Below are 288,358 nucleotides of genomic sequence, written 5' to 3'. Positions count from 1 at the left end.
ATTGATATTGCCTGGATTGCTCATTATGATTTAAGAAGCTCCCTCTGGTCTCCTTAATCCTCTCCATAAAAACCCCTACATTGATACATAAAAAGCAACACAGCCTTATGACTACAGATGTTATTTTTCTAGTACTGCATTTTACTCCAGAATAGGAAGGAACCAGAGACTGAAGCTTGCTTTGGTATTTAAGCAGGCATTTGAATCATAATGGGCTTTTCTGTAGATGGCCTTTCTAAGGGCTGCAGCTGAGCTTGCTTCTTTAAGGTTCTCTGGACACTGCTTTTGGGTGTGGGTGTCAGTTGACAGTCCTCTTGTCATAACCATCTGAACACCTCCTGTAGTTACTCTCTGATCCCCTCAGACAGGGAAGTGTTCTCTTTCTCCTTCAAGGAGAATTAAGACACAGAAGAATGAAGTTACTGCTCTGGCTGACCCAAGGAATCGAGGCAGGGGTGGGAATGGACCCCGCAATTTATCATTCAGTCCTCTGGTTTAGATATTACTGATTTTTTGGGGACAGCATTTTTTTTTTTTCATGGTGCAGCAATGATATCCAAAAGCAGTTCATCACAAATCAGCTACATGTCTTGGAAGAGAAAGACAGGATTGTTATCTTTGATGGCTCTGGCATGCATCTAGGTTATTGTCTAGATCTTTTCCACATATGTGCCTCGGCTGATGATACTCTTTTCAGCCACTGGAATTTTCTTACCTGAAAGAAAAGCTACTTTGAAGCTGTACAAAAGTAAACCACCTATACATGACAGAAATCACATTATTAATATGAGAACCAGATAGACTCAACAAGGGTTCTAGTATTTCAGCCCTCTGTAGAATATATCCTGCCTTTAAGAGAGAATCTAGAGCAAATTTGTGTTTTAGTCCTCCCACAGCATTGTATATAACCAGCTGCACATGGGAAAATTCTCCAAAGGGTGACAAATCTTTTTTCTGCAGTACCTGGGAAACCTTCAGCTTCTTAGGATTAGAAGCATAAAGAAAAGATCACACAGCAATTAGCTTGCTGCTGAAAATTTAACGCCTCCGTGATATTTTATGCAATGTTTTGCCTGTCACCCGGAAGTTTCGGCTGTGGGAAAAAAAATCACTCCAGAAGCACTACGTACTGTAAATGGGCATATAAGAAGTATTTCAGAACCTTGTTAAATTTGTGTAGTGCTCTATTTGCTGGATGACAACTATGTGCAACACTGCAGATGATCTATGAGAAGAAACAGAGCCTAAAGAGATCTCATGATACAAGGCAGAAAGTTTCAGAGGAACAGAGGAACAGAAAAGCAGGTACAAGAGCAACTGGCCTTGGAACAGAGTCCCATGCTGAACAACTCCTTTGTCTGCCTGACTGCTACTGGGGATGTAGTTATGCCACAGTTACACTGACACTAGCAGTGAACAGAGAAAGGTTTGACATTCCTTTTCCTTTACTGGGAAGGGTTACCATGTGAAAATATGGTAAAAAAAAAAAGTCTGTAGACAGAAAAGAGCAAGCCAAATCCTCATATTTTCAAAGCATTTTCCTACTGAAATTTAAAAATTATCATAATTAGAAAAAGAAAATAACCCTTAACTGATCCAGTGAGTGATTAAAAGGGGTACAGAACCACAGAGATACCATTAATTTTCCTTCTATGTTTTTAAAATCTAATTTAAAAATGGATCCATATCTTCAACATTTGTTAATGAAAGAGACGATAGATATATCTGATATAACAATCTTGCTACTTTTAACCATACTTAAACAAGTGCAAGGCTTTGATTCTTGGGGGGAGGTGGACTTCACAGAATGGTTAAGGTTGGAAGTGTCCTCTGGAGGTCATATTGTCCAATCTCCCTGCTCAAGCAGAGTCACCTAGAGCAGGTTGTCCAGGACCATCCATGTCCAGTGGATAATGTCCGCTTCAAATACCACGTGAATTGCTACAATGGGGATCAACACTGGCATAAGGGTTTTCAGGCCATTTCTCGCTGGAGCCTTGTGGTCCATTTGTGTATAAGCTCAAGAGAACTGAGATAACCTGATGTTTTCAATCAGCAGAAGGAACAAGAATGACAACACAAGTGAGTGAAGTTCTAGGGCATGAAAGAAAACACAAATCACCTTTTAAAGTCATTACCTCTGAACTTCCAGCATGTAAAGCAGAGCAAGCTAAGCCTCAGATAATTTGTTAATTTGTTCTTACAAAAGCATGCAGTACATTTTATACTGCGTCAGCCAGTCCAGCATGCTCCGTTTACAGCATCAAAGGGACGTGAACTTGAACCTCAGCTGAAACAGAGACCATTCTAGATAGTGCCCCAAGATTAAGCAATGTTTTGAAATCAAGTTCAATGTAAGTCTTCTGCCCTCTGTGGAGTAAGTTATCACTAGTTCTGCAAACAGAAAAGAATATCTTATGTTTCCCAGAGTAAAAGGGACCCCACAGACTGAGAATCCAGCCAAAATCAGAACAATCTCACTGTATATCATGTTTATTTTAGCTGTATGTCTTGGGCTAATGAAGTAATCACTTTTGCAGTGGGCAAAAGGACAATATTTATAAAGATTCAGGCAACCACGCATTTATGATTTTGCTGCAGATGCATACATCTTTCTGAGGCAACAAATCTACAGCAGACTGAATATTCTTCCCCACTTGAAACAGGTGGAAACTGAAGAGGCTGAAGAGCCATTGTGGTTTAAATACCGTGAAATGGTTTGGTGTTTTTCATATCTATATTTAGCAATGATAAACATTGCATACAGAGATTCATAAACCTAAAGAGGGTACTGAAAGTCCCTTGTGCTTTTATGAGTAATATAGTGATACCTGTTCTCTTAGTGAAGCAAAATACAACAACTGTTTAAATGTGAAGGAAGCATAACAGTTCTCCAGGAAACTATCTTGTGGTTAATGCAGGTATAAAACCACACGTTTAATTCATGAATCTTGTTAGAATCATACACGTTTCTTCTTCCTTTTTGTTCTAGAAGGTGATGATGGGAGTCAACGTCACTTCACATTCTTAATCTGAGTTGTCCAAAAATTATGAGTCAGAGGCCCAAGCAAGACAGACCACAAAGCTGCCTACTTCTGACACCTAGCCTGAACCAGATCATTCAAAATCCTGTGACAACACAGAATCATAGAATCGTTTAGGTTGGAAAAGACCTTGGAGATCATCAGGTCCAACTGTTAACGTGCGCCACTTCATGTGATGGTGCGTTATCGAGGATGCTATGTCTCCCACATACCTCAAAAGGCAGGTGTCCAAAATCTCTTTGTTCTACATGGGTGCAGATGAGGCACTTCCTTGCATGCCTAAATTGATTAAAGAAGAATATAGAGTCATACAGGCAAATCAGCACTGGCAGGTGTGGTGACTTGTTTTGCCCCTGCATGTATTCAAGCATGCCACAAAAGACTGGATGTGCCTCCCAATCTTGCTGTCAAAGTAAAGGAGTCGATCTGAGTAACAGCCTGAAGTAAAATCTTTTACTAAATTTAACTATGCACGTTATTCAATATTCTGTCTCCTTCGCCTTTGTCCGTGTACAGAGGTATGACCAATGTGCCTGGTGACTCATACCAAGAGACGAGAATAGTATCAATGAATTACTTGAGTGTTTACAGCAGGATTTGCCAGAAAGGTACCTCGCTCACAATTTTAGATAAGACTCCAGCTGCAGTTTGTCATACAATATCCAATTGCCCTGAAACCTGAAAAACTGTGACTTTATTAAGCTTGTCTTAGCTAAAAGTTGCTATTTCCCTATCTTACATTAACCGGACTTCCACATGGGTCTTACATTATTGCAAGACTGTCAGAAGTCTCTCTGTGGGAGCAGTAAATGCCAGTGAACTGTAAAAGCGAACCATCCATTTCTAATAGCATACTGAAGGAGGGTGATAACTTGTTGAGCAGATTATCAGGAAACTTTCTTACATGATAAATATCTTTAGTCATTCAAAAATACAGAGAGACTGAAACAGGTCTGGAGCAAACAACTTATGTAATGCAGATCTTTCCAGAACCATCAGATATTTCAGCAGGTTTTCCTGAATCCTAGTTTTATTACCTGAGCGTTGCTACAACTCTCCAGAGAAGACTGTGCACACTGTATCTATGGATAGTGTAATTGTGAAACAAGGGTACCAGTTCAAACGTTTACTGGTACCGGAACAGTAAGTTTTCTACAGAGAATATTCTTCTCAGATGCAAAGACACTTTTACTAAATTTTGATTTGAAAAGTGTTTTAAATCAAGGTAATTTTGGTGGTAATAATCCTCTAAAAAGGCAATGGATTGCAAATCATTTAATCTGTGAGTGTAAGACTGTACATAGGTTTGTCTTTAGGTTGGTTGTTAAAGAGGCAGTACCTGGACCCCTCTTAGAAGAACTACATCCACAGATGAAAAAGAACTATCAAATTCCTCCAGAAATCTCCAGGAAAGGAGCAAAACATCTCTTTGACATTTCTAGTAGTTTTAAAATATACAGTGTGCTCTTCTCTTTTTTCTTCCTGTGGGTTATTATGAAAAATACTTCACTTTGCATCAACATTTATGTGATAGAAAACTCCAAGAACTGTAAAAAGGCTGCTCTGGGACTCTGTTTACAGGCATCTTCATTCAAGGATCTCTAATGTCTCCGTGCTGCCATGATCCGAGTTGCTCTACACAGCTATATCTACAGGCAAAAACACAGTTCAGGCATAACTATACCGGTTTGTCTATGCCTGCCGTGTACAGTTGAGCTCTTCTTTTTCCTTTACCTTTTCTGGTAAGGCCACTGCGGAGTTGCTGTTCCTCGTGACACTTGCATGATTCTTTTGAGCTGGTAGCAAAGCCTACTCATCTGTGAGTTTGCTGTGGAACTTGTGGTTTCATAACTTAGCAACTTCAAATAGAAACGGGTATGATACTGCTTTTCTACCTCTAGCAAAGTAAATAACAAGTGCCTGAATGTGCTGTGACCAGGCTGACACAATCAGGTGTTGTGGAAAAAAATAGTGTCCTCTTTTCAGTCTTTCATTTCATTCTTTTATTGCCCAATGCCATTCAGCCTTCTATGCTTGTCCAACATCTGATCAGTTCATTAAACAAAATATTTTAGCTCTTGTGGGTAAACATCTCAGAGAACATGTTTTTCAGTGCTGTGCAGGATAAGGGCATGGAATGACAGGCTCATTCCTGCCCTTCATACAGTCCTTAGCTACCTCTTGCCTTTCTGGTGTTCCTGTCTGAATATGGTTTTTTTAAATCACTTTAACAAGGCTAAAACTCAGCTCCCCATGTGTTTTCCAGTACTTTGCTATTTTTAAATTCACAGTACATTTTCTCTCACTTTTCCTTGTTTACTCCTCAGTCACTCCAGGATTATTGCTAGACCAATGAAGACCAGAACCCACTGTGTGTGTACCATGCTCACAGCTTTAAACTACCCCTTCACCTTGGAGTTCTTAGCATTTACACACAGCAGGCAGATAAAGGAAAAGAAGGGAACAAATGGTGGATTCTGCAGTGATGGCAGCATCAGGTATAAATCCAAGTCCTCAGTAGATCCTACTTTTTCCTCTAAAATCTCCTTTCTTTTCCTTCTGTGCATCATGTACGTGGAAAGCCTTTATTTAGCTCTGAGGTTTTCAGGTGACAGTGGCTCATTTTGAGTGTCTTTGCAGTAAACTCATCTCAGTTGAGTAAGTGGGAAGACCTAGCCTGAGCTAGGTACACCAATGTATCTGAATCACACAAACGTAATTTGCATTTCAAGCTTACCTGGTGCATTTAGCTGTTTCTTAATGAGAAATTTACTGAAATAATGATGCTGTGCCTGCCTACACAGCCCCCCATAGCAAAGCACTGATTGCATTGGGGATCAGGGTGAGCATCTTTCATCTGCATTTTGAGATACTAGCCAGTTAAAAAAAGAAAAAGTAAATAAGTTTGGGATCTTTTTAACTGAAAAATTTTTCCTCAGAGGAAAAGAAGCAGTGTCACTGGTCTTCAGAGTACATTTTGCCATGGTACTTACTTTTTCTTACCCTGCCTCTCCAGCAATAGTGAAGCAGCAGGTGTCTTTAGCTATATCAAGTAGGAAGGCATTTGGTGGCCATGAAGTCATTACGTATGGTAAACAAGACTCGCATTACTCAAAGACTGTGCCGTCATGGCAGTGGTTTGAATGCCATCCCTTTTCCTTATAGTCAACACTTGTTTTCATTTGAGGCTGCAAATCAGTCTCTGAGACTTTGCTGAATTTACACTAATTCTTAAACGGCCATCCGTCTGTATTACAGAATGTGGTATCAAACATGTACTGTCAGCAAGAGGGGCTGAAGGAAGAATGGGCAGGAAACCTAAAGTGTCCTGTCACCTCCTATAAGCATGCCCCTGGGCAGACAGAGCTACAAGCAGAGGAGTGAAGGTTACACTGACAAGTGGCCCTAGCTACGCCTAATAGCAACAAACGTGTGCCTCCATGACTGTTAATACAACAGTCTTCCACTAACCGCAGCCAATCAATTTCCTTCTTCATGCTACAACCCACTGGGGGTGTGAGACGCTGAATTTGCACGTCTGAGCCTTGGTGGCAAAGACACATGCTAAGTGATGGCAGATGTTTGCTCTGAGTGTGCACCTGCAGTGCTTACAAAGGCTTCGGGGCAGGGAGGCAGGGAGAAGAAACAGCATGGAGTGCGGTGATACAGTCTGCCCTTACTTTTGGTTTAAAGTTGGACAAGGTATAAAACACAATAGCTGGAAAACTTTAGGAGGATGGTGATTGAGGTATCAGATAGTCAGCACTTATTTCTGGATGAGATGACTTTTAGGAGGAATGTAATTTGTGTTGAGTTAGATTATACCTTACAGCTGAAAAAGCTGATCGAGGATTTTTTTTAATTGTAAACACATTTTCCTTTGACAGTTCTTTAAATGAAATGTTTCCTCTTGGAAATAGTGAAACATTTTTTGTTTTGATGTTTTCCAAATTAAACTTCCCCTTTTGAAAAGGTGTATTTTGCTAAAATTGTATGTAAAACTAAATGTCTCAAAAAAGAGCATTAAATGAACAGCATCCTTCAAAAAGTAGCACTTAAAGGGGAATGAAACATAAAAAGTTTGCATCCCTGAAACATTCCTCCTTTATTTTGTCTAGAATTAAACCACTTTCCTCTGATTTTTTTTTTTAAAGCTGGGATACACTGAGTTAAAAACCCTTTATCTTTCTACAGAGTAAAGGACATCAATAATGTTACGGAACATGAGTGGAGGTTAAGCTCTGCAAAGGTTGAGTAAAGACAGATGGCAGCAATAACCCTTCCCAGAGACAACTGCACTAACACGCCTTTGCCACTCTTGGAGCATTTTGTTTGAGAAAACCAAAATAAAATGGCTTGGAAAGATGATACACTGTGTGTCACTGGCAGTAGGAGCATGCAGGAAATTAGCGATGGAAAATGTTCTTGCAAAAGATGCAGAACTCTAGGGGTAGGTCTAATTTGCTAGGACTCTTTTCTCCTCAGAAGCTAAGTATTAATCAACACAGCCAGTGATAAAGGCTTGACTTTTTGGGGTTACACTTAGCTGAAAAACTTACTGTAGTTGTAAAGCTGACTCTTACTGCATGCATTCTTGATGTACAGTACTTGGGGAGGAGGGGGATGCAAAAAGCTGCATGTTTTTAGACTTGCTGATTAGCTTTCTCCCAAATTTGACTGTATATTCAGATAGTTGGACCTAAGTAGACTTTGTCTTTTAATTAACCCTTGGTGACAATAAATAATATGAACAGAAAACTGGAGTGGCTAATAAGTTATAGGATACTGCTTGCAAACTTGCTGCACTAAGTGCACACTAACTTACTGCCTTTCATATGGATTCCCACTCTGCAGAAAAAGAAAGCAAGAAGGGGACATGGTGCCTTCCCTGAGATCACTGAAGAAAGTAAAAGGGCAGTTCTGGGCTCCCACACTGACACTTTCACTTTTTAGCATATATATAATTACATGAGTAATTATATAGCATATATATAATTTTAGCATATATAAATTACTACTTCTACATCTGTCTACATTTTAGCACAATTCTAAGACATGTTGCCACTTAATGACCCAGGCACTTGATCCACAAAATCTTCATTCAAGCACCAGGAGTTCATGGTGTCACTCTGTCCCTCACTGTGTGTCATGCAACCCAGTGACAAAACACATCAGTCTCCATCTCTAAGCTAGAGAAGCTCTCACACCTCTTAGAAGGCTGTCCCAGTCTCACAGAGCTCTCTGTGATACCAGCTGAGGTACCTACAGCACCTCTGGTTGTGCCGTGTTATGGACTACAACTGTCCCCAGACCTTTATGGACTTGGTAATTTTTACCTACTTTATCTAGGGATTCAGAGAGCTATTTATCAGTGTTAAATGGAGATCAGAAACTCCTTTTCCTTTATGGTTTTGACATCATTTTTGAAAAGCTTTTGTCTTTGTTTGTATTGTATAACAGAGAGTGGTTTTGTCGCATCCCAATTACCCAATAGCTAAAAGACCACAAGGTGACAGTATTTATAAAATCAGTATTTTTTTTTTTTCTACCTGTTATGAAGCAAAAAAAGGTTCTATCCGTTCTCCCATATACAGACTGGAGATCAATAGTTTGGCTTAGTAACTTTATGCAGCTGAGAAACACAATGCATAAAGTCACAACAGCTTACTCGGCAAATCAGTCAGTATGGTGTTATTTAATATAAACATAGGGGAATCATCTTGTGTGGATGTGGAATGCATTTCAGTTTTATTCAGCAATGTGAAAACTATTCTAAAATGACATGAAAGCATCTGTTAGATGTCTAAAGGAGTCTGAAATATGTCAGGACAATGATGGTTTTAATAGCAATTTCATATAGTGTTTTAAGGGTTATAACTGAGGAGACTGCATATATTATTTGTGTGTGTGTGTATGTGAGCACTTACCTCTTCTGCATATACCTAGTAGATAAGCAGTGTAGTACAATTCTGGAAATTAGTGGCTTTAATTTTTAGCATCACCATTGCCCTTGCAGGTTCATTTTGACCAAACCAATTTTCTTTCCATGAACATCCCTCACTTTGTTTAAGTTTCAGCCTGATTAGGATTTAGAATATGACAGCGTTTTTGAGTCGTTATGAACATCTGATCTAACTAGTTCAGCATAAAACCTAGAGTTTGTTTATCTGCTTTCTGGCTTCAGATCAGGTAGGGCCAGTTATGTCATTTGACCCTGTATCGACCTGATGTCCCAGTCTCGGGTGTGCTCTGAGCACAGCTTTGAGCTGGAGCACAGACCACTTTAAGGCAGTGGAGTGGACCTGGGCACAGCCAGGGAAATCCTCAGGAGTCACAGCCTGGCTAGGCCATAATGGTTGGCTTGCTGTGCATGTCACATTTTAGCAAGAACAGCGATAGATCAGGAGATCTGGGATAGTACTATAATTAATAGCTTATGCTTAAAATGAAAGCACAGCCAGTGTCCATTATTGTAGGATTATAAATGGTTCAAAACTGTTTTTCTAAGCAAAGGAATTAAATCACAGTGAGTTCAGTAGTTGTGGTTACTTGACAGTGTGGCTTTCTCCAGCAGAAACCAAAGAAGTCTCTCTTAATTGATGTCTTCTTTCCAAATGCTTGGATCACAGACAGGTCTGAACCAGACCACCAAGCAGCATGAACTTTGGCTGGTGGCTGTTGTAAAAGCAGACTCAAATCCAGCTCTATAAATCCAGAAATAGGTCTCACTTCTGTCATTTGTCAAATTCTAGCAATTTGGGAGTGCGCAACCTCTAAGGTTTGTGAAATCCCATGATTTTCAGTGAAAAGTTCAACAGGAGCCTGGAATTTTGAACATGGCTCCATGTATACAGGCTAATGCAGGAGCAAACTTAGATTTCAGAAAAGTATCTCAGATCGATCTTGATTTCTCAATCCTTATACCGACATGCTTTGCAACTTGCTTTCTGCAATAGAGGAGAAAAAGAGGAAAAACCTGCATTTTCTGATCTGAGAACCTCTTTGGAACATAAATGGGGATATAAATGGGGAGATAAACATCCTAGGTCCATCCTAGCTTGGGTTCTGACATAAACAGTCTGTTCTGCAGATGCTCATCAACATGCCAAGTCTTCTGAAATACAATGTCTTTTTTATGCCCTGAATTTCTATTTAGCAGTAGAAATGCAAGGCATTGTATTAAATCAACAAGTGGTATCTTGTGGTGACTGGATAGTACAGACAGTCCTTTCCAGCTCTTTCTGAATACGTGGACAACAGCAAGCAGGTTGAGTGTAGCCACTGTCACTGCAGATCTCCAGCTGTTTCATTAAATAGTCTATCAAAAGATTGAAAAAAGGAGACTTCTGTCTTTGGCTTCGAAGTCACTGCTGGAGACCAGCTGTTCCCAGACTTACTTTATAACCTGCCTCTAGCTTGAAAATGAAGAAAACTCAGCTTTTTTTCACGCACGTATTCCTACGCTATTGCTTGGTTTAGAACTACATTATATTACGTTAGATGTTCAATATTAGTGTGGCATTAAATCACAGAGAGCTGAACCCACAGAAGCCATTTTCCAGCCCAGGCAGTCAGGGCAGCAGCTTCGCTGAGCCTGCAGCTTGCTCGGTGGCTCTCGGCAGATCCCTGGCATGGAGGGAGCTGTGGGAAGTGTGGGACTGCCAAGGAGCACCACAAATTCCAGCAGTGGAGAGCGAAGGACAGGAGAAAGGCAGAGGCAGAGGCAGCACAGAAACAGCCCTTCAGAAATCAGGTTAGTTTCTTATGTCGAGCTTCAGTATTACTTGCTTTCAGCCTCACACTCTAGAAACGTTACTGTTGGTTATACAATTGTAAACCCCCCAAAAATATTTTTTGCCAGACAAAAGCAGTGAAGGAAACACAGGTGATGATCAGATGAGCTCTTCAGCTTTGATAACACAGACCCCTATCCTAAAGAGACCATGTGGGAGCGGAAAGCCCCATATGTCTGGGGCCGGTACAGTACGCATGCACAAAGATGAGTTTTAGCTAGGCTTCAGAATCCATGCCTGACTGAGATGGAGTGAGACAGTTTGTGCTTCTCAAGCTCTGTTTCTTCCTGGCAGAGAAATGCCACATCAAGGACTCACTTCAGTGTTTCTACCTAGCTAGAGCTTGTGGGGAAGGAATCCCCTCCATTATATTCAGGTTTTCTTTGCAACACCAAAGAATGTGAACAATTACTTCAATTAGACTCTTTGGAAGCCGACTGAGTCACTGGAGAACCGTTTGTAGGGAAAGGATCACTTCAATCCAACATGCACACACCAGGAACACAAATTGCCAAACAGAATTTACAGCTCCATTTTAAGAGAAAGTTCAGAAGGAACATGAGAGGTGTCAACTTCCACAGCAGCTGGAACAAACCTGAAGGCTGAATTGAACCATCATGTAACAAAGTTCTTGCTAATGCACTTTATTGCCCACAGGCCAGATGCTGCCTGTGCCTCCTACGCCACATGCCTGGCACTTAGTCTCTTCCCTTTGATTAAAGACAATGGATATTTTTAGACCCCATTACTTCTTCGCCGTTATTTCTTTTGTTCAGGCCTGGGCCCCCTGTATTTGGCCATGGTGATGGTCATTACGAAGGAGGTGTGCACAGGTCTCCTGGGACACTCCTTGACTGGACTTTGTTCCCCAAACAAAAAAGGAACAAAGAGATTGCTGAACACTTGCTTAATTAACACAAATATGTATGGCTTATCAGGGTGTTTAGATGTAAGGAACAGTAAAGAGGGATAAGACCTGGCTTTTCAAAAGGATTTAATTCAGCCTGTAATGGTTTGCAGATATATCCAGCAAATCTCCAGATAATTAGGTCTGTTTCTGGCATACCAAAGCAAATTGTTTACATCTTTTACCCATTAAAATCACATTATCTGGAATACCCTCATTGACAGCAGAAGGATGAAGCTGAAATGCATGAAATACTTTGTGCAAGACAACACAGCTATAATGGTATTTTCCATTAATTTCCATGAATTTCATCCCTTTTCTTGGACAGACTGTCACAAGACAATCAGCTTTCAGAGCATGTGCATTACCTACCACTGCTGAAGCCCTAACCTGGAGTAAGAAGGGGCTGCAGCATCTCAGATGGATGCTTAAATGAAAAAGTACTGACAGACTGCTGTTGTCTGCCTTTTCAAAACCCCATCCCTGGCAGTGTTCAAGGCCAGGTTGGATGGGCCTTGGAGCAACCTGGTCTAGCGGCAGGTGTCCCTGCCCATGGCAGTGGGGTGGGAACTAGATAATCTTTAAGGTCCCTTCCAACACAAACCGTTCTATGACTGTAATATATTGTCACTTCTGTTACTACTGAAATGAAAACACACAGGGCTTTCCTGCTTATGGAAAATGAAAATATTCTCATCTATCACATAAATGTTAAGCCAAGCCAAAATTAGTATGAACTTCATTTTAATACCATGCTGAGATTTTATTCACTGAATCTCTGCCTCAAGGTATGCTGCTGCTTTAGAGCAGAACTCCCACACATTCTGGTTTATTACCAAAGCTCACATTGTATAGGCAATTCTTAATTGCCGTGTTTTGTTACTCAGACAAATTTATCTAAAACTATCTGTGAATTTTTGTAAATACAGACTGTGCTGTCTGAGGATGAAGGAGTTTGGGACTAGCTGCATAAGGGCATACAAACATGGTTTTTGCTTGCTTAAAAGTTGCAAGCCAAGAAGCTCATCAGGCCGTTTGAAAATTCCCCTTTGCTGCACTCACAGAGGCAAAGGCTGGCAAAGCAAGGCTTACGAACCCCACCCCAGTCTAACTCTCATGATAGGAAGCACTCTAAATCTATAAAAAGGGACTCCTGGTCTGTCTTCTCAACTCTTACTTTTTAATCCTGGGGGGAAAACCCTGCAAATTTTTTACAACTTGATTTTATTATAGCTAAAATGATAGATCAACATGCATCTTTACCCTGTACATTGACCTCCTCAAATGTGACAGTAGAGTGCATGACTTAGATCTCCCTTTGATGTATTGACTTCTGTCTGATTTTCTCGGTCTACCATAGCTGAGGATCTGTCCAAATAAGAGTCAAACTTTTTTCATAATACCTTTTACTTCACCAGAAATGGATAATTTAAGTGTGTCCTTCCGTTGTCCCTTAAAAAGGTGAAAAATCCTATTCCTCATTGATACAGAAGGATGCAGGACAGGAGAGAGTTAAGAACAGATCCGATTTGTTAGCATGCATTTAAAAACTACCTAGAGTTTCTTTGGGGTCTATTAGAAAGGTTGATAACTCTGTCAAAGCTTATACAAATACTTTAAGTGGAAGGTTTTCCAACCTAAAGCTGAATACAATAAAATATGCAGTGGAGAAAAAGATAATGAAACCATCGTTTCATGTATTTTTTCTATTTGTGTATTTGTAAAATGTCTTCCAATGGATGCACAGATTCATTTATTGAAGCACACCCACATTAGGCTTAACACTTTCAAAGAGCCCCCACATGACGTTCTACCAAACCACAGGGACCCGTGGGTCAATTAGGTGGAAACAATTGAACTAGATTTCCAAATATTTCATTATTCTGTTCACAGATACATTCATCAATTCCCCACACATCCAGCTACAACATAAAGAAATGGACCTATGATTTCCCATAGCTTACACAGCATGCATGCTACAATTCAGCGTGGTAGAGAAGAGGGCGATTGGTAGGACAACTCAAGGCATCGGATACTTACTACTTCCCATGAGCAATGGGAAAGAACCAGCTCCCCAGCCAAATTCTGATCTCAATCACTTCAATGTCAACCTGAAGCAACTGCTATGAAATGTATGGGTTTGCACCTGCATGGTTGAGAGCAGAATCTAATTCTCAATCTATAATTTAGAGGGGGATCACCCTGCTATCTTGCTATTTTCCACATTTTGGATTGCTCTAAAGTGCATTCTGAATCCTTAATGTACATCAATGATTCATGGAAAAGGCATCATCATTAAACTGATTTGCTTTAGACAATTCTGTTCACCTGGAGGTTTCTATTCTTTCTATTCAGTGGAAAGAATAGAAAAGAAAGCAAAAGGAAAAGGACAAAGTATCTGGAAAATCAGGGACTTGACTTTAGCCATCACCTAATTATAGTGTTGAACTAAACCATCAGCCTTCCATTTCAGGCTTGTTCAATGCAAAAGTAGTAGAACAGTGGTACGTAGCAGTTATGGTGAGAATTTGGATCTATATTGCAGATACTGCCTGGTAAAGATGTTAAAAAACAGTTAAAACATGGGTTTGTGTATAAACTATTAAAAACTGCATAGGAGAATCTCAAAACTCAGTAAGTAACAGTTCTCTGGGCTCCCAAACACTCTGAGAAGTATTGCTAGGCTTACATGAAAGTAAACTTCATTATCATTAATTTTCAAATGTGAGGCACAGAGGTTAATCAAATGGTGCAGCTTTTAATTCTCTTCTTTTAAATGTCTGTACAGTACTCAAGATTTAGTATTTTGTCTCGAACAGCCTGCCGGCTGGGAATGCTGTTGTGTAATGGGAGGTTGCTTTCTCATTTTCAAACTTTGGAGTAACCAAATAGGTACATAGTAAAAAAGCTGTAAAAGGAGAACTAGATCCATTTGGTGCTGCTGAAATTTCCCACTGAAAACTCTATTATGTAGCGAGAATAAAAATAGCATGTAATAACTAGTCCGGACTTTCTAGTGGAAAGAAAGGCGAAAGGCCACTTTAAAGCATAGGCTGAATTGTGATAAACCAGCAACACGCAGTTTAAACAACTTTGGTTGAAGTGTGATAGAGAAGATGCTCTCCCTCCTCCTACCAAACTATTAGCTAGCTTGTCCATTTTGCTGTCATTTTTAGAGATGCATCTTAGTCATAAAATCTGATTTTGAGCAATCACTATCTACGAATGCTACAAAGGGGAGCGTTTTCCTCATGAGGATCCATACATCTCTGTTAGGAAGAACAATACGGCAAAAACATCAGGTTAGGTTGTTCTAATTACTAGACTATCAACTCTTTCATTTCACTGCATTGTAAGGGCCCTCCGAGAAAAGGCTTTGTTCGTTGTCTGGGTGCCAGGCTGCAGAGTCATTATGCCTTAAAATGTAGTGAGGAAACAACAAACACTAAATCTGGCTCTCTGAGCTCACCTGTAAATCAATTCTGCACACACCTGTCTGCAATGAGGGGCTGCCCAAGGCCCCCCAATGAGGGGTGTGCCCAAAGCCCCCACAGCTTAAATATCAGGGTAAGAAGCAACATTCTCCCATGAGCATGGAGCAAGTAAGCAGCTTGGTGGAGTGTGAACTGGCTGTGAAGGTCTTTGCTGCATGTAGGTATGTTCCAGGGCAGAACTTGGGTGGGTAAGTGCTGGTTATATATGATCTCTTTATGTATGCAATAAAGGATCTCACATGGAGTCTGTGCCGTTCAATGATGGCAACAGAGATTGCTCCTTTAGATAAAATCTGCCATCCACTAAAACACACAGACAGAGACCTGAGGAGCCCTGGAGCAGGCATGTGCTGGATGGTCTTTCAGGAAAATGTAAGCTAACTCTGGAAAGTTACATACAGATAGCTTTCAGACTGAAAACCCATGGAGTGGGTCTCTCCCGCTTCCAAAATGAATGTCAGTGTTAGCTCTCACAACTGCTGATATTCTCAAATGCCCCTCTAACATCCCACCTACATGGACCATCTGCCTGTTCTTGCTGGGGCCTTGGTGAGTGCTGGACCACCAGCAGCAGCTGGGTACAACCTCACAGCCAGCTGCTGGAGTGTACCAGCTCCCGGCAATGAAGAGCTAGAGGGAGAGAGTATTTTTATTAACAGAAAATAACGAATGTATAGAAGGAGTCCTGTGTAAACAGGCTTCTGGATGCAGCTCTGTAAATGAGCAGATCAGAAGAGCAAATGACCCTTGACACTGCTAATGAGTCACTCCCACGCCATAAAGGAGAGTGATTTTGTGGAGCTGCTATTTCACAGCTACTCTACAGAAGAGAAAATCTGCACTAAGGTTTTATTTCTTTTGTTCCATGATTCAGGAAAAAAGAAGGTGCTATGATGAAAGCACAGGCAGGAAAGGAGATGAGGATTCCATTCTGAATTCTGTTAAATTCTTTCTTTTTGTGAGCCAGTTACTTTCTTTTTCCATATCTCAGTACCCAAGGTACATCCTTCTGAGACAGCTATACCCATGATACAGCTGAAGTTTGATGCATTATTGTTTGAAGAGCTATTTAAATCAATGTGAAAGAGAGATCTGTGTTTAGGATAAGATACATATACACATCATTACTGCATTGATTACTATTCTTGGTATAAAACTTCTAATAAAGCCATTGTGTTTAGTGGTGCTATTCTGGATTCTCACTGTTGCAAGATTTGAGATTCCATCTTGATTAAGAAATTACTCTAAGTATGAAAGGGTTGTGCATGCTAATTCTCATTTGTTTAGTATAGGGGTATAAAGCTATGCCTATAGATTAATATAACTTGCAGGAAACCTTTCAAATGCATGATGCTGGGAGATTCAAACTTCCCTTTGTAGCCATATGAAAGTGTATGATGTCATTCTTTTGGGGGTTCATTAGGGGCATAGATCAGCAACAGACATACATAAAATGCCTACAGAAATGTTGCTGGTGTTCTTGTGACGTGTAGAACTTAAGGTCAAGCCTTAAAGCTGAATTTAAGAAAGCAAACTTCTTCAACACAACTTCTACTTCTTTAGAAAGCTACCTTAGCCTATTTTTACTCCTGAGAAAAATTTTAGTCTTTAGATTTTTCTGCTTTGTTTCTGTTTCCCTTACTGATAATGAAGTAAATTTGAGAACAAATCCTGGCAAGTTCAAGAAAAGAGGGTAAATATTGCTCTCTGGGATGGAGAACCATGGCTTCTTTAAAATTGCTAGCAACAAGCTACCAAATCCAGAAGGCAGAGAAAGGGCAGCAATTCTAAAATTTCTAAGCAGTTCTGACTATTCCTGGTAATCAGCATTGCTCTCAATCAGCTGAGGCTGGAGAATAGAGTGACAATTCAGTCTACCTTTCTCCATGGCATTTCAGTCACCTCTCAAGATGGTAATGACCTGCAAGTAAACTAAATATGTTATATTTCAAATGTTTTAAGCAAGCAGCTAATAGAGCTTTTTAAAGTACTGATACCATCACTATGAGGTCCATATGAGAAAGGAAAGGGATCAGATTGTCTGTATTAAAATTTCCTTGGTAATTCTAATCAATGCACTATGAACTTTGATGTGAAGTGACTCCTAAAATATGCTCTGATTAAACTTAAATCTTCAAAATACACTGTGTTATTCAGTGGTTGAAATAAGTTCTATCTGAAGAAAAACTAATTTCACTGGTGCTAGAACTACAGAATTCGGCAATGGAAATTAAGTAGATGTCCCTGCATTGATCAGGATTGTGTGCTCTTTTACCTTTTTTAATGCTTTCTTTTTCTTTCATTTGAGCAAAGTGAATTTCCACATTACATTTACACCTCAGAAACAAAATAATTTAATTTTAAAAGCATGTTCCAATGACAGAAAGAAAGAAACCTGTTAGTTTAACAGAAAATGGCTCCAGTGTCTAGAATATTTAAGTAAAATGGCTACATTAGAGAAGTTAGTACTTTCCTGTGCTCAACTGTTGTAATGGAAAGTACATTTTAAAGCAAAAAAAAAAGAGGATAAGATTTAAAAAAAGGCACAGAGAAATAAAAAGCCAAACAGTCATAAAAAAAAAATCTATAACGGAGCTGGCAAAGCTACATGCCAGGTTTCAGCTAAGGACATTGAATTTCAGCTGACAGGTTCATCTAATTTACTGCTTTGTTTTGGACATCAGGTTAAAACTCTTTAAAGAAAAGCTGGACCAACACAGCTACGTCCTGAGTCTTCCAAACATGATGAGCTCAGCTTGGAGAAGGAACTGAGTATTCGACCTTACTGTGCAGAACGTGGGTTCTCAATTTTCTTTTTCTTATTATTTTTAAAGTGGTTATTAAATCATGTGTCTTATCAAGAGCATATTTTTTCAGGGCTAGGATTTAAAAGCTCAAGAAGGCCTTCAGACAACACTGAAATAATGACTTGTGTTTAAGGGTGAAATTCAGACTGCTTACTCAGCTTTGGAGAGCAATCAGATTGCTTGCATTCCACCAGTGCCTGACCCCCGAAGAACCTAACTACCATCTCCATATTTGATTGCTGAAACCTCTGCATATAAGCTTAGGCACCCCCATGTGTTTGGGAGGGCTGTGGTACTGAGGTGCTAGTGCTTCTCTTCCCCCTTGGGCAGCCGCAGTGGTCCAAGAGCCCACTGCTGCTCAAGCATTCCTGCCCCACTGTGGGGCTCCTGTGTGGGAGCCCTGGCTTGAGTTCTTGCTCACTTGGGTGGATCTCATCTGGGTGAAACCCATTCCTGCTCTGAATCTCAAGCGGACAAACGGCTAATGACCGGTCCTGACTGGTGCTTGTGGACATGAGAAGAAAGGGATTTTAGATGGACTTCCCATGCAAGGCATTTGTTAAGCACCTAATCTTCCTGTACAGTCTGTGAGGAGAGAAGAGGATCCCACTTGGGTACCACTGGCCTTTCCTACAATTGTACAGAGAAGTCCTGGCATCTTGTTCAGTTATTCTCAATCATTTGCAGGCTCAGGTATCAGTTAGCAGTTGTGGGATGAGGCATCCCTACAGTTCAGGAATTATTGGTCCCTGAAGTGGGGTGTGTGACAGAATAACCATGCAATTGGGTCTACTTAGAGGTCAATTTTAAACACATACCTAGTACCTGGCTTAATAATGTTGCATTAATTATTCCATTGTCAAATGATACTCCAATGCAAGGTTCTGCTCTTCTGTAGTCATTAAGAAGACCTAACAATAGAGGCATTATCTCCAGATTCCAGCTAAGGCAGCTACTTTCACTATACCTATATTTTCCATGTAAAAGTATGGCAGGGAGCAATACATTTTAAGTTATGTATGTCATACTCCTGTATGATGTGCCATAAGACTGTGCTTCCATACGATGAAGTGGTACATTAATATGCTGGACTGTATTTGTATAGCCCTTAAATGACCTCTCAGATGAAAGGCGCTATGTAAACTTAAGTGCACATTAAGCACCACAAACTCACTTCCACAAAGTCTTGTCTCAGTCAGCTCCACAGAAAATCTAGCTTGAAAGTTTAGCTCACAATTGCATTAGTGTCATACCTCACTTCCCAGGCAGTAACAGTAGGAGAGACACTTGACATGAACAAAAATTTCCTGTTTTGCAGTGGATTAGAAAAATTTCCCCCATTGTGTAGTGTGTCTCAAATGGGAACTAGAAGTCCAGGTTGCCCCCTCTCTGCTGCCAAGCACAGAAGCCAAGGTTCTCAGCTTCAAATGGCATGCCCGAGCCACAATGAGCTGCAGAACTTTTCAGCTTCCAGTGACTTCTCTTGGCAATTGACATGCATCTAGCACTGGTTTGTCATTGCCTCCTAGGTCCAACTTCAAGAGCAGACCACAAATGCAAAGCAAGTTACTCGTCCAATTATATTCTTCATAGATATATTCCTTTTTTATAAATGACAAACAAATCCCCAAATGAAACATTTTGGAATGCTGCAGCATGACTGAAGCACTCAACCCCCATGGATGTCTAGTAACCAAGAAGCAAGTGATGCTACAGATGATGACTTAGATAAGCTGGCAGAAAAGCCTAAGATCTGTACACTCTGTTGCCTAGCCACATCTTTAAACCATTCTAACTACCAAAATAGTCTAGAAAGTCTGCTCTGTCTTTCACCTTTCTAACATAAAGTCATGAACATGATGGCTGGATTTAATTTGTGTATCTTTGCTCTCTGCACGTTCTTTCTGGTTTGGGATAGAGAGGTGAAGTCCTGTCATCCACAAGAACAGGCCCAGTCCTGGCAGCAGCTATTCAAGATTAACCATATTTGGGGTTGAAATTTACTGCATAAAAAAGGGCATTATCGTCTCTTCAGCACTGTCCTTTAGCTTAGTTCTGGAAGGACTTGCTTAAAGGTACTTCTCTTTCCCGCTTTTCTCAGTATTTTGCCTTTCTTCAGTCTGCCTAATGCCATGTAGCTATGATGATATATTCCTGAGGTATACCTTAAATAGGTATGAGGTGGGCAATGCTTGTTCACTTCTTGGAAGTCTTCTGGCCAACAGAAGTTCTGGTTTCTCACATGAATGAACGGAGTTTTGGTAGATGTAATGTGACTGAAATGTTATCTATATGAATGAAAACCGAAATAGAATATGATTCTAGCATTCTGTGAGAGCTTCTGCCCTCAACACCACGTGAACTATCAGAAATCTTGGTTTTACTTTTCATGGATATTGTTGCATATCTGCTGCATGCTCTTCTGCAAACTTTGCGTGTGGTCTTTCTCTCAGAATTTTAAACCAACTTTACAGGGAGCCAAGGCCTAAGGATTTGCAAGTGTGATTTAATCAACTCCAGAACCGCATGTCCAGATATGTATTTTCCTGCAGTTTCAAAATAAGTCTTTCATAGCTGGATCATTTATTTGCTTTCTTGTCTGATGTATAATTTTAGCAGTGTTACTTCTCGAAGAAGAAAAGCAGCAAAGGGCAAGCTTTAGCTGGAAAGCAACACGCAGTTTTGAGGCACTTATCATTTTCAGGGAAGTAATGTCAAAAGAGACAGGGAAGGGAAAATAAGTTTTGGATTCCAAGGTTGTGGAAGTGTTTGTTAAGTATTTGCATTGTGCAAGGTTCTTGAAAATTATATTCTTCTAGTACCACCCCCACCACTCCCCAGTGAAAAATAGTGAAGTTGCTTAAAATTTCTCAGTGAGTTTGTCTAGGATCCGCAATACCATTCAGGTGCCTTTACTTCTGTTATTGTATTATTGATGCCACCTTGAAAGTGTGGTCTTCTAGTCCACAGCAACTGCAAAGTAATCTAAGTTGCTGCGGTCTTCACAGTGTGGGCTCGCTCAAATAACCCTGCTGGTGACACAGGTCACAAAAGGTCACAAAATGCCCAACTGATCTTAAGTTGCTATAACTTGGCTTAAGACATAAGAATTTTTTTATTTTTTTTTTAAATACCCTTGTGCCAAGGGCTCCCAGTTAGAGCTGGATCCCAGTGACACTGAGGCAGTGATGTTCTCAACACACCAGAAAGCTCCCAGTCACCTCCACCACTTCAGTGACGTTTAGATGTGATGCCAAGACCCTCATTTGGGGTGGTGATCTCCAACAGCCCCTGGCAGTTTGGTGCTCACTGGAAGACGTTTCATTACTGTAAGTGCCCTTTAGTTCAAGCCTGAGCTCTCCAAGGATCCTCCACAAACTGCTGCCTATGAATGTGAAAAACTGCAGCTATATCTATTCCGGAAAATGTCCCGGCTGTCTAAGCAGATTTAAGAAAATCACTGATAATAAATCTTCCAGTATTTCCTTTGTATATAAACTGGTATCTCCATTTCCTATTTCTCCTGATACATTTTATTCTGTGATTTATATCCCACATATAAGCAAAGCTTTTCAATATAGAAGACCTAAGGATGCACAGCTGTTACAAGTGGTTTGTAGTTAAATTAAGCACATTAAACTGTGTTATACACCTAAAAAAGAGACGAGTGGTCTCTCTTGCCTCAATTTATAGATACCAGAAGAAAACCAGCCTGCTGTTCAGAAAGCATTGAATGGCCATCTTTTGACAATTAGATCCATTTGAGGGAACATTAAGTTGGGAGTCCCAAAATTAAGTGCTTAAGCTACTTAAAAATGTTTAGAACAGAGAGCTCACCTACACTAGAGTGCTCCCAGGATTTGCAAAGATGAAAGACTTTATGGTAGACTAGCACTGTGGTGCCAGATTCCTGCTTGAGATATAATTTAATTTTGAACTTAAAGCTGCTTAGAGTATTTGATTTTTTTATTGTGTTTATTGAAGGATGTGCTCTGTGAAAGTGTTCATGGATTTTAAAATCAAAGAAAAAGAAGGATTCCAGGAGATTAAAGATGAGAGTGCATTAACCCCTCAGATTTAGGATGACAGAGCATCGTACAGTGGACAGTATCTTGCTTATAGGATGGAGAGCGAGTACTACCGAACTGGCATGCATAAAAAATTTGACAATAGATACTAACCACTTGGCCATACCACTGAAAGAATCTGTTTTAAGAAGTTGTGTAAATAAACTTTGATAGTTTGCATAATAACATGTTCTTATCTCTGAAGCTGATGAGTTCAAACAGCAGGACAGAGGAGATTAGCAACATGAGCCTTTCTTTGGAAGTGAGATTCAAATTCATCTGTACTTTGAACAGACTGGAACATTTTTTGCCACCATGAGAAAACTCTCATAGAATCATTATAGAGGTGGGTATTTTTCATTTTTACATATTTATTTTGTATGGTAAATGGTACCTACAGGCTTAATGCAGGGCTTTTAACTCCTTTTTCACACTGCAAAAGGTTTTCATTAAGAATGCAGAAAATGCAATGCAACCTTTCAAATATCAGGCTAAGAAAAAAACAATCTAGGAAATGCTTTTTATGACAGGGCTATTTAAATATAATCGCATATCTGTCATCATACAGGCCTGCTTATAACAGGTTGTCAGTTCTCCTGGAGAGGGGGTGATCTGCAGTCAAGGGTTTTAAATAAGTAAGTGTAGGATTTTAAAAAAGTCTATAATGGGCATCTAAGACAGAATTCATAATTTTCATCATTTACTTCTATTAAAGCAACAGCCAGCAATCCCGAGTTAGGGCTAGAGTCCCACTGTGCTAGGCACATGAAGAAATTAGTGTGTGCTAATACAGCTCTGTGTTTATTTATGGGCAGACCTCTTCCACAGCGAATAAGCTCTTTGCCATCATCAGCAATGCGGCTAGACAGTAAAGCACGTACATAGTTTTGAAAAACTGGGGGCCAACAAGTAGGCTCTACAAAGATCATAGTATTCCAAAACAAATCTTTTGTAGAATTAGTCATCTAGGGTATTTGGTCACAAAGACTGTCTCCACTAGCAAATTAAAGCTGTGTAGGACCTTTCCTTGGCACTGAGAGGACCTGGCATGGAAAAGCACAGATGTTAGCAGACTCACTGCTTGTAAGCTGCCTTGCCCTGCCAACAACTCAACCCTACCTTGGAAATTTTGAGAGCAGTTGTACTTGCGGGCATCAGGCAAGCCAAGCACTGCTCTAACTTGTTCTTGCTTACCATGCTGATCTGAAATGTCTCACTTATTTTATTGCGCTCCTCCTGCATGTAATGTCCAGCTACTGCTTCTTATTTTTTTGTCAGATTGTTGGTCCTTCGCTTGCCATGGCTGGGCTAGGCATCTGGGCTCTGGTGCAGCGCCTCCATGTTTGCCCCATACAGTTCATCAGGACATGCAGTTTTGTCTCTGGGGAAACGATGACACTTAAAAAAAAAATATTTTTTTTCTTAGTAGGAAAAACAATAAGAAAACAATTTTACTCTGATTTAGAAGTGATTTTGTAAGCCAGAACTGAAAAGATCCTCCAAAAACCCAAGATATTTTCAAGTGAAGTTAAACAGCTAGATATCTGGGGTCAGGGAAAAGATAAAGTATTCTAGAAAGCTGGCTCAAATACCTTGTTTACATTCTTCAAACTGAAAAAAAATTTGAAATGCCATTAAAATTGTCAGTTTTGCACAGAAATTTGTAATTTGATGAAAGAATAAGCAGAAAAGCTTGCCAAAATTACTAGTAAGACAGCACCAACAAGAACAGTGCTTAGTTATGGTCTAGCCGATTAAGAAATGGATATATAATCACCCTAAAGTGAGTACTCTCAACTCCCACTGCCATAACGGACAGGACCTGATTTGGTCTCTGTTGTGTTTTATGACAGTTTTGGATATGCAGCCTTACATTCTTGACTACAATATTAATTGCATTAGCTATGGAGTTTTTTAGTCTGGAAAAAAAAAGTTCTTAAGATAATATCTTAATTTTTTTGCTGAATTTTATGGGTCTTCAATGCTTATTTCCCAATGTTAATGTCATGTACTAGGTGCTTTACGCTTCAAGTTCCTAGATTTTACAGCACATTGCTCCTCCCAGTATTTTCCTTAGATACCGCGTATTATCTTAGAAGGAAAATCTACTAGGGGAAGGTGTGAAAGAGTTAAAAGGCAGCTTTTAGCAAAAAGCTAAGCTCAGTATCCCACGCACACTGGAATGAGGCTTTGCAAGTTAGTTCTAATAAAACATGAGAAAATAAGGTTAGAATATCAGGCAGGAATTCTTCAGGATTAAAGGTAAAAATAAACCAGGCCAGGCCAGAAGATTTATGTATGGTTGCAGAACTTCCCCAAGAAAAGGCTGACCATCTATCTGTCTGGGTACTTACACTGCACGTGGAGTGCTCTGGGATTCCTCAGTGACACTAAGGTCTCACACAACTCCATCTCAGGACAAGGCTTTCCACCTTCTCTTGACCAAGAGACATCAATCCTGGCAGACTGCTGGCCTCAGTTAGAAATGTGTTTCGTTAGCTCTTGTCTGGACTGTAGCCATGTCCTGACTGAAGATGAACTCATCGCTGTCTCATGAACTACAGCAAAGTCATGGCACAGTAGTATGTCCCAACAGCAAATAAGAGGTCATCCTTCTCTACTGAGACAGGCTTCCCATGGGAGGTTGTCATCTAACTGGTATTAACAGGACTTAGGCCACTGCCTTTCTTCAGAAGCAATTACTTCCAAACAGCCAAAAGCCTCCCCCTGGCAGAAGGAGCTGACAGCTTCTTAGGAGGATCCACTCCATCCTGTACCACTCTGCAGGAGCAGTGGTAGCACATCTTCCTCAAAGGATATGGGAATGATGGGAAGCACCTTCTGATGCTGAGTGTGGAGAAGTACGGAAAGAACAGCTTACACAGAACAGCAGACCTGTGGCTGAGAAGACTGAATCCTCCTGCTCAAAATAGGAAGTAAGATCCATGAAATTGTTCGTGATCTTCCAGATGCTCAGTGCCAAACATAAAAAAGTTAGGTAGGTGTTAAGAAAGAACACTGATCAGTCACTCAGATCTCCGTATAAGGGTAACAACCAGCAGTTCAGGAGACATCCTTGTGGCTTGTCCAAAGCCATGGAGTGAACTTCCATGGAAATTAAACAGCCACAAACCTCACCTCCTACAGACACTCCAAATGTGCCCTTTGCAACAGCTCACAGTAGGAAGGCTCGTCCCTTCACTCACGTGTGTAGGATCTGTTGTCAGCTGATGCTCTTTTGTTTTTTATCCATTCCAATCAATCGTCTCTTTATTCACTAGAACGAACTAAAAAAGCCAATAAATATTGTGAAGACAGATGCATCTCTAGCCAACTTCAACATTTTTTCAGCATGTGATCAAGCATCCCTATAAAAAGCATGATAAAATCTTTGGACCCTTTAGGACTTGAACCTGGAGAGACATCCAGCTCAGCTGAACTCCATGCGCCCTTCCGGAATTCCTGGAGTAAAGACATAATCCCCCCAGTTCAGGAAGGTTTTTTAATTTATTTGCTTTTACATCGCTGAAGCTTCAGTGGGACAAGCAATGAGAGATTTGTCTACAAACAGATAGGCCAGAGCAAGACATTGGAATGATGGAATCAGAACTTCAGATTTTATAGAAGTAATTTATTTTATTTTTCTGGCTTCTGAATCTATTTTAAAAGCTGTTTTGCTAAGATTAAGCACTGCTAGGGAAATAAACCTGCCATACCAACTGTTATTATCATTTATATTGTCATAGTGTCTCGGAGCTCTTCTCAAGAAAAACTGCGTGGCATTAGGTGTTGTGTAAACACCAAGGCAGAAGTCCCGTGGCCACTGAGTGCTTGTAACTGATGTACAGCATCAAGCAACAAACTATCGATAGAGTGCAGCCAACAGAGTCTGACAGCGAGCAATGTGATATTGTTGGTTTAAAAGTGAGTGATCTTAGTCCAGGGGAGCCTAAATGTTGATAATATTTCAGTGTTGCAAGAAAGGCTTTGACAGTGTTGATGAGGAAATCCTTTGGAAAATTATGGGAAGCCCCAGAGGTACTTTTTGTGATGTTTGCAAGATAAATAGTGGATAATGGTGCAGAAAGATGAAAAAACAGAGGCAGGAGTTGGTATCTTGAAATTTAGTAAAACATCACAGCTAGGATATGACTATGCTGTGAATGGCATGTTGAAATATGCGGAGGTGCAGCATATGTTTGATGCTAGCAAGTACGGAGAGCTGGCATTTGGATTCAAGACAGTAATGTTTCAGTCGTCACCCTTCAGGCTACAAACCCAACACTTGACAAAGTCACATTTTGGATAGGTAAGAGCAGGACAAGATTCTGTCAACTAACATGGCGTGTTGTAGTGATTGAGACATGAGGTAGAAAACCTCAAACAAATGTTCAGACACAGAGAGAGAAGACAAAAGATGGAAAAAAATCTGCAAAAATTCAGGCACTGTCCAAATGCGAGGACCTAGTGAGATACTGAAATCTGAACGAATGCTAAAGTTCTAAGGCTTGTCTGTAATCAGCAGGATTAAGATAAGAGATGATTAGGAGTTTTCAGCTATATTGCATTTTATAAAGTCAAAGGAAGATAAAGGGATACGCTTAAGTTTGTTAGAAAGAGACTGTTCTGGAAGAGAGAGGTAGGACTGTGAGTCCTCAGCACAGGTGGTTGCCGAACTTTGTAAGATCTGGAGACAGCGTGCAAAGGGAAGGACGAGTGGCAGTCCAGGGAAATTCTCACCAAGGAGATGGGAAAGATGAGGACTGTTCAGCCAAGGACATGATGAAGGAGCAGTTTCCAATGTATAGAGAGAGCTTGAATAAAGGGAAGTACAGAAGCAAAGTGAAAATTTCAAAACTAAAAGGCTGGTTGTGTATGTTGAAAGCAACTGGCAGGCCAAGAAGATTGAAGATACCTGGCTAGCAATAGATCATTAGAAACCTTGCTGAGAGCAATTTCAGTGGTCAGCATGGGGACAGCCAAATTAGTGGGATGTAATATACACGTGAAATAGAGGAGGCAGGCTCTTGCTAATAGCACATTTCATGAGTGTAAATAGAAAAGAGAAAGGGATGTACAGGCTAGGAAGATTTTTTCCCAACATGAGAGAAACTAAATTACTTTTGTGAGTAAAAAGAGCTACAAGCAGATAGGCAATGGGCTGCAAGCTTTGGGAGAACTAATTAGAGAAATGAAGGTAGAGGAAAAGGATCACGTGACAGCCATTAAGAAGAAACTCAGCAGAGATTAATGAGTGCAGCAATGCACAGATAAATACATTTATTTGCTGCCTGAGAGAAATGTATGAACTCCACTGTCCAGTTAGAAGCAGAAAAATTTATTCCATCTAAAGGTTCAGACTTCACATAGTTTATATCATAGAGTCAAACTTACTACTGAATCTGAATCTCTTCCCAAACTAAGGATTCAGTGGCCTTTAATGCTGAGAGGTACTATTCAAGTGCTATGCTGGAACATAATCCTAGTGGACTTTCCTTGCTAATTTCCTTGACTGACAAAATAAATGGATAGGATATATAATTGCTTACAACTGTCCTCGTACTGTTAAGCTGGCAGGTCAGAATTGCTTCAGAAAAGTTGATCCCTTTTTCTAAAAATGTCTTTACTTGACTGCAAACATTTCTGAGTTTACAATATACAAATTTTTTTAGGCTAACAACGCAAACCTGTTGGGATTATTTTTGCAAATAGCAAATTAGCTCTTTCCTGGGAACACTTCAATCGTAAATGTAACTTTCCTTCAAGACTGTGAGAAGCTTCAGCATGGATTAAATCCAAGAGAATCCTGATAATTTTTTGCTTGCCACTGTACAAGGTACTCCACAAGCTTTCTGCATGTTAGGAGAATGCAGAAAACAATTATTACAATGGGTTCATCTGAGCTAGACTGTTCTTGGAAAAAAGATGCACACCTGCTGTCAGATGCTTATAAGGTAATCTCTCCTACTGTCAGGACCAAAACTGTGACATGCAGAGTCCCAGAGGGCATCACGGTGATCAGGCTACCACAGTATGTGAAAGCAGGAGAGACCCTGTACCAAACGTGTAAGAAAAATACATAATCTTCTGATTATAGGGGATGTACTTACATAGACTGGAAGCAGGTCACAAAGTTGCTGAAAGTCTCCGTCCACTAACACTTAGTATGTTAGAAAAAAAGGTGCTTATAGGTGCTTATACTTCTCTATAAAATACATCATCCATCCTACTTCACTTCTCTTGGTAAAGTTCTGTATTTTTCCTGTATTTCACGTACTTCCATGTAATTTAAGCCTACTGTAAAGAGAATAGTTCTGTTCAGCATTCTCAAGTAAATAAAAAAACTTAATTCCTTGCTAGTTTAAATTCATAACTAATCCTGTTATGATTCAGTAAGTTTCATTTTACACTTACCAGTGAATTTGTGAAGCAAATTTTGTCGCTCTTTACTAGAGGCTCGATTTCTGAGCATCCCAGTACATCCTCTCACCTTCCTCATATGGTCTAAGTTCTGCCTCACGCACCTCCTTTGATTTGAGTTTGCGATAACATCAGCACTTTATAGCACTTCCACTGCTAAGAGCATGGCAAAAATGCTAATTAAATCCATCTTCTTCACTCAACTGCATAAAGGAAGGAAAAATTTAAATGACAGGTTTCTCAGTAGCCCCCAGCAAATTTCCCTTGGATTTAACTGCCATTTAGGCATCGATGCTCCTACGCACTGCTTGGTGCATTTCAATTTTACATTCTCTCCTGTGATTCCACTTGCTGAATATGTTAAGATACTGAAAAGCAGTCACATCTCTCCTTCTTAGCGATCTCTGGGTTTTAGTATCAACCCCAGATAACAACTTGGAGAACACCACAGCTTGAGTCGTCATGAGTGTGTCAGTGTGCACAAGGAGAGGGAGGGAAGGTGCAGAGGCCTTGATGTAATCACTGCTGACGCTACTGACCATTAAACTGCTGATTTTGCTCTGCTTAAAACACGTCCCACGCATGTGCCATCTCAGACATGGGGTTCAGACCTTCACCAGAGAACTTAGGTGCTTTCCCAAGCCTTGCTGTATAAAGAAGATATTAGACCCGATGTGTTACCTTCTCATTAGTAAATAAAGAAGGTGGTAGAACAATTTTTCAGTTCTCAAGGACAGCAATTGTAGCAACAGTGTCAAAGATCAAAAATAACATTGCGGTTCCATGGTGGATGGAATTCACAAGAGAATATACAGCACAAGGGTAAATTTGCCTAAATATTTGGTTTTACTGAAGCAAACTCTTCATTAATATCTAGCTATTTCTTAATATTACAGCTTTGTCCGTGTTTGGAAAATACACCCACTATTTACAGCCTGTTATTAGGAGCTCTGAGCACTGGCAAGCCCACATTAAGGGAATGCTTGAGATAGGAAAACTATGGAGGGATTTAACTATGGGTTATAACTCGCTAATGTTTTCCCAAAAAGAGAAAGAAACAGCATGTGCTGCTGTACCAATACTTTAGAAAGCTACTTTTTTACAACTGAAGGCTAAAATCCTCACCTCTGCTTCAGTTTCTGTGCTTAAGAGGGCAAAGGAGAACAAACCAGCTCTAGAAAGCCCAGTTACCATGAGGGTTGAATTTTGCTACATGCAGCGCCACACAAAACAGCCATAAGGTATTGTTTCCAGTTTCTGTGGGATTGTGCATGAAATACCAGGGTGACAGGCAGAAAAGATAAGATTCAGATGAAGCAGCAGGGTCATGATTTTGAACAGCCACAGGAAACTACTTCAGATGGGAAGGACAGGGCAGGGAAAGGAGCCATTTGAAACCCCATCTACCCAATCTCCAGATAAGTTCCTCTTGGCAGGAGATTGCAGAATCCCTTGCAATAACAAGTATCTTGGCCCATAAGCAAATTTCACATGAAAGACTCCTTTCCCTTGCCTTTAGAAACAACCTAATTAATTATTTCCTAGAGCAGTGACTTTGTGACCACAGAAATCTCCACCAGGCAGTGCCTCCCTGGGTTCTGGCAAAACGCACAAGTACAGCTCAGTCACAGAAATGCCATTATATACCCAAGCATCGTAGATCTGTTTGCACATGGAATGTACAAGTGCGTGTACATGCAGGCTTACTGCTAAGAACACTCTGGTAAAAGTTGGAGGTGAAGGTGGCATTCAGAGATGACAACTGAAAGCAAGTACATTTTCAGCTTTATGACCCAAGGCAAATGCTCGCGAAGATGCTGAGATGAAGCAACCCTGCCGAAGCTAGCTGAGTTAGGCTTGGCAGAAGCTTTAGATGTACTCTGTAACAAAACACAGAAATTGCAAACAAGTTTGTTTGAATGTTTGTCAAATTTACACTCACTGTATCAGGCTAAGCTGATTAATCTGGATGGAATCAAAGAAAGTTAGCGGAGTTTTATAAGTAGCACGTATAAATGTTTTAAGTATTTGAACAGATGAGCAGACATAAGGAATAATCTTTAGCGAAGGAGCTAAAAACATAAAAACCGTAGCTACACTACTATTGCCGGGGCTCACCTACAGTAGATATGCCAGAAGTTTCGGCGTACAATGCTTTCATTATCATACATCATTGTATCAATAAAAACATGATAAGCAGTATAAATAAGGGATTATCTTTACAGGTACGTTGGTATCGGTCCTCAGCTGTATTGGTGAGCATGAGAAGCCTGTATTAGTACTCCGCATCCGTATGTTCTTAGTCAAAGGGGCAAAACTGTTACCAATTAAAACAATTATATATTTTTAGAAGCTGCTGTTAAAATATGGTTTACCGTAATTATTAAACAGGCACCCACATACTTCAAACTGTGGCACAGTTTAGCCACAGCAATACGGCTAACAAACAGTGCTTCCAAGTGGAGCTCATGCAGTGAGATCTATTCCAGTAGCTAAGCTTGCTCTGCGATCTCTGCAATAAACTGAAGGCTACCAAGCAGTCTGTGACTCATGCAGTAGACCATTTCTCATCTCTATGTGCAGAAGTGGAATAAAACCAGATCTCTTGTTTTCAGACCACTGAGTAACCTTGAAGCTGGGGAGTCCTCACAACTGCATGCTCTTTTACCAATCCTCAGGTCACTGAATGGCCGACTTACACTGACGACTGCAGAGCCCTGTGGGAAAGGAGGTGTGAAATGAACAGTACTTGTTAATTAAAGGATTTTTATCAAGCTGTAACCTGGCAGATGCATTTCACAACTTTTGCACCTATGTTCACATAAAGATTGACAGACAAACTCAGCCTGCAAAGAAAAGATAAAATTTTTAATGTTTATTTTTCCATGGAAAAGCTTTACAAGGAGAAAGAGGTTTCACAGGAGAAAGAGTACATTCTTTAATCACTGTTTATTTGTTGAATTGGTATCCGAGGCTGACATTTCTTCTACAGTGTATTTATTTGTTCTCATAATATTACAGGACATTTACCTTTTATTTAAAAAGGATCATAATCCATGAATATTGTTAAGAACGCTATTAGGCAATGCTGTATGTGAAGAATTTACAGTCTAAGCTTCATCAGCTTAGATGAAGTGCCTTCAGTTTTAATTCTTTGCATATTTTGTAGCAACAAATAAAACACATCTTTTAAATGTTCAGATATTTTAAAGGCTTTGCATCATACGTAACAGAAAAACAGAGGTTTAGCATCTCAAAGAGCAGACAAAAACATTCCAATGTTCACAAAGCAACAATGAAGTCCCCAAGGAAAAAAAAAATCCCCATCTTTCCCCTTAAACCATAAGGAGAAATTTATTAAGCTGATTATTAAGTGCTCAAATGTGACTTTCTTCGTTAGTATTATAGTGCTGGGATTTTTAGACATCCCAGCATCAGAACCTAAATGGAGTTACGTGGTTTCACAGCGAGAGAACCTGACCCTTCCCCTAGCTGCCTCTACACACAAGCTTCTGCCATTTAAAGGACCTTTTCTGATCTGTAGAACAGGGGAAAAACCCACCCTAAAACAAAACCCAATCCTCTACCCTTCAAATACCAAGAAGCACCATCCTCCACCTTTCAGATCAATGAACGTGTCACCTTCCATCTCACTTGTACCACGATTTCAGCAAGCCGTTTGAAATCTCCCTGCCAATTTTGTTCTGAAGCATGCAAAAGAGGTAATACTAGTTTCAGAAGTAGATTCATGAGACTGAGAAAAAAATTTTGAAGTACTTTGTAAGAAGAGTAGCTTGAACAACAAGCACCTTAATTTCAACTTAATTCAAAAACATGAAGAGGGAAAACTCTTCACAGTTTCAGAATTAGTAGAATTAAAAACCCCGGAAACTTGCAAAGCATGACTGTCAAATATCTTACTTTAATTACTACTCCAACACTTCTGTAAAGATGCACTTTCAAGGACTGTTATGGAAGGCACCGATTTTTTTTTTCCTTCAGCCATTATGATGTATAAAGAAAACACAGAATTTCTGTCGCACTGGGCTGAACTACTGGCCCTAAAGATATTTGCCACTAACCTTGGAGCACCTGGATTTCACCCAGTTGCAGTTTTACAACTACCTTGTTTTTCTTGATTAATTTATTCATAAAATAACATAGAACCATTACAAGTTTTAATGATATATGATTAATGGTACATTAATAGTAATGATTTACAGAAGTGAAAGTTTTAATGCACAACTTCTCCTTTAAAATTGAAATTGGATAGTTTTGAAGTTAAATAATCAAAACATAAAACATTCAGCAATTCTGTTCCTCCACTTAACTATCAATTCCAAATTTTTCAAATCTAGAAGCCAGTTATCTGATATAGGCAGCCCTCAGAACAGTTTCCTTGAATGTATGGTTCAAAATCAGGTATTTCAATTTAATCAGAAGCTTGAAAAACAAGCTCTTATTCTTTAAAAACATGACTGTAGAATCAAATTGGGAATCATTGTCTTGTTTTCTGTGAAGTCTGACAATGGCCAGATGATTTTAAAAGTGGAGTTTAATACTTAGTCAAAAGGGAAAATAATACAGTGCTTTTCTGAGGCGTGTTGAGTACAGACCATTAAATTAAGGTAGATTTATGAACAAAGTTTTACAAATGACATTTCTTTAGCTCAAAATTGTTAATGTTTCAAAGGAACTAGGCAAGACTTGAAAAATACTTGCAATTCTTTTGCTTAGCCGTAGGGCCTGCAACTGGACAAAAAGTTCCCTGGTATGTTTGAAAGCAACAGACCAACGAAGAGATACACTAAGCAATAAGTACTTACAGCTATGCAAACAGTTCTCAACTTATAACCAAGATTTCTAGCTTTTCAGCTGCAATAAAAATGTATTACACTGATAATAATTAAGCACAATGTGCAACAAGGCAGCAAATTACATAATAGCTAAAGTATTTATCTATACTGTCAAAGTTTCCTGAAACCAAGAGCCATCAAAATCCCTGCACAGGCTACTGAAGTTTGATGGGATGCTCTGGGAGATTGAGAAACAAGGTCAGGACCTCACCGGACAGGGCCAGAGGTAAAAGTAAAAATTTTGACAGTAGCTGCATCAGTGTAAAGCTTGACGAAGCTGACCTGAGGACATCATTTTATTCTAATGCTACCTAGGATCACGGGGGAGGGTCCAGATAGGTCCTAGAATCCAGTAATTATTACCAGGTTATCTTAAGAGTACTAATGAATCAATTGATTAAAGATTTTTGCAGGAATAAGGGCAAAATTCTTGCCTTCTTTATAGAGCAAGATTTTAGAGGCCATAAATAGAAGTAGACCTAGGCAGCAGGTAACTCCAGGAAGCCAGTATGCACCAGGGTCTATCCATTTTGAGAATCATCCATTTGAGAATCAGTGTGAACACACAGTGTACCTCATCCTGAAACCCTCACCTCATCTGCATCCTTTCGGAGCGAGCTGCCAGGTAATGTTATCTTCATACGGGACAGCCCTATTGCACTTGCTGTTTTCATCCCCATCCCTAAGACAGGGGAGGGGCAAGGAGCTGGTAGAGGGAATTATCCTACTTGGATACCTCCATGGTAACAAGATACTGGCTGCATTTCATTCTTTGGGAAACTACAGGAAGAAAAAACAGACCAAAAAAAGCTAACTGAAATCCTCCATAATATTGTGACAAAGAAACTAAGATAAACTCAGAAACTCAATCATAGGTGCACTGAATCCTGAACAGCAATGAATCCTAATCCTTAATGAGAGCACTGATTTTACAAATGATAGTACAAAACCTATAAAATATAGAACACCTGCTTCTGATGGAAGACAGTAATCAATTTGGTTAAAAATACCATTTCTAAATTCATGATCTGTTGTAGAATACAAAGACAGATGTGGTCATTTAATTAAAAAAATAACCAGGTCTCACATTTTCAACAACTGTCACATCATTCTTATACTTTGTCTGCTTGGAACAGAAAAGCTCCTCTAATCCCTGATAAACCAATTTCAAGGAACATTTTAATGAATAATTCTAAATACTAAATCTTTGCTAACAAATTGGTAATTTTTAAGTGATTACATGAACAACTGAGCTGGCAAATTTGAGTAGAGAGTTACTGGGGGAATGGCTCATAAGTTGCTGGGCATGGTAAATTCTCAGGTAGCGCAGCTGCAGCCTGGAAGACACAACGTATACAGAACAATCTCTTGCACTTTATGCAAGGAAGAAAACTTACTTTTGAGTTGCATTACAAACTTGATGAACACACTTCTGTGGGAGTTTAGCTGCAAGGTGTCTTTGAGGTAAGTCTTCATGAATAACAGTGAATTAAAAAACCTGCACATCTTAAGAATGTACATACATCTCTGCTATCGGTTGCTAAACTATATGCCATTTTAAACTAGATATGTCACTCACAACTCTACAAAGTCAGACATTTAAAGCTTCCATGTATGTAGAAAACCTTGTTAGGACTCAAAAATTCAAAAGAATTTGTGGTCAATAATACAACTCTCTTTGCTAAAATAAATAATAATTAAAGGAACAGAAGGACATGCCCCTGCACGAGAAGGAAAGTCACTTCATTCTGATCATCCCCCTCCTCTGAGCAAGATGTAAGGAATGTTTTTCTTGACATTCTCATGAAAAATAGTTTTACTCATGATTTGATCTACAAGATTTGCCCACTGGAATAAAAAAGTGCATTAAGAATATATACAATGTAATGGAAGCCATATGCACCTTTTCTCAGGTTAAGCAGATAAGGCATTTACATGACACTACAAAACTACTTTCTCATGTGTTACTCATCTGGTCCGTACTTGGTTTGTATCACATTACAACAGCATTATTCAAACATAATGCTCTACATGTGGAAGACATGAAAGGCAAAACTATGAAGAATTGCATCCAGTAGAAAAGCTCAAAATGACATGCAAGAAACTAACACAAAAGGGAATCAACTAAAAATGTATGCATAAAGTATATGCCCATCAATAGGTTTACACAGTGAGCATCCCTACCCTTCCTTCAACAGAAGGAATAAACTACAGAAAGACACTACTGAATTAAAACAACATGGAGAAGCTATTAAAACAGAGTACGCTCCTTCTTCAAAATCACATTATCTTTTTCCTAGTCTAATGAAGAATATGATACTGTAATTAAATAAAATTTCTAAAAACATCTAAAGGAACTACTAAGATACCCATTCAAAACCAAAAGCTGTTCCAGAAAAGCAAACACTACAACTAAAACCTGCAAATGCCACTGAACTTGTTTCCATTAGACAATACAACCATAACCAATATTCTTTAGAGATTTGCTATAGTAATTTATCACTTTATTAATAAAAAACTTGATGCAAAACCTATTAAAGTCAGTAGAAAGACATGTTCTTAAAAAGTCTTGAAGTACATACTTCTACTGTAAGATCCAAATCTGGGAGTGCTGAGCCATACCAACCTGCTTAGAATTTTTATATCAGGAAACACTAATAAACTAAATTACCATACAAAGAGATAGCAGTCATCAATATATCTGATTTATCAAAATTTAGATTGAGTAGTAACATTTTCTGTTTTTTCTGACTCATAGTTTGAAGATGCTTTCTGGTACTTAGCTGAAATAAATTTCTGTAGCTTGTACATGCTATTCTGTTTGCCTGTCTGGTTACATTTATGGCACTTGTTGCTTTACTGTAAAAGTATCTTGTAAACCCTGGAGGAAGCAATGGAAATAGTATCCTTAAACACCATAAGCTTTAAAAAAAATATTTTTCTAATTATAGAACATTCAAATGTCTGTACACCACAACTAAAACAGAAGGAGTGACTCTGGGAATGTGTATGCTATTCCTTGGACAAACGAAACATAGCGTTAGCTTGATGATTAAAAGCCAATTGCAGTGAATACATAGACTGACCAAACAGCAGAACTCCAGTATACTTGTCAGCGAGAACTGGAGCATACTGGGAATCAGCTGCTCCTAAGATGATGAAGGAGAATGATTAGAGCAGTATCCCTGTGCGATGATATCAGGAAAAGGAGCTCTCCCTTGCAAAAGCTAAAGGGGTTATTGCCTGAAAGGGTTTAGGACTTACTGGATGCAAGGGGAAAACGTTTTGGGATGTATAGCTTTTTTTTGTAGATAATGGATTGTGTGTCATTTTGAGATAGCATCACAACTTCTGCCTCTCCTTTAGCATAAAGCCATCACAATGCATCAGCAAGGAATGCCCTGAAACTTTGTAGAAAGAGCAATAGTAGCATAGATATAGTATACCACGCTCCACTCCCCTAGTTTATATAAGATTCAGTCATCTGAATAGGGACTTAAAAAATGAAGAAAAAACTGGCTCAAACAGATCCATTCCTGCTCTCCACTAGTAAAGCTGAAACTGTGTTTTTCCTTAAAATATAATTATTTAAAATTTGGCTACAATGATATATTTAAAGGTCCTTTACAGTTTGATCCTGGACTTGTTTGATGCTTATACAGCAGTTTTCCTACAAGCTACTATCACCCTTTCCCAATAAGCTGAGAGTGGTTCTGAGTGTGTCTAAGTATAGTAACTAGAAGTTGAAACTTGAAAACAAAAAGGATGACACTTAAACACACATTTTTGTATGTAGATTTAGAAAACGTATCTACAATACTGTATTTAAACATTACACACTATAGTTAAATAGTCAAGAATACACAGTCTTTTCCCTACAGCAATACATTAAATAAAAAGCGTCAATAAGAAAACAGATCTGTTCACTTTTTTTCCACTGAATACACGCGGAATTTGATGGTCTCATCCAACCGAGACAAACAGAATGTCATTCTAGTTGAAAATGAGAGAAAAAAATCCATCTGCTGAATTATATGTTCAAGGTAACTGTAACAGTTTGGTTTGGTATTTTGAACTTCTGAAAATAATACTTGTTTTTTTTAGCAAGCAAGGGAAAATCTGTGGGCTGTCTAGAAGCTGATCTAAGGTTTCCTGGCTACTACCCAAAGTCAAACAAACAAACAAACACATCTGAAAAAGTGAATTGTACTAAAGAGTAAAAAATTGTAAATGCCCCAACCAGTTAGTTTACTTTCATCCTTCCAATAGCATTTGAAATCTGCGAACAAAAGCAAAGCTTTTTCCTTCTTAAAAATAGAATGTGAGAATTGAGAGGGTTACCAAACGAGCTGAAACATGGAGTTAGAAAAGTTGCTTAAAAAACAAATGCAAGAGAAATAATAGCTCAGCCCTTGCCTTGCTGACAGGTGAGATAACAACCATTTCTGGTACTACAGAGAAAACTCAGAGATAGACTGGCATTTCAATGGAAGGAAAAAACACACCAGTCCATATGGTTCCCTTAAAACAAAAGCCTCTCAGGTTCATGACCAACATTTCTGTCAGCCTTTAAATAAGAAAGAGCAATAACAATCATACTGAGGATTTACTGACAGGTGTGAGGAACAATGGTGATTGTTTTTAAAAAGCCTATATATAAAAATTCTTCCACTACTGTACTTATATGTGAAAACAATATCTTCAAACTTAAAACAAAATCATCTTTTCAGAACTGATCCTCACGACCAGAGCAGAGAGTCTAACCCAATTACCACTTAAGCCCTGTGGAAACTCTTCCCATGGTTCTTGCTACTTATGGCAAACTGAAGGAATTTTACTTGCAAAACACTTAACCACCAAAGACGGAGTTTTGTAATACAGTTTTAAAGCACTTTACTCAAAGAATAAGTTATCAGTTTTCTAGCAAAAACTCAGAATCTCTAAACATGAATGCAAATAATCTATTATTAAATAGACAGTTCTGGTTCAGTGGCCACTATTACAAATCAGGGGACTAACAGTGACTTCAAAAGACTCTGAATCAGACTTCAGGAGTATAATATTCTTGTTAATACTATGTATTTGCAAGACAGAAGTCTTCAGACAAGTCTTCACAAAGAAATCATAAAAGCAGGAAAGTGATTCAGCCTGCTTGAACTGGTTGACATTTAATTTTTGCAGTTTGGATATTCAACCATTATCTACCACTAACTATAAAATGTAAATTGGTATGTACCAGAAAAACTCCAGCATGATTTTGTGGTTCTTTTTTTTTTTTATATATATATAAAAATATATATATACACACACACACACACATATTAGAGAGGCACAGTCTTGTTAGAAATCAGCATGAAATTCTTCTGTAGGAACCTGAACACTTTCACAGAAATTTTTTCATAAACTATGCTCTTCAAATAAGGCCATCACATCTAGTTAAGCAAAACACTCAGTCTGCATAAAATTAGAGCTGCACCTAGTTTAAGATGTATTTTCAAAATACATGTGGCATAAATGCCATTACAGAAAAATAAGCAAGACACTTCTTTTACAGCCTGGAGAAAGAAATGATTAGTTTTGACATTCTATTAAAATTTAATAAGGGCACAAAAGGAATCTGTAAGTCCAAAATATCTAGCTATTCTAACAGTGTGTACTGTGCAAAGAACTTACAGTAACATCACAAAATAACATCAACTCTTTTAAAAGGACTCTAAAAATTGTTGCTCATTGCTTAGAATGGCATACATCCAATATATTCACGATTGGCAACAGAATCTAGAGTGTTATAATATCATTGCTGCTACTGTAATGAAAAGAAATGAGGTTGCGATGATAAATTTTCATGTTAAGCTGTAGGGAACTTTACTGCATTTTACCAATCATATTACTTCTTAGCTTTGTCATAAGCTCCAGGAAAATGAAAAACAGAAAAAAAGTTATCTATCGTATTTTCTCCTACAGAAATGGTGGACAGTAAAATAAAAGTATGAAATTAGCTGGCTTTGGGTTAGTTGGTTAAAAATGTGTGTATCAGTTCAATCTGAGTCAGGCTGCCTTGGTTTGTACCACCTATCCATAAAGGCTGACTGAATGAGATTCCTTTCATCATACAGGCACTGCCACCTTTGCTGCAATAGTAGAGGCATGCTTTGATAGCCAGGATAGCTTCAGCTGACTGACAGCTCCTGGGTAACTGAAAGGGAATGACAGTTTGACAGGAAACATCCCTTATTTCTCCAGACAGACACTGTCCTTGAAGCAACCAGGTATTATCTGTAAAAGAAGAACAAGTTTTATCATTAGGATATTTAACATGTCTGAAACCTACAGAAAACACTGATTTTTACCTATATGACAACATGGACTTTCTTTCCATATGCAACGTTAGGGGAAATTTCCTTCCTGATTTTTCCAGTTGTAGACAAAAAAAAATAATTAATTTACAAATGCTTGTTTAGCACCCATTTAAAGATGGAGAGACCCATTGCTTTGGTTCAGAACTATAGGTATATATACAGTACATCTTATTTAAATGCAATGGATCTGCAATTTGTCCTGTATGCTCTTAAGAGGGTATTAAAATTTATTCTAAGTTATGCAAGCAAAACTTAAATTAACAAGCTGCTATATATTTGTATCAGAGGTCTAATACTCCAGGTAAGATATCTGCCATTAATGCATAAAACTTCAAATGAATTATGGCATCTCCAAACAGAAATGTTGGTTTTACAAGTGCGTTGCTGCAATTTAGCCATGTTCGGGCTGACTGTTACAACAGAACTTGAGTTTCCCATTTATTTAAATATTTAAGAGTACATGAACTGAAAAAAGAACAGAACAATAAATGTAACTAGCTCATTGCACTGTATTCTGTATTCTGCTGTGAGATGGATGAAGTGCTCTTTTTGGTGTTTTTCAAAAAATACCTAGAAGTTGGCTCTAGAATTTATGAGCTTGAAATGACTCGTTGAGTTTAGGTTGCTTACATTCTCCCATTTTACTAAACCTCGAAGCTATCACATATATTTTTACTTCAACAGTATTTGGAGATCCTGCAGGCCAAAAAGTGTGTTGACTCTCCTGGAAATAGTTTATTTGTACTCCAAAAATACAAAGTGGGATGACAAACCACTTTAAATCATGAGGCATATAAACAAACTGCAGTGCCTATACAGTATTTGTTCACTGCTTTTAAAAGCAGAAATACAAAAATATGAATTATAATAAAGTAGGTTCAAAGCGGTTAGGTATAAATGTACCTCAAACACTTTTTGAAAGAGACAAAAGCAAAAAAAACCCTGATTCGCTTTCAGGAATATGCTTCAGCTTCACGGTGAGCTTTCTCCCAGAAGCAGATGGTAGTGCTGGGATAAGCTGTTTGTAGAGACAGAGTGGAGGGGGCAAGCATCTACAGGGGGATCAGTGCCTTTGCAAGCCCTCACTGGCAGCTTGTTCCAAGAAAGTTAAAAAAACAAACCAACATGCAGCATGTATTAATTCAAGCAAAAAAGATGCTATCAGGCATTTTGTTTTGCTTTTTCAATCTTAGTACTCCAGCTGTTAAATGTATCAACTCCAGATAACATGTAATGCATCACAAGGTCAAATGGGAACCAGGACACTTTACCTTCTGCTGTGATAAACCAGGAATTGGGTGCTTCTTCATTCAGTTTTGAATCTGGAGGAAGAGTCAACTTTAATAAAAACTGAATTGTCTGGCCAGGAGCTACAGTTAGTGAAGGAAGTTGAACATTTGGTGCAGATTTAGGCAGTTTTGGAAGGTTTGTTATTTTATCCTTTTGCACAGGCAGGTTGTCTGGAACATCGCATGCTTCTGGATGCAGGATAGGCAGCTATCAGTAGAAACCAAACAAAATATTTATTTTTATTTGTACTGAAAGCAAACAGGCTTTCACAATGTAATCACTATTCCAAAGCTGACATGGACTAGGAAAACTAACACATGATAATATGGCTACAGGACTAAAACTTTCTGACAGTGCAACAACACAATGACAAAGAAAAATGACAAAATTATTTTTTAAAATGAAAAAGATAAAACTGATTAATCCAAATAAAATAAGATCTACTATTAAAACCATAAAATCCGTAAGTACTTTAAAGTATCCTTTAATTTTAAATTTTAACAGTTACATTGTATTTTAAAATAAAATTTCTTCTAATCTGGCAGTGAACTGTGTGTTTTGGTAATAAAATCTAAGATTTTAACCATGCAGACTGAACAGTAAAGGATAATTTAACAGAAGAGCCACCAACATGTTATATGATATGAAAATTTAAACACACAAGAAGATCATGTACTATTAAATGCAAGAGACGCACAAGATGACAGTTGGACCATTATGTCATATATATGTGTGTGTATATATATATAGGAAAACATTAAGACATGGTGCCATCATAAGACAGACAGGAGCACAAATTTGGTTTGCCTTCATGTTTATAAGCAAATACAGTAGTGCTCAGTTATGACAGGGGTTTTGATATGACAACTTGGCAGCCCGCTATGTATTTTGCTTTAAGTCACTGACCTCCCAAAATCACATCTTACAGCTTAACTACAGGACTTGGCAATTGATTTCAACTTCCACTTGTTACAAAGTGCTCATGGAATGCTTTTCATACTGAAAAACTGGGCCGTATTTTTTAATAACTCATATTTTTCTATTATTCTTTTCTAGAGGATCATTACTTTCTGTTTTCATGCAAAAGTTGCCTTTCCAAAGACTAAGGCTTTCAACAACTCTGCTAACAGGCAACATTTATTTGCATCATCACAAAACATTCTGTGACTTTAGCTACTCTGTCTACCCAAAAAGTGTATTACTATATGATTTTTATACCACTTGCCAAAGCCTGCAATAGTAATTTATATCAAGAAACACTACCATCAGCCTGTTCGATAAGTATTACTTGCCATGGAAAGAATTTTCGTTTCCAAATCCAACACTTTGATCTGATGATTATTCGTGTCTGCAACATACATCAAGCCGCCACTTTCTTCAACACACAAACCTCCTGGTTCATTAAAAGTTGACTGTGTAAAGCTCGAACCAATAATGTTGCTTGCCTCTCCTGTGCCTGCCAGGGTAGCACAGTTCTTCATCTTGGGATCTACAACCTTTATCTAAGATAAACAAAGACACAAAAAAATTTTTTTCTGAAAAAATCCTACCAGGACTTAGAAGTTCTGCATTATCTTATGCTCCACATTTTCAGAAGCCAGCACTAACCTTGAGTACCCAAGTGTGTGTCCTAGAAGCCAAATTATCATACTGTACCAAATTACATGTCCCACCTTCACCCCTCCCCATTCTCTGCTGGACTTTACTTCTTCCTTTGGTCTTTGTTCAGTGCTCCCTTTCGTAATTTTGAAGGTACCTACCCCTCTGGTATAAAAGTATGATGATTGGCTTGTTTCTCTAATGTTTGTTGCCCTTCTAGAAACATTTGCAATATAGTAAGAGCATAACAAAACCAGTAAGCTAACTTATAATTTTTTTTCTAAAAACAGATGATTTTTTTTCCTTAAAGTAATAGCAAAAAAGTTTAATGTTCTATGCAATACCTGAAACAAAGTTTCATTTGCTACATGAATTTTAGTAAGCACTTAGTGTTATATTCTTTATTCTTCAAATTAAAACATATTACTTTTAATGCATTCAATTGATGTACAGTTAACAACCTTTTAGACATGAAAGCTTCTATAACATCGCATAAGAGCAATCACAAAAACAATCTCTCTTATCTCAGAGTTCCATGGAGGCAACCCACAATACTTCCCAAACCCTGGGTGGCCTTTTTAAGGGAAACCCAAGTCCTCTTGTTCTCCCAGTTTTACCAAACCTGCAGTATTCCTGACTAAACACTTCTAGCTTTTTTGCTCTAGTTCAGCATCTTCGGGAAAACATAAGGAAAGGGTCTTTAGTCTGAATTGTAACTTGGCACTTTAAATTCACCTTTCCCAAGGGACCATTATATCAACACAAAAGCACGTGACATCAAAACAGTGGTAAAGAGAAGGACCTGTAAGGATGGAAGGGAAGAAAAAGAACCTACAAAGAACCCGTATAATTTGTTTCCTCAGCTTAACTGAATCAAACACAATCTTTCCACGTTCCAAAAATAATCCTTCACAGTAGTAAGAACTGTAAAGCCTGCATATAACAAGCTACTATATGCTTACCTTATGATTATAGGAATCTGCCACATAGAGCAGTTTTCTTTTCTTGTCCCATGTTACTCCTAAGGGATGCTGCAGCTTTGCATTTATGCCTGCTCCATCCACATCACCAAAGGCAAACAAATTCTGGAAAAGGATTTTATTAAACTAATTCATTACTCAATGCTGACATGAATTTAAATGACTGTAATTAAATGGAAATTCACTGACTTAGAAAAAAATTTAAAAAATCAAGACAATTTCAAAATAAGAACACTGAAAACCAGGAAGTGTGGATGCTAACCATGGAAATGGAAACTCTCACATTTAAGTTATCAATATGAATCCAGCTGACTTTAATGACCACACAATGCCGAATCAAGTTAGCTATTTTAAAAAGAAGTGATTTATTATCTGAGAAGCAACAATCTGCACTACAACCTGAGCGTCACAACTGGCACACATTTGCATTCCAAGCAGTGAAGTTAAGAAATTGATGGCCACGGAAACTGATTTACCCTCTCACCCCAAAAGTGGTTCCTCCAGGTCAGGCTTGAGGAATATTAGTAGGGCAGTGTGGGGAAGTTTGAAGTGATTACCAAAGGATCTCTCTCTCCTCCTACAAGGTGCTTCACCGCTCCGTCTTTCAGAGAGATGGTTCGCACAGTGCTGCTCTCACTATCCGCTACAAAAAGGCAGTTCCATGGTTCCTCAGAAGCCAGACAGAGCCCCGAAGGCTGTGCAAAGCCTGCCTTATGTGGGTACGCATTGTTTCTGTTCTCTTCATTTCCACTCCCAGCAAATCGAAGGCAGACTCCTTTCTTTAAATCACTACAGGAAAATAGTAACCCAAGTTCAAGAATGAGTTTGAAATACTTAAAAGACTTTAGGCATAAACAGAAGCTACAAGACAAGCACTTGGGAGTTATAAAACCAACTATAGGGCAGCACAAGGAATGATTCAATGCCTTTGTGCTAACTTTTATTTCACTTTAGTGTATCATTCATCACCAGGCAATTCAGCAAATGGAATGAAAAGTATCATTCAATTATATGAATGTACCTACCAAGTCATAGTTTTATAGCATAAGTAGTATCTTTATTTTATTTAACAGATGTGGGAAAAAGTAGGCAGACTTTAAAGGACACACACCTTTTAAGTCTGAACAGAAGCAGAAAGCTTCAAGCTAAGTACAGTAGAGAAAAAATATTTTCAGTGTAATTTGATTATCTCTCTCTTTGGGGTTTGAAAGCTGTTTATCAAGACAAACAGCAATTTCACATGTCTCTCATTACAGTTGCTTACCTTCCCTTCGGTAGTTTTCCACCTTCCAACATCAGTGCCCATACCTGATGAATGCCTGCCATTGCTATCCATAAAACGTCATCTTCCTGGGTCCCTGAAACTTTTAAAAATGAACGTATAAAAACATGAAAAAAAACCACTTTGGGCATGCTTCATAAAACAAAGACATAAACAAATCAATCTTGCTGTTCTACCTACTCCAGCTCACCTTTTGCCATGGGGAAGAAAAAAACCCCACAAATTCAACCAAAAAACAGAGCAAGAGAAGGAGAGAGAATGTCTTCCATCTACCAAAAACCTTGATATTTTTCTCCTGTTCTCTTCCCAAGTACACAAAAACTGTGGTTTTGATACTCCTACCTGATAAAAGGGCATACTTCCAATGGGATTTGCTGTTTGCAACTTTTTGCTATTGGGCCCATGTTTCACCTGTTGGTTTTGGATTCATACCAGCCAACAAATATGTATGTATCTTTGCTAAGCATGGTTTTGGGGGGGTGGGGGACGTGTGGTTTGTTTTGTGGTTTTCTACTATGCTAGTGACAAAATTAGATATTCCAAAAAGCTACTGGCAGCTGTTTAGAGGTTTTGAGAGAAATAACCATGGCAGTATCATTGTACATTATATAGAAAGGACATAACGTTTTTAAGATAAGGGTAACTGATGCTTGCATTTCATGTAGATTTATGCTCTGGAAAGCAACAACTGCTGTTTATTCAAACATTAGATGCAATGTGGGCAATTACTCATTTCCCCTTCCACTAACCATGCAGTTTTCACGTTGTTCTCCCTATGCACATGTACATGTGGTATCACAAACACAAGATGCAGATCTGCAGAACAGTGATCTTCTGATCAAGAAGTGTCCAAGTACGTGTCAAGCATCTAGGTTTTTCAACTCCACAGATAAAACTACTATCCACCAATCCAAATCTAGAAATTACATGAAGCTTTCCCAGATAATACTTCACAAATATAATTATGCAAATGGAAAGCAAAAAATGTGTAAGTGTTCTATAGCTTTAAACATATCATATTACAGCACAAGAACACATAAGACAAATTGTGAAAGACAATTAAAAAAAACCACCACCCCCCAAATCCAGAAGAAATTTATTTTAGCCTTTTCTGAAAATCTTAAGCAACAGAAAGTTGGTATTTAAAAACTGCATTAAAATGGCAACACTGTTGTTTTCCTAACACCATACTAATCTATGCACACTGTATACAACTGTCCCATCTAGTCAGAGACAACATTAAAATGTTTTTCTGAACGAATGTATCAGGTTTTGGAGTAACTGTTAGGCACTCATCAGAAAAATACCTTCAAATTGCTCACAGGAAGTTTTTATTCACAAGAACTTATAAAATATTATGCATCTCATAGCTGCCCCTGCAAATGATCTGATGGATACCTCCTCCCCATATTCTGGAATTTTAAAATGAAAGCAATTTTATGTAAAATGCTCACAATCACTCTAAACCTGAGAAGTTAGTCCAAATCAGTATTCCTAAAATTAAATTAACACCATTCCCCTACCTGAGATCCTGCTGTTCTTCTTCTAATCCTAAACCTTTCCTTCATTACACACTGCAAGGGGGGGAAAAAAGTATCCTTCTGTCTCCAGATTCAATTTCTCATACTGTGAGCCCTCTTCATAGTAGTACTGGTATCATTTTAACAGTTCGCCTTCAGCCTTTTCTGCTTCTTGGATCAAGATAAAGGTTTCCAACACCGTGATCAAAGGAACTCTGCTGACTCTCTCCTGCACCTCCACGTGGCTCCATATTTTTAAACAAACTAGAGCTCCAAGAACAAAAGTTAAATTGCCAAAGCACCTAAGAGTTCTTGCTTTGCAAATTTGCAAATGAGTTTGAAAACACACATTTTATGAGTCACCAGAGATGTTACCAAAGTACTGGCAATGCCAAAAATACCTGGAATCACCTCTGCTTAGAGCTTGTTTCTAAGAGATTTAAATTGAGAAAATGGCCTATGAAATCATTTCACTACTTCCTATAGAGTACATGTTCAGGTTCAGGATTTTGTTTCCGTGATGCATATCTTGCACTTTCCAGATGCTACTATTCTGAGTATCCCAGACTGAATAATGCTAAAACCATGGTCAGTTCAGAAAGTGAGCTTTTTATCTTGCTATGCTGTGCAGTTCATTCTGAGGGATCACAAAAAGTGCTTTGTTAATTATTTAATATTCACTTCATCCACCAATGAAGTGAAGGAGTAAGACTTGAACTGAGCACTTTAGAAAAATGGGTTCCATTCACCTATCCGATTCTCTAATTCTACCCACTGAAAACTCCCTTGGTGACAGCTACATACTGAAAAATTGAAAAGGTTTCTTACTCTAATTCTGCACACTGAAAGGCTTATCAAATATGAGACACAGGAAAGAAGTATCAATATTAATTTCAAATTTTACTGCATATGTAAGATCAATAAAGAGAAGATCCTTTCTTCAACTAACAGAACAAGACAGGAAAAACAAGGAAGACCTCCATAACCATCATAAATTTTAATGCTACTTAAATATTTTCTACCAGATGGCAATTAGAACAAAGAGAATGGATGCAAGCATGGGAACAGCACAAGCACGCTGAATTGTGGAAAATATATCAGAACTTTAATAAAAATCAAAACCAGAAAAGTAAAAACAATGCCTATAGTTGCACAGTCAAGGTATTTTATCACACAACGGTCCTGACACTACAGAGTTTAATGCTTTACGTTCTGGAACAAAAGACAGAAAAAACTCTTCTTTAAGGACAGAACAGTTTGAGGACATGTCACCACTGTCATCCTTGTACTGTTCTCAGAGGAGAAGGGGCCAGGCAGAACCAGCATGCTAAAATTATGGTAATACCATCATTATCATAACTGCTTATCATCCCTGAATGGAAAAGATTATTTTAAAATAATTTAGTATGAAACAACATAAAAGAACAAAGCAATTCTTTTTACATTTATTCAATTAAGCAGCGCATTCCAACCTATCTCAAGCTGTTTTAAAAACCCAGTGTAGTTTCTCCTTATTAGGGTATGTGCATTCTTATCTTTAGTGCTGCCTCTATCAAAGCAAAGTATAGCTTGCAAATGTGACATACTTCTGTTATAAAGATCCCCTAATAATGAAATAGAGCTCTGAATGCACTGGCATTTTGTATTATACAGTGCTTCAGTTATTATACAATGACTCACTTCCTGAATCTGCCTCTGCTATGTACCTACGTTTTAAGAATACACAGTCCTGTTTGTACACATACACAACTTTAAACAATTCAGTAATACTTTTAACCATTAGCTGCCTGTCAATCTGAACACACAGAAAAGTATTTCACACCAGTCAACAGCAAAATGTATTTGAAGAGATTCCATTCCCAGGACTACCAACACTTGCAGCTTCCTTGTCTGGGGACTGCATGCTTACTCCCAGTCCGGGAATTAAAAGCCTGGGAATCACGTTATATTTTGTGGCTGGCACCACTGACATTTTCTAAATAGACTGAAGTTTGAAAATATTATTCTTGCCTACTAATTTTGTCTTTAAAAAAAATAACAAGGAAGAGGTCTGTTGGTACACTCATCCTCTGAAAAAACACTGGAGGCAAAAAGGGCTATACAATATGCCCTCCGGTTTACAGACAGGCACGCTGCCTATGTACACATGTGAATGTGAGTTTTGCCTTCACTTAAGTCAGTGGAAGTTTAGCCAATTAAATCCAAACCTGATAGAAAAGCTACAGAATCATCACTCTTCCCCAGTGAGACAGAGATAGCAAAGCCTCAAAGGTATGCTTTAGCACCCTAAGTCTGGACTGTCACAAGTACACATCATTCTTTTCAGAGGAATAAAAGTTAATTTTCTTCTTTTTTCCCTATGCTACCTGGCGCTCTTTCACATAGTGTTGCATTGTGAAAACAGGATAACCCTTTATGAAACAAAATGCTTCTGGAATTTTCCTCATTAGTTAACACACCTCCCCCCTCATCAAGGGAAATCCTTGGACATAGATACCAAGGGGCTATCATACAATGGGAGGTAATAGGGAGCTAAAAATGATGACTATAATTAAGTATTTTCCCTTTCTTTCCTGAGTTTTCTGATTCAGGCTTTCTGACTGTCATGGCAGCAAATACTTTAAAAAAGATCCAAAGTAATAGCATTTATTAACGTGAAAGAACTATTTAATGTCAGGATACATCACTATAACTAAAAAGCTAAGTCTGGTTATGTGTTTTATTCATTCCTATTTAAGCACAGTAAACGCATACACTTGGGAGTACTTCAGCACCGCAGTTTCCCCTGATCCCCAAAACCCACATTCCATATTTGAAAGCACTTCTAGCATCAAAATGAGAACAGTTAAAAACTGTTATGTTAGGATATGTGAAGATTTCAGTTAAATCTATTTGTGTCTCTCTGTGATTCAGCCAACAGTATGAAGCTGGCTGACCCACTCAGACAATATACAGAGGAACAGCGTGCTTCAGAAGTCCTCCCAAAGCAAGACGAGGTAACGTCCTGCTTCACTGCAGTCCTTCACTGTAACTTCTGAATATCTTATTTCTCAAGAGACTTTTTCTCCTTAAGCAGTTCTAACACAGGAGTAAAATCCTGTAATAAGTCTTCCACTTCAGCTCTATCTTTAATGAAGAAGTTATTTTTCTTTGAAATTTCAAATTTCTTCAATAAAAAATAATGGCCATTTACAAGTATATTTAGGATATAGTTCAAGAAGAAAAGACAGACAATGCTGTTTGATGTCAATGTCATCGCTAACATGATCTTCTGTGGAACTGAACTTGTGTGAGGGCAGACAGCTCAAAGCTCAATGAGGTAGCTTTGAGGAACTGCTAAAGAGATGAGAATGCCTTTTGCATTCCAAGTAAGTTTACATTGCTACATCATGCAGTCATACTACATATGCCACATATGTTTACAGCAACTCAGATTCTGAGTTGTCCAGAAAAACAATTCCTAATTAATCCCCGATGATCACAAAAGCAGGTCTTTTATCTTCAGCTACTACCAAGGAATATTCTTCACAGGACAGTGGAGGCTACAGCTTCAATGCCAGAATGAGACCAGACTAGAAGGAAAAAGAAGAGTAACGTGTAGAAAGCACACGCTCAAGATACAGACAGTTCAGACAAAAACTGTTCATATATGGTCTGAGCTCTCTCAGGAAGTTCTAACTGCTTATTGCTGAAGTGATTATTGCTTTACCTTTTTGTAGAGTTAGGGAAGAATCACCATGGATAATTGAAAAAGAAAAAGTGCTTCCTCTGGAATGCAGTGGTACTACAAAACACTCTAGAAGAAACATGGAGAGGGGGAAAAAAAAATCTTACATACTTTTTCCTTAAAAGGGATATAAAAATTGTACCAGTATGATAAGGTACTGTACTTTCATTTAAATAATATCTACGTAAAACCTAAATTGACGTAAAAATTTCCAATGAGTTTACTGAAAGCATGGTCAATACTGTACTTGGGAGTTTCTATAAATAGATTACAATCATGCATTTTAAGACCAGATTTTGGAATGTGAAACACACAGTTATGTCACCAAGCACAGGTCATTGTCCCGTTCCTTCCAGCAAGAATGCAGCTATCAAGAACATTTCACGCTCAGATCAACTGTGCATTAAGTATCACTTGCTTTCAACACCCACTGCATAAAAATAGAAGGGGACAACAGAGAAAACTAAAAAAGCACACAGCAATTTAATAAAGTATTTTTAAGCTGCTGGCCCTCCCACTGTATTTCCTGCACAATCTGTGTCAATGCAAATTTCAGCACCAGCTTTAACGAAGCCAGAATTTAATCCATGGAGTTCATTCAAGAATTTTGAAGGGGGAGGGTAAAACACAAGCTCAGCGGCCACAACTAAGGAAATAAAAGAGATGACAAGGAAGAATACTGCCTGCCTGAATCCCACCATGTGTTTTGTCTCCATTAACTCCCCTACCTTAGAGACATTTGTGCCAACATTCTTTTAAATGGTATTTCACAATCACTTAGCCTCTTTGCCTCAGGCTTCACATCTGTATAAAATGGGGAAAGAAAAGCCTATTATCTCACAGAATACTATGAGGATGCTTAAAAGCATGCTACTTTGTAGTATCTGTTCTGAGTATTAACTTATCTCTGCCCTCATAAACTTTTTTCTCTATATTTTTAATTTCACAACAAACTATACATTAGCATTTAAAAATGCAAACAATGAAGTTTTTAAATTGATCAATACATACTCTAAACTGTATGTAGGAGTAAACTCAAGAAATATAAATGATACAGAATTTTTTTTTCTCTTAAGAGGTAGCCTTTCCTTTTGAGACTTTGAAAAAGGTCAGCATAAGCTGTTCAATACTATCTAGTGTAGTACATAAACAGCTTAAACTTCTTTTTTTTTCCTCTCTTTCATGTTCTGGATAGCATGGCTTTGGACATTGAAAAGAAAATCACAGAAGGATCACTTGTTTAAAATCCATAAATCCATCTCCTGAAAAGAAAAAATGCCTCTTGTACACAGTTTAAGTTACACAGATCTGAGGAAAATGGGAAAGTGTGATGGTATTTCCCATATGCCACACCAGTTAACAAAAAACTCATAGATTTTGTAATAATGAACCAAAGTTTTTGAAGCATACGTTACCTCCTGCAACTTGCACAGAGATACATACAAGCATACAGTAAAAATGGGCACTGCTGTATGGATGTGAACAAAAGTAATTTTTGAAACTCTCATCAATTACTCCATTCATCCAAAGGCATAGACATCGACATACCAGTTTTAATATACGGACAACAGGGTAGCTACTTGTAGAACAGCACATCGAGGATCACCAACAGAAGGCTGGGTCTCTGCCCAGGACAGTGAAGATTCCCTACAACACTGTGCTCTGCATGCATTTACTGAACAACAAATGCATCCCATGATATACTGGATAGTAACAGAAGATCCTACCAGGCTCAAGCAATTTGCAGTAACAATACAATCTGACAAGCTCTGCTGCAGTGTTGGCAAACTATTTTGATGTCTGGTAACAAACTTTAAGAAGTGACTGCAGCTCATGACAGCGTCTATGCTGTAAACACACTGCAGAGACAGTCCTGGTTCCTTGTGCTCTGGGACAAATTCCTGTTAGCATTCTACTAACTATAACCTTCCATTTTGACAACTCTCTCTGGATACAGTTTTCTAAAGAGTTTTATATAGCTATTACAGTAACTTCCATTTTTCCTAGCTTACTTTACTTACACAAAACCATAATGAACAAAATCTTCCAAAGAAACTGAAAGCCCACCCTCCCCCTACACTCACCCCCCCATTTTATGTATTTGGCCTATTATCCTCTCAAAGAAGGAATTCAAATTGATTTAATCTCTTCATAACTGACAGGTTGTGTTGTATTTTGTAGAGATCTAAAGAGACAGCTGACTGGTAGGTTCTAATTTGAATATGAAAAAATCTATACTGGTCTGGCCAGAGTGCATTCAGAAGATCTGATTTTCATGTAAATACTTATAAAAATTCAGCAGTGTTGAACGGTGCAGATGACTAATCCTCTACAGGTGACTAATTCAGTGATTACTATGTTCATGTTGATAACAATCATATCAATTAACATTTAACAAGCAGAGCTCTCAAAAATATAAAGTATCAACAGATACTCAACTAATGGCAGAAGCAGATGAAAGCATCATGAAAAATGAAAAGTAAAATTATAGGATATTTTGAATAGTTCTGTTAATCAGCTTAAGTTTCTGAAGCACTGATGAGTTATTAGTCTCCTCCTTTGCTGATCTGTGAAACAGCTCTGCAATAACATCCCATGAAGATCAGCTTGCTGGTTCAAGACACCTTGAAAACTATGCCATCTAGTCACACAACGGTCTACTGGCTCACAAAAGGAAAATCAGATTGGATAAAGTTCAGCAGAAGTCACACCTTCATTAACAGCAACTCACACCCAGTGAGATTCTCTTTCAGGTCCTCTTTCTCTTACAAGTGGGATTCTATACGCTTAACACAGATTGTAAGGGTCATTAACAAAGCCTTTGAAAAAAGTGCCTTTTTTTGTTTGTTTGTTTATTGATGTTGTTGTAGAAGACATGTTACTAAAACTGTTAAATCTAAAAATTGTTGCTGGTTGCTTATTTAAGTCATCAAGGCTGCTGGTGGTACACTATCTATACTGACAATGTATTTGTACCAGAAGACTTTTATGCAATCAGCATTTCTGAACTAGCTTCAGGTTCCCTTAAAATTAATCCGAGTGTGTTTTCCTCCTTTGTAACTGATCCAAGACTGTAAGAAATGCTTCCAGGTCACTAAAATGTTTTAATTTACTAATCTTGCAAGCATCTCTCATTTAAAGATATTAGACTTAAATAGTGCTACTTCCCCCCACCATTCATCTGCAGATTCAAGAAATCTCAATACTGGAAGTCAATTTTTATGCCTGAAATACTGACCCAAGGGTTTTACACCACATTAAAGCACTGTTCTGTCATTGCTAAGAAACTGGCACCCACAGATTCTGAATCAGGGGTCCTCAAACTTTTTAACCAGGGGGCCGGCGCGCGGATGCAGTGGCAGGCAGTCATCTGCAGCTGCTTGGTTTCCCCTGCAACCCCTGGTGGGGGGGTCGGGGGTGTCTGTAAATACTGGGGGCCGGATTGAGGACCCTGGGGGGCGGTATCCAGCCCGCGGGCCGTAGTTTGAGGACCCCTGTTCTAAATTATACTGAAATGGAAACACGAGAAAATAGAGTATCAATTCACAGTTAGTAACAGTTGAAAGCACGGCAGTTATGCGATGTCAAGCTCAGGTGTGTTAAGTGAATCAGGAAAGCAAGCTACTTAAATCCTCAGAAGCCGATTCTTGCACCCTATTATTCAAAGATTTAATTTTTATCCCTTCATGCTTGCAAGGTTTTTTCTTAGGTATTCCTCTCCTATCTGATCAACTCTGTCATAATGTAGAGTCTAATGATTTCATGTCACCTAAACAGGAATAAACAGACATCTTCAACTAAAATTATTTTTATTTCCTAAATTCAAATATTTACAAGTGGTTAGACATGTCTGTATAGTCAAGGAAAGGAACTTCTAGACAAAGCTCACTTCCTGTAAAACATAGCTGCTTCTTAAGTGATTCTGGCATTAAGCACCGGCCTAACAAAAGCAATCACAATTGCCTTCTGTATTTGGACCAGTTACATAACTTGATGGAAGAAAAATTCTTTTGTAGCAAGTAACAGTCCACATTTTTTCGGGATCCAAAGCAGAACTGCAGTTATCACTTGCAAATGAAATCACTGTTTTTCAGACTCGGTTGTAAAGTAAACCTGTACTTTTTCGTATCTCAGACTATCACCAAAACAGGAAAACATCTAGTAAACAGTCATGCATGTGTAAATATGAGATGTTAAAAGCTCAACTGATACAATACTTGAATTTCCAAAGACCACATCCCACGGAGAGCTGATAGGCTGTTCTTCTGCTTTTGCTCCACCTTCCTTATCAACACCTTGTATCCCAATGCCTGCAACCGTGGTCACCACCTCTAATTCCAGGTCAATCTACAAGAAGCAAAATTATATACACTGAATGTACAAAATTAACTTGACTGCAATTACAGATAATTCAAGCTAATATCAAAACCGGAGATTTTTTGCTGATAAATAAAGAACAAATTTCAGGTATTTGTTTATGTAGGAAAATAATTAATTTTACCACAACGCTTCCCGATGTGTTGGTGGAGGGGAAGGGGGAAGCAGCAATTAGCGTGAAAAACATGTGCCTGGAATTTTCTTCCACATGCAACAAACATTAACACTGCCCTGTAAAGGTTTGCTGAGCTGTTGTAGAAGAAAGCATCAAAATTTTCTAGAAAAATACTCAGACAATGGATGTGGATGTTTTATTTTAAACTTCTACAGGAATACAACATAAAAATTCAACTAGTGTAACACTATCATCCATTTCTAAATAACCTGTATAAAACATTATTTTTGCAGTTCATTTCATGCCCTAGAGTAAATGTTTATATTTTATTTCATTTCTGCAACCTAAATCCCCTCTGCTTACTTTCTAAGTGACTTCCAATACCTCTCATGAATTTATCGTGAAGCTCATGTAAAAAGGGAGTCTTTCACACACAAAATTTTATAATCTGTAGCTAGACTCTTTTTGCAAGGCCCATGGCCTGCACAAACATTTGAAAGTATGTCCTGTAGCTGTTGTATTACTTTAATTCTTGGATACCCTCATGGCACATTCAATGAGAGGGAATTATCATGAAAAATGCTGAAGCAGTACGACCCAGATCTTCACACGTTTCTGTGCTGTCTTTGCTACCTGCAACACTTCATTTCCTGCAGTCCTTAGGCTACAGTGATGAGTATGACTAAGATAATGACCTAGATGCAAACTACTCATTTTTAGTAACAATGTTTCTTTACCAACAGGGAGCTTGGGTCCTTTCCAGAATAAGACCTGGTAGCCAGCTACAGTGAATACAGTGCAGGGACTTTGTAGACTAGTGCCTTTAAATAAAACACAATGAACATGGCTGACAGTACAAAGGCATGTTAACAGTACAAATTAGGGAAGGATGTACTTCCTCTGATCACAATTCAGACATACTGGTGAGGATCTGAGTACAAAATCTTTTCTGAGACGCATAAAATACTTAATAATGAGGCACTATTATGTTGCTTCAACAAACAACTTCCCATTGCTCTAAATCTGACCTAATCAAATGTAAGATCCAATGACTATATAATCTGAAGCATAACACTCTTACATGATAAGACCTTGCAAACATTTAATCAAAAAAAATCCATATGCAGAGAATTCTGATATTAAAGCAGGTAACTGTACTTTAGATACCCAAACAGCTAACAGAAGTTTAGATATTCACTGAACCATCACAGTACAATAACTTTAGATAAGAATCTGATAGTACTGGAAGTAAAACAAAAACATTTTTTACTTCCAGTACTAAGAATAGATGTTTCTCGTAACAGGAAAGTAAGAGTCACCAGAAAAAAAAAAAAAAAAAAGAAAAATCAGTTATGCTAGAACAAGTAGTGCATATCATATTAATATGAAAGGAAGCACAAAAGTATATGCAGCCCTTTAAAAAACAAACTGTGCAACAGCATTTGTTTATAAGATATTGGGCCAAATTTCCTTCCTGATGTTGAGGGTATTTGGAAAGTGGTCAATTTTCAACAGCATTTATTTATAAGATATTGGGCCAAATTTCCTTCCTGATGTTGAGGGTATTTGGAGAGTAGTCAGTTTTCACCTGTGTAAGTAGAATAAGGTATGAGATTAAATGCTGAAGTTCATTACGGAAAATATACCTTTCTAATTAGGTGATTTTCTGTATCAGCTACATAAATAACATTATTTTTTATAGCAATCCCTTGTGGTGAGTTGAAAGCTGCCTCTGAAAACCTTCCATCTCTCCTTCCACTGTTTGGACCTATAAATGAAACAAAGCAAACTTGAAAGTAATTGTAGAAAAGAAAAATATTATAAAGTGCATACATTTAAACCCATAAGAGAATTACATATTCTAAGAGATGCTTTCACAGCACCTTCTAGAGTTTACATTATTAATACTTTGTGTAGTCTCATTTTAGTCACTGTGGTATGTAATTACAATAGACTGGTACTATGAAGTTTTGAACTCATTCTCCACAACTCCTCTGCTTCTTCAACCTCATCTTCCAAAGAGAAGTCTTAATAGGGGTCTAAACTGTTCCTGTTCCCTTGCACTAAAGGTCAACAGCAACAACAGAAGACAGAAAAGAAAAATTACATCTTTTTTTTTATTCCCAACTACATCAAAGCAAGCCAGCAGGAAAAACTTCAATTTCCGAAGTTCAACTCCATTTCAATGGTTTAGATTTTGATGTAATCACAAATTAAACTAATATTTGATTAGCAGCCTTTTTTCATTAATAATTATGAAAAAGATGACATAGAACTAATTACAGAAAAGAACAGTGAGAATGATGAAGTGAGTCTTCTGCACAGAACAACCAAGAAATAGAAAGGAACATGACGTGAATATAACAGTATGAAGGTAAGCATATTTCAGAGGGAGTAACATTTAAAGTCATTAACAGTACGTGTCAGCAGAAGACATTTAGATATGAGTTATGTGTGCATCATGATTTATGATGCAAATATAGTAATTTCAACCTTTGTGTATGCCCACATTTATTACTGTATTATCAACTTCATTACATTATCTTCTGCCCACTGAATCATTCAACTGAGTCACTGAAATACACAGACTTTTACACCTACTGTCAGAAGACAATTTAGATCTTACAACCACAAAGGACTGAGGTGCTGGTGTGTCAGATTCCAGTACCTCCCCTTGTAAGCGTTAGGGTGCACATCCCCAGGGAAGGGAATAGCACAGAGTGCCACAGAAAGGAGGGGTACCAGTTCAGAGGTTAGGACACTTCCCTCTGAATTGCTGTTTGATGACTATCCCAGAACACTAAAGGGTAGCTTGTCAGCAGAAACCTCATCTCACATATCAAACAGAAACCAAATTCTCACACTTCTGTCATAAGAAATCCTGTCTGCACTTCCCATAGGAGAAGGGTCTTAAGAGTAATGCCTGTATCAGGTTAACTTGTATAATTTGTCTATCCAATGCACTGTTACTTCAAATAGCGAGAAAGTTTCTTCCTTTATTTAAACAGCAGTGCCATTGATATTTTTATCAAGTTTGTAGGATCCTGTCATGGCACAGGCATCGGCCAATACCATACTAAGTAATACAGGACACTTCTGTGTACAGCTTCTGATTCTGAGACATAAATGAACCGCTGGTTTCAAAGATCTGGGGATTCAACCACTTCCTAAATCTGTTTACTACAGTTGCTCGTAAGTGGACTATCCTAACAGCTATGTACTTGGTGCATTAAGATGTAACTTTCACCACTGTACCAATATAAAAAAAGAACAAGTCTGAAAGTTTCATTTATGAAAGAATAAAGCATGCAAATTTTCTTGATTTACATTGTAAAACAGAGAGTAATTTTACAAAAACAGTTAAAGAGTTTTTTAAAGCCTAAATGTTACTAACAAACTTTGTAACAAATGTAACTAAATTTAAAACACTTAACTTTCACTGTTTTCATAACTTGTTTATATGGTACACCTTGTGTGTGAGAACACAGGCCTTTTCATATATACTAAGGCAACTTCATTTTCAGGTGCCTATGTACCAGTTTAATGCCACTGTTCTTAATAATTCTCCCCTTCTCTAAAAACCAGAAGGGAATCCTATAGAAGAATGTTCTTCATCAAGAGAAACCCAAAAACCAAACAATGACCAAATGAAAAAAACCACACCAAAACCCTCCCCACATACCACCACAATTCAACATTCATTTCTTCTATTTGAAAGGCAGGCACTACTTTCTCTTTTCTTTTCCCTACCTTGTTGCTGGATGTTATGTATGTCCTTCAATCTAAACCCATTTGCAACTCTTTCAGAAGAATACAAAATGTATTTTTTGTAATTCATATTGGATATCACATGATAATACAAACTTTAGTCAACAGAACAAAGCCGAAAAATTAGACATCTCAATCAACTGCATTAAGAGTCTCCCACTGACGGTACTATATATACTATATACCCCTCACATCCAGTAAAAGTGATTTTAGTAGAAAAATAATAATCTGGCAATGCTCATAAACTGCTAGGTCCTCTAAGAGAAGAATCAGCCTAGTAGGCCCAGCAAACATACTCTAAACTAAAATTACTGTAATAATATTAATATACCCTTACCTCCAATAGTGTGTAGAATTTGTCCATTTTTTTGAGTAACCAAAATTCTATGATGTCCAGTGTCTGCTATTACAAGCCTTTCTCCTGAATTATCAACGGTCACTTTGCCAGGAAACAGCAGAGGAGAAGGTGGGAGGGAATCTCTGTATAGCTTTATTCCAATGCTGTTATCTTTGATTTGTCCCCTCTCCTTGTAGAATTTCAGCGTCATAGAAGTAAATAAAAACAACTTCTCTCTGTGTCCCTCTCCAACAAGGGAAAACAGCATATTTCCACGAGGCCCGAGAATGACCAGAGTTGGCCAGCAGGACACTTCTAGTTCATGCCACAGTGTTGCATCTGCATCATTTACTACAGGGTGGACAATATTATACCTCAAAACGGCACTTTTAATGTTATCCAGAACTTTTTCATTGGGGAATTTTGCTGAGTGGACACCAACAATAATAAGACCATCTGAAAGGAAAAATAAAGTCATGCATTGAAACATATTTGTATTTGAATAAAAAAAAGTAGTAAAAATGAGGCACAGTGATCTCACAATATGACTGACTGCTTTCCAGAAGGAGAAGACCTGAACAAACAAAAAGGAATTACATCGCAGTAGGAGCACAGATAGCTAGGTGTACAGAATACCAAAACTCTGAAATATTATTTCAGTAAAATTACTGAACTTGAGGACCATTACTTCCCCAGCTGGTTGAGATCTAGTATGTCATAAATTGTTCTTAGCTCCTGAACCTCTACATTCTAAGGTAGAAAATACATTAAAAATAATTTTGGGTAAGTTGTAGCAGGTCAACTGATACTTTCATTTTTTCCAGATGTTTATGATACCTTTTTGTCCTTTGATTCTTATACACAGCTATGGTGTTGTAGGAAATGAATTCTTTTCAACAGTTAACTAGGAATCACAAGTAAACACTGAACTCTCGAAGTCCCAAGTTACCTTGGCATATCTAACTCCAGATAAGCAGTGAAAAAGTATAAACTCTGAAATCATTACAGTATTCTAGATTTCAAATAAAAAGGCAGCACTGACAACTAAGACAAAATGACAAATACCACTTGTTACAAACCAGGCAGGCTTGAACCCTTTTTCTCACACACACACCACACCCAAAAAACCCCAAACCCACCAAAACAAAAACAACAAAAAAACCCCCACAAAAACCAGAAAGAAAGAAAAAAAAGTCAGGAAAAGAGGAGGATTAAATCATTGATTTTTGCCCCTCCCCTTAAAATGTTTAACTTCATTTCTGTATTTGGTTAATAATGAAGAGTTTAGGTTTTCCCACAGCATGGATAATTGCACTTGAAATCCTGGTATGAAGGAATAAGTATAATGTAACATAATTCTGCTTATATACACTGCATACATAATACCAACCTTAAAATTGATCAAACACACATAATTGTGAGCTTCCTTGAATTGTTTGCTTATTTTCTTAGTTTTACAAAATTCAAACACAGAAATAAAAATCTATGGCTCAGACTTCAGCTGCTTTTCCCTTGTGATAAGAAATAAATCTACTTCCACCCCATTTAGACTATTATGTAAACAGCCCCTTCCTATGCAACAAAAAAAGAATGAAGAGCCTGCCTTCAGTCAGGCTGCTTTTCAGTACTTTCTAGGAGCAAAAATACAAGAAAGAAACCCCCCAAAGGGATCTGCATCCTTTTTCAGGGCTTTAAATTATGTTTCACTAGTATAATCTCCAACAAATGAAGTAAACTGCATATCACATCAATACCATACTTCATCTCACTTTGTATTTAAAAAATACTATTAACCATAAGCATAATCTTGTCATAGTCAAAGCAACTTGTCAATTGTAACTGAAGTAAGAAAGGTAACAACAGTACCCATGCAGTCGTAGAAAGCTGCAATAATTTTAAACCACAACTATTAATCTAATGGAAATCCTTAGACACTAACCTTACTACTTATCCAAAAATCAATCATGTTTCTGGATAGTGCAAGTATTTTGTAACCACAAATAACAACTGGGGCCTTTCTACCTTTGTCCAAGTGAAAGTTCTAAATTTTCACATGACCTTTTGTGTTACTTTGAGGATAGGAGTGAAATTAAATGGGCAAGGAAAATATCCTTAGAGTAGACACCCAATTTGAGTTAATTTTGCTGCAGTATTAGAAATTATTTTGACACAACAAAAAAAAAATAGTTTCTCTTTTTTTTTTTTTTCACCCAGTCAAGTGGGGAAAAGTATTTATACATTTATTTAGCATTTATAAATGCTTTTATCAGTAGCATTCAATTATCTGTGGCATTTCCTTCCTTCCCACATCACCAATGTCTACAGGTAGATTCCTTACAGTACCATATTTTTCCAGTAATACCAAAAAGCGAAGACTTGGAGTCTGTACAGGGTGGCATGGTGGCAAACTACTCCAATTCTAATGATGCTTATACTCCACAATATGAGTGTAGATCCTTGAAGAACTTCAAAAGGTTCTTAAATCAGAATAATTCGTGCTCAAATACTCACTGCAATGCAAAACACTATATTGTGCTCCTACAGACAAAATAGGCTTTGTTGAAAAGCTACTGAAGTTAGATAAGCAGGATATACTCTAGTTATAAAGGGTAAAGGCAGATGTGCAATGTGCATCTCTAAGTAAGCAAGTTATGTTATTTGGTGCTTACTCTAATATTGTTACGCTTTACCCTAAACAACAGCCAATGGAAATAGCCCTTCTCAAAGGAAACTCATCTGGAAAAGGCAATTCTTTAAATAAATGTTTTCTCAGCAAAGTTTTAAGAAGACTTGAGAGTATGAACTGTTTCAGCTCCTTGTAGTAGCAGAAACAATTTTTAGAAGGCAATTTTGTTCTCATTCAAATATAGCTATTTGTTACAACAGGAAGAGACTTCATCAGTTTATCACGAATCGAACCAGAACATAATCTAAATGTCTTCAGTCACCTTGCTAACAAATTTATTTCTCATCTTCTAGCTTCTCATAGTTGCTAGAACAGTACTCCTCTTTACTCTAGTTTTTCTCTCTTTACTTTTCCAGTTGCAATTATCAAAATCCAGAATTAGTTCCCTGAGAAGGAAAGCCACCCACAGATAACTTTTTGCAGCTTGCATAATGCACCTTTCTCCTAATAAAAGAAAATAAATTTATTTATTTAGCAGTCTAACATTTTCATTTTTAATCCACACGAAGTGTACTTTTTTCCACAATAAGTCCACATATTTTATTTCATTTAGCATCAATTGTTACATGCCACACAACAATTCATTCTAAACGGGAAGTTTACACATCAGATCATTACTGTTATTTGGCATTTACCACCTAATCCATTAAATGGCTTAACTATTTGTAAAACTTCAAGCAAATATGTAAAAATAAGATGCTTTTGTAGAACAGTCCAAAAGCCCTGCAGTTGCAGTCAGTGGAGTTTGCCATTGCAAGAACAGTGAAACCTGTCCTCTGTCAGTGAGGGCCTGAACCAGGGCCCCAAAAGTAACAACTACAACAACTGCGCCCGAGGACATGGTTTGGAATGAAATGTGGTGTTTAATTTCATGCTTTTTCTCCTACCTTCACAGTAGAGGTGCAATCTGGCTAGCTGGACATCTATGTTCTACCCTCACCTCTGGTTTTGTGGTAGAAATGTAAGAAAGGCAAATATTTCAGGTCTTAAATAGTTGTACTATTTGAGCTCGGATGAGTTTGTTTCCTTCTAAAAAAAATAATTTAATCTCAAGTTGTCTTTTTATTCAGTTACAGAGAAACAGAAAACTATTTTTTTCTTTTAGCCCTTCTCCTCAACCATAAAACAGTTAATGGAGAAGAACACCATCTTCAATGTGACAACAGGAAAGGGTAAATAAAGTGCTGCACAATGAAAGACTTGGTTGAATATAACAATTTCACAAATATAGAATTTTAAAAATCACTCTGATACAGCCTTTATCAATCCTATAGGTGCAGCATGATTCAATATCAGACAGCTGAAGTTGTAGCATCATTAATTGTTTAACTCCAAACAGCAGGTCAAATATTTTAACTGTAACAGGATCAGCAGCAGTGCCTATGTTTGCCTTTCAAAAATACCATTAAAGCTAGAAAGACAATTCTATACTTAACACCTAAACAGCACAAGTAAATTAAAACATTCTCTCATGAAGAAAACTCTTGTGGAAACAGACGGATGCTATACTGAGATAAAAGAATATGCACACCGTTTAAAACACTTTCTTTGAAGGATTGTAACAGAGCACAACACTGGATTTAAGCCAAGCTATTTCTGAATATTAAAAAGCACTCCCTCTTATAGAAGTCATTTCTGGACTGCTGATAACATGAACTGAATATGCACTGGGTTTTAAAATAACTTTCTGAATGCCACTTGAAATACAGAAATAGCACCACTGAAGATAGCAGTGAGAACATATCAGATAAAGATGTTAGGTGACATTTGATCCTATGGAAAGCAGTCTTCATTCTGAAACAGACCACCTGAAGTTCCAGACAACAGAACTATGTACATATGTACAATGATACATATAATGGTTTAGGATCACCCTAAAACTACAGTTCCTGGTGTTCAGACTTCTCGTGTCTGATGATCACACTGCTGAAGTTGCAACAGGCTCCATCTAAAAGGGCATTTGAACCACATAAGAAAAGTAATCAAGAGTACCAAAAATGTAAGTACACAACTTACAATCAAAAAAAGACATTATGTCAATATTGAGGTTTGTTCTTAGCTCTGCAGAAAAGTATAGGCAACATTCCTTCAAACATTCAATTAAAGATCCAAATGCATTATGAGAAAGATGCTTTGTCAGAGTTAAGATGCCTGTTTTCATCCTGACATTAATTGTCTGCTAGGTCAGCACCCTCTATCACTTCTATGGCATGGTAAATATATACATGAAATGTGTAAATAAATATCAAAGTGATTAAAACAGAATGAAACTGCAGAATAAGGCTGAATACCAAGATACCTGCACTAATATATCTAGACATTCTTAAAGCACTTTTTGATATGGCTGACATCCTTTCTACTTTAGCTTTATTCTTCAACTTCTATTTTTTGCAAGTTTCTCAAGTCAACAACTCTCCCCTTCTCTTTCTCCTAGTGATTAGGAAATCACATTTGCCTTTGGTGAAGAAGATGCACATTGACATAAGACCATCTACTGAAGGATTTCCCTATGGCTTAAAAAACCACAACCCTTACTGCCTTGATATATCATACATATTATTGTAATGCTAACATTTACACATTTAGCACAGCAGAGAAAGATTAAATAATCTGACAATCAAAACATGAAAACAGCAGAAAACAACCAAAAGGTTGTCTATAGTTATAAAAAGAATATTTTTCTTTTTTGTTTGAACCGTCAAGCACCTTAATCTCTTCCTGAATCTGACCGCTATCCTGTTTCCTAATGGATTAAATTTAAGATTAATGCTGTACACACCTGCTCTTCTTTCCTTTTACCTCCACTCACCCCAAGTATCTTTTTTCTTACACTGGTCCCTGTAGGAAGAGGATAGCTCAAATCCAAAAAGAACTTGTAAGAATAGCTCAAATGCAAAAAGAATTTATCACCTATCAGCAAAGTACTTTCTTTAAGTAATAACTCCTATGACAGGAAGTTTAATACAAGTCAAACAAAACCTCTATCTCCAAGTGGACCTTCAGTTCAGTCCTGAGTGCTGCAGCCTCTTCTACAACAGTATAGAGATGGTCAAATACTTCAAAGAGAAAGCTTGTGGGGAAAGGTTGTTAAAATGAGTATTTTGTTGTCAACTGATTTAACAGCTTTGTCTTAAAAAACAGATTAAGGATATGACAGGTATATTAATACAGTAACACTATAACAAAAATGTTTATAATTTAAAGGTATTAATTCTATGAACGTCAATGTAAGCTTCTGAAATCTCAACCTAGCCCTTCTTCCCAGTATGCCTGATATCCACCACAGTCCACTTACCATTTGCTAACCATCTTCCACTTAAAACTGCCTCCTTCTCAAAAAAATGCCATGAGTTTTTCGTTATTAAAGATCTTCATATCTGAAATATTTTACCAGATCTCAAATTTCTCCAATCAGCTACACTTTCCAAAGTAGAAAAATTTCTTTATGTGAGTCTCCTGTAAGGCACTATGTAAACCTAGCACGTATGTGAACTATTTAAAGAACCTGAAATTTCAAAGACATTGTAATTTCTTTTTCTAGTGAGAGAAGGTAACACATGAAAACAAATGCTGCCAAAATTAAACCCCTTCAGAAATGCCAATAGAGAATCAGAGACTTAAACATTGTAAGATAATGTTATTTACTACATATACATTATATTTAATACAATATTTTTAGGGCTGAAAATAACACTGTTCTTCATCTCACTATTCAGTCTATTAAAATATCCAAGATAAGTGAGTAGCTGATACATTCTGCGCAAGACCACAGCTTATCTCTGACAAGTCATCATGGTGACAAGAGACTGCATTCTAAATAGTAATTACCCTGCATTTTTATTCACTCAGAGAGAGATAGATTTCATCTCAGATGTGACTTTAAAGAGTTTAATTCCCTCTCTAGAACACAGAACTATTACTGGTATATAACATGATGCCAATACCAAAGAAATCCTAAACCAAGCTTACATATATTGCCATTTCAGTTAGAACAGAAAAAAACAAGTAATCTTAATGATATCCATCCTACCACCTTTACTATATTCTTCTCAGAATTGGTTCCTAGGTCAAGCGTAGATGGTTACATACAATTCTGAGCCCATATCTTACATCCTTGTGTAGCTTTTTGCTAATAGCTTTATTCATTAGGATATCAGATTTGGGCTTTAAGCGCATAACCTGTTTCTTTAATTACATGGACACAACAGATACCTTATTTAACCCCATTTAAAAATGTGATGGCAGTATACACAGGCACCTTTTTTAGGCTGCTTAAAAGATTAGAAGACATTTTTAGGTTCCCCTGAAATTTTGCCAACTGTTTAGTAACCAGCAACAAAGTGACTCAGCTACTCTGCCTGCAACACTGCCAGGAAATTCTATTCTAAGTAAGCCAAAGCACTTTTACCTTTATCAGAGTACTGGTGCTCTAATGCGTGGAGATCAGGCAGCAGGTGCAAGCAATTGATGCAGCAGTAAGTAAAGAAATCCAACACCACAACTTTTCCACAAAGGTCTTTGTGAAGAGAAATAGGACCTTCAGTGTTTAACCACTGTAGATCTGGAATTCAGAAAACAGCGATAACCAGTTAAGGGAAGGGCAACATACATAAATTACATACCACCATACAATGTTCCTGGTACATTTAACTTAAAAAACCTAAACTTCAACATCTCTTTCTATGTAGGTAGAAAAGCAAACCAAAAGCCTTATATTTATCCAAGCCACCCTTATGTTCCACAATTCTTCATAATTAGTAAACAAAAATAAATATTAACAAGATTTACTGTGATACTGAAAGTACAGTTTATATATTTAAATAGGCACCTCTTAGTTGAAAGAATATACAAGCCTCAGAACAATTATCATACATTTTAAAACATTATCTACATTATTCAACCCCTAACAATCGAAAACAATTGATTTTTTAAAATTCATATAAAACCTAGTGAATTAAAAAAACCTGTTAAACTCTTAATGATTTTTCCAACAGTTTTGTAAAGAGATGACTGAAATAATTTTGTGTTTATAGTTTTGATCTTGATTTTCAAAGTTTGCAATGACATTTAAACGAATTCTATTAGATGGGAAGAAGTACAACCTTTTCAGATATACCTGATACTACTACTGGTCATTTATTTTAACCACTTTATATGAGACACGAAAGCATTCTTCTCTCACTGGTAACTGCTGTTCCTCTACTTTTAGCAACTGACATCAAGACAAGAAATAAATATCCTAGAATACAGCCTGCTGTTATCACTTAACATTTCTGGAAAAAATGGGGCAAAAAAAGATAGTCGATACAGTGCAAAGCTTTGAAGGCCTTTTTTTTAAACAGTATACGCTGAGTAATCTAAATATCCTCAAAACTTCCACTCTGTCAGTTTCAGTAAACTAAGCTCTTACTGCCCCAGGAGGAGTTACTGCTGCTGAAGTCAGCAGAAAGCTTGTCTGTGGAGGACTGATGTCTATGTCCATGTATTTATAAACAGATACACACACATTCAGATTTGGAGACAATAATGAGAATAATTCATCAAGTATGTGTGTTATTTCCACAGTATAACTGCTTTACTGTTTACTTTTTGAAAGAAAAGAATAGGTAATTTCTTTTGCAGCATTTCTCTTTTTCACTAGAATTAAAATATTTTATATAAAAACACACTGCAAATGAAAAATATTGGCTACTTATTTCAGCTCTTTTTAGAGAGAAAATAAGGCTTGACAGAACACAGGAAGTGAAAAAAAGCGAATGACAGAAGTGAAAATTGAATCCAGGGGTCCAAATCTAGACAGAAAGAGGATTCACTTTGCTCCATTGATGAAGTCAGCATTCATTCCCATGATACACATATGATTTTAACCCTGAAGTTTACCTCCTGAGGTCTCTTGTCTTGCAGTCAGATGTGAGCTCCCACAGCTGCAGAGTCTCACCAAGTTCAAAAGGACCCTGAGCAGGGCTTGTAAGACCTTACAAGACTTAACCTTTGATTTCACACTTAGCAGAAGAGAAAAGGAAGTGTGAAAGGGAGATGGGCACTCCACTGGAGCATGATGACATCCCCAGCACAGTCTGTGTTACCAGCAACATGAAAACTGACAAGCACAGGTAAGTCATGGGGAGAGAGAGCTGGGAAACAGCCTAAACAGCCGCAGCAAAAAGAGGGGAGCTCAGGAGAAAGCTGCAGGACTTGGTAAGGTTCCCACTACAGATGGGACAGGCTTTATACATATTAAAAAAAAGTAAATTAATGAAGCTAGCAGAGATTTAGCACAGGCTTTAAAAAACGGGGTTTTGCAACGAGTAGCAGGGGGACCACTTATAAAGGGGCTCTTTTTTTCTTGTCCTTCGCTCCTGGTGCTTTCAGCAGTGACATTTCCTGTAAGTAGAAGCGCCTTTTAAAGAAGCGGCTCAGGGGGCCGGTAACCCGGACCTCGCAGGCCGCGGAACTCCCCGGACAGCGCCACAGGGGAGCGCCAGCACTCAGCCGCCCCCGGGGGGAGCCCGCAGCCGCCGCCCGGCCGCGCTCCGCCGCGGGGCCTGGCCCGCTCGGGCCCCGCCACCCACCTCCGCCGAGCTCGGGCACCGCTAGGTCCCGCTCCCGGCTGTCCATCTTCTTCAGGTACTGGTAGACCAGGTTCTCCTTCTCCTGGGCTGTGTCGGCGTCCAGCAGGGCGTACTCCAGCTGGGTCTGGGCGGGCAGCAGCCCCGCCAGGCCCCCCGCCGCCATGACGCCTCCCGGGCCAGCCCGCGGCCGGGGCGGCTGGCTGTTTACCGCCCTGCCGCTTCACCGCCGCACATTCGGCACCGCCCGCAACGCGAGGGAGAAAATGCAATAAAAAAACCCCAACCAAACAAAACCTAAGCACAAATACAAATAACTCGTCTGCCTTAAACAGGGACCTTCTCATTCATTTCGTGTTTTTACATAGCTTTGATATTGACAGAAGCATATTCGTGACGAGGATCCCCAGTGGCGATTCCGGCTCGGCAGATTCCGCACAGCCAGCTTTTTCCCGCCCAGTTACTTTGTAAGCGGAACAAACGTGAAAATCGAGCAGTTTCGGGACAAAATCCAAACAAGGCTCCAATAATTTAAACGGTGGGATTTTTTCGGGGCGAGAATGCTGTGAGAGAAGCGGAAAACGGAGCGACAGCCGCGGTGACGAAGCTGCGGAAGCGAATGCGGAGGCGAACGGCTGAGGAGAGGCGCCCGTCCGCGACCCTCGGTAGCGGCGGGAGGCTGCGGGAGAGCCCGGGGAGGCGGCCGCCTTCGGTGCCTGCGGCGGGCGGGGGCGCCGGCGGCGGGGAGCGCAGCCCCGTGTCGGCCTTCCCCGAGCGGAGATTCCCGGCAGCCATCCCTTAGCTCAGCTCGTCCTTGTTTTCTTTTAAAATCCTCCTGCTTCGGAGCAGCGAGGTGGCCGTCAGGGGAGCCGGGCTAACTGGGCATCCCCTTCCGAGGCCGGGCCGGGCGCTGAGGAGAGCGGTAGCTGGAGGACATGGCGCACCGTGCAAGTCTTCCTGCATCTTGCAGACTCAGGTTTTGTGTAACAGGAGTAATTAGAAATATTCAGAGAGACGGTCATTAAATTATTTTGAGGATAGGATCCACCATGCTTCTGTCCCATCGCAGACATCGCAGACAGTTTGGTTTGCGGCCCAGTATTGCTGTTTTGAAATGGAGTTCAGGTGCTTTTCATCAGGTAGGGAAGGGGCGAGGGAAGAGAGAAGGTACTAGTGGAAGGAAAGGTAGATTTGTGAACTTTTGCATTAAAGAAAGGAGAATATTTATTGTGTTGCCATGTCTGAAGATGCTTTATTGGAAGAGGACATTTGGGAGTACAAATCCATTAGGAAGCGAAAGCATCAGGGTAATTCAGAGAGCATCTCTACACCTGTGCAGAAAGTAAGTGATGGCAAGTGTGGGCCAAAAAGAAAGAGAAATAGAAAAAAACCCCAAACTATAGAAAAAACGGATACGCTTCAGAAAACTGAGCATAGATCAAGGCCAAATCAGGATGTAGATCAGTGTAAAGATGACAGTAGTGTGCACTCCCAGGAAAGCGTGAGTAGCCTGACGGAGCAGAGCTCACAAAATACAAAGCCTGTTCATGACGGATACTGTCCCAGCTGCCAGATGCCTTTCTCTTTGCTATTGGTCCAGACACCCCGGTGGCATGTTGCTGAATGTTTGGATACTCCAGGATCTATTGAAAAAGGTATGAGTAAAGTAAGAAAAAAACCTTTGGAGAAGAGTTAAAGGCTTCTCACATAATGTTGCTGTAAACCTTGTTTTTTTTATTTAGTTCAATGTTTGAGATAGTAGTTGGTATGTTTTTTAGAATGTTATTACTGATCATTGATCAGTATTTTCGTATGAGGGTTATGGTTCTTTGTGAAGAACATGGAAATCTGACATGAAAATCTCTATTGGAATCTAATCTCAATCTAATCTTTGTAATCTAATCTAATCTTTGTAGAGCAGTCATAACGATTCATGGTGGTTTATCAAGCTACAGTTTTAGTAGTTTGTTGAAGGTGCATATTTCCCATTTTACAATAATGGAACCTGTTTCAGTTACTAAGTCAGTGTCAGAAAAAAACCCTCCTCCAGTTAAGAGGCTGCTACTTTTGATACTCCATTTCTTTTTGCTTAGGTATACATCTCATTATCCTGTATCCATTTTGCTGTGTGATTTGTCTATGGACAGTTGAGAGCTGAAATCAGTCTGTTATGCTAATTTACTTGAAAAGTTAGCCCCTGGTCCAGTATGCGTTAGAAATTTCATAAAGAATTATACATGAACATTCCTGTATCATAAGACAACGCAGATTTATTTTGAGTTCTGTATGAGAGGAATAAAGCTTATTAGCATTCCAGCTGATAGTTTCATGTGGGGAAATACCATGTCTGAACAGAGCCAGGTATCCAATTTATGTTCTTAATCTCATGACTTTCGAAAAACAGAAAACTTACAGTCAGGAAGTTTGAGTAAAGGCTGTTCAAGGTAACACAGTCACTTCCTTTTTAGCTTTGTAACTTTCCTTTGTAACTTTCAGAACAATGAAATGTGAGTTCTTTAATCCCAATTTTGGCAGTGGTTTTAACTTAAGACAGATATGTTAACACCTCATTTCCATCTCTTCCTCCCATAATTAACAGATGAAAAATCCTTCTTACTTGATTTATGCATTCATCTTAAAATCCTACTGGCCACCTTTGCTGCTGCTCTGAGCTCATTGCTTGCATGTGAGACAGTTCTACTAAACCAGAAGCCATACCATTACATTAGCACAGCACTGAAACAGAGTTACTGTTATTGTTAGAGGGCTGTATTAATTCAGGCATAGTGCTGTATTAGCAGCAGCTGTTTGGTTTTAGGTTGGAAGCATTCTCACATCTGGCCAGCTCAGGGCAGGAAGTCTTGGTGGCTTGAAAATTACTTTTTACTGGTGCTGTCTGTCTTCCAATAGCTGCACTCATAACAAAACGTTTTAAAATTGTCATGTGTGATTTTTATTTTCATAATTATGCCAACTGTATTTGCAAAGATATTAACATTACTTCTTTGTTTAACTCTTCTCATAGAGTGTCCTGATGGTTTACTGTGCAATTCCACAATTCCATCCCACTACAAGCGTTATAGCCATTTTCTACTTGCAGCAAGCAGGGCAGGAGATTATCTTGTAAACTCTTCAGCAAACACTTTGGAGAGCAAGATGACATGTTCTACTGATGCAAAGCCCAGCTGTTCCCCAAGTCACCTAGCGGAAATCTCACAGAATGAGAAATCATCTAATACTGTAAAAAATTCCCTGAATGACTGTACGTTGATGGTACAATGTTCACCACAAATGAAATCTTTAAATATCAGTGAAAGTACTTCCTCTTTTGTGGATGTTCAAAAGTCTCAACAGACATTTCAGCTTACACAGACCACAGATAATAGTTGTAAATTTGAATTTTATGACTTTGCATCCTCTCAAGAAAGTGAAAGAGGAGAAGATCTGTGTAGTCAGAAAGATACAAACCAGCCAAGTCTACTACAGTCAAAAGCAGACTTCAGTGACTGTGAAATTTCTTATTCTCCACTGAGTACTTTTGAGGAAAGTGAAGGGGAAACTGAGGAAGAGGAGAAGAAGGTAAAAATATCACAAAAATTATTCAAAGTCTGGAACTCTGAAGATGAAGAATCTAATTCTGTGGTGTTTAAAACTTCTGATGGACTTCTCTTACAGCAGAAGCCTCAGCATGAGCATACTAAAATGGGAAGCTTCATAACTGAAAAAAAACACTGTGAGGAAGTAAATACATTGAACCATCTAGATCATAGCATAAAACCTGTTACTCAGAGTCACGTGAGCACCAAGTCATGTGTAAATAATCAGCATCAGCAAGAGGCTGTAGCCAATGGATCTTCTTTTCCTTTTAATTGTGAGGAGGTTAAACAGCCAGAATTGATTTCCTCTGCTGCTAAAGCAGGTAACATAGGGTCAGAAGATACTGCTGCTTGTGCTTTGGAGTCTGTATGTGTGAGTTTTACTGAAACATCATCACTGCTAGTCAGGGAAGATGCTGGTTCTCTTCTGACACAGAAATGTAATGTTTTGAAGGACCCAAGCAACATTTTAACTAATACAGGTGAAACTACTGCCAATGCAACGGCTCTCCAGGAGAGTTTGCAGTCAGTAGTGGAGAAAGAAGGAAATCTTAATACAGCTGCTGTGTGCTTTCCCAGCCCTATCTCTAAAACAGTCCCATCTCGTTCTTTAGGAAGTATGAATGCCAAATCCAGTCCTGCCAAAGAACTCAAACAAATGGACATTGGTGTTTTCTTTGGGTTAAAACCCAAAGTGAAAGAGGAGAGCAAAGGAGAGACGTGTTTGAGTGAGGGAAAGCAGATACCAAGTTCAGTAACTCCCAATGGAAAGCGGCCCAAACAGCAAAAAAGGAAAGCTGAAGGGTCTGTGGAAGATGTAGAAGCAGTTACAGAAAGTTCAAGTAAGAGTGGAGCCTTTGCAGATATAAGTTCTGGTGGCCGGCAGAGGTGGAGAAAAAAATTGAAAGAATTGTCTCCTACAGGTGAAGGAACAAGAAAAAAACACTGCCCTTTCTACAAGAAAATACCAGGTAAGAGGTAACTGTTGCTTGTAGAGGTTAACTAATTTTGAGTTGATTGTTGTAATTGTTTTTTCTTAATTTTAGACTTCAGTATTCTTCATTCTTCATCTTTTAGACTGCAGCTCATAATGAATTTTCTTCCCTCCATCTAAGTTGAGAAAATCTTGTGTAGGTGCAGATCTGCAGAAGAAGGTGATTGAAGAACCAGAGTCAGCAATGGCTGAAAATAGTGAAATAAGTAGGAAAATTATTTCAAGGACTTGGTTCTGAACAGGGGAAAAAAGATTAGCAGTTTTAAAAGATGAGTCTACTTTCTTAAGTGATGTTGAATATATCTCTTGGTAATATTCACTCCTAATTCCTGAATTTAATCTTTTACATCGTTTCAGTTGTGCCTAAAAATAGAGCTGTCAATAGAAATTATTTCCTTACACTACGTTAAAAGAATTAAGTTTAATTTTGCATTTGAAATTCAATAGTATTAGAAATACAATTTACTACAACTGTGAAAACCAAGAAATTAAAATCAATTAGAAGAGTTTAGTTAAGGAAATACCCAAGAATTTCTCAGAATCTCCTCAAAGCAGTTAGATCAATTACAGAGTGATGGATCAACGGCTTAAAAAGCTTCAGATCCTCACAGTTCCCTTTACCACTAAGAGACTGCCTTAGCTTTGGTAGATATTTGAGGAGGCCAAATAGAAATATGTTAGTGATCCTGAGTGCCAAACTGCTACTTGAAGAGTGACCTGTAAGTTTTTGTGGGGCTACACCAGTATTGTGGGTTCCATGGGCTTAGTGAATTTTCCATATATAATACATTTGAAGAGCAGACTCCTATGCCTACAATGCAATATTAAAGTTGCTTTGTTATTATCTATATTATCTTTGTTCTGAATTTTGTTATAACACTTGAAGTATATTTGACTGCATTTTCTGTCTTGCTAATGATGTGTATTTATCCTGGTGGCCTAGTATGATTCAGCTTCCCTGCAGTTTTGAGTCTGGTCCCTCTCAAACACTTTGGGATTTTTTGGTTGTGAATTTTTTTTTGATTAGCAGAGTGATGTGGTTTTTGGAGTTACAAATACTTAAAGTTCTAGACTCAAGTAAGTAGAACTACTTCTAGTTGTCCTAGAAGATCTGGGAAATTTATGTAACATGAAAAATATTTGCATGCCATGAGGTGAATCAGTTCTACGTGCTATTTCATGGTTTTAAGGAAGTACAACCCAATGTGAAAGGACCATTTGTCAGTATGTTTGCATTATTAAAAAATTACATTTGCAGAGAAAAGGACTATCTTGTATACAGCTGTCTTTATGCAACTTCTTTATACAAACAGCACCTCACTGAAAGCATACAGTGGCAAATCAGTCACATTTCATCTCAGAAGATATATTTGAAGACCCCAGATTGCTTGCTTAATGATTATATGGTAGCATGTTTTAAGAGGAATTTGATATGTAGAATAATTGAAAAATTGCAGTTTGATTGTAAAATGCATTTTGTTAAGCTGTAGCTACCTGTGTTATTTTGTGCTAAGATGTTGGTATTAGATTTTAATCTACATGAAGTTTCAAAAGTATCAGCTGGATGCACGTAAGTGCGGGCTTTTTGCTTAACCAGTTGCCATCTGTGTAGGATGGCAGCTGATCAACAGGTATTTGGGAGGCCTATGAAGGTATTTGTGTGTGCACACTTTGTTAAATTTTTATTTTAATAAGTAAAAATCTTTTTTGTGACTGACATACGCAAACCTTGTTCATCTTTAAATGGCTTCTTCAACTGTATGCCCTGTAACTGTATTTCCTTTTAATTTGGAAGAAAGAAAAAAGAACAAAAGGAACATCTACTTAGAAACTGGTTCTGAACTATTGATGTCTGCTGACTGGCTTCTCTTCCCTTTTTGCTGTAGGAACTGGTTTTACAGTTGACGCCTTCCAGTATGGAGAAATTGAAGGCTGCACAGCGTATTTTCTTACTCATTTTCACTCTGATCACTATTGTGGGCTATCAAAAAACTTCATGTTTCCAATCTACTGTAACAAGGTACGTTTTTCCAAGATTACTATCAAATCCATGCACAACTATAATCACTTTTATACTGCTGAAAGTAAAGAGAAGATCAGAGGTTCCATTGTTGGGTCAGTTAAGCACAGTGGCTCTGTATAGCAAAATCTGGGTTTCCCTTCTAAGAACTTCTTAGCCTGGTTTGACTGATGAAGAAGATTAGTGAAACTTCCCTGTCTAGATACCATTAAAATATTCAGGTTTAAAAGAATGTCTAGAGGTCATACAGACTGATCTCCTGTACAGCACAGGTTTAATTTCAAAGTTAGATCAGACTGCAGAGAGCCTTTGTCGGTCAAATTTTGAAAATGGGACAGATTCCACTACTTCCTTGCAATCTCTTGCAGTGCTTACCCACTGAAATTTTTTCCTAATATACAGTTGAAATGTCCCTTTTTGCAACTTGAGATTGCATCTTGCTCTTTCTGTGTGCATCATGGAGAAGAATCTGGCTCCGTCTTCTCTATAACTCTGTTCAAGTGATGGAAGTCTGAAATTCCCCTTAAGCCATCTCTTCTCCACATGAAGTAAATGGAGTCGTTTTAGCCTGGTCCTGTGTGTTCTGTGCTTCAGGCTGCTGAATGGCCAAGACTGCCATTAGCTATTGTATGTCTAACAAACTTTTCTTTATTCATAACATGGTAGGGCACCTTGCCTAATCAATCCATCCAGAACCTGCATCAAAAAACCTATTTCTGATTTACTCTTTAAGTCTTCTGGAATGCCTGTGTCCCATGTTGCCCTTCCAGTAGTTGTTGGGGTGACTGCAGTCCGCTGGGACAAGATCCAGATCCTGTGACCTGGAAACTTCAGTTGTTGAAAGAAGGCTTTACCCAATTCCTCTGCTTGGCAGTCTGCAACAGATGTTGTTCCCCCTTGTTTGCCTCCTCTCTGATTCCAATCTGAAACCTGTTCACAGGCTTTTCAAAATTTGCTTTTTTAAGACAGTTTTTTTTCAGTTTGCTTTTTGAGAGACGACATGCAAATGAAAGGCTTGATTATACCCCAGATCTCATAGTTTCTCTCTAAGAGACAGTCTGGCTTTGAGAGCCTTTGTTTCTAAAATAAACAAAGGCCTTTTTTTTTTTTTTAGACTTTGTTCCTATTCCATATTAAATCCTTTCCCTGTTACAGATAACTGGCAACCTGGTGAAGAGCAAACTTCGAGTCAAAGAGCAATATGTCCACGTGCTGCCTATGGACACAGAATGTATAGTGAATGGGATCAAAGTGGTGTTGCTTGATGCCAATCAGTATGTATCATTGCATTTTTTGTGGAATATTTGTATGTGTAGAATATTGAAGATAAATAGCTGTACAGATACAGTTAATGTTTTAATGATTTTCAGGTTTCAGTGGATCTGAAGAACTAAGGATGAAAATACTTGACATTCTTGAATTGGCTTAGTAACATGCATTTTCACTTCAGAAGTGAATTAGGCATGTAGGAGCTTAAACTTCTTGCAAGTAGTTAGCTTTTGAAATAGGTGAGTTATCTTTGAAAATGAAACTTAGTCTTTTTTGATAATTTTAGTTTAACTTTATTATGCTTGGTTTTAATGAGTCCATAGTATTCACCACATATAGCTCCATAATTTTTAAGCTTGTGGAGAGGTTGAATGATTTTTCTAGTTATCTGGACAGTAGTTTTTGGTGTCTAGTTGGGAACATCCTGGATTTGATTATCTAGGTTTCTGTGGCTTCAACTGAAGATAGTGAAATCTTCAGGTAAAGAGGTACTTTGAAACCTGGGACGTACAAAACCTAGCCAACGTTCTGAAAATTGTATTTTAAAGAAAAGCCTGTTGAAATCTGGAACAAGTCTTCCACTGGATTCTGTGATGAAGGGTGAGATTCTTGTCTGTTACACTGACACTATATGCTAACGATGGATTTAAAGTTCAGTAACACCTGATTTCCAGCCCTGTGTTCTTGCTGTTTTGCCTCTTGGTACCTTATTTGTCTATGGGCTAGAGGAAAAATCCTTTCCCTATATATTGAAATGCAGGACTGTGTCTCAGTTGGTTTGAGTATTACTCATTGTAGGATTTGTTTATAGTTAGATCAGATTCCATTAAGTCCTTTGAGAACCATTTCTGGGAATGAAGGAAGCCTTGTTGCTTATGTAATCTGGACACTTCTCATTTTTCCTGTTTGTCTCTCCGATCCTCTACTTCAATTTAAAAGGCATATAAACCTTAGGTACAAGGTTCGACTTCTTGCAGAGTTCACCAATTCTGTCATTTTATCTCTGATTCATGCCAGTTTTTTCCTTTTTTGAGATTTCATTTACCCTTTACAGATGATTCATGTCCAAAATAGTCCCACTCTGGTTTTCCAGTCTGAGCTCTTGCCCTTCAGACAACTTTGGCAAGGAACTGCAGAAGGTGCAATGAATTCACTGTGGCCAGTAGGAGAATTGTATTTATAATCAGGGAATTCAGGATGGAGGATAATGTTTAAAATCTGGAAATAGAATTTAAAAGGAAATGCTTCAGTAAGTCCTGTAGGAATGAAGATGCATCTGTAATAATACAGTTCTCTTTCTCCTGAGTAAGAATGCTGCTTCTCTTTGGTGTACTGGTTGCCCTTTGAATCGAGTAATAGAACATCAGGAATTGCAACTGAGGCAGCATCTTTGTCATATGCAGAAGACTGAGTATCCCAAAAAGACAATTAATGCTTGATTACTGTTGATGTGCTTTTTTTCTTCTCTTCATCTTGGCTGAGAACTCAAGTCTAGCTCATCCATGGCCATATAAGATTAGCTTCAGAATTCCTTTAGAAATCAAAAATTTCTAGCTAAATTAGGCTGCACAGTAGCTGTGATTTAAATGCTGCTCTGCACACCTTCCTGCTGCTGAAGAGTGGTATATCTCTGAAGGCAGTTTATCAGTATGGAGAACTAACATAATTTGTATGGGGTTTTTTGTTTATTTCAGTTGTCCAGGTGCAACAATGATCCTTTTCTGTCTACCAAGTGGAACTGTTATTCTGCACACAGGAGACTTCAGGGCAGATCCTTCTATGGAGCGCTACCCTGCTTTGGTTGGTCAACAAGTTCACACCCTTTACCTCGATACCACGTAAGTTGTGTTTAATTATGCTTTTTTCAATATAACCCTCTTTTCAGTTTAGTAAGACTTCATATGAACAAAGTAAATGTAAGCATAAATGACATTACTGTTTTAACACTTCTTAGCTCTATCTAGTATTGAATAAAATCAGATATTTATTGAAAGTCCATTTATGTCTAGCTTGTTCATCTATTATGCTGTTACATGAGAGAATAAAAGCGGGGGTGGAAAAAATGCTAAAGTATTTGCTGGGATGACATTATTTAAGTGGTATTAAATTCCGGGTGTCAGAACATTGAGTGTTCAGCTCTAAAACAAGAGGTTCATGGAACACTGGTTTGGTGTGGATTCAACTCTGTTATGAAAAGGGGTGTGGGGGAATTCAAAGACTGAAAGAATGCCGAACGGTTAAATCAGTTGTGCAGGTTTTCATTAGACCTTTCTCTGACTCATGTATATAAAATTGTTTTTCTGTGTGCGATGACTAATGCCCAGCTGCAATCTTTTTTATTTCTGTTCCATATGTTTCTCCGAATGAAAAATGCCTTATGTTGTGGTTTGTGTACATGACAAAAAATAGACATAAGGATGTAATTAGTATATGATACAAATATCTAGCTTGAAAGAGCACTTGGTATTTATAGAGAAAAAACTGCAGAATTGAGTGCCAGTATCAGACAAGTGAATAGTTGTAGAGAAAAGACTGATATAGGCAATGTAAATTTTATTGCAACAATTTCATCTGGACACCTCAGCGTTTCTAATAAATAGACTGCAAGTAGACTGAAATTATATAGAAGGATTACATCTTTTTCACTGCTTTGTTATTGTATGCGTGCAGTTTTGAGGGCATTCGTGGTAAATTCAGTTGTCTTGTATCTTATGTAACAAAGTGGTATGTCTTGTTTCCATGCCCCAGATACTGTAGTCCTGAATACACTTTTCCCTCTCAACAAGAGGTTGTCCAGTTTGCTGTCAATACTGCTTTTGAGACGGTGACTTTAAACCCACGTACTCTAGTTGTCTGTGGCACCTATTCCATTGGAAAAGAAAAAGTTTTTTTGGGTATGTAAAAGAAGTATACTGGATCAAATAACTAAATAAATATCTTAAGTCAGTGTTAAAAGGTCTTTTTCCTGGAGATCTAAAGGGTCGCTTAGTCTTGCTGGCCAGATACTGTGTAAAGAAATGAAATATATTTAATAATCCTGCGGCTAGCTTTTTAGTTTTCTAATCAATAAGTTAACTTTCTGAAAGAAGTATTTTTCTGTCATATTTACAAAACCCCTTGAATATACAGAAGGCCAGTTTAGATGCTAAATGAATTAACCTATTTAATTGATTGTGGTAAGAAAATTGCTAATGGCAATTAAAAAAAAAACATAAATGAGGTCTTTATGACATTTTTGGTGTTAATAATTTCATGTTGTTAAGAAACAGCAAAAAGATATAATTATTCTTTAACTTCTATTTTGGTAACAGTTTTTCCTTCCAGGCTTATATTGTGTATTTTCCTAAATATTTATAGTAATCAGTTTTAATGAAATCAATTTTAACAAAGCATTCCCCAAACCAAAATCCTTCTTTTCTGACTTCATGCAAATTTTGTGTGCTATGCTTCACTCAGTTACAGCATTAAGAACCAAAATGATTGCCCACACGTATATTCTGGAGCATGCAGCCATGTGCCATTTATGCTTTTGAGTGTATTAAAGTCATTAATACAAGACTTACTTTCACTGAAATATAGTGTGAGCTTTAATGTGAGCTGTTTGTCGCATATTCCAAAAACTGCACATTTCTGGCATCTTTAAAATAAATAAATACCAGTCACCTTGGTAAAATTCTGCCAAAGAAATATGACTTGGGATGTATCAAAAGTATTTCTATTCTCCTTCTTTTTCCAATTGTCATTCACAATTCTGCCACTAAAATGTATGAGCCAGAGATTTTTAACAGCTGTTAATTTTTTTAATTTTAGGGAATATGAAACATTGTATCCTGTTGAATATGAATTTTTTTCAGTAGTGAAAATGATCCAGTGCACTGATTAGGAATATCTCCAAAATGGGCAGAAAAATGAACTCTTACAATTTCTTTATGTGATTTCTTTCTGATTACTCCTAAAGCAATTGCTGAAGTTCTGGGCTCAAAAGCGAGTATGTCTCGTGATAAGTACAAAACACTGCAGTGCTTGGAATCAGCAGCTGTTAATTCCCTTATCACTGTGAACTGGGATGGTACTTTGCTTCACATTCTTCCCATGATGCAAATTAATTTTAAGGTAAGTTCAGAAAATATACTCTGTCGATTAACCCACCACCTGCATCTTACTCTTGGCTCCTGCCAACCAGTGTTGTGTGTGGTGCTTTTTAACCTCTTGTCAGAACATATTTATTTAGTAGAGTTTTGACATGTAGCAATACATTGAAAATAAAATGCAATTAAACATTAATAACTGTCTCCAAACATGATACACAGAAAGTGTAATTTCACTTCAATGCGGTGCTTGTACAAGATAAGATGAGGTTTGTTCAAAGGCTTACCCTTTGCGGGCCCTTTTGAAGTAGATTTATGTAATCACTTCAGGATCTGTCCTATTAGCAATTAATATATTGTGACATGGAGTCCCTGTTTTCAGCCTGTCTTTTACCTAGTATGATGTAGGAAAAGACTAAAAGGATTTTCTGCCTCCGAGTCCCTGTTTTGAGGCAGCCCATGAACACGGCCAACTTCCAAACTGGTATTTGATAAAAAAGGAATGGGTTTCTCTGTGTTCTTCTCGGTTCAATTTCCATGTATTTATAATCGTATTTTCATCTTTCAAAAGAATATTCTCTGTCCTTCTGTGCTGATGATTCACATGGGGATAAGGATGCATGAAAATCAATGAAAACTCACACACTGAATGAACTGGACACCTCATACATACATGCCTTAGTTTTTGCAGACACAATCTTCTCCAATATTTGTAGCAAAAGCAAATAAACCAGTTTATTTTAAGACAATGTTTCATCCAAGTTGACGTCAAATGCACATTTCAGTTGAGATTTGAGACAGTTGGTTTTTGTGGGAATTTTTTAGTTAGGAAAGGTGACTGATTCCTGGGGGGAAAGAAGGTTTTTCTAAATAGACTACAAAATACAGAATGGCATTAAGGCAAAGCAGCAGGCTTTAGATTAAAGGTAACCTGGAAGAAAGAAAAAAACAGTGGTCATATGCCTTACAGACTTGGATTTGTTTTCCTGCTTTACTTCAGGCCTGCTGTGCCATCTCAAGCAAATCCTTCAGAGCAAGCTGGTATTTAGCTCCAGGACCAGTCGTGGTCAGGGTTGACCTAAAAAGGAGAAAAAGAGGATATATGGTTTGGATGAGAGCTGCGGGAGGTGGAACTTAATACCTTAATGTTTTAACAATGTTCTATAATCTTTTCCACGGTGTGGCCAAAACTGAGTAATGGAAATGTGTATGGATTTGTTTTTAATGTGTTGTGTTGTTTTAAACAGTAATATATTTTAGTATTAGTTTCTTCTGCAGGTTTTTGGTTGTTATGTGATTCTCTGTCATGTGTCTCAGCACGTATGGTGTACTCGCATAGCTGGACTTTCAGGCAGAGGGTGTGGTTATACCACAAGGACGTCTAGACAGTCTTACTTCTAGAGAGGGGCAATTGTATCATGTGCAGGGTCTTGTCTCTGAGAATAGGAGGTTCTAGATAAATCCACAGCATGCCAGAAGGGATGCCTGTACCCTGGAAAGGGCCAGGAAAGATTAAAGGCACAGTGATCTAGTGGACGAAAGTCCAAGTGTAATGGCTGTGTACTATGATGGGAATTTGATTTCACCTGTGAAGTTGTTGGAATGTGGTCTCATGCTGTCATTAGTAACTTTGTGTCCATCTAAGGTAGACATGCTAGGTAGACTTCCAGAGTGCTAAAGGTCCAGTGAAGCCGGTAGCTAGATGAATGCCTGAGTGGAACGTAGTATCAGTAAAATGTGGAGAATGTTAAATGCTTAAAAATGAGATCATGTGATACCTTGTTTCTGCTCCAGCAGCATCAGTAAACATGAACTCAGACAAGGCAATATTGTAAAGAATAAATTACCTGTTCACTTGCAATCTCATTTTAGTTAAAGAATGATAAATGATATCATCCTGTTTTTACAGACCATGTAAATGTTGATGCCATCATCTATCTCTAGTTGCATGTTTTTGTTTTGTGCTGGATTATACAGGTTTTGTCCTGAATTACTGGCTCATTACTGGGAATGCCAGAATTTTTTGATGATCCTCATCCCTAAGTGCAGTGCCTTTGTTACCTTCTGGGTCTCTCCTACCTCTTTGGTTTTATTTGATCCCTGGTCCGCTCAAAAACACAATCATAATTCTTAATCTTAGAATGGTTTGGGTTGGAAGGGACCTTGAAGGTCATCTAGTTCCAGCCCCCTTGCCATAGGCAGGGACACCTTCTACTAGACCAGGTTGCTCCAAGCTCCATCCAACCTGGCCTTGAACACTGCCAGGGATGGGGCATCCACAGCTTCTCTGGGCAGCCTGTTCCAGTGCCTCATCACCTGCACAGCAAAAAATTTCTTCCTAATATCTAACCTAAATCTACCCTCTCTGTTTAAAGCCATTCCTCCTTGTTCTATCACTACATGCCCTTGTAAAAAGTCCCTCTCCAGCTTTCCTGTAGCCCCCTTTAGGTACTGGGAGGCTGCTGTAAGGTCTTCCCAGAGGCTTCTCCTCTCCAGGCTGAACAACGCCAACTCTCCCAGCCTGTCTTCATAGGAGAGAAGCTCCATCCCTCTGATCATCTTCATGGCCCTCCTCTGGGCTTGCTCCAACAGGTCCATGTCCTTCTTACGTTGGAGGCTGTGGGGGTCTCATGAGATCAGAATAGAGGGGCAGAATCACCTCCCTCAACCTGCTCGTCATGTTTCTTATGATGCAGCCCAGGATACAGTTGGCTTTCTGGGCTGTGAGCGCACATTGCTGGGTCACGTTGAGCTTCTTGTCTACCAGCACCCCCAAATCCTTCTCCTCAGGGCCGCTCTCGATCCATTCTCCACCCAGCCTGTATCTGTGCTTGGGATTGCCCCGACCCAGGTGCAGGACCTTGCACTTGGCCTTGTTGAACTTCATGCGGTGTGAACAGGCCCACCCCTCAAGCCTGTCAAGGTCCCTCTGGATGGCCTCCCGTCCCTCCAGTGGGTCAACTGTACCACTCAGCTTGATGTCAGTGGAAAATTTGCTGAGGGTGCACTTGATTCCAGGATCCATATCGCCAATAAAGATGTTGCACAGCACTGGTCCCAGTACAGACCCCTGAGGAATGCCACTTGTCACTTGTCTCCACTTGGACATCAAGCTGTTCCCCACATCTCTTTGAGTGCGACCATCCAGCCATTTCCTTACCCACCGAGTGGTCCACTGGTCAAATCCATGTCTCTCCAGTTTAGAGACAAGGATGTTGTGTGGGACAGTTTCAGATGCTTTACACAAGTCCGGGTAGATGACGTGTCATCTTCCCTCATCTGTCAGCACTGTATCCCCGTTGTAAGAGGTCACCTCTTTATTTTCCATGTGCCTTAGCATAGTTTCCAGGAGGATCTACTCCATTATCTTGCCGGACATGGAGGTGAGATTGGCCAGCCTGTAGTTCCCCAGGTCTTCCTTATTTCCCTTTTTAAAAACAGGGGTTACATTTCCCCTTTTCCCGTCCATGGGAACTTCACCAGACTGCCGTGACTTCTCAGATATGATGGCTGGTGGCCTAGCCACTTCATCCACCATTTCCCTCAGGACCTGTGGGCACATCTTATTATGTCCTATGGATTTGAGCATCTTCAGATTCCTCAGGTGGTCTCTAATCTGATCTTCTGTAGCGGATGGTTCTTTATTCTTCCAGTCCCCTGCCTTTGCCTTCTGCAGCTTGGGCAGTGTGGCTGGAGCACTTGTTGGTGAAGACTGAGGCAAGAAAGTCTGAGTACCTCAGCTTTCTCCATATCCCAGGTAACCTAGTCTTCTGTTTCCTTCTGGATATGGCCCATATTTTGCCTAACTTCCTTTTATCACTGATGTACCTATAGAAGCTTTTCTTTCTGTCTGTGACATTGCTGGCCAGATTTAATTCTATCAGGGCCTTAGTTTTCCTAACCTGATTCCTGGCTGCTTGGGCAATTTCTCTGTATTTCTCCCAGGGTACCTGTCCTTGCTTCCACCCTCTATAAGCTTCCTTTTTGTGTTTGTTTTTTTCCAGGAGCTCCTTGTTCATCCATGCAGGCCTCCTGGCGTATTTTCCTGACTTCCTCTTTGTTGGCAGGCATTGTTCCTGTGCTTGGAGGAGGTGATCCTGGAATATTCACCAACTCTCATGGGCACCTCTTCTCTCCAGGGCTTTAGCCCATGATACTCTACCAGGCAGATCCCTGAAGAGGCCATTAATTTGGGCTCATTTCCTGCTTGTGTAGTTTCAGTTGCGAACCTACAAATCCATGAAATCCTTACGGGAGTATTTTCAGTCAAAAGCTCAGATTCAGTCCTTATTTAGTAAATTGAGTACATCTGTGATCTTGTACATCAATTGTCTGTTTAGCAGAATGCAAATAACCAAACCTTGATGATATGTTATAGTACTGTACAGTTTTTTTTCCCTGTTATGTTCTTTACTAATAGAAGAAATGTCTGTGCTCCATCCTTCATAGTTCTAAGGACTGTATGCATGATTCTTCTGTTTATTGTTATTGAAAAACTTTTCTGGTCTGTTTCTAGATAAAGAACAACAAAAAAAGCTGCCTAAGCTACATGTGCTTACAACTGTAGCCTGGTGTCATTAACTGTTGATAAAATTGCAGCTGCCCGAGGAAAGCTTCCATGTTTCCAGAGCTGACTGCTCCCAAGACTAAATCTGGATGCTCAGAGCTTTCCTTTTTACTGGAGTAGAAAGGAAATGAGTTCTTGGTTTTCAGAAGTTCCTGCATATACTTCCTTGTTCACAGGCTTTCTGCAGTGACCAGGGGCTTTTATTTTTCCTGATCATTGAGTCTCCAGATTGCTGGAAAATGTAAACAGCTTTTAATAAAATTGGTATTTTTTAAAACGCATATTCAGGAATTTTAGAAGTATTTTTGAGGTCTATGTTGTGAATATTTTTTCCTTTTGGTGGCATCGTCCAGCTGTTTAATTCCAGTTTTGGGGCTATCCAAAATCTGCTTTTCTCCATGTTGATTTTCAGGAGTAATATCAAGCATGTTTTCTTTTCATTTTGGAGTCAGCTCTTTGTTCATGTGTGATTTATAAACGCTGTATTGATTCAGCAGAGTGTGTCATTCACCTAAAAGCCCCAGGTGCTTAGAAAATACAGAAACCGCTCTCTGTCTTTCCCCTAGTTACCAAAATTTAAAGACTAATATTGGTACCTTGTGCCTAGAAATGAAGCAAGCAAAAATGAATAGTGACCATAGTTGTGTTAAATCCACTATGAAAAACAGGTGGATCCGTGCATGAGGTTTTTGGCAGTTGGAAAGATGGTTTTTGTAAACCCACAACATCCTCAGAGTATGTGCTATACCCTAGATTTTCACTTGGCCAAAGACTTGGTGATGGTAGTGTATGGTACATTTCCCTTTTCTGTGTGAGATGTCTTGTGTCAAGATGTCAAGATGTGCATGTTTCTGTACACATGCAGCCACAGTGAGGGAAACTGCTACTTGGCTTGAATGTTTCCATTACTTTTTATCTTCAAATGTTTATTTGAATATTGAATTCTGGTCAATTTTCTATTGCTGCATGAGGAGTTGTGTCACTGTCTCAAAAACCTGTTGAAAACCAAGTTCAAATCTGAGAACAAAGCGTATCTGTAGTGTTTTATAAATTCATATAGATGGTCTCAGTCTGTAGTTAGGATGAAAGCAGTCCCATTCATAATGTTGGATATCTGGCCAGATGCGACTAGATGTGATGTATTTTTCCAAGCCTTATGACTGCCCCCTTGAAAAGAACCAGTGTTTGAAATGAGTGCTTGGCCAAGATGTGTCAAGCCAGAAGGGTAAAACTAGAAATGACAAGCCAGAGGCAATCAGAGGCAGTGAAAATGCAGTGGCAGAGGAATATGCTTTTGGTGGTGTTACATTGCTGTTGGATTGGGTGAGGTTCTTTTTCTTCATTTTTTCCTATGTGTCATTCTGGCTTTGAGTTTGTTTTTTAGGAGTTGATATCAAATTTTCTTTAGGTACTGCCTGGGTCAAAAGTGAGATGACATGCTGCAGATTCATGTTTTGGATATTCTTAACGGATAACATGCACATAAATTTAAAAACTAAAAATATTCATACTTTTTATATATGTGGGTTTTAGTTAAAATATTATAAAAATAAAACATGAATTGCTGCAATGTTGCTAGTGGATTTGAAATATGAAAAGGAAAGATTAAAAAAAAAAATAATCAAGGGAATGTGGTACTTTGCTGTAATACTTGGTTTTACTCCAGTAAAATACGAGGTTTGATGTATGTACTGATGAGGAGCTGTTCTTGAATAAGCCAAATGAGTTTAAGTGATGTTAGGGCTGATTGTAAATGAACTATTTAATCACATTTGAGTCTTCTCCTACCTTACAGAATCTGTTTGCATGTGCCGCTGACTGTAGCGACAGTGTAGATAACAGGCTGTCATGGTGATTGAAGGAGGCTGATTTAGCAATGAAATATATTTTCCATTTTAGAAGGATGACGGTTTAGAACAATGTTGGCTAAAGCAATAACAGAGGAAATTGTAATGTGTATTTAAAGTGGACTTGTTATGAATAAACACTGTAGTAATTTGTTTTGTGGAAAGAGGCCATCTTTTCTAAAATGTGAGCGTGATTCTTTTGCAACAAACAGTCTTTTGCAACAGCTAAAAACTGAGGCTTCTGCCACTTGAATATCTGCACCTCTTTTATGTTAATTAGCTCAGTAACGTCTTGTCCTAACATTGAGGTGAGATTTTTCAAAAGTGCCTGTGATTGGAATGGACAAATAATTTTTTTATGAGATTGAAATTGCATCCTTAATCAAAATATTGCACACTTGACTTGCACCAACTTTGAAAGCAGATTAGCGTTGCTTAATATAATAATCATTATATCTGAAGTACTTGTATTTAGATCCCTTTAGAGCAAGGGGAGCATGGATGTGAATTATTACCTGTGTTAATTTTCCCAAAATGAAATGTGAAGGAGAATTAGACTGCTACAGTTACATCTTTAATCTAGTGAGGACTGAACATTTGCAGTGTATTAACAGTCATGGCAGCTAGCCATAATTCCTGTTGCTGAATGAAATGTGTGTTGTGGTAGGGTTTTTTTGTTGTTCTTTTATGTGCCTAGTTTGATGGATTCTGTATGTTGCTACTGGACATTGTACTGAAGGTGCTATTAAGTGTCACAGGCAGCCTTCCGCTTCCGTGCTTAATAATTTTCAAGTGTCTGACAGGTTACTTAGTGTTCTATCACAGCCTGTCTATCCCCCTCTCCTCAGCTTTTTTTAATCAATCTTTATTTTGTATTCCTTTTCCTGCTGCTGATAGGAGGTTTATGATTTTGAGTTCTAAAATCTTGTGGGGCTTTCAAATGGAGAATGTGCCTTTAAGATTTTATACGGGACACGTGAAATTGATTTTCTGTTTTTGGTTTGAAATAATACTGACTTCATTTCATCCAGGAATAGGATTGTACATTCCTTATCCTTCCCTCTCATCCCTTTTGTGATCCTAGCTTAAACAGCATTGAAAGCTAACTTCGCCAACTTGGAAACTCTTTCAAGTTAATTTTTTTTTTAGAGTGAAGAGATGAGAGGTTGTTTCCTTTCCTATCACGAATGGAGATGTGGTAAAACATGATTTAGTGCTCAGAGCAATACCTGACTCACGCATTGGCTTGCTGCGATTTTTTGGGTAGCTTAATTAACTCTTGAGTGCTTCAGGGTATAAGCAGATGTCAGGATCTCGGTGGCACTTCAGCTAGATGATTTTGCACTAAATCAGGCTTTTGCAATCTTTTATCACCACTCAGCTGCAAGAGTGCTGACCTCTAGCTGAGAGGAGGCAGTGAATGGCTTGGAGAGCAAGATCTATAAGGTGATGTTATTTGTACCTTATGTGTTTTGATCTGTAATGCATAGCTCTTAATATGTGCTTATTCCGATGGAGCAAATGAGATCCTAAGGTACAAGGTGCTCTGCAAATGTGAATATCATTAATAATTTAAAGGCAGATGGTACTTAAAATAAAAAAGTTAATATCAAAACATGAAAATAAAATTTCGTCTGCAGTCTCTCCGTCATGAAATGTCCAACCTTTAGACTAAAGAGCTATTTAGGGGGATTAAGTATGCGCTATATTCTTTTCACAGGGCTTGCAAGATCATTTGAATAAGTTTTCTGAGAATTTTGATCAAGTTCTGGCTTTCAAACCTACGGGGTGGACCTACTCTGATTCATGCCTTTCTCTGGTGGACATCAAACCTCAGACAAGAGGAAAGATCACTATATATGGTATGAGGGGTAAAGATTTGGTGCATTTAATTTTTTGTGGATGCTTTTCATATTTTTATTCTGGAAACTCCTACTGTTCTTTGTAACCAAAGCTTTTTCTGATAACTCGATGAGAAACTGAGCAGATGGTCTCTCCAGGAGAGAGCTGTGAACTGAGTAATCAAGAGCACTGTAAATGCAGATTTTATCGTACATTTTGCTCCTGTCCTCTTCATGCAAATAAAGGCTTTTATCTGATCTAGGTAGAGAATTCAGGGGTGAAGTCTTGGCCTGACTGGTGTGGTGGCAGTGCAGTTCCAGAGCCAAGATTTCATTCCATACCTTACTCATTTGTGAGAAGCTGTGGGTCTTGGTCTTCCTCTTCCTCTCTGTTCTTTTCGGTGGGTGGAGTTGAATACCTTAACATTGATTTAACCAAATGCTTGGTGTTGCTCAGTTTGCTCTGATTAATGACTTGATAACTTAACGCAAGATAATGTTTCCAGAAAGAAAATCTGGGGTTTCATTTCACCTTGGCTATAAACTTAAGGTTTCAAATATGAATTTAAAAAAATACTGCCTAAAGTACTTCTTAGCTGGAAGGCCTGCAAAAGTATTTTGGCAAGAAGCTAAGTAGACTGACAGATTGCTGTGATTTGTTTCATTTCAGGGATTCCTTACAGTGAACACAGCAGTTACCTGGAAATGAAACGTTTCGTTCAATGGTTGAAGCCACAGAAAATCATCCCCACTGTAAATGTTGGTGACTGGAGAGCCAGAAGCTTGATGGAGAAGCATTTTAGAGACTGGATGATTGAGGGCAGTAGGCGTAAATAAATATAAAGAAGAAAGTGTATTTCAAAGGAGGTAGGCTGAAGTGGGAATTGCAAGTTCCTGTGAGTTTCATTTGACTCCTTTTTCCATGCAGCTTTCTTTAGGGAGGACTAAGCTGCCATTCTCCTGAGAAAGCTGAATTTGGAGCCGGGGGCAGGAAACGGCACCTTGCTTCTTCATCCACCTACTACTTATTTTTCCCATAACTTCATAATTTTTTTTCAAATGCGTGTTTCAGGTTATTTTTATCTTACTGCTTTTTCCTCATTCTTAATTTTCTTCAGATTATGGAAATGCCCAGATGTATAATGCTGGGGAAGAAACTGCCTCCAGGTTAATCATTTCTGAAAAGAAGTTACTGTAATAAATGAGATGTTATTAAGCTTATGTCACATGCTGTCAATCCAAGCTTCAGAGAAGCTCATTTCCTGAGGCAGAACTGGCTATTGTGATTTAAATCTTATAAACAAGATTTACCTTGTGAGAGAAGGTTGGTTCGGCACCTTGCAGCATACATACTTCAGAGAATGATTTTTATAAAAGACACTGCTACCTATATTCTGCTTAAGATTTTATGCTTTTTTTAAATTTTTGTTTTTAAATAAAGAATGTACATGAAGCCTGTGTGTTCTTCCTGAGCAAAATTAATTCCTTTTCAGTATCGTAGTTGCTAATCTGAGAAACCTGTGAGTAATACCTTTGGTGAATGTGCTGTATGTGTTGCTTGTGTAGGATTGCTCTTGCATCCTGGTAATGCAAATTCCCAACATACGGTCAAAGCACAGGGCTGTTTCCTCTCCGTGTAGTCCTTTTCAATGCATTTGGGTTTGCAGGGTTGCGTATAACATGCGTACAACTTGTATGCAGGTTTGTTGCTTGAATTCTGGAAATGCAAGAAAGGCAAATAGTAGTACTGGCAGGAGAAAGGTAAGTTTCACTTTGCGTTTTCCCCCCTGAATCTTAACCCAGATTATTAGTGCTGCTTTTTCTGTACCTGCTTGGTATTTATGATGCTGAAGTATGTAGTTCCATGCAGGCACATTAGTATAATTTTAAGCACTAAAATAAAAACTGTTCCAAACTTCCAGAACTTAAAAAGTTGTATCGTGTGTAAAGAATCATCCCCCAACCTGTGAAACAGCTCATCTGAAATCTTCAGTGCCATTTTTTTGTTGGAAAAGTTTCTTTAATATCAGTGTAAGTATAGACAGATATTTGTCTTTGCGTGACAAGCTCTGTAATGTGAAGTCAATGCATTTTTTCTGTCTCCTGAGAGAAATAACTGATGGAAACTGATGGAAAAAGGTTCTTTTACTGATTCACAATTATTTCAGTATACATTCACTGAAATACAGCATTGTTAACTGTGTCTGTTTAGATTTAGCAGTTAAAGGAGTCTGAAGTTTTTCTTTCACATAGCGCATTATGCTAGCTAGCTACCACAGGAGCTGTTAACTGTCTTGGATTGGCATGCTCATTCCTAGGATTCCACTCCTTTTTGGCGTAGGTGTGTGAAAAAGTATATTTTACAGCCCTTGCAAATACCAAACCTGAATTAATGCCTTGTACAAGTCAGAGCAAATTCGGGGATTCTTTTTGGCTTGCAAATGCTCCTTGCAGTTGAATCATTAAGGCATTATGCATGGGGTTTTGGCCTTTCGAGTCTTTTTCCTGATTAATGTTGCACCAGGTATTAGGGGCTGGAATAAACACCCCAAAGTCAAAATCTTAAATCACAACTCTGACATCTTGTTTCTGTGGTTGCACTTTCAAGAATGAGTATTCCTACAGAGAACGTGTGTGGGCTGTCAACATGCCAATGCTGTTACAGGTTTGTGATTCCATTAGTTGGCCTGCATGTAGGTGCTAACACAGCACCCAGATAATCTGGTGTTCTGCGCAGCTGGGAGGTGCGAGACACCTGTTGCCTCTCTGTGCTTGTTGCTTCCTGCTGTCTGTTTCTACCCTGGTACCCAGAGTGAAGGGTTGGGGCTTTTTTTCTTTGAAAAGCAAACTTGTTTTTGAAACTAACCGCAAAACCGATGTATCTTGGAAGACACTGACATTGGCATCTGCTGGACTGACCCAGTTAATCCTGCCCTGATTTGGAGCAGATGGTGATAGGCGCGCTCCAGTCAGCAGAGCAGAAGGACTTTTGTGCTGTGTCTGTTTCCAGTTGCCTGCTCTGCTGTAGGTATTTCTGCGTCAGCCTGCTGGTTGCTTTCATTCCTCTTTCTGGTTTGTATTTGCACTTCTATCAGCTGTTTTTTGTGGGCAGACTCGGATTCTGCAACTTTTCATCCACCTTCATGTGAGGAGATCTGCATGTTACCCAGTCACTTGGCCTCTGTTGTAGGGAAAAAAGTATTTTCAGAATCCAAACTTAGGAAGAAATGAATAATTTCGTTCTTGTTGTGAAGGAAGATGATCAATAACAGGATTAGATTGCTTAGGAGGACGTATAAGCAGATGTGGAAAACCATTTAACTAAAGGATTTGGGGGGAAGATTTATAGCAGGACCTTGTCTCTTCCCTCGTCTTGGTTGTTCCAAGGGATGGCTCTGATGGCAGCACGTTAAGTCTTTTGGGGAGCACAGACCTATTGTAAACCTGATCCCAGCGTTACTGCGCAGGTGTGATTGACGAGGACTTAGGGAGCGACTCTACTTTTCTGTGATGGAGGGAATTGTTTTTTCAGTCTTTTGGCAGTGTTGGCCTTCTAGATGCATGAGAGCAAGCATTCGTTATTTTGGTCTGGAGTGGTGGCTCTAACTACAGCAAAGGTGCCACTGGATCAAAGTCAGCAGATGGGGACGTTTGGTCTCCTGCACTATAGAAAGACTAGACCAGAGTCCCCTGGACGGTGTGGGGGGATGTGTCACATACTGATGCAAACAACAGCAAATTTTGCTACAGCAAGATGGGCCTGTGAACGTCATAGAGGCTCTTCCCGTTTGTCTAGTGCTGACAGACTCGGGGCAGAAGGCGAAGCACACCAAAGGGGCAGCTGTAACACTCGCTTGATCCGCGCCCAGAACGGTTTTCAAAGCCAGCCACTCTAAAGAATCACTTTGTATTTCCCATCAGGACTCCTGCTCTGATTACATATCGCCCCAATAGGCAGATAAATGAGCTAAAAGCAACGCTGTTTGAAAAGGGGAGGGGGAGGGGAAAGGGGAGAGGAGGAAAGCGGCTTGCTCGCTGTGCTGACTCAGGCAATGGGTTTCAGGCGGGCTGCGATAAATGAAGGCAGCTACCTGCACCAATGGTCCACGATGCCACCGAGGAGGTTTCTGGGGAGGCAAGTCTGAAGACACTGCAGAATAAAAGCATACAGACAATTAAAGGGAGCTTCAAGGTGCCAGATATTTCATTAAACCTTGATGTGAAACAGTGATTGATAGTAACTTGGAGTGGAGTAAGGAACTGAGATGCCATTGGGATGGTTAAAGCGTTTCTCTTACCTGATCAACCCTGTACTCGTATGTGCTTAGTAAGGGCTATTAAGGTAAACCGGTATTTAAATTTGTTTTTAAGACAGCATGACTTCAGATACATCTTTAAAGGAGTTCAGGACTGATTTTTACTGAGACCATGTTTTGAATTTGAAGACTGCTTAGGGGGAATCACGTGGGAGACTTGTTACCACGTGCGGGTAAAAATGCAGTTATTGCCTTGATGCGTTTTCTGTGTCTGGATAATTTCTGGCAAGTTCTCTTTGGTAGGGGGGACAAATAGCAGGTGAGTTTTGAGAACAAGAGAATGCAGCCCAAACTTTCCCACCCTCCCTTAGCTGCAGAAAAGTATCTGCTTCTCATTTCAGAATCAAAACAAATCGGAGCATCTCTTTCAAGGGTGGGGCACAGGCTGCTTTGTGTCTTTAGGGTTTGTCATGAAATAATGAAATTTGAAATTTTATTTGATAGCTACCCTTCCAACTCAAATGTATTTGCAAAACACTCAGTGTTTGTAAAACACACAGTATTAGTATCTGGGGGAAATGTGACAGGGATGAATGAAATCCAGAAGAATCGTTGAAAGTTTCTCGGTACAAATGCTAAAAATTAGAGCTCTTGTACTTAAGTTTCACTGTTGGTTCAGGTTATGAATGTGCGTTTGTACACATTTGGAGTGCCGAATTTAATGCTCTCCCTGGAAGTGCACAGGAAAGCTGGAAGGAGCTTACAGCCTGCTGACAAAAGAAGGGACAAGATGGGCTGTCCCTGTTTGCAGATAAGGAAGGCAGCACAGCAAAGCTCGCTGCCCTCGCACCGAATGTGACCCAGCTCTACCTGCTGCCTGCGGTGGAGGAGCTGTAGCTCGCCGAGGCAGTGCCCTGCACCGCCTGGATGCTTTCTGCTCTGAACCTTTACCCACTGTTGTACAATGGCACCTTGTTATCAAGTCGCCAGCAAATACTTTGGCAGGGAAGAGGCTTTTCCACTCTGTCACATCTGCTCTGGTATCTCAGAGCAGATAGTGACTTGTTTGTGCCAGTTTCCAATAAGTACTTACATAAAACAGTTTTTAAAACCTCTAAGCTTGCCTGTTTGGCATTGGAATTTAACTTTATTCACCTTTCCTTCTGTATGTTGTATTGGTTGATAAGGATGGAAGAGGAAAAAAGGTCACCATCTCAGGAAAAAGGTACCAGCAGTGCGCCCGAGGAAAAGGTGACACAAGGACACAAAAGTGAACAAGGGTGACCTCAGAGGTGAGTTCAGCAAGATCAGGGCTGGCCTTGAGGTTCTACAGTTACTGACTCCTGCTGCCTCCCACCCACCCCAGCTGCCCCCTGCCTTCCTCTGTGCAGAGCGACGATTTCGGTGAGCTGTGTTGTGAAAGGCAAGATTTATTTTTTTCTGTTTGCTACAGTGATGTGTCAGCTCCTAGCAGAGACCTCCCCGAATGCAGCGCTGCCAGCAGCAGGTCCTAACCCACTTTTCAGCTCCTGTTCTAGACAGGAGATGGATTGGGGCGTTTATCCCAGCAGGAGAAAGACAGGTTGGATTTCACTTGCTTCTGAAGCTGCGTTATTTGCTTGGCAATCTGCCCCGCTGATGTATTGCTGATCGAGGGAGGTAAAGTTGAGATTTCCGTCCTGTGTGCTGCTACCCAGCGACCGTCAGAGGTAGAGAGCTCTGCAGCACAGTAGGAGCCCGGGTTTTCTCTAACACCTTCGTGGTCACAGCACAGCTCTTTCTCCCAGTTCTTCTGCAGGGAGGGTGTTGGCAAAGCCGACGACAGAAACAGATTCAATGGGAAAACTCTGAGAGACAAAAAAAAAAAAAAAAAAAAAAAAAAGGATGTAGCTTGGTGATAACCACTGTGGTCAGCCGGCCGGGTTTCAGGAGGGTGCCTTGTGCCATTTTAATGTCCATTCTGCACTGCAAAACCCACAGGTCTGTTCCTCTGTCTTGTTGCAGCAGCAGTGCGAGCAGAGCGGCAGCTGCACTGGGCCAGCCCGGCTGCATGCCATCGGCTGTCCTCTCCATCTCAGCGCTCCACCTGCATTGCTGCTGCAGGTACACCCACGGCTGGTCTGCTGAACGCTCAAGGCACCACATGCACCTCTTGTGTCAGTAACTGGAGAGCTGGGAGTTTCAGATGGGGGTTCGCCAGCCCGGAGGATTTGCACGGGAACTGGTGAGTGGACGTGCCCCTGTGCTCGCACCCTGCGGCTGTGGTGCTTTGCTGGTTTTCACGTGCCTTTGCAGACTCTCTGTGCAGCATAGGCACACTGGGACTGATGCTTCGTGGAGCACTGAAGCTGGTCCATGCACAGATCTGGGATATTCAAGTGCCCAGAAATCCTGGGCAAAAGTACAAGATCCTTTCAGTCTGCCAGAACAACATTTCCAGGTGGGAAAGGACATGTCTGAGAAATGCAAATATGTGGAAGGCCTTTCCAAATGGGTTTCATAGCATACTAATAATAATTCAGTGCTTTTCACAGAAAAGTAAGGGCAGACAAGGCATATTGTCTAACTCTTCCAAGCTTATTTTCCCCCCTTGTCTCATTTTTCTTCTGAGATTACAAGAGATGGAGGCTTAGATTGATTTGTTTTCCTCTTCTGGAGCACAGGCTTGGGGATTTCACTTTTACAAGGAACTTCTGCCACATGGAGAAAGCAGAATCCTTTTTGCTTTGAGTTTTTGGTTTGGGTTTTTGTGTGCATGTGTGTCGTTTTCCCAGTTCCCAGGGTCATTGGAGACAGGTCTGCACCACACTGTGGTGGTTCCAGGTAGATGCTGTGTACCCAGGAAAGGAGGTTTTCATCTCTGGCTATTGGGTTGATCCAGCTCTTAACACTGCTGAAAGAGGCAGCAGCATCCTTTAGTGTTCAGGGCAGCAGCTGTCTGAGATCTTCAGCCTACAATCACAAATCATGTAATTATCCCACCGCACTGCCCGGGATTAAACCGTACTGTGCCACAGCAGTTTGTCTGGCACGATCAGCGTTGATGGCCTCTGTCGCTGGAAGTGTCGGAGGTGGAGCAGGCTTGCAGGCGGCTCTGCTCTCTGGCCACCTGGGAACCCCCTGCTGGACTTTGCTCTTCGCTCTTATTTCCCTTTCACCAACCAGCTTTGTCAACCCCATTTCCTCGCTATAATGGAAGAACTGCACCAAACTGGGAAGAGGAGTCTAAGGAGACCCTGCAGACCTAAGCTCTGGCTCCATGCAGAGGGTTGGCTTGCTTTGGTGGCAGAGGTGTTGAGTTCTTTGGACAAGAGACCCCTGGGCTGGCAGGCTGCAACTAGCGCTCTGGATCAACTCTTGAATGATGCTAACAGCAAACATTCAGTGTTTAAAACACAAGATTAGCACCACCGATAGCCGTTGTCTTTGCACTGCCACTGACTGGTTAACTTCTTCACCCTTCACTACTGGGTGTAAAAGAAACAAGTTCTCAGACAAATATAGACCCAGGTGCCCCAGGATGGAAAACTGAAATGTGGCCAGACACTCGCTGCTGCAAGTCCAGTTCTGCTGCCACCACCGTGGCTTGGTGCCCCCGAAGAGCTGGTCCTGCTGTAAGATGGAATGGGGACGGATGAGTCACGGAGCAGCTGTTAGCAGCAAGGAGAGGGCTTCTGGTGGCTGGGCATCCTCGCTGCTGCAGTGCAGAGCTGTGGTTTCTCTTAAGGTGTTTTTGCTGAAAGAAAGATTTGCATCAGCCTCTTGGCTGGCCTCTCCTTTTCTTTAAGTGATGCAATAAATTAGAAAGCGATAAGGGCCAAAAGGAACATTTGAAATTCCAGTGGCATTTCTAGGAACTGCCCAGCATGCTCCAAGTTCTTCACAGTGACCTGCTGGCCAGCCCGCAGGAGGGAAGCAGCTGGCTGTGGTGAGGCACGTACATGTGACAGCTGTTCATCCCTGGGAAACAAACCAAAAAAGCCCTCAGTGCATCTCTGATTACATTGCCAGCTCCCCAAACTCGATAGTAGACGGTCCTGTGGTTAAGACTTTCTGCTGAGGATTCAGCACGCTCTCGTTCCGACTCCTGTGTTGACAAAGGAGCACCAAGCAAGGAAGTACCCTGGTAAGTACATACCTGAAGTACTGGATGAACTCTTTTGACTGGGAAAATCTCCATAGACTCTGCTGGGTGCAGCTCTCTGTGAGCAGCACACGGGCAGCGTGAGCCAGTTCCCCGCAGGGAATTGGGAGCATCATCTGATGTTCGCTCCCAGCAGTGCTATATGAGGTGGCTGAGGGCAAGCCACGTTTCTGCAGGGTATTAAGGAGAGTTTCTCCTTTAGCACCGAATGGGCGCATCAGCATCTCTCCACAGCACGGGGCACTGAAGAACGAACTCCCACACCTGTAGTGTACAGCTCCGATGGAGGTGTTTCCAGCAGATGTTCCGGGAGGGAAAGCAACTCATAGTATTGAATGTGATGCTGGTGATGGCATTTATGGTAAGAGATAGCACGATGCCGATGTGTCTGAAATCACTTCTTAAATTTTACTTAATATGTGCAAGGAAATGGTTCTCCTGAGGTCACTGGAAATCTTGGGGCAAAGATTAAGCACCTGGTATCCTCAGCTCACCAGTGATCTCCTCTCTCCCTGGCGTGCAAGAGGACATCGCTCTCCTTTACTGCGCCATTCCTCTACTGGCTCCACTTGCTGAAAGCCCAGCCGTGCTGAAGCCCGTCTGGTGGGGTAACGCAGGTTGGGGGGACCCTGAACACGTTGCAGCCAGACGCTGCGGTACGCAGAGCTTGTCTCTGGCTCAGTTCAGGATGGATGCAGGCAGCACAGATAACCTTTCCTGGCTGGATTCAGCCTCCCGCAGGACTTGTGTTTCCTTGATCAGCGTATGGCTCCTGCCCCAGTTCTTGGTAGTGTTGCCCTTGAGAGGAAGCGTGGGGTGCTGCGTGGTCTGGTTTGTGCTTGCTGCACAACGGGCTTCTTATTTTTCTTGACTTCAATAACCTCATGCTAATTTGGACATTTCTCTTACCATTATTTTCTCTCTGTTCTGGAACTTGCTTTTCTCCTGGACAGTTGCCATTATCCTGCTGGAGAAGGGTACCAGACTGGTAGAAAGAGTATGATTTGTATTTGGGAATTCAGGGGGAAAAATCAGCAGCCACAGGGTGAGTGCAGCATGGGGATGTGCTGTGAATGAACACCCGGGGAGACAACCTCCAGGCACTGGCTGTATTCAATAACTGGAAAGAAAAGAGTGAGGAGCGTGTTAGTTGTTAGCTATTATGTTGATTACATAGTCTGTTGTTTTGTGTCTCCTGTGCCCCCAGTTTGCAGATGCTGAGCAATTCAAAGTGGCACGTGTTGCAGCCAGCATTGGCCCCTGCTTCCAAGCCCATTACTTCATGGGGTCAGTAGTGCAAGAAGGTTTCAGGATCTGCAGCCTTCCTCCAGCTGTTTTACGTAGATTCACTAGTCTGTGGATTCACTATATTTCACCTCATGTCAATTTAAACATCTGCGTCAGGAGCCCTCCATAGCCCAAAACTTACCTGGAGACCAGCTAAGGAAAGATTTTGACATCACGGAGCATGCTGCAACAAGAAGCTACTAAATTGCTATTTCTTTGAGTGTGTGCTTACAAGACATACTTACAATGCCTATAGGTGATCTAAAAAGTTACCAGTTACCCCTCAGATGGCACAGGTTTAAAGACATCCCTTTCAGGTCTTCCAGGACTACAAGTGAGCACTGGGTAATTCCATGCATGTAGGCATTTCCCTTTGCTGTCGCTTCTAGAAGCAGCCCAGAGATTAGTGGAATTTGCTCATTTGAAGAAAGGTAAAATTCTCATTGGGAAAAATGTTACAAAATGAGTATTCTGTGTTGATCTTGTTTTTTAAGGGTAGCTTTTTTTTAAAAGGGCTGTTTGGTGACTCAGCCGAAGGTTACTGGGAGTCTTTGGGGGATGAGGAGGGGCTGTGTCAGGAGAAAGTGAGGTATTCACAGAACACAATGTATTGTAAAGTGTTAATGCATTTATTAATCATATGTAGGCAGACAGCTTCACACACCTTACCAGAATTTACTGTACCGACGTCGTTCCAATACTGTATCTCTAGTAAGTGTTATGAATTAGCCAATATCTGACATTAATTATCTGCATTTATCATTGTGCAAATTGACATAATGGTCAGTTGTGGGGTAACACATCAGTGACTGTTTACTGAAGTACAGAAGTGATGCCCCGTTTTTCTCAAATATACTGGAATTATCCTGTTCATGCTATATCTACCAAAATCCTATTTTTCTCCACAAATGACATTCTTTGATGGCAGAGGGGTGCAGCATGCATTGCTCAACATCTGCTTCAGCAGCGATGCTGCATGCAGGTTCCGGAGTGGCAGCTCTCCTCCCACCACCACCTATGGATCACAGCATCTTCGCTTTTTGGAAATGTTTCTCTATGAAGTTCCAGGAAGTTTCTTCATGGCTGCCTCACCTCCTTTTTTCACCCATAACTGGAAGCACAAGGTATTTGCTCGCAGTTCAGTGACATGTGATCACTTTCAGGAAATATTTGAACAAAATGTTGAAAGAAGGCAGGATGTTTGGTCTGAAAAAAAAAAAAAAAAAGGGAGAGAGAGAGACAGGAGAACAGGCAGAAAAAACACCTTCCAGAACGAAGATTTCTCTGGAGACAACGAAAATCCCATGCTCAGTGAAAACAGAGCAAGAAAAAACATGCCATCTAGGATATATGTTAGAAAAAAAGCTTCCTAATTATCCAGACAGAATGAGTCTTGGAACACAGGAAGGTCTGGCCTTTCCTTTTCTAAAGTTTAGAAAACCTTAGGCAAACCTTGGGCAGGAAGGGCCAAGGGTGACATCCTCGGTGGATAGGCTTGAACTAGATTATCTGTGATTTTCAGATTCAGGCCCAGAGGGCTGTCCTAGCACACTGATGGAGGTACAGAGCTGGAAGAAGCCCTGTGTGGTGATGGCTGGCCATCCTGTCCCTCACAGACTGCTCGGGCAGAAATGGATTTGTCGTGGTCAAAGGAGTCCCATAGAAGCTTTGGGGGAGAGCTCCCCAGGAATGTATTTTCTTCCGTTTATCAGCCTCTGTAGTTCCAGAACTGGGTTTTCCCTCTGTCTTTACGCAGAATTCAGCACAAACAGGCCTTTGAACGACACTGAAACAGAAATATTAAGAAGTGAATCCTTTCCCACTTTGAGAAATAAGCATGTCCTAAACACTCTTACCTCAAAAGCAAAAGACACAGGCTGTGGAAACATTAAATCTGGAAATTAATATTTTGACTAGGAGCAGAGTCTGAATAGATGGTATAAATATTTGTGTTTTTTTGTTTTGAGTTACTGATGCTGTTTTCATCTTTGGCTAAATAAAATTATATAATTATTTTTTAAAAAGTCCAGACTGGGTTTTAAAGGAAGTCTACAAATCACATTTGTTAAATCTACTACTGGAGTAAGTGGCACCAACCTTATTTTAGGGATTGTATTTTCTTATTGTAGTATCTGACATTGGAAGCTGGACAAATACCACCTTTGGGCCAAATCCACCTTAAATCAAAGCTTATGTAAACCTCTTAATATCAATAATCCTATGCCTGCTAAACCCAGTAGTTATTTTGGTTGTATCTGGCAAGATCAAGTTATCTGTGCACAAAAACAGTGTTTCAGTTTGTTGCCTCATCATTGTATCAATACAATCTATCTTAAAGCAATATATATGTATGTAAATCCACCCACATACAAACACAACCCCCTATATACAAGTGTGTACCTCTCCACATACAGAATAGGTATGTGTTCTGCACACACGCCACATCACACCGTGTACCTTTTGGCACCCAGTACAGGCACCCCTGCAGGCAGTTCCCTACCACGAACCAACAACTTTTGGTGCAATGTTAGCTGAAAATCAGTCGTATTTCTATGATAGAATGGAAGCAAGACATATTCAAAAATAAATATTTACGGGAAAAGTGCTTGTTTGGGAAACAAACGAACACTTGCCCTGAAGATGCTGCAGTACCAGTGACACCCGGTACTGGCAGCACTTGGTAACATCAAAACTCTTCCAGTGAACTTTGCAGCTGAGCCAAGTGCACGTGCCTTTGTCCCTGGTTTCTCTCTCAGCAGTTCTCTCTCTAGTTTTCCTAGCTGTCTTCAGCAGTAACAATTTCACAGAGCAGCCCTCCTCCCTCCCAAATCCATTCATTCATTCTTCACTTAGGGCTTATTTTATCTGCCACTGAGCCCACAGGTGCTCCAGATATATTCCTCTTCTCCACCAGCTCTTTCTCCTGTCATCCCTTGAATGTATTTTTGTGGCTGTAACCTAAGAGGGGCACAACACCAAAGGAGGCCCCACTGCATCACTATACAAGACTATTTACCAGCCTCTTCTAACACTGCCGCTCTCAGCTCACCTTTGCCTTTGTGTAGCCAAGAGGAAACAAGGGAAAGTACGGCTTTGTTCCAAATGTGGGTTGTTTCCACACCCCTAACTGATTAGTAGTTCAGTATAAATCAATGTAGCTCAGTGTAAAAAGGTGTGCAGAGGTGTGAACTAGTATTCTACTGAGTATGAAGTATACACAGTGCAAAGCTTTCATAAATTATTTGACCTTCAGTTTTTTTCATGCAACTGAAATACATGCCAACAAAACAAGTTATTAGGACATGAAATGAAAATGAAATCCATGTTGTCTGTTCTTTGTACTTCAGCAATAAAAGATGCCTGGCAGCTCTAGAGGATAAAGATTACTCAGTGCACTATGTATCACATTCTTCTCCCTGATCTCTTCCCTTGAACTTTGGCACTTACTTAATCATTGATGTCTTTTTTCAGGAACATGAACAGCCTTTAACATGGAAGACATCTGAATGTGGAATCCTACATACACTAAGTTTCACCTTAAAAAAAGAAGAAGAAAAAAAAGAGAGACGTTTTAATAGCTTGTTGTATCTGATCAACATTTGTGCTACATTCTGACTGGTATTTTAACTAGCTGAATAAAAATGTCCTATTAAGAGAGATGAGTATTTTTCCCTTGGTGACACTGGCTTTCTTTTCTTTAGATGGCAACAATATCTGATGACCTCAACTTTCTCGACAAAATTCAAAAAGTAATGTGTTCAGGTATGGGTCAGAGAACATGGATACTGAAATATGGGTCCATCTGAGAGAAAAATAGGTATCAACAAGTAATAGGTCACAGTGGTGTTGAGGCACCACTTAGAAATCTCCTACATTCTTCAAAAAACAGTGATATCACACAAGGAGATGCATAGCTCTTGATAACCATTAGGAGGTAGGAGTATAGGGCTCTGCCCTCAGTACCCAAAACCACTATGAGCGAATACACATCCAGTGAAGGCAACTGTTTACATCCTAAAGCTTGCAATTCACAGGGCTTAGCCAAAAAATACCAAGTAACGAACTGACACTTGTCCAGTAGTATCTCTTGGGGTTCTGAGATCAAATCCTCAAACAGAACAGTGCTGACCTTGCATTCCCCAAATACTTGAGGAATAGGAGATGCTACATGAGAATGATGCTGAGGAGCTATTTGGTACTGAAGTTATTCGTGCCAAACTTAAACCAGAGTAAACTGGTTTGAATGGAGACACTTGAAATGCAAAAAGCAACTTGCTTTCTCATTTGGCTTAATTCATTTGACTATCACCTTCAGATTAGTCAGGCTTACCTCCTTTCTTGTGGACCTGCTGATGAAGAAGTAAGCCTCCTCCACGTCCTGGGGTTGCAAATCATTCACAGCCACTATACGGTCTCCGTGGTTAAACAAACATCCCAGTCGGGGAGGCCCAGTCCACTGTGAGACACTAGGGTGTTCGGAGGACAGAGAATGAAGGAAACACACAGGACCTGCAGCTAGCGCTAACAGAACGGCGAGGGCTGAGCAGGACTGTGTTGACGGTACTGCCCTCTGGAAACAGCACACAGCTTGAACGACTTTATCTAGTTCTAGCTGAAACCAAGCTGCTTCATCCCTCCCAATGGGTTCTCCTAAACGAGACATGACTCTGACATTGCAGCATGTTAACAAGCGAGACTGGTGCTAGCAAGGTCACCAGTGAAAGATGGGGATTCCAGTCCAAAATTAGCAGGCCAGACACACTGTAGATTTTTTAGCTCGATGTTTGACTAAGACGATTTCTGAAGTCATCCCGAAAGAATGAAATGAACACTTATTATCATGTGGTTTATCTATGCTAGAACTGCAAGGATCAGAGAACCACTGTTGTCCTGATAGGATCCTTATGGAAATTCCAGTATATCTTTCCTGCTAGTCTCCGATACAGTCTCCTTGATGGCAAGCTATCTAGGATTAGCTGACCTGACAGTCAGACCTGGTGCTCTGCTCCCTTACAGAACAAGTCCCAAATTCTTTCAATATGAATTTCCACTGAGAAAGCTCTGTAAATCTAGGTGTAGATCCAATTGTTGAGGTGGGGTTCTATTTCCAGTCACTTTTGCAATGTTGTTTTTTCTTCTTGCTGGCAGCAGCTGAAACAAAGTGACTCGTGGTGCGCACAGTGCACCTGGTCGGTGTGAACGTGAGAGCAGCAGCGAAAAGCAGTCTCAGTGCTGTGTGGCAGTGGAGGATCAACAGGAAGCACAGGAGTACGCACCGAGCATTTTTCCTGCTCCGTCCTCTTTATCCTAGTCATTGATATCAAAGGTCTGGGGACAGCACTAATTTCCAGTGGGACTACTAAGAGGATCTGTGTGCCCATAACACCTACTTGTGAAAATTTCTGCCTAGCACTCATTCCTAGCACCGAACCACTGCTGGGATTAATTTAAAGGCAATTTTGTGCTCACATACAACTCAAGTCAGCTTGAGGCCCTGTTTACCCTATCACAAGATACATCCCAGTCACTATATCTCTGAGACACACCATCGCCATGGTTCACCAAATCAAAGGTAAAAGCGACTAGCAGTAATGAGATGATTTTACACCAACATTAGAAGAACAGCTTCTGGAGTGCGACTTAATCGCTAATTACTCAGCATGCTGAGGGTTCTCAATTCTATATAGCCCTTTCCAACAGCAGTTAAAATAGAAACTCAAGTACACGAAGAGTCAGAAAGAGCAGAAAGGAATCGCCGAAGCGCTAGCACACACTGACCCTGCCCTCTTCTGCACTGCCAAGACTGCACATGGATGTGTGTGGTTGTACAGTTCTGTACCTGACTGTCACTCATTCACACCTGACGGGCACCATCACAAGACATCCAGAACTTACCATATTTGTCCTGCTGCTTCTGTAAGTTTTAGGTAACTGTCAATATCAGCCTGGGGAACGAAAATATCCAACTTCTGCAGATGGGTCTCATCTGTAACTTGGCTGTGAGGGAGAACATCAGAGACCATAGAATCATAGAATATCTCTAGTTGGAAGGGACCTGTAAGGATCACTGAGTCCAACTCCACGCTCCTCGCAGGACTACCTAAAACTAAATCCTATGACTAAGAGCATCATCCAGATGCTCCATGAACTCTGGCAGGCTGGGCACACTCTACCAGTACCGCAACACATCTGTCTTCTCTGCCATGAAAATGAAGGAACACTTACCTGAGCAGTATACACAACTGAACCACCGAAAGTGGTAATGAATTTTGCCTTCTCTGGAGGGTTGGCTGCTGGCTGGTGCTGCTTTCGGGGAATTGTAGGTTTCTGTTTGCTTCCAAGTCTCTTGGACGTGCACAGTTGTCCTGGCATTTGGGAGGAGAAGGGAGTCCATCACGTCTGCATGTGAGCTGGCAACTCTCATCCAGCAACCTACTGAAGAGGAACGGTGATAAAAAATGAACTGGTTTGACCATGCCAGGCGCTCCTGCTGTGTTTGAAGCTGGATCAAATAGCCATCAGTGAAGCAAAGAATAACAAGTTCTTGTGGAATATCCAGTGGACAAAATTACAACTAAGTAAAATAAACAGACCTTCTAAAAATGAACCATAAATCCCAAAACAAACCTTTTCAGTATTTAAAAACTATTTATTAAGCCTGAAAGCATTCCAGCTAACAAAATGCCTTGACAAAGAAACTGAGTACAGATTGTTGGCCTTGGCTCTACTAGCTTCTGCAGAGATGTAATGCTGTCCCCTGGGAGACAGAATAACCCAGATGTGCTCGAGCTCATTTTAGATTGATTTGGTGAGCCTTATAATGCCTGCAGCCAACTCCCCTCCACGCCCCAAACGAGACTGGGGTTAGTAGCAAAAGCTGCTCTTGGTACATTTTAATTCAGATGGCAGAGGCTTGTGAGGTTTTTATAGTAATTCCCTCCAGGGGCTCCCAAAGACACAGATGAGCTCGAATAAATCTATTGGAACAAACTGGTTTGTGGGTCTGCATTTCCAATTGCCTCCCACTATGTGCCGTAAGACCCGACTGTCTGTAGGTGGCAGGCCATAGCCAACCGTGTGGGTACAGTCCTCTGCAGGAGACTGCGCTACGTCGCGGACGTTGCAAAGTTTCCTTGCGGCACTACAACTGTGACACCAAGTTCAGGTCCTTCTTTGTGACGTGCAAAATACTGTACCTTCCAAGTACACAGCATCAGACCCGTTCTTTGGATGGGGAAATGGGAGGAAGGAGATGAGCTACTCGGGATCACATAACTTCTTCCTGGAAAAGCCGGGAGCTAATGCCCCATGTCTCTCTTTTAACCACTAGATAATGCTGCCTGCCTTGGAGAGTACCTGCCTGAAAGGTTGCTGCAGCTTGGCTGCAATATCAGAGTAAAGTGGTGGGCTGTTATGTCATGATAACCTAGAAAAAGTATGAGTGAACAAGAAGTGCTGCATCCTATAGTCAGAGCCTGTCTAAATGCATGAGTTTGCAATGTGAGTTTAAATTTCACATCAATAAGTTTGAATTTCACTCTGGTATTCCCATGAGTTCTGAACTTTCTGAACCAAGACCAAAGGAGGACTCATTCAAATGAAATGCAGCCTCTAGATATTGTTATGTAAATACAATTTACAGCTCTATCTGTACCACCATGTGACTTTTAATTTGCAAAACCTTAATGAAGTTGTTACTTACAGCGATTTCATTGACATATAAATGTTCTCCTTTATTGGGTTCTTCTGCACTGGCTTCTCATGCACAGGGACATCAGACCCAGCTGGGGGGTCGGGCTTTGATACTTCAGCAGTGCACTGTTGGAAACACGTAACAACATAAGTTAATATCATTGTTCTGCCTACAGAAAATATCTTAATTTCCTTATTTTGTTCAGTGCTCATGCTGTTTAAACACATTGGCTAAAATAGCGTGGCTTTCCCCAATTAAGTCAATTCCCAGAAACGTGAGCTAGAAAGGTGGGCAGAACTTACAAGTTAACTGTCTGGTATTATTGACCCTTTCGGACCGGGAGATAACCAGCTATATTCTAAAGTACTACTACAAAAATTCTGTTACATTTTAATTTAAGCAGGTTGAAAAAACAATCTTGTACTTTGGGTGTGCTTAGTTTAAAGCACTTAGATTCTATGACAAAATCATACTGTTAATGTCCTTCAGTTAGCTGTACAGTCTTGGGAGAGAGGCTGTGACTTCTGCAGAAGACTGACCACTTAGCCTCTCCTGGGCACTAATATCATGGGAAGCCTAGAGAAATCAGTTTCCCAAACTAGTTGTCAAAATTTGTTTAAAATTACTGGCATGATTCCTCCTTCTCCCTTATTTCACAGTGAAATGTAGATATCAAAATGTTTCACAGTGTTTTTAAAGTACTGATTTCTTTTATGCAGCTTACTGATGCTTCAACAGATTTACATTTTAAAAAATATAAAAATAATGTACTGTTACATTTTCTAAATAAAGTTTTCACTTTCGAAAAAAAACCCAAACCCTTGTTATACAACAGGCAAAAGCCATTTACAATGAAACAGTCAATTTGGGGAATTTAAACAAAATCAGCAATGTTTTTGTCAAAATGCTACTTTCTACCAGAATGATCCTTTGAATGACTCTAGTGTATTTTTTCTTGCACAAATGAAAGCTCTATTACCTACTGCTTTATCTATGTATTTCTTTTGCAAGGTACTAGTGGTTCCTCATACCAGTTCCTCTTTGGCTCGTTAAATGTCTGTCTCCTGTCTCCTTGGAGCTGTTAACAAACCAGCTGATGAACTGGTTGTTAAGAAAACAACTGATGAACTACCTTTGCTAAAATACTGATGGGAGTTTGGTAATAATCTTCTTCGTCCTTTTTGATGTCTTCATCTGTATCTGACGAAAGCAGATTTTCCTCACTCTTTGCCAGATTTTTATCCTGTTAAAAGAATGGATTTGTATTTAACAGGTTCAGTTATACAGATTGTTTAATGCATATTTTTCCATTTTCATGGAGAAGTAATAGAATCAGGAAATATCCACAGAAAACATGGGAAGATGTTTCTCCTTGAAGCGAGATATACTCGGAGCCAGCCTGTTTTAGAAACAGGGTTTCTTTATTTGTGCTGCTTCTTGTATTTTTGAGATCTACTGCCCACGGGCAAAACTGGCCACTGGCATTTGTACTTCTCATAGGTGCATTTGTGGCAATCAGGCAGCTGCAACTGATTGCATGTTCACAACCCCTTATTTTGTTTAAAAATCAAGTGGGTTAAACACTTCATGTATTAATCTGCATGCATTTAGGGTCACTTGTGTGGAAAAGATTTTTTATTTGCATTCAGTTCTAAAGTCCCTACAGTAGGAAAAAAATCTGTAGGAAATCTGGAAGTGGATCAGGATATACTTGTCCTCTTTAAGCACCTTTTAACTACTATCAGGTAAAGAATGAATGAGACTTCCCTGACTTATGAGAAGTCTGTTATCTCTTACTTCTCCATGAGCTAGAACATACCCTGGAGGACTGGAGATCTGACACTGAATCCTTTTGTGTCGTGAGTGATATTCTGCCTTCGTAAATATTTGAAATACTAAGTTTGTGGCAATTTGGTAAATCAAGGAGAAATTAATCCCTCCACCAAGTTTACCTTTCTAACTCACAAAGACAAATTATTTATTTTTCTTTCTTCTTGTTGACTTCACTATAGTGAAGAGTATGGTAATGAGTATTTAACTGCCTCCCAATGCAATTTTCCATGCCATGTTTGTGATGCAACCATTTTTTCTCTCTCCACTTACATCCTTGGTTTCCATGGTGATAATTTTAATAATTGCTAAATATGCCACTGAATATATTACTGTTTTCAAGGTAAAGTAAATTAAATTAATTACACTCTCACATGTAAAGAGAAGAAACTGGCATTGAATAGAAATTAAATATGATGAATGTATTTTTGTTCCGTGTTGGTATCAATGACATAAAAAGCAACTCATGCAGTAGGAGTCAGAACAAAGAAGAACCTGCAAATGGTCCTTCAAGAAGGGTATAACAAAACCACAGCAGGAACGAGACTGGCTCTGTGGTCATCATCTAAAGTCATGAACAAATTTCCTAGTGACTTTTCAGAGGCTTTGGATCAATCAAACAGGTAAACACTTGGGGAGAAAGGGGAAGAGGAGGTGATTTTATGAAGTCTTGTGATCCTCCAACTCCTAGGAAATCTCAGAATGCAGACAGTACTCATCAGTTTCCAAAACTGAGCCTTCAATCACTGACAGTGGCTACCTCTTGCCAAATGCATAGTGTTTCTCCTTGGTACCATCCCAGATTACAGAGACAACAGGAAGGAGAAGGTTAAGCTGCAGCAGCCCCGTGTTTCCCTAAAGCAGTGTGCTGACATCTCTGTTCCTCCAGGTGCATTGCCACCAGAGAAGTGCAGTTAACCTCAGCGTGCAGGTATTCTCAATTGCGCAGCTAAACAAGTACTTTGAGCCTCTGTTGAACCAAGATGTGGATTTACACCAGATAGAGACTGCGGAGAAAACCGACATAGCACAAGATGGAAATGATACCTGGAGAACAACTGAGTTAAGTGTTAGTCACAGGCTCCTTAGGGAAAGTTTTGTGTTGCTCTCGGACAGAGGAACATCTCTTTCAAAAAATCAGGCGTGTCTAACAGATCCTGACAAGGATGCCTAGGTGCCTGCAATACAGTCATGCGCAGTACAGGGTGATGCAAGCCAGGGCTCCTCATTTTGATGTATTTCAGATATTGAAAGCTGTGTATCAAAACAATTGATACTGAATTGCTGAGTCAGATGGGGTTTTGTAGTTTCAAAACGTGGGTTGAAAGGAAGCCAGGTCCCTAGACCTCTCCAAGGGTCCCTGCCTGCGTGACTATACTCAACTGACATTAAGGTGCCTGTTTGCATGAGTAATGGCTACTGAGCAAAGAGTTTTCACGATCTGGGCCTGGATGAGGGAACCACTGATAAAAAGCAAAATGAATCAGATCCTAGAAATGTGGAGTCATACTTCTGAAAGGAAGTAAATACAAGGGATTAATCTGGAAGTCAGCTGTCTAGACATCACTGAGCAGAAAATAGATCTGGAGATGATAGCAGATGCTAAACTTATGAAGCAAGTGAAATATTTTTATCTAACGAACAAACATTTTTGTTTCTTGTTAGCTGTATGGGAAGGTTACTTATTTTCACACATGCTGAAACAGAAATATGAGCTTCGTGCTATTCCCTCTGTTTCAGGCTAAAAAGGTAAAATCCAAATTCCTTATCTTTTAACCCTCCTTTTCAGTCTATCCTAGTTCAAACAGCTGTATATAAGACATGTTCTCTGAGGCATCATAAGTATGAGAATAATTAATGAATGAGACAGAAAAGTCATGCAGAAGAAAGACAGAAGGGCAGCCTTGGTATGCATCCAGAGCAGCACCAGTTAAAATCAGACCAAGGGTTAACTCAATGCATTTCAGAGTTCAGACTCACAATTGAATTATTGCAGCTTCATAAAGTACTGTGCATCAGCTGAGCTGTGCTCACTGTCCATGGCATTGCAATGTAATTTCAACTATTTTCACTTCTTTCCACTAAATTTAGCTGTATTATCTCATATTTGCTGCCAGCCTATATACATGGATGGTGACTGCAGCAGGTGATTTACCATCCTGTTAACTATGATAGCAGAACAGATTCTTTTCCCTGTATCTCAGTCACTCCAGATCATAGTCCAATGCATAAAGTGCCAATAAAGATGAGTTTAAATTCAGCTGCCAAACTGCATACTGGTGTTGTACAGCCTTGGTTGTGTTTTCTGTTCTGTTGACTCTGCTGCAAAGGCAGAAATCTATGGCAGATGATGGGTGAAAACCACCTGAAACTGCTGCAGGTATTTGTTCAGGGAACACAAGACAGAACTTATATCCAATAACACATGAATAACATTCATCGCTCTATCTTCTAAAATCATTCCTGCCAGATAGGAAGGTTAAATTACTTGAAGTTACATTTGTGCTGACAGGACAGTGTGCCTCAATTTAACAAGCCCTTGTTCTGTAGTCCAGTTACATTGATTCGATCACTACTGGCAGAGGCTGCAGTAAGAAACCGTTTAGGTTTCTGTGGCACAGCTGAGAAATGTGGTGGGAGGAGAAAAACCTCAACCAGTGCCACTTCAGAGTTTTCTTAATCAAGTTTGTGAGAGCTGCCACAAGTTGCAATTGCTACACAGAAACTGAGGATCTGCCTCCAAGAAGCAAAGTAAACAAAGGGTATCTCAAGCAAGTTCTTAAAAGGTTATTTTCAGCGCTAAACAAGCAACAGACTAAATATTTATAAGAAACTTCATAGTGAAAACCAGTTTAATGTGCTGGGAAAGCAGGTGGGTAATCTACAAGTAGAGACACTCAGGTGAGGTAAGAGCCAACAGTCACTTCTGCAGACTGAACAAGTCAAGTGCTGTTTGATTTGTCCTGCTTACCAGGCTTGGAAGAACTCCTCTTGGTGACTCGCACTGAGCCTGATGAGAGCCAGGATCTGAATTAGGCCTGTTCTTCTCTTCTGAGGAACGGTTCTCCTGTATATAACAGAAAATGTTGACTCCTCTGGAAATACACTGGAGGTGCTTCACCTGCACTCAGCTTCCTCTACCGGGCCACCTGCATGCAGCTTTGTGAAGAGAGAAAACCTCCAATTCCTTGGCTGCTATTCAGCCTGTCACCAGGGGACTGCAGTTGCTTTGGGACAGCAGCAATGTTTCCCTTCCTTTCTATTTAAATATTGAGGGGGAAGATCTGAAAGGCACAGAGGAAGACCTGAATTCCCCTCTAAGCTTTACAGCCTGAAGAGAGAGACAAAGAAAAGCACAATCACAAAACCGGAAGAATATGGCCAGCAGTTGCCAAAACAATCACCACATTGTTTTTGTGATGACTTTACCAAGGCATGTCAAAGTGACTCTTTAGGGGCTTACTTTATGCCCCCTAATCTTTGCTGGTCAGTTGGGACAGCCAATTAATTTAATTTCTCATTGCCATCTACACTTGCCTTTACTTACATGCAGATGCTCCTCAAAAGTCTTTCCTTTGTGGGAACTCTCTGATATTATCACACAGGTCCTGCTCAGGACCCCCACCAGAGAGCAGGACAGACCAGCCAGGCACCCACCGCACAAGCTCTGAAGAACTTTTGATGCAAAAAAGCAACTACACAAATCAAATTTCACAGTCACCTCTAAGAGCAAACTTGTTACTAAGAATGGTTAATCTGTTTACCTTCTGGTAGCTTTGCCTGTCCAGGAAACCAGTCGTAGCTATAGAATTCAATGATAGTGGCAACGAGGAGGGCCGGCTTCTGAATTCTGGATTTGGAAGATCTTGGATCTAGAAATAACCACAGTGTAAGAAGACAGGCATGCGATGGGCATGGGCTACAATATACCAGTGTATCCCACTAGTCCAAATTTTACTTCTAATGGCTCAGAGAGGCTGTTGACATGGCATTTTCCAGGGAGACTTAAATTTTCCCTGCTTGCACTTTGAGCTGACTGGAAGCTGCAGGGATGTAAGTAGCTTAATGCTGAGTGTGAACGAGCAGGTGTGCCTGGCTGACAAGGGGCAGAAACTTGGGACTGAGCTTGAACTAACAGGACCTTCAGCTGGTTCCTAACACTGACAGACTGGATGTGGATTGATTGGTGTGTAAAACAGCCCACAAATACAACCAAAATGCACACAGAATAACACACAAGTTTTCATTCTGATGCATCCAAGGCGCAACTGATTGCAGCATAATGTCAATCACGTCCTACTTTATATAAATAATGTGGCTTACTCTTCAAAGAGATTCCTGCAATGTAAATTCAACCCCAGCACAGAGACTGTGCAATGCCTGCTTAATGCGTAAAGCCAGAGTACAGGATTTATATGGAAAATGAATTTCTGATTAACCAAGACAAGAGCCAACTTGCAAGGCCAAAACCAGCAAAACTCCTCTGCACAGGTTTCTAATGGAAGTACAGACTTCTTTCTTTCTAAAATCAAGTGCAGTAACACGTTACCTGAGGGCAGCATCCACCTCTTTTGGTCTCCCTGCAGACTGAAGATATCGCAGAGACCCAGTCCTCTGTTTCCTGCCTGCAGGTTGGAACAACAGAAATGAAAACTTACTCACAGGTAAAACACAAGGAAAACGCATTTGCCTACCCACTTCTTCCTACGGGGCCCAAAATAATGCTTCCTGAAATCAATGAAGAAAATCTGCACGTTCCTTTCAAGAGAGAGTTCTTGGGTGGCCATAGCCAGGTGGCAAGTTTGACCTCAGAGGTGCAGCCCAGGACTGGGAGCCAAAAGGCAGGTAGTGGGGGCTGTGTGTGCGCATGCAAGGGATGCGGAGAGGGAGAGAGATGGAGAGGGAAGACTGCTGTCTGCTTCATTTTCCATGTGTAATGCTCCTCTGCTGAGTCCTGCCATAAACACAGCTAACAAGGCTTGGGAATGCATTTGGGTGAGTTTCTTCAAGAAACATGCCATGAACAGACCCCTGAAGCCCTGTTCCAATCTTGTGGTGGATTTAGTTGGATTAATTCTGGAATGCTTCCCACCAAGCACGGGCTGTGAAAGCAGTGCCTGGGGGGAAGATGTGGGGTGGCATGCTCAAGTAATACACAGGTATGTGTTTTTCTTCTGTGCTTATCAGCATTTCACACATCAGCTGCTCTTCTGCACCGAGGCAGAAAAACTCGTGACGCACTTGTGGCTGGGAAACTGAGGAGGAGATGCTGGGAAGCAGCAGCAGAGGAGCCCTGTGCCAAATGTCCGCCCTCACCTAACCGAGCTTTGGCTGATCACCTTGACAGCAGCAGTTTCTGCCCTCGCTGAGGACTGGACTGCAGCCTGGGAAAGCAGGGAGCGCACCACCCTGCTGCAGGAGAGGCCCCAGTCATTCCTTTTGGGATCTTTTTTCCCTTGGGGGAGTTTTCCCTTTCAATCTGCTTCCCTTGATTAACAAACTACTTTCCAGGGCGAGATTATTTCCTGTGATTTATCTATAAGTAGCAGAAGCTTCCCAAACTCCCAGGAGCAGTTGGGGGAGAAGACAAAGCTCTCTGCCCTTCCTTGACCCTTAACCAGCACAGTCTGACATGGCACTCCCACACTGATCCACTGCTGCTGCCATCCCCGCTCCCAGCTGTGTGCTCCCACTGCTTCCACATGTTGGATGTTGTAACAGTGTGGCTGCAGGGTAAGTTAGCTCACCTGTCTGAACCAGCTAAAAATTAACCCAGCCATGGGGAAAAATGACATAGAAAAGAGCATTTTTCCATTGAATCAACCAGCTGAATCATTTCATCTCAGAACTGTGCAATCAGTAGCTGAGACACAGGAAGGGATGGGAGCAGCTGTGAAAAAGCAGGACCTTGCCCTGGGGCAGCGGCTTAGTGTGACAGTGGCTTAGGGTGACAGCTGAACTCTAATGTCAGATTGCATTTGCACATCTTCCTATGCCTACCTGCTGCTCCCAATGAGGTAGTAACATCTGTTTCCAGTACTGATGGACATCACCTGTTCAGGAAGGCATTTAAACATCTTCCTCACCGTTTCCATAATTTCAGAATTGCTTATGCCAACTTCAATATTAATGATTCTGTTAAGATAAACATATGAAACATTCTATAAAACTATACATACATAAATACAAAACCACACACATACACATACATACATGTGTGTACGTGTGTATTTTACTCTAAGCATAGCACATGATGAGATCTGCAGGGGAAGATATAAAAATTTTACTATAGAAAAAATTCTCAAGAAAATAAGTGCACACATTCAAAATAGATGGTCTTTCAATGAAGAAAACTTGCAAGCAAAATACTAAAATAAATTTTTGCAAATACTCGTGTCCAGATTTTGGATCCTCATTTCTGAAAAAAGGGGCTGTTGATCTAATACAGAATCCTGAAAAGGAATGATAGTATTAAAAATTCCTGACAGAAGTCTTTTAACCACTACAGAACAATACATTTGATTTGAAACTAATTGTATATTAACAATGTTTTAATGGAGGGGAAGAGGAACAGACAAGTAGTACTCTTAATGGATACTTAAATAGAAGCACTATTTCCATTAACTTCCAAGAAGTTAAATTAGTAAAAATAGTAGTAACGATAATGATGGTAATAATGTAATCATCACATACCACTGAGCAAGCTGGAATCTTTTTGAAAGCTTCACAATGTAAATCCTTTTAATGGAGGAAGCACAACAGCAGTGTGAGTCCAGTGACCTCCATGCCTAACAATTCCAGAAGCCTGGAGTATTAAGCTCCAGGTCTGAATGGTAAAATCTTTTTATTTCCCTTTACATTTACTGTTTCCCTTCCAAGTATCTCATACCCTACGTGACATAGTACAAAGCCAATGACACCCAGCCTTGCTGCGGTGGGCACTGTACAGAGAGGAATGAAATGTCCAACCCAAACGAGCCAAGCAAAGCAATTTCTTGGTGGATTAAGAGGCAGTGGGGCAGCCAGCACCAGCCCAAAGGGTTACGTGAAAGCCAGGAGACCTCTGCACAACTGGCAGAGCACTCTGTAGAGCCATAAGGTGGGAAAGGTTGTGCGCCACAGTGAAGAGTGGCATAGGCCATCCTTACTTTCATATCAGTGAATGCACAGCACTGTCTCACAGGAGATAAAATACCTTGTACTACAGGAATACAGCCTTTGGGTCATGGAGCCAAGATATCTGGTTTGCAGATACCACATCACCACAATCACTCACATAAATGTATCAAATTTCATCAAAACAGTTTAGGATCTTTACTTCTACATGTATCATACACGTACGTTGCGCCCAAAGCCTACGAAAGTCCAGGGGCCTCTTTACTGGACTTCCGTGTGATTCGGATCAAGAACCTCAATCAGGAACAAGTGTCTGTACAACCAGTGGCCATTTAAGAGTTGATACATGACAGAATAAAAAGGTGATGAATTTGAGTTACATACTGATCAACAGCTATGGAGCCTTTTGTGTTCTGGCCTTTTAGATACTTCAAGATGTAATCGCCCTTGCTGGATTTGGACAGGATGAAAAAACGCCTTTTCCAGGAATTCTGCCGAAGAGAAAGCAATTTGTTTCTCATTAAAATTCAGGATAGCAGAAATAACAATTGCTTGTTGAGTGATTGCTGGAATATGACTAATCTGTGCTAGGGTACCTGTGAGCCGAAAAGTTGAAGAGGTGGTGATTTGATGAGGAATCCGTGCTTGCAGACTCCACCTTCAGTGCAAAACATATTTTGAGTTCTCACTAATCAAAGAGAAATGAAGGCACCATTAGTTAATTTGTTGCCAATTAATCTCATATAAAGACCTGCTTGAACTGGAAATTGTTGCTGAGCACTGGGTTTCTGTGCTTAAATGGCCACAGAGCACATTACAATTAGAGAAGACAAACACAAATCAAGGCTATACAATATAGGGTCAGGCCATGCTTCCCTGATGTCAATGTTATTGCTGACAACTGGCCCAAACTGTAAACACATGATAGTGACAATGTAGGGGGCTTGGAAGATATCACAAACCTCTGTCTTATTTAACTGGTCTTGTTTAACTTCTGGAGTCTGGTCTTAAATTTACCTTCACAATTAGTGATCTGACAGACAGTAAACAGCCCGCTAATGAAATTTCAGATGGCATTCAGTTTGCAATACAAAAAGTCAGATAGGTTGCAAACACAGCTAAATCATCTTACACCATGAATCATGATGTGACAACAACAAAAGGTAAAATATGAGCTAAAACACTGGGAGGAAAGATGTCTGAATGTATTTGTTCATGACCCTGCATACTCTGTGGCCAGTTGTAGTTTAAGATTCACATTTTCTAATCACTGTGGATTTCTTATCAAAATCTCAGTTGTATTAACGGACTTTAACATCCAGTGAAAGGAGTGGCAATCTCATTCAATTTTTTAAGCTATAAACCGTGTATAGGAAATCAAGATTTTTTAAGAATCTAGTGACTGAGAGGAGCACAGTCAACCTCACCTTGGATCTTCCAGTAAGGGACAACAGAGAATATACATAAGTTCTGGGAAACATAACATGGCCAAACGTGGTGATACAAGAAATGTCCGAGTCTGAAATCCCATTTACAACTGACTTCAGTGGAGGTACGGCTTAATCATCTGTGCCTTGGAGATATGGGCTGTATCTTCCAGTTCCCAGTTAATTTTTTAGGATTTTAACATTTTTTTACAAATGTCAGTTCAGCCTCTGTGTCAGGGACAAGAAAAATTCTGCTATAAAGGGAAATGCTGCATTTAGGACATTCTTTAAGGAAGGAAGCAGGAAGACAGAATTAACACATAGAGTAAGTCCAATGAGATCTCCAGTTTTTCAGCATGCTATTTCCCCCCTGTTTTTCACTTGTTGTTTACTACAAAATCTTTGGCAGGTGGAGGGCAAAGAGGATGGTATCACATATTGATAAGAATGGATTGAAACCTGATTCAGCTTTACTACCGACAAATCTTAGCAAATGAAATTTCATACCTGCAGAATTTTTTTTACTTGTAGAAGCCATCCTGATTTTTTCTTCCACCCAGATAGCAAACAGAGCGACAGCCCTGAAGCTAATTCATTTCTCTTTGCTTGCTGCTGAGCAGCATTTCACTGCATGCATGGTTGCCTGAGAAAATAACAAATACCTCACAAGTGTTTATTTTCACAGTGATGTTTAAACTATATAAAATATAGAAAAATCTATAACAAGCTATATAGATAATTTTAATAATTATTACTTATTCCAGCAACTATTATGCATAATAATATTTTATAAAATGAATTATACATTATATTAAATATTATATTTATTATAATATAGCATTATAAATACTAAAAAAAATATATTTATGTAGGCCAAAGAGATTATTTGCCTAGGAAGTAGTGAGACCTGCCAACAGAACTGCATTTTGCCCCTTCCTTTACATTAGACACAAGCCAGGAATATTGCATCCCATCTATGTTTCTGACACTGCCTTAGCAGTGTGATCAGCCCTGTATAAAACAGACATAGCTTCGGCTGAAGAATTTAAAATCTGTTTAGACAACCTAGTCGTAATATTATGGCAATTATAATATTTTGCAAGTTTGTAGCGTTCTTAATACAGTGCCCTCAGAGAAATTTATAAACAGTGATGAAATAAACTTCACAGATTTCTAAGAGGTGGATTACTATTATGATTTTTCAGATGGGTAAAAAGAGTATGTTTTTATTTACATCAACTTATGTTTGCAATGTCTCCTCCAGGAGAACCAGGGAAATGGGAATCTCACTGTAAACCTGAGAAAGTAAATAACCTGCTCACTGGCATAGCCAGGCTGTGGCAGAGGTGGGAACAGAGGCTGGCAGGGAGGCAGAATGCATCAGTTCACTTCCATGGACTTCTCTGAAATTTTGTTAAATAACCCTTTAACAAAACATGCACGCAGCAATCTGTGGGATTTGGTAAGTGCAGGAGCACAGAGATGGAGCATTTAGAAGGTAAAAGGTGGGTTTGGTTAATGGGATTCCATTGGGTTCTTTTTGAGCTAATGTGCTTTAGGGTTCTTTCCTTTGAGACCACCACCATTTGGGTGTCAGGACAACAGAGCCAGACCTCCAAAGCACTGCTATTTCTTTGCAATTTGTATGTGAGCTCTGCACCCCTCCCTGTTGACTGCAAACACAGCACACTTTGCAGACTGGACAGTTTTTTATTATCTCAGTTGCTTTCTTGCTTATTTAAAATCAAATCTAGTTTCTCTCATATACTTATATTTCCAATTTGAAATGCCATGTCTGCTTGTAATGTCATTTAGGAAACTTTTCAAAAGTTTCCCTTTGCCTTACCCCAAGGCTCTCATTCCTCACAAAATCAAATGCTTTCCTTTTAGTAACTTGGCTTGAAGTTGTCTGTTAGTTCCAAGGAGGTTGCACAGTCTCCAACATGTGTGCCTCCTCTCAGAGACTCTTCTGGGAAAATTTAAAGGATTGCAAGTGCTGTTCTGTAGCTCTTTCCTGAGCTCCCTGGCTGGGATGGAGTTTTAAGGGGTTTTCTTTGCTTCTGTTCAGTGATTTACTCCATGGTGCCAGCAGTAAACATGGTGTGGTCAGGAGTACCGGTCAGAAATGGCTGGTTATTTTCTGGCCTCACTCGCCTGACAGGGGGTGGGTTACCAAAAAAGTTTTACCTCTGACACACAACTAAAGCTATAGACTTCCACACATCCTGTCCCAGGCAATACCATGATGGAAATGAGAATGACCCTCTGGAAACTTAGGTCCACTGGAGATCTTTGCAGAGCACCTCCGCCTGTATTTTGGGTTGTGGGTTTTTTTTAGGGAAATCTTTGCGATTTTGCCATTTTGAGAGAAAAATTTGTAGTACAAATGCTGTGACAGACTACTATACAATTTACTGCTAGGGTTTTCATCTATTGCCTACCAAAAAAAGGGACAAAAAAGCAGTTTCCAAAACTAAAAATTACTACACACAAAGTCAAATTGTTAGTGTCAATAGTAGGGGCTCATGCCGGGTGTTGCAATGAAAGGCAATGTAATATTCTTTTCAATATAACTGACAGAATCACCATGACTGGCAAATGATGCAATTCTTGCAAAACAATGTTTCAAGAGCCTATGACAGGATAAAAGTCTCTTCTAGGTTTCAGTAAAAGTCAAGATTTGCAGGTGGGAAGACAAAACCCCATGAGATTACAGTTGTGCTACCTCAGTCTGCATTTTGGGAAAAAGTTTTTAATTGTTGCATTCAATTGTTTTTTCTCTTCAATGGAAAAGAGTTTCTTAAATAGGTTATGTCAAATTCAGAATAGGCAATGCCAGTTCCATGATTATAGCCCCTCAGATTTTTGTATGCCTGGCATGAAGAGATTTGATTGCTTCTAACCTTTTCAAATCCAATGATGCACTTCAGTCAAAACACAGATAAAATGCTTCAATTTCTTAAGATACAAGCCATTACAAAACTTTAAAAATGTAATAGCAAGATAAGGAAAACAAACTGTGTTAATACTTACAGATAAAATGTCTTACCGTGTAGAAGGTTTTAGAGAAATACACCTTTAAGTATTTTCAGATTCCCTGTATTGCCTTGGACGGCAAACCACGATGCGTCCTTCCCCTGTATTGTGACTGCCTTCTTATAGTCCTTGTACAAATACAAACACCCTGAAATATGACCCACAAGGAAATACCTGCTTCTGTCACGGGAAGTAAATGAAAGACTTTTCTGCAAGGGGAAACCGAGAAGATTAATAGCCACTTGAAAATATATGCACATTTGAGGCAGCCATAAATGGCTCCCATGCAGAAAAAAAGCTGGAGACAGCTTGGCTTTGTTAGTTCAGCTTTCTAAACAGTCCCTTAATTTCCCCTGAGCTGTGTGTAAAATACCCACCCACAACTGGAAGATAAAGTAACTTTAAGAACCCTAAACCATGATAAAGTACTTTAAAATGTAACCAAGTTCAGGTTAAAGAACAATATATACTGAAACATGATGCTACCTATGTAATGACATTGTAGGGTCAGTGTCTGTCTTGGTCATAGGTGAATTTTTTGGGTTCTCTCAAGAAACATCCAGTATATCATTAATGATAATGATTTTACACACCAAATCATTTGGCTAATCCTACAGATGGCAAGGAATTGCTTTTAGGCAGAAAATAAAAATGCTAAAATGCCCTACAGCTTGTAAGTCACTATTCAGCTACCTGGTGTCCCTCAAGTGAAAGGGTCCGGCTGCCTTATGCTGGATGGGTTCCTTCAGGCTCTTGATCTGGCACAGCCCTCAGCATGTAAACAGCACCAGTCAGATGTGATACCTGTCGATGGGAAATTTTCTTCTTAAATAATATTAGTGGGCTTTGGATATGATCTAAAGCAATGTTGCATCTAGGAGAGGCACTGGGCCTGACACATGAGAATGTTTTTCTTTCTTTCATTACTACTATGAGTTGTCTTTCCAAGTTGCTTCCCTCTCTGACAGTGTCTTCAGGTATTTCACACTGACCGTTGTATATTTCATATACTAGAACCAGCCTGCAGGTTGTTCAAGATTCAGCCTCAACTTCTTCCTTCCACTGTCAGCAGTAGAATTGCTGTGCTCCTTTGTGCCATGCTATCATCTTTTCCCATGAAACCTTTGGTCTACCAGGAGACCTCTTGCAAATGTTGAGTGCGCCTTGTTGGCTTGCCATATTACAGCACTTAAAAGCTCCAAAAAACATTACTACTATGCCTTTTCTCTTAGACTGACAGCTACCATTTCACCTATTAGTTGGAAATTCCCAAGCTGTCCTTTAGGGGCTGTCATGGTAAATACACAACAAAATCTGATAAAGACCCCATCTATCCACCTTTTTTTTTCTTTTAGGTATTGTGTCCAATAGGGCAAATACCTTTTCCTAGTCACAGAGGAAACTCACTAATATTAACTCATCTGATTCTTTCTCAGCAGTCCCTTGTAGGCTGGACCAGGGACTATTTTGAGTAGGTTTTATATTTTCCCAATGCTTCTAAGTCAAGATAAATTTGCTATAGCTTTTTTAAAAAATAAAATATCATTCTCAAAGAACCTTTGAGAAAAAAGCACTATACAAGAGGAAATGTGCTCCTTACCTGTAATGCTGTTACACTCCTTGGCATTATTTTAAAAACCTACATTACTCATTTCAGAGCCCCTACTTGCTCCTTTATTGTTCCCAAGGCTCTCTGGCTTCAGAGCTACAATGTATCTGAATAAAAGGATAGTTCTGGAGACGGGAATGTTGTTAACAGCAATTTAAAAACACGCTAAACCTTAAGCAAATAAACACTAAGGAACTATAATGACATGGAAGAGCTTCCAAAGAAGTAATGAATAATGAAATGTTGACCGGACACATTTCTCACAGTAACACAGGAGTATTTTGGTGCCAGAAAACAGTTAAAGATGGAGCTATTTGCCAGAAGTAATAAGAAGAACGTTTTCATATGAACTAGACCACTGTACAGTTTACTGTATAAAGACATTTTATACACCGGGCAAGATTAAGTGCTGGTAGGCCAGGATATTTCCATTAAAATATTTTCAATAATTTTGGTTTACTCCTAGAGAGCATGTGGTCTGTCAAACCCAAACCACCCAATGTCAGCTTACTTTTCTAAACTACTTTTCAATTGACACTGTAAACCTCATCTTGAAAAGCTGTTGAAGATCATCTCCATTCTTGGCTGAGAGAGGTTTTGGGATGTATTTTGGTTGGTTTTCACTTCACCAGACTGAGTGAAAAACATGCAGATATTCATAGGAAATTAAAAAAAAGGTCTTTATTGATTCCATGCTCAAGACGTCCATAAAACAATCATTCATTTAATTCAAATAACTATAAATTTGACTTATGGAAAAAAATATATACCTCAATATGCCAAAATATTTGTAACAACATTAATTTACTAATTTTGTAACTTGGCTTTAATAGTATGCACTTATTTTCTTAGAAGATTTCAAAAGAGTATTGAGTACGTTAACTGGAAAAAGGGTGAACAACTGATCCATTTATCAATTTAACCAAATCACTAAACTTACTTTTTTGAGCTAGCTACCAACTTTAAAGAAAATATAAAAAGTAGGAATATAAACATCACCAACATAACTCCAAAATACAAAATCAAGACCATACAGTCGCTAAAAAGGCACTTCTGGTTTCTGATTCAAGTATTATTTCCCATCTTGGCAAAATTCCTCACAAATAGAAGCTATATCTAAACATACAGATGTTACTGGGACATGTAATTCTACCATTTCAACATTAAATTTTAATGTTTTATAATAAAACTTTGGCATTAACTTTCTGTTGGTTCAAAACTTCTGAATCAACAAGCAGACTTTTGTTTCTGTAAGCAGAAAAACTGTTTCAGGCCATTCTATCAGTTAATTGCCGTATGCAAGGCAAAAAGCTTTACAATGGCACTTAAGGTATCATCCAATTACAGTTTGCCAAATTTTTACAAAGATTTTCATTTTTATTTTTCTATTTGTTACATTTCCATGCTATTCAGGTCAATAATCTACAAACACTGATTTATTTTTTTTATTTATCCGTCTTACGCTAGAGCAATAACTAAATAAATTGACTTCCAGATAAGGCACAGAGCAACCATTACTCTTCATTAATAGTGTTCATAAAAAGGAAATGAATATATTAGACTAAGAAACACACCTTAAAATAGCTACAAACTGTTTCATCACCAGACATACCCATAATATGATGCTCTTTGGATATCTCCGAGGAAGTTACGGTTCCATGAGCTAGCAGTGAAAGAGAAGATGAAGTCTCATGATTAATTTTTTTTGTTCTTAATTTACAATCTGTTTTCTGGAATAAACCTTTACAGGTCAGTTAGCTGACTCTCAGAACATCTTCAGTAGCCACAAATCATGACAGCCACACTAAGAGGAATCAAGATACAGAATTAGTATTAGCTGTCAGGTTGGCCCACAGCATTTTATTTCTTCTTTAAAATCTTGCATATTGCCCATCCATCAGACACCCCAGCTTACACAATATAAAAATCTAGCGTAATTACATTTCTGTAAATAAAAATGTGTTACTCCAGTTTATAATCAAATCTCCACCCAAAACCATATGCTGATCTTTCATCACCAGCTGCATTAAAATGTGCTTTCAGAAGTAAAGTTCCTTAGTGAGCATGGAGACCACGCAGGGAATCTGCTTCTTCTCACTGAAGCGTGGATCATCAGACTGTGATTCAAAATTTGTGGCAACCACATAGTTGACTCGTGTGAGGATCTGCATGATCTCAAGCTGTTTTCCATGCTCATTTAGCACAGAGCACAGAGACTGCACAAACCAGGAGCCTCTTCCAGGATTCCTCCAGGAGTAATAACCTTACAGAAAAGACAGATAAGAAAGTACACAGGGTTATTTTTCCTCTTTTTTTTTTTTTTTTTTTAATTATCTTGTGTCGAAGAACGGAATGGCAGAGAGATATGTACTAATTTGTGTGAAAGATTCTGGGCAAAGAGTAACAATGACCACACAGAAAGTTTAATTCTCATCATTTGTGTCACATATCCTACTTCATTAAAGTGGAGAATGAGTATTAACTCTCCAAACCTCACATTATTGAAGTACCATTCTGTATTTTTGCATTTGGGAAACTGCAAGCAGTAAGATTTTATGTTCTTCCTCTTGAAGAATAAGTTTTGTACTGGAACTGTTCCCCTTCCTGTTTTCATCACATATTCAACATACTCTCTACACTGGGACATGGAAGGGCACGATTCCCAGAAAATAGTAGTACTGAGTTCATCATCTGTCATGTCTGTGTCTTCTCACCTGCCAAATCTGGGCTTTCTCCCATTGCCACTGTAACTAGAGTAAAAGAGGTGGATACAACACACTGGCCCAACATACACTGGGCCTTGGCGTTTTGTCCATCAGTGTACAATGTATCATCAATGAGGGTCGGTCTACAATAAATCAATATGGGTGATGCTTTTTGGCTTCTGTCCCCACACTGACCACCTTTTCTTTACCTGGCACTGTGGAATACGCAAACAGAAAATCTGCTTCTACTGGGATTTTGTATCTTGGATTGGCATCTGTTTCCAGAGTGTCATTTGCAGGTCCCGAGTCAGTTTGTATACCTTCATCAAATTCAGAGCCTCTGCATGCCTGAAAGCAGTGAAGACAAAGAGAAATTATTCAGTAAGGAGAAACTAAGTGTTATAAAAATAAGTATTCATTAACATTTTTTAATCAATACAGGTTTAAGCAGTACTTTGCATGTATTAGAAGCAGAAGTGCAATTGTGAGGGACATCCAATTGTTCAGTGATAAAATTACTTATCTATAGTACTGTGTTGCAGACTGTGGAACCCAGTGGACAGTCAAAATACCAAGTCAGCATTAGCTTATGCTAACCATGATTAATTTTAGTAGTCTACAGGCATCCTCAGCACTCCATTATTATATAATTTCTTGTGCACTGTGACTTCTGGACATTTTCTTTACATGGACTACACATTGTCTTTGGTTCCTGACATGCACTGCTGTAGCATTACATTTCACAGAACAACAAAATCAAAATCACATCCCAAGATCATCTAGCCCAATCCCCCTTCTCAAGCAGTGACAGCTACAGCAGATGCCCAGGACCATGTCCAATTGGGTTTGGAATATCTCCAGAGATGGAGACTGGGCAACCTGTTCCAGGGTTTGACCACCCTTTTCAAGTATATTGCATTTTTAACATTTTTCCATTTATTCTTAGTTTCCTCTTAATCATGGGGTTTAGCTAAAGGGCACATGGGGACCACAGTCCAGGCTGGCAAGTTTCAGCTCTTGATCAGCAGCTTTGACTGACAGCTTTTGCAAAAACCAGCATGTCTGATGGGCTTACATAACAGGAGTTGGTTGCCTTTATTAAGATAATTTTAAAGGCAATGAAGTACCCATTTCAAACTTGTAATTAAGAGAAACATCACTTTAGTAGTGTGAAGAGTCTAAAATAGACAGTTTTCACTTTGAGGTTGAGGATTAATTGATGGAACAGCTTAGGGAAAACCACATCCGCTGCAACTCCCATACATATATAATACTATGATAAAAAAGAGAATTCAGACCCATGGTGTTTCAAACAGCTGTCTTTAAAAGCTTAAATAATATACAATTCATTATATGTTAATGCAATAATATAAAATTTTAGGCTACTGAGGGAGAGAAAAAAATATTTCTTTTAGCAGAAAGCAGTATTTGGTAGAGACAGCCTTTATTCAGAGACCTGGACAGTAGTGTTTCTATTGATAATCACGTACTGTCCTCAGGTCTGTTTGAACAAGAGGGAGTTTCCGTTTCTGTTTTTAAGTTTATATATTGCCACACACAAAGAGAAGCCATGTACAAAATTACAATGAGAACATGTTTACATCTGTGAATCTTGCGTATCAATTATCTTTTCAAAACAAACAATGGAAGTCACCCATAGTCCACTTCTCTCAAACACGTTTCTACAAAACCTCCAGCAAGATTCTGTAAGTTAATGTACAGGGCTGTTCTACAGCAGGCAACCAACATAGCACGTTTTCCCCAGTGCAGCAGTAGGACATTATGTCTACCATAGGGCTCTTACCTGAATGAAAAATAATTTGGGTTTGCCTATAAGGCTTTTACACTTGTCTCCTCTGAATAGTGCAGTCAAACTCTTGATAGCCATGGGTCCATCAGTGCCATAGATGAGCCCTTCTTCCCCATGGCTTAGAAGGATACAGGCAAAACAAGCGGCATCACTGTGGTTCTCCTCAGCAGCTGCAAATCAAATACTTCTTAGCCAAAAGGAAGCAACATTTTAATGAAAATTGTATTTAGCAAACACATTTTTCTGAGACTAAATATACATTGGGCTTCTACTGGAAGGCACAAGGAGGAATGGACAAAGGTGACACAACTCACTTTTTAGTGATGTGATGAGTACCTTGAATACATGAATACATCCTTCACTTGACTCTGAGTTCGGCCCACTGGAGTCAACAGGCTGGACTCCATCTAATACAACAGGCACTTCACCTAACATAACAAGAAAGCTGTGTATTTCTGAAATGATGTTGGAGGAAGAGGTGTGGAATTAAGCCTAATCCATTCAGCCAAATCCTGCTATACGGAATATTGCATGTAGCAGGGCTTAAGCAATCTGTTCCAATACGATCTGCTTTGAGTAGGGGGTAGACTTGGCGACTTCCAGAGGTTTTTTCCACCCTAAATTATTCTATGATTCTGTATTTTTACCTTGTTTCAGTAATTTTTCCATATCATCACGGCTTCGGTCATTGTATGTGTAAACCTCAAAACCTAAATTTCTAAAACTCTTCGCTAGATCTCCAGCGTCTTTGTCAGTGCCATTGCGTGTACCCATTCCTGCCAGAAAACAAAGAATATGGTTGATTGCACATTACACAATTCAAAATAACTCACGTGTTCAAAGGTAAATTTTTAGGTTTATAATTACTAAACCAAAACAATGTCATGGTGACATGATTTTAAAACAATCCTCTAACAGTATTCTCAGCACTGAGAACAAAGGGTGAGATTTGTTTTAATGCAAAATAATGCAAGGTTCGGTGTTAACAAGTTATCTTACCCAGAAAGATGCTGGCCTGCCTCTAGTACCTTGCAACATAGGACCTCTGTGGATGGTTCTATCTCCTTTTGGTTATGCAGTGTAACATATGCCTAAAGCACCCCAAGGAAAAATTGTTGAAAAGAGTCCCTATGACACCCACATAAAAGAAACCGATATAAATTATGTGGAGTAAACACTTCATTTAGTATGTTTGCCAAATATACAGGAAAAGACCTACGAAGTTGACCACAAGTATCTGCTTTGAAACCGTACATGGTCTGAAAAGTTAAATGCAGGAGTGCGAGCAGAGCACACCTACAGCTACTAAGTTTTGTAGCACAAAGCTGCAGCTCAGGGACAGAGAAGTTAGAACATGGGCTGCAGATGCTGAAGTTCAAATTTTAACAACACAGCTTTAAACTCTGGGACAAAGGTTTAGTTGGAAGTTGGTGGAGCAAGGTGACATACTCTTTGAAACACATACTGCAAAGAAGCTGCAAAAAGCCACTCTAACGTAACCGTTAAAGAACAGGAATAAATTGTAGTAACAACTATTTCTTAAAAAAGATAAATAGATTCATTAAAATTCCATGTCCTAAAAATAAAATGCTTATTCATTAATGAAAGTATAAAAATTCTGGTCTGTAGTAAGTATTATCAAAGGAAGAACATTACCTGTTTTGTCTTCAAAATTTTTGTTGTTTATAATAATACATTTGCCAACTTTCTTGTAGTCCATATTATACTGGAATGTGGGTGTAACAATTCGGTACTGATTACTGAGAGAGGACTTTGGCTGTTCTTCTTCTCCATTCTTCTTTTTTCTAGGTGAATCAAATGAAATCATTGTTAGTGGCCAGTCACATGCAGTGTGCCTATTTATCTTAACGCAAACCATTTGGCAGCCCTACCTGATATTTTTTCTTCTCTAATGTTTATTTTCATGATCCAGGCATAAAGATCTCGTGATTTGCATGAAGTGATTATTGTATGTGATTGGATTCTGATGATGGTAAAATGACCCTAGACTGAACTGCAACCAACAGTAGTATACATAGGTCCTGCCCCACAGATAAAACAAATGGCCTAACCATGAAGTCAGGCTGGCAGTAAACTTTTGCAAACGATGGTTCTGGACATACTTTACTTTCACCATGAATAATCCATGGAAGGACATACAGAACTCCCTTAATAACTATTCCAAGCACAAGAAGATATGCAGTTCACCCAGTCATGTGAAAGGACTTGTTTACTGAATCACAATCTTTCCTAATTTCTCTGAATTAGGAAAAGACTGAGCAAAAGGTAGTTTCTCATGATAAAGGTTATTGATGTGAGCAGCTCATGTGTTGAACTAGACTGCCAAACATCAGTCTGAACCTATGCAAAAAAACTTAAGCACATTTTAGTGTAATCAATACCTGAAGCTCACTTAAAAATCAAACCAAACCAAACCAAAATGAGCTACAAATGTTTTCTGTTAATATAATTGTGTACTGATCTTTCTGCTATGTGTGGGAGTCTTAGATTGGATTAGAAAGAGATGCAAAGGGATAGCAGAGACTTTGCTCACTGATTTATTCTAAATGAAGTATTAAGAACAAATCAATTACAGCCAACATGCACAGCTGGAGTATAAACATGAGGAACTCAGCAGTACTTGCTGTTAGACGTGGACTTTTGGTCCAAGCAGGCGGCTTCAAAATTTGCTAAGATCTCCTCAAGCAGAACTGAGGCCAATGAGAGCTTATAAGGTGTCTGATTCAACCTCAGGACTATAAACAAGCTTTGAAGCAAGCCTAGGTAGAAACAATACTCAGGAAAGTGCAGCAGAAGTTATCAGTACCTCTCTTATTGGAAGCAGAACGCTGGACCAAATAGTATTTATTACTGATGTCTGAGAGGAAAACATAACCTACTTTTGCAGCACAAATAACTGTATAATACAGTTTGATTTTAACAAAATTAGATTTTCCCCATAATCTCAATTAAGTACTTTCACTATTCTCACTCTGACATCTTTCTAAAGAATTACTAAGCTATTTGCTTCAATAATAGCCTGTAGACATGAGATTGGTGCGAATTGATTAAATGCTATTTATGTAAACCACTTCCTTACCTACCTGATTTAACAATTGTATTTTAGCTTTAAGTGTCCTCTCTTTTATTACTAAAGGATGAGACTAATTGGAAACTATAATAAACCTTCTCCAGATGATTCATTGTGTTTAAATGCTACTGCAATTAATTTTTTTAACAGCTTCTTCTTATCTTTCAGCGTCCTCATGTTCTTTTATAAAGGGCCAAATTAAATAGCTGCACCTGGCAGGTTTTCTCTGTACTGTTTTTACATGTGACCATCCTAGTATCCCCTTCTCTCAGACTTTTCTTAGATACTACAAAACAAGACATTGAATCATACATACTTGAGGATTTTGTCTGATACACTGGAAGTACAGTGTTTTTCTGGCAAATCACAAGTATTGGTATTCTCCTTGCATACTGCTTCTTGAGGGCTCTGGGAGAAATAATTAAATATCCTTTGCCTCAAGAAAAGGTTTTAACATTTTAGAGAATTATACACAACTGTATGATGTTAATATTACATTTGACTTTCAAAGAGGTCTTGGATTCTTATTTTAGCCTAAAATTCCCCCTGGTCCTACATCACTAGACAGCACTCTGGCAAAGGGAGAAAAAGAAATTTAAAAACAACAAATAACCACTCAGGTCGATGACGAGGCTAATTTCCTTAGCCCACACTGGATTCAAGTTTCTACAGATTTATCGGGCTTCACTGACTTCCTGAAAATGCTGAATGACTAACAGTGGCTGTTGCACACAATAGGGTATTTTCAAGAGGATTGTACACAAATTTCTGTTTATGTTCAACCCATGAGCAGTTGTGAACACTTGGGGCAGATGATGCACTATTTGCTCTCCTGAAGTGCTGGAAGCGATCTAATTCTAGTGCAGAACTCGCGCAGCTATGTGACCCTACAAAAAGTCTCACTGAAAAGTGCAGCTGGGGTTAAGCGGCACAATATCGTTGCCACACAACTTCTCTGAAACCGCTTTGCTTCCGAGTTCATTAGTTTGCACTCATTCATGCAGAAAGATTTGGGCCTTCTGCTGGTATTCCCAAAAATACACCAGAAGCTCTGCGTTGGCCAATGTCCAATATCACAGACCATCCCCATCAGCATGGTGGCACACATAGCTCTTACCATTTCCTCATTCCTTTACAGAGGGGTAGTACGGTTTTGTCCTAAAGACTCCTTCCAAGCTGAACAGGCTAACAAGATACTAAGCAACCACAGCATGCTTTGTAAGGTCACACATATAATTTCTTTACTGGCAGACAACAAAAAGTTCCAGAAATCTTTTGGTACGTGTCCAAACAGAATGACTAAGGAAACAAAGGTTGTGGAGTATACATCTCTTGGGCCTGCAGTCCCAACACAAGTTGCTCTTTGACAATTCCTTTTTTTCTGTGCCAACATAGCACAATATGGGAATTGCTTGACTGGCCTAAACTGACAGTATAAAGGTACAACTCTTTAGTCTCAACAAGCTAAGTCAGACCTTGTACTAATGACTAATGTAAACATAAATGCAAATAATGACTAATGTAAATGTATTACTAAAGTAATAATTATCTACTGATCAGTCCTTCAGGGAAATGCCTTGTCAGTGACAGGCTGGCTTATGACTGAAAGCCTAAACCTTTGCAGCTAATTTTTTATTTTCTAAGCTTTGAACTGGACACTTGTTAATATAAATGTTTACTGCTCTTGTTCTTACCAGGCTTTCTAACCACCATATTTACCAAAAGGGCTTCCACAGGTTAGCTGTGTGGTGTTATAAAATGTTTTAAACTATTTGCGCTTAGTTTTATTTCATCCTGCTTCTCTGACATCCACTGTCTTCAGTTTCCCTCTTTTGGGATTCAAACTTGCCCAGACTAAATAGAAACTTGAATTTTATGACTGCTTACTCTTTTTTTCAGCTTTTAATTACAGCTACACCATAACTCCTTATTCCACTAGCAGTAACTGATCTTTCCCTTAGACAGAAATATTCTCCCTATCAGTGCTCTCACACATTTCATGTTCTCTCTCTGGAGTGAAGAGTTCAGCAAAACTAAAACTCCACTCTGGCACCCTCATACAGCTCGCACATTTTCACTTTTACTGTGTCTCTAAATCCAGGCCTTAGGTTTGACAACAGTATGTCTGGGAATGGGATTTCATCAAGTCAGTGTCAGCTCTGGGAAAACCATTATTATCAGCTTCACACTTTTCAAATATTAATTCAAATGTAAAGTTACCTATACAATTTATGATTTTGTTACCAAACTTTTAAATAATAAAGGCCAAATTTCTTACCACCATGGGGGGCTAAAATTCTGTCAAAGTCACTTGCACCAGTAGTGAACCTGATTGTCTAAAGCACTGCTACTTATCACAACAAACTTTCTTTTCCGTTACACTTTGGGTAAATTTTGATGTCAGTATGTATGGATATCAAGATTTAGGGACAAAAATACCTCTGTTAACATTTAATTATACCTAAAGATTATTTTCAATAACAATTTTCCTGAAAGCAGTGTCTCTTAGCAACTGATACTTCCTCTCCTTTTGCTTCTTTCCTACTGGCATCTCCCTGCACTTACTTTGCCACTGTGTATTAGTATGACATCCAACATACTGAGAAGCCATGTGCAGGAGAATGGCTTCCTTGCTTGTTGCAGTCTCTCATCATCTCCCCCACCTGCTACAGCCAGGTAGCCAGTGAGTGGAAAAAACCCCTTCTGCTCTAAAAGGGCTGGTCTGCTGTAGCTATATGGACTCCCCTTAGAAGAGCAGTAGCATAATGCAGGGAAAGGTCTCAAGAGAAGAGTGCATGAAAAAGTCTCCAGAGTAAAAACTGTTATACCAATCCATTTACTAAACATCAACATTAACAATGATTAAAAAGAGGATGATAGTAACTGACAGACAACAGAGCTCTTCTGAAAACATGAGCTGCTTGGCCTTCAAATCAATGTGACAGCACACAGAAGAAACAGATATCCCTGGAAAAGAAGCCACTTAAATAGCCTTACACACAGAGGATTAGCTGAATAAAGACAAATTTCACAATCATCGCCATCACATCACAGGATGGGAGGAGTTTCCCATTTGTTTTTTTCCTGTTTGTTTGCTTTTCTAAGAGGAAATCAATGTGTTAATCAAAATGAACTCTAAAAATTGTATTACAGAGGGATATGTGGGCTTTGCAAACAGCTATAATCCCTTTCCTGGGAAAGTTAGGGACTTTTGTTGCTGTACTGCAAAATGTAAGCGTAAAAAATAATTCTACAATTAAGATACTATTCAATTTAAGGAAGCTGCCATTCATAATTGGGTGGAAAAGGCTAAATTGATTACATTCACTTCTATTTGAAGTACACACACACAAAAGAAGAGAACTCTATCTTGCTCTATCAATTTCAGTGGGCTTTACTTCATAAGGAATACACAGAACATTATAATAGTTTTTACTCTGGCATGCTTCTTTAATGCATTGTGCAATCATATATCATTTTTGAATGACTGTTAACAGGTTTCTGTTAAAAAGAAAAATTGCCTTAAAAAACATGCTGTCTTTACAGAATACAACATTTCAGGACCCCATCTGGAGTCCCTGTGCTTTTTGGCACTGGAGAATAGTTTTATTCTAGTTTCTGTCACATTGTCAGCCTTTCTGTTGAGTCCAGGCAAGAAGACTGCAGCAGAGGTAAAGTGACAGAGTCCATAGTAGAAACCTCAGGTAATCCATTGACATCCACCAGAACTTGCATCAACTTAATATGGTGGGATGCAAGGTGTCTTAAAACTGAAATGCTCTTTATTGTATTACAAACAACTGAGACATTTCCCTCGTGAGTCTTACATTTGGGGACCTATTTAAAGGCTTCCTTTGAATAAATTCCCCATTGATTTACAATACAAATAATTTTAAGACCTCTGAAGAAACTTACATACCTATATTGCTGATTTAATTTTATGCAGTTTGTGTGGCTCTATGCTGCTCTTTCTGTCTAACCCCCCTCCCCCCCCTTCCATTATTGCATGCACAGTATAAATGGTGTTTGTGATTACTGCTCATCACAAGTACTATGTTTGCTCTCCTGAGGTAGAATCCTGGATTGGGTTCATTTTGTAAAAAAAATAGGTAGTTAAAGGATAAACAGGAAACAATGAAAATGCAGAGGATTACATTTGAATTCACAAAGCATCACCAAACTATGTGTAGTAAAACTGAGTGTACTGGAGACCAATTCAGAGTTATTCTTCCAAAAGAAGTGATACGGAAACAGAATTCATAAATTAGACAAATCAAGGTTCAGCGTTCTTTCTGTTCTATGTTTCTACCATAGTCTCAATAATTAGTGGTCTATTCATGTCTGATGCTTTCTGATGATCATGCATTAATATGTCTTACTCCTACACAACCTTCTTTTCGTACTGCCAGCTTTAATACTTTTATCTAGCTTTAATACTTTTAATCCAGTCTAATTTCACCATATTTAGTACACCTCTAATTACTGTACACTCTCTCCTCTTTGAATTTTTTTTTTTTTCTCTTGAAACCTATTGGCAATAACAAGCAAAAGACACTTGTTAAACCTGACTAAAGCTTTTTAGATCTTAAGTTCCATAAGGAAAACTCTTTGTTCTTTGTCAGATCCATTTTGGTAAGGTGTCACGCAGATTTAGAGCTGCATGCAAATAACAGATTATCCTGTTGCCTTTTCCTGTTAATATTGCATCAGGTTGGCAGAGCAGCAACATTTCTGGACAAGAAGCATGTGTCACTGCTTGAACTGTCTTTTATAAAACCGAGTATTCCTTTACTGTTAAAAATCAGAAAACATAAATTATATGGTATAAGGACTAAGCATTAATCATAGGGGCTAAACCAAATATTACAACTGTATTGCACTGCGTTTGATGGTGAGATCCTGAGTCACATGTTAAGATGGCTACTTGCTAGAATACTAAGTGAAACCCAAGATAAACATTAACAGGAGCCACTGCAGAAGACACTGGCATTTGGGACATCTCAATCCCGTTTCCAAACTGACTGCCACACACTATGGGCTCACAAACCTTTTCTCCTGAACATACTCCAATGGCAGGTGCAATTTTCACCTCTCTCTTTTCAGACAGGTAACACCTTACCAAGGACTCTTTTGAAAGAGGTTAAATGTAACTGTAAACCAAGAAAATAAATACTTTCCCCTCACAATCTTTTTTTAAGCAAAGGTTACTTAGGCCTTCAAATTATATGCCACTAGATAAACTGAAAAACAGCTTAATAGTTGAAGCAAAATATCTCCTGAGGAAAAAGGGGCAATACTAATTATATAGAAGGAAGTTCAAGTAAACACTGCATACTTTCAGTTTCCCTACTGAAAGTTATTAGCAAATGACTGCTGACTTTGACAGACTAGCACCAATAAAATAACCAGCCCTTAGAAGGCTATTTTTAAATATGCTCCAGATAAATGTTGAAAGAAAAAACTTTCTAATATTAGTGTCAGAATCTTTTCAACATAACAGGAAGTCTTCATTTAGAAGAAAGAAGAAAAGTGGTCCTAGAAAACTGAAGATAAAAGTTCCCCCCAAGCATCTAAACATGTTTCACCTATGCTGCTTACCATGGCAAAGAGATGTCTTACACCAAAGGCATGAAAACTGACAGCTGTTATTTAGAATAGCAAACATAAACAACACAATATAAAAAAGACCCCAGAACATCAAAACATGACAAACAGTCAAATGGTCTTAGATTTCTGTTCCCTCTAATAGTCTTGTTTTGCCTGTTAAATTTTAAATTATGGTGAAACATGCCAAACTGATAATACTGGAGCCTGAAGTTCATATTTATCAATGACATATAAAGTCTGTGCAACCCCTACATCTTCATATACTACTCTGCTGAAGGGCCTAAACGTTGAAAGTCATTTTGGGGAAAGGGTGGAATAAAGGGAAACAGCAAGTGGGCTACATGAACACCGCAGCCCCTGATGAATGCAACCTCTTTTCTCCTGGGAGCAGGCCTACTAAAAGCAACAGGACTAGTCAGGCAGTAAAATAATGCCTGTTTGTATCTGTTCTCAGACCAGGGCCACAGCAATTATTGAGCCTCCAGCTTCTTTTTGAACTGCCAATTAGTTCCCGACTTCTTCAGGACACCTTTGGAAGTAGCTTGTCAGCTGACTAAACAACGCCAGTTTAAAAGTCACTAGAGGCCAAGCCTTTTGTTTGAATGAACCTGAAACGAGGAAGCTAATAGAGACAGTACCTCTTGTTTCTTTGGGAACTGATATCCTAAGCCCTCCTTATTACTGTAAGCACACTAATTTTGAAAAGCAAACACTGCTGTAGCAGTCTTGAAAGAACAGAGTTCGGTAAATAATGAGATAATTTCCTTGAACTGATCAAGATAATAGAGCTGGGAGGAATCTAAGCTATCATTAACAAATTCTTTGCCCAAAATAGGACAGAGTTCATTCATCCAGTAAAACAGTATCATACTAACAACCTACTTTTGATCTTACTATGACATATGTAGCAATACTATTACAGATTTTGCAGAAAATGTGCAAAATAAAATGCTTTAATTTTTTTAAAGAAATCCTGGCATTTCCTGGAACATGCTATATCACTTCCAAAAGTAGAACACAAGCCATGGAAATATTTATTAAGATCATATGCTAGCTATTCTTTACTTGCTTAATTTGATGAAAAGTATTAAACAAACCAAAATGCTCAACTGGGGGGATATGTTCTGTTGCCTACTAAGAACCACTTGGTTGTGCTCTGGACAGAGAACTGAGTGTGAATCCTGCTTCTGCTATTGAATAACTTCAAAACAACTTCCTAGCTCTTGGCCTTAGTTTTTCCATTACAAAATGGAGCCTAAACAAACTTATTTCATAAAACAGCTGCTGATTGTCTTCTTTCCAGGGGGCCAGTAGTGTACAGTAAACAAGAGAATGATTTCAAAATCCACTGTTTTGTACATCTGTACAATGTTTATGTCCAGAGGGTGTGAGGTAGCTTACTGCCATGTGCCTCCTGGAGGAAAAAATGCTTGAAACAAAGATATTCTTACTGTCCACTATGGAGTTTTACAATGGCTCTCAGTCCAGAAACAGAATCTATATTCTTTGTTTACCGCACATAGCGTCCCTGAAAAGATAAAACCACTACAGCCTGCAAAGGATTATTTAATATCATCTGCAAAAATGACAGGGTTTCAGTCCACAGAATATGGCATTTCCCCAAAGTATATTATAGCCCTAAAGGCCTCTGGGACCTTGACTTATCACAGTCAATATCACAGCTTACCACACTGCAGCTACTCAGGTGAACTATACCTACTCTTAAGTACCTTTGCAACTACAATCTAAAGTGTATTAACTTCAATCACAGTAAGGCCTCACCTACCACAAAGCTTCACAATTCCAACAGTCTCAGAGATGAACAAAATCAACTAGTGAGCTACAACATGCCAATTGCAGTAACTGACTGACCTGAGCGTGAACACACTTTTCATTTGATCTCTTGCAAAGCAAGCCACAAACCCTTATTCAGTAGTTACTATAAACCTGCAGCTTCTGTTTAAACTGCAGAACATCTTTTAGATTTACATCCAGCCTTTTTTTAAATGATCCATTGCTTACAAAAGGTGCCTCCTATCTTCTGACCATCCATCGCCTATGTATTTGTATAGTACACTATATATTTGCATAGTGCAAGCAAATTATCTTTAAACTTTAGTTAGAGAAACTAAATACATTTTAAATCCTCACTACATGACATTTTTCAGACCCTGTGTTACTCTTGTAGCTTTTTTGTCCCATTTGATTTCAGACCCTTCTCCAATTAGGAGGGAGAATCTTCTCTAAGAACTTGTAAAACAGAGAAACCCAGCCCAGGACAACTGGAAACAGGTAGCAATATCCTAGTCTTTGTGCACTTAACAAGTAGAACTTACAACCTACATGACAATTTTGTGGTGTAACGCCTGCAGCAGAGAAGATCAAAACAAAGTTCTAAACTCTCGACCATCAATTTGTAATTCAGCTTCAGCTTCCTAATTAGCTGGATGATATTTGCTGTGCAGGCCTCACAACGCTGTATGCATCATAATATTCAATTAACATTCAAAAGGTAACAGTTTACAAATAAAGAATATTGTTTGCTGAAAGGCTTTCTGCTCATTTCCAGAAAACCTGCACGTACATACCTTCCAGGGGTGTTCTAGAAACTGAAATCTTGCATGATCATATCCTAGGTAGTATAATATACATAGACAACTACCAACTATATGAAAAAAAAAAAAAAGAAGCCTCTCTTATCTACCATTAGGTACTAAAAGCAATTAACAGAAATTAAAATAAAGCAACCCCCTCCAAATACTGTTTCTCAGATAACATTCTGGCTAGGAGTAGCAACTGCAAAATGCCAGTAGAGTTATAATTAGCTTGATATAAGCATTGAAAGTAAACTCTTTCAGGGTATTCATTCATGAGATTTCCAAACAGGTGGCAGAGAAAGGAGGAGATAAATAACATTCTACAGTACCTTGGCTCATCATCAAATGGTACTCCACACTGCATCTGAAAACAGCTTCAGCTTGTCCTCAAGAGCAAGTCTAATCTTCTTTGCTAATGCTAGGAGCCCACCATGCTCAGGGTTACATTGCAGAGTGAAACAGGATTCTCTCTGTGTTCAGGCCCAAAGATTTGCATGTGTCAGCAGTGGGTCACGCTGGACTTTTCTATGGGGCTATTCAAACCCTCATAGCTATCACCCTGCAAGCTGAGGTCATGCAGGCCTGATCTACCTTTGCTGACAAGTGGAAAACACGCTCCCATCGCCCTGATTCTATCCCCGTTCCTATGTAAGAGGGCAGGAAAATACAGCAGATCTTGAGATGGAGGTGGGACGCAGACGTCACATTGTAGTAAGTCTTTCTTCCTTCCCTCAAAACCTGATCTGTGATCTGCCATTAGTACAATATTTAGACAATGAATATTTCTAAGTAAATAATGCAAATTAACACACAGTTTACAAAACCTCTTTGCATTCTAATTCATAGAACTATATAAAGAGGGATGTAGAGGTGCTGAAGCATGTCTAAAGAAGGACAATGGAGCCAGGGAAGAGTCTGGAGCACAAGCCCTATGAGGAGCCGCTGAGGGAACTGGGGCTGTTCAGCCTCTAGAGATGGAGGACCTTGTTGCTCTCTACAGCTCCCTGACAGGGGGCTGCAGGCAGGTGGGGGTCGGTCTCTTCTCCCAGATAACAAGCGACAGGGCAAGAGGGAAAGGCCTCAAGCTGCACCAAGGGAGGTTTAGATTGGGTATGAGGAAAATTTCTTCACTGAAAGGGTGGTCAAGCATTGGAACAGGCTGTCCAGGGAGGTGGTGGAATCACCATCCCTGGAAGAGTTTAAAAAACGCATAGAAACAGTGCTTGGTGCGTGGTTTAGTGATGGACTTGGCGGTCCTGGGTTAACGGTTGGACTTTATTTCAAAGATCTTTTCCAACCTAAATGATTCTATGATATTTCTTATATATTTACCTTAAACAGATTTGGTTTATTATACGTTTGGCTTAATTTGGTTTTGATTCCTTTGAAAGCTTAAAAATGACACTACTTAATAGCTTTCCTCCAAATTTTGTATGATGACAGCCCAGAGTTTGTTGTAATGAAGGAAATAAATTACTGCACTAAAAAGGAATTAGGATACTTGACTCACTGTTGTGATTGCTACAGATACAGTTTATAGATAACCCACTGTTTGCTGTGTTTCACGAGATAAAGTCTGTAAGGAGACTGGAAAGAAATACTGACTGCAAATTAATGAGTTCTTACACATTAGACTAGGTGCTTTTTCAAGATATTTGGGCATTTCCTGTGTGGTACATCCAGGGGAAAGTACAAGCACCAATCACGATTTTCACTAATTGTTAAATACTCCTGCAGTGTTCTTCAGTGATTGAGTCCCAGATCTAACAAAAACTGCAATAATAAAAAAACCCCAAGCTCTGGCTTAAAAGAGAGTAATAAAAATGAAACATCCATGTTGCTCTACATTAAATTTTCCTTATTGTCTTTGTAGGAATTAACTTTAACAGACTATCGATGTCAGAACCTATTACTTCTGAAATTTTATGTCCAGTGCTTTGGGGGGAAATACACTGATATTTAGCTTGTGCAAAGCAGAACCCACAAACTCCAAACAAAATTAAAACTACATTGCGTTAATAATAAAAAAAATTAGACTTTTGTGTTAGAGTAGTGAAAGGAAAGATCATCACCCACTTACAGGATGGACTAAGGTGCACAGCGATTTGCTTAGAGACATAAAGGAAATGTGAGGCTGAACCAAGAGCTCAGTACAGACCTCTGAGTTGCAGCCCAGAGCATAACTTCAGATAATGATCCATCTGCTGTTACTTGTTTTAAAGTAACTTGCTATTTTTACTCTATCTAAGGATAAAAGAGATACTTTTCTTAGCAATATTTATTTTTTAAAGATCTGTAATATTCTGTCACTGAAAAAAACTTGTAACAGAGCTGCATTTTTATAACTGCAAAAGTTATGATAAAAAGATGAATTATCATTCAAGGCATCATTCGGATTTGAACACATTGATTTCAAGGCAGGAACAGCTGACATTCATGCAGTGGAGGCCAATACAGATTCTTCATAAGCATAGGGTGCTAGCAGTAGTACTGTTTCTACAAAGTAAGCAATTAATTTATAAGATCAGTGTATCGGGTTTAAAAGATTTCGGTAGCAGGGAGGCTACAGGGGTGGCCTCTGTGAGAAGCTTATAGAAACTTGCCCCATGTCCAACAGAACCAATGCCAGCCGGCTCAGGACAGACCCGCCGCTGGGCAAGGCTGAGCCCATCAGTGCCAGCGGTAGCGCCTCTGGGATAACACACATAGGAAGGGAGTACAGTTGAGCCCTGGAAGAAGGGACGGATGAAGGGAAGGTGTGTTTAAGATTTGGTTTCATTTCTTATTACCCTACTCTGTTTTGATTGGTAATAAATTAAATTAATTTTCCCCCCAGTTGAGTCTGTTTTGCCTGTGATGGTAATTGGTGAATGATCTCTCCCTTTCCTTATCTTGACCCACAAGATTTTCGTTGTATTTTCTCTCCCCTCTCCAGTTGAGGAGGGCAGTGATAGAGCAGCTTTGTGGGCACCTGGTGTCCAGCCAGGGTCAACCCATTACAGAGATCACGCCCAGTGTTTTCAAATGCCCCCCAAAATACAAAATGGGCAACTCTGGAAAATACATGCATCTGCATCACTGTGAACTGTTCTTCACAAAGTTCTAGCGCAAAGCAGTGTCTCACAAATCAAGTAAATATAAGCTGTTGGTAATCAAAAGGGGATGGAAAATAGCTTCCCCAAAAGAGAGAACAACAACAGAAGACCACAGTTGAAACAGAGACCACTTTCCACACCTGTTACAGCTCCAAAGCTGAGGTTCAGCTGGGGCTTAATCTCAAAAGTAAATATTTACTCTTTGAAGGACAAGTTATTTATTTTGAGAAACAGGGCTACAGGGAGACAATCAATGGTAGTGAAACTGAAATAGACAGCTTTGGTAACATCTGTGCTTCCCCACTTTGATGACCTGTATCCCAAATAAACACTGTACAAATGAAAAGAAAATATACATACCTGTGAATCTTTTTGATCTAAATACCAGTTTACAATCCTGGTAGATATATAACTATTGAACTACAGAAAACAATATATACACTGATGTTTCCAGAAAACTTTCAAATTAATCAAAATGAAAAGTCTCAAACTTTACAGTGAAAAGTCTCAAACTATATATTTAAGGCAGAAATAAATACCTTAAAGATATTTTGGGTCTGCAGTGTTAAACAGCTGAAATACTCTTGGTGACTATGTGTCAGTGCACCCTACAAATCTCTCAAATTCCTCAGTGGGATTTTCGTATAATATATTTCATGTTTCTGCATTAAGGGCACTACAGATTTGCACAGTTTCAGTTGTAACTAGGTGTTTGTAAGAATTCTTAAATACGTATTTAGATAATGCTTTCTGTTTCTGGATGAGAAGGGGAATATTGACTGTAAAATAAGACAGTAGGGCTGGAGTAGATAAAAAGTAACCAGAGGACAAATGGTTCTATACAATTAAATTAGAATAAAACTGGAACCTAGATACTACTAACCACCACCCTCTTCTGCATTACACTTCATCACTGAAGCCCACAAACACTCATGATTATTGACAGCGTAAGTACAAGTCTACCAAGCCTTGGGAATTTTCAGATGCGGCTTTTTTTAAAAAAAAACCCTTTCATTAGTAAGAGAAATCTTAGCTCTACTTAGTACAGTGGAACCACAATTTTATTCTGTTTCATGTTACATTACGTTTCCTGGATGCTAAAATAGGTTTGCTGCTATCCATCTCCCTAACAGAGTTCTCCAATAAAAGACAAAAGATAACAAATGAAGACACAAGCCATTCTGTAGAGAAGCGAGACCCTTTCTAAAGCCTCAGAAGTGTAACAGGAGCACATACAGCATAGAAAAGAAAAAATTATATGGGAAAAATTGTATTAGTTTCTAACTATCACATAAAAAATTAAAATAACCGTTTGAAATCCTCAGCTCAATCTTTGTTCAACCATGTTTTAAAATTTTGTTGCACATAAGCTTGCCACTGCATACCCTGTTATTTCTGCTTTCTGAAACATAACTTTTTTCTCGAGTGCAACTCCCCGCAATTTTTGTCCACATTTTGAAGTAAACAAAATTTATACCCTCCTGCCATCTAGTGGCTACAAAGCCCTGAGCCAAACACCACCAGCAACTGTTAATGCAAAAATTAATGCTTTCAACCCTTTTCCACACCAACAGATTTCCCCCACCAACATTAATTAAGTACACTTTTTCAAAGAGAAGGAAATAAGGAGAAGGTAATTCCCCTAAGCTGTGGTGCAGCCGAAAGAACCTGCCCACTCCACGGCTTGTTCCGAGACTTGTGGCCTCCATGGTAAAGCAGGCTCACAGACTTCTTGGAGAGAAATATGCTGTAGTGAATAAGATTTTCCCTTACTTCTGCTTACTGCTCTTGCTAGATAAATCTCCAGTCACAGCCAGAGAATGGTGAATTGGTGCTGTGAAGCTACTGGAAACAGCTGGTCTTTCTGCATAGCTTTGAATCCAGTTTCTCACTGATCTGTTCTCTTAAATTAAAATTAACATGCTTATTTAACAATACAAGTTAATTGTTTTCCTATTAAACTTATATATTTTAAACAATAATAAATGAAATGCAATGTAGAATTTCATTGAAAGCACTGCACAGCTAGTAAAAACTGGGTTGCTAAAACAAGACAAGGGACCATAAAATTGTAGTCAATCTAAAGCTTTCTAGACATTTCCTTTGACAGGTATTAATTTTGTGTTACCAAAATGAAGCCTTGGCAGTCAAGACATAGAACCATGCTGGTTCCAACTAAAAGTATATCTAGCCTAGTATCTGGTACTGCCTGGTAATGAGTTTTAAGAAAACAAAAGAAATTGGATACAGAACATATTCTCACAGAAAACTGATTTAGGAACATCTTGCACCAAAGATTTTAACATCAATACTCCTACTGGACTTTTCTTCCACAAATACATCTCATCTCTTCTGAACTCATCTAAAATCTTGATGTCTGTGTATCTTGTGACTTTAAATTCCACAACTGCACTCTGCACTATGTGAAAATGACATCTTACTGGCTCTTTTAAACCTACTGCATGAACTTTCCATTGAATGTCCTGTGAGGCACAAGGAGCATTTCACTCTATTCACTTTCTCTTCCAATACAGTCACAATTTTATATTATATCCCATCTTCCTTTATCCTCTCACATTCCTATCTTCCTTCAAGCCAAAGAGTTTTAGTTTCTGTAAGACAAAGACCTTGTTACTGTACTTGGATTTTTAAGACCTTCACTGTCAACCAACTCGTTCCTCTTTAGGCAATCATCACCTTCTTCAAGAAACTCTGATAAATTTCTCAGACTATTTTTTTTTCTACAAAACCTAATTTGAATCTTCTCAACCTCATATTTAATCTACACAATTTTTTCACTTCTAAAGAACAATGTTTCAAATTGTATCTACAAGGAGTTCCCAAAGGATGAATGCCTCAAACTGATGCATAGCCAAAATATTGGAAAAAATTCTTATAGAAAAAAGTGATAGAAATGCTGATTATTGCCTTTCCTTCAGGAATGATTAACTTTGAGTTGTATAATTTAATAATAGTATTAGCTTATTACCTCTTATAAAGACAACCAATACAGATATTAAAACACACATTTTATAAAGTTTAAAAGAAACCTTTGGCAAGATTTAGAAAAAAATGTTACATTGTCTATTTTGCATGATATGATTCTGTAAAAATGAATAATATACATACACATCATAAAACATATTTGAAGAATGATAAAATGAGACAAAGTGATTTGCTTAACAGCACATCAAAAGTCTTTAAGACTGAACTATCTTCACTTCTCTTACAGATTTGTTACCCCTGTTAGACTCATACAGTAAGTAGCAAAAAAAAATTTATATTCTCCACGTACTTTCTCTGAATTATGCTGTTCACTTCAATGTGAATGTCCAATAGTAAAAATAAAATCAAAACATCGCCTGTAAATACAAGTCTTTGTATAAACACCTCTAATAAAATCTCTCTAAATCCATGAAGATTTATTTAAGTTGGAAAAGACCTTTGAGATCTTCAAATCCAACCATTAACCCAGGACTGCCAAGTCCATCACTAAACCATGCACCAAGCACTGCATCTATGTGTTTTTTAAACTTCTCCAGGGACGGTGATTCCACCACCTCCCTGGGCTGCCTGTTTCAATGCTTGACCACCCCTTCGGTGAAGAAATTTTTCCTAGTATGCAGTTTAAACCTCTCTTGGCACAACTTGAGGCTGTTTCCTTTTGTCCTGTCGCTTGTTATCTGGGAGAAGAGACCAACCCCCACCTGCCTGCAGCCTCCTGTCAGGTAGTTGTAGAGAGCAATAAGGTCCCCCCTGAATCTCCTCCACGCTGAACAGCCCCAGTTCACTCACTACTCCTCATAGGGCTTGTTCCCTAGACCCTTCTCCAGCTCCGCTGCCCTTCTCTGGACATGCTCCAGCACCTCTACATCCCTCTCGAAGTGAGAGGCCCAAAACTAAACACAGTATTCCAGATGCAGCCTCACCAGTGCAGAGTACAGGGGGACAATCACTCCCCTTCTCCTACTGGCCACACAGTTTCAGATACAAGCCAAGATGCTGTTGGCTTTCTTGGCGACCTGGGCACACTGCTGGCTCATGTTCAGCTGGCTGTCAACCAGCACCCCCGGGGTCCTCCTCTGCCAGGCAGCTTTCTGGACACCCCACCTCAAGCCCATAGTGTTGTGTGGAGTTGCTGTGACCCAAGTGCAGGATGCAGCACTTCTTCTTGTTGAACCTCATGCAATTGGCCCTGGCCTATTACTGCAGATTCTCCTGTAGAACCTTCCTACCCTCCAGCAGATCAACACACCCACTCAACTTGGTGTCCTTTGCAAACTTACTGAAGGTTTACAAAGCGAAGCAGCCATTTGCTGACATTCAACAGTATTTGTAAATTTTGCATGTTCTTTTTTCATCTTTTGCATTTTCAATTACATTTATCTAATGTTTTCATAAGTATAGACAAGCAGTACATAGTTCTTGCTTTCTATACATTTAATGAATATAAGCTTACGCTTCAGTGAGTCTACTATGTTTTAAAATGGAAGGCTTTTAACTTATTCTGTAATGGATTACATCTTTAGACTCAGTGAGGCTTCTTTGTGCTACAACCTAGATGGCACGTCCAAGCTTTAAAGAACCTTAAATAGTCAGCAGGGGATTCCAATAATGCAGATTAGCTGAGCTGAATGCAATAAAATAGATAATTAATGGCATATTTAATTCCCAATTCCACCGAAGGGCAATGTTTAAGATGAGGGACTATAATTGATGCTAAATTAACTTAGTGGTCCCTTACTACCAAATGAAGTTTATGGGAGATACTATAGATTTCCCTATAGGGAGATACTATAGAGAGATGCTTTAAGGTACAGAGCAGGTATATTAAACCTATACAACATAAACCATCTCCCTATCCAGACCATCTATGACACTGTGGACTCAGCAAAATGAACACCAAAATCCCTTTAGAAGTATAGTATAACAGCTGACAAAACAGTAAAAGGATTAAAAATAGTAACTTACTTGCCAAAAAGTGAGAATCTGCTACTTCTGTCTGGCTTTGCATCAACTATATCATTGCAATCTTCATCACCTCCCTCTTCAGTACAGCGAGCAACATGCTGATCTCCCGACATCTACAAATAAAAGTGCAAGTATGTGTCCCTCAATGAATGCTATCATTTTAGAAATACCTCTGTAAACCAAACCATTAAACCAGCTACATGTGAGGTTGTTACACTGTTTAATACTTTATCAAGTAAGAGTGGCTTTGGACTTCTGGCTTTGAATGGCCATGACACCGCACCTGCTCAGTCCTCTGTAGTAGCCTGTGTCAGCTACCAAAAGTGACTTGTCTCACACCGCTGTAAAAAACTGCGGATAAGAACAACAGTAATAAAAATTTTAGGGTGAAAGATCTTATGATTAATTCACAGAAAAATTTTCATAGTCTGGTAAGAAGTATGTTAGGAAGAAAGCAAGGACAACTAGTATCAAAACATTTGTAACTGCAATCCTATCCAGAGCTAAGCCACCCAGAGAGCTCCTGTATTATCTTCCACGGATGACAGCTTAGGTTTTCATTTCTCTGTTTGTCTATAACAACATTTAATACTAATTTTATATTGTTCTCATGATTATTACAGGTGTACAGTTTTCAGGGAAAAAAACCCCAAACAGTTGTGCAGCGTTCCCTGGAAATTAAAAGGTATTTCCATTACATTAAGCAGCCTCCCACACAAATTGCTGTATTTCGACCAGTTTGGGTTTTTTTTGTTGTTACTCCAGTGTGAACTTGGAACGCATTCATTCACCTCAAAACCAACACAGCACCGAGGGGCGTGCGAGGCGGCGGGTGGGCATCGAGGGGGAGCACGGGGGCTGCCCCACGGCCAGGAACCCGCAGCCCCGACTGGGGGACAAACCGCCACGGCCACCAGCCCCCCGCATGGCGAGCCCCACTGCAAGTACCCCTGCCCTCTCCCAGGAAATGGCTGCAGCCCGCGCAGCCACCCGAAGGGCCGAAGCGAAGAGCCGCCGCCTTCCCCCCCGCGGCCCCTGGGCGGCAGAGGAGGGCAGCGAGCAGCGGGCCGGGCCCCGCGGCTGCCGGCCGGAGGGAGGAGGGTGGCCGGGAGAGGGGCGGCAGGGAAGCGCGGGAAGGCGGGAAGGCGCCTGAGGGGAGGGCGGCGGGCGGGACGGGGGGCGCAGGGGGACGCAGCGGGCTCGCTGAGGCGAGCGGCGGGACAGGCGGCTGGGAAGGGGCCAGGGCTTGCCTTGGCGCTGGGCTCCGGCGAGGCAGAAGCGAAAGCGAAAGCGGCGGGACGGTGCGGTGGGGCGCGGCCCCGCGGGGGCAGGCCCGGGCCGGCGGAACCCACCCCGGGCCGGCAGAACCCACCCCGGGCCGCCCCGCCTCGCCGCCGGGGCCGCCCCCGGGAGGGCCTGGCCTGGCTCCCCAGCGAGCCGCTCCGCGGGGGCTCGGGTGCTGCCCCCGCGCCCCCCTCACCTCGCCGGTAATGACGGCTTCATCACTGCCGAAAGGAAATTACCACTTCTTAATAGCTGCGCTCTGTCACACCCCCGCGACAGAAGAGCCTTAAGTTTCATGGTGACACGAGATTGTCTAGATCTAAGGAAATTTTTTCCCTGTATAAACTTGAGTGGCATTTCCTTATCTTTCCAATTACTCGGTGTGTTGCATCTCTGCTAATTACAATACCCTACTGTGCAGCCATTGCGTCAGGCCCAGTAGTCCAGGATGTGGACTGAAGATTGGCACAGTCTTGCTAATTACTCCTGGATGTGGGCTCCAATCCTGCAAAATCATACACCTACCCAGCAGTGCATGGTGTTTAACATTCACTACCTGAAGAGATTTACATCAAAGGGACATTTTTCAGTGTAACTGCCTCATAATTGGCACAAAACACAGGCATGGTAACAAACAGCCTTTTGTTTCCCGACAGGTCACTGCTTCCATGTGACGGAGGCACGTCTGAACGGCGCGGTGGCTCTTGCCGTGTGTCTGCATGTGCTGCTGCGGCCGGTCTCTGCTTCGTGCGATTATGCCTGTAGCTCCCAGTTGGATATGTAGCCGAAGTTTTCTCCTGAAAATCAAACTAACAGAATCCCATGGTTCCTCTCATGCCATCTGTTAGCTGCTTCTTTTCAAGAAGACAGCACCTCTTCCAAATTTGTAACGGATGGATTGTTATGGAGAACAGAGACACTGGAAATGTGTAGATCTTTAAGTAAATGCGTGGAGGGGAGATGAGGGAGACTGTGCAGTCACCAGCAATGACTGGTAGTGGCACCTAAACTTCAGAACATCCAAATGTGCTTTCCTGAGCAAGTGTATGGAGGTTACCAAGGAAATCCAGAGGCTATTTGCCAGCTGTGACCTTCTATGCCTTGATGAAAACGTTTATCCATTGCCATCTGGCCCCCACAGCAGAATTAGCAAACCTAGAAATGTCTTTTTTCTAAAAGTCATTGTATTGCTATTGAAAAAGTGGTATTGTATGTAATAATGCTTGCCAATTTTCAAGAGTTTAGTAATAGAATTGTATATGGGGAATTTCTGACTCAAACTGTTGATGAACCCCCTGATTCTGTTTTCTTTTCACATTGGCTGCTGGCATTCACAAAGAGAAGAGCTGTTTCCTTAGTGTGCTGCGATATCTTTCTTAAGTACATGTTAGATAAAGCAGTTTTAATGTAGTGTAAGGTACTAGATTTTTCAGAAAATCTTGCTTGTTTTCAGTAATGAGTGAGGGAGAATTAAAAAAGATAGTAGAAGCAGGAGGAAGTATCTTGCTTCGGGACATGAAGTGATTGCTATGTGGGGAAAGGTCAGGAAGGTAAAAATTTCTCATGATATTGCACAGCTGGCCATATGGATTACTGGGCAGGGGGAAGAGCCAGTAGTGCTTTATACCTGGTGACTCACTCCCTAAAAACATTTATAATGAAGCCTTTGACTGGATATTTGTGTTGTGGAAAATAAGTGTTTAACTACCATGTAAGCAGCTGCAGGATGACAATGGAGTATGCCTTTGAGAAATTGAAAGGTAGATGGCAGGTACAAACTAGAAGGCTTGAGGCAACTAAATAGTACCTGTCTGGAATAATAACGGTGCGCTGTGTTCTGCACAACATCTGTGAAAACAAGGTTTGGGCTTTGCTGAGACATGAGGCAGGTGTGGGGATACTTTCAGGATGGAGGATTTGAGCAACTCACAAGGTGTTTCCTGCTAAGTGACTTTTGTTAGAATTTTATGTATTTTGCAAGAAAGGATGGATGGGTTTGGTATGCTATGGGGAATGAGGGTTGTGTGGTGTGATTTGGCACACCACAACTGGATGAAATTTGGTAGAATAATGCATCTCAGTCAGCTTTGTGTATGTATTTGGGTGGGATTTCTCTGTAATCAGGCAGAGGTGATCTATTGCACATGCCATGTTTTATGAATTTCAAACTTGTGTCTTTTTAGTTTATGATACATGATAAATGGGCAGGTTTGGACACTGGAGGTCTCATTGTATGTACATGGGCTATGCTGTGCATGCTTTGCAGAGATTTCTTCAAGCTTTCAGCTTAAATTGTAGCATATCCTCATGACTTCTTGGCCTGTTCGTTCTTTTTTCCATTTCTTTCAACTCCCTTTCTTGCTTTCTCTTGCTCTATTAGAAGCATTTGCAAAATCCCCACACTTTCAAGTTTTCCCAACACTGGTGATGAAGGGAAAGTGTAAACACAAATCCTTTTAGTCATGAAATGTAAACAGTTTGTTGGTTTCTAGAACAGCAAAAATGTAAAAAAACTACTGTACATGTTTGGAAGGCAGTCCCTTAGAAGTTTTTCTTCAAGTCTTAGTGTTGATAAATCTTTTCAAGCTGTCTTTCAATATTTTTGCAAGCTCGATTTGCTACTTTGATAAATTTGATTAGCATGGAGAGGCTACATGAGACAAAAGGCCCTGAGCCCAGGTAACTAATTAATCACGTGGTTCAAGGAAGGTTATGATGAGGCTGGTCTAGTGCTTGAACTTTTACAGGCAGCTTGTAACAGTGGGTAACACCCCCACTTTGTGTAATAAAACAGCACCTTTTTTTTTGCAAACGGAGTGAAGATAGGGTGGCCATAATTTGTGGTGTCTGGCTTCCTGCTATTCATGTAGCTGGAAGGGCACAGTGGCTATTCAGGAGTGACAGAGAAGGTGGCCCTGACTTCAATGTCTGTTAAGTTACTTTGTGTAATGAATGTGTGCTTTTTAGATTCAGATTCAGGATGCAGACATGCTCTCAGTTTTCTATGCAGTTAATTCAATGATTTTAAGGAGGTTGGAGAGGTAACAATGTTTTTTTCCTACTAATTTGCACTTTGAAGGTGCTGTCTCCTTGTACTTTATGTGTAACTGCAGTACTTTTAAACCACATTGATTAAGGTTCTACTGTTAAATAAAGCCTTTTAAGATTTTCATTGATATCAAAAAGCCTTTACGGGGCCGTACTAAAGGAGGAAAAAAGCCACAATGAGCTTTTAACTGAAGAGAAAATGTCTTGCTAAGATTTGTTAAGATAACAAACTTGTGCTGGTTTTGTGATTTAATTCCTTGCATGATCAAAATGCAATGCGTACTTTGTAATGAGACCATACAATGATTGTTTTTCAATAAACTGTCTTTTCCATTAGCAGCTCAGATTTAATCCAGGGTGGTGAAGAACAGATCATGCAACAGGACAGTTTTGAGATGCTCAGAAATGGGGAAATCTTCAATAGACTCCAGCAGAGCTGGTGCACAATGGATGTGAGGGAAGTAGTATGGCTGGGAAAGCCAGTAGCTGTATAGCATTGTGGCCTGCCATGCTTCTCTTCTTGAAAGTGCTGTAACTTGGGAGAAGCAGGAGAGCTTGGAAAATGTGTTCACTGACTTCCAGCCAAGCCAGTAGTATGTGTTGCTGTGAATAAAACCAAACAGGCTTTGTGTATCTTGAAATGAAGTAAAATTTAGCTGTCTGACATGCCTCTTGAAAGGAGCACGTAGTCTCATTCTTCCCAGGGACCTCTAGTATGCTCCCTGGGTGCACAGCACATATGGGCTGCATACACTGATGCTCCAGGCTGGGGCCCTGTCCAGATCATCAGTGTTCAGGTGACTTCTGAAGGAACGATTTGTTCTGTAGTTGCCAAGCCTTTGTGGTTTTGTGTGTTTCAGGGATGTCCTGCTTTCAGCACCTCTCAAAACTCATTTCAGGGAGGACCTTAAGCAATGTATTGTCTGTGCTAGGACAGGAGCAGGTCATGCATCTTTGTTCTTTCCAAAGCGTGAGACAAGGGCTCTGGCAGATAGCGTGAAGACAATGACTATAAAGAAAATATACAATATGGTGACTCTTGGAGTAGACGAACACAAAAGAGGCAGCAGCTGGTAGTGTGCCTGGTGCTAAATAAGGAGGGGACAGCCTGGCCACTGTGACCCTAGTATAGGTCACTTGCATAAACTGAATAGCAATCTGGGACAAGATGGAAAGCTGTCTGAGAAAGGAACAGGAAGACTTCCAAACTATTTTGGTTCACAGGTGTGAGCAGGGTAAATATTATTGTGATGTAACTTGGTCAACATAAAACCACCCCTGATCCCAGATGGAATAACAAGAGGTAACTCAGCAGTTGTTTTAATACAAGAAATTACATTTTGTGAACATTTTTTTTAAAAAAATGAAAATACATCTGTTTACATACTGATATTAGTTACTTACTCTGAAAGGCCTCCAGTGTTTTCAGGACTTTGTGCCATACCCATTGCTCTTCAGATTAGAGATTCTATTTTCAGCGCACCAGTTGCTGACAGTATGTTGTGCCAGTACATTGTCAGCATTCAGTAAAAGTAGTAATAATAAGTTAAGCAGACCTGCATATCTCCGTGGAGAGATGAACAGGAGGCTCTCTAAGCATACCCAGAAGGTTTAGACAGAAAATTATTTTGATTGAATTGCTTGTGACGCATAGAAAAGGAAAGTGCCTAGCAATATCCCAGGACTGCTGCAGGCACGGGAAGTGGTGCAGGTGCATGGACGACTAAGTAGACCTTTACTTGGAATGAGATAACTCTTAGCTGTGTCCCAGGGTAATGGAGCCCTGTGCAGCTGGAGGTATTATGTTTAGGTGAGATGTAAATCTCAAATCCTGACCATTTGTAGCTGGTAGAATTTAATAGCTTCTTTAGTTCAGAGCAGACTTCATAATCCTTCTAGCTTGCTTGAATCCTAGTATCAGGCATAGTAATTTCTTACCATTATTTGGCTATGGAATTTTTATATTCTGATCTATGCCAGCCTAGTCTTTGTGAACACTGTTAAATAGCTGCTTTGTTCATTCAATTCAAAAGTAAATGGTTCCTTTCTGACATTTTTCCTGTAGGAGACAGATGTTTGGATTTGTACCCATCATGTATTGAACTCTTTGAGATAAGAGGCTCTACCCATTTCACTGTGCGTTGTCCTACACCTGGAGATGGAGTGATAGGTTGATGAAATGGAAAAACATGAGAAATGAGCATGCTCTGCTCTGCTGCCCATAGCATTCAAGGTGAAACTGAGTTGGCACCAAGGGAAAAAAATCATGACTTGACTGGGATAATGGCGGTGCACCTCTTCTAGATCCAACAAAGGGCCAAGAGGCTCCAAATGCATCTCTGGCCTGTGTTCCTGGTGGTACCTCCTTCTAATATGATGCTGTTCCTAAACACAGAGTAGTCCTCTATGAGGTCACTTGCTGTGTATCAGAGTGAGGAGAGACTGTGATAAATTGCTGCTGCTGTGTAAACTCTTCATCCTGGGCTTATGACAACTGGCTTTGCAGCAAAACTGAAATACTAAATGATCAGACTCTGAACGTTCACATGGATATGATTTGTTTCTGTGAGTTCATTCTTCTATTTAGAGAAAGATATTGCTACCCTCCCTTACGCACTGACACAGTTGCCAAAATAACCGCTCTTACTAACTGGCGGCTTTAAAAGCCAGCCTGCAGCTGACTTTGAAACAGAAGGTCAGCAAACGGAGCAACAGACTTCAATTCAGAGCTTTAATGGGAGCCATTGACCACAGCAAAGGGCCCTGACTGGAGTGTCTAGAGTGTGCTTTGCACAGGCCAAAAAGTCACTTTCATACTCTTTGAACCTTTTGTATAAACCTATATATTTTTCACTCTGTGGATTTCAAGATGAATGTGCAGCCGTGTGCTAGATGTGGCTATGGGGTTTACCCTGCTGAGAAGATTAACTGTATAGATCAGGTCAGTTCTCTTTCTTTACTATTTTGGACTATAATAAATGTACGGATTGGCACTTTTAACACAGTGCAAATTTCTTGGTTCCAAAAATTCTTTACTCATAACTGGTTTCAGAACTGAAATGAGTTAATAATAGGCATGTATTTGAAGGATTCTTCAAATTCATGAAATTAATGTTAAAGATCAATACTGAGATTTGAAACTCAACAGAATAATAATGAAATACAATCATGCCTGTTTGGTTTCTCTTTTGTTGTATTTCCAGACATGGCATAAAGCCTGTTTTCACTGCGAAGTATGCAAGATGATGCTAACAGTAAACAACTTTGTTAGCCATGAGAAAAAGCCTTACTGTCAAGCGTAAGTGTGTTTCCTTTTCTTTTTTTTTAAGCAAAGGTTTAAAACGCCAAGTAATTTAATGTAACAGAAGATCACTATCTGGACTCAGCCTGGTCCCATGTGTGATGTGAAATTATGTATTGTTAGTGCCCTCATGCATATCTTTGGATTTACATGAATCACAAATGATAGGAAACTCCTGTTACTGTATATAAAGCCTCCTCATTTGTCCAGTGTGTTAAAAGATAGCAAATTAAGTTCAATTTCAGTGCTGTGGGAAGAGAATAAACCCAACCATAAAATTCAGTGCTTTTCAAATCAGCAGTTAAGAGTTAACAAGATTGAGCTGATCATCAGGAAAATGTATAAAATGCAGATTTTGGGGCTGGTTTATTCTAGGAAGTTTTTATTTTATAATGATCAATTCCTGTCAAATTTGTCAGCAGAAAAAGAAGAGATGACAGTTGTTTTTTATTCTATTATTCTCTTTTGTTATTAGAAACACAGCATTGATATGAAGATCATTAAAATTAATTTTGCTCTAGGCACCTACTCAATACAATAATAACTTGAACGTAATCTGAGATCTGTGTGTGAGTGGGGGGAAAGTTATGTGTAGAGGGGTGGAGACTGGTATTGTGTTTTTGAGTCCTCAAAGAGAACCTTTCTGGTGGGCTGCCTGCTACATTCCTAATATCCTTTTACAATTTCCTTCTTTAGGCATAATCCAAAAAACAATGCGTTCACAAGCATATTTGAGACACCAATAAATATGAATGCAAAAAACCTGTCAGAAGTGGTAAGTGAGGTAAGAAGCTTGAGGGCCAAATACATTTAACTTTGTTTTACATTTCGATACCATATTTGTATCGTGTTTTAGAAATATAAATATGTATTCTTTACTTACCCTCCTGTGCTCTTGCAGAGCAGTAAGATCTCAGCCTGGGTTTGAATCATAGTTTTTTAAATGCGTTCCCTCGTGAGAAAGAAAAGTTAGATATGAATTTGCCTCTGCTTTCAGAAAGAAAAATGGGTAGCAGTTTCTCACCTGCCGCATCTGATAATCTACATGGAAATATTTTCCGTATAAACTTCCCAGAGCTATGTAAGCTTAAAAACTAAATCAGGGGGGTTTACGCAGCCATTGGAAACAAGAATGACCTACTTGCTTTGTGATCTTTACGAAACTGAGACTAAAGGGCACGAAACAAAAAGTAAATTCTGTCTCCGTGGAACACAGGCAAAGGTTCTCATAAATGCTTTGTCAAGTATTGCTGGCAAACCAGAGATGAGAAAACACGAAGTCCAGGGAGCTTTGCGTGGTTTTACTGAAAATGGTTTTTGCTGAAATGCTGAGGCGTCCGGGATGGAGCAGTTTGCGTGGCCTTCTAGCTGCCTCTGCCCTGTGAAAGGCTGCTCTGCCCCGGCGAACCGCTAGGGGTGCTCCAGGTCTTCTTTCCTCCCACGGCCAGTCTTCTCTGTCTCGCACTGTTCTCCTCCACCTACATTTGTTTCAGACTTGCATTTCTAAGCTTTTCATGAAGTGAGAAATACAGAAACGGCCAGTAATTGATAGCTATCTCACTTCTATGTGTCACGCTGTTTTCTTGAATGTCGTGTCTTTTTATACTCTAAAATAGTACTGTGCACTGCATGGCTATATTTAGTAGGCAAACCAATGTGTGTTGATGTGATTTAGCCATCATTAAAATAAAAACAGAAGGTTGTATTTCTTAGATTATGACATTATAGCTAAATTCATTCTGATGTTCTGTATTAGCTGTCCAAAGCTGAGGTACATTAATAGCCATTATTAGACCCTGTATCTTTTATCACTCTTGTACAGCCTTCTTATGCATCCGTTTTTGCAATATCATGGGAAGTAACTATTTCAGCAGTGACTATCACACTTACTTTAAACTGTGTGTGACAGATCTGTTCAGGAATGAATTTGGGATTACTGCAGGTTCTATTTCTGGTTTTAGGCAGTGATATGAGACTCTGATACTTCCAGTGCATGTGAATATACACGCCAGACAAATTATAGCTCAAAGATCACTTTCCCTTGTTTTTTACACCTAAAGCACCTTCTGTCCTTTTCAATCACATAATGAGGTTCTTCTCCAGAGAGAAAACTGCTAAGGGTAGTAAAAAAGCTGATTCTGCAGTACTTAAAGGGAGTACTTCTGTAGAAATTTCAGTGCAGAAAAACTTTTTCATCGGCAGTTGTATAAAATAATGCTAACTTGGGAAAAGGTGTCAATAGCTACTGTAGTTTGTTGGAGTTTTTTAGGTAAAATTATTTCTTATGCAGAAAATGTAACATTTCTGCAATCCTAACACGATGTTCTCACACAAGTCTTACTTTGAGACACCAACTTGAACATAGAGATAAAAATTCAGGTCGCACCCTCTACACAGAATTTCTATGTGAGCAGACAAATCATTCATCTCTCTGTACCTCTGTACTTAATTTATAAATGGGAATAATGGTACTCATGCTTGGTAATTTTTCTGGCCGGTCAGTTTAGATTTTGCACTCTTCAGGACAGGGTCTGTTATTTTTTGCATCTGCAGAGAGAGTTGTATAACAGAGCTGTGATTTCAGTTGTATTTCTATATGCTGTTCCAATGAAGGTAACAGTAGGACAGTGATGACCCAAGACTAAATATAGTAGTCATTTACATTTACACAGTCATGATGCTTTGTGGACACTGTGCAGAGAAATAAGAGAGTAGAATATTTCTTATTGGGTAATAGTTCTTTCATCTAATGCTGCATTGATATGTTCTGCTTAAAATTTCTTAGAGATTTCCAATCCTCATAGATTATTTCCCCAAAAAGTATTATCTAAAGACCAAATAACTCTTTCAAAACTTTATGCTCTATTTCATTTGTAATGTGCTGTTCCTTTACGGATGTGCAGCTCCAATAATAGCAGAAATCTTAGGCAGAAGCTGCATGTGGATTAGCAAGTAGAGTTGTGACCTTAGGGCTAAATGCAGCCAACTCCTTTGGCAAGAATGGGTGTCATGGAAGAAGTACTTATGTAGTCTTTGCATGGCATAGAGCTACAGGCTATGTGGCCTTTTTTTGTACATAAGCAGGGTGTACGTAGTGTTAATCTAAGGAGGGAGAAGGAGAAAAAGATGGAGAGTTTTGCAAGCTTTTAGAAGTTGGTTGGTATTTTTTATCTTTACTGTGGCAGTGGTGAGGCACTGAAAAAGGCTGCTCAGAGAAGCTGTGGATGCCCCATCCCTGGCAGTGTTCAAGGCCAGGCTGGATGGGGCTCTGAGCAACCTGGTCTAGTGGCAGGTGTCCCTGCCCGTGGCAGGGGGGTTGGAACTAGATGATCTTTAAGGTCCCTTCCAACCTAAATCATTCTATGATTCTATGATCCTATGACTTTATTGTGGGCTGTAGAGTTTTTGTGGATCAGGTGTGCTTGTCATAGTCCCTTGATTTCTGCATTCATATCATATGCAAATGTGTCTTCAGGGTGAAATTATTAGTTGGCAGTGAAAATTAGGCTGGTCTGTAACAGCTGGAGATCTAACACAGAGACACAGGTAAACATTATGACTAAAGTAAATCATTAATAAAATTAGTTCTGTGTAGTCATATTATTCCTCTGCTACTCTTGTGATGATGTTGGTAATTTTTACAATGAGGCAGATGGAGGAGCTGACATAGCTGAAAGCTAACACGGCAAAAGCCTACATACGAATTCCCTGATCTAATTTGTCCCATGGTTGGCTGGCTGATGGTGTCAGTGTGTGACAGACAAGAATAAGGGTTGCCTAGCGGGGCCAGAGGTGTTTTTGGAAGTAGCTGTCCTTCAGACCGGTGTAAGATGCAGCCAAAACTAGCAGGCACTACATGGATTTGTTATGGTGGGAACTGCACTGTTTTTGTTCTTTTGTCTTGCATTCACCTCCTTTTGTTGCTGCAGCTTATACAGACTCCGTATTGTTATTGACTAAGAGACTGTCTCCCTTACTGTTCTCCTAAGATGGGGGGATGTTCGTCTGTACTAACAAAATACTAAAACCAAGTCTTTATTTTGTTTGGGTTTTTTAGATAAAATATCGAGGAGAGGGTGAACAATACAGTTCAGTCTTTCAATGGGATGTAAGGTCCAGAGAAATTGAAGCTGCCTATAAAGCCCAACAACTGGCCACCCAGGTAAGAAAAAATCCTCAAGTCTCCACACCGCTAGCCTGCAGGAGACCGAAGATTGGCCTTGGCAGTCCTGGGTGTTAGGGTTTTACTCACAGCATTTCAATGATAAAAAAGCCATTGCTTCTCATTTGGCTAAACTTTTCAAGGTAGCATAGCTTGATTATAGCTTAGGGTACAAGAATCAGAAGACAGGGAAAGAAGAGTGTACGTATATAGTTAGCTGTCTGAACTGTGGCATGTACAGCCATACTCTATGTATCTTCTTCCTACTGGTGCTGAAGCTTCACAACCAGTGATCTGATTCCCAGGGGGAGTTATCTGAGTCTCACTCCAGGATCCTAGATCCTGACATCTTGATGTCAGTTCTTGCTATAGAAGTTCTGCCCTGGCATTCTGAAGGTATGTGGAGTGTAGGCCTTGTGCTCTACGTCTGCAGAGAGTAAATTTCACTTCCAGAGCTTTGTGTGTGTTTCCTTTTTTTCTGTCAGATCAGCTGTTTGTATATTAAAACAAGGGTGAAGATTGGTAGTTACTTAATTTTGCTTTTGTAGAATGCTTACTATGCTGCCTGTGAGGAAGGAAGATCATGGTACTCAGGGAGCATTCCAGATCCTGAGATGGTCAAGGTAACACAGGCACAGAAGACTCTGAGTAATGTAAGTGGGCTGATGTTTGGAATAGCTTTATTTGTGTGGTCTATCATTCTAGAAGACTTACCAGTGCATCAAAGCCAGTCTTTGGTAAGATGTTACCAAGGGAGAGACTGACATATTCACTTTTGTCAGTAGCAATATTTAACCATATAAATGATTAAAGACACAGAATGGTGCTATTGCCCATCCCAGAAGTCATACATTTATATGTTTATAATTGTATTCAAGTACTTCAAGTACTTCAAGTACTGACCAATGATATCTGAGGTGACCTGATCTAGCAGGCAGTGCTGTTTACCTCAGTAGAGCAGAACTCATGATGGAAAACAGGTCTCATTTTCCATACAGTAGACCTTTCAGTGATTATATTTCCATGACTGATGAAAATAACTTCTGAATTATGATGGATTGTCTATGCCCATACAATGGGTTAGTGACTCTGTCAACATAGCCAATTAACAGTGGATAATTGATGTGAATGGGGAATGTTTTCCGTTGTATGTAGGGAATATTTCTACCTAACAAACTTATAAGGTAGAAGTCCTTTAATGTGTTTACTTTTAAATGAAGTGATATGTATCTTTAGGAAGCAGGCATTGAAAGAATAATCACATTAAACTACAGTGGGTTCTTCTGTAACAAGAAAACACAAAATATTCATTTTCTAGTTCCAATTTACAGAAGAATATGAGCCGCGGAGGGGCAAAGGCAGCTTTCCTGCTATGATCACTCCAGGTTATCAGGTTGCTAAAAGAGCCACCCAACTAAGCAGTAATGTAAGTCACAGTTTTTTACTAAAGAAATGTATGCTAGACTTCTGAATTTGAAGAATCCTGGGTTTAGGTCACTCACTTTAGACAGTAGGTTCTATGATGAAGATTTGTTGTACTGTTAATTCTGCAAAGTGAGAAAACTTTAACATGATGCAGGGAACAGGGTTAACAAACTACTTGGCTTGGGAAGACAATCATGTAAGATAAATGACAATATAGATATTTCCTGAAAGATGTAGCAACTTTTGGTGTAACTTATCACAACCTAAAAAAGATTGTGAATGACTCTAAAGTGCTTATTTAATTAATTATCTTTATCTTCCCTTTATGGCTTTATTAATCTATTTATTTACATCTGACATTTTTTGCTTTCTTTACTATTTGAAGTTAAATACCTGTAATATTGACTTTAATTTATATACAAGCTACTTTATGCACAGAAAAATGCTTATTTATAAAAGCAACAATTCAACTAAGAAAGTAAAGTAAAAATAAGTCCCGTAAAAATTAAAGCATTGCATTGTTTTCTGTACACAGTCTGCATTGTCAGTGAAGTATAATCTTAGTTAGGCTATTCATGACCATTTTCATGATATTTTGATCAAACGTATGGCTCACATAAATCTATTATCATTTGAAAATTTGATTATCTAGGTGCATTTCTGTCTGTTTCTGGCATTCACTTTAAGGAAATTAGGCCTTAAATATACTGATAGCTTGACTGTACAGTGGGGAGTGTCTTGACTCCTGTTGCCCATTTTCTCTTGAAGCCTTGTGATAGAAAATAGTGCTTATTGTTTGTAATACGTATTTCGTGTTTTCTCTGTCAGGTAGAATATAAGCGGGGACATGAAGAAAGAGTTTCGAAGTTCACCTCTGTTGTAGACACTCCAGATATACTTCATGCAAAGGTTGGAGGACAGCTTTCAAGTCATGTAAGTGAAATAAAATAAGTTGACCTGTTTTGACTCTACAGGTGGCTTTTAGGACATTTATAAATCACCTAAAATTATGAACTTAAAAGAAAAAAAATAATATTTTAAGGGAAAACTCAGTTTACCATTAAGTATGTAATACTTCCAGTTATAAAGGACCATATTAAGTTCTAGGCCATTTTAGGGACTAGCTGGCTGGCAGAACTGAAGGCAGAAAACTGATCAGTTCTATACCCAGCAACTGAGTGCCATGCAGAGTAAAGAAGGAAGCTGCCTGACTCTAACATAAATCAAATGGGCATCTTGCAGACAACTTTGGTATATTTTCTTTAAACAGCTGTGATCCATCCTATACTGTGAATGAGACACAGAGGTCCTGCAGAAGTTATGCAGTCATGTAGTTAAACACTACATTGTAAAGATTCAGATTTCATGGTTCATCTTCCTTTAGGCAGGTGACAGCCTTCGGATGCCTGACTTTGCAACTCTAAGAACTGATTATGTGTGCAATCAAGATACATTTGGTCTAATTGCTCCTGAACTGTCTTGATTTTTTTTACAGTTGAAATACACAGAAGACTTTGAAGAACAGAAAGGGAAAGGCAGCTTTCCTGCTATGATCACTCCAGCTTATCAAATAGCCAAGAGAGCGAATGAATTAGCCAGTGATGTAAGTGTCCAAAGCAAAGTTTCTTTTGGGGAAGAAAAGACAAACACGTCACACAAATTTTGGATTAAAATGTTTACTGACAGAAATTCCATTAACATCGTGGACTTAAATTAGCAGTGCACTTCATGCACAGATTTTTAAGAGATTGTCTTTTGCAGGAATGAAGTTGAGTTTTATGCACAAAGAGAAAATTAGGTATTTTATTTGTGAATCAACACTCTAGATTTTTGTAAGCAAAAGTGTCACCTTTACCTCTGTTGCATACAAGTATGAAGGAAGACAATAAGGAGTCAGCAGGAGGTCTTTGATTTCATTCTGCCCAACTCAGTATGAGTTAGAGGGGCTGAAGTGTAGCTCTGATTTACACAGCAACAATATCTCTGGATAACCTTGTACCAGGGGAGGGCTGTGTTTGTAGAGCTCTCTTTGCCATGACTTTACATGTTCCCAGTTGATCCTTACAGTTCATTCTCCTATTCCTTCTTTTATGGTCTTGCAGGATGAGGCTTTTGTGAATGCAAGAAACTAGCTTCCTGAATAGCAATTATATATATATATTAAGTATATACACACACACATATACACATGCATATATTTGACATAGGTATAGGTTTATAAAATACAGCTTTCTATTCCACTAATTTTGCTGTCGTACTCTTGGGGTTTTTTTAACTCCTTGATGAACTAATCTTTACTGGCTTTCTTTTCCTCTCCAAACATAACAAAACCACAAATCCTTCTGTATTCTTTAAAAAGCATTGTAAAAGGACATCAGTATTGCCTCAAAATGTACAGTTAATTGTGTTTTGCCATTGGAGACTGAAAGGAAAGCTCTTATTGTTGGAGAAGATAACATGTGCTGTACTCAATAGAAGTGAATTTAAAATGTTATTAAGAGTCACTGAGGAAAATAAGAGGCAATCTGTAATTTTGAAGGCAAAAGCAACCGACTCTAAAATATTTACATGTTTTTGTTTGCCTTTGATCTGTGGAAAACCCTTCATTTGTGTCAGCAAACACATGGTGATTAAAGGGCAGTGCCAGGTTACAGACATTATTTTGACCAGCAAAGGTAGTGCAAAACTTAGTCTAAACTTGAAGTTTGGCTGCCTAAATCTTTCTGAAATGAGCCCATTTATTAATGGTGTTCAGATGACCCTGTGGTAAAAAACATGCTCTGTGGTAACCATGAATTTACATTACAATCGGTTCTACTTTTTAACTTGCTAGAGCATCAGGGATTAGCCACTGAAAAACAAGTGGTGCTAAAAACACTGAACTAATGGTCTAGGTTGAAATGGCAAGTCCCATGTTCCTACTGCATTATTCAAAAATACACCACTACTTTTATTATATCTTCAGGTGGCATATTTGACTTCTGTAGATTTGTGGCAATGGGAATTTTGACAATCTTTTGACAATCCTTTATTGTCAACATGTTCATGTCATTGATTATTATTTATTATGCAGCATCTGTGTACCAGACAAAACTCATATGGATTATTCTTTCCTTTTTGTTTTTCCTGTTAGGTGAAGTATCATCAAAGATATGAAAAAGAGATCAAGGGAAAAGCCAGCCATACAGCTGGAACAGATGCTACTTTTGCAAGAGAAAATGTAGATCAGTATGGCCAGGTATGTAACATCTGAGAGATATCCATGCCGGCGTTGATCATTGCTATGGCTGATTGCTCAGAACTTTAGAAACTACAGTAAGATCTATTTTCACTTTTCTTTCTTGTACAAGAAAGAAAGGTCTCAAAGGAAAAGATGGTGTGCAACAGCACCATGCTTTGAATGTGTAATATACTTAAAATACTTCACTTAAAAGGTGAGACTACAAGGTGTATGCACTGTCATTGCACGATCCTTACAGTAGGGACATTCCAAAAGGTAAGCATTACCTTGGTAAATTTTATCTGTGTGCATGTGTGCACTATGCATATCTATTGTGGGGGTGTTATGTATCACACTGAAAAGTGTTTACTTGTGGAAACTTTCCCATTCCATGAGAAAGAAAATGTAAATTCAGTCAGGAGAAAAGGTGCAAGGGCTGTGAAATGGTAGAAAATTAGTAGTTAGGCATCTTTTCCCTGCCAGTATTTTTAGAAATCTTAGAAGCTTTTCAGCTTTAAATATGTGCGAGTAGCACTGAAGATTGTACATGATTTCTTCGATTTGAGCTCTTCTACAGAAGTGGTATTGTAATCTTGACAAGTTGTAGTTCTGTATTTGTGGAACAAATAAGCTATAGTTCAGTTTCGGTCTGTGGCATTCATTTTGGTTTTGTTTCATTTTTAAGGGAATGCAGTTATTTTTGTGGTCTCCCAAAATGCATCCAAAGTTCTGTTACAATTAAGTTAGGGAAATAGTACAGCTGAATAGAACTGAATACAGCTAAAGGCAATTTGAAAGGAACTGAATAGTGGTTTTGTATAAACAAAACTATATGGTTAGTCTCAGGTTTGTCATCCTACCTCCTCATGAGACCCATGTACTTTGGAGAAATGAAGGAACAGGCAATATATTGTCCTAAGACATTTGGGATTTTACATTTCTTCACTTCTTCTGTCCAACCCAACATCATCAATGTGTGAAAAGCAAACCATCATTTAAGAATGTGAGTTTAGAATATGTAGGAATGAAGCCTTCACTCAGTTTCTAGTTTTTGAACTACTGCAAGTTTTAGTAAGAATAAGCAAATAAAATGAATTTGAAAAAGCATTAACTGTATTTTCAAGCGTTAAAATGCTTCTATCTTTAGAACTAATTTAATTTTTTTTTCTTCGGAAGTATCTTTGAAACTTCAGTCATAGACTTCAAATCTAATTTGAGTTTTAATATTTGTAGATTGGATTTTGATATTTTTATTCAAATAAAATAGAGCCACTGAAATAAATGGATCTTTCTGAGTGAAAGATGGTTAAAGAGATTAGATTTCTCACTGTTGAGATCATGGAGGTACATCATACAAATATATATATAACATGAGACAATTTAAGTAATCTTACTGTAAAATTCCTGTGTTGTTCATGTTTTGAACATGAACACCTGTTTTGTTCATGTTTAAAATAATCTTAGAAATGGCTAAAATTAATTATCTGGAACTTTGAAAATACTATTTTGTAATATGAGAAATATTAGAAATTATATAAAAATGTATTTGAGAATGTTAGAAGAAAAAGAAAATGGCAAGTTAGTCTGAAGAATTCAGGCTCAGGAACAGTATTTTAAGAAACTAACTCAGCTTATTAGTCAAGGATATTTTTTATTTTCTATGCCTGTTTATAGAATAATTTAGATGCAATAGCTATAATTACATTATATTGTTCACAGAATTATATGACCTATCTTATGATATGACATTGTTGGTGCACAAAATGACCTGCAGTGGATTGTTTTGCATTGAGAAGTCACAAAAGAAATATCCCAGATATTTATAGTCCTTTCTATTTGTGTTCTTCATGACATTATTGACATGCCACATGTTCTTTTTTTCACTTAAACTGACTCTTAACTACAAAGATTTACGAAATATTACAAAGACACATTACACTATATCTTACTTGTTTGTATGCTTACTGTATTGTCCCCAGATCTTGCCACAGAAAGCTTTGGGATGATCATTGTGCATTACCATTTTAAAAAAAACTCCAGTATTTTGTTATTAAATTATCAAAATGCTTTTCATATTGTCAAAAATTTACACCTAAACTTATCTATAGGTAGATTTAAGAGTATTAAGTCCACAACAATTGTTTTTTAAATCAAGCAAATGGAATTTTGTGATTTTGTTTCCTAAGGAATTTAGTTCTTTATATGTTTCTACTTCATTAATGAACCCCTCTTCAAGATGTATCGCTGCACTAGAGAAATATTATTTTTGGTCAGTTATGATGTGAGAAGTGGCCATGGAGAGATCAAGATACTTCTGTCACATCACAGAGGAAGGGTGACCTTATGCGACACTTGGAAAGTTTAAGCAAATCTCCTGGCTGCCCAAATCGTTAGATATTTTTATAGCTTTCCAGGGAAACATCTATTGACAAAGACAGGGGCTAGCAGGTATCATCTCTGTAATAACTGAGGTGAGATTAGAAGGATGTATATCATTGTATACTTGAATTCTGTCTTGACCACAACTAATTGCTACCTAAATTTCTCTTGCAATGCAACATAAGTAATTTTACAGGCACAGTTGATGTAATGGGTGATTTTATTCTTACAGTTTGATCATTTTATTCTCTTTTTCATAAAAAAACCCCACCAAAATGAAGCAATGAAATTTCCTACTAATAAGGACTAATAAGGGGCTTTGTGAAATCACCCATGGTCCCACCTGCTCATGTATGATGAGTAAACACTCTGAATTTTCTTCAGGATTATATGAATGAGTATGAAGAACACAGAGGGAAAGGAAGCTTTCCTGCTATGATCACTCCAGCTTATCAAAATGCCAAGAAAGCAAATGAATTGGCAAGTGATGTAAGTATGAAACCTGAATCAATACAATTCATAAACAATTAAAAACAGCAGTTTGTCAGAGCAGTGCCTGGGAGGAGAATGCTAAAATTACACTTGGGAAGTAAACAACAATGACATTTCACTGCATTGCTGGGAACTGCATGGCTCAGGGGATTAATAATATCCATTAATAGGAAGGGACACAGCTCCAACTTGCATGAGGGAGGAGATGGATGTAGCAACTAATGGGGATCCCTACTGTTAGGTTAACCCTCCTGGCAAATCTGTACCTGTATTATTAATGAAACCTTCAACTGCCTTAATCATCCTGTGGACTACCGTGGTATTCCCAGTAGTGAATAAATGGAGGATGAATGAGCGGTACTGGTTTTGATATTTTGATCTATCATGCCTCTAGTGCAAAGCAAGTCATATGGAGGAAAAGCAACTATGGAGTATGACACTGTCACTTCACAAGAGCTGATTTCTAGGCTGGGGATTTTTAGTTTTGGGTGGTAAGCTAAAGAATTGGCAGAAAAAGTAGCAATGTGCAATTCTTGCATTCAGCTCATTGATTAAAGATCCCCAGTCCTATTTGAGGAGACTGTTTCTCATAGTGACAAAGAAAGAGTCAGTCTGTATGTCACCACACTGTGGCTGCTGTGAAGGGTTCCTGTGAGTGACAGCCTTTGAACTGTGGACACCTGTCCCCCATGGGGCTACCTGAGTTGGTGAGCTCAGTCTGTTTTCTGGGGACCTGACAGATAGTTGAGTGTTTCAGTCTAGCCTGGACTAGACACTAGCAGTAAACTAGAGTGAAAGGATCAGTCATATTCTGTTACCTGAGTTTATGACTGAGAGAATAAAAAAACCCTGAAACCTTCTGTGACTAATCCCTATTTTGATGAAAAACTCAGTGATCCCTTGTTTAAACATGAAATATTTAACCTTTCCAGATAAAGATGGCAGTTTCATAGGTTTTCAAAATGCTAATAGTCAGTAGTTTCCTTTCTAATTTGTAATACCTGGAGCAAGAAGAAGGGTTGGTTCATAGCAGTAACGCTTGCACACCAGAGTACTTATCAAGCTGTTTCTTGTCTTTAAAGCCTGAGAAACTGTGTGCAGACTTGTAAAAAAACCCCCACCAAACCCAAACACTTTGCACTTCAGCATGTTTAAAACAGTTTGTTAATTTGTATATTATGAATCTGATTTTTGAAGCAATAACATAAGATGAAAAACGTAAGCATCTCCTTGTATGCAAAGAATACTGAAATATATTCCCAATAGGGTTTTCGCTGGACAAAGTTTGGTAAAAGGCCAATGTAAGTGTTATCTCTCTTCACCCATCCAATCCCAATTTAAGTCAATAACCTGATGTTGCAATTAAATTAACAGATCCCTTATTTCAATCTTGGTTTTGTAGAGAAATAATTTCCTTAAAAACATTTTAAGTGCAAAAAGACACAGCTTCTTTAAAAAGCTGGTTTCTACAAAAGAAAAAGTTCACAGAGCACTTGATAACTATACAAAATTCTCTGACTAGAAGTGTAAAATTACAGTACTGAGGCTTAACTTCAGTAACAGAAGAACACACAAGCTCCAGCTAGTCACTAGCCAAGGATCCGCTAGCTATCTGTTCACGCTATGAACAACAACCAGTGCTGTTCAATCCAACAAAAAATGGATTAAAAAATGCTGTCTAGTGAAGTGGCTTGACAGGGATTGTTAGGCCTGTGATTTTATATGTGGTTTATTTCAGGAAGTAACAACTTACAGTGTTTCAACTTAGCAAGTTCTATTTGCTTATCAAAGCAAGAATAGGAAAAATCTTATCCTGACTCATGAAGCCGGTCTAAATAGCAATGGTGAAAAGGTAGACACCTATTTTATAATTTTGCCTACTTCTTTTCAGATAAAATACAAGAAAGATCTTTCCAAGATGAAAGGTGCAGCTCACTTTCACTCCCTAACGGCTGAAGACAACTTAGTCCTGAAACAAGCCCAAAGTGTTAACAAGCTTGTCAGTGAGGTAAGGGGTTGAATTGATCTGATAACAAGTTTGAGAGCAGCTCATACAAACATTTGTGACTGATGGGTAAGGACTACAAATACAAAAAGCTGTTTTTCTTATTACACATGGGCAATGATCTGTCTGTAGCACAGTGACTGGAGAGAAAGGTGCAAAAACAAATTTTCAGGTGCTGTTATCTGGCACTTCCAATGCTCTGTAAGAAAGTATGGGAAATTAACAACAGAAGAGGAATTCTGATTTGGCCACATGAAGAATAGAAATCTAAAAAAACCCCCTGAATTGTGCTCTTAATGTGCTGTGAATTTATATTCATAAATGTTTTAGGATGACTTGGGTATGTACCTTAGAGTGTTTCAAAGAAGGTTCTACTGATAATTTAAAAAATAACACCAACAGAGCCAAAATTTGTACCATTCTGTTAATGCAGGTTTCTGTTTTCTTCCGTCATGTTAAAGACTGTGAGTTACTGATAATGCATTCTTCTTCTGCTTGGCAAGGGAAGATTGCTAGGGAATTCTCAGTAGACTCTGAATTACTAATTTATTTATAGTGTCATATCAGCTATAAAGCTATTAATAAATGTGAGTTTCTAGAGCTTCCCCATGGCAGTTTAAAAACTTGCACTCTTGAGATGTCAAAGTATAAAAGTTTCAATAATGAAAACTCCTGGAAGCAGGACTGGAAGGGGCCTCCTGGGCCAACGATTCCTGGATCGCGTTGTTCCAGCACAATATTATATAATCCTCTTCTTCTAATTTCTATCCTACATTTACTCCTGTCCACTTTATTACTATTGTGGTTTGTTGTAACATTGTCCTTTAGTTTAAAAGATTCTTCTCCCTGCATGATTACCTTTCTGAGATGTTTACAAACACATATAATTTTCTTCTCTCTACCTTTTTTTCCTAGACTAAGCAAGCCAAAATCTTCTCATCTCTCACAGTCTTTCACTGCAGCTCTTACAGGCTGAGTGCGTGTTCCTTAAAAAGGAATGACTGTAAGAGAACATAATTTAGTGTTGAGTTCTTGCTGGAACCTGGTGTATGGTATGTGCACTGCCCAGTGCCTACTCAAAAGTCTCCTCTTCCTCCTGCCTGGAGCTGCATTTGCCTTTTTCATGGCTGTGTTACATTGGCATCTTGCCATCTTTCTGTGGTCAGCCTACATATGAAGAGTTTTCTCTTTCTTAGCCTTTCCAGGTGATGAGCTCTTGCAGCTGAAATTTTCATGACTACTCTTGACATATATTAACCTACATCACTAAATTTAGTCTCATTTCCATTGCCCCTTTAAATATCACCCTCAACATTCCTACTTCAGAGCAACGGTACTTAATGAAAATATTAAACCAGCTCTGTATTTAAACTTTCGCTGAATAATTCTGCTGGTGAGTGTCCCCTGTTCAATCCTGCTTGTTGAAAACCACCCATTGCTTTTTCTGTTTTCATTTGCTCCACAGTCACCTGAAAATTCCTTTGTAGATCCTTGTTTTTCTTAATAATTTTCCTCATGACACTGTCTCATACACTTTGCTGAGGTCCAAATGAATGAAATTGATTGCATTTTTTTTGCCTATAAAACAAGAACTGAGCATATGAAAATCATCTTCATATTAACTTTCATCATAAGCCATTTGATGAAAGCCATATATCAAAATCTCTGAACAGTGAGTCTGGCTAATAAAAAGTGTGTGGAGGAACTTGACAGAGCAGGTTAAAGTTTAACCTTACCCTTGTGCATTTTTGTCACTAAGGTGGAGTATAAGAAGGATCTTGGAAAGAACAGAGGCTACAGCATGAACTATTGTGATACTCCGCAATTCAAGAATGTGAGCAAGATCTCAAAATTCACCAGTGATGTAAGTTTTCAATACCTCATGTGTGGCTTGCTTAACCTGGTAGCTGCTAGAATTGCAAGACATCTCTGTGTGTGTTTCAGATAAGTGTGTGCTGGGAATTTGATTATAACTGATTTTAACCCATGTTGTGTACAGCACCTATCCTAGTCTGTCCAGATGGATAACTGGGTCTTATTTTATATAGGATTATGAAAAGAACTATTATGATATATGAAGAGAATTTACTTACAATAGACTGCTAATCTGGCAAGTAGTTGTCAGTTGTTACTGTAATCTATCATAATTGTTACTTATTTCATTGTGTATGTCCATGTCCTGACTGGAAAGGTAGGCAGAATATACTTTACTGCAGTTACTGTCAGTGAGGAACATGTTTACTGTATGATAGTAAAATATTAATAATTATACTGCTTGTTATCTCATGATACTGAAGTACAACTTTACTTTATACTGCTTGGTACCATTCTCTGAAATCCAGGAGGAGTCGAGCTTTTGCCATACAGATGAGTTGGTGGAGTGATTAATTTACCATGTTGTTGAATTCCCTGCTCTGGGCTTGGTGAAATCGGCACCAAAAGAGTCCAGTTTTGGTAGAGGAGTATTTGTTTGTTAATGTACAAATAATATTTCCCTACAACTTCTTTCTAATACTTAGTTCTGATGAAATAATACGCAGCAACAGAATGCAGAGGTATGTCCTTTACGTGACGTTCAGGTGATCTGAAGAATATGTAAATGACACCTTGAAAATAGGAAACTCACGGAGGGGTTTAGTTTTTATTTTTTAAAGAACAAAGGTTGTTATGGTTGTTATAAATTTCTGTAGTGGTGCAACACTAGTAGACCACAGTTGTAATATTTTGTCTCACTGCTGCAACATATGGAAACTCATAGAAAAATGAAATATATTTTCTCAGAGTTGTTGGTTTTTTTGTTTTTTGGGGTTTTTTTTGTACAGCTTAAATACAAAGAAACCTACCAGAATGAGATGAAAGGTCATTATGTAGGTATCGGCATGGACAAACGAATGCTACATGCCATGAAAGCCGGCAGCTTGGCAAGCAATGTAAGTCTTTTTTTAATCACGCTTGCATGGTTGTTGCTTTCTGGTCTTTAAGTTTTTTCCAGAATTAAACTGACTGATAGAAAACTTTAGATCATATTGTACTGGAGATCTGAAGGATAGATATGTTAAGAAGAGGGGAAATTCTGGAAAACCTTTTGTACTGATTTATAACTCACTGTGTGGAAGAAGTTAAAATAAGCAAATTCAGTGATCTGGCAACATACTGAGCTCCTTCAGGTTTTTTTGACATCAGTAGGATGTTGAAGGTTGCTGTGCCACCACCCCCAGGGTCAGACCTTTGCTGAAAAAAACCCAGTCTTTAATGAAGATTTCTGGATTCCAATTTAATTTACTGGGTTAGTCAAGAAGCTATTTTGTTACATACCATTCCTTCAAGTACATTATTTACAAATCTGTAAGAAGCTTGAGAACTAAGCAGAAAGATAAAAGAGATGTGTCATAGGTGGAAGTTAAGTTAATGCTCCCACTGTTGGCATTGGATTAATTGAGGAGCTGAAAAAGAATCAATTAGTGGCTAAACTATGCAAATAATTTCATTTTCTTTGTCACTCATGACATTGAACTTACTTTGTTTCCTGCATTTAATATTAATATTATTGTTTCTCCTTTCCTCTTGACTGATAATTATTCAAACAAATGACAGCTTAAAAAAAGAAAAAGAATGATTTTTTTTTTCTCCCTGTGTTTCAGGTAGCCTATAAATCTGATTACAAACATGACGGTGTTGACTACAATTACCCAGCTACTCTTACTCCTTCATATCAGACAACAAGGAAGTTGGTCCCTTTGAAAGATGTAAATATGTTTTGGTTTGGGTCTTTTTTTTCCTTAGGACTTGCATGGCTCATCATCTCTCTGTAGGAAAGATTGTGATAGATTGCATGTGTCAAATGATGATTTAATCATGGGAGCAAGCAGCTAGTGGTAACAAAGTTAAAGCAAAATATTGCAGGGAGTCAAGAGGGCTCAGAGGAGTAGAAAGTGCTGCCACCTCCTGGCATTGGTTTCAGTTCAGCACATTGTAAGTGATGTGAAATGGCTGAGTTCTGCCTTATCCCTAGTCTGTGTTGCAAAATGTCTCACCATCCTGGGCAGCTTCCACAGCAACATCAAGCACAGAAGGGGTAGGGAGACTTACATAGGCTTTTCATCCTTTGTGAAATCCCTGAAGAGAGGTGTTGCCCTTTGAAGGGGAACGAATTGGTCACATAACCTTCCTCATGCTTGTGGTCCGTGTGAGAGAAGTGCCCTCTGTGCTTGGGGTTGAGTTACTTACGGAACGTGAAGAAATTTGTGTACTGCTTTGGTTATATGTGCTCTATACATAAATGGAGGACATCAGACTGTAGAAGATACCATACTCTCACCTCTCACAAGCATTGAAGGCTTGATTGGTCTCATCTACCATTGGGAACTTACCCTGTGCCTTAGATAGGAGCACAGTCACCAGGCATCACTTACAAAATCAGCAGGAAGAGAGCAGCACCTCTGCAGGGCATTTCTAACTCCCTAAGACATATACAACCTGTCTTTCCATTGAAATTGCAAAAAACCAGGGGCGAGATGCCTTAAAGAGACCATTAACATATGAGATTTATCTGGGCCTGAATACCTTTTCCAGGAAAAAGATGGTACCATAGTGGGGTAGAATTTAGAACCCTGATGTTTTTGTGGAAGTGCTTGATACACTTCAAATGTAAGACGCACTATTGCTTCTTCAGCAGTAATGTCAGCTTTGTCTTTGAAAAAGCTTTAAGAAATGAAGACCAGCGTTTGATTGCTTAGTGCGGAGAGCACTTTATCCTGAAAGAGTTCTAAGTAAGCATGAATTCATGTCAAAAATGCACAAATTAATTCTACTCACTCTAAACATTTCAGCACTACAGTTCATAGTCAGCATCTGGGTTTGGAGAACATTAAATCCGTTGGCCACAGAGACTCAGTTGCATTAGTCATGATCATCATTTAGTAGCTTGAAACAGTCCCAGGACTCATCGTGTTCACTGATAACCAACATGTTTACTCTGAACTCTTTAAGAATACAACTCTCACACACTAAGGAATCACAAGTAGCCGTAAATACAGAGTTTCAATTAAAAAGAAATATCCCTTTGGTGGAGTTAAAATTCTTTCTGTCTCTATAAAGAAGCAAATGAACTGTTTTAAATACCTTGATCACTTTGGACCTGTGAGAGCCTTTTTTCCTAGGTTTTGTCATTATGGCAGAAAGAACAAGTTTATGTGAGGATACCTGAGATAAGAAGGTTCGCGTTAAAATAGTTCAATAACTCAAAGCCACTAGAAATATATTCCACTTTGCTGGAAAAAAATGTTCTTAAGAGACTAGTTTTAAGCAATGTCATTTGCAGTGTTTACAAGGTGGTGATTAACTACAGTGAATATTAATTAAGGCCTACAGAGAATAATAACTGTGTCCTGCAGTGTAACACTGAGTCCTTTGGCAGCAACAGGTCTGCTAGAATGCTTCACGATTTTTTTTTTATCTTGCATAATTTTGGGATTTAATATATGCATTTTATAGATCATTTTTGCTGCTACCATGCTAATGTGTTAGGAATTTAGTGGGCTGCAATCCTATCAACAATTGACATTAAAATGACTTTGTTTTGTACCATAAATATATATTTTTCTTTTTTCATCATCCACACAAGCTCTTACCACACAGGGAGATTTCATGGTTAATTATTACTTTAAGATTCAATAAAGACAAAGAGTAAGAGAGTTCATTTGCTCTGCACAGCATTACACTGGACAGACCTCTTAATAGACATTAACCATGTTCCTTTATAAAGATAAGCCTAATAAAGATAAAAACAGTCTAAGTGATGGTTAAGAACATCAGTTTTGTAGGAGTGCTTTGGGGAACCAGCTGAAACTGGATCTTTTTAAGAATTTGGGGTTTTGATGGAGAGGAGCTATAAATGAAGTCCATTTTCAAAGTAAAATAAAACCTATGACCTCAGACTATGAAATTTTCAGAGCATTAACTCATATGTCATCCAAGAGATCCTGGCATTTTTCCTTACCTCAATTTATTATGGTTTAAGTAATGATTTATCCAGAGTATTAGCTAACAAAGCTTAGTCTACTGTCTCTCTCATTTTCCAGTCTGAACATTTCTTCCTTTATTAAATCTTTTTAAAATTTTATTTTAAACTAGGTAAACTACAGGCAAAGCATAGACAAGCTGAAGTACAGCTCTGTTGCCAGCACTCCACAAATTGCTCAAGCCAAGATAAATGCGCAGCAGCTCAGTGATGTAAGTTCTGTCATCATTAGCCACCATTGTTTCTTAGAATTATGAGATAATTCTGCTTCATAGCATTTGTAGCACTGAAGTGCTTGATTATTCTTGATAGGTCATCTACAGATTTACAACCAAAATAAGAACACAAATTGAATGAAATAACTTCAAAAAAAGTGGCAAGCATACCTGTAGATCTAGTATTTTCCTCCATTTTTAAGATTTGTATTTGTGTGCTTTGTTAGGGTTTTGTCTTCTGTGTATTTATTAATGCATGTTTTTAATAATATATTTTCTACTTATAGATAATCAGTAACTATTCTATTTATAGAATAATCATTTTACTTTCTAGTACCTAAGTAGAAGTTATAAGTGTCTTATTGTCCTCATATTTATGTCAGCTGTACCTATGAGTGTATCTATAACATATGGCACTACTAGCCTGAAATTCAACAGCAGGCAACCAATATAATGATCATATTTTTAGTGAATTTAAAATAACTGAATTTGTTGTTGACTTTTTCATTATATGGCAGCTGAACTACCGAGCCCAGTATGAGAAGACAAAAACAAATTACACTCTACCTCAGGATGTACCTCAGTTAGTCAAGGCAAAAGCCAATGCTGAGTTATACAGTGAGGTAAGCCACACAATGTGGAAATGCTGGTGTTCATGATGCTGTTAATAGACAGAAATTAATGTAAAGATGATGACAGTGTTTCTGGAAGCATTTAATATTTATCATCAGTCTTTACTAACCAGCATGAAATATGGTAAACAGAATAGATAGGGATACAATCTCAAGTATAGTGAAACCACTATGTTTTTTTCAAGACCTTTTCAGATAATTTGAAGTTGCTTAGTAAATCAGTGTTCACATTACAAAATTAACTGCCTTTGAGGTGGTGTTTGTATGAAAACCCAACATTTTCACAGTTCTAATATTTCAAAGCCCACTGAAGTCAATGGAAAAATACACAGTGACTTTAGTGATCTTCAATCAAACTCACTTTTGCTGCCATTCATAATTCATGACAATACGTAGTGACTTGCTTGGATACATGGGAGTTAAAATCAAGCACTTGCTGGAAAAGTGTAATTTCTATTTCATTTTTAAAGTATTTTTTCAGGCCTCCATTGTTATAGTTTTGGAGGAAAAAATGCCCAACGAGACAAATAAGTGGAAAACCAGAAAAAAATCCAGACTTACTAACTGACGTGACTGTTATTTTTGAACCAGTTTCATAATTTTTCATGATTGTGAGTTGGCATTACTGGAAGTTTTTCCTGGTATATTCATACCTTGTGTTCTACCCCTAAGTTTTATTTGAATTGCATGGGTAGAGTGTTGCAGAACCACAAAGTGGCTATAATAGGTTGGGATGCATGCTCACTAGTTACTAGTAAAATATAACCATACAAAAAAACAAATCCAGAAATCATGGCTTCCCGGATACTTCATTAGATGCATGCATAGTATGCATGAAGGCATACTTGTTCAGAATTGAAAAAGAGCTTAAACGACTAGTACTTTAACTCCACTTACTTTCAGAAGCTAAACATGTGATTCTCATGCATATTTTGGCTCAAGAAAATCTCCTGATTCTTCACTGAGCCTTGCTTCACACTTTGGGGTGGTCTCAGAACACATGAGCTGGATTCCCTTTGAATGCAGCCAAACTGAAAGATGCTGTCCAGCATCTCACATGAAGAACTTCAGCTACAAATAAGTATTCAGTGTATGGGACCTGACTAGCTCTAGTATGGCAGGGAAGAAATCCTGAAATGAGTAGTGTGACGTCTGATTCTGAGCACCAGCTGTTCTGCCCTCTAGATCAGCTCCTGTTGATTGACATGATTTGCGTATGTAGACATAACCACAGGCACTTTTGAAGAAGTTCCTTCCCCCATGCCTGGTAAAAATTAAGAGCTATTGGTGCATGTTCTGGGATTTAAGGTGCCTGTAAACTCTTAGAATAAAATTCTTGGCTCAATCCTGGCCAATTATAATGAACCGTACCTTAAGAAGGTTCCAGTTTATGGACTGAGCATATTTCTACTTCTGTTTTGCTCTTAGTCATTTTCATGTTTGTTTGAAGATCTTATGTGTTCATGTGTTAGTGACATGTTGATGTCTTTCCTTTCTCAGATTAAGTACAAAGAAGGCTGGGAGAAGAGTAAGGGCCAGGGCTTTGAAATGAAACTTGATTCTCTGCCTTTACTTGCTGCCAAAGCTTCAAGGGATCTTGCCAGTGATGTATGTTATATATAATTACCTAGGTATTATTATTTATATAAGTTGCTATAGCACAGGGAAATAAAGCTTAGCTCACTTCATCTGGATTTTTAAGTTGTGCATTTGGCTGTCCGAATTTCTCAATGGCTGATCAGTTAGAAACTCTCTCAGACTCTACTATGAAATGTCACTCTCTGAAAATTATTTTTTTAAATACAAGTGTACAGAAGGAAGCAAAATTTGCAAAATAACCCCATAGTAAAATTCAGCATTTTGAATTGTTTATAGCCTCAAAAATACTGTTATTATCCACTGCAAAGGGAATGCCTATTTCTTTAGTCTGCTTCTTCAACATAAACACGTCTCTAAAAAAATTTCCAAGCAAACTCTTTTTAAACAAATTATCTCATGATACTTAACCTGCGGAGAGGCAGAAAAGGAAGAAACTCTTCCTGGAAACTGTTCTGCAATGATGCTGATTCTGAAATCCCACCTCATTAAGAAAACCAAATCTTGAGTTCCTTGCTTGATTTTTATTATTGATTTTCTTATCTTTTGCTTTAAGAACCAGATAATTTAGCTAATTGGAAGACTTTAAGTTTATAAACATAGCTACCTTAAAGGAGTGAGCCTTGAAGTGTGAGGTTAAAGACAACATAAATGAGACCAGTTTTGCACTTTGGGGATTTCTGAGAAAATCTGGGAAATCTGACGTGACAAAATGAGAATCAGGCAAAGCCCTTCTAAATTTTGACCATCCAAATCACCAGTGAAAAACTTATTGCTTACATCTTGGGTAATTGGAAATGTTCTTTGACTTAAACAATTTTTTTTTCACAGATTAAATATAAAGAAGAATATGAAAAATCAAAAGGAAAAGCAATTGGAGCCAAAGATTCCAGACTTTTGCACTCTTTACAGGTGGCCAAGATGAGTAGTGAGGTAAATTGTTTCTCTTGCTCAAAAGATGTTTTTCATAATTATGAATCTTTCAGCAACAATTTGTGATCTACCACTGTTACTGCTCTCACTATAAGAAACTCTTGGAAGCGTTTAACAAAAATTGGTTTCCTTTCTCCACCTGTTAATCTGCAATGTTTGCACTGTATTTTTGTTCTCATAGGGAATTTTGGGTTGATGGTGTCCTTGTTTTGGGGCAGGAAAATCACATCCTATTAAAAACTCAATATAAACTCTTCTACATAAAACTTTGAAACAGATAAAAATATGTTTAAAGTTAAGATGTACTGTAATAAAGATGTCTCTAGAGTCTGCAAAATTCATCCTGTCATCTTGCCATCCCTCATAGACCCTGATTTCTACATATGTTTTTTGCCTAACCTGCATAAGGACCCAAACAAGAGTGGAGATTTAAGATAGCTTTGGCTTTGCAACACACTGATACAGCCAACTATTTTCATCCCTTCTATTTCTAGATTGCCTACAAAAAAGATTTTGAGGAGAGTAAGACACATTTCCATCTGCCTATGGATATGATAAACCTGAGACATGCTAAGAAGGCCCAGGCACTTGCTAGTGACTTAGATTATAGAAAGAGACTCCATGAATACACAGTGGTTCCAGAAGACATGAAGACGAAATGGGCAAAGAAGGCCTATGGTCTCCAGAGTGATGTAAGTTGATGTATATCTTAACCGTTACAAGAAGTATAAGTGTTCATAGACATTTTCAGTTTGACATTAATTTGCATTTCATATGGACACTGATTTACATTACTTTTTAATGACAAGACTTTAAAAAAAGTCTTTGCAATGTCTTTGAAACTACAAGGGGTGCCCATGTTCGCATACAAATATTGTACCTGTGTTCCCCATTCCAATAAATAGCATTTTCCCCTACAGCTTCGATACAGGGCAGATCTGATGTGGATGAAAGGAGCTGGGTGTATCACAGAAGGAAGTCTTAATATACAGCAAGCCAAAAAGGCAGGAGATTTGGTCAGTGAGGTAAGCAAAGTACTCAGGCTTCTGTCATTTATTCAAAGCTTTATGCAGACTTATTCCACTACATCATGTGCAATAGGTAAGGAATTCCTAATATGGAAAATCTAAGAAATAGAAGAACTGGTGCGCATAATTGAGTTATTCTACAGTTTAGACATCCTGGGTTAGGGGTTAAAAGTAATTTTTCCCTTTTTGTGGTTATTGTGTCAGGTTTGTGAAGCAAAAGTCCTCATAATTGTCCTTCCACCTCTTTTCATTCAGCTACTCATTTTGCAGATCGGCATTGAAAGGAATTAGCGTTTCCTATGGTACAGGCTACATGAAATGCATAGAGTTTAAGGAACAGTATTGAAAAAATAGGTATTTGTTAGCCATGTTTGGAAATTTCCTTGCTCTTTGGCCAATAAGGGTTGTGACTTTACTGGCAACTTCAGCTTGTGCTGCTTTTCCTTGCTTTACTTGATTAATTCATGGCTTTGCACTGCCATTAACCTTATGGAAGTACACTTCCTCAGCTGCTTAGCTATGGTTGAGTCATCTCACTAGTGCTAGGAAAACTAGAGGACAGATAGAAGAATAAATTAGGGGAAGTTTGACAAGGAGGATAAAATCCCACTTAGTGCTGGAGGAAGGAACAGAAGCCAGTTAGTTACTGGAGATCACACTCTGATACCTTGGGTCTCTGACATCCTCTCACTACTCCTGCAAGGGGAAAAAAATACATCTTAGAAACAAAAGAAGAGCAGCTACTCTTAGATCTGGTGTCTCACTAGGGATAGACTGACATCTGCTGCTGTGGTGTGCTGTAGTAATAATCACTTCCACAAATATTTAACCCATAATGATCTGCCTTTTCATTCCAGTGCTGTGTAAGGCCAAGAGATGGCTGACAGTCATTTAAACTGGAGACTAGTGGATATTATTTTAGAGAGCTCTATTGCCATACAGTGCCTGGCATTTTGTCATTTTGTTGCAGAATGTCACTACATTGTGTTGCATGCAATGTGACAAAACATGCTTTTTTTAATCCGCCTCCATTCCAGGTTCCTAAAATAAAGCAATGAGCACCTCTTTGAAGTGCTGCATGCTTTTTTAACTTCTATTTTGTGTTCCACTAGCAGAGACACAGCATAAACTGATATGTTCACCCATCAGTTCAAACAGAAGGATTTCTCGCCTGAAATGCCAGATAACGAAAAGATGCTTTCCTTCCTAGGTGGAATGCCCCACTTCATGGTTGAACTGTTAGAATAAGAATTCAACTAAAGTATACAAGAAGTATTTGCTTGGTGTCCCCTATCGTATTATGGTCATGAAATAGGATGCTGCATTTCTTTATACTGTGTCAAAGATAAAAAGAGCTGCTTAGCCTTTTGCATCACTCATTTGAGAACAAGCTGAGGCAGAGATATTGATTCAAAACAGGGCTGATCCAAAGCCTGAAGAAGTCAATTAAAGTTTTCCATTCATTTTGGTGTATTTCAAATGCAAAACAAGAAGTAAGATGGAATAAAAGTAAAGACAGTCTTATTTAACAAACTAGAAACACTAGTGTCTATGAAAATTTGTCCATTCAAATAGGTTTTATATAAGTACTGGTACCAGAGGATGAATGAAGCATGATGTTTTTTCCCACATCCAAGACCTGAGCCTTGTGGAGGCCTCTCATAGCTGTTGCTCCCAGGAAGGCTTGACTGCAGTGTCTACACTGAGCTCTGCTTTGAAAAGATCTGGGAGATGGTGGGGAAAGTTTTGAATTTATGTTACTTTCAGGATACTGAAATTGCCTGCTCTAATTTAATTGATAATTTAGAAATATCTTAATTTAAATATCTTAGTAATATATGTTCAGTGATTTGAACATCACATGCATTTGCTTGAGAAGTCTCATGTAAGAAAATGAGATAGTAATATTGACCGTGTAGCTTATGAGCTCTCTTGTATCCTGAGTTAAGTCATACCCAGTTTGCGAAGGACACTCATATCAGTTGGTGTGCAACCTAGATCTTGTAAGATATGTAGCTTTTACCTCTGGCACCAAAGAGTACCCATACTTGCAATGTCAGCAACAATGCATTTACCATACTCATTTGCACTGCCCTTGCCTCGAAAATAGTATCACTGGGTAGTATTTGGAAGCTTATTTTGTTGATGCGTATACTAAAACTGTCTTGGGAATTTACATGGGACTTTTGGGTCTATTAGTCACGTACTTTTTGAGAATACTGTATTTACGGGAAAAGGTAGATACTGAAACTTCTGTGTAACCTGCTTTAATTTGATGTAGAAAAAGTACAGACAGAAGGCTGATACTCTGAAGTTCACCAGTGTGGCTGACAGTTCTCAGATCAAGCATGCCAAGAAAAGCCAGGAACTGCAGAGTGATGTGAGTCCTTGACAGAATTTGTATCTTTCCCAGTAGCTTACTCATAATGTGGTCATTCCTGAGATATGTGGACTGGGCTGGTGGTGGAAGAGAACCCAATCCTGAAACCTCTCAATAGATGAAATTTCTTGAGATTTATTTCTAAGGGGTCTTATTTGTTTATTTGATTAATTCTCTCATTAATTCTCTGAACTAGAACAATAACCAAAATCAAACCCCAGTGGGAATGGAAATAGACATGTGAGGTTTCTGATAAATTACGTCAGAGGCTGGCGGGGGAGTGGGAGGGTGCCTCTACAAGACAGTCTTGGTGACAAACGTCTGTGTGGTGCAGGCTGGATCCAAGTATGGCTGAAGTGTGTTCATGAAAGTATAACTGGGTGTTCCAGAGACATTAGTGTCATCTGCAAGACAATTGGTTATCCATGAGGTAGTAAAAGTGAGGAAGGAAGCTGGAGGGAAAACACAGTATTCCCAGCTGATCCTCAAGTGGTGCTTCAAAGCGAGGTAGACATTACCACAGGACTGATATACATCCATCCCAGGTTCTGTGTTTCTCTCCACTGAGGGCCCTGTCAGACTACTTAAAGCTACATCAGCCTTGTGAGACCACACACGTTATTCAGCTGTTGCTTTTAAAGTACTTTACTTACTTTACTAAAGTACTTCACTTTTTGATTCGATGATTTAGTAAAATGCTAAAATAGGCATATTTTCCCAAACTGGGTGCCTTCAGAATGCTCCCTATTCTTCTTTGGGGCTGGGCAACCCTGGCAGACAGATTAGGATAGCTTATAATTTAATAGAATAGAATAGACTATTTCAGTTGGAAGGGACCTACAAAGGTCATTCAGTTCCACTGCCCAACCACTTCAAGGCTGAGATGGTACCTCAGGATTCCTTGGAAGGACTTAGCTGACAGCAGCTCACTTTTAAGTTTCCAAAAGAAAGGGAACCTGTTGTTAAAATTGCTTAACAACTAAATTTGGAACAGTAGTTACTTGCCAAGCTTTTTTAAAATTACTTTTAATATGTTGTGCCTTGAAATGAAGATACTGTCAGCTTCTCAGTTGTTATGTGAATGAAGCATTATTGCTTCTTGATTGGTCTTTTCCAGGAAGCTACCATGTTTGCTTTTTTTTTGCTCCTCTGCTTCAGTAAAAACCTGGCATTTACTTGGATGAGTGTTGTGTGCTCACAGATGACACCATACTGAATCAGAGGAGAATGCTGGTCTCCTGACTCCTGTTACTTATTTCCTATGTACTGGACAGCGCTGCCTTTCTGTATTTGTGCTGAAGTCAGAATAGTAACCACGGATTTAGAGCTTTATAGTAGAGACATTTTTTTATCTTTTTCTGTGAGATGTAAGAAATGTAACATTTTGTGAAATGGAACATCTTTTCATTGCTTTTTAACATCTCCTCCAACAGCTTTATGGGCTACTGAAACAGAGCAGTTCATTTCTCTGTTGATGTTGCCCTGGGATATAAAATGGAGACATTTGCTACTTGGATCATAAAAGGTCCTTGATATTTTCATTTAAAGTTGGAATATTAGTCCTCACTGGAGTATTAGCAGTCAGCTAATTACATTTAAGTCACAAATTTTCTCTGCAGATTCAATTGCTTAGTGTTCTTAATTTCATGCCTAAAATTCACTGTTTCTGCATCCTATTAAAGACTTTCATTCCACCTAAAAAGTAGCTGTAGTTTAATATTGGATGTATTCTTGCATACATTTTGTACAGAGTATGAATTACTGACAGCTTTATAGCCAGTTAAGTAGGTAAATTTAGGAAAGAGAATTAAAGTATCCTGATAAGTATGGTGTTTCACTGTTTCCCTGAAATTTAACCATGAGTAATTTGGTCAACCTGACTCTGTGTCAGCTTCCAAATTCATATTTGGCAAAAAAAGTCATGATGCTAAAGACTGACTCACCAAGTAAATTACCCTAACAAATCCTTGAATATTTGGGGTGTTTTAATCAGTATTCCTTCAGTATTAAACATGGACTACTGCTTGTTAACCATGCTTTACTTTCTATGTACAGGTTGCCTACAGGTCAGGAAAAGAGCATTTTCTTCATCAGTACACCATCAGCAAAGATGATCCTGTCTTCATACTGGCCAAAGCAAATGCTGCCAATATCAGTGAGGTACTGTGTAAGACAGAGGTTTGGATTCCCTCACTCCTGTGAATAGTTACAGCTGCTGTTGAAATGTTTGTTCTGTGGGTAAAAGTTAAGTTCTTTCTCTGAGAAGTTCCAAATGTTTTAGATGTAAAAACGTTATAGCTAAATTTGATTACTTGCTCTTAATGAAACACTAGTCACATCTGTTGTTCTAAAGACTTGTTGCTTTTAGAGTTTGAAGCTGTGTATTTTCCACATAAGTAGATTTCCCAGATGAGTGGCACATTGACAGTTTCACTGGAACCAGTGAGATAATGGGGTTACGGTGCCCTCAGTTACAGTATGTAAGTGAAGACACCAGGATCTGATCCTTAGACAGATAGTTTCTGGGCATGGAGTGTATTCTGGTCTGATGTTACTTCAGAGCTTTCATTGTGACTATAGAACAAACAGAATATATTGATAGTAATAAAGAGGCTGTGGTATTTTCATCTCTTTAGAAACTCTACAAGAGTAGCTGGGAGAAGCAGAAGGAAAAAGGATTTGTGCTTCGTTTGGATGCTTTGTCATTCTTGACAGCTAAGGCAAAGAAGGATCTGGCAAGTGATGTGAGTATGGACTCTATGAGCTTCCTTATTCTTAGGACAGCTGACAGTCCACGTTGCTACCAGGTGTTAGGGATATGTCACATACATCTCAGTGCCCTGAGCCACCCTCACTCAATTTGTGCTAAGGATTGGCATTCCATAATTAGTCAGAAAGTTTGCTCTGAGCAATTCAGAGTTTTTCCCCACATGCTGACTGTGTTTTCCTATTCTCATTTTGACCTGAGGGTGAATTTTAGAACTCAAAATGAAGTGAAAATCTCCTGTGAAACATCATAACTAAATACATCTGTGACTGGCCAGAAAATACGTGAAAGAACCGTCTGAACTCAGTGCTTAAAGAATGTTGGTTTTCCTAGAAAGAAACAAAAAGAAAAGATTTCTTACAGCTTTTTGTGAACATATTATTATTTAGAAAAAGTTTATTTATAAACACTTACTAATTTCTAAGGCATTCCAGTTCTCTTTTGCAAATGGACTTCTTTCTTGCTTGTATCAAAGACCAAGAATGTCACAGCTCTGGTAGACCATTGCTTTACTACTCGCAGAGCTGTCAGTTTGGCAGCTTAGATCGTTTACTCACAGTCTATTTTTTTCTTCACAGATTAAATATAAGGAAGGTTATGAGAAGATGAAGGGTAAGCTGATTGGAGTAAAAGCTGTGGAGGAAGATTCACAGATGGCTCATTCCCTTCAAATGTCAAAGTTGCAAAGCGATCTGGAGTACAAGAAGGCATTTGAGGACACAAAGAATCAGTTCCAGGTCTCCATGGATATGGTTAACCTTGTCCATGCCAAAAAGGCTCAGAACTTGGCCACAGATAGAGGGTACAAGACAGCTCTCCATCACTACACAGCCCTGCCTACTGACATGAAAGTGGCATGGGCCAAGTGGGCCTACGGATTGCAAAGTGATGTAAGTCCAGAGCTGAATTTATTTCAGTACCTTTTCATTCAACCCCTTCAGACACTTAGGGCTGAATTTCTTCAGATGTTTATGCTTTTAATGCCATGACGTATTTATGCACCTAATTTTTCAACTATTAAACAGTTAATGTTAAAACAGTAAATATTAACCACTTACTTGCTCAAGAGATATAAAGCCTACTCAAAGCCTACTTCAAATGTTAATAAAACACTAGGATTCATATATGTTGTACAGGTTTTTTTTACCTAATGTGAAGGGAGGTTAAATAATTTAGTGATAAAAGTGGTGATACAATTCCATATAGAGACCACATGCCCAACAGTAACCATCAGATGAACTGTCTGGTACTGTAAATGGTTACTATAAATTAGACTTCCTGTTCTGAGGTTTTAAATCAGAACTTTTCAAGGAGACTAAGATAGATATGTGTATAGGTCTTGTTGAGGTATAGGTGCTGAAAACCTTCTGGCTTCTTTGAGAAACATAGCTGTAGTGCTCGTGTGAGCTTTTGGAATTCAGTAGGCTGTTGGTAGAAGAGGTTTTGTGAGGAAAGTGTGAAGTACTCCTGTACTCAGCCTCCTTAAAGACACATGGAAAAAACAAAACATAATGCTTTCCCTCCAGTACAACAAAAGGATAGGGATTGGGAAATGCTACCGTTTTCTTATCATTGCAAATCATTAATGATATTTGCAACAGTGCACTATGTACAACAGAACCAAAGTTTTTGACACCTTAGAATAAAAATTACAAATGACAGTAAGGTGTAGACCGCTTCTAAAAATTACCTTGCAAAACATATTGCACAAATGCCGGTGAGTCCAAATACTTCTGTTTCATTCTGTAATTTTTTTGCTTTCCTTGCAACTGTGCAATAGTGAATAAAACAAAAGCAGGCACTAATTTGACTTGGTTGTTGTTCCTGAGATGTCTGAATCCTTTAATGGCATTTTAAGTGTATGAACACCAACAATAGGATTTTTTTTTTCTTTGTCAGAACCAATACAGAGCAGATTTGAACTGGATGAAAGGAGCTGGATGGATAGCCACTGGGTCATTAAATGTGGAGCAGGCTAAGAAGGCAGGAGAACTCATTAGTGAGGTGAGATTTCATGACAGCATGTAACAGAATTTGCTGCATAATGCGTGCAAAAAGTCTGTATAAAATTAAAATAATTTCCACTCAAAGGGGAAAGAAAAAGGCATACCACATGAAAGACCTCAAAACCAGGGATAGGACTGGTAATTAGAGGGAAACCAGATACCAAACACACACCAGTAGGAGTCTATATAGCCTTTGCAAAAACAAAGTAGGTGACAAATGATATTATGAATAATAATGGCAATCAAACAGTGCTCAATTGCTACCCACTAACCTACCTTTTTAATGAAGCAAAACAGGAGAGATGATGAAAAGATGCAGTCATTGGACCCAGAACCTTTTTTTGTACCTTCTTGCTCCTTTTCATATATATTCATGTTAGCTATTGAAATTAATATAGATATCTCTATCTGCAGCTATCTATTGGCCCAGGTAGTTTTCATCCTTATTTTTCCCTATAACCAGTATCACTTAGAGGAAAAGGAAGGCTCTAGAATCCTTTGTGTCAGACCCATGAGGCCTTCAGAGGAGGTTCTGGTGGAAATGGTTGAAAGTTTCGTAGTATTCTGGTTCTGTTATTTCAGAGGGAGTCCTACTGGCCAAATCTGCTGCAGTAGGAGACTCAGTCCTGTGATTTTTTAGATAACCACGGGTGATGAAGGAATAATCTGTCCATTCACTCAGTGAGAATAACAGCATAACCACTAGTGTCTCAGAAAAATATGGTAATCCTTTCACGTCTGCCTGATTGCTAACACTATGTTTTCCCTGTGTAATCATCTACAATGAAGAAGGGGGATTTTTTTAGACACAATAAACTAGATCCTCAGCTAGTGTAAAGCAAGGTAGCTTCATAAAAGCCAGTCCAGCAGTGCCAGCTGGAACAGTCTTGGAATCTGTATAGGTATACCATTTTGATGTTAGAATAGTAAAAACTGCCAAGTAGAAATTTGACCTGCTAGGTTGTTCATGTCAACCTTTTTGTGAGTACTAAATAATTTTAGATGGCTATGAGCCTTCTCCTTTCTTACATACACACAGTGACTAGCCCTGGTAGTAATGGTAAAAAGCAATTGCCAGAATATAGTTTCTAGAAAATTTACGTAGAGATGTTCTGGTCAACCCTTATTTGTCTCTAAAGCTGATCAGGACAAAATATAAACTGCTTTTGTCCCCAGTGAAACTTAGCAAGACCGGTCATTTTTTAAGAGATTTCTTTCTGAAACCAAAAAATTGCTCATAAGCTTGTAATACCTTTAAAGTGGTAATGTGTTTTACATTGGTGTTTTGAGTCCCCAAAGAATCAAGATGTTGCCTCAAATAAACTTATGTGGATCACAAGCTCAATGTAAAAGAGAATGACATGCCTTTAGACTCGAACACTGAGATAAAAACAATATCCAGAAGAGCCATGAAATGCTTATTGACTTGGGAGTTCATCACAGGCATTGGGAAAATTTAGTATGCACTATGTAGAGAAGAGATAAGAGTGTTGATGGGTTTAGGACAACTTATGCAGGAAGGGAAGCTTTTAGTGACCTGGTGATATGGAAAGTGTTGTTTTGCCATCAAATAGCCTTCATCTTAATTATGCATATATAACAAGACCTCTCAAAAGCTACTATGGGTCCTTTCGAGCAAGCAGAATTAATATAATTATCCAGAAGATATACCATTACAATTAGGCACAGTGTTAATGGCTGCAGAGATTTAATATAGGTGTTAGGAGGAAACCTAAACCCTGAAACAATAAGTTAAACAATTGCTATTATTAACACATGACAACTGTATATAATATCTTGCTTAAAGAAACCATAAATAAAAAATATAATCAGTCATACTGTATTTGAAGTAATCTGAAAAAGATTTTAAGATCCTGAGTTCTGGAGTATTTAGGTAGGCAGAATCTCATTTTGAAATGTTTTCCTTATATTTATGGAGAAATTCTTTAATATTAATCGGCAAAAGGTTATTGTTAAATTGAAACAAATATTAATCTGAAAGTACCTAGGACATAAAGATGAGGAAAGAGGAATAATAATTATGTTCACAAATTCACTCTAATCTCCAGCAACCTATGATTTTTCTCTTTCAAATAGCATGAAAGAGCAGCACAAAATTCACAGCTTTGATCTTTTTCTGCTCAACAGAAGAAGTACCGTCAGCATCCATATGCTTTGAAGTTTACCAGTATTAAAGACACTCCTGAGATGATCCAGGCTAGAATTAGTTATAACCAGGCTGTGGATGTAAGTTATAATGTATATACATTATGATTATAAGAGTGGTATCCTCTTTGAACGACCTGATTGAAGCACTGGCTTTCTCTCTCTCTCTTTCTCTGAGATTATCCCTGGGAACCATGAAATTTCTGTGTTCTGGTGTGGTGCATCTCACAAAAAGCATGTTTCTAACTTGGAATGGGAAGTCGTAGAGATCCCACTGAAATGAATGAGACTTTCATGTAAAAAGGGATTTCTGTCCAATTTTTATTTTCCAGAAGTAAAATTTAGGAGTAAGACTGACCTTTGACCTTCAGAGACTTTTGGCCATTTGAGATTCATTGAGGAAGAACACATTTGGGGTTCTTTCTCCTTTTCAAACAGACCTTTCAAATTTCAGTTTCTGCATATTCTTTGGAAACAAACTGTAAGTCAGCATGACAAGGAAGAAAAAATAAACTATTTCAAGCTGTCATCCTGCTGAGAGAGAAATCCAGGAGGGGGAAACTTAAAGGGAAGAATTGAGGCTGTTTGGTGTTTAAACATGTTTATTTTTAATAGAAGAGCGATTTAAAAATATTGTAGACTTAACTGGGATAATACAGAAGTGAATAATAAGCAAAAGTCACTCAAAAAAGACAAGTTTCAAACATGAGAGGAGGTTTTATTGTGAAAATAGATATTTTTAAAGTGAAGAAGATGAAAGACTTTGTGTAAAACACATGCTATTGTAATACGTATAGTGTCTATGCCTTTGGTTTAATTAATAAGATCCAAAAGGCTTACATCTCAGGCAGGATAAATATAAGTCATTTTGTTCCACTGAGCCACAGTCAAAATCAGTCTGCTGCTCTACTTCTTCACACATGGAGTTCTCATTAATTTCCCTCTTAGGGAGCTGCAATACAAGTGGACCTACTTGCTAAAGAAAGTGGCAGCAGGGTGAAATGGAGAGGTTCTTTCTAATGTAGAGGATCTCAAAGCCTCACAGAGAAATAATAGCCTTGGAAAGGCAAGTTGGGTGGTCAAGATGTGGGTCATATCTAAAGACCCAAAAAATGATGGTGGCTATCTGTACTCACCTGAAAATTATGTCAATGTAAGAAGAAACTAAGCTAGGAAAGGAAAATAATGTGGAAGAGGTGAACTCTGCATAGCCATTGTAGGGGAAGTTCCAGCTAACTGCACAGAACAACTCATACCTGTCTGCAGACTCACCTGAAAATTATGTCAATGTAAGAAGAAACTAAGCTAGGAAAGGAAAATAATGTGGAAGAGGTGAACTCTGCATAGCCATTGTAGGGGAAGTTCCAGCTAACTGCACAGAACAACTCATACCTGTCTGCAGACATCAGGGAGCTTGTTAGTCCTGAGCCAGCCCTGTATTCTGCCTCCAAGGTAGCCCACATAAACTCCTGTTTTATGATGGGATCAGTCCACTTCTGAGGGTTTTTTAATCTCTTTCCACTGACTATTGAGTACCCTCTTGCAACTAGGGCTGGAAATAACTTTGGAGGAATCGTATAGGTAATTAATATCATATTTGTCTGGTAAAAATGAACAACTTTGGAGAGATGTGTTTGGGGAACTTCATCTCCCCAGATTTCTGTGGAATTCCAAAGTGTTGATGGGCCACCTGTGGCTGCATACCTGTTAATAAATGCTGTTCATTCTCCCTTTCGCTATTCACATATGTTGGAGGTCATCAAATTAATATTCCAATATCTGAATTTTCATATACATTGATTTATACACTCAAAACTTCAAGGAGCTCCTCTTTAGTTGATAGATGTGTCAGACTCCCAGAGCTTTTTGACTAATACAATGGCTTGTATTTATTAATGCTGCTGTCACTTTTCTATAGTCTTTGCTTTCCATAAACTTGTTTATTAATGTTTTTGTCTGAACTAGTGACTGGACATGTAGCGAGTACTTTTTTTTTTTAATCTTTTTTTTTTTTTTTTCTCCTCTCAGAGGCTGTACAAGGAGCATGGAGAGAGTGTAAAGCATCAATATACACCAACGACAGATCTTCCTGAAATTCTTCAGGCCAAATTAAATGCTATGAATATCAGTGAGGTATAAATCTGACCTTTAATGCTTTAAAAAAAAAAAAGTGAAAAAGTTGATAGTGCTTTGCTATTTGTCCTACACAGGAAATGAGGCTAAATTTCTTTCCTTTCCCCAGATATGATCATTATATAGTCTAAATGTTTCTGAATATAAGAAATCAATCTTCTTATAAGTTAGAAAGATTAAGAACGAAAAAATACATTTTAATAACATGTTGTAGTCAGAGTCCAACTCAGCCTCACACAGGGCACCAATTGCTGCAACACAGGCAGGCTAGTAGGCTGCAACAAGGTTTTTACTATCAGTCAGATTCTCCTGCCCGTGCTGTTTCACCTTCCTCCAGAGGTCAGACCACACTGCTCCTCCTCCATCAAGCCCCCTCTCCTAGACTCCTCAGTGCTATTTAACCACTTAGCAGGAACAAGATACAGCTGCACATCATCCAGGTCAATCAACCCACTGCCTCTGAGGCAAAGCCACAGCTGCACGTTATCAATGCTGATCAACCCACTGCCTTCACTCCTCTACAATAATGGACATTTGTCATGTGATTATTCCTGTTGTGTATTGATAGTTTCATTTATATGAGCCCTCTGCATTAGAATAGAATTAAACTGATGTGTAACATTGCTAGGGTAGCAATAATGCTGCAGTGTCAACCCTCTGAACAGCAACTCTGCTTTATTCCTGTTTCCTGCTTCCTAGATTCGCTATAAGGAGTCCTGGGGAAAGATGAAAGATGGTGGCTATCAACTGAAACTAGATGCCATTCCCTTCCAGGCAGCAAAAGCTTCGGGTGAAATCATAAGTGATGTATGTGAACTTACTGCTGATACTGTCCAGTAGTATATGCCAGTCACTCCAGACTGTTTCTGCTCTGCTGAGTGACTCTGGATGGAAGCAGCATGTCCAGCCAACTCACATCTGAGAGACATCTGGCCTCAGTCTAGTTAGTTGGGCTTTTGGAGATGCAGACATAATGAAGTGCTGTTGGTAACTAAGCAAAGGAAGGTTTGCTAAAACAACAAAATCTGTCAGCTTTGCTAATAAACTTACCTGCTGTAGTGACTCAACAATCTCAGGGATTTTTTAGGAGCTGTCGGCCACTGTTGGCTAGGTAAGCTTTGAAAGAGAGAGCTTATTCAGGGGATTCTACCCTTCAGGGTTTGTCTTGAGTGTCCTTTAAAGGTTGTAGAAATATACAGATTTCAAGCATAGGAGCCCAGTTGTTCTGACTTTGCTAGAATGCTGATGGAGAGAGGCTCCTCAGAGGCTAATTTTGAGCACCTGCACTGGGTTCTTATCTTTCACCACCTGTGCAATAGCAGGTAACTAACCCAAGCTATTTGTAGGTGTTCATTGGTGGGTTTTTTTGTGCTTTTCTCTAAATAGGATAAAATATTAAAATGTTTGCACAGGTGAGGTCTTCCTAGCATCCACTAAAGTTTCATTCAGATTTATTATCATATTAAGTATAGCCAGCATTTATTGTCCGTAGCTTGCTTTCTGTAATGTGAAAACCCTTTTATTCACGTTTTAACAATCTGACTAATGCTTCTCTTCACTCCTATTCACATTTCTATTCTTATTTCCTTTTTAGCACAAGTATAAGGAGGCATTTCAGAAAATGAAAGGACAGATGGTTGGCTCACGAGGCTTGGATGGTGATATTCATATTGCTCATTCAGTCCACGCTGCATTGCTACAGAGTGATGTAAGTACAAGAAAGATGTGGGCATTTTGGAATTGGCTAAGAGCGAGTAGCTCCTCATGAATGATGCACTTAGCTGTGGACTAGCTTACTGTTTAAAACTTGGGTCTTTCTCTCCCACTTGATACAATCATGATATTCTTACCATTCTTTTACATTATTTACAGTAACATTAATATGACAATAAAAGAAGACTGTGCATTCTTGTACAATCCCCTGCTGCATACCACTGTTGCCTAGCATAGAATATTTTACTCCGTAAAAGTATCACTCAGGGGCAGGTCTAATTGAGAATTAGTAGTGGTCTTTGTACAGAAATAAATTAAATTTAGCAGAGATACGAAGTTATTCAGTGATTATTTTCAGTTTACTGTTTTCCTGAAAGGCTAAAGGATGGATGAGTTTATGAATGAGTTTATGGATTTTCAAGTTGGAATTTTTTGGTTGGGGAATGGTTCCAACTTGGTCTTGGGATAGGGTAAGAATCGCATCATTTGTTCATTGCCTATAGGAATCGTAACTATGCAGTGCATTTTGAACACTGTGGCTTGTTCGAGAAAGTAGTGAAATACTTGTCTGACTTCAAGAACATAAATAATCTAAGATCTACTTATATTCTTGCCAAAACTGTCCATAGTGAGCCCGATTGTGGATATAGATGGGAGAGTGTTCACTTTTAGTAAGTGCTGGGCTTGTACTGGGATTCTTTCTTATGCGATGGTATGCTTAGACATACAGGTAACAACAAGTGTCTGAAGAATTCATCCATCTATCAGGTTACTCTAAATTAGTTTGAAGATTGTCAATAACTCTGGAAGCTCATAATCTGGATGAACAGCCTGAACATCTCAAATTTGCATAAACTGATAGGGAAATGTCATGTTCAAGAAGTTCTTTGAAGATTTCTACACCTTTCTTTTTCTGGATGGAGACAAGAAGTCTAAAAAACCCCACCACTAAAAATGACATTTAAAAATATGAAATTAAACTGGCCAAATCAATGGAGACCAACAAATATTTTGAGTGAGGATATGTACTAATTCTGATATAAATATGGCAATTTGCATTTTATCCTTGGGTAGTAGCTTCATGTTTTTGTTGTGCTTTCTAGAAATGCAGTGAGTTGTAATTTCATTTATCAGTTTGGTAATTTTATAGATTCAATGTATCCAGTTTTAACAAAAAGAATTATAAATAATATCTTATCTTAATTGAATATAATGTAGGTGGCTACTATTTTGATGAAGGATGGGCTGCCATGTATTCTAGTTATAAGTATTGATCATTCACAGTGTTCTTAAACAAGTTAGGGAACTTTTAAAAAGAATAATTTATACTGGAAAATGGGGGAAATATGGAGAATGCCTCTTCGATCAAAACCTGAATTCTAATTACCATGCTGTGATATCTATGCGATCTGTTTTTAATTTGATAGGTGAAATATAAGCAAGGTTTTGAGGATACAAAGACTCACTTCCACCTGCCACTGGATATGATAAACTTGGTACATGCCAGGAAAGCCCAGTCTTTGGTCAGCGAACAAGAATACAGACAGCTGCTACATCAGTACACTCCTTTGACTGATGATGTGAGATTGCGGTGTGCCAAGAATGCATACAAACTACAGAGCGAGGTAACTGCAAAACATCCCAGTGATATTTCCCTGTTGGTCCCAATGCAAGACAGTTCTGTTCCAAACCATGGCACTGTGTATTTAAGCAGCAGCTGAGGGATAAGAAATGGCTGTTCCCCTGTGATTACATTCAGGAATGAGACATTTTTTTTATTGGGCAGTTGTACAGCAGTGATCACACTATCCTGAGGGGTAAAGTATAGTAGTCATTGATGATCAGGCAGAGCAGTGTTTGCAAGTGAGAATCATTGCACTGTTGGTGAAATACTCTTTTTTAAGGTCTTGCTAACCATGCAAACTGTTTGCTGGCTGCTCTTTGAGTTGGTTTGTATCTGGATGAAATTCATGTGTACCTCCACAAGAAAGATGCCTGCTGTTATAAATCTCATTTGTAAGAGACTTATAAACTCTGGGCCAGGGCATAACCACTGAAATTCTAAGAAGCTCCCTATGTAATCTTGAGTGAAATTAACTAGATAAAGCCTTACAAATTGAAGGGTAGGCTGTGTCTGTAGGCACAGCCTTGAGCAAAGGGCTTTTAATGGATTACATTGCCTCCAGAGACCTCAGGAGGGACTGTATCTTAAAAACATGTCTGACACCAAAATGCTGCTGTATATCAATTTAACTTTTGGAGCCAACAGTCTTAAAGATGGCAGGCTGTGTTCAAACAAGCGTAAACATCAGCTGCCATGGTGCTGCCCTAATTCGGGTAAAAACATGTGTAATCAGAGATTCTGAGGCAGTTTTCCATCCATGACTCATTTTGAGTTGGGGGTGAAATGATGATTGGCAGCAATACATCTGAGTGGAGAATTTACTGTCTTAGCAGCTGGTGCTAGTAGCTGACAAGAGGTGGGGACTACACTCTAGCGTTGTCTGCTCTTACCTTCCGACTCACAAAGGACATTTGCTGTACACAGCACTACAATGCCTTTCAGTCTAGAGATTAGCTTTGGACAGGCCTGGATGGAAGGGGAGCTGTTACTGTTTTCCTAGGTGGCTGAATAAAATGAAGGCATAGTCCATTTCCATTATAAGTGGTTGGCTGAACCAAAATGCCTCATTAACTAAAGCTAGTTCCTCCCTCGGTGAGCAGTAGCAATTTTCACATATCCATCAAGTAGGCAAATCTGTACTTTACTAGTTGTTTGGTCTTTATAGCTTTTTTTTTTGAAGCAGAAAATAAAATGATCCTCCTCACCTTTCTCATCATCAAATGTAATAATATTTGTCACAATGTATCTACCAGTAACTTATTGGTGACTTTTGAAAAAGTAGTATTTACAGTGAGTCACTGATAGGTTTGGTGGTCTGGAAAATATTTTAACAAAGTCTGAACAGTGGCTTAGTGCTATTTTTCCTTGGTGTTCCCTGCTTATTCTATGACTATTTGGAACTGTTAAAAATGAAGGCTGTATGCACATGGACACATACATAAACACAAGAACTTAGGGTAATGTATATGAACTGTCTGTGGTAGATACTGATTTTAATGGATTTATCTGAATACAGTTATTTTGTATTTTTGGATGAATAAATATAGGGCATCTCAAATGCAAACTTGTAATTACTTCTGCTTGGTTTTCCTTAGAATTTATACCGCTCTGACATGAACTTTATGAGAGGAGTTGGATGTATTACTCCAGGGGCCCTAGAGATTGAAGGAAAGAAGAAAGCTTCTGAACTCATCAGCGAGGTAACAAAAGAGGGTTTTGATTTCTCCAGTACAAACAAGAGTTTGCCAGATGTCTTTCTATTAAACTGGGCTGGCTAAGTGACTCACTGAATAATGCTAGGCTCCGTCCCCTCGTGTTTGATCATTCCATTCGTGTCCTAACTGCAGATGGGTGAACCTGATGGAGTTCAAGGTTTTGCAGACTTTGCTAAGTGTTTTCGCAAATCTTTTCTCCTGTGTTTCAAACCCAAGAGGTTGTTATTTTGTTATTTATTTTACAATTAAAATGGTTTTTTCAACTAAAAATAAAGCCGTGCCTATCTCTAAGTACCCTAGACTGTTTCTCCAAAATCGGACTGATCTGTGAATTGCCCAATACATTACGCTGTCCTCATCTCAGCTCCTGCTTTACAGTCTTAGTCTGTTTTCCACTTGCTGCTTTTGTGTGCTACTGTTTTTCTCCCTCTGTAACTGAATTTTTATTTCCTTTTTTGTGTTCTTGTATAGTCTCTCCTACTTTCAAAACTTAGATCTGTTGCCCATATTCATATAGATGTGAAATTAAGAAAAATAAGAGTGCTCTTCCTAGTTGTGTTCTAGTGAACAAATCCCTGCTTGTAGTGATCTTGCAGCTATTTTGCTCACAATGCTGACATAGGACCACAGGTCAGATGCAACCTCATTTTTCTCACAAAAAAAGTTCAGTGGGCTTATACAGCACCTTCTCTCTGGATCGGATTGCCTTTACTGTTAATTCCACTAGCCAGGTTTAATGACACCAAGTAGTGAAATAACCTTATTACTGTACTCAGCATAGCAGCAGTTGGATTTTTTTTTTAACACCTTATTCTTTATTTACTTTTCACTTCCCCTGTGAGACTTAAATGCACCAAATTCAGAGTAACAAAAAGTAAATTAGTCTAATGGTTAATAGACACATACCCTTTGCACAGTAGAGTTTTAAGCACAAGAAGCAGTACTAGACCGCTGGTATTGCAAAAGTCCCTTATCTGACAAGATAATTTAGTTATTCTGTTCAATTTTCTTTGTGTGTGAACTCAGAATAAATATCGTCAGCTACCACATTCCTTCAAGTACACATTGGTGACAGACTCTCCTGGCCTCCTTCATGCAAAATTCAGCAATATGATTGCTAATGAGGTAGGTTCTCCTAACGTGAATCAGAAAATATGCTCTTCAAAATGCAGTGAGCTAGGGATGGAGGAGTGGGAAAGAGACAGCCCTGTTCTGAAAGCAAAATGTATCAAAAAGAAAGCAAGCATCACTTATTTGTGCTTTTTCACAGTTAGATCACATTTTATTATTTCCAAACATTGAATACAATTTTCAATTAAATCTCTTTTAAAAAGCTTAAATAGTACCCATACGATATAGTCCTGTTACCAGGTTTTTTTACGTAAAACAGCCTCAAAAGATCAGGTCTGTGGGGTGTTCTTGAGGGAGCTCATTTGCATAGTATAGTCCACTTTAGAGGGCTCCTAAACAATGCATCACTTTTCTAATTTTTGAAAAAAGGAGATAAACCTCATAGACAAATTAGCAAAATCATCTATATTAACATGAAGAAAAATCCAAGCTAGAAAATATGGCCAGTGCACCAGAAATGCCTACCTTTTTATTTAAAACATGTTCATGATGTCCTTAACATTCTTAAGTCTGCTTTTGGCCTGCTGGGAACATAACAATGCAAGGCTAAGAATGTAGTGAGTTGGCATCACGATATATGCATAAAAATTAATATAAACATTTTTATGCCCAGAAAAACCCCATTACAGTTGCAATGGTACCTTCTTAGCTGGATTTTGTGCTGGCTAATGTAGTTGTCATAACCATGAACAATTTAAGTACTGCTGTTATATTATTGAAACAATAGAGGAAATTAATTGCAATTGTCTTTTTGATCTCTTTCTTAGCGCCTATATAAAGCAGCAGGAGAGGACAGCCAGCATCACTATACACCAACCCTGGGTCTGCCTGAATTTACACGGGCAAAAATAAATGCAGCCAACCTCAGCGATGTAAGAATTTGTTCTGTATTTCTTATACTTATTTGGGATGGAGGTTGAATCGTGCAGTAGCAAGGAAGATGGATAAGTAGACTTTTTAGATCTATTCTATTTATGCTTTCCCTGATTTGATTATAATGATATTTATCTCCATTAGCATATATCCAGTTGTGAGTAAATTAAATCTACATAAAGAACGAGACATGTTTTGTCTGAGTTAGTAGGATTTCCCAAAGATAATTTTAAAAAATCCTTTGATTATGAAGAATGAGGCTGTAACACAGAATAACAAATGAAAGAGGGTTCCTTTGTTTGTTCCTTTGTGCATTTAAAAGTGAAACAGCAATCTACATGTGCCTTTCCTACTTTAGGCAAAATACAAAGAATCTTGGCATAATCTACGTGCTCAAGGCTACAAGCTGACAACGGAAGCACTCCCGTTCCAGACTGCCAGGGCCTCTAGAGAAATTGCCAGTGATGTGAGTTGAATGATTCAACCTTCCTTCTTGCCTAATTTCTGTTAACTTCATGTAAAACATTGTCTAAAGCAGATTTAACTGAATTAAAGCAACTCCATAACCATGTGAGACAAGTGTGAGACAGAATATATTACTTATGAATGAGATTCTTTGTGTGAATTTAAAAGAAAAAAAAAGAAGAGGAAGAATCGCTGCTAATAGGGAACCAAGCTCGGTTAAACATCTTCCAGTGGGAAATAGCTAGTGAATTAAAGTATTTGCAGACAGACAAATCAGAGGGATTCTGCTCCTTTCCAGTCTTTCAGCTCCTCATATTATAAAGTGCCCACTAATTCTGTCCACCCTGCTTTGAGCTGAGTTTCGGAAGTGCTTAATGTTCCCAAATTGACATGAAGTCAGAAGCTGAGTATGAAAATCAGGAGCTGTCTGTCTGGTTAGGAAGTGAAAATCAGTGGAAGCTCTTGTGTCCCCTTGATTTCTGAAATAGAGGAAATGCATCTTCTTACCCATAAAAATATCTTCTAATTTGGATTGTTGTTTGCAAAACACTTAGACATGGTGGTATCCATTTCTCAGAAAGCTAAGTTCATCCCTTCCTCACAAGACATTTAATAAATTCTAGGAAAAAATGACAATTAAGCTGAATTTAGTAGAAGTAGTTTTCATTTTGTGTAGTATTTAGTGGCATGTTTTCTCTCTAATGTGATAAAATATGAATATATTTAATGTGTATTTGTTTTATCAAGCAACTATTTCTAGCTGTAATTTCTAATGTATACTTAACCATATTTTGCAGAGTGCTTTTGGTTACAGCTTCAGATCTGCTCTAAAGGGTACAAGTCCATAATAGAATTACATCCACTTACAACAGATCTGAATTTGGCCCTTCATCTTGGAAGCACTTTATAAACATTAGCTACTGTAATTCAATCCCCACAACTCTCTTGTGTGGCAGATAAGTGTTATTATCCCATTTCAACTACATTATGAACTCTTCAGGGCCCAGGCCTTCCCTTTAAAGTTCCAAGCACCCTGTTGATGCTGTATAAATAATCATTATCATAATCATCGCTATTTCACAGAAAGGATAAATGCAAGATCATAGGGAGAGTCATAGTCCCAGCTAAGATGAGAATGAGGGGTTGCTGGCGGTTATTCTTGTGCTCAGACCACCATCTTAGGCTTCTCAGCATAGTTATTGGTCCAGGAAAACTGAATTTACTCTTTAAAATATCTGGGTGGCATTTGCAAATCTGAAGGCTACAGAGTGCATGATGTTTCTCTTTTCTATAGATTTTTTTCTTCTGTCTTTTGTTTGTTTCTCATGGTTTCTTATTCCTAGCGATAGGAATAAAATTCTATGAGAGATAATAAAAGTACATGATCTGAGGTTAAACATGATCAATACTTTGGGCATATTCAGAGAATGTATTAAGGTGCGCTTAACTTTAATGTTGCAACTCCTGTGGTATTTAAATTTGAGGGCAATGAGAGATTCAGACTATTACTTTCTAGTGCTGCATACCTCGGCTGTTTTTATGGACAGCATAGATGTTTCAGTGGCTTATCCTAAGTTAGTTTGCTAGAGTAGCCAGTCCAAGTTTGGCACTTTTTCACTTTCACCCTTTTTTATTTTTAGTACCAATATAAACACAACTTTGTGACGGAGAGAGGAAAGCACATTGGTGCCAGAAGCATTCTGGATGACACCAGGTTGCTGCATTGCTTGCATGCTGCCAAATTACAGAGTGAACAGGAGTATAAGAAAGGATCCCAAGAAGTGTGGTCTCAATACCATCTGCCCATGGACATGGTGAATCTTGTCCATGCCAGGAAAGCCCAGGCCTTAGCGAGTGATCAAGATTACAGAAAGATACTCCATGAATTTACAGCACTTCCAGAAGACATGAAGATGAAGTGGGCCAAAAGAGCCCACATGCTACAGAGTGAGGTACAGACTTTCCTTCTGTTAACAGCAAAAGGAATTTAGCAATAACAAACCTTTGAGTGACTGACACGGACTGTATATTGACACTGGGCAGTGATTGCTCCTCACATATGGAATATATGTGAATCAGAGGTTCTCGTGTTATGAACCTGATGGAGAATCACTGTGGTCCATGTTACTTGTTCTAGAGCTGAGGGATATACACAGTCCCCTCCCAGCTGTTTGGATCACAGCTAGTCAGTGATTTGACAGCCACTGGTCTGCATGCAGAATTCTTTGAACAGAATATTAAATACTTGGAGGTTGGTTTGGGATATGTTAGAAGGTAATTTGCAAACAGAAACGATCATATCAAATAACCAGTTCCCCAGAAGCGTTTGCAGAAATTGCTCATGCAAATGTAGGCCCAGACAAGCTTTGATGACTGAAAAGATGGAATATCAGCATGGACCACATCCCTGCTCACTTTGCCTTAGCATGTACCTGTGTTCAGGGACAAGCCATTGTCTGTGTGTGCTTTCAAACAGATGTAGATGTTGAGTGTGTGCGTAAAGCTGCATGGATTCGCATAGCTGTATTTTCAAGGACCAGTGTCATTAGCGACTTTGTTAGTGGGAAGCTCTGTTCTGGTGTTCTTTGTTTTGTAAGAGATGAAACTGGATCATTCATCAGGGAAGTGAAAAAGTTTATTTAGAAAGTTATGCTAACTCTTTATAGGTCTTTAGAGAGCTTATCATTTACTGAGCTCAGGATTTTATTGTGAGATAAAGTGATGGGGTATTCGTTGGATTCAGTCAGATCTGATGAGCAGGTATTAACAGATATTCCAGCTGTGAAAATCAGAGCCGCAATCAAAACACTGAAGAGCTTGTGTCCTTTCTTACTCAGTGTATTTGCTATTTGGTATCCCAAATGTAGTCTTCATTGCCAGAACTTTTTTTGGGTATTCTTGGGATGGTATAGAAGCTGTTGCTAGTTCTTTACCTTTCCAACTCCCATTTCTGTCGTCTTCTGTAATGGCTAACAGATGGCATACAGGTAGTTAGATCCAGGAAGGCAGGATTTTTTACTATTTACTGATGTGTGATGGTGGCTCACATGATAGGAAAGTGGCATTTCCAGGGACTTAGTCCTTAGATCCTAAAAGCATATACTTAGGGACAGGATAGGAGGTGAGTAAGAACCTCAGCACTTGGCTCTTTGTCTTTAGACCCCGGAGGTCAGGAATCCAGAGAAATTATGAAGGTGCTTTTTTCTGACACCCTCACTATCTAGTAAAGTACAACATGCTTGAGCTAGCTGGCTGTTACATCCTTCTGCATATAAGGGAAAAAAAACCCCAACCCTGAAAAAAATGGATGATCGATTGAGTTAAAATCACAGTAAGCCACTGTTACTCTGAAGAAGTCAGAATTGTCGGGATTGTGGGTACTTTACTGGCTTTCACTTTCTATTGGGTGTGCCTTGTTTTCTTTACTGGATTAGGAGTTTAAGCAAGCCTTTAATGTGAGTAAAAAGAGAGTAAGGTGTCCGCCTAGAAATGGGGTTAATGAGGAAGCATGCACCAGATAAAATAATTAGTATTCCTGACTTGAACTCACCTCAGAAAATTATTTCAAAAGGGGTTCTTTTACACCCAGTACAAACAGGTTATTACTTACTGCTTTGAGTCATACTAATTCACTCGTGGGGCCTTCTCTTGTAACTTGCATATGATACATTATTTAATTCCTGGTGGAATGAACAAATGCAAACAGTTTGGCTTTACGATGTGATATGTGCATGGCAAATGAAAAAACTCAAAATGTTAATATGAATCAGGGAGTCTTTTTAAAAAACCTTAATAGCTATGGATACAAAAACTGATAGCTAACGATTTTCATTTTTAACAGCATCGCTATAAATCAGACTTGAACTTCATGAAAGGAGTTGGTTGGATGGCTCTGAGATCTCCACAGATAGAAAGTGTAAAGAAGGCTGGAGAGCTCATCAGTGAGGTAACTGATAAATCTTTCATGGGGTAGCACGTCTGTAGGAATTGTTTACCATCAAGGCTCCTCGTTACATGACACTTACGAATGTAGCTTATCATTTCCTTTTGATGTGGGAGCCTGTTTATACAAGGTGTAAGTTACCAAGAAGCAGTATGGGAGATGCAAGTCCACTGTGTGACACCTGCTGAATATTTTCCATTCCGAATGAAACACGAAAGTATAAACAAAACACGTAGCAATAAATAAATGCAGTAAACTCCATTATGAAATTCTAAGCAGGTGGTTATGGAAGGCATATAGAAAGATACAGCATTGACAACCACAGTGAAGGGGCATTTGCCTGCTCAGTATCATGCATTAATGGAGAAAAATTATGAGCTGTCAAAAGTGTAGTGTTCTAAAGCTTTTTGCATGTGAATTTTCAGTTAGAAGTCCTTGCACACACACAAAAAAAGAAGTTTGGTGGCCAGGCACCACAGCAATGATACAGAAGCATCCCCATTCCCTAGCTGTAAGAGCAGCTTAAACTAAATCTGAACAGTACGTTTTTTAAATTGTGGCTTCAGGAAGGTGGCTTTTATGTTTGACTCCAGTCATCACATGCTTGGAATTGATGTATCATAAACAGAAACATCCTGTGTTTTTTTTCCTTTGTTTGTTTTGGTTGCCTTCTCCCTCTCTCAGGTAAAGTACCGTCAGAAGCCAGAAAGTTTGAAGTTCACTGCTGTGGTTGACTCTCCAGATTTGATTCATGCTAAAACCAGCTACCTCCAGTGCAATGATGTAGGTTTCATTTTACTATAAGTGATCTTAACTTTAGTTGTTACTAAAATGCGTAAAATAATTATCTTGACATTGCTTCCAGTATCAATTGCATTCAATGACTTTCAACCCCACAGAGACTGTACAAGGCTGAAGGCTTCGAAGCCAGGCACAGGTACACCCTGCCTCCTGATCATCCAGATTTTATCCGAGCCCGCCAGAATGCACTTCACATCAGTGATGTAAGTAAGCCTTTTACTTTGGGGAGTTGACTTGGTAAACTTGCTTGGGAGTGAAAAACTTTCATGTATATGTAGAAGTCAGGTTCTCTAAGCCCGACTAAATCTAATAAAAGCCAGAGGCTGTGGACAGCCAACATGTTGCTAGGTTTGGGCTGGAGGGATCAGGAAAAGACTGTTGATTTTTCTTTTGAGGAGTAGTTCTGCTTTCCAGAGCAGGAAGCCATTATTAAGGATTTCAGTCTTTCAGTATAGATATTGTTAGTTACAAATTTAAATCTTTTTACTTATGTTTGGGTGGGGAAGGAGGGAGAATCCTCTTTCCTTCCTTCATGAAGGATCCACCTTCATGAAGTCACAACGTCGCAACATGACAACTTATCCCTTAGGTACAGTTGTTATCAACCTGGATACAACTGAATCAGTGAATGGAATTGATTTAAAGGGATTTTGTTTCCACATTATCCCAGACAGAGGCACTCAGACTATTACTAATGTACTGTTCCCTGATTAAATAGCTGTTGTCTTTAACTGTAGGGTCAGAGTGACCTTAGTTTGTAAGAAACTTTGAGTTCCTTGTTTGGTGATAGGTGCTCTATAGGTGAAAGAAACAAATAGGATTTACACTCTTTGAAGTGATAGAGGAGGTAAAAAGGCAAAGGGGTGATTGCACACAAATGAAAGGTCAGCCCTAGACCTTTTAGCAGGGTGTATGGTCATGCTTGCATTGTTTCTACCCAGGCTGGCTTGCAGGATTTCTGGCATCTCAGTTTACCTTAAAATTTAGCACCACCTAGCACCAAATTCACCAGTGAAAGAGAGTAATAGCTTTTAAAATGTGAAGTGGATTTTATGCTTGTTTTCATATGATCACAAACCCCAGAAAGTATGAATCAAAGACTTATAGAAAGCAAATCAATAAAGTCAGAAAGGGACAGCCAAAACCACCAGCTAAGATACCATGACTGCGTAGGAAGACCTGCAGACTGGAAGCTAATTTAAGAAAGCTACTAATGGAACAAGAATCAAATCTAGAGCAGTTTTTCTTCAGGATGTAAATGTATTTCACATCCTCAAAGTCACATTAAATATGTTAGAAACGGCTGTTATTCCATGTGAGTTAATGAAGCCACATGTGGCAGGGGATAGAGACAGGGATCACTTGAAAAGCTTGAAATAACTGGTATTGAAATTATGATGCCACGAAACCCAAGACACTGCAAGTGGATGCATCAAAAGAGAGAATAAGGGCAATATCAATGCAATATTGATGTGACTGATGCATCACAGTTTCTAATAGAAATTAAATCACATCAAAAACAACCACATTCAAGTACAAAAGGAAACCCTGGTGGCACTTTTCAGATGAGGCATTTTATCTTTATGGTGAATAGAAAAGAAGTTGAAGTGCTATAGAACTGGATCAAAACCTTGGAGATGGTACTGATGACTCTTGATACAAATAAGCCCAGTAGGATAAAACATTTATTATTGCAGTTTTGGGACTGCGTTTAAGAAACTGTAGGGGGAAATGACTGTTTTGTTCTTTTCTTTTCAACACAGAAATTGTATAAAACATCTTGGGAACAGACAAGGGCATCTGGCTATGATTTTAGGATTGATGCCATCCCATTCCAGACAGCAAAGGCTTCAAGAGAGATTGCTAGTGATGTAAGAACTGTTCTGTTTCAAACACTTCCCAACCCCCCTTCCTATGCCACCCTCAGCCTGTAAAAATGGGTGAACTCTGACGTAAGTGAACCTTGTTCTGCTTTGGAAAATTGGTGAGCCAATGAAACCAAATGCTGGATAACTGCAAAGATTTCCAACTAAATGCTCCCATTAATAATGTTCAATACCAGGCTCCTCTGTTGCACTTCAAAGGGTTGTTCTTCGGAAGGAGGTATATCATGATATAGTTAAATAAAATAGGTGCTAGGCTATGAATAGTTAAAGCATGGTCTAGAATAAAGCGGGTCACCTTTGAACACAGAAGGCCACAGGTGGCAAGAAAGCTGAAGGATGGAGGAGCTTCACTGCTGGAGCTGTGTATTGGTTGTGCTCAAGAGTGCAGCAATAAGAGGATTCTGATTGCTTTTGAGAGATGAGTGTTTTTGGCTCCCTAAGTCTTTCTACTCCTTTAAAAATTACCACAAAGGGCGTTCTTCTAAAGTGTCTTGTTAGATTAGGAGATGTAGTTTGATATCAAACAAACCCTTGGTCTTTGTGCACTACAGGAAGCATGATTGATAGTTAGGGAGGGTAAGTTATTTCATAACAGAATTTGAAGGCAATCTGAATGTGAAAATGAGATTTACCTCTGCCCTTCCTGCAGTACAAGTACAGAGAAGCCTTCTTGAGAGACAGAGGCCAGCAGATTGGATTCCTGAGTGCAAATGATGATCCCAAAATCAGGCATGTCCTCAGAGTGGGGAAACTCCAGAGTGACAACCAATACAGGAGTGGATATGCCCGAAACAGGGCACAGTTCCAGAGTCACCTCAACCAGCCAGGATTCCTCCATGCTAAGAGAAGCCAGCAGCTTGCAAGCAATGTTAACTACAGGCAGCCTTTTCACCAATACACTTGTGATCCTGAGCAGCTAAACGTGAAGCATGCAAAGCAGGCCTACAAGCTGCAAAGTGATGTAAGTATGGCTGAGCAACACTGTCCTTCCAAGGGCTAGGAGCTGTCTGTGGCGATGTGCTTCGCAGGCCTTACCTATCAACAAAATCATATTCTTGAAAGAACTGCAGTCTGTTTGCTGAAAAGGAATAATGTGTTTATTATAGACTCTGTTGCTCTTTATATGCTCTGTCTTGAATACCCAGGGCATGTGGTTTGATTGGAGACAAACAAAATAAGACACCCTGATGTATGTTTCGTTCTCTCAGGTAAAGTACAAGTCTGACTTGAACTGGCTCAGAGGCATTGGCTGGACTCCCCCAGGTTCTCACAAAGTCGAAATGGCAAGAAGAGCTGCTGAGCTGGCGTACATTCGGGAAATGGGATTGCAGTCTGCTCAGTATGGACCTGGAGTTGTAAGTAGAGTAAACTACTCTCACAGATCCCAGCAGCTCTGCTCTCTAGAAGGCAGGCAGGCACACATCCCATAGAATGCTTTTGAATGCTCCCTGGAGTCTACAGTTCTTCTCATTATTTGAACAGAATATGCATACTTCCTTCATGAAGCTTTGTTGCTTTGTGTAAACCTTAATTTGAAGGAATTCAAGAGAATTCATCACTGTCATTGCTGACGAATTCCTGTAGGGACTAGGAAGTGCCATGGAATAGGATTTACTTATACTGTGGGATGTGTTTCACTTAACTCTTGAATGTTGTCAGATCAATAGGTGTCCCGGTACGTCCATGGAAAGCAGAAGCAGAGGTGGAAGGGACTCCTTGTACAACTGCCATTCTCTTTTCCTAATTCCACTGAGACACCGTGTGCTGCCATGTAATCATGTGTTGCCCTGTAACCTCCACTCGCAGCTGTATTGACAGGCTTGATGTAGACTTCTAACAGCCTAATGTGTGCTGTGGGAGGCTTTTTGCACAGGGGGAATGATCCAGCCTCCTCCATCTCTGTCCAGCTCAAGATACAAGAAATTACAAGCTGGGATCTTCCAGGTTTTTCTTCTCTTTACCTCGACAGGGATGACTCCCAGTTCGCAGTGTCCCAGCACAAGAGAGCAGAAGTCCATGACTTGTGGCCTCTACAGTTAAGAAGCGTTAAGTTACAATAGAAGAGAAGCTCTGCACTTGAAATGCTTGTTTCGTTTAAGTTTTAACTTTGGCAACAAGTCAAACAATAATCCAGCCCAAGAGAAACAGGACATATCCATGGTTTATGTTCGCATCTGAAAAGTTACTCTGGAAATAAATTATAACTATGGTTGAGTAATGCAGGCAGTGGGGACTGCAGGCACTGTCTTCTTAAGCTCTAGGTATGATAATGATCTGATTGTCCAAGGGCAAGCTGCAGGTGTGCAATCCACCTGGAATTTGGGTATTTGCTGGCTTGCTTTTTATTTAGGGCTCAAATTAGGAATTAGGATGTGAACACATTCAGTCCTTTGATATGTATGGTACCTAACCTATGTGAACGGCTCCATTTTTTACACTTTTCCACCTCAGAGGTTCGCTCAGTGCAGGACAGTGATTTAGATTTTGCTCATTTGTTTGCCAGTTGTGATAATTTTTAATATGTAAGTATTTTTTATAGAATAGTTAAAACCTTCTTCTGTCCACTGGATGTCCTCATAATTTACATGGGTTGGGTTTGATTTTACAGGACCAATTGGAGGCAGAAGGATCTCGGCAGGTCACAGTCAACCCTGATGCTTCAGAAATTCTGCAAGTCAAGAGAAGGAAAATGCAGCTGCATCAGAAGTAAAGAAAAACATGACACAACACAAATAGATTTTCGTCTTGTCCTGAGAATCCTGTAGCTTTTCCGGAAGCATGATAGATGGCATCTAAAAACTTCTTGTTTTAAAAAGCAACCTCAACATTGCAAATTATAACTGATCATTTTATTTTTGTGCAGCTACTTGGTGATTTATCACTGTATGTATTACAGCATCTGATATTTATCTGTAGATATCTGTAGAAGCTGTAAATGAAACTAATACTAGGTGACTGGCAGGCTCAGCTTTGTACTACAGATGAATGAACCGGGTCGGTAGAATATAAAATAATTTGTAATGAATAAATTGGTTGAATTGTTGTGGTTATCGCAATAGGGGTAGCTATTGATAGATTAGGTAGCCGCTTGGAGAAGGTTGTAAACCCTGGAATTCAGATGCAAGGGACATCACTGTTTTAAGGAATTGGCTCTTCACAAACATATCTATTCTTTATACCCTGATTTAATACCAATCCCGTTTTTCAAGTTTCTGTGCAGACTAATTGAGCAAAAATTACACAATTTGACTTTTATGAAACACCAAGAACTATCCAATAGCTTCAGAGCCATACTTTTTTAATGGGATTTAATGCCCCCTAGGTCTCACCAGTATTGACGTTAGGCACATATATATCTTTGTAGATCTGGAGCATAAGGAGCTACCCTCTAATCAGGAATAAAGTAGATCATTCCAATATTATTTTGTTCCTTTTTCAATCTGGAATGCATCACTGATGGAATTTGTGGTTATTTACCCTACAGATGTGCTTTTAAAAATAATTCTCCTGCCTGATCCTCTCTCCTCAGATAATTGCAATGGCACAGTCTTGCAAACTTAGGCACATCATTTTTATGTATGTGAAAAATGGTACTGGCTTTAAGAGCACACACCAATAGTTTTAAGGTGTCAGGGTCCAATGACTACAGAAAAAACACACCTTAGACAGGTCATGTCTTCTTAGAGGGGAAGAGTAAATGGCTGGCAGCAGCTGAGCCTGCAGAATTTTCAGGGCTTGAAAAACAGAACTGGAAACATTGGTAACTGTGGCTCTGTTTGGTTTGGGGAAGAACTGGAGTTGGTTTACTTTCTGATCTGTTTTGCTGCCAAATGTGGGCTTATTTCAACCCCCCCCAAAAGAAAAACAGTCACTGACACACTAGCTAATGCTCTAAGGCTATTTTCAAGGTGGCGATGAAGGATGCCGCATGTAGGCCATCAGAAAATATTGGTAACATTATTGGTTGAAGAGGAGGTATTTGAGGAAATGATAAAAAACAAGCAAATTTCTCAAGCTTACCATTTGTTATTCCAAAGCTGTCTGCTAATGAGGTGACCTTGACTCAGACCGAATTTTGGATTTAATCCAACTGAGAAATGTTGTCACCTGGGTATAAACTCCTGGCTTGTTTTTTAACCCACATCCATCACCCCAGCTGACAAGGCCATATACATAGTAGGAGCCATTTTCTACGCAAGTTAGTGGGCCTCCGGAGTCTCCCTGATGAGAAAAAGCACACATGTATAAAAAACGTGAAGCAAAATGTTAACAAAAATAATAATGCTCCCCTCTCATCATATGGCTTTGAAGCTGTAATCATGGGTTTTTTTTCCTAGCGGATGTACCAACAGATGCTGCTCAGTCCCTGAGTAGGCTTGCAGTTCTGGAGACAGGTCAAATGATACCAGGGTTCTGGGATGTTAGTTTTTGTTTGTTCAAGTCTGTGATGTATATCTGACAAGGTCACGTGAAATTTCCCAGGCATGAAAGTACCAGGCATTCAGAGACTGAGTTAGAAAGGTAGAGATGTGATCCTTGGTGTAAATGAAAACACTTGCCTCCCACACCCCTCAAAATGACTTTATTGTGAGCTGGTTGGTCTCAGGTTTTTGTTTTATTGCTGTTTTCTATTGAAAAATGTGCTCACAGTGGTAGTTTGCACCTTAGGAATTGTTGTTCAAACACTTCCCCATCTTAAACAGTACAAATATGAGCTTGCTTCACATTTGCGCTAGCTGTAATGAAAAGAATTAACAACCCTGACTTTCCCTGCGAGTCGTAGCTCTGATAGTGAAAATCAGGTTAGAATTGGTGCTCGTGGCACAGGCCATAATAAAAAGAGAAAAGACAGGCAAGTTTTCAGGTTATTACAACAAACTGCCTCAGAAGCCAAACTTCCCAGGTGAGTCTCTAGCTTCCATCGATCTGCCTGTGGCTGACAGTGACAATATCAGCTCTAGGGGTATACACTTCAAACTGTGCTGAAGAAAGACGACGGGTGTTGAAATACATCGATGGGAGAAACAGACACATATGCAGCACTCTGCCAAAAGTATTACTCTGCACAGCCTGGTTATTTACGCAAAAAATTAGTGTTCAGATACAGAAAAAGCAACAGACCTGACAAGAATCAGCTCTGGGTCTCTGAAGATTTCCTGCACAAAACATGCTTTCATCCAGCACGTGATCATATGCTGTGGGTGAATTGCATTTCCTCTGTGAAATCAGCTTGACATTGGCATCTAACAGCTGACGGGATACTTCATCTATGGGATGTGCACCAAAAAAATGGAGTCAGCTTCCTCCCAATCCTGTTACATGTTGTCTTTGTTCAAAATATAAGCTTGCTTGCCATTTGGAGGGGAAGGGGGAAGGGCAGGGGGGATGCATGTGCTAGCCTGGGAAGAAAAGAATTATCTGTCTGAAATGATAAGGGTTAGAGTTGGAGCCTGGAAGCTTCACTCAGGACACCGAGTTGTTGCCTGAATAAAAGCAAAGTCAGGTATTCAGAACATGGCTCCGATCAGCTCTGTCTGCGTAATCCTGCTTTCCAAAGGTGCTGGTTGTCTGCAGCTCCCATGGGTCCCAATGGGACTTTGAGTTGCTCAGCACTTCTCAGACTGGTGCCATTAGATGTTTTAGTACGCAAGCTAATGAAATAGATGAAACCTGAAAATCATACAATATTTAAGGGCAATGATTAATTACAGTGAATCTAAAGACATAACTTGACATCTAAAGGCAATAGCCAGACCTTCAAAGCACTACATCTGTAGATAATTAAAGGTGGTTTATAAGTTTGGTTCTGCATGAGTTTCAGGAAATATTGCATTTCTGCAGTGATTTCCTGAAATGCTAATAGCTCTGCTCAAAGAAGGAGCCGTCTAGTTTGAACACATACAGGGTACTTGATATTCTTTGTTGGGTAAAAAAATAAAATCCCCCATACCCTTTTTAAGGGAGACTTTTTATTTGGAACTTTTAAAAAATGTCCATTAAATTCTGTTGGTGCATTCTGATCAAATGAACACACTTGTCTCTTGTGGACTTCAATGAGAGTTACATCAGAAGGGAGAATTTGGTCCTATGTATCATATGAGGCTGTATCAGTCACAAAGCACTAGGACACCTACTGCAGCCTCAGTGACACATTTTCCTTCTGCTGCTTTACAGCAACACATCAATCAGAACATGAGAAAATGCATTTTTCAGAAAATTGCCATTATCTTTTTTTAAGAATAGTAATTTCTCCCCTTAGGATTTACTGCGGGCAAGAAAGGTTTTGGACAGAGCTGGTTGAATTTTAAAAGCTTTGCATTTTTATTTTTTTTTTTATTTTTCAGCGCATCTGAAGATCCAGATGCTGCTTCTGAAAAGCTTTATCTGACCCAATGGGCTGGAAATCCATGTGAAAATTCCTGTCTTTCTTGGTCCTGTCTTGAAACACACAAACAATACAAAAGCCTCTCTCTTGATACCTTCTTGCTTCTCTTGCTGGCTGCAGCTGAAACCATGACACGGTGTGTCAGATGGCAGGCAAAAAAAGATGCGTCAGGGATTTTTTCAGAATGCTGAAAGGTTTGGTTGCTCTAGCAGTTGGAAATTTCTGCTAATGAGTAATTTCTATGGCAGGGCTTTAGCCTTCCTTAGTTTTGAACTTCATGTCTTGGTCTCACTAAGTGCCTAGGTCCACGCTTGGGTCTGGCAATTGCTACTGAAAGCATCAGCCCACCTTGCCATGAAGTACCCACCAAAATCCAGCTAGCCCACAAATACCTGTCTCGGTTGCACCCCATCCAGAAATGAAGCAGTCAGTCCCAGCAGGAAAGAAGAAGTCAGGCAGGCACACTGTTTTCACATACTTTGTTTCCACTGCACAGTGACCATCAACTGGCTTCAATTTAAGTAGTGCTGGAAAGAAGATAAACAACACAAAGTGTCTGTAGCTAATTTTAATGCCTAGCCATCGTTACCAGTCTGTGGCACAACGATGGCAAAGCTGCACATACTTGATGTTCTGTTTGCACTACATGCCAGACCTATCCCTGTTGTTTTGCTCCTCCCACACAGTGACCTCTGCCTGCCCATCACGATCCACATCCCAAAGCTCCAAACGGGTTTAACCCACAATTTGGCCTCATTATTTCCAGAAGATGGTCTCAATGGGAATTTTACATTGACTTTAGCTGGAGAGAGGAGCGTCAAGCAACTGAGGCTGGAGGTGAACCACAGGAATATTCAACAGAAGCGATTTACCGATATCATTGTGTGGGATACCATCCTTCTCTTTGTATTTGGAATGTACAATGATCTTCTCCACATCAAATATTTGCTCTTGATGCTCTCTCTTCTTGAGGTTTTGCTTTCCAAGGACTACTTGGAGATTTTCTGCTGGTTGTCTGGGAAAAAAAAAAAGTAAATTACATACAGACATTGTCTATCAGTGGTGGTGAAAACCTGCACCTTTAGTATCAGGAGGTCAAGATATTGCCCTCTGTCATAGAGCCATGGCCACAAGATTTCCTGAGGTCATTACAGGAGGGCTTAGACAGGGAAGCAGTGGCATCAGACGATACATGTGCTCTTAACTTGTTGCAATCATGAAATAAAATGTTTTAAAGCCACATAAATATGGTTTCCTTTGCATTTTAGGGCAAAGTGGTAGTGTGCACACAGTCTATTACTGTGACTGTGATGATGATCAGCAACACAGGGAGCCATGGGAGCACAAGTCCTTGCCACCGTCTGGGCATACTTAAAATCATGTGTTCTGGAATGATCTCCAGAGTGTAATTTACCAGTTTGAAAGGATGGTGGTTTCTAACCTGTTCAACAAAAATGTTGAAGGAAAAGTCATATTCTAAGCTCACTGGCACATGAACATAAATTTTTGGCTGTTCTGGGCATCTCAATTATAATGCAAATATATGATGTTGCTTATGGTAGGTATCCCAATCTCCCCTGAAGTTTTCATAGAGTCCTTCTTTCATACATTACAAAACCTTGTTACTTTCCTCCTTTTTTCCTCTTGCACAACTATTTTAGCTCATTTTAGAGTGTGTGTGTGTGTGTAAGTTTCATTTACTATTCCAGCAGGCACCATTTTCAAGTCTATATATATTTTCATGTATGCGTTCGTTTTTTCGCATACATATTTTTCTTTAATTTGATTCCCAACAATCATTTGGATTCCAAACCGTCTGTAATAACCATCCTGATTTTCATATGTTTATCCACACTAGGCACAGGACATGCACCTACTCAATGCAGTGCCCAGCAGTCAGGACCCAGCACGGTTTAATCAGCACTCCACCACAGAAATGTCTGTTCCTTTTTGAAGTCTTCATCTGCAGAGATGCCATCCAGGGATGTTTGCCAGCTGTAGTCTTAGCTCCACCATAGATTCTCTTGACAGTTCTTTGAATTTCTGGTTGTCCGCATATTTTGAACATTTCATTTGATCCAGGTGGGTCTGTTGGGCTGTCTGTTGGCCATGGGCTCTCTTCAGCTGCATTGGAAGAGACTGCAGATGTACAATGCAGACATAATATCAGACTGGAGGAGTTAAGTAATAGGGGGTCACCTGCTGCTCTGGACCACCTACACACTGCCAAGCAGCTCACTTCTAATTCTTTACCTGTTCCTGAGCAGGGTGAAATGTCACAGAAGTCCCATTCTACTTTGTGTTTTTTTCTGATGTAGCACCAGGGTTTTTCATCCTCATCGGGACTCCTGAAGGCAACGGTTAAGAGTGTCAGCCAGCAGGGATGGATAAATCTCCACAAAACCCGTGAAAGAGCTGAGATGCTTAGGGGAGCAGCCTCATGCTCCCATATGACAGCCAAACTTCCAAAGATATTCTTTCATAAGATTTGACAAAGAAGGTGCCTGAGATAAGAGAGTGGAGCTTCTGCCATTTTACTCTCCCCATACCTATTTTAACCTTAAGAAAAATGAAGAAGAGATTCAGGGAAATGAGGGCTGCTTCTGGAAGCCCCACATCAGTAGGGAATGTCCCTTTAACATCCTGGTTTTTCATGAACAAGCAGTGTCTAGAAAGATGTGAGGTCTTAACACCACCAGTTTGCCAAACTCATGAGCAGTTTGCTCTCAGTGCTCTCTGATACAGACCTTTATAGTTGCTTCACCAAAATGTTACCTGCAGAAGTTATGTTCACCGATGCCATAAGCGTCGGCGTCCTCCATAAAGGCATTAATAGTGTAGTCCAAGAGAAGATGGGAATTCCAGTGCAGGCAGGTCTTGCCATTCGCTGCTTGGTTCACTTTTCCTCTGTACTCAGAGGAGGCCTCTCCATAACAGTCATCCGGTCCTGGAGGAAGACAATGCCAATATGAAAATAACTGTTATGTTGTTCCTTGCCCAAAGTGTGTCCTCTTCCTTCCCTTCCTTGCCCTATGTTCACTTTACAGAGGATCATACTGGGTCATGTAATGATATCCCTTATCCTACATAGGCCAGAAACAAGGGTATTTGTATATGTATAAACAGCATCTGTCCGGCTTGAAGAGTGATTGACTTCAAATGCCTGAAACCTCTTTGCATGGTAGAGCCCCAGCAGCAAAGGGGTGTCTTAATGCCAAAGGAGAATCTCTCTGCCGGTGGCACAGCCAAGAATTGGTATCAGCAAGATCAGAGGGAGGTGGGCACAGAGCTGCTGTCATGCTAGGGCAGTGGATGTGCCGAAAGGAAGGCTGTGGGGTTGTGAACCTAACCTGTAGAGGTTAGGTGGTGGAGGAAAAGTCACCTGCAATGTAGCAGTACATGGAGTCTGAAGTGCAATCAACTTTTAAAAGAGAAAGAAACAAATCCTTCTCATTGGAAACGTGTGGGATGTGTGCCCATGGTGGCTGCAGGAGTCAGCTTCTTCCTCCGACACTCTCCCCAAGGAGGCCGGTGCCCTGGGCGCAGTCAGGTGCCGGGACTGTATCAGCCAGCCTGGCTGCAGGGGGAAGCCAGACCCTGGCTGCCTGGAGGCTTCGCCCCCACCCTTCCCCCCAGCGCTGTGACATACCGATCTCACAGAATCTCCCTCGGAAAGGTTCAGGGCACTCGCAGGTGAATTTTGATCTGATTCTGTGCCGAATGCAGGTACCTCCGTTTTTGCAAGGATTTGGCCTGCACGGTGAAGATGCTGTCAACGTGGAAAACACAGAAGAGCCTTGTCACTCTGCTAAATGCTGTACAGCCACTCACACACCCAATGGAAGCCGGGCAGAGCTCCCACATAGCCTGTTGGCTTTGAGTTCTTATGAACTCGAAAAACGTTTAGCACTGGGGGGTTTACCGGTGACTGAACCACCACCCTGTAAGTCAAACGTGACTCCTCACTGACCAGCCCCGTGGACGGGAGCTGGAGCAGACTCAGGCTGGATGACCAGGGTGGAGGTTTCCCACCACTGACTGGCCATGGTGAGGACACATTCACCATGCTGTGTGTGTGTCCGTCGTCCCGTCCCCGCCCCCTCCCAGGTCACTCAGTGTCCTGCCGAGTGCTCACCTTGTCGGCAGTCCGGTGAGTTGTAGGGGTGGTTGCAGCTGCACTGAAAATAAGGTGGGGTTAATGTAATCAGGCAGTCCCCCCTGTGGCACCTCTTCTCCAAACACATGTTCTTCACTGTGGAAAACAGGGACATGAGGATCATGGGAAGACACGCTTTCTCCTGATGCTCCAAGGAGGCTTTAATTTAGCAAGCGTGGACTTGGGATTTCCCTTATTGTTCACAGTATCTACGGCAAAAAATCTACAGGATCGATGAGCAGCTCCCTGCTACTCACCTGGCAGGGGATAGAGGAAGGCTTTCTGCTCACCTGAAGCTCATTTTACTATATACTGCTTTAGACAGACCTTGGTCTGGACGCAGAGCTAAGTGTGAGACCTATGGACGTGACTGTGGTGGGCTGTCAGAACCTGCAGCACAACCAGCAGTGGGTTTATAAAGCCCAGTGTTTGCTTCCATTGACAGAGCTGTAACAGCAATATTAGGGGCCAAAATAAGGAGTGTAAGTTAGGAAAAGAGTGTTCACCTTTCTCACATGTAGTCCCAGCATATGGCTCTGGGCAGAGGCAGCTGAAGCGGCTTCCTCTGTTCTCACACTCACCGTTGTTCTTGCAGGGGTTGGAGGAGCACGGGTCTGCCAGGGCAAGGATGGAAATTGTTTAGTTTGACTCAGCTTCTCCACCTCCATCACCTGCTTTTTCTTTTATTTTCTGACTGCAGAAGGCTGCCTTCCCAGGCACAGCATCCCATGTATCATGTGCCATGCTTCTGCATCGGCTCATCAGCCACAGGAGCAGCTATGAGTTGCTGCAGAGCGTATTGCAAGCCGTAACAGTTCATGGCTTCAGGTCTGCAGCTCCTCAGCTTCCTTTGCCACGTCTATGATGGAGTGGTAACGGGGCTAGTCCCTTCCTTTGCTCAGGGACAGATTTGCCTCTATGGCAAAATCTGAGGGCCAGAGCTGGCCCTGGGCATCCGCCTTCATGCACTTGGTGTGGAGGTGTCTGGATTTGGCATTGCCAATGGTTGCAATGCGGCACTAAAAGTCCTCTGGGTGGCTACTGCTCCAAGGGAGCAGGCACCTACTGAGAGTCACTTGAGTGCTGCTCCTTACACCACGCTCAACTTCTCCACTCCAGGCTGCCAGGAGCAATTGGTATTAGGGACAGCCATATACCAGCTCTTTCTTTGCACCAGGGGATAACCTAGGGGATGTTACAGGCAACTTCCCTGTCTCTCCTTTCATGTTCCCTGAGCAATCTCAAGGAGCCTTTCCTATTCTCCTGAAGTTTGGAAAAACAGAAAAAGAAAAGAAAAAACCCTGCAACTGAGAAAAGGAGGAAGAAAAAAAAAACCAAACACCAAACCTGCTCTACATTTCATTCCCAGCATAAATACAGAACATATATCCCATGAAAACAGCAATTACATCTTACAGTGTCTATAGACAAATAAGCCTGTGCTTTTTTTTTTTTTTTTGTAGTAGCAATCAGAAATGTTCTGCATGATCAGAATCCATCCTGTGAAACCCGGAGATAAAACACAGGCTCCTTACAAGAGAAATACAAAGGAGAACACTGCAAACGATCCTCCTAACTCATCCCTTTGATGCAGGCATTTTGAGAGCAGGCTGGCAGCCGAGGCCTGCCATGCTCATGCTGCAAGCACAGGATTGGGATTTTACCCCTTCCTCTCCTCCCTGCCCACCCCTCAGAGGTACCTTTTTTAGTATCACTGTAGCCAAAAAATGACTCAAACCAGTCAGGGTCTTCTGAGAACTGCTGCTGGAGGAAGGGCTCCTGCTCTGGCTGCGTGTACTCATCGTAGTACTCGTACTCATCAGCCTCATCTGCGGCAAGGGGTGAGAAGAGGGTGGAAAAACAGAGGGATTACAACTGCTAGAAGGCGAGAAGGTGTGAAAGAAGTTATCCTCCAGGATGGACAGTCTTTTCCTCCTTCAGGTTGTTTAGGATGCCACTGGGTCTAAAGCTCATATCACCTTGAGGACCAAAGGTGCTGTCCAGCTCTTGCCTGCCGTGGGCAGAGCTCACCCAGCGCGGCCACCCCTGAGCTCCGCCGGCCCCAGCTCTGCCCTCGCCGCAGCTCCCACGGGGTGCTGGGGCCCTGGCTGCCCGGTCGATGGCAGCCGGGACCCCCAGAGGGGACACAGGCAGAGCCTCTGCAGGCAGGGGCATGTGCCCCCCGTGTGGCACCATGGCCAAGGAAGATGCTGATGGCTGTTACCTGCACAATGGGAAAAGGAGATTTAGACTCCTACAAGAAGCAGGGATTTTCTTTGTCCAGCTGTTTCGATCACCAGCATCACCGCTACTGCAGGGCAAGGCAAGACCCTCACCGGCACGCAGGTGCCTGCTCCATGTCGGGACATGGAAACCCATTTTGAGGGAAATTGGAGGGGAGTGAGGGCCCAAGGCACCTGCCCCCCTACGTGACCCCCTGCCCACAAAACCCCTTTTGCGGAGCGAGGGCTCAGCGCATCAGACCTGTGCTGGAAGCCCATCCCCCAGAGCCTGCAGCCCCCCAGCAGTCAGCGTCCTGCCCGGGAGCCCGGCGCAGGCGGCACCCGCAGCTGTGCCAGCCCGCGGTTCTGGGGGTCGGCTGATTAAAGTGGGCTGGCAGCTCCTTGCGTGGGTACGGCGGCTGACAGTGGAAGCCACTCCGCTGTTTCAAAGACAAACTATGGTAATGAGCAAAGCTATGCTACGTACAGAGACATTTTAAAAAGCTCTCCCCTAGGGCCGGACCGATGGCCCCATGGATAATGCTCTGCCTTGAACTGATTATCGACTGCATTATCTTAGTTTTCTCTCCTCATTCATTCGCTTGCAGCCTTTATCTTTATTCTTTCTTTGCTTCTGAAAAAAAAAAAAAAGAATTTCCACTTTTGTACAATGGGTGTTTTATATTTCATATTAAAATAGAACCGTCTCTTTTTCTTCTTTTTTTTCCTACATGCCAACTCTCATTTCTCACCAAAAAAAAAAAAAAAAAAAAAAAAAAAGAGGAAAGTTTCACCTCATTTATTGCTATGTCAAGTCAAGACTCCTTTTCCTCAGCTCATTATTTCCACAGGAGCTGAGTCTCGACAATGTGCAAGTGTTGCAGAAGTGTGTGCCTTGCTGAGGAACAGAAGGATCTCGCTGGAAGATAAGGACATTGTCTACAGTGAACAAAATTAAATTTAATGTGATGTAGTTAAGAAAGGAAAACAAAAAGAGGGTTTTGCCTGAAATGCAGCCTGCAAGCTCACTTTGTCAGAGGGGAGAATTTGCAAGCAGACTTGAGTTTGAGGGGATCATTTCAAGGAGTCTAGGTTTGTTTCCCCTGTTTATCTTCAAAATCTTAGTGGGGAATATTGGCTTTTATTCCACAGACGCTTTCAAGAAGTATTCTGAGGGATGGGGTAGCCTTTCTAACAGAAAAATATACTATATGCTAAAAGTTATGAAAGATGAACAGGGGAGTTATGGCTGCCAAAAGCAGACTGCAAACATGCCCAGCATGCTTTACAGGCTGGTGAGAACTGTCTTGAGTCAACAGAGGAAAAACAAGTGCTCTGAATGATCACAAAAAGCTGAGCCACTGTAGAAGCACCTACCATGGTTTTTAAGCCAACTGCTCAGTGTAACTATGGTGTTAAGAAATGAATATACTGTCACTTCATTTTGTAACATTGGCATCATTTCTTAGCAATGAATTGTTTATTAGCAACACTTAGGAAATTACTTGTTGACCCACCATTGACTATTTTAAGTGCATCTCTGCGGTAAAACCCAAGCTGGCCAAGATGCAATTCCTGTTTTGCAGGATATCTGCTTCTGTCAGCTCTGCAAAGTAGAGGAGGACAAATCCCCGTTTGCACTGACAGGGCAGATGACCCTTGGGAAGTTTTGGGACAAGCTAATGTATACCTCAGGCCAATTTGGCACCCAGCAGCCCTCAAGGAAGGCACTTGTGGGTGGCCAGGGCTAAGGTCATGCAGGTGACACTGAGCAACCCCCTCGTGGGCTGGTAATTACCATTAGAAGAAATTTTATGATCAAACCATGGAGTTAAGGGTGCATGTGGAATGGGCTGGGAAGACAACAGCAAACGCTTTTGGGTACCCTGTCTCACTGTGAGAGCAGTGGGAGTCAGGAAGCTGAGCTGCCTGGCCAGGAGTCCAGCCAAGGTGACGTGAACATGCAGCTGACGTGAGAAACCACCAGCGTCCCTGCCTTCTCCATCACCATCCCTCTTTATGAAACTGTGAAACAGGAATAGCTTCTATGGGTCACGTGAATGATGCTTCTATCTCCCAGCTACTCCATGTCCTCCCAAACTGCATGAAGCAGTGAGCAACAAAGAACAGAAAACCCCGACTTGGGTACATGACATCAAACTAAAAAATGTCTTCTTATTTATCATAGCTTCGACACTAAATAACTATTTGGCTTCCACATCTCTTATTTAAGAACTGCTCCCATTCCATTTTTTTAATTATTCATAACAAGCCATAGGTTTAGTAAAGCAAAAACAACACTATTTTTTATCTGAGCACATAATTAATGCACAAAGTCTGATATACTGGTTGATTTAAACATATTACTAAATCAGAGTGTTCGTTCTTTGTAAGTGCTGGAAAACCTTAACATGCTTAAAAAAGCAGTGATCTGACATTTGTCACTGAAAAGTGACTATTACATGAAATTAAATTAGACATCCTGCATGCAAATTTTCAAAGAATAACTTTCCTCTGTGTAGTACAAAAAAATCCCCCCATAATTGATAGGCAGAGATTGACTTTTAAAGCTTCAAATCAGCTTTGAGGTCTGGGTGATCTTTTAAACTACTCAAGCTTTCATCTGCAGTTTTTCACATTGCCAAGAGCTGTCAATCAAGCAATGGATTTCTGATCAATATCCCCTTGTTCATTAGCTTACACAGGCTCTCTGTTATGGAGAGAACAGATATCCCAACACCGGTAGTCACACTGTTTTCAAAACCTTCACTGGATCAAGTCATGACTAATGTTCCAAGTGAGAAAGTGATGCATTAGGATGCCATTGAGTGACCTGAATGGCCAGGTAACTTTGTTGGACTGCAGTTGTCAAGATGAGTGATGTGCAAAGTTAAAGCCTATTGCCAACACACATCAAGAGCACCAGAAAGGACCCAGCGTTTATTCAAGCTCTCTGAACCTCTGGGGATTGACTGAAATCTGGCCTCATTTAAGCAGGATGAGTTTTTCCACCACCTTTCTAAATACTTTTTGTCTCCAGCTCTGAGAATAATGTCATGTTATTTTGATGAGGCTGAAATCCTGACTGTATTTTAAATAATGAGATGTCCCCCATTTAGTTCTGCAGAGACAACCTCGCAGTATTTCCTCCTTTCCACGCGGGCTGTGGCTGGGAGTATCTGTGGCTTCAGATAGAAATTGCAAAAGAAGTGAGACCAGCTAACCACAAAGCCAGCGAGCCTTTCACAAAGTTTGGTGGCTGCTGCTTAAAAGCAGATTTACGGCACCTTTTCCTTGGAGGGACGGGTGCTGGGTGAAAGCGGGTGATGACAGCTGAAGGAGTGGGGACAGCTGGAGGGTGGGGAGTGGGAGAGTGCCGGGGCAGTGGATGCACAGAAGTAAGTACCAGAAAGCACAAAGGAGGGAATGAATTAAGAAATGGTGAAAGTGATACTCTACTATCAAAAGGCAAATCAACCAGTTTGCACAAGGCTTGTGCATAAAGCATGAAGCCGCACACTCAGCTCTGTGGCCAGATAATTGCAGAAGCCAAATACTGAGTTCAGATACACAAATAATTTGGAAATTTGTTTTCTGCACACATCTTGTTAGAAGAGCAGCATTGATTTGGGGAAAGAAGCAGTGCTTTATGAGCTACAAGCCTGCTGGGCTTGCAGGTTTGACCTGGAAGCCAAAATGCCACCGGAATGAACAGGAATGCAGATGAATAATGAGTGCATAGTAAAAGCCACACTTTTTTTGCAAGAAAATGAGCAAAATTAATGCAATACTTTTTTAGTTATAAATTACAAACTCATGTCTAAGAGTCACTGAAAACACTAAAAGGAGGAGCAGGGCATAAATACTAAACATCAATAAACCCATAATCTTCTATGTGAACCAAGCAGGCTGCGAAAGGATGTACAAATCCTCACACAATCTACACATCCTCACACAACATTCATCACAGCTTTTCCCTTATCAACATCTTGATGCTACATAGTCTTTAACAATTTTTACTTGCATGAGCTTGTAAACACTTTTTGAACGTTCTTTCACTTTGGACAAATCCTTGCAGAAATAAGTTCCACAGTCAGTTGTAAGCTGCAAGGGAAAGTTAGCCTTCGTTCATTCGACCTTCAATTTTCATGCACAACTGGACTCTTTATTTATCCTTCTGTGAGGTTTGCAGCCCAGCACCATGACCTGTCCTCCAGCCTGTGACTCACTGTGTCACCCATGGGTCCCCAAAGCTGGGTTGAGCACATGAAGCCACAGAGTGGCAGAAAAGTCTTGGCTTGGAAGAGAGCTGTGAGTTACAGGTGTGGTCTAGGAGTACCCCATGATCAGCTGCAAACTGGTGCTGCTGCACCTCTGTTTTGGGGTTCAGTGCGCCAGACATGCTCCTTGCTGGGACCCGACTCAGCGCTGCCTCCTGCACTGACATAGGGCACATGAGGGGGTCTGCAAGTGCTCACCGTATTACTTGTCCAAAGTCAAACTGACTTTCTACTTGATCACAAGCCTTATTACGAGCTCAGTAAACCTGTACATGGAGTTAATAAAATTCAGTACAGGGCACTAGCAAAGGCTTTTGATGGGCCAGGTTGCCAGCCTCTCAGTTTTGTATGCAGAAGTTAAAATGAAGAAATTGAAACCACTTACCGCGCAGCAGGTCAGCCAGGAAAGAGAAATGGGAAGCCTGCATGAGATAAAAAAGGGCAGAGAGTCAGTTTCTGGAAAAACAAAAGGCATCACGGAGCTCAGTGTGTGGCACAAAGTTTCTGTTTGCTGAACATCCAGATAAGCCTGTTACCCAGTTCGGAGCTAACTGGGTTGGATTTTAAGAGCTCTTTCAAAAGATTAACAGGATGTCTTAAAACACCCATTGCTTCCGACAACCTGCTTGGGAAGCTCTGGCTTTTCTGAGCATCCAGCCTAAGCAGCTGGGCTGGTGTGCTTTGGGAGAAATCTGTCCTGAATGAGTTAAATCGCCTGTTTGCTTATTTATTAAGTGACCGAGCACTGACTGTTTGTCCAACTTCTCCGAGATACCGACAGAGGCCACGCTCCAGCCGGCTGCCAAAGCCGGAGGCTGGGACATGCTCGGGCAGGGCAGAGCGGAGGTCAGGCAGCGCAGCGCAGCCCGGGACCCTACACCTGGTGCGGCTGGTGGGATCTGGACCTCCAAGCTGGAAGGCTGTCAACAACCCTTGGATGGAGGAGAACATTTCTGGCACTTCCTGTGAGGAAATGCCATGTGTCTGACCTCTGACGTGGGGCTCCAGCCTTTCCTGTTTGGCTCATATCAAGGGCAAGCAACAAAAAGGAACAGAAGAAGGAAAACAGCTCTCAGCCTTTAAAGAGCGTGAGTGAGGTTTGTCTGAAAGGAGACACACTGACTCCATGCTGGGACGCATCCCCTGCGTGACGATTTCAGCTTGCTTTCCCTCTCGCTTTAAATCCCAGCTGCGGACAGGATTACCTGCCTGTGACAAGAATACATGTGCTAACAGTTGGTGGAAAGAAGGAAATTTGGAACTGCTATTCCTCATCCTTCACATGATTTGTCAGAGGAAAATGTGTTTCAAAATGACTTAACACACGTAATAGACAGCATACATGCACACACACTCACACAGGATTATTATGTGCACCTACACATTGCTACAGATACAGCCAACTGTAAACACTCACCCTGTTTAGTTGTGCATTATATATAGAAATGATATATAAAAGAGTAGCATTCTCAGCTAACACTGGTTGTGGCTAGGAACAAAAAGCAATGAATAAGAAACAACCCTCAAAAAAACCTCAGAACTCACACTTGTGAATATTAGCTGGAATATATAAATGAGTTTTTGCTTCAGGCACGTTTGCATCCCTCTTGTGTTTGAGCCAGGGAGAACAGACACACTCCAGCTCTCCCCTTCCCACTGACTCAAACTGAGCAAGAGCCCCTTTCCAGGTGCTCTTAAGTGAGCCACACACACACACACACACACACATACCCACACCCACCCCTAAATCCTTTGCAGCTGGAAGGACACACACGCTCACACAATTGCCCCTCCTGACTGAGTGCAGGGATGATGGTAAATGAACAGGCTGTAAAAGCTCTGCCTTTGGTGCGTGTGTTTCTTGAGTGCAGGTACAGGCTTTGTCAGATCCTTTGCCAGACCACAATGGAGGCTGTATAAAGAAAAGGACTAATTGCTCCATTTACAATTACTGGTCATGTTCATCCATAAACACAGACCAAAACAAACCCTGCAAGTGTACTCCTTTCTTTTGGAGGAAAAGATGAAACAAAGAACATGGAAGCAGCAATGGGAGCAGCGTGAAGCAAGAAACGTTTTGTCTCCCTCCCCAGCTCTGTGGTGCTGTCTGCCTGATGGGGTTGGAAAGGGTTTGGAGGCAGAAGGGTCTGACTTCAGCCAGGTTGCTCCTGCGCTGGGGGCAGCCCTTGGCACCGCATGGGAATGCTGGAGGGCTTCAGCCCAGGCTGAGCGAGGTGCAGGACGTGACTACATCATGCTCTTTTGTGCCTCAGTTTCCCCCAGCTGTAGAGCAGAGGTGATAGTCTCACAGTGCCCAAGAGGATAGCTCATACACCAAGAGAAGAAGAAAGATGAGAGACCTAGCACTTTGCTATGCTACTTTCTTTTCCAGGTTATGCACCTGGCCCTCCCATCCAAGCGCTCTGGGGGCAGAGCTGACTACAAAAGTGCAGATACCCTAAAATCCCTCTTGCAATATACTGGTGCCCTAGAAACTGTGCAGCTTTCCAGTAGCATCCTTCAGAGCAGGCAGTGGCTTGTACTCTAGCATGGCTGAGTCCCACGTTTTAATTCCTGCTTTTGGATGAAAGCCTTTATCTGCTGCCACAGTACAAACGTCACTGGAAACAAAGCTCCTGGAGCACCTGGCACAGGGAGATCCAAGAGTCAAACCCAATCTTTACCATAAGGCTCCAGTGTCCCATTTTGTCCTGGAGCTTTTCGCCTCATCATGTACCTGTCACAAGCTGCAGCCGCAGAGCCACAGGGGACAAACTTCCTGTCAGAGCTGACCTCTCAGTGTGGAGGCTTTCATTCTCCCTTCTGGGGTCCACTGGACCACTCATCAGACCACACTGGTTGTGATGCATTTTCACCCCTGCTAACCAGCGCAGGGCCAGATTTTAGCCCTTTGGCTCCCTGCATTGAAGCCTTCCATGGTGGCATGCAGCAAAGGAGGGAGAAGCGCTTGCCTCCTTCCCTCCAGCCTGCTTGAGCTTGCCCTTTCCTCCATGCCAGGAGGGGATGCAGGATGCAGGACGTGGGGTGCAAGGTGTGGGATGCGGGATGCAGGACGTGGGGTGCAAGGTGTGGGATGCGGGATGCAGGACGTGGGGTGCAAGGTGTGGGATGCGGGATGCAGGACGTAGGGTGCAAGGTGTGTCATGCGGGATGCAGAAGGAGGCTGTTAGGAGGGGCCACAGGCTGGGGGAGGCGGGGGGGTGTGGGGTGTCCAGGAGGGGTCTGCGGGGGGTCTGCAGGAGGAGGGGCTGCAGGGAGGGTGCAGGCAGGGGCAGTGAAGGCAGGGCCTCCTGCCTGCCGTGCCGTATTTGCTGATGGCCAGCAGAGGAGGATCTTGTCCTTCCGACGAGGTGCAATGCTGAACCCAGAGAGGAAGAGAGGAGCAGGATTCAAACAAAAGGAGGAGGGGGCCGGGGGGTGGGGGGGGGCGGGGGGGAGAGAAGAAATTAGGCTGCGGGGCTGGTTTCACCAAACATTCGCCTTACTGCAGCTCGACACCGATACTTTGTGTGCTCTCTCAAGAGGGAATAAAATCGCTGGATCCTATTCATAGCAGGTCCACAGAGACGGGGGACGAAGCTGGAAGAATTTGCAGAGAGCAATTTTAAATTTTATTACTTTAGGCTCATAAAAAAGAAACTCTACACACACACAAAAAAAAAAAAATCTGGGAGAGACATTTTATATGGGTACCGGTGCATTGCTGAATGTGAAGCCGAGTACATTTATAGGGCTCCTAGAAAAAATGGTGGAAAAATGGCTGAAATTCGAAATATCCTAATTTCACCTGACCTTTGTTGTTTGTTGTCATCATCGTAATGATTAGCACTTCACTAAAACTTTGTTTCTCCAAAGAACCATCAAAATTTTGCAAATTAGGCTTTGTACCAAGGTTGTACGCTGCAGATACATGATACTCTCCATTTTTCCATTTCAACTCCTCAAGGAAAGAGACTAATGAAATGTAATATATTTCAAACAGTAATGCCAGAATCATGCTTTCTTGGTCTCGGAACAGAATCCTACTGCTCTCTCTCAGACAAAAATGTCCAGTTAATCTCTGGCAATTCTTTCTGAATAAAGACAGGAAGATTTGACCCCAAATTCAAGGGAAATTATTTACAGCTGCCAAGGGCATTCTGCAGTTGAACTGTTTATTGTGCCTTTGGTACATTTGCTACCTTTTATTACAATCAAAATGAATAATTAAAACACAAAAGCAGGTGAAAAAAACAGGCAGCACAAAGGTGACAACCCAGGGTTAGGCTGTGAATCTACATATGTGCAAAACAGAAGTCATTCCAGAGAAAACAGTGTAGCTACTCAAGCTGGCACGACAGACTAGCAAAAGGGGTGAAAACTACCTCTGCAGATGTACACACTTTGCAACAAAGCACTACAGGAGTTCAAGCATTAAACTACGTTGGTAGGAATTGACGTGTTCCCTTAATTGCACTAAGTTGTGCAAATTCTCCTGCAACTTGTCAGAAAGTGGCCTCCACAGCAGAAAAACAAATATTACCCCTTTCATTTGCTCCTCTGTACAGTCACAGCTTTGCAGCTGAGAAGGAGGTGGGATGGGGATGAACTGGAGAACAAGCATGGATATTTGATCAACTTCCATCCACAACTGACATAAGGCGTGAAGGAGCCATGAGGGCAGACACAACTACTGCCTTTTCGTAGTGAACCCCTTGATCCCGCTGACAGCTCTCAGTGGGAACCTTTGTCTGGGCTTCTAGCCAAAGGAGGAGGGAATCGACAGTTCTGATGCTCTTACAATCGGCCAGATTTTTGCCTGCAACCATCTTGGGTAGTGACAGTCTTTGAACTTCAAGGGAAAGTGGCTTTTCCAGCAATGACATTGTATTTCTCAGCCAAGGCCACGGTTGCAGTATAATGAAAGCAGGGCATATTATCATCTGGAGCACACATGCAACACGTTGTATTTTTAGCCTGGGAAACCATCCTCTGAAAGGATTCCACCAAGACCTCTGAGGTCTTCACCTCTCTACTAGCAAGACACCTCCTGCCTCCACAGTGAACCGCAACGTGTGCCTCAGAGTGAATGACATGATCCTTATCGACTGGCCCCAAGGTACCCAGATAAGTTTACATCTAAAGTCTTTATTTTGCTGACTATTTAGTCGTGAACCTTTCCCATGGTAGCACCTGATACTAAACCCACAGGGATCCAGGAAAAAGCGAGAGCCCTCAGAGGTGCTGCTGAAACCAGCTTGGTTCTCTGCACAGGCGTTACCCGCTCCTGTTTTCCAAGAGATCAAAGTTTCCAAATTAATCTTTGCACTGTAAGAGATGGCCTGGTGGCAGCTGGCTGTTTTTAAAGTTGCTCGCTGGTGGATGAGGCGTGCTTGTGCTCCCAGGTGGAAAAAGGGGTCAGCCTTGCATGCCACAGCAAGGGGAAGCTACACAATCTGTTTCACGGGGGCTGCAGGAGCCGGCTCGTCACACTAACACAAGTGCGCTGCGCTATCAAACGCTTTCCCAGCCAGTGCCGGGCATGCAGGTTATCCTGCTAGACTTAAAGCTTATGCAAAGTCATTAAGTCCCTTTAGTTACACGGGATACCAACCTGCACGCTTCAGGGCATAAGCTGATTGCCTTGGGGGGTCAGCGAGGAACGCTTCCCTCTTGAGAGCACTTCGCTGGGGGGTGCTCCCAGGGCTTTGCTGCTTTCCTGCTGCGCCAGGCAAATTTAGGTGAGTGCTGCAGAAGGGCAATGCACCTGGCGGGCCACAGATCTGGAGGGACTTGACAACATTCACTTTATTTTGCAGTGATCGGTTGGCGACACAGTGGAGCATAAAGCCCTTGTGTCAGTGGTGCAGCACTGGACAGAGGGTGAGGGGAGCAGGAGTATTCGTTTACTACAAGAATAGATCCGTTGGTGGGTAGAAAAGGATGCCAGACAGAGCTGCCTTTGGGACACCCTAAAATATCGGTCTCCAAGCACCCGAGGCGAGGAAAGACCTGTACTACTGGTAGCAGTTTCCTACCTGCTATGGGCTGACTAGGAGACGGGCACTGATGATAAGTTTTCTTTGCAATTATTTGATCTTCATGTGATACTATAATCCTTCCCTTTCTGCTACTAAGCGCACTTGGTTATTGGAGTAGTCATGGCTAGTGACTTCAAAATACTCGCCATCACAACTAAGCAGACAGCCGTACCCTGAAATTCCTAAATATTCAGTGAAGAGCCACCTCTGCTGCTCTGCCCCCAGCATGTCTTCCCCTCTGCTGCCAGGGGTGTCAAGTTTGCAGGGAACCTTGATATGACAAAAATATCTGAACATCTGTTCATTTAAAAATCACTTTTTTTTTCCCCCTATAAGCATGTGCCCAAGCACTTTAGAGCATTGTTAAATGGGAGCTGCAGCCTGGTCTGTGAGCAGTTTCATCACTGGAGTGTTGTGGGATCCAACTCGGTCTTGTCCTGTTGCAGATTTCTCTAGCCCAACTCAGCACAACGTTTAAGCATACCATTTAAATCTATGTGTATTTCAGAAAAGTTGCTTCAATACAAGTCTGACTAAGGAGGGATACACAGCTGAATTGCACAACGTGCTGCAGCAGAGCTCTTTGGATTTCTCTTTGGCTACGTAAGGAATACTTAACAATACAATACCTTATGGCAGGCACATTTCTACTACAGTATCTTGCTGAGCAAGTGTAATTGAAAGTCAACACCCCCATCATACACCACCCCCCAACCTGAGAAGACCTGTCATGTCTGAAGACAACCTGTGGTATAGTTGCATCATGGATGCTAAAATAAAGGTCCAAATTTTGTTCTCACTTGCACCCATCATGCAGCTTGATGCCGTCTATGGAAATCGTTTGGATTCATGCAGGTGAAACCAGTTTCTTTTCAGGTAATAAAAAAGAACTGAATGGGAATTTTTGCCTTAGGGTCCTGTTCCAAATCTGCCAGATCCATGAATGTCTGAGTGCTTTCCCATTCTATTTTGACCAACTCGATATGAGCTACTGCTTAAATCTGCATTTGACTTCTGCTGTGTATCTCCAAAAATATTTATTAATCAGAGTGTCACTTATAAAAACTCCTAAAACCATGCTTGAATAAAAATGAGAATTATGAAGGTAGATAGTTTTGGGAAAGGATGGAAATAGGAATTTAAGGGTCTTTTCCATGGTTTCAGCAAAGTGAAAAATCTCCTAATTTTTCATTCAAACTATATTGGTGTAACTTTTTCTTTGGAACAAATCATTAAGGCAAAAATGTCCTCTCATAACATGTTTGTCATGCAATGGTCACATCATGGCCACTCATTCCCCTCTTTTTTTTCTGGGATCCATGCCAAGTGCTAAGCCAGAAAACCTTGTTATATTAATTATGAAGAAAAAACATGTTTTATTAAAAACTAGCCTGCTGAATATTCTGTCGTGCTGCTTTTCAGTGACAGCAGAATTGCTTTTGCATTTTAGCAGTGTTAATGAATTTTCAGGGGTGGGGAGAGTTATGCACTACATTTTCCACAGCAATATTTGAGTGAAGTCAGATTAGGATTGTCAAAGCTAATGAATCAATCTAACGCTTAGGACGAGTTAGGAAAAATCTGTGCAAGAATTCGTGTTGTCTAAGACTGCACCTACGTCTTCCTCATTGAGTATGAATTAACACAACCAATTCATTATGAGCTTATTTATATTAGATTGCGTTCCCACAATGTCTGTAAAACTGGCATTGAACAACCCCAGAGCTGATCCCCTCAGTAAGCGGCCACATGTACTGGTGGATCAAGTGTGCCATACCCACTGCTGTCAGAGGATAGATAGCTCTGATGATACACTAATTAACAAATACCTATTGTGTCGCAAAAATCACCGGTTGCAAATTCACTGAGCTCTTCAAAAAGATCTATAACCTATTAAATCTCCTCACTATATATTTTTCCCAAAGGACTCAATTTAAACGTGTCAACATCTGAAATTTTGCAACGCATGTCAGTAAATAAGAACCTGCACACACAGGAACATCATTAGGAAAGCAGGGGTTTGAAAGAACTTTGAATTCCTTCATGAGAAAATCTACTTGCTTGCAATGCTTAGAGGAACAGAAAAAATGTTTTTTAAACCAACTTTTAACTTTGCTTTGGTTACGAGTCACTCTTTCAGTCTTCTTTAAAGAGATGAATAGGTTTGGGAAAGTCTATCAAGCTCTGCCGGAGCAGGGCTCTGGCCATCTCTAGCTGTGTTGAATATTTTGCCATTAACCTTCCTTCCATGTTGGTGCTGATGACAATTCAGCCATCCAAAACACACGGCTGGGCTAAATTTTACCTCTGACAAAAGATGGTGCCAAATTGCCAAGCCAGTGCATACCCTGACCTGTTTAGTCGGGTACCTAGTCCCTTCAGCATGAAGATGAGCTGCTCATGCTGCATCCCAGTGGTGTGTGGGGTCTCCCAGTGCCCAGGGCCAGGGGAGCGACTGCCCTCCCCAGCGCACACCCTGGGACGCAGGGTGGTCACCCAGTGCACCCAGACAGGTCGTTCCTTGTCGCTGTAGGTATCTGCTCCAAAACCCCCACAGGGCTTCCCTCTTACGCAGCATTTACTTGAGCACCTCAGTGTCCTGAAATGTGAATACTTGGCTAAATGCTCCTCCGGCTGCCCGGGAAGGGCTCGGCAAGGAGCAGAGCTGGCAATGGCAAGAACAGCAATATAAAAACATACTCACGCACAAATGTGTGTTCCCTAGGAGAATGACCAGTGGAAGAACCTGAAGGGTAAAAGCACTGTTGACCATCCTTATGCTCGTTTTTTCTTGAAATTAGCTTTTTCTTCTTGCCTACGTTTTTTCAGATAAGCCACAATCATTCGAGGGTGAGCTAATGCAGTGCAAATAATTAACCGTGCTTCAAATATTGTTTAATGTTCAACAGATTGCCCTGATCAAGTAAATGCATCCTGTCCAGATAATCACTGCATTCACTGCTGGTAGATGTTCCAAATCAGTATCAAAGATGGGAACAGTATAAATTAACAATGAAACAAAGTATTTTTCTTATATTACAGTTATTTTTAAACTATTATTGTCCATTGAAAAAAGTATGAATCACTTACTTCTTTTCCCTCCACCTGGAAAAATAGTGACATCTAGTTATAAAATATAAGATTTTTAAAAACATGAAAGTGTGCTTTCTATTATTTTCTAAATTTCAGAAATCAAGGTTCATGATCTCAAGCATTTGTCCACAAATATGAGAACCTGGCATCTTTTTTTTAAAATAAAAATTGAACTTGTTGAATAATCTGGACTCCAGAAGCTGAAGCATCTGTAACAACAGTAGCGACTGAGAAAATCACATTATTGTTGCAAGTATAAATAACCCTCTATTACGGAAATGCTGACAAACTTTTATTGAACAGATTTTGTTGATGTTACATCTTATAAAAACAAATTAAAAGATGTATTTTTTTCTCCCAGATAGATCAGACCCTGAGTAGGGGGAAGGAAAAGGGTTATAGAAATACAGTGTTTTCACATCACAGCCCAAATTCAGAAATAAGTCCCTAGCAATATGTTTTCTGTATGGTTGTAGAACAGTTATAATAGGGTAGTGCTAAGCACATTACACAACACCAGGTAAAAAATGGATATGGTTGTCTGCTCAGGAGGACCTGAATAGTGTATAGTAAATAAAATGGATGGATGGGGTTTCCACATGTATAAATTTGAGGAAGAAAACAGTGAAATCACAAGGGCCTCATCATTTCCCATCCTGAATGGGATTTTCAGGTGAAAAAGGTGTGAGCACTTGATTACAGACTTCGTAACAAGTGCTGAAATTGGGATTTTGGGGAACCTTATTTCTGATGATTCCTCACTTTGGAGCCTGACTGTCCTGAAGAAGATTTCATAAATCAAAAAATACACAAATAATTTAGGTATGTTAATTATACCACATGTGCATAATTTAAGCAGGTGCCTACAAGCAAAACGTGTTTGAGATTTACTGTGTTGGTGGCCACACATAGAAGTTTAAGAGATTGAGATTCTTTCACTAGTTAGAAAGACAGCAAGATAAAAGGAGTTAGATAACGCATGACTTTATGTAATGTGTCCTTGAGTAAGCTGATTTGCACTGAATTTTAATAGAGGCCTGATTCATCAAATCTCAAACAGAATTAAGGTATGGACTGGATCCTAATAACATCATGCTTTATATCCATGAAAGATAAATTAAAGGATGCAAAACTGCTATTGACAAACATTGATTATATGTACTTTGATGGACTTTGAAGTTGTGCCAGATGCGTCTTGTCAGCCTCCAAAGTTTTCTTTTAAATCTCATTGCATAAGGCTTTTACTTTTTAATTATTTTTTTCCTTCAGCCTCTTTGATCAAGAAAAAATGTAGCTCATATTTGCGTGATGCTATTTCCTATGCATTTTATTTAGATAAGCCCTTGTGCACAGCTCATGATATGTAAAAAAAGTTACATGGCAAATAGTCATCTTAGCCTGTTATCCTGGGTGCTATTTAACACTTCACTGACCTTCTCAAGCTGCTGAGAGAAATCTTGCCATGTGCAGAGGGCCAGCACAACACTCATATCTTTTTGTGCCACATAAATCTGCAGAATAAGACACAAGCGACAAGGTTGCCGATCTCTTTGCTCCCAGGAGAGTTTTCACTGTTGAGAATGTTTTATGGATCCATCTCATGCTGTCCCGCTGTCTGTGGCCAAGTGGTCCTCATGTCAGACCCTATGGAAAGGCAAAGCTGTTTGCAGCTTCTGCTGATTTTAGAAGATGGAATAAAGTTTAAGCATGTGAAACTCTTTCTTCCTCTTTCCTATGTGTGGAAAAGTCTTGTCAGTAGGGAGCTTCAAGAAACTGAAAAGAAGCTTTGGAGCCATTTTGATTCTTAGAAGTTGTGAGCCCACATACACCATCTTGCTTTCCCCGTCCATCAGGGTATGGCCATCCCTTTCATGGCACAGAAGTACATAAAGTATGTTGCCGTGTGTGGCAAAAGGCTTCAAAGGTGGTGCTGGTTTTGGATTCAGATGATCTTGTTTTGGGAATGGACCCATTCCCTACATCTCCAAGGCCATCTTAGTGATGATCAGATGCTCATCAGATATGAGGCACTTTTCTGTGACAGTCTAGGTGTCTTCAAACAATAAATATGGACAAAAAATTAGATGAGAACCATCCAATCTTTTTTAAATTAAGAATAAATAGATGAAAACAGGTGTGTTAAGTACTGGATCAGACCTGTGGCTGATGAGGGGGGTTTCTGCATAGCCATATATACTACCTTGAAAAATGGTTTACTCTCAATATTCCTTCATTCCCACCTCAAGAGTGGGGGTAGTAACTTCACTTCTTTCACTGTGTGTTGCCTCTTTAGATAACACACTCTTCTGGTTCAGTATTTTTTCCTGTATTAACGAGCAGCTCCAGGCACAAGAGGTGCCCTGGCTTGACTCTGACATCTACTATAAAAGAAGGAAAATGACCTAAAAGACTACAGTCTCAATGATTTATTTGGAATTACTAGTAAGTATTGTACTCTATAATACTTGAGTAGTTTTGGTTGCCAAAATAAACAGCAGAAACATTACTTTGTCCTTTTCCTCCTCCCCCTCCTCCCCCCCCCCCCCAAAAAAAAAAAAAAAAAAAAAGGGAATTTCCACTGGAAAAATATTTCTTTTGGACATTTTTCTGCCACTGTACTTGTTGAATTCTGATCCTGGAAAGCATTTCAAGCCCTTCCTGGCTGATAACTCTTCTCCATCCTCCAACACAAATGAATATTCCGTGCTGGCTCAACCTACGTGTGCCTGGTGTTTGTGGATTAGTATGGTGTCAGATACACTAACGGCAGATCTAGTTATTAACACCAGAAGAAACAAATCACCACAGGTGTGAGTGAAGAGAGAAAACTCCTAAGGTAAAAGAAAAATAAAAACATCTACTATGCAAAACAGTGGTTCTAGACATACATGCCTGCACCAGCCATCCTCAGCACCATGCCCACAAAAGCATAAGCCAGCCCCTTCAACGATCAGGACATCTTTCTTCAGACTCAACAGCAATGCCATAGAATACACAAAACTTGATGATTTCACTTTGGCCTTTTCCACCGCCATCATTTTGTGGCTTTCTTTAATTAACCGATTAACTCAAAAGCCCTATACATGTTCATGCTTCCTTTTTAGTGTTCCCTCCACTTCCATTATATACAGGCCTTTTTCAAATGGCAAATGGAAATAAGAAAGCAGAAGCCATATTATTCCGCTCTATACAGAAAGACCAGAGTTGAGTGAGTATAGGGAACTGACTTTTAATTTAAAATCTGGGAAGGGGAGGAGGGGTATTCTCTTTGTGAAATTCATCTTGGTGCAGAAAGCCAGCATGAGGTCTAGACACCACTTAAATCAACATTTAAAGTGTTGCGGTTGCATTTTGTTTCATAATTCTCTGTAGCAGCACATTCCCAGCGATGGTTTCAATTCTTGGGCTCAGATCAAAAGCACAGTAAAAATTTAAAGACAAGCAAACAAACAAAAACCAGAATAAGCACAGGCAGCAGAAAGTTCTGTTGGACGTGCAAAAGGGCCCTTCCCTCGTCCCTGCTACTATAACCCAGAAGTAACTCTTCAAAGGCTTTATGCAAGCTCAAAGCTGGTGCAAGAAGAGGCTCAGCTACTTAGGGAGAGAGGCAATCCCACTGCAGTGGTGCACACTAGGACCAGCAACCTCTCTGACGCTGATTCGGTACCAGACTCTCCCTCTGAAGATGCATAAACACCACTGAGCACTTGAAGAACAGCCTGCCATGGTGGAGCTTTGTTCCTGTCCTCAGTCAAAGACTGGTGTATGCCCTGACCAAAAGGTTTTCTGTCCGCTTCTGGCCTCCTGGGTGTTCTTTTAAATCTTTCCTATAACCACTCCAGATATTCTTGTTAGCTGTGCAGCTTTCTGAGCCCATTTTTGTGTCTTGGAGCTGACTGCTAAAAGCATTAAAATTGTAAAGTGGTGGACGAAGGAAGACAGTTTTGCTTTCAAGATGAAAAACATGCATCAAAGCCCATGTAGTAAATTTACAGAGTATTAAAACAAACAGAATCTGACCGTAGGGTAATATCATTTTAGGAAAGATGCGATGGCCTACCTCAAATTCTGCATTTAATGTGCACAGCTCTCACTTAACTTGCCTAGGCTATAAATCCCAAAGGCCAAATTCTGTCCAACCATCCTAAAACAGAGATATTTTTACACAGCAAAAGTAGACTTAATATAGCCTCTCTGTCCCAGTTACCAAATGCCCCCTTCACAGGCTCTGCTGATCCTTCTCCAGACAAAGTACAAAGCAGCGAACACCAGTCTGAGGGAAGATGGGTTTTCTGGAAGGTGCAGTATTTGGGTTTTAACCTGATGGCAGCAATAAAAGCATGGGAAGGGAAGGAGAAGCTGTAACAGCAAAGATGAAGTGATGCTGCTGGACACTGGGGCCTGGTACTGTGCTGCAAGTAAAATATACAAAAGATTTTCAGTTTCCATTTATTTAGTTCATGGCTACATATTGACAGTTAGCCATCTGATGGCCAGCTGAAAGGATGCACAACTGAAGCAGTGCATGGTTGTAGTCCCTGCCTTACCTACTTGGTTGTCATACATGGAGGTGATGAAATGTGTAACAGCTCTAGTACTTATGTCATATTTATCTTGGCTTTGTTTTTAACTTGGCTGGCCTAGTGTGATGAGCAGGGCCAATTTGGTTGAGCATAAAGATATTGACATCATTTCAAGCCCACATTCCCCAGGTTGCAATTCTTTGTTTTGACCTGTTATCTCAGATTATACTTTGACCCTGGCTTTTCGTTCTGAAAAGCAATTTTTCTATGGACACTGATCGAGTGTTCAAGCTCATTTTTTGCATAATTGAGGTCGAACAAGTATTTTTTAAAGTCTCTGAAACTTACAAGTAGCACAGCACTGTTTGCACTTTTGTCTGTGTAGCAGTGGCAACCACAAGAAAAATTGATTATGGTTTTTATAAGACTGTCTGGGATAAGAAAGCTGTCGCTTGAGCAGCAATGCTAAATGTGAGCTCCAGATCAATAACTGCGGTGCTAATAGCTTATAAATTAGTCACTGGAATTGTGAGCAGTTCCTAAGGGATTTTGTGTCCTGCTCCCGCTGAATTCCCCCTTAACTTCCTTTGAAAACCCCAGCCACTGTTCCTCCTCTTTTTGTTCACTGCATCCAGCACTATTTCCCTGCTTCCCTCCAGTCCTCTTTAACTGACCCTTTTTTGTCTATGCTTCTCCTAAATCTCTTTGCTCCCTTTTCCACTCTCTATTTTCTAATCTTCTCGTTGCAGCCAAACCAGTCATCTTGCAGGCCCTACCATTACACTGATGGCAGGCACCTGGATCCAGGCCCAGCAAAAGCGACGGGAGAAAGATGCTTGCAGCTCAGAGGGTCTCCATGCCCACACCACTAGCACAGCTTTCCAAGGGCCAGACTGGGAATGGACAGGCCTGGTGCCATGAAAAATCAGTGTTTGGGTTTCACAAAGGGAAATGCAGACCCTGTCCCGGGAGGCTTCCTCATTAACAGCCAACAACTCACTGGAAAGTCAGTGTGGTTTTCCTGCTTCCTAAACAAAAACTGAGTATTTTTGAGGCTGGGAAACTCTGGTGCGAGCCCACCATCACAATGTTTCACGGCAGTGGCAGTGAAGTTCCTCCTCCCCTAGCACTCAGTAGTAGCATGGGCGTCCTGGGGTGGCAATCTTCCTGTGGTGCACCACAGTCTCCCAAAAAGCAGAGATGTAAGAGTCACCAAGCTCCTATGAAATGCTTCCAAAAAAGGCTATCGGTGGATCCTTTTGGCTGTTGTTAAAAAGAACTTTCTGGGAAGAAGCTGACATTTTGTGTGGAAAGCAGTGCTTTTCATACGGTGTGTTTAGACAGGCACCTAACATTTCACTACAGATTTTGAATGTTGGGGTGCTGGTATGGGTGGCAGCATGTATCAGTGCTTACATTAAAAGTAATTACAGTGATGTTATAATCATCCCTAAGCCAGGCATTGCAAAACTGAATGATTTATTTTTAAACTTAATTCAAACATGCTCTGAAGTGTAACTGAGTAGCATGAGCTTGGCTCTGTAATGACATCCTGAAGCCAGCAAAGCAATATAGTTACGTTATTTTAAGGCCTGTGGTCTGTGCTTAGAGCACACCATTTTTCAAATGAGTATTTATTTCCCCTTTTCCCTTTCCCATAGTGGTTCCCATAAGCGCAAAGGTTTGTTCATTCCCAGACATGCCCTCCTCTCCCCCGACACCCTCTGTGCACCACCCTCACTGTGCAGCACAGCTCTGCTACAGCACCTGCACCTCAGTCCCTCTCCTCAGGGCTCCTCTTCCTGCTGCTCCCCACACACTGACCCGAGCTGCCCTGCCTGCTGGGCTGGCTTGAAGAATGGCTTAGTGGAGGCAATGGCTCCAGTTCACCCCTCCAGCCCCCAGAGGAAACCTGTCACATATTGTCATGCCTATGGCAGTGCTCCCACTTGGGCACCTAAGTGGAACTCAAAAAACCAAAGTGAATGACCCCCATGAGGGAAGGAGCTTTCACACCATGTACAGGATGCTCCAGGAGAGGAGGCTCTGGACAGGAGGACAAGCTGGAAAGCCCAGCCACCCTTGCCCCTGCAGCTACTCCTGAAGCCGAGGTTCACCTGGGAGAGCTGCCCAGCTCCTGGCATCACGCCCAGCAGGGGGTCTGACAGACAGGCCCTGCACATAGACCCCCTTTGCTCTTTGGGATGTCTTTGGGACCATCTGCCCAGCAACCCACTCCATATACTAGATGCCAAGATAAATTCCTGGGGAAGGAAGAAGTATGCCTGAAGTTACCCCTTCCCTTTCCTTCCCTGCCTTTCCCTCCCCAAGCAGATGTACCCGCTCCACAGCCCACATTTGCAAACTTTTTGCTTCTTCGAGCGATTTTTGCACTCTGAAACGGCATCATTGAATTTTGCTTGTTAAGGCAACATGGCTCATGTCTCAAAATGTTTGCTAGATTGGGTCTCATTTTGTAACATTTCCCCTCAAAGGACCATTCAGTGATGCATCTTAGAATCAGATTCCAGAGAGGGAACTAAAAGAAACATCAATAAAAAAAGAAACTGTGAGGAAACTAAATATAGAACAGGCCAATATGAATTAAACAACATCCTAGAAATCTTCACACAATAATTGATTTGCTCATTTGTACTTCTTTCTATTCTTTAATCTTTCAGCAGGGTTTCAATCCTCCCCCCATTGCTTTTTTAATATTCTCTGTTCATCTGTTGTCTACAATATTGTTTCTGATCTCTCTCATCCCATCAATCATCTATAAAAAGAGACTAGTCCACACACTCTGGTCTCCAATCCTAATGACTGTAAAGAACTAATCACCTAAACTGAGTGATGTTCATTGTTGTAAGTGTCTCTTTGATTTATTAAACATCTCTGTATAAATTCCTGCATGTTTTGCAAGTTGTTTCCTAGAACCTGTATGAAGGCACTTTGAAATCCTAAACCTGTCTGCTTATGGGGTTTTTGGTTCACCTAATAAATGGATTCTTGTCATGAAAAATGAACTTCTACTTAACTGAAAGGACCACTCAATTCCAAATTCAGGTCAGGTCCTCAGTTTGAGCTTTCCCTGAATACACAGCAAACTTACAAAGGCCACTCATATGCACTTTATATTAATTTGAAAATACTCTGTGCCTCGATTTGGCACATCTGCCTGCTGACGGAGAGCCATAGACACTATGGAAATGCTTTTAATGATGGCATTTTCTCTAGCTGTCACTTTCACATGCTGTTGCAAGCTCTTCAGTTGAGCAAGGAGACTTCCAATCTGACTAAATAAAGTTTAAGAACTGAATATGTTCACATTCTGTCCTAGTCAAAACGACGTATTCAGCACCACGCTGTCAGTGTGCAACTGTTCCTCACAGTGATGAGGTTGGATTTGTGTGCTGAAGTTGGCCTCTTTGACCAGACAGCAATGGTGAGGCCACCAAATGCCCAGCAAAGGATCTGTGTGTAACCAGATTTGGGAATTCTGAAAGGGGTGCAAGATCCACGTTCTGTCAGTCACATTGAGGGCTCTCTCTCCATTTAACCTGGTCTTATTTCGGAGAAAAAAAGACACTAAGGATAGAGCAGATTGCAATGTGAGCAAGGTATGTCTGGAGATGGTATGAGACTTCTTGAATGAGCCCAACATGATATTGTCATGAGCTAATTGTGAAAATGGGAACTGCACAAAATATTATATGGGCACGGCTGTTGGTAGAACCACACTTGGGACAAAACTCAAACCAAAGGAGCAGCTTGACCCACAACCCCTCTCTGGGTCTGCTTTAAGGCTTGTCTATTCACATTTTTTCACTGACACCTTAGGGTGCAGGACTAGAAAGAAAAGGTATAAAATGTTTGAACTGTGCCATTCTGGGAAGGATTTTTTTGCCAATGAGAAGTTTATAAATTCCGGTCCCCTTTCCCATGCTGGATTTGCTCAGAATATTGAGTGTCTGCTAAAAATAAATGCATATTCCTTAATGTTCACCACACTTTTTACAGCAGTCCCTGCTAATAAACCAGCTGCTGTTACAAGCAGGTGAGTTTCATGCATTGATTGCCTTAGTGCTTCATACTAAGTAAAAAAGACATTAATAATCTTATTATTACAGAAACAACATGAAAACTCATAAATATAGATTCAACAGTTAACATCACAAACCTGTGAAAACCCTTTTTTCAGCACAGTATGGGCATGGTTATGCTGGCAGGCAAAAGGTGTGGGGAAATACTATGTATAATTTATTCTATAGATTTGCCCACTTTTTTCTGTTTACAAAATGTGCATTAATACCTTACAGCTTTTGTGTTCTGTAACCGTTAGCAAAACAGTCGCTTGCAACCCTGTCTGGTAAGGGTGGACTAAGCTGAGCTGGTAAATTTGGTTTGGTGTGTAGAGCTCATGCGGCTTTCCTTGTCGCTGCCTGATTAGCAGGTTGTCAAGTGTTACGCTTAGAATGAAATTTTGTTTCCTTACATTCACTTTAGCATTCAAAATTTGCTTTCTGCACTTAGCTCAGGATCCCATACAAACATCAAGGGATTTGTGATTAAGGTTGCTGGCTAGAGCAGCCACTGAAAGTGATTAGCTCCACCACAAATGAATACACTCAGAAAGGGCTGCAACATAGAAACACAGCAGAAGAGGGGTCTTCTCTCTCTCTCTCTGAAAACGTGGAAATTATGTTTGGGGGAAAAAATTGGGGGTTTTCCCCCCAAATAACTGAAAAACAAATACAGAGAAAATAGATTTAGATTTCTGTTCAAGAAAATATTCATGGAACTGATTAGTGAAGTTTAAAACGTCCCCATCATCTGCACTCATATATATAACGTTGCTGTAAAAAGATATTTCTATTAATATCAGGTGAGAGAACTCCATTACCCAGTCATAAGAACATAAATAAATAATAGCCATCCGCAACACTGGTGTCAGCATCTTTATCATAGATGCTGATTTGGGCTAGATGATTTCCAAACTCTCAGGAAGGAGAGACTCATTTCTATTCCGAGAGGCTCCTGCTCAGAGGACCGTCACGCAAACGGACAGAGATTAGGAACAACTGACAATTTCTACATATGTGAACCCACCACACTACAAAAAGGGCTGCAGAGAGAAATCGTTCTTTAAAGTGCTTAAGAATTAAAGCACAGGCAGGGCAGAGGCTTTACATTGCAAGGAAAAAAGCACAAACAGGACAGTAAAAAATACACAAAGAATTTAACCCCCAAACAAGTCCTACAAAAACATTTTTTTTTTTGCTTAGAGACACCATATCACGCCACCCTGCAGTCAGATCACCTATATTAATACTGTATATTTAAAATATTTGCTGATCTGATAAAGTCCATCCACAAATTTGGTATCAGTGGTTTCACTGGGAAGTGATCTGTGGTTTTTCTCCGCACAGCTACACTTGACAATTTAAAGGTTATTATCTTGCAACCTACCTCAATGTTAAAAATTAATTTTTTCTCCTTTTTCATACAAACAATTGCCAAATCTCTGTGGAATAAACATGGTGATTATTTAACTTGTTTTACAACCTATTGAGCTTTAAACATGTCAGCTTATCTAAGAATGGATATTATAAATTATACAGCTCTGGTTTGGGAGAAAATCCTACATCTTGAAGAAAAGAAACAAAGACTTCCCTTTTCTGATTGGTGGTGGGTTTTTTTGTTTTGTTTTTGTGTTGTTTTGTTGTTTTTTTTCCCCAGAAAGATGGTTGCTGCTTGAGAGGCACTGAGCAGTAAAGAAGACTGGAAGTAGTTAGTCTTGGTGGAGGTGAACTGTACGGTTAGAGGGCAGAAAAAGAGGTCAGAGGTATATATGATCAATACAATATTGCACAGGAATTGCCACAGCGGACACCTCATACCTACTTTGTCTGTGCACTTATAAATACCTGTCCGTACTGCCAATCCCTGGCTCAGCTGAAAAAGGTTCTGTATCTTTGACGTGAGGCAAGAAGATCTCCATCCCCGCAGTTCTACTGAGATTACTCAGCTGTGAACAGATAACTCGATACAAAGAAGAGGAAGAAAAAGCAAGGAAAAAAGTAGAAGCAGACAATTTCATAGAGCCCAAACCAGACAAGACTCTCTCTGATGACCAAGGGAAAAGCTTTGATAAACGGTAGGGCAGCTCCTCAAATCCAGGTCTCTGAAAGTGGGGGTGGAACACTGCAGGAAATAATGTGAGAGTCCCTGCTGTGGGAGTCAAGGGAGACAGGGAAAATAGTTCAGGTAATAAAAAAAATGTTAATATTACAAGAGTGGAATGCATCTGAGTATAATTCCAGACTTTTAAGTTCAGTTTTCAAATCTTGGGGAAAGAAAGACAGCCCGCTGCCATCTCACTAGTTTGTCGCATTGGGTTTAAGGTGTGGAATAAATCAAAACTTTTTTTTTTTTTTTTTTCGGAACATGGTACAAAGAAATGCATTAATAATACATGAAAAATGTTCATCACGTTGGTGTGCATCAGTGGAAACACTATTTTAAAGAAGCTATGAGCAACACATGAAAAGACTTGACCTAGGTTTCACTTCTGATGTGTCGGGGTGGGGGCAAGGCAAGCATTTCTCTTACCCACTGATGTGCTGAATCTGTGACTTCCCGCTTGGGTAGAGAAGTTGGGTTCCCAAAGCAGGGACAAATCTTTTTTTCCCCCACAAGCAAGCAAGGAAGTTTGAATCCTCTGAGCCATCCTCTCTAAGTGTATTCAAGAGGAACAGAGAGAGAAATAAAACAAAACCTCCCAGCTAACTTGTAGCTGCCATGCCTTTTCTTCCTCTGCATGCTGAATGTTTAAATGTCTAAAGACTCTGATGTTTGCCGAGAACAGCAGTCATTTTTGTGCTCAGCTCTGCCAGGCTGGAGTGCAGAGGACTGGGACACATGCACATGCCCACATCCTGTGCCTTTCTAAATGGTTTTGATTTCCTTCCCTTTAGCTTCCAGATAGAAGTTTTTTTGTTTTGGTTTGGTTTGTTTTTTTTTAAATAATTATAAAAGTTGTTCTGATTAAAAGTATACAATTGCTATTTATGGAAGAGCATAGCTGCAATAAATATTTGTTTCTAAGCTAGCTGAATCTATCAGCAGAGTGTGGGAAAGATCAAAGGGAAGAGAAGATAAACACAAAAATGACATTTGTGATTCAGATTGTGGTAGCGTCCAAACACTCCACACAAAAATGAGGCCTCCTGCAGTTGATGCTGTACAGGCAAATAGTGGGATTTTCTTCTCTTCTGAAGTGCCAACAGAGGGGGATGAAAACAGATGATTTCTGCTACTGACCAGAATGAGGAAATGCTCATTTTGCCAGGGCATCTCTGCTCCTGGGGCTAATTCGCTTTGCAAGAACTGTGGGCACCCTCTGCCTGGCTGATGACATGGTGACAAGAAATATTTGGGTGCCACGACCTCCATGGGGCTGTGTGTCCATGTGGAAACCCTTTGGAGACCTTGTGCTTCAGGCAAAGCTTCGGTTCCACCAGCTCTTCCATGAGCTCCCTGTCCTCTCAGGGCTGATGAAATTCAGTCAAACTGGACAATTTCCTTTGCTTGATGGGCAGAGGGGGAAATGGACAGTCACTCGGCCGTGCAAACCCACAGGCAGCCTCTGTCGTGCCTCACTTTCCCACACACGTTGGAGGACACTTCAGCTGTGCCTCAGCGAGCTCGGAGAGGAGGCGTGAGCTCTGCCACGTGCCCTGCTGGGTGGAGGAACCACAGCTGACAGGCCCTCACATGGGGCTTTGTATGTGTTTTGTTCCCCTCTTCCCCGCACACTGCCGCTCTGTCGCCTTCCCCTGCCTTTGAGAAGCCCAGGGGTAAGCATGGTTGTCTGACCATGTCACAAGCCACAGGGGGGGATGTGGCCGTGGGACCTCTTTGCACTGACCTGCTGGTGGCCATCACCCCCACGTGGAGTCAGCAGAGCAGTCTTTAGCAAACCCGTAATCCTGAGCGAGGAGTGGCTCAGCATTCAATCACCCTGCCTCTCCCTGCTGGACCCTGATTTTCAGGTGGAGTTTATCACTCCAGCAGACAGTCATTGCACTCCTTATATATGCCTTAAGCCTGTTGTCACCGTCTTCATTTGTAGTTTTGTGAACTACTTTAAACTTATTTAATAGACTCTTGCAATAGGAAAAAAAGACCCTAAGGAAAGAGAGTAAAAATTTTTACTTTGCTAAGACCTTGCCTGGCAAGTTTCAGCTCAGAAACCCCAGAGAATGCAGAAGAGATTAATGAAAATGCTGAGAATCACCATAATAATTCCAACTACCCGCACCAGTGTCAGCAGGCTCAGCAGGGCCTGTCATTAGAAAGACCCCTTTTAAAATGGGTGTCCCTCCTATTAGTTAAATTATCTAGACTGTGGTGAAGAATATTCCAAGGTGACAGAAATCGGAACAGTACAGACTGCTAGAAATGAAAATCAGATAATTGCTCATAAATTACTTCTGGGGTCTTTCAAGATCTTTCAGTCTTGCTGACTGAAAGGCAAGTCATTTGGAATGCAATAATTAAAATAAAAGCTGCAACATACAGGAAATGTAGTTGGAAGGAAGATATTAAGAGATATATTGTACCTGCATAAATTATCAACTGGTTTTCAATAGCATCCTGAATTCATTCTTGTTCTCCTTAAGAAGCAAGTATGGATGAGAGCCTTGGCGTGGAGACCAACCCTGGCTCTGGTCCCCAGGCTCCTCCCTGGACTTCACACGTATTTGAGACAGGGGGGAAAAGGGGCTGGATATTATTGTCCTTTTTCTCGCTCTTTCCCTGATGCTGTGTTTGGTTAATGCTCCGTGACACCCACCCCTGACACGGGGGATCAGCAGATCTTCAAGGGTGGCAGAGCAGCCCTCTGGTCCCCTGGTGGCTTCAGCCCCTCCGAAGGAGGGATACTGCCCTGCTCGCATGGGTTGAAGGGACAAACCAAACTTTCTTCCCTTGAGATGGGACCTCGAGGCTTCATGGGGAAATATTATAAACAGGAGGCCTTTTCTCCTGATTTGACACATCTAAGGGTAAAATTAATGTCACTTGGTGTTCAGCTGAGCCACCTCCATATTAGGTTTTTTCAGTAGCTTTAGATGAAAGCTGCTTAGAGATGGAAGGGGTGCTCTGGTGAGCTGAGGGTCAAGGCATAGTCACCTCTTCAGCTGTATTCTCTCTTCTTTTTCTGATCATCCCACACAGCTCCCAACTGTTTGGAGGAGGATAGCAATGCAACTCCAGAAAATGTCTGTTAAAACTCCCTTTGACATTCATTTACTGCTGACCACGTTTGGTCTCAAAACATTAAGAAATTATTTCACCCCTCTTGGCATTTATTGGACTACATGGAGATGTTTTTTCAGACTACTTTTTTTTTTTTTTTTTTTTTTTTAAATCCAGACTATATTTTGTTAGTTGCCCAGAGGATTTCACGCATGGGCTACTCTATAAATAAGACTTACTACTCCCCAGTGACAAATGTGGTTTCTTTCTCAGAAGTTGCATAATAGCTCAAGCGGGATAAACAGGAATTTTCTGATGGTGTTAAGTTTCACAATTAAACAGGGGACAGTTCCTGCTGTAAGAGGGATAGCTAACCAGTTTTTAAATGACCTTTTTATTTTGTACTGAAGCCAACAAGTCCTCTAGCCATGAGTTACAGCTGGGCGATGGGGAGGCCATGAGCCACCAACTTGTGATTGCCTGCGGTTCCCCAGAGATAAATTTGATTCTCCCAACCAAATTTATAGCTAGGAGGAGGTAAGGAAGGCTGTAAAGTCTACCACTGGGTTGGCACTGTTACACTGATCCCAGTAAGGCCAAGGACTATACCAGCAGCTGAAATATCCCATGCTGTTCCAGGCGAGGCAGGAGGCAAGCCTGCAGGAGTGTCTGCAGCATGAACGACACCGCCTGTTTCTGGGAAGGAAAATGGAAGATTTCTGTCTTCAGGGCTGCTTCTCTGCACTTTTTGCCAAAACTAAATTAACCCCACGAACACAGAACAAGCGTACATATATTACCGAGCTTCTTTCATGAATAAAGGATGCCAGGTCACCTAACCTCCATCCAAATGAGCAGCACAGGAAGGGGGAGAGGAGAAGTGAAGGTAATTTGAAGTTACAGCGAGGAGGAGACAGAGGTTTACTCACAGCTGAATCATCCAACAACCCAATCTGTCAGCAATCAGTAAATATCACGCAAATTTGCATGGTTTTTGTCAATCTGTCCCCTGCCCTAGCGCTGCCAGGATCTCCTTTAGCCAGCATTCAGACCCCTTGCATGGTGGAGATGCCGCAGCCTCCCAGTACAACCACTTCCAGCGCTGATCTCCCTTTGACGCTGGACCTCAGCACAAAGGAAGGGTCAGGGATGATTTTTCCAGTTATGACATAATTTCCCCCAAATTATGCTTTTCCCCAATCCCATCACCTAAAGCTCCCTTAACATCTGGTGGTTTAGTACATGCTCAAAATTTCCATTACAGTGAGTCTTTACCATTCTTCCTGCTCTTTAGGCTTAGGAAATAATTTGCATAGGATTCAGGGCATGCAGGTGAGAGTGTTCTTGCGGACTGACCTTTCTATAATCTGTATTTCTCAGTGGTCATCGTTTCACCTTCATCTGGAAACTTACAGGGAAAAATGTCTTTTGGAACAATGAGAAAAGGCTGATAAAAACTGCTCATCAGTTTCTGGGATGTGTGAGAAGAAGAAGGATGGTTATCCCTCAGTCAATGCCTGAAATCAGCAGTCAAGAACAAACAAAGAGCTCATACTCCTATTTTATGACTAGATCTCAGCATTACATTGAAATGAAGTTGGCTATACCAAGTGCTACCTGGGCCATTCAGAGCTTGACCACAAAAGGCACCATGGGGCTGATGCTCAGTGGCACCACTGAGCTGTGTGTCTTCAGCACGGACACCCACTGGTAGGCACGTTTAGGGGGACAGGGTTCCTAGCTAAATGCATTGAGATGGACTGTGTGTTGTCATTACGTAGGAAGCACGTGTGTGCAGCCTAGTGGATATCAAATTTATTTGTACACAGGGGAACTTTGAAGTCTTTCAATGTGAAAACCCACAAGAGAGCAGAGGGATATGAAGCTGCAGAGTTGGTATTTTACGATAGGTCTCAGTTCCAGCATTGCTAGTCTCACATGCTCCTCTTATATTTCCCTGCTCCTTTACCACACCATTTCTATATACTTACCATTGAAAAGTATTTACATGAAAAATGTTCAAAAGGGAGAGAGGTTAGAAAAACTGTCAACTGGGCTAAAAATATTAAGCAAATCTTTTCCAGACTCCATGAAGTAATAGATTTCTAGTGCTGCCTACTCGGGACTTCTAGCAGGCTGCTGTACTCACAGGAGGGTGCGTTCTTAGCTTATTTTATGCATCAGCTTCATGTAGAATAATTGGTTCTGTAAGCAAAGAACACACGTTTTCTGATGGAGATTGCCTACCTCAAGGACAAACTAAGTGTAGATCTTTATTTTGGAGAACATTAGCTTTTGTGTAATTTAGCTAGCAAATGTAAAAACGTGTATATTCTTGAGGATTTTCTTCAAGCTAGAGCAGATACGTCCTCAGAAATGACTGAAAATGCAATGACGTTGAGTCTGAACTCAAAGCTGAGCCCTTGAACTCTTACAAGCCCAGGTCTGAGACCTCCATTCTCACACACTTTTTGAGAGGTAGACCTCTACATTAATCTCTCTAGTCAGACCCATGTTTGACTTAATTTTCCTCTACCAATAGCTGGAAATCTTCCTTTTCAGATAGGCATCCAGCCACCTACATCTCTGTATCTAAGACAAGCACAGAGTAAAACCAGGACTGTTTTGGCTGCCCTCCCACAAGGAAGTCCTATGTTTTCCGTCTACACTGCCTCTGCCCAACGAATCACCCCTGCACCCAAAGGAACTGGGCCATATCTTTGGTGAAGAAACAGTGAGGACAGAAGAGTGGGTGTCCTGCTGTGCTGGCTGAAAGAGGACAAATAGAGAGAAGAGGGAGAGAGCGAATTTGCAAAATGCAGCTGCAGCCTGTGACATTGGGACAGACAGCAGAGAGGGGACGAGAACTCGTGGGGTGGAGCAAATTATGCAGTTTGTTTGCTCTGTGCTGATGAAACGGAAAGGTCAGTTTCTATACACCCTGGTTTCTAGGCTGGCATATACGATTCATATATATCTGTATTTTAAGTCTTCTATATCTCTGCAGCTCAGGCTGCCACTCATTTCTAGCTTTCTAACAAGCAGGCTTTTGAACAGCATTCATGCTCACTTTTTAAGTTTTGGAAGAGGCGTCTCTTGCTGTAGAGGCTGCTGCTAATGAGAGATGAGGCAAAGGGAGGAGACAGCACTGCTCTAGGTAGTCTCTGTGTTGTGCCATCCTGTGCTGTATAAGCAGATGATAGCAACGCTCTCCACCACTCCGGCTGCACCGCGTGGGTCAGAGTCTATGTTAGCACACAAGTAACCATTAACCTGGCCTTTGCTGCTGGCTTCCAAAAACATTTCTGAGCATTCACCTCTCATTCTGTAAATAACAGTTGCATTCAAGGAAATGTCAGCGAGCAACAAGACAGAGCTCACTAGAACAGGAGTGACAAAAAAGCAAGGTCATGGCAACACAGACTTCACTCCAGTCTGGGCAGCTAAAGAAACTCTCCCTCACCAGCTCCATCTGCGCAAAGGGAGCTGCATGGGGACTGGCAGGGCAATGTGAGCCTGCACCGCAGCTCCAGCCACAGCAACGGCTGCGGCACAAAGCCCCTCTGCTCTTCCCACCACTGGGCACACACTTGACATTGAAGTGGCGTGACCTGCAAGTTTGTCTGGCCTGTGCTGGGAAGACCTATTGAAATGGGTGCTCAGCATCTCTTAGCCCTTGGTTCTTTGAGGGTTTATTCACAAAGCAGACGAGGAACTCCTCTCTCTAGCCACATCCACTTCAGACTCAATGCTAGAGGTATTTGAAATGTTGAGGTCTGAAAAGAAGGTATCCTAGTACATACATGAAAGTACAAACTCCCCCTGTTCCATGATTCACAAAATACAGGATTGAGAGCTGTGTGTGCACAGTATTACTATTAATAGATGCAGCAAAGCTGTCTGGCCAGGCTTGTTGGATGGTCCCATTAGAAGTTTTGCCTGTTCCTGTGCCCCCATCTGCTCCCCTCCACCCTTTTCAAAGACGAAATATTGTAATTATTTTTGACATGGCTGCCACAGCTCAGGGCTTATGAAAACAGAAGGGCTGACAGTGCTGATTCCTCTCTTCTGCCCTGCTCCAGCCCAAACCTTTAAGCTGTGGACCCTGACAATGGTCCTCAAGCCTATTGTTTGCCCCCTTCACCAGTTCTGCTCAGCAGCTCCTGCTGCAACAGAGATGGGTGCTGCCAGGCCCTAACTCCCAACCCTGTCTGCATCTCTGCTGTGGCCCCCAAACTCACCAACAGCTCCCTTGAGGGTCTGTCTCCGGGAGCAAGCCAGTCATGCAGTTCTGGGCTTCTGACAGAGGAACATGGTGAATGTGTTGGGCTGGCAGGGCTTTGCTCCTGACCTTAACCCAGCATCTCGGTTCCTGCATCCCGAGGTGAAAATTCTGCTGACTCCCTTCTGAGTGAAAACTGGGCCTGTGCTGACCCTGCATAATCCCAACGTAAGGGACAAGGAAGAAGGGAGATGACCCCTTTCTGTAGGCGATGACTAGCAGCGTTCAGCAGTGAGCCCAGCCCGTGCTTGTGTGGAGCCACACTGAGCATCATGGAGAGCAGAGGTGCGTGCGGGTCACAAGCGCAGCACTGGGGACGTCTCCCTCAGTCACCTCGTGAGGAACAGGGTTTTCCCCTTGGGAAAGAAGGCAGAAGTGGCAGCTACCTGCATGTCACTGCTGCTGTCAGGGTACTACCTAAGGATGCCTCCAACCCTGCCTCAGTTCCACTGAGGCTTTATAATCTCTGACCAGTAAGAACCAGCACAGGCATAGAGAATCCCAGTACCTTCCCTCCTCCTCTTTGCAAAAACACCTTTACAAGAAACCTCCCCACACAAGGAGCATCAGTTTCGTACCAGCAGAAGACAAAACCAGCAATACAACATCATCTTACTGGGAAATTCCCACACCTTTGGAGGACATCAGCAACAGAGGAAAAACTCTACCCAGACCTGGTCTGGCTTTGATTTGCTGTGTCCCTCAAAATGAAAAGTGATGCCTACACAGTCGTACAGAGCCCTGAAAAACAGAGGAAGGAAAGACGACTCTTGCTCAATTAAATTTTTTCAAAACCAACAAATGTTCTCTGCCTGCTGTCTCTTTCTCAGCACAAGGCTTCAGGGGCTGGGCAACGCATGGCTCAGTGAAATGGTTATACTAAACACAGAGAAAAAGTCCTTCTCATTTACAGCTCTCCTACCTTCAACAGCATTACAGCAGGGATCAGTTTCATCTGCAGTACAGAGCTGTGCAATTTATACACCCTCCTCTGTCTTAAAATTCCCAAGCTGCACCATACAAGTAAGGAAGCAATAAAAGCACAGTGCACAGACAAGACTTACAGCCTGCACTCAGTTCTGATGCTGTAAAAAATGCCTAGCTGAAACAAAGATCTAAGTTTCACATCATTTATTTAACTTTAGAACATCATATCCTAGGTTTTACAGTGATGGGCACTACAGAAAACACGATGAGAAATAGATGGGTAATTATGGTGGTGGTTTTGACTTTTACCATCATCTAAAACTGTAGTAAAGTCAGAAGACACAGGTTTATGCTTCTTGAGATATGTGTTTAAATCTAGTTTGTGTCATAAGTGATCTGAATGTAATGGTCACAGCTTGACTCCTAACCAGGCTCGGATATGTGACTTCACTTTAGAATGAGATGGGGGGTTCTGTATCAGAGTATGCATCCCGCACGGTTTGGCACAAATTGGTGTGACTGGCAGCAGGTTTTGGGACTAGGAAGGAACAAGAAACTTGTTTTCTGAAAGAAAAAGAAAGCCATAGGCAGTGATGTGCATGGGAGGCTCCCTCGGCAGCTGCCTGTACCCTGCCTGCTCCTCAGCCTGCAGTCCCTCGCTCCAGCTCCGAGCACTGCTGTGTGTGAGAGGCACTGCTGGGGTTGGGAGAAAAAGGAAGGGGCAGACACAAGAAGCTGGTAAAAAAAAAAAAAAATATGAGAAGAACAAAACTGACAGGGGAGATGTTTTAAATGGTGTGTATGTATAGATGATGGGGGAGGTCTGAAATGCACGGCCAAGTATTGAAGTGGACACCATACAGTCCATAACTCCTGACTGTCACAGCAACCCCAAGCAGGTAGGGACTGGCTCGGGCTGCAGCATCCCTTGGTGTCCAGGTACATGACAAGAGCATGAGTCACCGCTGGCGAGGGACCAGACAGGGCAGACCCGCTCCAGAACCGGGGTCAACAGCCAGGCATCCCCCGCAGACCGCGACAAGGGGCCGTGCTTCCTCCAGGGGCAGGTGACAGCTAGGCTTGTCCCCTCCAGCGCAGGTGGCCCTGCCCCCGCAGGGGAGGACCCGGGGCACAGGGACCCGCGTGGGGCCATGTCCGTCCCCCCCAGCCTGCGTGGCCCCGCAGGGACACCCGCGCTGCGAGGCTGCCGGGGTGGCCGGCCGTGCCGAAAGCAGGGGAGGGCGCTGGGGGGTCCCCCCCGCGGGGTGCTGCCTGGGAGCATCCCTGGTGGCCGTGTCCCCGCGTGGGGCCGCCCGTGTCCCCGCGGCGTGCGAGCCACGAGAGGGCACTGAAACACAGCCGAAGCGCGGAGAGGCGCTCAGCCCTGCCAACGCCGGGTCTCCCGCCTGATGCCACTGCCGCCCCAGCATTCGATCTTTAGACAAAATTCCAGAACAAAGGACCGATCCAAGGGTACACTCGTTGCTGTGCGTTTCAACTGTCCTTTATGAGGTCTGAAACAAACCCGGGGTTCATAAACACCCTACAATGAAACGCTTCATGCGTCGGGAGCTCCTTCGGTGAAATAGGACTTGCTGTTGTAGTTGGTCGTCAGGCTAAAACAATAATTATATTGAAATTCATTTTTAATTAAACTGTTTGCTGTGCTCTGGGAGTCTGCATTGGCATTTATGTAGTGTCCATCATCGCTGTATCGGTGTGCTTTATCTGCACAATCAGTTAAGCTTAGTATATTTTAATTGAAATTCTTTCAGTCTTTCAGCTGCTACTTCCCCCTTCAGATTATCATTCATAATATAGCTGCATTTCATGCTTATCCTATCCTGAGCGATTACAAGAATTATTCTGCCATTATTTTTAATTATTCCCTACTTCCCCCTCACTTTCACAATCCCTTTTTGCTATCCACTATTGCTGTTATGAGGGATTTATTTTTTTTTACTATAAACCAGATGTAAGAAACCCCAACATTAAAAACATGCAGCACCAAAAGACTGTCATTTTTGAGAACTGAAAATATGCCACTAAGATAATACAGAACATTTTAAAATGCAACTGGAAAATGCAATTACTGAAATAATTTTAGTAAAATAGACCCGTAAAATTTCCAAGAGACAACCTCATCAAAAAAGGAGGGAAAAGAGATCCTGATACTGTCTTTTTTATACCACATATTTTCTTTTACTTCATGTAAATTTCATTCTTTTAAATTTTTTGTTAAGCATTCTTAGCTTATTTTACTATAAAAAAAGGAAAAAGAAACCAGGAGATTCATAGGTTTCTCGCATGAAAGAAAAAGGTTAAAATCAAAATTATTTGTAGGAGAGAGATTTAGATTTGCATTTGTCCAATAATTCCAATATATTAACTTAGTTAAAAAATAAGTTCTGCAGACAGTTATAGCAATTTATACTCTCTCAGGAATGCATTTCTTACTGCAACCCTTGGAAATATATATTTTTTAATCTCTCTTTGATGTTCATTGTCTCTCATCTCACCAATATGGCACTATTTATAATTTAAGTACAGGTCTTACTGCTGAACGCCCCGATCTCTAGCAGCCTGCATTCCTAACCTCTGTTAGGAACAAAAGAGACAGGATGTAGAGGGAAGCTGAGAGGAAGGAATAGCATCGAAGTTTGTTTTTACTACAGTGGGAAGCATCACATAAGTAAGAACAATTTGTGTGAATAAAGGTTTTGCAGGACAACGGTGCACATCCGATGCTGGCAAGGGAGAGGACTTAACTTAAAAGGTTATTTCCACATCTCACTACTACCACCAGCCTAAGTAACATCCACTACGTTCAGCTTGAATGAGGCATTTATTTCAACTTCTGGGAGCTAAATTCTTCCCGATCGCAACAGCATTGTTCTGGCACTCAGTGTGGACCTGCAGCTTCTGTTAGCATCTGCAAGGGCCCTAGGAGCAGAGCCGAACCAAAGCACCCACAGACACCCGCTCAGCAGGATTACAGGGAATTTTGCCATTCGTTTTTCAAACCTTTAGACCTCGGGATTTTTTTATACATCTAAGTCCAGACCACTTATGTGAGAGTGTGTGTGCCAGTATGGTAGGGGAAAAGAAGACTTCTTTAAGGATCTGTATTGCCTGGTGATGGTTTTCTAAGGAAAAAAGTAGATTTTGTCTTGGCTTGTGCTATATTTCAGAAAGCTCATATCAAGGTAAAAATGCATCAGAGAGACCTCTTCATGGCTTTAATGTAAGCTGTGGAAAATATTTTCTTGTGCTTCCAAACAGCTTATTCATATCCACAATATATTTCAAAATATAGAAGAAATATATAAACACATAGTGAAAATACTTCCATATATCAGAGCAGAATATATTCTGTATGTTTCCATTATATATCTGTCTGTATATGTATGCATGCATGCACGGAAATTCTGCCTATTGCAGAGGGGGAAGAAAACACTGAAAATGCATCCCTGTTTAATCTGGCAAATTCCTGGTTACATTGATTAAGGGGAGTAGAGATTTGTCTGGCTCCTGGGCAGATGACCAGTCTGTAGCACACTTGGTGGTTTACAGCTTTAGATCTCTCATGGCCCATAAAACCTGTGCAAGTATTTCTTATTGTTAACTGTGGTATTTCACGATGCAGGTAAAGCTGATCTCTTGAATGATTTCCTCCCACCAAGCTACTCAGCGAAGCAAACCTGACAAACACACCCAACTACACTGGCTCCTCTTTTGCACCACTGGGGAACACACTGAGCAATATTGCCTGCCGGGAGCAAACGCCAGCCCAGCAGTGCTTGAGATGCACTCGCCTTCAGGGGAGGGGAGAAAAATATCTTTTCAAATTCTCTGGGAAGATTCAACTACCTCCCCAACCTTTTTTCCCCCTCCTTTAAATGTCAGACTCCTACACAGTTTCTTTGAAAGTTTGAACAGTTAGTTAGATCAGTCTGGAAGCAAAACAAACCACAGCACATTTCACCTTTTGCAGAACTTTCCAAGAGACAGCATGCATTTCAGAGCGGTGACTATTCAGCATTTAGCTCTCTGGGGCTGGGGTGTAGACCAAAAATTCAAAACATTTTTTTGTACATCTGTGTTGAATCAGAGCTTATTTCTGAGTAAGGTGGCTGAATTTTTAATATTACATTCTTTTTTAAATTGATCACGGTTGTATTTAGGGACATCAGATGGAAATGGATAGTTCTGCTGTAGCGCTGCTCACTCCGCTTTATGATCCAAGTTAACTGGGTTGGAAGGTTTCTGATTTTTCCTTCAGCTGTGTTTTGCCTGAGGTACAGCCTGTGACAACAGAGCCTAGACTCTTTGACCTACGCATGGCATTTTCTTTCACTGCGTGTGCTGGGAGATGCTCAGGCTGCCGCTCTTTCCCTTGTCCTGATGCTCGCTCGATGGGAAGTTCATCCTCTCCACCTTTCCCTGCTCAGGGGAGGCTGGGTGCTGGAGCATCCCAGGCTGATGGCACATAGGGCACAGCTGAGAGAGGCCTTCCCAGGCAATAAAGTGTTATGGGAGATACTGGTCTGTTTTGAACCCCAAGCTTTGAAGGGTAGTTGCTTCTGCTCCAACTTGTTGTGAGATCTGAGCCAGAGCAGCGATCTCACCACCCCAGTACTGGGCAGAGCAAGGGATGCAGTGCGAACACCCCTACCGCTCATTGGGGGGGGGGATCTGTAAGCAGCCAAACCCACCCAAATGCAGGGAATAGAGAAGGAGGGGCAGAAGAAAGAAACAGGTTTGAGTCCTTAGTGCACCTGGTAACAAGAGGAGCTTGTGTTTCCCTGTCCTTCATCCCCAAAAGGAGCATCAAGCTGGAGCTGAACTAGCAACTAGTAGTCTGCCAAATACTCTCAGGTGAGCATTGGTTTTGCATATGTCATCACCCTGGCAGCATCAGCCGGGAGGGTCCCTGACACATTTGGGGGTGCACAAGTGAACATTGTTGTGATAAAGAAAGGTACCTAATGAGCAGCACTGGATCTGAAGGGTCCAGATAATGATGTGTGGTTGCGGCAGATGATGCTGCCAGCTCGCACATCATACACACAGACGGTGGGAAACACCCAGCATGATGTTCCAAGTGCCGTTTGCTAACTGCTAAATGCGGGTTAGTGTGTTTATGCTGTATCCAGGAATCAGCAGGATACCCTCCAGGCAGGCAGGCAGGGCAGCAGGCTCATGGGGTCCACACTGGGAAAAGAGAGAGCAGCAACACTGTGTGTCCAGTGCAGCCAGTGGAGTGAAGAGGGCAGAAAACGGTCCTGCCGAGATAAGCAAAAGCACGCCATTTATGAGTAATTGAGGAGAGCTTGACAGTGGTTTGATTCACCAGGACCTGTCACTGAACAACTGCAGCTCCTGGTCCCCTGGACCAGGGCTGCCACAGCAGCTGCCTGCCAAAGCCAGGGCGGGGGGACAGGGATGCCTCTACCCTTCTGTCTGACCTTCATGGCCGGAGTCAGTTTGTGGCTAGAGCTTATGGCACAAATTTAGGCGCACTGGAAGGTACAAGGTTGCCGTGCCAGCTGTGCTCATGTCAAGTTTCAACAGCTCAGCTCATGGTTAGGGAGGTGAGGGCCTAGGTAGAGGCTGGCAGCAGGTAGGCAGCATGCTGGGGAGCAAAGCTGTCTTCTGGCAGAACTACTCTGACTGCCTGGCATGGTGGGATGGTGGGAGGAGAGTGGTAGGGATGTAAATCGCATCTGCACAACACTGGTGCTCACAATATGCTGCAAGTCATCTCTGGCAGCGCGGCTTGCCTGGAGGTGGTGGCTGAGTCCACCTCCCCAGTATTTTCAGACTGTTCCATGTCTGGTGTTTGTATGTGCTAAGATAATGAAGAATTACAATGCTTATTTTTTCGAAGGAATGCATCATAAGCTTTATCAACCTGGAAAATATTGTGATTTATCTATCTGCGGTCACTGGATTTGCCCACCCCATGTCAAACTTAGTTATTCCTCGTCATTATTCATCATGCAAGACGAATGGCCAAGGACACCCTCTTAGCCCCCAAGCCTAATTCTGTGACAACCTAACATTTTGCCTTAACTCTTAGCTCTCCAGACAGAATCCTCTCAGCTCTGAATTAAAGAGATGACAGAAACACTAAAAAGAAGGGTCCTTCCGTAACAACTGTGACTTCAGAATAAGTGGTCTCTTCTTCTCAATATTAGCAACACAGAAACACTCTCACTACGAAGCTCAACCCCATGTGCAGTCTATGTATAACCTTTTAAACAGCTTTTGCTGTAAAACACAAGTCTGTGTTTGCTGTAACAGAAGCGTTTCATTCCTCACAGTAGAATAAAAGAGTTTGCTGAAAGAGAAAGGGCATTGCAAGTCCCTGCTTTGTGCTCTGAATTCTTTTCCAGCATCTTCCTTTTAATACATCACAAAAAAGGGGAAAGAAGAAGAAAAAAAACACATTAAAAAAAAGTGTTTTAGAGTGTTTTCCCAAGAAATATCACACACTGAATTGAAACACCTTATCTACAAGGAGGTCCTGGTGGCAAGTGCAGAAGCAACACAGGAAAAAAATCAATACAGCCTGCAGAGATTAAAAACATACTGGAAAAACATAAGAAAAATGCAACAATTAATGCCAGTTGTACATATAATATGTGAAAACAAAACAGAGAGGCATTAGTGTCTACACACAGATCTATTGGATAGGTAATGCTTTTATCTCAACTTGAAAATGGAAGCTTTATTAGAATGCTTCCCATCAGGAGGCATCATACCAAGAGCAGTGTAAAGCTCTAACTAGCTAAAAGCCTCTCCCCCCACACACCTTCTGTCCCAATCACTTTGCATATGGGTGAAAATCAAATGGCTCAACCTCAGGCAGAGGCGGTGTCAAACGGGGGGCTCAGATTTACCAGCTTGGATGAAACCACGCACTCCCCCTCCAGTGGAAGACATGGATCGGCCAAACAAGATGCCTTGTGGTAGTTGGGAGCATTTGGTCTGTGGCTTAAAAAGCGCCTTGATGAAGTTACAGCTACAGATTGTCTTATTACATCGTGTTATGCTGTATCATCTATTATTATATACCTGACTTGAACAAAGTGTCTTACACAGGTATCAGCTGTGGAGGGTTTCATAATAAAGATAGATGTTAACACACAAAAATCAAGCAGATTATTAAGGTGTGGCTCAGTGGAATGATTCCTCAAAATTCCCTCCAGCAGCTTTGCATCGATACAATAATTAGACTAAATTTTACCAATTTACCCAGTATCTCGAGTGTAAAGCTCACAAAAAGCATCATACCTAACAGCTCTTTCTTACTCTGGTGCCTAATGTTAAAGTACATTATGAAGCCTAAGTAGAATATCTGCATCCTTAGTTTTCTGGATCAGGAACAATAAAGGGGAACACCTTCCTTCTCATTGACACATACCATCACATAATTTTAATAAAACTGCACAAGAAGACTCACAGCAGGGTTAAAATGAGGATAAGCATCAGGTAGCTTGGCAATACTGGAAGAATAGTGTTTTAACCTTCCTTCTGCTACTATCCCATCAAAATAAATGAAGGTTAAACCCTTTCTTTTTAAACCCCAGAAACATAACTTATGGTTTACTCAACCCCTTCCTGTCCACCGGTGAGTAGAGAGGCAGGTCACACAAGTGCCAGTGGCTTGGACCCTTGGTATTACTTCAAGGCAGTAAAAAAGCTAAGCTGACTAAACCACCCGAGGGCCCTCCCAGCATAGGGACTTTAAGAACTAACCCAGGCCTCTAACGCACATTTGGTACAACTTCAATCCAAATACCTTCACCACACTCAGCACAGCACAGAGGTCAGCAGCACAGCAGCATCTTTAGTAGAAGTCTGTGCTGTACAGACACAAACAGGGACGATGCACACCGAGCTGTGGTTATATGCCGCTGTGAAGGGAAGGATTTCATGAAGTTAGGAGCTGTGTTTCACATGGATTTCATGAACAGCTTTTGGAGCTAAGCTCCTGTTTTGTCCTTGCTTTTTGTGGCAGGGGCACCTCATGCTTTGGCCAGGCTCCCATTTTAGCATCGTATAAATCCAAACGGATAAAGAACATACTTGGGCACTGGTGTTCCCACTACAGACAGGCTGCTTGCCAGCATGGATAAACAAAAGTACTTTTCATTTATTAGTTACTAGATTTCATTCAAACTCCCAGAGCGCCGATTCTTTTACTTTGGACCACATCCCGTACTTCCACTGAAGCCAGTTGTAAGATTCTCCTGATCACGTTGAGAGCAGATTCATTTGAAAAGCTTTTTAAAGGCTCAGCTCTGCCATTCTTACACAAGAAGGTGCAAAGTGACTTCTATGGGTAGTTCCCAAGGATGACTTTGCACATGCCAAATTTGCAAGATTTTAATGAACCTTGATTAAGACTGCTAGCTTTTTTTCAGTAATGCTGTCCTCTCCCAGCAATAAGTAATAAACATTCACAACACCCCATGAGGCAAGAAGTCATAGCTGGGTCTACTTTAAGATGCATAAGCTGCAGAAAAGCTATTAAAGCTTCATAGTGAGCCAACACTGGAGCCAGTACTCGGTGTGCAGGCAGTCCTGGTTCTTAATGCACATATGAACCTGCTAGTGCTAAGGTTCAACTTTGTCCTGTCAGATATCTTGAGTGTTTACTAAATCCAGATGGCCTGAGGAAATAAATGAGATTAAAGAGAGTCTGTTTCATTCTCACACTTCTCCAAGCCCTCTGCAAAGTATTGAGTTGCTACAGATAACGTATGTACGTGTGGGCAATGGTGCAACCATTATGAATATGCTAAGGACTCCATTTAACTTGTCCTTAGCAAAGCTTAAAAGCCTTTAACACTTCCACATCCATATAGAAAAGGAACATGACATCTCTGCCTTCTCTGTTCATTTTGACAAATGCTGCCTGGTTTTTGATTATACAGCATCTGGGAAACATTGTCACTGACGTCTCCAAGAGTCCTTGGTGGCATTTCCCATGATGGGGAGGATAGGAAGGGATCCTAACCTCTTTGAGGGGTGCAGGAAGGACACACAGGGGACACAGGCTAAGCGGTGATGGAGAGGTGGCAAGTGGAAGCACTTGATCTCAGAGACCCCCCACTCACGCTCTGGATACACCAGTGTACAGATGGGCTGGAACTTGCCAGCCCTGCCCAGAGGCAGAAAAACATGGGTTTGCTTAGTCTAGCACAAAAGAAAAAGGCAAAGAGGACAAAATCTTCTACATATGAACGGCTGTTATGAAAGAAGGATGAGTAACAACCCTCTGTGTTCCCCAGGGAAGTATATATTGAGTTTGGGCCACCAGCCCCCTGGAGAAGCAGGAACCTGCAGGATGCCCTCGATGGAGCTGCTAGGGAAGATACCTGAAATAGGTCAGGAAGATCTAGGAGTGCTCAGTTCCACATCAGCGAGGGTAGAAGGGCTAAACACCCTCCTAAGGCTGCACCACGGAGTATGTGCAGGGATGAAATTAGCCCAGCTGCTCTTGATATGGGTTGCAAAAGGACAGATGAGGAACTTCGCAGTCACAGTCTGCAAGCCAGCACCTGGCCATGCTCTGCGCTGGCCTGCAGGAGCATGGCGTTCAGGCATGTGTCCTTCAGCAGACAGCAGTACCATGCAGGGCCAGCCGCTGCTGTGCTCACGGGCACGGCTGTATGGGGGTGCATGAACACCCAGAAAGGAGCCGGGGTGCCAGTAGAGTGAAAGAGATGATGCAGTCAACTCATTCTTCTGCTGTTTGATGTGGGCTTTTTAGTGTTTGTGGGCACAGGCTGGACAAGAAGGTCAATTTTGTAGCAAAGATGGGCAAGATCTTAATGTTTCACTTTCAATAGCAAAGATGGGCAAGATCTTAATGTTTCACTTTCAATAGCTACCCTTTACTTGTAAGCCCTTCTCAGACCTCCTCCCCCATGACTGTCTTCCTTCTTCATTTTAATCTGATTAAACATTTCCCTTTTTGTAAAGTAAAAGGCATCAGGCTGAGAGCTTCATATAGAGTGAGAGGAGGGAAACGCACTCAGGGTAAGGGGTTGTGGCTCGGGGAAGCCCGGATCACTGCTACTAGAGACTTGGACAGGGTCTCCTGCTTGTTCCCCACTTCAGCTCACTGCTTGCAAGCCAAAGATAACAGACTTCTTTTCTTCAAGCCATTTGTCTGGGACGATTTGGGGTTACTGCACATCCAGCAAGAGGTGGCCCAGGCCTCAGCAGAGATGCCGACACTTTACCATTGTACAAACAATAGCACCTCTGAGAAGCAAGCCTTTGCTTTGTATATTTACTTCGTTTCTTATTCAAGCTTTGTTAGGGAACGGAGGCACTTAGGCTGGTTACTAAAATAAAGAAGTGCTATAAAAAGAGAAAAGCTTCTGCAAGGAAATCCAAGCTGCAGCAACATGAACAAAGATCCATTGAAAGGCAGTGTTAAATAAATACAAATTAATTTTGCATAGTTCCAAAGTCCTACGGTCAATACACGCCTGTTCTCATTATTATTCAATAACATTTAGCTAATATATTTGGATTTGCAAGGCCAATGTTTTCAAACATTTTTCTAAATTAGCACAAATCTTCTGCTTCGTCTTTTCTTCATCTACTGTCAGCGGAGCAAATAATCAGAGAACAAATAGATACGTACTCCGCTTATAAATTCTTCTTGCCAAAGACTCGACCTCTAGAGACTTGACTTCACATTTGCTTTCCTGTAGAATTTAACAAAATTAGTCAAGTGCGATTTGTTGCATGTTTGTTTCTTTTCAAATGACGACAAAGCTCAGAAATGTCTAGCTCTGGTGATTAAAGGAAGAATAGAGATTTTCTTAATAATGCTTAAGTGGAAGGATGTTAGAATGCCAGGAATACTTACTAACATCTTCCACCTGTAGGTAAAAGCTTATAAAATTTTGTCTTCTGTCAAGACTGTGGTCATGTCCCACTTACTGCCACAAAGTCAAAAAACAAGGGAACAAATCCCAGCCTCAGATACCCTTGCATCTTCCTGGCTGGGCTGTGAGTGAGACAGGCCAAATACAAAATTTCACAACAGAATAACGTGCAAAGCACCTGTACGATGTGGTCCTAACCTGAGGCACAGACAACCTGAGATGATCACGTATCACCAAAAGGACATCCTTTCCCCTCTTTCTTATCAGAGCTGGAGGGATGGACTCTGGCTGAACCATTTGCTGCATTTGGTGCAAGAAGGAGACATCTGCATTTCAATAGGACACTCGTCAAGGTTGACAGCAACTCGAAAGCTACTTGTTATAACGTTGCATTCCATAGTTGCCACAGCCCTACTGTATGTGCCTGCTTACTGCAAGCACACTTACTTGTCATTTGAATGTCTTTAAAGCGTGTGGCAACAGGGGCTCAAACGCCGCAGAAAGGGAGGAGAAGCAGAGGATGTGGCCAGCTTCTTGAACAGGGTTCTACCTTCATTTTTATCAGGCAGCCTTTCTGGTCTCGAGTGATAATAAACGGAGGGTTTGGAGATCAAAGGTAGTTTGATTTCTGAAAGAAAACTAACTGTGATAAACATGCTACCTGGGTACGTTTCAAGTCAGCAGCATCAGGGAAGTTATTAAATTACTGCACTGATGCTTCCCCTCTAAAAATGCAAAGAGTCAGAAACTGGCAGTCCTGCTCTGTTCACTTAAGAGGGGATGTCCAAGCCATCTCACACTGGCCAAAGTCAGCAGAGCAATGGGGAGAATATTTGGGAAGAGTCCCAGCTGTCAGCACCTGGCAAGAAATGGTAGACACTCACCAAGTGATAATTACTTTGTTTAATGGAATAGAAAAGATATATGCCTAGAAAATTTGCATCCATTACAGATCTGGCCTTCCGCACTCTGTGTTCGTGGCCCTAGCAAGAACTGCTTATTCCTCCCCAACCCAACAAGGCTGACATTTCCAGCCATGCCAGCTCTAACCTGCCACATCTAAACCAAATAGGATTCAGCCAGTATTTTGGTATGTCCAAGAGAGAACCTTACCTTGGAAGCAGAGTTAGCATCTCTTTTTATTGGCCTCTGACCTGGTACTAAAAGGAGTTTCAGCATGCTATGGCAACACCCCAGGTGAGTCAACCCTCTGAATTTCACTTCAGCCAGAGCCACTACGATGGACATGACCATTCACTGTCAGATTAGAGCCCAGTAGAACCACCTACAATTTTTCTCTAAGAAACTGGAAAGTGCTTCATTGAAACCAGCATTAACACTTGTGTTGGGTGAAACCAGTATCTGAAAACTGTTCAAGCCAGCAGCTACAGTCAGTTGCTTTCTGCATAATTGAGCAGAACAGCTAATAACATCTCCTCGGGAAGCACGTTCTAGAACCAATCACTTAGTGCAAGCTGCCTAACTATCCATCTTTCTCTTTTCATCTCCATTTCTTCCATCTTCCCACCTGCGCACCTTTTTCTATCCTCTTATGCCCTGCCTTTCCTCCAACCCGTCACTTTTGTGCTACTTTTCCATCACCACCTTTCAACATTCAACTTATTCCCTTCTAATTCCACTCAGGGAAAAATAAAAGTTTATGAACAACATGCATACAGGTTGCTTCAAATATGGCTTATCTCAAGTGGTCCTTTCACCTCTGGGCCATTAAGTAATACCTTCATAAACACAGCAAATTCACTCTTTGAAAGATACCTGAGGCCAGAATAGAGATACTGCCCACTTAGTGCATGCCCACATCCATGGGCAGTAAACTCCGTCAGGAAGGCTGTCCTGTGGGTGAGTTCACCAAGGCAGTACGAGCTCAGCAATCTGCTTTGCTTTTTGCGCTTTTTTCGGTCCTGTGTTTGACTAAAGGGGAGTGCACGGACTGCACAGCTTTCCAACAACAGTACCTATAGGTGACCATTTCTTTGTTTGACATCAACCCTTCTTTCTTTATAGAAGAGTTCTTAATTTTGCCAAATTTTATTGAGAAACAACCCTTCCCCTTCTCAAAACATGTGAGGAAAAGAGTTTTCTTGTTCGCTTCACTAGACAGCACCGAGCTGCTGAAGGGGCAAACAGCTGGGGTCAGCATTACCCAGGTGGTAAAAAGCAAGTTGGCAAAAAAAAAAAAAAAAAAAGAAAGAAAAGAAAAGTCTTCATTCTCTACCAGACAAGCACCTTCTTTGAACAGATTTGTGCATTTAAGAGACAAGCTACGGGAGCACCTGGTGTTGTGGCATTTGGAGAAGCATAGACCTAGATAATGATGTATTGCAGCCAGATCACTAAAGCCACTAATAAATCAAAGTCTTCCTTTTGAAAGACAGAGCAAAAGACTCCGTTGCACAGTGAAATGACTCTTCCCGAAAGCAATCCAGGAGTCAAGACGTGTTAGTTGTTACCTTTCGCACTGGCAGCCCACCCCTTTCTAAAGACATAAGTGCTGTGTGTGCGCCACAGCTGGGGTCCAGCAGCCTGAGCCACTCCCATGACCAGCAGTGTCCCCACATGCTGGGCCACCTGGAAACACCACTGGAAGGAGGAAAACAAGTATGGGAGCTCAATGATGGCTTCACTGATTCTCTTTTATACTGGGAAAACTTAGTAAAAACAAATAAAAAACAACAATAACATTATAATTGTCCAATAAGCAAGCCACTCGGTGCAGGCAGAGCTTTTTCAGACACATCTGGATGCCCCCAGACATGGCTTACAGGTCCTCCTTAGCTTCTGATGAAGCTTTTTAATTCCGCATCTCCCATGGCCTAAAACGAGGTCACAGATTAGCTGAGACTTGCCTTTTTCTGGGTTAAGACCCAAATAGTTGGGTCTCCAAGCAAATCCATCCCCCTCGTTGGGTGCGATTTGGGAGCAAATGGCAGCCCTGCAAAGCGTGCCCCTCCTGGCTTCCACAGGTCTCCTGGTGTTCCCAAAGGCAATAGCAAACCATCATGCACTTCGACGGATGGAAATACCCAACAACTCTTGGCAAAAAAGCACACCATAACACGGATAAAATGTTTAAAAACATTTCAATAACCTTCTGCAGCTGGAAGCCTGATTCACATTAATAGTTTTAAGAACTTCACCCTGTGTTTCAGGTAAATTCAGAAGATATTGGATCTAGTTGTAATCAAAACAAAACTCTGAAACTGGGCCTATTTCCACTGGCCTCAGCAGGCCTTGGATCAGGCTGACATTTATGTTTGAAATAACATATTTAAGAGCCTGTACTAAGTGAGTCTGTTCTGAATATTACCCCAGTCATGTGTTTATATGGAATTACTGGGCTCCTGTTACTTCACTGAGCATCCATTTATGACCAAAATAGCCACTTTTTTATGATTCACGTTATCCAACTCCTCATGGTAAATAGAGGGACCTCTTAAGCTAAGGGACAGCTGCAGATGACTCAGAAAATATTGAACTATTTCAAATGTTTTTCTTTCAGGAATGAAAATCACTTGTCATTCTTTTAAACACAAGCTTTTTAGTTTAGGGTGGGTTTTGTGTTTGCCTTTTGTTTTTAATGACATGATTGGCCTTCTTCATTCTCATGAAAAAAAAAAACCTTAGAAACAAGACCAGGATGAAATAACCTGCTGTAAGCTTTGCCAAGTCTGAAAAACACCAGAGGCTTGGCCAGCTGCTGACAAGGAGTTAAGCTTGCTTGGGAGAAATTGCTAAGCACCTTTCAAAATAAATAAATAATAAAAAATAAACAAACAGAAAGTTTGTCTGTCTTAATCTTCTGTGTTATCACTATGTTTGCCCAGAAAGCTTCTGTAATTTTAATAATGTGAAAAATAATTTCTTTGTCCTTATGGACAAAAAGCCTTTTTCAGCTCATTGTACATTGGAAAAATCTCAACTATAAGGTGCTTTGTAATTTAGTTCTGATATACACCTTGGCTCAGAGGTGTAATTAAAAACCCATTATAATCATCCAACAAGCAAATGAGAGCAGTCCCGCGAGGAGCTGAGCTGTAAGAGCCTCTATTTATAAAATCATATTTAATGTAGTCTTATCTCTACAGTGAAAAAAACATCTGTTTAACATACTGTAAACAAAAATATTAAGGTTCCCTGGCCTTTTTGTCAGAATGACTTATGACATGATCTGCCACATATGCAATTAAGGTGTAGCAGAAGAACTGCCTAATTTCTATGGGAACAACTACAAAAACATTGTGTGTTTGCTCCTGGTTGATACTTTCAAAGCAGGAGTAAGAAAACAAGGACTGATGGGGTAAGGGGGGGGAGGCAGGGGGCTGGGGTGGGGGGGGCGTTAAGGCGGGTTTGGTCAACAATTTGCAGCTTTTTTTTTATGTCTCGTCCCGGACTAAATAAAGGTGGCAATAATTTTTTTCCCCCTATGAGACTACAGGGAAAAAACATGTTGCCTCAAGTGGTAACAAGCTCAAATTAAAAATAAACATAAACCAGCCACTACCAGCACCATAACAGAGCAATAAGCATATTTGCATAATCCACTCTCTCCCATGCATTTATAGATAACCATGTCTTATATCCAGAAGATGAGATGCAGTTTGTGCAACCATGAGGATAAAAATGGGATATAAGCCCTTTATGTTTTAAGAAGTAAGACTAAAATAACACAATGAGACCAACAGAAATTGGCCATCAGCTGTTTCCACTGTCATTCTAGGAAAGTTAAGCAAAAATCTTCTCCACTGCCTCTGTGAAATCACGTGCCCCGCCAATATAGTGAATTTAGAGCTGGTGGATAGACACTATGCTGAGTGCCAGGATCATGATGGACTTCGATGAGTAGTGCTACACTCAGACACTGCGCTCTCTAGGAGCAAGACAGATCCAAGCAACACCACAGCATAGTGAAACCCAAGGTCTTCCACTTGTCAGTGGGAAACACACCACCAGCACAGGCAATAGGGCTGCACAGTTAGGTTTCTGGGGAGCTTCACGGATGAGAGTGGGATATCACACTGGAATTCACGTGTGCATCAAAACACAGAATAAGGGTCAGTGCTGGAGCTGGCTGTGCTCTGACCAGGTGGACTGTGGAGCTGCTGCCCCTGCAGGAGCCCAGCACTGCCCGTGTCTGTACGCCCTGCACTTGCAGCACCCGGTGCTACTGTCACAGGCAGGGATGGCTGGAGCTACACCGGGAGCCTGGGTACCCTGAAACACCCAACACTTTATGCTCGCCTCGACCAGCTGCCATCCAAACCTGGTGTGTGGGCCTTTTTTCCGGGCCACTTGTAGAGATTATCCTCTTCTTGCTTCATTTTTGTCCCTTTGTTAGTTTAGAGATGAGAATAGAATGTATTAGCTTCTGTTTAGGGGTAAAGCTCTATTTCCCTAGTTTATTGTTGCCAGGCTTTTATAAGGGTGGACATAACTGCAGCAATAATCATATTTTTGAGCAAACTGATAATTCCCTAAGATTACATGTTGATAAAGCACAAGATGCAAAGGAACATCATCCTGGGAATCTGAGGAAATTAGATCAGAAAAGCCTTCACAGCAAGGACATTGCTAAAGACAGAGAAAGGAGCTGAGACACCCTACACTGCCCAGTTTGTTTACTTCCATTTTCCGCTTGGAGACAGTATCAGGTTGTATGGTTTCTGATTGCTGGAGACAGTTTTTCGGTACATAAAAATGCCAACCTACAAATGGGAAGCCTCTCACATGCAAAATCCAGAAGCCAACAGTCAGATGGCACTTCTGGTTCCCTCAGATTTGCCTAAATAGGGTAAATGTGTAAGGTACACGATTGTTTGCCTGGGCAAAAAGGTGTCCATGAACTGCAGCTTTCAAGATCATGAAGTGCTGTATTAAATGACTAGAGCAGGAAATGCAAACCAATGCAGGGTCAGGCAGCAGCAAGTATCAGTTCATTGGGAAAATGTCCAATTGTAACATTCCCCAAACCTGAAGGCAGTAGGTATGCCATAGTATTGAAGCTCTTCATAAACAACCGCTTGCTAAGTGCACTCAAAGCCATGGCTGAAACTCTGGGGAATGATGAAGTGGGTGAAAAATTTCTGACACATACAACAGCAACAGGATCCAGCCCTGTGTGATGTACCCATGCTACGGTCTTCTGCACAGGGATGTGTAGTTAACTTTCAACATCTGCTCTTGTTGTGCGCTGGTGCAGAGGGTATCTTAATTCAGACAGAAGTGACTGTTACTGGCTCTGGAGATCTCATGGCTGACCCACCTACACAAGTGTTAAACACCTTGTGTTCATTTCCACATGGGTCCATTGGCAAACAGACAGTATGAGGCTTGCTTGAGGTTATGTGATTACAGTTAACAACGGAATATACCTGGTTAAGAGAAACTACAGGACAATCCATTTTACAAGCACCAGTTTTCCTTTGAAAACTCTTCTAACCGACTCTAGCTACATAACTGAGCCATTTCCCTGCTTTTCTCAATAGCACAGTTGAGCGAAAAGGGAAGGATTTCCTCTGATGTTCACTTGAGCCAAAAAAACAAAACAACCTCAGAGCTGAATTTACCACCCTTTCGCAACCACCAAGTATCAGAAGGGACTGTCTGAGATCACAACAGACACACAAAGAAATTAATTTGGTGTTGACACTTCACAGTGCTTTGAGATTGTAAATCAGAGGCTGCTTGGCAGGAAACAAACACCACCTCCCTTAAACACAGGAACACAGCAGCCGGGGAGACCTTTCTGAGTCATCAAGCACAATCCCCCACTATCATAGATTGCAGCATCTAATATCCCTGCTTCCTTAATAGCCTTCATTATCACAGCAGCTAAGCATCTGGCAAAGTACACAACGTTGGCACTGCCCTCCCACCACGATCTGAGCCTCTGTGCTTGCTAAGAGGAAAGAGATATTCGTTCTTACGTTTTGACATACCTGTGAACTCTGAAAACAGACAAGTCACTTATAGCCCAATGGAAACCTGGGCAGGAAAGATCTTTGAAATATTTCTCAGGTGGTTGAGAAAGACAGAAATAAAGCAAATGATTCTATCTCACTCTTATACCTGAAAGAATCAGAGTATATTTAGGCAACACATTCCTTCCATGCAAAAATTTAGTCCCAGACCTTAAAAAGAACAAATAATCTTTCCAGCCTTAAAAAAAGTCTGTGTACTCAGCTTAGACGGGCACATGGCAACGTCAAGTGGAACACATATTCCCTGTGATAATAAATATAACGGAAATCAAAGCCAAGTTGAACTGCACATTAGGCATTAAGTGTCCCAAACTGCTCATCTCACTAAACCTTCATAATAAAAACCCATTACAGTCTATAATTACATGGTGTAATGATGCCACAGGAGTAAAGCTCAGGAAAGGCTTAGTTTTCCAGGCTTCGCAACAAGTGTGAATTGGTGCAAGGTTTAAAAGGCATTCACAGTCTGGATTGATCCCAGCCTAGGTGCAAATAAGACTATCATATGTGACTTAAACCAGACAAACGTGACAAGTTAATGCTCAGAGCTGCTAAGCAAGCACTGGGAAGCTCCCAAAAGCCACCCAGATCCACTGGCCCAGCGCTGCAGCAAAGGCTGCCTGTTGCACCTGCGTTGGTCCTGACAGGTCTGAACAGAGGGACCTGGAAAGGCTGGGAGACTTTTTGCATTGCTGCTTCTGACAAACTGTGAAACAACAGCTGCTAAAACTGGGAAATTAGGAAATATTTCAAAAATACAAACTTTGCTTTTAATAGTCATCTCCACTCCCATGGAGAAAGATAGCCCGTGCTCAACTGCTTCAGCAGAGGACAAGCCACCTCCTGGAAGTGCCTCTTTTTGTCAGCGCCTGCAGAGGGACCAGCCTGAGGGGGTCTGGGTGAGATGCTCAACTTTCAAATCACTGTGTGGTTAAACCAATCCTTTTGCTCATCTTTTCCTTCACCTTCTCTTGGAACTTCTAACCCACGGGATACTACACTGTTGTGAAATCAATAGATGTTGAAATATCAAAAAGCTCATGGAACAAATTGTTCAGGAACAAAAACAGAAGTAGTAAAATGTTTAATTTCAATATCTAACAACAACATTTTGGGGATTATGGCAACATTTAATTTTCTTCTTTCACTAACCTGAAATATTTCAATTTGAGTCAAGAGATGCCAAAACCAAAACAGAATTAGATCAGTGTTATACTGAGCCGAAATAAACCCCTAACCTCTTTCAGACAGAAGACCAGCATTTAGAAGGAAAGCAAGATTTTTTCCAATCATTTTGATTTTGTAATAATGTCACCTTCCCATTAAAATGATTTTCAGAATTCTGTCTAGCCCTATGACTGTCTAAAAATTTAGCATCTTACACACTTCTGCAGATTTTTACTTTCAATGTACCAATGGATCGGAATTTTACCCTGAAGTCCCACTAAAATGGAGTGCCTGTGTTTCATTATCCCACCTTAATCTCATAAGTTGTTTTGGTAATTTTTTTAAAACCAGACTTGCTCAAAAAGCTTCCTGTTATAAATACAGACTCTATTTTATAGAGCTAAAAGATAATAATAGGAATAAATTCAATTAATTAGACCTTAGTTACCTATGCCTTAAGAGTGCAGGAATTATGCATAAAACAAAAGGTCTCATTTGCTACTTGGATGCTTTCTCTGTATTCTGCACCTTTTTTATGTGCCAAACTTCTCCTTGAGGAATGGGTGCAGAATAAGCAACAGGTCCAAAGGATGGCCGAGATCCATGCTGCAGATCAGAAGGGATAATTTCAGCCTGCACCACTAAGGACAGTCGAGAGTCACCACAGCAAAGAACAGAGCATCAGACCTAAAGGTTCTGGGTTTGAATGTAGGCTGCAGGGGTAGAGGAGCCATTCCTGCCTTTCCTTACAGCAAATCCAGGGCAGTAGTTCTAATCCGACTCCCTCGGTGTGTTCAAGAGTTGTATGAGCAAAAAGGAACAAATAAAATATTTTGCGTTCATGCAATCTGCAAGGCAAAAGTTGATAACAACGTCTGTTTTGGAAAAAAAAACAGACAGCTGTAGTTTCATTAATTGTCTGTACAGGGTACAGTGGAAGCTGTATCGCTTATGTATTGACAGAGATACATTATGCAGCATTTTTGTAAGGTTTTGAATGTTTTACATGTTAATGACTCAAACGCTGAAGTCCTCACTTGTGGCTTGGTTTTGGATGCGGAGGAGGAGTGCACCAAGAATATGTATGTATATACATACAATACATATGTGGATGTTTTTTTAATAGTGATTAGATTCACCATTCCTCAGTTCCTCTACACTGGTTGCTATTTTTCCTTATGTTGCATTAAAGGTACAGGTTGGTGGATCTCTTAGCTGGATTGGGGTCACAGCACTCACCTTGGTTCCGTGTTCTGCCCAGTAATGACTAAAGGCACAGGCGGACAAAATTTTGACCTTAAAAAGTCCATTATAAAAAAACATCCATTGACTTCAAAAGGACCAGGATTTCAACTTTCTTTCCCCGTGGTGCACAGGTATTGCTGCAAGCGCTCTCAGACATGTCCAGGGACCTAGGCCTTTTGAGTATGAGTAACTTTTTTATTTACAGACGTATAAGACCCATAAGGGTCACATAAATAGCAAGAGGGGAGTGAAAAGGTCATGGCTGTCCTACAAAAACTCTATCCATTACTGGGCACATGGTGATAGGTCAATCATGGGGTCCCCTGAGCCATGTGGGAGCTGCATCTAGGGGTCTGCACAGCTTCCTCACGAACTCCAGCTGGGCTGGAAAAACTACCCGTTATGTCTAGAAATGCTTGTGTATAATAGGATGACTATAAGAAGTAAGTCTCCCTACAGAAGTCTCTGACACACCCTTCTCTTACCCACTCTTCAGATGCTTTTGACAAACACTAGTGAAAACAGCCTCTTGAGGTGTGGGGTTAATTGTTCTTCCTCTTCTGTTTATGGAAGTATTCTGCAGACTGAGAATCGCTGCTTTCAGAAATACACAAATTAAGTAAAAGTTGCATATCTCCACCTCACGGATAATTTCAGAGCCTGAATCATCTGGTTTGCAGCAATTAAAACAAAGGGTGCTTGTTCTAATGCATTGTTTTCACACTAGAAAGCCTTCAGCTGTCTTTACCAACTAGGAATTCAAGAAGAAAGAAGCTATTAAAGTTTCCTCTACCCAGTTTAAATGTGGCACAACACAGATTCCTGGCCAACTTTTCAGACTAAACATCTTAGTAAATTCTTCCTGACAATAGTTAGTGACAAGCATGTCAAAAACAACAAACTCAGTCACATATAAGGCTTATCAATAATTTAGTCTTTTCCCCCCATGAGAGACTGTGTGTTTTGCAATAATGAAATATATGATTTTAAAAATAAATAATAGGCTGTTGTCAGGCCGATTGTAGCAAGAAGTTATGAATTTGATTGATTGAACATTTGACTTCATTCTCTCTAGCAAGATCAAAGCGAAACTCTTCCATTTGCCCAAGGCCACTTGCAATTTATTTAGAGATTGTGTTCATATCCCAGCAGGTAGCAATATTGGACTGAGGTACACAGAAAATCAGCTCTTTGAGGTTTTTTCTGAGTCCAAGGGATGCAACAAATGAGATTTTTTTTAGTTCATTAAATCATTAACCACTTAATCACTGAAAAACACAACTTTAGTTGCATTTCCCCTTAGCTAGGTGTAACAAGGAAGCAGTCATGGTGTTGAAAACATCTGTTTTAGCATCGGTGCCTTTCTCAAATATGACAGCCTGTATTTTTTGTTTGTATGGCTATTTGCTCCCTCCCGCCTTTGTGGTTTAATTAGCATGGCAGGAGGCAATGACACCCAAAAGCGAGAGGCATATGAATTGCGATGAGAAATCCTTCTAAGAGCAACATGGGGAAGAGACGTACATGTGCATAAAAGCACACAGAAGATGTTTGTAAAGCAAATATTGCAAATACCCTAGTGTAAAAGAGCCCCAAAGAAGTCAGCCCAGACTAATGTGAAATCTTCAGTCACCGTGGGACATAGCCAATATCAGCTGCTTTTTTCCCCCCTCTCCTGATAGCATTCACATGCTGCCTACAGACATGTGCAAGGCTTTCTCGCCAAAAAAAAAAAAAAGAATCATTCTTTAGCTGTCCTGTATCCATCCTACATAAGATTTGGGGATTAGCAGCTTTAAAAGAAACAAAACCCAAACCCAACCAAGACGGGTCAGTGCAGGCGGCCGAGCAGCAGCTTGTTGGCAGCGATGCACACGCATGCAAATCAGCAGCGGCTGCATGCGTGGGACCTCAGCAGGGGCTGCCAGCAACAAAGAGCCAGCAGCCCAGAAAGCCTGTATAGATATAAAAATAGGGTGGAATTAATTGCGGAAGGACGACTTCCAGGAGTCAGGTGCACCCACCTCAAAACAAGAGAGAGGGTTTGTAGGAACCATAGCAGATCCAACCTGGGCGACCACAAGCTGAGAGGAGAAGTGCAACACTGCAAGCGTCCAGGATGCCTGGTTCAAGTCTGCAACGTATCATGCCACTTGTGGCCTTAATGCCTTTTGCCAAAGGACAAGACCTTCATCTCCCATTCAAGTGGCAGAAAGACACCTCTTGATCTGATGACAACTTGGATGAGGCCTAGATCCAAAGCTCTGGTTAAGTGCAACTTCAGTGGGCTTTGTTTACACTAGTGAGAGCATGCACTGGGAACAGAGACCTATCCATCCATGGGTCAATGAACAGTGGTGCTAGTGTCTTCTTCAGAGGGCTTGGCACTATCCAGCTAAAGGGCAGAGGGTCCCCAGGGCAGCTGTTATCTTGTACTCTCTCTGTGACAGTGCTCCTTGGATCCCTGAACCTTGGCTGACCGAAGCAGAAACCAGGAATTAGGGATCCAAGTACTTTTTTGTCTTTTTTTTTCTTTTTTTTTTTTTGTTTTTAATAGAAGATCTACTTGTAGAAGTGATCTCACAGTGAGAGCTGGGAACACAACCAAGCACTCCCAAACCTCTCATTCCCAGTTCTCCTGCTCATTAGGGAGAGCAAAGTTACTGCAGCTGTGGAGAAATACCATTAGGCCAAGTAACATTTGTTGCAGATGGGCTACTCCAGACTGGGGGAAAACGTGGCATCCAGGTTTATCAGGGAAAAGTGACAGCTAATATCTGCTCCTGCTATCTGTAAAAAAAGGGAATTAAAAGCTGAACAAACACAGTGGTGTCAGGGGGGTTTCTCACATACAGTAGCTTTATTATAAGTATGGAGCTAAAAGGAAGGAATAAAGAGTGAATGTTTTCTCAAAAAACAAACTTCATTAAAGTTTCCCATAACAGACCAGTACCGTAAGTGGCCAATGGTCCAGCTAAGTAACACTTCAAGACAGACCTACGAGACGTGTACCAAAGATACACCGACTCTACGCAACGTACAGCTCCTTACAGTGATCACCAGTCACTAGAGGGCATTTATGTCCATGAAGCTGTCAGACCCAATTTTTTTCACTGAAGGTATGATTAGTTAATGAGGCTTGACAGTTCCTAGAGTTCAGCTAAACAGCTGAACATAATCATGTGGAAACAAACACGTAAGCACAATTAGCAGAATTCTTCACAGACTTTCAGAAATGTTGACAGTGAGTTAAAAGAACAAGCCTGGCTAGTTTTCTTTGTGGTACAGCCTGAAGGCGAGAAAAACCGAAAGGCTTCAGGGTCAGAATTAGCCAAGATTCAGCTCCTCTAGGATGAAGGGATAAGAGCAGAGATTCAATCTGCTTAGAAAAATGACCTGAAGGGACAACCAGACCCTGATTCAGAAACAAGATCCTAATGTGAAGAATGGGAATAGTCTTTTGGACCTCAGCGGGTATGAAATGGTTGATCTGGGCACCTCATCAGGTAGGAAGTTCATCAGGAGTTTACATGCATGTTCCATGGTGTCATGACTAGAATATGAATGCTTATTGTATGAATCAGATTTTATTTAATAACAGACTAGAGGGACAAAGCTGCAGGCAAACCCAATAAAGGCTTAAGAACTACCTAAGAACTGCCTTAAATAGTACAGAGGCATGCCAAAGCTATTACTTTTAAAAAAATGTATTTCTACTTGAACAAATCTGCAACACTTTTTATTTTTTTTATAAATGTTAATGCCCAGGTGATTAAGAGAAGAAAAGAAATTAAACTAGACCACTGACACCCTCTAGGACATATGAAGAAACTAGATATGGTTAGAATAATCGATAGAAAGCTGGTTAACAACATTGTTTTTCCATCAAAAACCTTTTATCTAAATACTTTCTTCCCACCACTAAGATAAACCACAGTTTGTTTCTCAACTCTTTGCTGATTTCAGTGACAGATTGCAGAAAGGTATGAAACACAGGTGGATCTTCTATGCTAAACAGACAGTGAAATGAGTATTGTAAGTCACAGCCTAAGACACAGAACTGCAGGGATTAATCCAGAAAGTGAGCCTTAAAGTAGTGGGCAGAGCAGATGCTATCCTTTAAAAAGAGGAAAACTATTAACTTAGCCTTACAGAAGGTGATGGATTGACTGAACACATCTCTATGGAAGACTCCAGCACTTTTGCCATTTGTGCTGTAAATTGTGCTTAGGTTAACAAAAACATTAAACAATATGTTCTGAGTACACATACAATCTTAAATTAATGTTTTAAATTAGCCCTCACTTTTCTCAAACTTGCTTGTCCATTATTTGTTCAACCACGAAGAAATATTCTGAGTGGGGAGAAAGAAATCAACCACTGAGAGCAAATACAAACAAACACCCCCACCCCCCCCACCCCCCCCGTAGCCTTCAGAAATCACCTTCTAGTTCACAAACAAAATAATTAAGTTCTTGCTAATGACAAAACATCATTGTAGTCCTGCTAGTCTAAGAACACAAGCAAGACAGCAGCAATAAGGAAGTTATATTAAGCCAAATGGTTTTGCCTCTCCTGTAGACCTTGCTTATATACTTAGATGGTCATGGCTACAGCACGGATGAGTAAAGTTCACCATTTGAAAGGGTAACTACCAAACATGACATAGATTAACAGCAACATCTGCTTTCTAGCTGGTTTGCTAAAAAAAAAGCTTTATTTACTCCCACAAACTGTGCCTCATTAGTAACACAATATCATCTTCCCCAGCTGGTTAGTTTTGCAGTCTCTCAATCCAGCTTTCTGCACACATATCCCATTGCCAAGGCAAAAGAAGGAAAGTTTGGGGTTCTGAATTCCCTGCCAGGCTCTGAAGCTGTCAATAAATGAAAAAAAAAAAAAAATCCAGTGCAGAGAGGAGGTTTTACTGTCATCTAAGAACAGCTGAAACTACACAAAGACTGTTCAGCATGCAATGTCCAGGAAGGTGCATGCAAGTGTAAAACAGAAATCAATGAGACCATTTCAATCCAGAAAAAAAATTACAGGCTTAAGGCCTGATGAAAGTTCCTGCGTGAAAAGATAATTTGAACTTTTTTAACTGAGAAAAAAGAAAGAAAAGTCACACTGCACATCAGTGAGGTGGAAGAAAGTTCTGGTTATCTACATTGGCAGGGAAATGGTAATTAATGAAAATCACTCGCATTCTCTGCCTACTGCCAGCAATGGTCGACAAGCTAAACTTGGCACATAGCGATAGGCCGAAAAATGCTGCATGTATTGGCAGCTCTTACTTTTCCTCCCAGTATCTCCCCCCCAGCTGCTGATTTTATTTTTACTTTTAGAGATTTTGGATTTCTCTACTGGTATCCTGTTGTTGCTTTCGTACTACAGCATGGTGGGGTCCTAGCATAAGTTCCCAAGCGTTTGCAAAATGAATAAATAGAATTAGTTGTAGCTGTAGTGGAAGGGCTAATTCAGAGTAGCTATTCGTGTTTACCCTGCGACAACAGCTGGACTTGCTTAAGCAGTCATCTTAAGCATGGGGAGACAACTTGGAGCTGGCTGCACAAAGAAAATCTTGGAGTTGTGACTTCTAAATTCTTAACCAGCTAATGAAGGCAGTAGTCCAGAGTTAAGCCTGCAGGGAACGCTACCCACCTGAAAGCATGAACCACAAAAATCAGAGCTCTGATCATGAGCCAGTGGCAAGTGCCAAGGAGATGTATAGGAGCCCTATGTAAAACCAATAAGGTGCAGCAAATATTTCAGAAGAGCACATCACCTGTGTAACTACTGGAGCAGGAGTTTCTCGTCAGGCTTGCCTGCCCTTCCCATCTGCAGTACCTTTCCTATTTCTCACCCTACGTATCTGTATAGTTTGCTTTCCCTGTCACACAGTTGCTGGGGGCTGCTCCTCCTAAGAGCATTTGCTGATGTGATAGTATGAAACTTCATTAATTGGTTCAAATCAGAGCCACAAACAGAGCTTCCTTGAAGGAAGCTGCGTATGTGTAACAGCCAAATTTGCCCCTTAACATCCATAAAATGCCCTGGAACATTCAGATAAAAGGCTTTAGAGAAGTTGACAGAGTGATAATTAAAGCTGACTGCTCCTATTTCAGCCGAAGACATCCTGACCTTTAAGTTCAGGCATGGAAAAGCTGGTAGTCAAAGCATGCCCAGATAGGTGCCTTGCTAACCGTGAAGCTACTACAAGCATGTACGACAACAGCAGAGCCCATCGTGGAGTTCCAGGGTTTCTCCTTCCACCACGTTGTGCAACATAAAGCATGTGGGGCTGGAAAACCAGCCACTGTGCTTGTGCTGAAGACCTGAAAGGTCAGCAACAAATCACCACGTAGGATACAGCTCCTGTCTCTCCACTTTTGTTTTGTTTTCCAGAGCACACTGAAAAGAAATCAGTGAACCTACAAATGTGCTGATACGACCTCTTACATTGTTCCCTTGGGCTTAGACACCAGTGCTACTATGAAACAGCTCCGCGCTGGCATGGCATTGTGGCATTGACATGCAAATGAGCAAAGCCAACAGAATATCTTCCAGTCCTTATGAATGCCTGATTTTTGTTATTTTTTTTAATAGGTATTTACTTTTTGATGCTTTCATAGTCCCACAGAATTACTTAGATGTATTCCTACTTTGACTGCTACAATTTTTTTTTTCCCCAGCAGACTTAGAGTCTTAGTGTGTTTCTTTATATATACATGTATATGTGTGTAAATTCAGCTTACTTTAGGAACAGGAATATTTTAAGCATTTCAACCACAAGAAAAAAACATATGATGATTCTTTGAAATTCCTTAGTGTAAAACAACTGCAGCTGCCCCTGTCTTGCTTTAAAATTGACAGAAAATCTGAGACCTGACACCCAGCAATGATTATTCGGCTCCCATGAACTGACAGTCTGTGCACCATTCAAGAGTAAAAAATAAAAAAAAATAAAATAAAATGCATTCCTCCCTTCCTCTTTTGGTTCATCAGGGATGAGCCAAAACCTCAGCAAGTAAAACCTTGACTGAAAGTTTTACTGCAAAATTGTTCAGAAATGCACTTTTTGCATAGTTTAATTGTCTGGGTTTGGTTCCCCAGGGTCAAAAACAACTCCCCTGACCTATTCTAGCAGACAACTAAAAGGAAAACACTGAAATCTTCAGTGGGCTTAACTTACAATAAAGATACAGAGCAGGGTTTATCCAGTCTTCCAAGTACTTCCAGAATTCTAGCTGATGTCTGAGAAGACACTGAAGTTCAGGGTACGGTTTACCTAGGAGATGGACAACTGCGTCTTTTGCATATAGGCTACAGGAGAAGCAGAAGCACATTCACCCAGTATGGTTGAGTCAAAAAACTGGAGCAGTCATCTCTGTCCCCATCCGTCCCCCCCATTAGACATCAGGGGACATTGGTAACACTGAAAACAATAGCAAGGCTCCTCTGCTGAAACAGCTCACTCGTTTTAGATGACATAGAGTGGCAGGTTGCTGTAAGATGTGCCTAATGCTTTTGGGTGCTATTTCAACGAGAAATTACATTTGTGCCCTCCCAGATGCTTGCTGAGTGCCATTTCTACTTACTTCCACCTATTCCTCCCCAAATGGTAACTTTTTTACACTTGTCTTAATGATCAAGTGAAATCTGACAAACATTGTAATGAACTCTGGGCCAGATTTCTCATGTGATCTACCACTTTATGCAAAGCTAAGGAAACATTTTTAGGATTTGGCCAGCAAAAGGACCTCATGATGAAGACATGTATTTTAAGGCTTCTCTGTGTGCATTCATTTTTTACACGTATATAGCAATAGATATTAAAGCACTCAGAATAGCAGAAAATTCTACCATTGCTTAATAATAGCATTGATTTTAACATCCCTGGCTATATATAACATCTTGAGGTTCACATCCAGAGGGAGGGTTTGTTTTGTTTGAACCACAGAACTGTGGTGCAGTGGCCCAGACAGACCTAATTTTATTTAGCTTAGGAAAAAAACAGGAGACAAAGTGTTTTCATCTCCAAACATCTTCAATAAACCCATGGTTTATTGCTAATACCAGACCTCTGTGAATCTCATCCCCAAGCCCAGTATTGCCATTGATTACCCCGAGGTTTTCGACAAGCTGGCAGTCCATGATTCCTCCAGAGGATGAGAGCAGACAAAATAAGGTGGGTGGAGTAAAGAGGAAGGGGATGTTTCAATTCAGAGGATGCTCTACTAGACACAAATTGGCTTGAAAGAACAGGAACGTAAACAACACACCACCCTTGGCAATGAGCAAGTTAGCAAACAGAAATACCCCAGGACTTTCTGTAATGGTGCCTGATCACTATCGGAAGGGCCCTAGATTTCCATTTAAATGTTAGAACTGAATTTGGATTTGAAAACAAAGGATAAACATATTTCTTCTGACATTTAATGTTGTCTGATGACATGCAATTTCATTGCTTTTTCTTTATGATGTAATTTTTGTAAGTGATACCAGTTGTCATCAAACGTCATAAAAGCCAGACTTGCCTCAAGTCATCAGTATTTATTGTTCTCTTATAACAGAGCCTGTTTCGAGTTTGGTGTGCACGGCTTTAATTGTTTAATGGAAGAGTCAAGCCCAGCCTTTCCTAGTATAAAACATCAGGCTGAGATGGATCTGTTGACATGATGAAATTGAGATATTCTGGCAGCTGGTGTAGCAAATACCCTTTACGGGAAAAAAAACAACCCCAAAACAGAGGGAAGAGATGGGGAACTGGCTGGATGACAGGATTAGTAACAGGATACTGCGCCTTTTGCCTCTGGGTCAGTCATTCAAGCTCTCCCTGGGTCAGGAGCACCCACCAGCCCCCTGCCACTGCTGGGTCACTGGGCCCCCACAGGCCAGGCTGGCAGGTGTCCCCAGCATTACACACGACGTTAATTCTCACCATGCTTCACCAGTGAAGCCAGGAGAGACCAGTGGGAAACAAAGGTGCCCTGGAGGGGCGAGTGTGTTGAGAGCTGAGACCAGCCTGAACAACTGCTATGGTCTAACTGCTAGGAGCTACATGGTCAGGGAGATACATCCAGCAGCTTCTGGAAAGAGCAGGGCCTCCAAGTGGACCCCTGCTCCTTCAGCCTCTGTGTTGGGCCTCAAGCCCTATATGTAATGGGGACATGGGGAACAAACCCAACAACAAAACCCCAAAACAACCCCCACACCTTTTTTTCACTAATACTTGTTCTTCCACCATTGTCCAAGACATACATATTATGGGAAGTCATGCCTCATCCCTCAGAGGCACCATGAAGGATGCTGACCTGGAGGGACATCTCATCCCACAAACACCCATAGCCCCAGCCTCCCACAGACCCCTCCTGTCAGTTTACTGTCTCCTTCCAGGGGATTTCTAAGTCTTCATGCCCCTCTCCTTTTGCCAAAGGGAAGCAGTAAACTTCCCAGCTGTTTCAGGGCTGACTGGAAGAAAAACATTTGGCTATGTGCAGTCACTAAAACACAAAACCAAACAGCTAAAGCCCATTTAAAAGAGATGGAGACTAGAGCAGTAGAAGTTTGACAAGAAGAGGGACGTAGCAGAGAGACCAAAGAGAGCATTTTTGGAAGGAGCTCTCTGAGCTTCAGCGTCTCTGGAGAGCTGCATAAAGTTCACCGGAGCAGCTGAAAGCAAGGAATACATTTCACCTGACTTGTCAGAACATTGTTCACAAAACCCTATTAATTTTGCTCTTAAAGTGCATAGACTAACTCACATACATACAGGCTCAGACAGAGGCACTTCTGCTTGCTTACCACATTTAGTTTAGCTGGGTGAGTTTTGTTTTTCGAGGGTTGTTTTGTGTTTTTGGTGTGGTGGGTTGGTTTTCTTTTTTCTGGTCCACACAGCTGGTAGAGGGAGCCTGTAGCAGCTTCAGCTCGCATTTGTCTTTGTGAATATTTTATGTTACCACCCAGGATATCAGCGCTAGATCACCAAAACACAGTGCAGCACAGGTGCTGTACAACTCCAATATGCCTAGGATTACACATCCTAAAAACCTCATATTAAAAAAAATATTGAAATTTCAAGACTTTGCTTACAGTTTTAATTGGTTCTCGAATTCTCCTCACACATGCATGAGACAGGCTGGATTTTGTGCACAGGCCTGTAACACAGGGAGGTTTGGTCAGGATCTATTAAAACATGCTCAGCTTCCTTAGCAGCGCTCTGAGACCGCATGGCTTTATTTATTTGTTATTTTGCATTTATCCACCCTGGGTCCTTCATGCACATTCATTAAGGAGACCTCACAGCTTGTCTGGAAAGTGTGTCGCTACTTCTGTTTATTTCATATACGGGTAAACCAAGCTGAGCAACAGCTTTGGGTGCTTGGGAAGATTTCTGTCAGCTGTGCGCAGTGCCTCCAAGGGGAACACAGGGACATGGTGAGGAATCCAGCCCTTTAGAGGCAGCTTTTGGAGGAGCAGAAAGGCTGTGACGATCACCCAGGTGCCCACCTTCCCAGCTGTGGTCAGGGTGCTACTGTGCCAGCAGGAACTAAGCCGCTGTGTTGCTTATTGTTGGCTCTCCACCAGTTTCTGCAGCTGTAAATCACATCACAGGTATGATGGAGCCAGTCTGCATTGAGCTGAAGTAGGGACAACAGAGGGAGATCCCTGCCAACAACCAGCCACTGGAAAAGGCACAAGGTTGAACCAGGATGTTGGGGTGCATGGTAGAGTGTGCTCAACTCAGACATAATCAGTCTGCTGCCTTCTGTTGGTGCAGATCCGTGCAGACCAGTTGCTTTCATCAGCACAGGGCTGCACTGTGCAAGGGGAGGGAAGCCCAAAGCCCCAGAGAATGGCAGTGGGTTGCCAGACTGATTACTTAAAGCATCAGAGACGATTGCGTGGCTTTGTACTTACATCGATGGCTCCTGGGTTTGGTCAGCAGCAACGGCATGCTACAGTCTCCCAAAGGCTGACAGCTTAGGGAAGAGAGCACCACAGCCACTTCACTGTCAGGCCCTCAGCAAGGCTTTCTTGCAACAGAACAACAAAGTCCAACAGAGGAAAGAGAAAACACACTCTTCGTTAGCCCATGCACCAGTACTTAATCTGGGGAACTCCCCTTCCTGCCCCAACTAGGGGCAAGACCTTAACTCAGGATCCCAGACCACCAGCTCAGGATACAACTAGCATGATTTCAACAAAGCCTACACGAGGAAATCCTAAACCCCCAGCTGTTGAGCCCAAACCTCCTCACCATCAGAAGTGAAACATTCTGAAACCTTTCTCCAGCAGCAGGTCAAAGTTCTGCCAGGCTCTCCTATATACCTTCTCTGGAGCTGTGTCTCATCCTAGATGAGCAGCACCTGCCTGAGGGTGGGACCCACCTCAAGTGAGGTCTATGTCAGCCCACTAGCTGATAGTGGATGAGGAGATAACCCAGGGGAACCTTTTCCAGTTCATCTGGGTGGTCATTAATTGTTTCCATTTGTTTCATGTATGTATATATGTTATGCTGCTGGGAAAGAACCTCCTCTATCTCTATCCTTGTCCCAAGTCTGCAGCAGGGGCTTGTCTCCAAGAATTTTGTAGGCAGGTGAGAGCTGAGTGCAGAGGTGGCAATACCAGCTCTGCTGTGACACCAGCTTTTGCTCAGCTTGGAGCCTGGGTGCAGTAAGCTTGCATCTGTTTTCAAAGACAGTACAGTTCCATCTACTTTTATTTTCAAGTTTTGATCAAGAAGCCAATATTTTTCTCACTAAGAAGTCCTGCTGCATAAGATAAAGCCAGATCTACATTTATGTTCCTGACACTTCAGATCCACACATTTTTAATAGAAAGGACTGAGAAAAAAACTTGGCCCTTCCTAGATCACCTAGTCCAGAAGACAGTGTAGCAATACTGTTTTTTAAAAATACTAAAAGTCTTAAATATTGTTCCCAAGAGAAACAATACTTTCGTTACAAATTATTTTGAATTTTGCATAAAATGTTTCCATTTCCCATTAAGTTCTATTAGCCTGGAGGGAGAGGAAAGATGGCCCCTTTCTGGTGCACAGGATTTTTCATTTAACTTTCAAACTCCAGGCTTCTCTCAGTTGTCTGTCTGTGCAGCTCTCACCCTGGAGAACTCTCTTTCCATGGTGCTGGAGGACAGCCCCAGTGGAGAAATGACTTGGTAAAAAACATGGAACAGACCAGATGAGGAGCTAGAAATGTGCAGGATGGCCTTAAATGTAAATTGGAATAAAAACAGTGATTTGAGGATGATGTGAGTACTGTCTGCTCTTTAATGCAGTGTATTGGTCTGCCCTAATGCCACCATTCAGCCTGGTTTTAATTCAGTATTTGTCATGATGGAAGGTCATTATGCAGATTTGGTGATCTGGTAGCTACTGAAGCATCACACAGTAGAGGGAATATCTGGTGATCTCTCATTTGTTAAAGATCTGCACAGAATAGCATATTGAATTTTGGGTGAGTGCTATATGATGTGAGGACTCTTTGATTTGGTCTGTGAAGATTAATAATGTAGGGACTAGGAAATTATGGAGCACAAAGGGAAGAACACTACACTGACTGCTTTTACTTGCCAATGGAAATCAACGTTTTCCTTCCTGTTAAGAGATTGTGGCAGTGGAGGCAATGTAAGGAGATTTTACATACACACCCTGTACCTCCACAGGTGTGCTCAGCTGTTTGGAGTGAGGGTGTACGGCAAATCTTTGTAAAAAGAGAAGAAGAAAACCCATACTTACACAAACCTATTCAACAAAACACCCTCCGGCAGGTGCAAAGAAACTTGTTTTCAAATAGGTTTTCCATCTTTTTAAGCAACATTAGCTATCACTTGTGCAAAAGGAGACAGGCTGCAGTGTCCATGGGGAGCTGATGCAACATCTTGGGATGATAATTGGCCTTTGCAAGAGCTTTTGCTTAAAAAATGTATTTACCCAGTGTCGGTTTAATATTCCTTGCTTAAGAGAGCCTGGGCATAACCAAAGACAGTGGTGTTTAATCAGGCTAAAGAGCTGTTTAAACATACTTACAACTGTAGCACAGTACAATGTGGCCAGCCAGCATGGAGAAGGCAGGGTCATGCAGTGTGTTAAGAAGCAAACAGCCCTTTCTTCTGCTGCACGCTGATCCAGCAGTGCTTTTCAAACTGGGTCCCCTGGGCTAATTCCCAGCTGAGCACTGGAAAGTTTAGTTTGTATTGGCAGATGCTGGCTTCAAAAGGTAAACTGTGTGCCCTGCCTGCTTTAATAAGACAGACCTGTCCATATGCACGTAACCCTCCTAGCTTCTTCAGATCCTTTCAGTTCCTTGGATGACACTGGCTGAGCGCCAAACCTCCACTGCCCAACAAGCCTGTGGCTAAACCCACAGGAGGGGCTGCAGCACCTCGCAGTGTTGATAAAGCCAATTCTGCTGAAACATGCAGAATTTGATCTTTATCCAAAACATCACTGAGCTGGGCCAAAAATACCATTAGCTATTTCCATCCTTATCCCTAATAAGCACACAATGAAAAGAAGTGAAACATGATGTTAAAAAAAAGGTATTTTTTTTTTCAGCCATAAGAAAGGATTCACTCTGGGCAGGGCTTGTTCCTGCTGTCATATCCATCTTCTTTTTTGAGGATTTGACCCTGCAGAGCCCCCGGCTCACGCTCATCAGCACCTTTGGCTGTCGAGTTTTAATTATCTAATGAAATAATAATAATAATAATAAAAAAACCAAAAAAACCCACCTAATTTTTCCTTAATCTTAAAGCCATTGCTAACATGTGGTTTGTCATTCCCTTTGGAAAGATATGGCCCTGGAGGGGCACCAGGTAAAAGCCTGGGAGCCTCCAGCTGTGGCCCAGATGCCCAGTGGGCCACAGCCACGGTGCTGAGTCTCTGCCTTTGTGGTCTGCCAGGGAAGGGGAGAACACTGCGCTGTCACAGGCAGCATTTCCCCAGCAGCCGTGAAGGGTGCTTGGAGCTTTTGCAGTCTGGTATTCGTGGCTGCCACCGTGACCCAGAGCAGCTGCACCTTCAGGAGTGTAACCACTTATTCAGGTGCACAAATGTAGCTTTCTAGGTGCATGGCACAGATGAGTCCGTGTGTGCTCCTCAATACAAAATGTAAACACAGTTGCACTGAAAGGAAAAGGAGGAAGAAAAGGAGTACAGCCATGCACACATCTGAAGATGAGAAGGACAAATCAAGAAAAGGCAATGACATCTGTGTTGAGCAGAGTAATATTTCCAGGCATTTCAAGTCCGCCAGTGTGTGTGGAGGTGGGTGGTGTGTCCTGTCAAAAAGGATGCAGGACAGAGTTTATAACGTGAATCCCAGGAGCATGTGGTTTACCGCTAATCATTAATAATCTCCTTTAATTCCCACAAAGGTGTGAGGCATTCCAGCTAAGCACACTTTATAGCAATATCCACCTTGGATAAACAATATGCAATGTAGTTAGTGCTCCTGCAAACTCCTTGGCCAAGTAATTACTGCGCCTTCTTGTCAATAATCCAAGGAGAGGAGAAAAGGGGTTTCCATGAAGAGAAGTAAGAAACACTGACCTTCATGCAAATACTTCTTTCTTCTGCTTCATTTCTCCCCTCCTGTTTTCCAGCAATAAGACTGTTTTAGATGGCCAGGAAAGAGGTTGTTTAGGAATGGAGGTGCTGCATTTTGTTATGCAGGTTTTTTTAAAGAAATGTCTAGGTAATTTCACAATTAGCCTACAGCAAAATTTAGTCCTTCATGTAGATTCACACAAAAAATAGACTGTTTTTACTGGGACTGTAGTAAACATTTCTAAAACAGACGTAGCCTGAGGTGAAGCTATTCTTGTACCTGTGTTTAGAAAGGAAGGGATAAAAAAATTACAAAATGAATAATTCCTGAGTGGATTAAAACTGTAGATGCCTGTTAAAACACAGTCTCTGATCATGTGGGCAGAGGGTGCATCCTACTATATAACATTGCCACCTGGCAAAATGAGCTGCAATTTAATTGACAGGCATTTTCAAATCCACACTAGTACACCTTACAGTGAGTGAGTTGGAGCCTCATGCTGCAGCCCTTATTCTTGGGAGTAATCATTACTCACCAGAGTAGTCTACTGGTTTCACCTTTTACCAGCTTTAAACTGGGGGGGAAATAAAGAATATCCATGGACAAATTTTTATCTTTGTTAAGATGACACATTCTCTTCACCCATTCAAGAAATATCGTCCTCTCTTATCACCCTCTCAAGGTCTTCAAGTACCTACATGGGGAAGAGATTTCTGATGGAAGACGGGTCTTTAATCTAGCAGAAAAAGGCATAATGAGATCCAGTGATTGAAAGCTGAAGTTAGACAAATTCAAACTATCTTATCTAGGAGCTTGGTAGATTCCCCATCACTTTTGAAGTCTTTAAGAAGATATCCAGTCTTGATGTAAAAGATATGCTCTAGATCAAACAGAAGTTATGGGTTTGATGCGAAAATTATTGGGTGAGGTTCTGCAGTCTGTGTTATGCAGGAGGTCAGGCAAGGGAATCATAATAGTCCCTTCTGGCTTTAAAATCTGTGAAGCCCAAACACGACTTCAATGAGGAAAAAGCAAGCCACCCTGACGACCTCTTCTGCCCACAGAACTTTAATTTTGGAAACAGAGGCTGGTTAAAGCAGTTCATCAGCCTTACCTGGACTCTGCCTAGCAGAGTATTCGTAACACCCCAGGTTCTTTCAAAGAAAGAAATTTGAAAACACTCTAGTTTCTCTTTAATAAAAGTAGTTGGAAAATGCTGACTGGTTTCTCAACCAGCATATAGCTATTTCTTTTCAAAATATAACAACTTTTTGTACTTTAAATTTGCACAGCAAATGTTTTACGCTGTTTCTCATAATTTTCAGCATCTATTTATTTGTTGCTCCTTATGACGTATTCCTGTAAATGAAGAGGAATTGAACTAATTTGGTAAGATTCCTATTTTTAATGACATTTATACATCTGCTAAGTGGGGAATAATTAATGTCTTATAATCATATTACTTTTATTGCTTCTCCACTGTGTAGCTAAGTCAAGAAACAGCTTTCAAATTGATCCCCAAAAATACCAGCTTCCACAGCTTTATCTTGAGTGTTGTATAATTTTCCTTAAATTGCCAGCTCCAGGAGTCATGTCAATATATGAAAATATTGACATTTCTTTTCAAAAAAATAATCATTCATGGTGGTTGCCAGTAAAGTTTGAAAATATGATACTTGCTCCTCAAAAGACTTAAGCAAATAGCCGAGAAAATAAACACATCCTTTTCTTTTTTCATCTTATTATTTTAAAGGAAATCTCGTGATTCTGGAATTTAAACAATTGGGGTTGGCAGCTCCCAGGTGTGCTGAGACTGAACTTCTCCCATGTGGAAGGAAAAGCTGGCTGGGGGAGAAAAGGCCACCTCGGTTTGTGTGGAGTGGTGGGGGCTTAAGAACCCCTATATTTTCTAAAAAAATCCTCCAAAGTCTAGTACCAAAAAAAACCAAAGACCTGAACATGAGATGAACCCTTTGAGATGCTGATGGTCTGGTCTGGGCGCAGGGACTGTGTGTGGCATCTCCTGACAGCACCTTTCCCTTCTCCAGCGGTTTGGAGGGTGGTGGTTCAATCGACCCTCTGAGCTGTGATGAATATTTGGCCAAGGATGCAGTAACACACACCACGGTGCTTCCCACACCACCAGCAGTAAATACTCGCTTCAGTGGCAGCCAGGTGTTTCCTGCGCTGGGAGCATTAAAGAGGCTAAACCCAGTTTTCTGTGACACGGAGATGTTTTATTTGCATGGGGGGGCTGCCACGCTCTGTGCAGCTTTTGGGCATAGCGTTTGCCACCCACAAGGCTCCTGGAGGTGCCTGGGGGGTGGGGGGTGTAGGGGATGTCCAGAAGGTCCTGGCACTGCTGGGAGCCATCACCAACTGGGGAGCGGGCTGTGGGGGACAGAAGAGGCTGGGTGGGGTGGGAGGGGTGGTATGGGGACTGTCCCCACAGCCTTGCTGGCATGCACAGCCGTGGGCATAGAAAGGTGTGCGTGTGTGGGTGTGGGGCTGCAGGGTGGGTGCTGGGGCACTGGGGGCAGCTGCGGGCAGGGGGATCGGGCAGCCCATACGCGCTCCCCTCAGCCTGCCTGATCCCCCCACCACCTCAACCTGACAAGCATCCCTGGCTGACCGTTCCATAGCCAAACTGCAGTGAGCAAGCCAGTCTGACTTTGCGCTGGGATGGAAGGGGAGCGATCACATAACTACAGCTGAGCATGAGCCTTGAAGGAATCTGACCCTCACCTTTCCTCGGCTTGTCTGAGATTATTCTGTCATTCATGCACTTCTTGTATAGATGGGAGCTCACATTTTTTTCTGAAGGGATTTCTCTGCTCGAACGCTATCTCAAGCCTTAGACTGTCATGCTTTCATTTGAAGGGTGTGGATCGACAGCAAGGTGGGCAGAAACTCAGAGCTTTAATGCGCTTAAATGACCATGTGGACCTGCTCACACTAGCAGCAGCAGGGTTCACAAATGAGCTGTGGTGCAGAAGGTGTGTGAAAAATGGCAATAATATGTAAAAGCCTCTTTAAAGTCTCCAGTTCTTAAAGAGGCATGGACGTCCCTCAGGCTCTCCAGCTCTATTCTGTTGTCATCTCACTCCAAACTGTCACAAGATGTCAGTGTTTTCAGATACTCCCGCTATGGCTGAGCAAACAGTCTCTCTGCACTGTCTGGCTGACTTTCAATGGCACAGAATTCATCCATAAAACTGAGCCATAAGGTTCACAGCAGAGTGGCTGTGAAGTTTCCAAATCCAAGTTTCAGCCTCCAGTGGCGGGATCAAGGCAGAGTCGCTGTTTCCCCTTGGCCTTGGGGTAGCTTTAAGGCACCCAGCGCTCGAGCTGAGGTGGGTGATGCTTATTTGGAGCTTGGTGTCGGCATGGAATTCCTCAGCGCATAAATGCAGCAGGGTGAACCAAGAGGAGGAAACGTGGCAAAGCAGCAGAAAACTTCTCTTCCCATGTGTGGTTTAACATGTGCTAAAGGTTTGTACTTCAGGGGGGATCCTAGAGACTCAGAGACAGGCCACGGTCGTGTTGCAGCCTCCCCATGCTGGCAGTGTGACAGACAGAGGGACACTGCTTTAGCACCCGACTTGCTCCTATCAGGCATGATGCAATAAGCAGAAATGGTGCAGGTGGGAAAGGAAGCGGCTGAACCTGTTAATGTGATACTACCTAGCAAGGTGGTGCTTGGGCAGGTCTCAACGTTAATGCACTGGAGCTAATGCAGCCCTGATTTTGAAGTAAATCTTGCCTTTCCGCCCCCCCCCCCCCCCCCCCTTTCCTTTTTTATTTCTTCTTGAGAAATCCTTTCAGAGTGCTCTGGGATAAGAAGTTTCTTTTAGCTGGTAAATTCATTAATCCCAGGTTCCCCTGCAAGGCATATCAGCCATGATGACCTTTGGTGGGTGGTTCAACATCCTGTCTATAGGTATTTTTGTAGGTCCTTTTACATCCAAAGACCTTAATCCAGTCCTCTTTTCACCCATATATACATAGAAAGATTTGCAAGGACCCAATGTCATCCACTCTTCCCAACAAATACAGAACATGTAATTTCCTATCCACTGCTGACCCTGCTGCTCTGGGACATGAAGGTTATAAAAAATGGCAAAGCCTTATGCTGAGAGCCCTGGACATTTTCTTCCTGGTCACTTTACAAGTCCACTTGTAAAACTTAAGAGGAGCACCTTAGCGTGAAAGGCATCTACATTTACAGAACTATCTCCAAGGTCCCTATAAAACCACTTCATGTGTTATAAAATTGATATGGGATCCTACTTAGGAAGCTTTGGATTACCCCTTTAGGGAGCCACTCACTGCCATCATCTAAATAAGAATAATATCTTACCAGGCAACTGATAGACTCCACCAGTTGGATAGCACTGATGTGCTGTTGTTCCACTGGACCTTCCTGGCAGTATTCACTGACCCCTCCAATGGGGACAAATGGTGTTGTATAAGAATTTTTCCCCCATGTTCTTTATGGGAGATTTGTCCTTCTCAAGGCCCAAAGTGTGGGGTTTTTTTTTAACAGAGACCTTTGTGGAGTGTGCCTGTGAAGCCATGAAAATGAGCATAATTTCAGATGGAGATGTGTTACTGGGAAAAACCTGGTCCCATTGCATAGAAAACTCCTTGGAAAAATAAATAGGTTATGATAATGTTTGTTGCTCAGACAAATCCCTCTGAGTTGAGCCTTTTGTGTTAATTCCAAAGTATTTACTTCAGAGAGATACTCTAGGTTGGATGTTTCTGTATGAGAGGACAGCCGATGCACGCCGTGATTGTTTGCCACCGAGCTGTCCTGCTGCCTCGCAAGCCACACCTTTTGCTGCCATCCCAAGGTTTGGATTTGATTTCCCTTAAGGAAGAAGCTTGTGTTCGCATTCTCCATCCACCTGTGTTGCCTCAATACAGCATTGTACATTTCCTGCTTCCCCTGCACACCCCACCTCCAGCCCCCCGCCCCGAATTTGCTCTCCTTGAGTGGCACGAAGGAAAAAAAAAATATCTAAAAAAAAAGCCCACCTCCTACTAAGAGGACTAAGACCTGGAGAGCCATCGAAGAGGAGAGGCCGTTGCTTCTAAAGTTCAGATATAAAAAAAATGACTCGTTCTTTTGAGCTTGCTGTTCCCTGATGTGACACTGTGATCAGTATCAAATGCTTGGTGGCAAGGATTTTTGTCAAGCTTTCCCCAGCTAAAATAGATTTAACCTACCAGTTGCTCTTTGTGGGTTTAACAATGTGTGTGACAATAAAGGGCTGCTGCCGCTGCATTGTTAATACATGAATAGTCCCGCTTCTCTGTATTTACTATTGTGCGCTGCAGATTTCCAGGAAGGAGTGTTTGGCTCTGGCTGTTGATACAGGTCCTGTTTTGCAGAAGGAGCTGAATCAGCCCCTCGGTGATTAGTCCATGCAAAGGTGCAGTTAGGATTTAATTGAAATTAAAGGAAAGCACCTGATTGTGTTTGAATTGCTGGCTGGGTTTTTTCCCTGCTCAGAGATGGTGCACCTGGGGTCTGCACTGTGCTGTCACTGCCTCTGGGCACGAGGAGTTCACCCCGTGGGCAGGGAACTTGCAAAATGCAAAAGTCAGGGAAGAAATCTGCTCCTTGATAGCGGTTTGTGGTTTGCTTCTGGCTGGGGCTGGCCGATAGTGCAATGGCCAGAATAAGAGGCATCGAGAGGGAAACTGATGCACCGTGGCCTCCTGAAAAAGCGTGAATGAATGAGAGGGGAGCTGCAAATGCCCTCGAAGAGGCTCCTGGTGACTCCTGTGCATGTCGTTTATTTTCATTCTATGTCGCACACCATGAGCACCCAGCCAGGACCAGGCTGCCTGGCACGGAGGAGGATGGTGAAGGCAGGATGGCTAGCCGGGGTGAAGCAGAGTGTGGCAGCATCCCTACTTGTCCAGTACTGAGGGGACTGCCCCGTGCACCGTGTTGGAGGTATGTCCCCATCCCTGCTTCACCAATCCAAAATGCCCTTGCAGCCTCCATGAGGCAAGAGGGTTGCCCGTGAACCTTGGCCAGCCCCATGAATGTCCCCTCAGGAGCAAATCTCCATGATGCCTTTGCTCCCCCAAGCCTAAAGGAGCCCTTCTGGGCAGCGCCCTCGATGGGAGCCAAATCCAGCTCTCCCCTGGACAGCCTCCAGCGATCTCCAGTGACCCAGAGTTGGCCACCCAGGTGGGAAAGGGAAACTTGCTGTCAAGCGCTGGGGAAAAAAGGGGAAAAACCCCAGAGGGTCAAGCACCCTTCCATCCTGGAAGCGATCTTTGCTGGTGTTTCTCTTGGTTTCATTTCCGTAACAATCAGCCACTTATTATTAAATCAGAGCTGCTGGGGAAATGGAGTTAAATTAAGGGAGATCAGAGGCAGGAACGGAAGCGATGTCTATATAAATATCTGCCTATATTATATAGAGTACTGTAG

The 288,358-nt window shown here is 40.5% G+C and overlaps 6 protein-coding genes and 1 long non-coding RNA gene across 14 annotated transcripts; 3 read left to right on the top strand and 4 right to left on the bottom strand.

Annotated features, from left to right (window-relative positions):
* Positions 1-31,379: 31,379 nt before the first annotated feature.
* On the bottom strand, positions 31,380-68,247 carry NHLRC2 (NHL repeat containing 2). 2 transcript variants are annotated; one of them, XM_037401420.1, is made up of 12 exons: positions 68,001-68,247; positions 65,837-65,989; positions 58,743-59,198; positions 56,284-56,405; positions 54,363-54,492; positions 50,128-50,214; positions 44,881-44,980; positions 44,174-44,405; positions 43,599-43,721; positions 42,330-42,539; positions 41,019-41,244; positions 31,380-39,664 (listed from the first exon to the last, which is right to left on the bottom strand). In XM_037401420.1, exons 1-12 carry the CDS (start codon positions 68,161-68,163, stop codon positions 39,399-39,401), a joined length of 2,268 nt encoding a protein of 755 aa, XP_037257317.1. In that variant the 5' UTR covers positions 68,164-68,247; the 3' UTR covers positions 31,380-39,398. The 2 variants fall into 2 exon arrangements, with proteins under 2 accessions (XP_037257317.1, XP_037257319.1); XM_037401422.1 differs by lacking the exon at positions 50,128-50,214 and having other exon boundaries at positions 39,399-39,664.
* Positions 68,248-68,730: 483 nt separating this feature from the next.
* DCLRE1A (DNA cross-link repair 1A) lies at positions 68,731-89,672 on the top strand. Its single transcript, XM_037401419.1, has 9 exons — positions 68,731-69,652; positions 71,023-72,564; positions 74,474-74,607; positions 75,763-75,881; positions 77,571-77,714; positions 78,625-78,770; positions 79,835-79,989; positions 88,099-88,240; positions 88,890-89,672. Exons 1-9 carry the CDS (start codon positions 69,235-69,237, stop codon positions 89,054-89,056), a joined length of 2,967 nt encoding a protein of 988 aa, XP_037257316.1. The 5' UTR covers positions 68,731-69,234; the 3' UTR covers positions 89,057-89,672.
* A 9,357-nt stretch (positions 89,673-99,029) lies between these two features.
* On the bottom strand, positions 99,030-116,614 carry PLEKHS1 (pleckstrin homology domain containing S1). The gene is made up of 14 exons (XM_037400956.1): positions 116,480-116,614; positions 115,142-115,233; positions 114,930-115,036; positions 113,430-113,564; positions 111,979-112,054; positions 111,194-111,301; positions 110,401-110,496; positions 106,732-106,842; positions 105,609-105,724; positions 104,132-104,341; positions 103,802-103,903; positions 102,237-102,372; positions 101,354-101,442; positions 99,030-99,692 (listed from the first exon to the last, which is right to left on the bottom strand). The coding sequence occupies exons 1-13, from the start codon at positions 116,508-116,510 to the stop codon at positions 101,374-101,376; spliced, it is 1,389 nt and encodes a 462-aa protein (XP_037256853.1). The 5' UTR covers positions 116,511-116,614; the 3' UTR covers positions 99,030-99,692; positions 101,354-101,373.
* Positions 116,615-121,272: 4,658 nt separating this feature from the next.
* CASP7 (caspase 7) lies at positions 121,273-145,861 on the bottom strand. 5 transcript variants are annotated; one of them, XM_037400676.1, is made up of 8 exons: positions 145,744-145,861; positions 144,494-144,606; positions 142,818-142,820; positions 126,789-126,937; positions 125,780-125,908; positions 125,127-125,302; positions 123,532-123,670; positions 121,273-122,880 (listed from the first exon to the last, which is right to left on the bottom strand). In XM_037400676.1, the coding sequence occupies exons 2-8, from the start codon at positions 144,604-144,606 to the stop codon at positions 122,657-122,659; spliced, it is 933 nt and encodes a 310-aa protein (XP_037256573.1). In that variant the 5' UTR covers positions 145,744-145,861; the 3' UTR covers positions 121,273-122,656. The 5 variants fall into 5 exon arrangements, with proteins under 5 accessions (XP_037256573.1, XP_037256574.1, XP_037256576.1 ...); XM_037400677.1 differs by lacking the exon at positions 145,744-145,861 and adding an exon at positions 145,285-145,308; XM_037400679.1 differs by lacking the exon at positions 142,818-142,820 and having other exon boundaries at positions 144,490-144,606.
* Positions 145,862-151,694: 5,833 nt separating this feature from the next.
* On the top strand, positions 151,695-205,845 carry LOC119153529 (nebulin related anchoring protein). Its single transcript, XM_037400123.1, has 42 exons — positions 151,695-151,766; positions 152,029-152,123; positions 152,823-152,910; positions 156,184-156,288; positions 156,837-156,941; positions 157,607-157,714; positions 158,542-158,646; positions 159,209-159,316; positions 160,847-160,951; positions 163,697-163,801; positions 165,696-165,812; positions 167,569-167,673; positions 168,632-168,739; positions 169,451-169,555; positions 171,942-172,040; positions 172,562-172,666; positions 174,176-174,283; positions 175,103-175,204; positions 175,699-175,896; positions 176,125-176,229; positions 178,514-178,612; positions 180,668-180,772; positions 181,249-181,356; positions 181,958-182,269; positions 183,279-183,383; positions 185,534-185,632; positions 187,580-187,684; positions 188,384-188,491; positions 189,279-189,392; positions 190,825-191,022; positions 192,617-192,721; positions 193,763-193,861; positions 194,635-194,739; positions 195,099-195,206; positions 196,846-197,157; positions 199,047-199,151; positions 199,833-199,931; positions 200,048-200,152; positions 201,713-201,820; positions 202,485-202,796; positions 203,044-203,190; positions 204,444-205,845. Exons 1-42 carry the CDS (start codon positions 151,695-151,697, stop codon positions 204,543-204,545), a joined length of 5,208 nt encoding a protein of 1,735 aa, XP_037256020.1. The 3' UTR covers positions 204,546-205,845.
* Positions 202,910-227,780, bottom strand: HABP2 (hyaluronan binding protein 2). Of its 3 annotated transcripts, none has more exons than XM_037399074.1 (14): positions 227,624-227,780; positions 219,264-219,300; positions 214,077-214,205; positions 212,883-212,990; positions 212,356-212,472; positions 211,870-211,989; positions 210,996-211,167; positions 210,474-210,568; positions 210,098-210,344; positions 209,093-209,235; positions 208,613-208,747; positions 206,957-207,102; positions 205,856-206,056; positions 202,910-204,503 (listed from the first exon to the last, which is right to left on the bottom strand). In XM_037399074.1, exons 1-13 carry the CDS (start codon positions 227,690-227,692, stop codon positions 205,880-205,882), a joined length of 1,695 nt encoding a protein of 564 aa, XP_037254971.1. In that variant the 5' UTR covers positions 227,693-227,780; the 3' UTR covers positions 202,910-204,503; positions 205,856-205,879. The 3 variants fall into 3 exon arrangements, with proteins under 3 accessions (XP_037254971.1, XP_037254970.1, XP_037254972.1); XM_037399073.1 differs by having other exon boundaries at positions 214,077-214,213; positions 219,266-219,300; XM_037399075.1 differs by lacking the exons at positions 219,264-219,300; positions 227,624-227,780 and adding an exon at positions 215,086-215,224.
* Positions 222,364-226,318, top strand: LOC119153137. Its single transcript, XR_005106058.1, has 2 exons — positions 222,364-223,997; positions 224,698-226,318. It is a non-coding gene; the product is annotated as an uncharacterized LOC119153137 (long non-coding RNA).
* Positions 227,781-288,358: the final 60,578 nt, after the last annotated feature.

The sequence above is a fragment of the Falco rusticolus genome, chromosome 9, assembly GCF_015220075.1.
Source record: "Falco rusticolus isolate bFalRus1 chromosome 9, bFalRus1.pri, whole genome shotgun sequence".
In the NCBI taxonomy this organism is placed as follows: Eukaryota; Metazoa; Chordata; class Aves; order Falconiformes; family Falconidae; genus Falco; species Falco rusticolus.
This window is presented reverse-complemented; position numbering and strand designations above follow the sequence as displayed.

Bases quoted from the DNA above. Each gene is read 5' to 3' on its own strand.
- DCLRE1A (XM_037401419.1), top strand. From the start codon at position 69,235: ATGTCTGAAGATGCTTTATTGGAAGAGGACATTTGGGAGTACAAATCC. The intron at 78,771-79,834 runs GTATGTAAAAGA...TTACTCCTAAAG, and splicing joins AAAAGAAAAAGTTTTTTTGG to CAATTGCTGAAGTTCTGGGC. The intron at 79,990-88,098 runs GTAAGTTCAGAA...TTCTTTTCACAG, and splicing joins TGATGCAAATTAATTTTAAG to GGCTTGCAAGATCATTTGAA.
- PLEKHS1 (XM_037400956.1), bottom strand. From the start codon at position 116,510: ATGGCTTCTACAAGTAAAAAAAATTCTGCAG. The intron at 115,234-116,479 runs GTATGAAATTTC...CTCTTTGATTAG, and splicing joins AAGTAAAAAAAATTCTGCAG to TGAGAACTCAAAATATGTTT. The intron at 110,497-111,193 runs GTAAACAGATTA...TGTTATATACAG, and splicing joins ACAGGCAAAGCTACCAGAAG to GAGAACCGTTCCTCAGAAGA.
- HABP2 (XM_037399073.1), bottom strand. From the start codon at position 227,692: ATGGTCAACAGTGCTTTTACCCTTCAGGTTCTTCCACTGGTCATTCTC. The intron at 210,569-210,995 runs GTAACATTTTGG...CGTTGCCTTCAG, and splicing joins GGTGAACATAACTTCTGCAG to GAGTCCCGATGAGGATGAAA. The intron at 207,103-208,612 runs GTATTTGTGGGC...CACATCCCATAG, and splicing joins ATGGGGTGCAACCGAGACAG to ATGAAGTATCCCGTCAGCTG.
- LOC119153529 (XM_037400123.1), top strand. From the start codon at position 151,695: ATGAATGTGCAGCCGTGTGCTAGATGTGGCTATGGGGTTTACCCTGCT. The intron at 169,556-171,941 runs GTAAATATGTTT...ATTTTAAACTAG, and splicing joins AGTTGGTCCCTTTGAAAGAT to GTAAACTACAGGCAAAGCAT. The intron at 201,821-202,484 runs GTAAGAACTGTT...CCCTTCCTGCAG, and splicing joins CAAGAGAGATTGCTAGTGAT to TACAAGTACAGAGAAGCCTT.
- CASP7 (XM_037400676.1), bottom strand. From the start codon at position 144,606: ATGTCGGGAGATCAGCATGTTGCTCGCTGTACTGAAGAGGGAGGTGAT. The intron at 125,303-125,779 runs GTAAAAATACAG...TTTGATTTGCAG, and splicing joins GGAAAAATTACTGAAACAAG to CTGCTGAGGAGAACCACAGT. The intron at 122,881-123,531 runs GTAAAGAAAAGG...CTTTTCTGTAAG, and splicing joins TGCGTATTCCACAGTGCCAG to GTTATTACTCCTGGAGGAAT.
- NHLRC2 (XM_037401420.1), bottom strand. From the start codon at position 68,163: ATGGCGGCGGGGGGCCTGGCGGGGCTGCTGCCCGCCCAGACCCAGCTG. The intron at 65,990-68,000 runs GTGGGTGGCGGG...TCTGAATTCCAG, and splicing joins GGTGCCCGAGCTCGGCGGAG to ATCTACAGTGGTTAAACACT. The intron at 42,540-43,598 runs GTAAGCATATAG...TGTTTATCTTAG, and splicing joins CAGATTCCTATAATCATAAG to ATAAAGGTTGTAGATCCCAA.